This window comes from Drosophila gunungcola, assembly GCF_025200985.1.
Source record: "Drosophila gunungcola strain Sukarami chromosome 3L unlocalized genomic scaffold, Dgunungcola_SK_2 000002F, whole genome shotgun sequence".
Lineage (NCBI taxonomy): Eukaryota > Metazoa > Arthropoda > Insecta > Diptera > Drosophilidae > Drosophila > Drosophila gunungcola.
In genome coordinates, this window is record NW_026453178.1 from 1 (window position 1) to 260062 (window position 260062).

The 260062-nt window shown below is 39.8% G+C and overlaps 32 protein-coding genes and 2 pseudogenes across 61 annotated transcripts; 18 read left to right on the plus strand and 16 right to left on the minus strand.

Annotated features, from left to right (window-relative positions):
- Positions 1-8109: 8109 nt before the first annotated feature.
- Positions 8110-8764, plus strand: LOC128257624 (probable 28S ribosomal protein S6, mitochondrial). The gene is made up of 2 exons (XM_052988701.1): positions 8110-8253; positions 8323-8764. Exons 1-2 carry the CDS (start codon positions 8209-8211, stop codon positions 8719-8721), a joined length of 444 nt encoding a protein of 147 aa, XP_052844661.1. The 5' UTR covers positions 8110-8208; the 3' UTR covers positions 8722-8764.
- Positions 8765-8870: 106 nt separating this feature from the next.
- On the plus strand, positions 8871-10131 carry LOC128257622 (alpha-tocopherol transfer protein-like). The gene is given in 3 exon segments (XM_052988699.1): positions 8871-9314; positions 9374-9861; positions 9864-10131. Coding segments are annotated over 3 exon segments (933 nt in total). The 5' UTR covers positions 8871-9009; the 3' UTR covers positions 10004-10131.
- A 39-nt stretch (positions 10132-10170) lies between these two features.
- LOC128257623 (probable RNA methyltransferase CG11342) lies at positions 10171-11126 on the minus strand. The gene is given in 2 exon segments (XM_052988700.1): positions 10171-10883; positions 10885-11126. Coding segments are annotated over 2 exon segments (717 nt in total). The 5' UTR covers positions 11008-11126; the 3' UTR covers positions 10171-10289.
- Positions 11127-11936: 810 nt separating this feature from the next.
- Positions 11937-15588, minus strand: LOC128257554 (beta-2 adrenergic receptor-like). Its single transcript, XM_052988615.1, is given in 4 exon segments — positions 11937-13275; positions 13278-13336; positions 13903-14161; positions 14656-15588. Coding segments are annotated over 4 exon segments (966 nt in total). The 5' UTR covers positions 14789-15588; the 3' UTR covers positions 11937-12760.
- A 14541-nt stretch (positions 15589-30129) lies between these two features.
- Positions 30130-30853, minus strand: LOC128257391 (uncharacterized). The gene is made up of 3 exons (XM_052988389.1): positions 30656-30853; positions 30461-30598; positions 30130-30392 (listed from the first exon to the last, which is right to left on the minus strand). Exons 1-3 carry the CDS (start codon positions 30748-30750, stop codon positions 30167-30169), a joined length of 459 nt encoding a protein of 152 aa, XP_052844349.1. The 5' UTR covers positions 30751-30853; the 3' UTR covers positions 30130-30166.
- A 3770-nt stretch (positions 30854-34623) lies between these two features.
- Positions 34624-56736, plus strand: LOC128257475 (uncharacterized). Of its 2 annotated transcripts, none has more exons than XM_052988493.1 (5): positions 34624-35077; positions 41525-42296; positions 54820-55076; positions 55433-55851; positions 56254-56736. In XM_052988493.1, exons 2-5 carry the CDS (start codon positions 41566-41568, stop codon positions 56383-56385), a joined length of 1539 nt encoding a protein of 512 aa, XP_052844453.1. In that variant the 5' UTR covers positions 34624-35077; positions 41525-41565; the 3' UTR covers positions 56386-56736. The 2 variants fall into 2 exon arrangements, with proteins under 2 accessions (XP_052844453.1, XP_052844454.1); XM_052988494.1 differs by having other exon boundaries at positions 34624-35052.
- A 363-nt stretch (positions 56737-57099) lies between these two features.
- Positions 57100-58809, plus strand: LOC128257539 (syntaxin-17-like). Its single transcript, XM_052988590.1, has 3 exons — positions 57100-57533; positions 57596-57842; positions 57903-58809. Exons 1-3 carry the CDS (start codon positions 57462-57464, stop codon positions 58490-58492), a joined length of 909 nt encoding a protein of 302 aa, XP_052844550.1. The 5' UTR covers positions 57100-57461; the 3' UTR covers positions 58493-58809.
- A 38-nt stretch (positions 58810-58847) lies between these two features.
- On the minus strand, positions 58848-59757 carry LOC128257540 (protein LLP homolog). The gene is made up of 2 exons (XM_052988591.1): positions 59453-59757; positions 58848-59255 (listed from the first exon to the last, which is right to left on the minus strand). Exons 1-2 carry the CDS (start codon positions 59636-59638, stop codon positions 59001-59003), a joined length of 441 nt encoding a protein of 146 aa, XP_052844551.1. The 5' UTR covers positions 59639-59757; the 3' UTR covers positions 58848-59000.
- A 10853-nt stretch (positions 59758-70610) lies between these two features.
- On the plus strand, positions 70611-77685 carry LOC128257930 (uncharacterized). Its single transcript, XM_052989225.1, is given in 6 exon segments — positions 70611-70871; positions 74227-74897; positions 75336-75855; positions 76033-76270; positions 76706-76774; positions 76776-77685. Coding segments are annotated over 5 exon segments (1305 nt in total). The 5' UTR covers positions 70611-70871; positions 74227-74515; the 3' UTR covers positions 76872-77685.
- A 1453-nt stretch (positions 77686-79138) lies between these two features.
- On the plus strand, positions 79139-84849 carry LOC128257926 (uncharacterized). Of its 2 annotated transcripts, XM_052989216.1 has the most exons (9): positions 79142-79919; positions 81804-81892; positions 82279-82641; positions 82699-82915; positions 83027-83244; positions 83303-83436; positions 83491-83645; positions 83707-83948; positions 84298-84849. In XM_052989216.1, the coding sequence occupies exons 2-9, from the start codon at positions 81824-81826 to the stop codon at positions 84706-84708; spliced, it is 1809 nt and encodes a 602-aa protein (XP_052845176.1). In that variant the 5' UTR covers positions 79142-79919; positions 81804-81823; the 3' UTR covers positions 84709-84849. The 2 variants fall into 2 exon arrangements, with proteins under 2 accessions (XP_052845177.1, XP_052845176.1); XM_052989217.1 differs by lacking the exon at positions 84298-84849 and having other exon boundaries at positions 79139-79919; positions 83493-83645; positions 83707-83840.
- Positions 84850-88032: 3183 nt separating this feature from the next.
- LOC128257927 (acetylcholine receptor subunit beta-like 1) lies at positions 88033-95891 on the plus strand. Of its 5 annotated transcripts, none has more exons than XM_052989220.1 (7): positions 88033-88179; positions 88242-88384; positions 91109-91245; positions 92099-92253; positions 92435-92879; positions 93481-94088; positions 95069-95891. In XM_052989220.1, exons 2-7 carry the CDS (start codon positions 88321-88323, stop codon positions 95232-95234), a joined length of 1575 nt encoding a protein of 524 aa, XP_052845180.1. In that variant the 5' UTR covers positions 88033-88179; positions 88242-88320; the 3' UTR covers positions 95235-95891. The 5 variants fall into 5 exon arrangements, with proteins under 5 accessions (XP_052845180.1, XP_052845181.1, XP_052845178.1 ...); XM_052989221.1 differs by having other exon boundaries at positions 93481-94080; positions 95059-95891; XM_052989218.1 differs by lacking the exons at positions 88033-88179; positions 88242-88384 and having other exon boundaries at positions 88392-91245.
- A 729-nt stretch (positions 95892-96620) lies between these two features.
- On the plus strand, positions 96621-98278 carry LOC128257929 (uncharacterized). The gene is made up of 2 exons (XM_052989224.1): positions 96621-96799; positions 96858-98278. Exons 1-2 carry the CDS (start codon positions 96797-96799, stop codon positions 98169-98171), a joined length of 1317 nt encoding a protein of 438 aa, XP_052845184.1. The 5' UTR covers positions 96621-96796; the 3' UTR covers positions 98172-98278.
- A 9100-nt stretch (positions 98279-107378) lies between these two features.
- LOC128257276 (cyclin-dependent kinase inhibitor 1C-like) lies at positions 107379-109051 on the plus strand. Of its 2 annotated transcripts, none has more exons than XM_052988228.1 (3): positions 107379-107490; positions 108123-108515; positions 108733-109051. In XM_052988228.1, the coding sequence occupies exons 1-3, from the start codon at positions 107488-107490 to the stop codon at positions 108736-108738; spliced, it is 402 nt and encodes a 133-aa protein (XP_052844188.1). In that variant the 5' UTR covers positions 107379-107487; the 3' UTR covers positions 108739-109051. The 2 variants fall into 2 exon arrangements, with proteins under 2 accessions (XP_052844188.1, XP_052844187.1); XM_052988227.1 differs by having other exon boundaries at positions 108848-109051.
- Positions 109052-111676: 2625 nt separating this feature from the next.
- Positions 111677-112677, minus strand: LOC128257295 (uncharacterized). The gene is given in 3 exon segments (XM_052988249.1): positions 111677-112376; positions 112379-112535; positions 112602-112677. Coding segments are annotated over 3 exon segments (729 nt in total). The 5' UTR covers positions 112605-112677; the 3' UTR covers positions 111677-111807.
- A 7865-nt stretch (positions 112678-120542) lies between these two features.
- LOC128257978 (uncharacterized) lies at positions 120543-121708 on the minus strand (annotated as a pseudogene).
- Positions 121709-121962: 254 nt separating this feature from the next.
- On the minus strand, positions 121963-122768 carry LOC128257980 (uncharacterized). 2 transcript variants are annotated; one of them, XM_052989329.1, is made up of 2 exons: positions 122676-122768; positions 121963-122611 (listed from the first exon to the last, which is right to left on the minus strand). In XM_052989329.1, the coding sequence occupies exons 1-2, from the start codon at positions 122676-122678 to the stop codon at positions 122105-122107; spliced, it is 510 nt and encodes a 169-aa protein (XP_052845289.1). In that variant the 5' UTR covers positions 122679-122768; the 3' UTR covers positions 121963-122104. The 2 variants fall into 2 exon arrangements, with proteins under 2 accessions (XP_052845289.1, XP_052845290.1); XM_052989330.1 differs by having other exon boundaries at positions 121963-122608; positions 122676-122740.
- Positions 122769-124754: 1986 nt separating this feature from the next.
- On the minus strand, positions 124755-125668 carry LOC128257982 (uncharacterized). Its single transcript, XM_052989332.1, has 2 exons — positions 125563-125668; positions 124755-125142 (listed from the first exon to the last, which is right to left on the minus strand). The coding sequence occupies exons 1-2, from the start codon at positions 125563-125565 to the stop codon at positions 124825-124827; spliced, it is 321 nt and encodes a 106-aa protein (XP_052845292.1). The 5' UTR covers positions 125566-125668; the 3' UTR covers positions 124755-124824.
- Positions 125669-127421: 1753 nt separating this feature from the next.
- On the minus strand, positions 127422-128876 carry LOC128257977 (uncharacterized). Of its 2 annotated transcripts, XM_052989327.1 has the most exons (3): positions 128783-128876; positions 127783-128629; positions 127422-127680 (listed from the first exon to the last, which is right to left on the minus strand). In XM_052989327.1, the coding sequence occupies exons 1-3, from the start codon at positions 128783-128785 to the stop codon at positions 127562-127564; spliced, it is 969 nt and encodes a 322-aa protein (XP_052845287.1). In that variant the 5' UTR covers positions 128786-128876; the 3' UTR covers positions 127422-127561. The 2 variants fall into 2 exon arrangements, with proteins under 2 accessions (XP_052845287.1, XP_052845286.1); XM_052989326.1 differs by having other exon boundaries at positions 127422-128629.
- A 3686-nt stretch (positions 128877-132562) lies between these two features.
- LOC128257981 (uncharacterized) lies at positions 132563-133103 on the plus strand. The gene is made up of 2 exons (XM_052989331.1): positions 132563-132615; positions 132686-133103. The coding sequence occupies exons 1-2, from the start codon at positions 132613-132615 to the stop codon at positions 133070-133072; spliced, it is 390 nt and encodes a 129-aa protein (XP_052845291.1). The 5' UTR covers positions 132563-132612; the 3' UTR covers positions 133073-133103.
- An 871-nt stretch (positions 133104-133974) lies between these two features.
- On the plus strand, positions 133975-135046 carry LOC128257979 (skin secretory protein xP2). Its single transcript, XM_052989328.1, is given in 3 exon segments — positions 133975-134060; positions 134128-134643; positions 134645-135046. Coding segments are annotated over 3 exon segments (852 nt in total). The 5' UTR covers positions 133975-134057; the 3' UTR covers positions 134978-135046.
- Positions 135047-136140: 1094 nt separating this feature from the next.
- On the plus strand, positions 136141-138029 carry LOC128257976 (50 kDa spicule matrix protein). The gene is given in 2 exon segments (XM_052989323.1): positions 136141-137835; positions 137837-138029. Coding segments are annotated over 2 exon segments (1809 nt in total). The 3' UTR covers positions 137951-138029.
- Positions 138030-143964: 5935 nt separating this feature from the next.
- LOC128257975 (uncharacterized) lies at positions 143965-145910 on the plus strand. The gene is made up of 2 exons (XM_052989322.1): positions 143965-144044; positions 144158-145910. Exons 1-2 carry the CDS (start codon positions 144042-144044, stop codon positions 145781-145783), a joined length of 1629 nt encoding a protein of 542 aa, XP_052845282.1. The 5' UTR covers positions 143965-144041; the 3' UTR covers positions 145784-145910.
- A 1574-nt stretch (positions 145911-147484) lies between these two features.
- On the plus strand, positions 147485-149209 carry LOC128257984 (uncharacterized). Its single transcript, XM_052989333.1, has 3 exons — positions 147485-147529; positions 147599-148084; positions 148137-149209. The coding sequence occupies exons 1-3, from the start codon at positions 147527-147529 to the stop codon at positions 149070-149072; spliced, it is 1425 nt and encodes a 474-aa protein (XP_052845293.1). The 5' UTR covers positions 147485-147526; the 3' UTR covers positions 149073-149209.
- Positions 149210-150341: 1132 nt separating this feature from the next.
- Positions 150342-156462, minus strand: LOC128257974 (uncharacterized). The gene is given in 5 exon segments (XM_052989321.1): positions 150342-151463; positions 151465-152448; positions 152503-152565; positions 156128-156224; positions 156311-156462. Coding segments are annotated over 4 exon segments (1908 nt in total). The 5' UTR covers positions 156137-156224; positions 156311-156462; the 3' UTR covers positions 150342-150611.
- A 6741-nt stretch (positions 156463-163203) lies between these two features.
- LOC128257398 (uncharacterized) lies at positions 163204-164487 on the minus strand. Its single transcript, XM_052988402.1, has 2 exons — positions 164154-164487; positions 163204-163610 (listed from the first exon to the last, which is right to left on the minus strand). Exons 1-2 carry the CDS (start codon positions 164407-164409, stop codon positions 163525-163527), a joined length of 342 nt encoding a protein of 113 aa, XP_052844362.1. The 5' UTR covers positions 164410-164487; the 3' UTR covers positions 163204-163524.
- Positions 164488-166066: 1579 nt separating this feature from the next.
- LOC128257363 (uncharacterized) lies at positions 166067-167659 on the minus strand. The gene has a single exon (XM_052988353.1). The coding sequence runs from the start codon at positions 167587-167589 to the stop codon at positions 166135-166137; it is 1455 nt and encodes a 484-aa protein (XP_052844313.1). The 5' UTR covers positions 167590-167659; the 3' UTR covers positions 166067-166134.
- A 2037-nt stretch (positions 167660-169696) lies between these two features.
- LOC128257579 (neurotrophin 1) lies at positions 169697-177084 on the minus strand. Of its 4 annotated transcripts, XM_052988646.1 has the most exons (7): positions 176748-177048; positions 174000-174512; positions 172771-173687; positions 172412-172543; positions 171484-171630; positions 170842-171421; positions 170187-170759 (listed from the first exon to the last, which is right to left on the minus strand). In XM_052988646.1, the coding sequence occupies exons 2-7, from the start codon at positions 174453-174455 to the stop codon at positions 170334-170336; spliced, it is 2658 nt and encodes an 885-aa protein (XP_052844606.1). In that variant the 5' UTR covers positions 174456-174512; positions 176748-177048; the 3' UTR covers positions 170187-170333. The 4 variants fall into 4 exon arrangements, with proteins under 4 accessions (XP_052844603.1, XP_052844602.1, XP_052844605.1 ...); XM_052988643.1 differs by having other exon boundaries at positions 169697-171421; positions 176992-177084; XM_052988642.1 differs by having other exon boundaries at positions 169697-171421; positions 176748-177051.
- A 2462-nt stretch (positions 177085-179546) lies between these two features.
- Positions 179547-203812, minus strand: LOC128257302 (integumentary mucin C.1). 3 transcript variants are annotated; one of them, XM_052988259.1, is made up of 6 exons: positions 202992-203812; positions 195028-195685; positions 182610-184952; positions 181934-182127; positions 181455-181872; positions 179547-180417 (listed from the first exon to the last, which is right to left on the minus strand). In XM_052988259.1, exons 2-6 carry the CDS (start codon positions 195296-195298, stop codon positions 180107-180109), a joined length of 3537 nt encoding a protein of 1178 aa, XP_052844219.1. In that variant the 5' UTR covers positions 195299-195685; positions 202992-203812; the 3' UTR covers positions 179547-180106. The 3 variants fall into 3 exon arrangements, with proteins under 3 accessions (XP_052844219.1, XP_052844220.1, XP_052844222.1); XM_052988260.1 differs by having other exon boundaries at positions 195028-195679; positions 202988-203812; XM_052988262.1 differs by lacking the exon at positions 179547-180417 and having other exon boundaries at positions 181673-181872; positions 181934-182125.
- A 912-nt stretch (positions 203813-204724) lies between these two features.
- Positions 204725-205722, minus strand: LOC128257139 (uncharacterized; annotated as a pseudogene).
- LOC128257721 (nose resistant to fluoxetine protein 6) lies at positions 205261-212847 on the plus strand. Its single transcript, XM_052988874.1, has 6 exons — positions 205261-205600; positions 208014-208657; positions 209647-210496; positions 210837-211202; positions 211269-211812; positions 212425-212847. The coding sequence occupies exons 2-6, from the start codon at positions 208276-208278 to the stop codon at positions 212554-212556; spliced, it is 2274 nt and encodes a 757-aa protein (XP_052844834.1). The 5' UTR covers positions 205261-205600; positions 208014-208275; the 3' UTR covers positions 212557-212847.
- A 155-nt stretch (positions 212848-213002) lies between these two features.
- On the minus strand, positions 213003-214948 carry LOC128257724 (uncharacterized). 6 transcript variants are annotated; one of them, XM_052988886.1, is made up of 6 exons: positions 214682-214948; positions 214511-214623; positions 214321-214455; positions 213881-214254; positions 213671-213816; positions 213003-213618 (listed from the first exon to the last, which is right to left on the minus strand). In XM_052988886.1, exons 1-6 carry the CDS (start codon positions 214810-214812, stop codon positions 213021-213023), a joined length of 1497 nt encoding a protein of 498 aa, XP_052844846.1. In that variant the 5' UTR covers positions 214813-214948; the 3' UTR covers positions 213003-213020. The 6 variants fall into 6 exon arrangements, with proteins under 6 accessions (XP_052844846.1, XP_052844845.1, XP_052844847.1 ...); XM_052988885.1 differs by having other exon boundaries at positions 213881-214257; positions 214682-214947; XM_052988887.1 differs by having other exon boundaries at positions 213881-214257; positions 214321-214450; positions 214682-214715.
- A 660-nt stretch (positions 214949-215608) lies between these two features.
- On the plus strand, positions 215609-233919 carry LOC128257725 (zinc finger protein 774-like). 4 transcript variants are annotated; one of them, XR_008267894.1, is made up of 3 exons: positions 215609-215739; positions 231880-233212; positions 233802-233892. XR_008267894.1 is itself a non-coding variant. In XM_052988893.1 (3 exons), the coding sequence occupies exon 2, from the start codon at positions 232000-232002 to the stop codon at positions 233092-233094; it is 1095 nt and encodes a 364-aa protein (XP_052844853.1). In that variant the 5' UTR covers positions 215609-215739; positions 231880-231999; the 3' UTR covers positions 233095-233132; positions 233802-233919. The 4 variants fall into 4 exon arrangements, 3 of the variants coding, with proteins under 3 accessions (XP_052844853.1, XP_052844854.1, XP_052844852.1); XM_052988893.1 differs by having other exon boundaries at positions 231880-233132; positions 233802-233919; XM_052988894.1 differs by having other exon boundaries at positions 231880-232600; positions 233802-233908.
- Positions 215667-231015, plus strand: LOC128257723 (gastrula zinc finger protein XlCGF57.1). Of its 8 annotated transcripts, none has more exons than XM_052988877.1 (3): positions 215667-215805; positions 216112-216367; positions 229143-231015. In XM_052988877.1, exon 3 carries the CDS (start codon positions 229248-229250, stop codon positions 230877-230879), a length of 1632 nt encoding a protein of 543 aa, XP_052844837.1. In that variant the 5' UTR covers positions 215667-215805; positions 216112-216367; positions 229143-229247; the 3' UTR covers positions 230880-231015. The 8 variants fall into 8 exon arrangements, with proteins under 8 accessions (XP_052844837.1, XP_052844838.1, XP_052844842.1 ...); XM_052988878.1 differs by lacking the exon at positions 215667-215805 and adding an exon at positions 215812-216051; XM_052988882.1 differs by lacking the exons at positions 215667-215805; positions 229143-231015 and adding exons at positions 225382-226320; positions 226972-228402 and having other exon boundaries at positions 215812-216367.
- On the plus strand, positions 233911-235436 carry LOC128257726 (zinc finger protein interacting with ribonucleoprotein K-like). The gene has a single exon (XM_052988895.1). It carries the CDS (start codon positions 233923-233925, stop codon positions 234988-234990), a length of 1068 nt encoding a protein of 355 aa, XP_052844855.1. The 5' UTR covers positions 233911-233922; the 3' UTR covers positions 234991-235436.
- The last annotated feature ends 24626 nt before the right edge of the window (positions 235437-260062 follow it).

Consider the following 260062-nt stretch of genomic DNA (forward strand, 5'->3'; position numbering starts at 1 on the left):
TGACTTGGTCATGAGCCATCAGCGGCCACATGTCGCCATGTCGGGAAAAGTCAGAAGGCGTGAATGAATTATCACGGCCTGTCCATAAATCTCTAGACTAATTAATAAATGGTGGAATAATAAAAAAAAATTGCCAAACAAAAGCTGACAGCGCAGGGTCAGAGTTGAGCCCGGCAACCTGTTGATAATGAGCAGCGGAAAAGCGTTCTTATCTAGCGAGCAAACAAACTACTAATTCCGACCAATCCAAAGAGTCGATAAGCTAGACTAACAATATCAATATTAGGTCTACATTCATTTTAACACAGAAATATTAAAAGCTAAAATACGACTTTGGGATTTAAATAAGAAGAGTTTAATTTTAAATTTTATGTCATTGAAATTCAGTCAAAAATGATAGTAAAGAAAAAAAATATATTAATATATTTTCAAATCACCTACATAATTCCCCTATCAAATAATTTAAATGAAATCTTTGAAATATCAAAGATATCCAGTTGAATCTGATATTTTTTCTTGTGGGAGTGAATTCTCTTTTATTTTAGCTTTCCATGCACACATCATAAATCTTCGTGTGGAATTTTAAATTATCCAAAATCGAAATCTTGATTCATGATTTTGTATTATGTATTTTTTGCCTTCGGTTCGAACCACACCCAACTTGGCCATGTTGTGGTGGCCGCAACTATAATTGAATTTGGCCTTTGTTCCCCTCAGGCAACCACAAAAAATATTCTAAGCGATACGTAGCACTGGCCACATTGTGTATCTAATGTCTAACTAATATTTACTTATTAACCTTTGCTGATATGATACGCCATGTATGTGAGCTGATTGAGTGTGCTTCGTTAAACAAAAACGGTTTGCTTGTAAAACTCTGAATTTCACATACTCTAGCCAAAAGTATTAAGAAATCAAAGATCGAATGACCGTGAAATCTTGATATTATTTCAAATATTATTGCAGGTGAGATAAATCACTTTGGGATACATTTACTTATGCTAAAAAGCGTAAACATCTTAAAGGCTTGAAATATTAACATTTTCTATGTCACTTTTGTTTTTAGATATAAAAAAATTGTATTAAATATTTGTTTTGAACACAAAAACTATGTCTTGTAGAATTTTACGATGTATTTCTATATTTATATTTAGCTTACATTTTTTTTTTGCTTGAACCTTATCATAAAATATAACATTCCCTTATTCCCCATAGGGTGATTAATCTACTGTTGATATGGGCCAGGCAATCCCTCTACTTCCGATAAAGTGAGCCACAAATTAAATAAACTGAGCCAGGGATTTTTTGTCACCTGTTGTTGTGCGTGTCTATATAGATTTTATGACCCAGCAACAGGTTCATTTAATTTAGTCAAATACGGCTGGCCAGTGAATTCGCTGATAAGTTTTCTTCTGACACATCGCCAACAAGAAACTGAACTAAACGGAAACGCTCCAAATGCTCAATATAGCTGGAAAAAACTACTAAAATCTCTAAAATCGCGAAATTATTATAATGAATTCTGAACAAGATTTTTCTCCAGCTGAATCAGCGGCAGGTATTTTGTAAACAAAACAGCTTGTCTGACTCACTTGAAGTGGCAACAAATTCATTTTGTTTTGGAAATGCCAAGGTGTTAATCATGGGAAATAGAGAAATTCGGCCGCATTTTGTTCACGTCTCCAGCAGAATTGTATGTGGTAATATATTTTTATTATTAATATTTTTATTTTTGTTTGGTCATCTTATCAAAGTGGAGACTTAAGTTAAGAGGAAGTGGTTGTGCGTAATATACACATATTTACTCGTCCAAGAATTTTTTTGCTTACTCTGAAATGTTTTCAAATATTAGAACAATATTCCCTGTTAATAATGACTCCCATGTGAGGCAATCGCCGAGCAGTGGCACAAATTTAAAATGTCGCCGCAGGCGCCGCACCGATTTTTATTTCAACTCCAACGGTTACAATTTGCATTTTAAATATTTGTTGCCTGCATTGGCAAAAGTGTCTTGCGGCTGTTTAGTATGCATGCGGCGCAAACTGGCTGAAGGCTACTGAAATCAATAGACGCCACGACAGACGGAACGAAAAAATGGCAACGCGAGCCAAAGCGTGCAAAATGCAAAATTGCAAACAAACGTAATAATTTTACAATGCACTGCCCAAGACGATGTGAATTGAATTTGCAATCATGGCCAGAGTGGTGAGACAAATAGAGAAGGATATAGAGATTGGTGAGAAATGTTGATGGAATGTACAGATAATATCTCTGGCAACAAAAATATTAAGTATATAAGTATAAAAATATAAATGATGTTAAAGAAACTTTCTATTAAAATTGCAAATGTTACTAAAAGCCATTGAAAAGATGATATCGTATCTAAATTGTAAAAAAAAATATTTGTTGCTTATATTTACCATCATCCTTATCAGCTATGATAAGCCGTGATAAAAAGGAATGAATTCCATATTTTATAGCCCATAAAAAAGGCAACCTTTATCCATATATTTTTACAATGGTTCATTTCTAGATTTCACTGTTCTCCCCCCAAACAATTATTTAAACGCAAATATTTGCAAAATTTTCAACTGACGCCACACATGGCAATCAGTTATACATTATCCCCATACGGTTGAGTTCGCATCTTCGCATCCGGATGCAATAAAATCAGCGAAAATGTTTTTGCAACCCCCCGTGGCGAGCCGTGAACTTGGAAAATTCCCTTGAGTAAGCCAAAAACTATTTTTATTGTAGTCAAGCGACATATTGCAAGGAGAAAAATCGATAAGGATGTGGAAGAGGCGGTGGCGATGCAGATTAAGATTTTCAGATAGGGTGCGTTTTGCAAGCAGGACGAGAACGAGAACAAGTGAAGGAGATATCCAAGGAGCATGGCCTTGAGCCAGAGAGTCACCCCCAATTCCGGGGATGTCCTGGCCCTGACACTTGCCCTCGCTTAATTAGAATTGTGCCCAAGGAGATCTACATAAGGGAAAAGAAAACCAAGTGCAGTCTTGAGAAGGGTGGCCTCTATACGGGGAACTGGTGATAGAATTTCAATCATGGCGGACACGTTAGAAATAGAACGGCATTCATCCCCAGGTCCTCCCCCACGACAAATAACCTGCTGCGAAAAGATATATGAGCTTCGACTTTATTTTTTATGGAGCGTGCGGCCAAACAGTGCCCTACAACAGTATGTCCACACCCCGGACACATAAAAAATGCTTTACGAGCCTAGTCAAGTCTGTCTGTGGCCATATTTTTAGCCGCTCAACAAGTTGGGGCAACCGAACCTAAAGTTGTTCACCAATTCGATACATACTTTTTTGCTAATTGCTCGGGTGAACGTCTCACGTTGGTGAATGTTTCTGTTTCTGTTTTTATTTTGTTTTCTGTCTTGGACCTTTCAATGTCATGTGAAAACTGATCAAAACGATCAACGGTGGCAGCAGCACAAATTGCATGAAATTATTTACACAGTGCTCGACAACATTAAACAGCTGCACTCGACTCGATGGCATTGAACGCCAAGTGGAGGACCGAGGTCTGGAACTGCGGGGATGGGTGGAATATACGTGAAGAGGAGCCGGTCAGTCATCGGTTTGCAAGATACTGAGAAAAGAGCTCTAGGAAACCAGCTGATTATATAGGGTATGACGAAGCAAAACACTTTAATGAAGACAAATTATTCATGGAGGCAGCAAATTAGAAGACAGATAAGTTAGAATAAAAGTCTACAGATATACATACTTACATGTAAATGCTCTACAAATAAGTGTTTGGTAGATACAGATATAACTGTTTTCTACATATATATTTTGTAACCTTGGCACTTGAAAATACAGAGATAAGACGCTTTTTTATGGATGATTCAAGTATAAATAACCAATTTTGCAACTTAAAGTTAAGCGTTATGATGAAATAACTTTTACACTGCTAGCTAAAACACGTATTATCGGTTTAAACTTTAACTAATAAAATGAATCCTTTATATGTCTTTAAATCTCTCCCAAATTTTCTGGCATCAAATCATCATTAATTCAATATACTTTGTCTAGACCCGACGCAATTTGAAATTACAAAAACACACACTATTTTTAGGCTCACTCTGTAGTCACAAGAAATCCAAGAGCTGCGGCAGAGAAAAAGAGTGAGAGAGAGGAAGGAAAAGTGAGATATGTGGGCGGGGTGTTTTCCCAAAAAAGAAATTCCCATTAAATTCAAATGTCGAAATAAATACTTAACAAAAACTGATTTTATTTAACCAAGTTTTTGTGGGCCCACAACTTTTTTGGTTTTTGTTTTTTTTTTTTTGCATATGCAAAGCACCGAGTCGCAGTGGACGGCGCATGCTTTAAATTTAATTAAAGTGAAAATCTTGCACATAAAAAAATGGGCAACCAAAAATGCAAAGAAAGTTTTTTTTTTTCCATTTTTTTTTTCGTATTACTGGCAACTGGCGCTTGTTGCTTGTTGGCGGCTTATGCAGGCCCCGCAATTGACCCGCTTAGCCACGCGCTCGATCGGCGTTGTTATTAGCCAAGAAAATGGACAAGGGGGGAGGAAGGGAGCCTATGATTTTTGCATTATAAATGTACAATATTATTATTACTCTTTTTAATTTTGTCCGCTTCGCTTTCCATGCACAAATTCAATTAACCGAAATCTTTCTGGTTACACTTTCTTTGGGTTAAGTGGCAGATCGAGTATTTCTGTGGCGTGCAAATCATTTATGCAAATGTTAAAAATACAGTTTTGGGCATATATAATGTTCGTCGGCTACTGATTTTCGCTAAGCGAACAATGCTGCGTGATTGAGTCTGCAAACGTAGGTAGGAGGAAAATGGAAAGAGGGGCTCCAAAAACTGGATTTCTACCACTAACATGAGTCACTAAACAACGTCGTGAAGCCAAGAATAAAGCAAAAACTCTAACAATGTTGAATTGGCCATAAAACCTGAAAAGAATTTGTTTATTTATTTCTTGAGAATTTGTGTATTACTTTTTCACAGTTCTCATATTAAGTCTTTTAAGAACCTACCCAGAATTGTTTAAGTTTGGCCTGGTCTGAAGGTTGTTTTTTTTTTGTAATGTGAGATTTCGTTTACTTTTAAATATGTTAAGTTCTTTTTTTTTAATTTAATTTTCTTTTTTTTAATTTAATTGTACTTAAGAATATTTCAATGTAGTTCCCAGTTTTGTTAGTAATATTTTTACTTTATAGATTTCCCAGCTTTTTATTAGTTTCTGCTGCTTTTCAGCTCGCTTTGAGCCGAATGCAAATCCCCTTGACAAACACTTGACAAGCTTTTCAGAGCCTAAAACTTACAGCAGACACTGGGCAAAATCCAACTAAATCCCTGCAACTAAAAAAAAGTAGAGAAAACTGTGGGAAAAAAAGAGTACAACAAAAATGGCAACAAATAGATTGCAAAACGTTGTCTAGACGTGCAATTTTGGTCCTGACACCGGGGAACCTCCTCTGCTGTCGAGGCGAATTTTCCGCTTACCCACACACACACACTAGCACACACACCTACAAGCACACGCACACCAGCACTCATTTTGAGGGTGTGCCGGCTGCTGTCTGATGAAAGAAAACTACCCCCGAAACGCGGAAGGCATATAAAATCCATCGATATTCGAATATCCGAATTGAATCGAAATCAGCAAAAACTAAATCGGTCTAAAGAGGCGGAATGAAAGCAGCTGAGGCAAGCTAAAATTGCTTTATTATACTGTTTGTGCATTTAAAAATCCCTGCACAGGCAGGTAAGCTTAAGCTGGGCGTGTCAACGCCCTGTCCAAAACTAGGAAAAACCGTCAGAAAAACAGCTGTGAGCTGGAGAGTTGAATTTCATAGACGGAGAACGGAAAAAAAACAAAATAATAATAATAATAACAATGTGGAGACCCGGTACTCGGAACTCTATGGATCGAAGTGGAATGTGGGGCCTCCGCCGAAACAGAACACAAAATCCAAAGAAAATAAAAACAACAAGAAAGCAACGATATATCCGAGAAATATATATATTTCGTTGGGGCGCACGCGGCTGGCCGTGCTCATATGGCAGCAATTTACATAAAACCCGCAAAACCAGTTTTTTTTTTTTATAAAGTTTCAAGTTCCAGCTTGGTCGGTAGACAGAAAAAGACGGCAATGCAGTGGTAGAAAGAGAAGGACGCCATAAGCGCGCGTTCTTAAAACATTTGCCTGCACTTTGGCTTATGGGAAGCAATTTGTAAAATTCTCACTGCTTTGAGCATTTGAGTGGATTTCCTATGGGTAACTGATGACATTGAAATAATTAATTGACACAAATAAGTTTGCTCAGATTGTTCAGCCAATTAGAAAATATTGGGTTTTCTTACTGGAACTGTGGATCAGGTTGACTTAAAACGGAAATTTCGAGCTTGCCGCCGAGAATACAGAAACCTTTTGTGTTAAGAAGTTATGTTTCAAAATTTATATTAGGATTACAAGAGTTTTTGAAAAAGAAAGCCGAAAGACTTGAAATCTTTCTACTGACTATTGTTTAATTTAATATTAAATATTGTTCATGCATATTTTAAAAAGTTTTAAATGTATGGTTTTTTATTAAAACTGCATTTCTACAACAAATATATAATTAAGAACTGTCTACAAACTGTGTTATTTTAGTTTACTAATTTTTCAATTATGTCCTAGTTTTACAAATGATTTTCCTTCAAACATTAAAAAAATTGTACCCCTCAATGAACAGATAATCCCCAAAATCGAAGGAAAACAGAACTTACCCATAGCTCGTTGCCCCAACTCATGTTGTTGGAGTTTTGCGCTGCGTTTTCCGATTCGGCCAGTTTGTTGTTGCTGCTGCTTCTGCTCGATCCGCCTGCCACTGTTTTTGTTGTTATAATAGTAATCCACAGAAGATAATGTAATCCACAGACGGCGGAGAAAGAGGGAGAAAGCGAAGAATAGTAATAGATGAGAATTTTTATTATTATTTTATTATTATCCCGCAAGGTTAATTAATTTTATAGTTGCTTTTTCGTTTTCATTTTCCGTTTTTTTCAGCGTTGCGCGACGCGATGTTTAATTTTCTATGAAAGAGAGCAATTCGAGTCATATATTCATTTTTTTCGGTGGTTGGGCAGGTAAGAAAGCATGTAAAAAAAAGAGTGGCAATGCAGACGTGTCAGTTGCAATAGCAGGTAGAAAAAAAGGTAGAAACAATTATAACTAATGGCAGTTTAAACTCTTTTTTCTTTTGAGGAGTTGAAAATAAGAAAATTCTATGCACTGGTATTTCGCTGCGCAAAGAGAGAGAGCGAGAGAGATGGAGAGAGTTGGAGTGCAACTGCATTTCATAATTGAGAAAAAGAGAGGACAATTGGAATTCTACTATTGTTGTATTTACATAATTTCGCACTCAACACCCACGAACACTCGCACACACATGTAAACACAATTGCCGAGTGCAATTCTTCTTCTTCTGCCACCGTTTTATTGCTTTTCGTTTATTATTTTACTTATTTTCTGCAAGTGCAATTGCAACTTCATTTTGGGTTTTATGCACTTCAGTATGCGTCATAATTCGGCGACACTCGCACATACACACACTCTCGGAACACCCGCACTCACACAACGCAAGCATTTGTTTCTCCTTTTTGGCGTGCGAAAACAATTTAATTTCAACTATCCGCAACTATCCGCTCGTCGTTGTTTTTTCTCGGGGTTTAAAAACAGTGTGACCAGACTGGGAGACTAGTGGTGTGGAATTTTCTATTCCAACTGTCATCGATATTTTCATCGTAGTAATATCGATGTTTATTACGTCTCTAAGAAGTAAAGGTAGTCGAAATGCTGCTGTTCTTGCTCGCTGTTAAGTTTCCACTACAGTTATTGTTATTTCACATTCTGTTAACCGCCATATAAAACGCACTCAATCCAGTGAATAGGTTGTTATCGATAATTTCAAAACGTTTGGCGGGTCATAATTGATTTTCTTTCATTTCTAACACTTCGAAAATTGCGGTGTATGTCCTCGCTTACTTTTAGTATTGCCCAACAACAGCTGTTCAGTCGCCATTTTACAGCACTATCAGCTTGTGGGTCAACAACGTTGTTTTAGTCAAATTTTTTAATGAATTAAAACTCCTAAATAAGGGACTTAAAAGCATATTAAGTTACTTAACAGCTACCGCTAACCACCAACCAAAATGCCCTCCTACGAGCTAGCACTGGTGCTGCGTCAATTGCCTCGCGTGAGTAGCACCTGAATTTCCACCGGCAGTTACATAAAAGTAAATAAGAATCCCCATGCCCATTGACAGCCCGAACTGATTTCCGTGATAAAGCGAACGGCGGAGTCCATCCTGGACAAGGGTGGCATCATCAGGAAGCTGGAGAACCTGGGCACCCGTGCCCTGCCCCACAAAGTCAGCGAGCACGGAGTGGTGCATCGCGAGGGTACCCACTTCACCATCGCCTTCGATACGGCGCCCACGAGGATTGCCGATCTGAAAGAGGAATTCGGCCGCGATATAGACATCGTGCGGCGCTATATCTTCAAGGTGGAGGAGCCCGAGCAGAATACCTGCACGTTGCACGAGGAGATGCTGCCACCCGCCTACCGCAAGGATGTCCAAGAGATCGTTGCGGCTGCCCAGAGAAAGCAAAAGAAGAAATACAACTACAACTCCGGCTTGGACTACTATCCCTTCCAGAAGTAAACCCCAAATAAAGCTCGCTCATTATTAATTTTTAACACGATAAGTGGCGTCCACGATCTTTGGCTATTTTAAACTAAAGTGTTCTTATGAAATGCCCTTCTTATCGCTGCGTTTGGCACAGTGTTTGTCTTTATTTAGTTTATAGCCCCCAATTGGCGCTTATCAGATAGATAAAGGCGCCGTAAAAATCGAACCCCATCAATAGAACGTAGATGGGGCAAGTAGTGCCCCAAGAATCGCTGAGCAGTTCACTAGCACCTCCTCCCCTTGAGTGAAACCCCAGAAGAAATGGCACCGCAAATACGCCCACTCACGCCAGAGCTGCAGAAAGTGGCCATCGAGCAGTTGAAGGAGGATCCCGCTCGTCTGGAGGCCGATCTGCTGGCATTCAGGACCTGGATCGAACAGCAGCCACATCTGAATCCCCGAACCGAGGACCAGTATCTGGTGGCCTTCCTGCGCGGCTGCAAGTACAGTCTGGAGCGGGCCAAGTCCAAAATAGATCAGTTCTACACGCTCAAGACCAAGTATCCGGAATACTTTCGAGTAAACAGCACTACGGAGGGAAAGTTCCGGGAGATCCACCGAACGGGGTAAGTAATATATCTTTAAAACCAATAAGAAAAAACCATTAATTTGTCAATCTTATTAGGGCTATAATCTATTTGCCAACTCCCCTATATGAAAATGGACCCCGAATCGGCATTTGGCGAATGGGTTTGGTGCCCGTGGAGAAGTACAACATGCTGGAATGCATGCAAGTGGCACAGGCCATTCAGGAAATTGCCATTTTAGAGGATGACTATGCCAATATTAATGGCATTGTTTTCATCATGGACATGAAGGGCGCCACGGCAGGGCACTTGTTCCAGATGACTCCTTCGATGGCCAAGAAGTTCACCGTCTTTTCAGAGGAGGCTCTACCACTGCGTCTAAAGGCACAGCATTTCATCAACACCATCGCCGGTTTTGAGCAGATGTTCAACATGTTCAAGCCCATGATGTCCAAGAAGATGCAGTCGCGCCTCTTTGTGCATGGCAACAAAATGGATCTGCTGACGGAGCAGATCCCGCTGAAATACCTTCCCGCGGAATATGGTGGCGAGAACGGATCAGTGCCGGAAATTGTGGCAGCGTGGGAGAAAAGCTGGATGAATACAGCGGGTTCTTCAAGGATAGTGTCAACTATGGCACTGATGAGAGCCTGCGACCGGGCAAGCCCATCGATTTCGAAGGTCTCTTTGGCATCGAGGGTTCCTTTAGGAAGCTCAACGTGGATTAGTTTGAAAGTGGTAGGTTTTTTTAACCCTAAAAATGAATTTGTTATTCTTAAAAATTGTTATTGTCTACAATACCTGGTTGGGTTCAACCCATTAATGGCTTAGAAAGCACATTTATATATTTGGTGTTTTTAGTATTCAGCTATTTTGAAGATAAATACAAAAAAGGTTTATTGTCTCTAAAACTATTAAAATGATAGTACGCTTAATTGCTTCTCCAAGAACAGGACAAAGCAATATAGATCCCTCCTATATGAACATTATCTATCACATTAAGTGCTTATATTATCACCTATAGAAGCAAATCTTTCGCTGCCATTTAGTGGGCGTAGACTCGAATATCTTCCTTCGGTCCAGTGAATTTTCCAGGTAGTTTTGTATCTGCATTTCCACATCAGATCGCCACTTAAGTTCCAGAAAAAGGGGAAAAGTTTCTCCGGCTTTTTTCAGACGCCTCTCTGCTGTTTGATAGCATTTCCATGGTTGTGGTTCCACCACCAGGAGTTCTGCCAAATTGGATAGCTTCTTCATAAATAGTTGGAGGCCTTGATCATGATGATTAAGGTGAATCCACATGGTTATTGAGTAGCAGCAAATGGCATCGAACTTTTCAAGATTATTAAGTTTCAAATAAGCGTTTACGGATTCAAAAGCTTCATCATCTAGGACATCTACACAGGCGTAGCTTATTTCTTCAGGGGATTCATTCTCCAACACAGCACGTTGAATCAGACGATTGTCTATATCCACTCCTAGAATTTTTACTGGTCTCTGGAGGAGTTCCTCAAGATATTTATGAAGTAGTTGGGTAAATACCCCGCAATTGCAGCCCACATCCAGTACAAAATAGGGACTATTTCCGGGAGATTTATTATCTTTTAAAGGATGGTAACCATACATCTTTATCCGGCAAAAGTTTAACACGTTCCGAGGCTGAATTAAATTGATAATAGTTCATGAAATTCCCATATTGAACAGCACCGGGGTCGTTGTTTCTGATGTCCATGATTTAATGCTCAATATTGTTTATAAGCACGTTAAAATGATTTCGATTCACAAGATTAAAATGTTTATTTTTAAGTGTGACCGTTACAGCAGAAACAACGATTATTATTCGATACTTTCTATGGTTGACCGATAAATCGTCTGTGTGACCACATTCCACACAAATCATAACCAAATGCCAGTGTTCAAAAGCGTAGCAACTTGTATTATTTACTTAAAACCGCCAAATTTAAACTAGAACTTCCCTTATCAACATGTTTGCATTTATTTACTGCGTTCATTGTTTATACTTGTCGAAACGCCTTTTCTATCTGCTTACACGGCTCTAACAATTTCCTTACACTTAAAAATCGATAACACTTGCTTTTGGTGTGTAAATTAGTTTCGAACTATAACTAAATGTACAAAAGATCATCAATGAAATGTACAACAACAAAATATACACAATGTTTCGTTTTCGAAATCGAATTTCGTTCATTATTTTCGCATTTTGGCATGTTTGCAGCTGAGATATCATCAAAGTAACAGTGGCGATCAACAACATTCAACGGCAAACACTCGACTTGGGACCCTGAACGCTCCACTGGCGAGGCCTGGGAAACTGAATTTGACCCACTAAGGGAACTAGGCGAAATTAGGAACCCCACCAAATCGAAGCGTTCAGGGGCGGCCAAAAGGAAAATAAATGCATCCTGCATTTGCCGATTTAAACAACGATCGAAACTTGACACTAGCCTATCCTTTCATTTTAATTTTTATAGTTTTTTGTATTTATTTATCGCTAAGAACTACTGGAAATGTTTTTTTTTTGGGTTTGATCGCTTGCGTAATTTAACATTTTTGCTGGGTTGAGTTTTACATCCGTTTTTTAAAGCGCATTCGCAAAGCGTGCGAAGATTGAATGTTCTGAATTTGAATTCTTAATTTCCGGCCCGTCGTCAAGTTTGGCAAATTGTTTAATAAACTCTACACGATTTTTTTTTTTGTAAATTCTAAATGCTACTTAATATGGACTTTGAAAAAGGTTTATATATATATGCAATATCTTGCTTCTTGAGTAGCATATGATTTTCATATTGTTTTTAGTGTGATAGCAAGTTTGAATTGTAAACCGGAAACGGAAATGTTCTGCTTGCCTAGTGAATTGTCTCTTGTCTACGAATTAGAATTAGAATCGCTGCTACAATATGTATATGGCTAGAGTTAAGTACAAGTACAAGTATATACGTGGTAAGCTCATAAATACACAATAATAATCGTCAATCAATTCAATTCAATCAATCAATCAATTAATCAATCATAATTGGATACGCTAAAAACTCTTAGCTTAGCTTAGGTCTAGAAATATGAATATGTCTTTCAACGTGTCTGTGTTTTTGGTGTCTCTGTGTGGTTGCTGTATGGTTGGGTGGCTGAGTGGCTGAGTGGTTGAGTGGTTGAGTGGTTGCGTTTTAGAGTTTCTCAGTTTTTCTGTGGCTTGTGGGTGGTGCTTTCATTGGCATGTCGCGTAGCGCCAAACGGCCCTTAAATATGCAACTATATGGCAACAGGCAAGTAAGTGTTAATATAGATAGAGAGAGAGAGTTAAGGAAATGGCTCAATGCAATTACAACCAATTTATTACTTGCGGGACTTCGAAGTTCTTCTCAAAGGGATATAGGGGTTGCGGAGGGGGTGAGGGGGTGGAGGGTTGGGGGTTTTTTCGGTTTTTATTCTTTTGTATTTTTGAGGAGAATGAAAATCTAAATCTAACTCTAGTCATCTGGGTCCAACCCGATTAGCTCTGCTTGCAAACGGCCCTTAGTCTTACAACAAATGGTTAAGCAAAATACTCTCAAAGCGATACGGAATTGCGGCGACATACTGGTCATGATTAGAATTTTCCAAAACGAATTCAATATGCCGATCCAGACGACGGCGAAGTTGATAAGAGTACTTTGGATAACATCGCCCGTGACCACCTCATACAGACGCAACAGAATCCATGGCAGCCAGGACACCCAGAATGCAAAGACTAATGCGAATGACATCATATGACTAGGGTTCGATAAATTTTCAGCCAGAGCAGTTGCATATTCTTTATCGTGTATCGGCTCGCCGGACCTAATCTTACGCATCATTACAAAGATATAGCCGTAGTTGTGTACGATTGAAATGAGGCTGGGACCTAAGACTAAAATCGCCAGAGTGGCGCTATATGCCGCCATATTCCCCCAGTCCAGCATGCAGATGTGCGTCATGTTGTTCTCGATGGGCATCGAGTAGCCAGAATTGGGGGGCAGCAGAGCAGGGCCGCCGATATCCACGTGAACACCATCCAGCACTGGCACCTGCAAGGGTAAACATAAGATAAAAGATTAATCCGAATTGCTTTCGAAAAATTTCTAATATATGTATATATATGTAAAAGTGAATAATATATTAAATTAGTTTTTAAAATAATATTATGAAAGATTGTAGGCTTTGCAAAGCATGCACGCTTAATTTTTTTGAAAGCTCTTTTAACATTGAACATAAATTATAAAATATTCGAGAATATTTTTAAATCAAATTTGTATCTTTTATGTCTTTTTATTATAACTAATTTATGAAAAGTAGTACATATTCTCCAAATTGTATTTGATATTTTGTATCTTTTGTATCGAGTTATTATTACAAATTTATTTATAAAATATATCTATACAACTAATTAAAGTATTTGAGTATTCCAAGAATTATTATTATTTAATTATTTTGTGTCTTTTAGATAACAATTACAATCTTACAATTTTGAATATATAAAGAATTCCATTGCAACTAATTGTTTCAGCATTTCTAACAGTTCTTTCTGACCAACAAATTCCGATTTAATTTTAATTTATTAATCTAATTTAATTTAATTTATTAATCCACTCACCTCGTCTTCGTCTGGACCGTTTCGTATCGCAGTGGCTTGCGCACCGCCAGATACCGATCCACGGATATCCACATGAACGTGTAGACGGACACCGCCCACAAAGTGACCTCCAGGTAGCCCGTAAAGCGGCACACGATGTCGCCGTACATCCATTCTCCGGTCAAGGCGGGATACACGGAGAAGGGCACCACCAGCAGTCCGCAGAGCAGATCGGCAATGGCCAGAGACAACAGGTAGTAGTTGATCACCTCTGTGGGCCCTGTGGTTTATAATGTAAACATTAGGCATTGAAGAAAAAATCATAAGCAAACTAAAAACAAATGCAAACGATATTTTGTAAATTATACATTCAATTACTTTTTGGGCGGCTCTAAATTTACGACATTCACAAACCTAATGCTTTTTAAAATGTATCCAATTGATTAAAAGAACACATTTTTAAGACAAACATCAGAGGTAAATAAACATTGTGGGCAGGGCAGAACCAAATTTTTCATTTTTAAAACAAGACGGCAAAAACACATGACATTTAAATAAGGGAAGATGCTTTTTTACTTCATTTCTTTCTCTCCTTAAATTTAATTTTGGATGCATTTGTAATTTAAATATTAGTTTTCTTAAAAGTCAAAATTAAATTAAAAATTTAGATTAAACATATGTTTGTTTTAAAGTTATTGTTATTTGGACCAAACCTAACCGCGTTCAAGATGTTCCTGTGGAAAGCATTAATCGTTTGTTATTTGAACAACGTACCCTTGAAGTTGGCATAGGTGGCAATGATGAGGAGGTTGGACAGGACGATGGCCACGCCCAGTATGGATATGAGCACCGCCTTGGTGAGGGCCTCCACCTTGGAATTATCCTGCAGGTAGCTCATTTCCTGCATTTTTACGGTCCGCTGGCGGTAGAAAGTGGCGCTCCTGTGCTCGTTGTTTTTACTCCTTTGGCTCTGGCTCCTGCTGCTCCCTCGTTTCACCTGCTTTCACTTGCTTTCCCCTGCTTTCGCCACCACCTGCTTGGCGGCTCCTTGGCGGGCTGATTGTTATGCAAAGGCCAGTGGACGTGGACGTGACCGTACTTCACTTCCGGTCATGGCGGCCGCCCATGCAATTGTCCTGTGTGTTTGTGTGTGTATTTCTATGTGTCTAGGTGAGCTGTTTTTGGTGTATAGGTTATGTGGTGTGGTTGCGTGTGTATGCGTTTGTCTGGGCGAGAGTGTTAGTGGCGTCCTTTATGTGCAACGACGCTTGCACACGCGAAGGTCGACGTAGTCCTTGGCGCTACTTTCCTGTCTTTTTTTTCGTCCTTTTTCCACCGCTGGCGCCAAATTTGTATAAATTTTCTAGTGCCTACTTTTTGGGCCTCCGTATTTCTGGCGCTGAGCCAAGCATTTGATTGTTACCCTTACAATCCTGCCGCCGTGGTTAAGGTTAAGGATAAGTTTCTGCTCGGTTGTGTGTGGGCGTGTTCTTGTTATTTTTCGTGTGTGTTTGAAGCTCGTTTAAAAATTTTCTTTGGATTAAATCTTACGTTTTAAAACTACTAATTGTGTACAATTTGTTCTAAGTTAGAGGATCGTAAACCGTTTAATTGTTTAGTTTTTGGTTTGTTAAATTCACAACGCTCTTTGCTAAGTTTTAATGAACGTTAAACAGTAATGTGTTTATATATATATATATATCTCTTTTGGTATTAATAATTCGCTACTAGATTAAATATCGATTAAAAATGTACACATTTCAAACTCGCAAATGGAAGAATAATGATTATTATTATTATTTATTTAGTTTGTAATAATTACGCGGTTTTTGGGTGTTCTTTCGTGGTTGTTTGTAATTTTTGGTTGACTATAATTAAAGCACAGCACAAATGTTGTTTTGTTGTTTTGTAAGGCTTCTGTTGTGCTACATTTAAGTTGTTTAAAATAGTTCAATAATAGTTCGGTTGTTAGTTATCGACTTTGGTATTTAATTTCGCTGCATGGTGATTGTGATTATCCTTTTGCTTGTAAATTCTGGATTTGTTCTTGTTGCTGCTGTTGCTGTAGCTGTTGTTGTTGCTCTCCACATCCTGCCATCAGTTTAAGCTAATTGTGCGCATCTGCAAGGATAAAGTGAACCAATTAAATGCCATCTGCGTCTCATAATATGTAGTTTACAGAATCTCCCATCTTGAGCCAATCAATAAATTATCCCCACATACGGCAGGCGGAAAAAGCCTTTTAGCTGCACAAACGCTTTACATAAGCGTGCTTATCCTGGGGCCCGTCACTTGCCTGCTATTTCAGAGCCACAACCCCAAACCACCGCCACCCCCCTTTTCCACTCCCAAAACCACCGCCTGCAATGACCCACTTTGCCGTGCCACTTGACACAGTTTGAGAGCCATAGCTGTCACTGGCCGGCTGCTCAAACTGGGTTCGCCACTCGAGGGCCTGGAACTGTTAAAAATCTCGAGGGGTCTCCGCTTTGGTCTCCATCTGTGGACCACCGTCATCGATCACGCCCACTCTATCTATATTTAACGAACCCCTTATGAGAGTTGCCAACTTGGCTATTTTCCGACAGGGCTACGTTGATTTAAAAGGAGAAAGTACTTTGGGAAAATCCTTAAAAGATTAACTAAATGGTTACACCTAATCGTAGCGGATAGGATTTTTTTAAATAATACTTGACTAACAGTCTATATGCAAAAGCTGACAAGGTTTTCTAGAAGCCGTTCACCATTAAAGTTGAAACTCGCTTGTTAAAGTAAATATCTTTAAAATTTTATAATTTTTTTTGAAATAATATTTTTATAAAATTAATTATTTAATTTGAACCCTGGAAAATTGTTATAGAGTGTTAAATTAAATTAAAGTTAAATTTATATTAATGTAAGGCTATGTTTTGTAGCTTCAATCAATTTTAAAATCAATGATTTTAAAATGTATTTATTGTGTTTTTTTATGTAATATTCAACTGACACCTCTGATTTTCCATCGCAGCCTCTATCATTGACATTCACTACGTCATCGTGCCATTTTCCACGCAGACACAAAGATAAACACAAACACCATTATCAAATGCCATTAGACATCAGCGGGGGTGCTCCATGTGTCAAAGGGGGCTGATGAAATCAGGGGAGGGTAGGGGAGGGGGATGGCATTAGGGGTCGTCTCTGAGTGAGGTAACAAGTTTGCCATTTACGTCCCGGCATCTCCTCTCCTTCGCTCAACTTGGTAATTTAATTAACAATAACGGGGTAACGCTTCTGGTTCAACAGTCAGTCGGTGGCCAGGTGATAAATATCAATGAATTGCACTGGGCAACTGAGCCCCAGCAAATCACCTCTGCTCCACCTGCTCTGATTGTCAATCATTACGTAAGCGTAAGCCCCTGCAGTTGGTGACGATGCCGAGGCAAACAAACGTCATTTGTGCAAATGACTTCCTGGCCTGCCACCAATTCAAATCCATTCCGCTTCGTCCATCCCCACTGCAATTACCCTGAAATAAGTGTTATTGCTGCCAACTTAACCGGAGCCGTTCGCATAATGAGCCCCTGAACCCCTCAAAAACCGGAGACCGAAACCGGAAAGCGGAGAATTGGGTTCACTGAACCCTCTGTGCACTTTCTTGGAAGGACAATCAATAAGCGCGGCCGGTGATTAATTATGTAAATATGTTCATTGTTCTTCGAGGGGCACCGCTAACAGGCTGATGAGATTTTGATTGCCATTGGGAGCGCAGGGCAGCTCATTAACTGTGTGGCATAATTAAAAATAATATGTGGCCAGCTTTTAGTCGCAACTGAAATCCTGCCCGAAGTTACGTTTTTTGACCCACTTTAAGAGACACGAGTTTGTGAAAGCTGGAAACTGGGCTGTGGAAAATGTAGCTCCGGTTTCAATTGAAAACACAAGTGACCCACAAAACTGACCATTAAAGCTTGTGATGAATGCTAGACCAATTGTACATAAATATAAACTTAGAAAATAGTAAAAGCAATAAATATTAAACTAGGTCAGTTTTATAATTTGTAATTGCAAAATTACGTACTTTATACTTTTTATTGCAAACTATACTTTAATAAAGTTTTATTTACGACGAAATCTAATAAGCACTAAAATAAATCTTAAACAAGACCTTTAAAATTAGTACAAAAACTTTTTTATTTATTACACTTTTTATTACGTAATATAGCTTTGCTTAAAGTTTGAAAGCATGCCAAGTGAGGAACTGCCCTACATCGCCGAAACGCACTGTATGTTTGCGCCCGACTTTCTGCTGGCCTGTTTCATTTATTGTTTGGTAGGTTTTTCAGCGTTCGGGTCCATAAATATGTATCCCATGCGTGTTTGTGTCGCCTCAAAAAAAAAAAAACTCTGAGCCCGAAACGAAACACAAACAGAAGCGGAAAACCATCGACTGTGACACTGTCATAAAATTATATCCAATGTCAGGCAGGTGGGTGGTAGTGGTAGTGGTAATGGTAGTGGTAGTTCGGTGTAAAAGTCGCAGGATGGAGAAAAGCTTTTCTTTGGGGCGCTGGGATCTATAAATAGACTTTCGGATGGCTACGTGTTTAAAACAAATTGCGAAATACCGCAACAAAGGCCAAGGCGAGCTGCAGGCCCAAGAAGGATACCCGTTTGATGACGTTAGTTGTTGGTTGTCGGCAGGAAGCCCCAGGACGAAAAGTGGGTGGACCGGTGGGTGGCGGGCTGACAAGGCTGCTGCGGATGGGCGCCACGTCATCATCGTCATCGTCGCCATCCACGTGGCTGCGTCTTTACATAAGCATGACCTCACCTTGGCTGTTATTTCTCGTTTTCATTTCCCCCCCAGCAGCTATTTTATTCAACGTGTTTACTCCGGCCACCTTTTTTGCTCAGTGTATTTGCCTAGGCGGCTGCATTATTTATGCTTACACAAGTCAAATGTCGCATATGCCTGAAAATGCATGTCCTTGAGAGGCGGGTCGCGAAGGATGAGGGGCGTGGCCGGGCTAGACTTGGCAGCCCCCTGTCACTCAGTGGCTTAAGGACTTTGCTGGCAGTCCTGCAGCCTGTTGCTTCGCTCACCGAGCAAAACTTTTGGCCACAAACTTTTTAGTCAACCCCGAAATGCCTGCAAGCAAATTGCAATTAAAGTGGGAGAAAGCTGGTAAGTTTTCCACAAAATGCAACAGTTCGGGTTGAAGAGAAATTGAGGGATGTTCGATATGTTATTGGTAGAAAAGGGCATAGCACATCTTCAATAATAAGTGAAAAAATTAAAAATATGAATAAATAGAACCAAAACTCTATAATTTTAATTTCTAACAAACCAAAATTTTGAAAGATTTAATTATAATAATTAACCTTAAAAAAAAATAGGATAAAAAACATCTGCAAATCTCAAAAACAAAATAATGCTCCTTAGCTAAATGTGTCGACCAAATTTGCAAACTGTGGGAAATACCATGTTGTCATAATAATAATGAGCAGCCCAAGGAAAGTCATAAAAAATCCAATTCCCTATGAAATGCCCTGAATATTTCCGTCCTCAAAGTAAATGTCGGCGGGGGATGCGTGATTGGGCCAACTTAAATTCACGTGCTACCCGCTGTTATGGCCATAAACCGCATTGTGAAATGCCGTACCACATGTCGTATACGCAATGCTTTATTTGGGCCAATTTTGCGTTGCGAGGGCGGTGATAGAGGCAATAAGAGAGGGGGCGTGGCTCGGGCCAAGGGCAAACAGCGACTTGGCGACGCGCGCGTGCTTAGTTTTATATTGTTTTATTCCCTTCAGAATTTTTGTGTAGCGCTCGAATGCCTCACTAATTCAGATTTCCCCTTGGTAACTCGAATGCTTGAATATTTGCAAAATGCAAGGGTTTGCAGATGTTTGCAATTGGCAAGGTCACAGTCACGGGCTGTCCTTTTCATTTCGCCCCCCCATTTACCCAGCCAACGTGACGTATGCGTAATAAATAAGACTTGCGGCATTCGGCGCTAAGGACAATAGTATTGGCTCCTGATACCGGCTCTACCCGTACAAATACACACCCCTTCACATACACACCACACACACACACACACACACACACACACACACACACACACACACAGTCCGCCTTCAGCGGCAAAGCCGAAGTGGCTATACTGGAGGACTCGGTGCAAGTGGAAATCCGCGACCTGGACGAGATGACCACCTGCGAGGACGTACTACAGGCAGTCTACGCTGAGGAGGAATGCGATATCCCGGCGGGCGCTGCACCTAGGATGCGAAAGGCCTATGGCGGAACCCAAACGGCGACGGTTCACCTTAGACAAGAGCATGCACAGCGGATCCTCGACAAGGGGAAAATCAGGGTAGGGTGGGTAATCTGCCGCATAAGGCAGAAAATGGAGCCCAGGCGATGTTATAAATGCATGGGAATAGGCCACATCTCTGCCAGATGCCCAGCGTCGGAGGCAATAGCCAAAAACACGCAGGAATCCTGCTTCAGATGTGGCAAGGATGGGCACAAGTACAGAACTTGTACCCAGGACAAGCCGAAATGTATCATCTGCACAAGACGAGGAATAACTGGAGGAGATGCCGAACACTCGACCCTCAGTAGGATGTGTCCTGAGTACCGGAAAGCTCTGAATTGTATACAGCATGGTTAAGGTTTTACAGATTAACCTAAACCATTGCAGAGCGGCGCAGGACCTACTAACCCAGACGGCAATCGAACAGCAGGCTGATGTGGCAATACTCAGCGAACCCTACAAGGCCAAACACGAAGGCGTATGGCAGCATAGCGCGGACGGTAGGGCAGCTATTTGGAGCTGCGGGCAGCCTTCTGGACACCTTTCGCAAAGGGCATCCAGGGCGGGATATACCAGAGCGATGTTCAGAGAACTAACAATATACAGCTGTTACATTGCCCCGAGCGTACGCATTAGCGAGTTCAGAACAATAATGCAGGAGATAGCTGACGACGCACGCGGCAGATCACCAATCCTAATCGCAGGTGATTTCAACGCATGGTCCACAACATGGGGCAGCGCTAGTACGACACAGAGGGGAACCATCCTCCTTGAGGCGTTGGCTTCGCTAAATGTTTGCCTACTCAACGAAGGGAACAGACCAACCTTTAGCAAGTCAGGTCGGGAATCGATTATCGATTTGACCTTCGCTAGCCCAGAACTGGCACGGAACTGCGCATGGAGGGTGTCAGACATCTACACTCACAGCGACCACGCGCTGATCATCACCCAGACAAGCCCCAGATTGGCCTCCCCCAGCAGTCGCCTAACGTCCTACAAAGCGCACACCCTTAACACAGTGGCCCTCCTAGCACACATGGAAGGCGTCTGCGTTACAGGAGACGCTAACACCTGCGCGAATAACTTAGCCGATAGAGTTATGGCGGCGTGCGATGCCTCCATGGAAAAAGCCACGAAAGGTGGTAATGGGCGTAGACCAGTTCCGTGGTGGAACGAGGAGATAGACGGAGCGAGGAGAGACTGCCTAGCGGCCCGACGCAGGTGTCAGAGAAGCAGAGGACGCGTAAACCATGAGCTGTGCGAAGCAACCTATAGGGCCAAGAGAAAGGTGCTGAAAAACGCGATCAAAGCCAGCAAGGCCAGATGCTTCCAGGAGCTGTGCGAAGCTGCGGATGCAGAACCATTCGGGTCAGCATACAAGATGGTCATGGGTAAGCTCAACAGGCAGCCGACCCCTACTGACCACCTGCAGCTTGGCAACATAGTGGCTACTTTGTTCCCCACACAGCCGCCCCATACCTGGCAAGCTACCGGATTAGGCGATACCGTACTCACTAGCGAAGCTGAAGTACTGGCAGCACTAAGGAAAACCAAGGTTGGAAAAGCCCCTGGTCCCGATGGCATTCCCAATGCTGCGCTGCACACAATAGTGGCATCTTACCCGGCTATATTCACGGAAATGTATAACAAGTGTCTCATCCAACGAACCTTCCCCACAGTATGGAAGCGGCAGAGATTAGTGCTCATCCCAAAACCGGGCAAGACGAACGAGGACGCTTCCTCATACAGACCCCTGTGTATGCTAAATACGATGGGTAAGATATTCGAGCGCATAATATGCACCCACCTCGAAAAGGAGCTCGACGAACTCGGAGCTTTTTCGGACCACCAGTTTGGTTTCCGGAAGAAAAGAAGCACCATTGACGCGATCCGAGCGGTCACCCTACTGGCTGCTAAGGCAATCGAAGGAGAAAGGTGGATAGGCGGCTCAAAAGAGTACTGCCTCGTCTGCACTCTGGATGTCAAGAATGCATTTAACTCTGCCAACTGGAACCTTGTCCTGCGAGCGCTTCGTCTCATGGGAATCTCTGACTACCTTACCGACCTCGTAGCGGATTACTTCAAGGACAGAGTGCTCACATACTCCTCTGACGTCGGTGAGCATGAGTACCAGGTGACAGGTGGAGTACCTCAAGGCTCAGTCCTGGGCCCGATTCTGTGGAACGCCATGTACGACGGGATCCTAAGGCAGCCACTACCCGAAGGATGCACCGTAGTGGGCTTTGCGGACGACATAGCGCTGGTAACAGTAGCGAAAACCCTCGAAGAGGCCACGGCAATGTGCAGCCTCTCCATAGACACCCTTATGAGCTGGCTCGCAGACAACGGGCTATCGCTTGCCGAGCACAAAACGGAGGCAGTGCTCATTAGCAGCAGGAAGATTGTTGAGAAGGCAACAATTCGAGTCGGTACAACTCTAATAGCATCAAGCGACGCAATTAAGTACCTAGGGGTAATGATCGATCACAGGTTATCGTTCAAGACCCACCTAGCGTATGCAGCAGCCAAAGCATCCAGATCGACGGCATCCATCTCAAGGATGATGGCCAACACACGAGGACCAAAGCAGCACAGCAGAAGGATCATAGCCTCAGTGGTGACCTCGACCATCCTGTACGCCGCGCCCATATGGGCCGAAGCCATGAAGACCGCAACATATAGTCGCCAGTGCAAAGCTGTCTACAGACGCTGCGCACTGCGCATCACAAGCAGCTTCTGCACGGTGTCAGAGGAAGCCGCGCTAGTGATAGCCGGTACAATACCGATAGACCTCCTGGCGGCAGAACGAAGGACAGGAAGCACAGGAAGTAGGACCCAGCGCAGCAGCACGATAGAGGCTTGGCAAAGGAGGTGGAACAGTGCGAGCACAGGACGGTGGACGCACAGGCTAATTCCCAGTCTAATCCCTTGGCTGCAGAGAAGACACGGGCAGGTAGACTTCTACCTCACACAGATGATCTCCGGGCACGGATGCTACAAAGAATACCTGTACAGGTTCAAGCACGAGCCGAACCCCTGCTGCGACCACTGCGGCACAGCAAGCATTGAAGACGCGGAGCACGCATTCTTCATCTGCCCCCTATACGCGAGGAACCGAGCCGAAGCTGAAGCAAGAACCGAGCGTTTCCTGACAGTGGATAACGTTATCAATTGCATGCTGGAAAACCAGAGGAATTGGGATGCGGTAGCCAACCTGGCTGCTGGCATCCTGAAGGACTTAAGGCGTCGAGAGCAGAGTCGACGCAACTAGCAATAAGGACGAGCGGCAACCTGACCGCCATCCGTCCCGCGAAGTATAGCTTTGCGGCGGTCCCGCGGGAACGGATCTTTTCAACCTCTTCCTCTTATGCCCTTTGTATATTCTGTATATATTTAAGCTTTTCTTAATAAAAAAAAAAAAAAAAAAAAACACACACACACACACACACACACACACACACACACACACACACACACACACACACAATCAAGCACTGGAACAATCGATCAATAAAAAAAAAACCCAACACGAAATTCGTTTCAATGCTGCGACTTGACATTCAGCCAAGGCGTCCATTGTGGCAGTGGCAATAGCAAAGCCAGTCGGGCAATCAATACGGCAATGCATCAATTTGTCATCCCCGCCATGGCTCCTGTTCGCTCCGCGGTTGTTGTTGCCGTCTCAAATGCAGCAACTTGTTTATTTGTTGCTGTTATTTGCTGTCTGATTGATAAGCACAAGGGAAATGAATAGAGCCAATGGCCAAAGGGGGTGGAACGCGGGATCATGACGGTGCGGTTTTGATGCACATACAGGGAGAAAAAAAATATTAAACAATTAATCTATGTGGAATAAAAAAACTAATAGAAATAATAGTAATTGCAAATTTTCCAGGACACTTAAAATAATGCAATACTATTTTTTTTTGGTCGCGTTTAACTTTCCTTATCAATTTGGTCATCTTACAAATATTAATTGTAATTTTTGTCTTAAAAATAAATGCCATTGTCTCTAATTTGGATAAAATTGAGTTTAAACTTATGTCACAAATTTATTTTATTTTAGACATTTTGTAAATAAATTTCGTAATAAAATATTATGGCTCACTCATTGTTATAAAAGATTATTATAGCTCTTGATTTGGATTATAAAAAATTTAAAATAAAACTAATTGTGACAGCACCTGTTTCTTTTGTGAAAACATCAAAAATACCGTTTAAAATTGGACACACTAACTTTAGATTTTAAAGCTTAATTGAAAAACCTAAATAACCGATTTAATGTGACATGTCATGTTTTGTGATTGTAATCACCTAAACTTTTTATATTGAGTATAGTAAAATAATAAACTTAAAAAAATAAATTCCTAGCGTTATAGAAATATATAAAGTTGCAAATAATTTAATAGCTATAAAATAAATTCCATTATTTTTTCTCCGTGCACACAAGGCTTATCCGTCGCCTTGTTACTTTTATTTCATTTGCAATTTATTGGCTCAATGTGCAAACTGACGCTGAAAGAGCTGCCAAGTCTGGTCGGGATTGAGACGGAAGCTCTGAGGACGGTTTGACATTTAACCAATTTGCTCGCAGCAGCTGCCAATGCACACTTATTAACGTGTGTATCTGAGAGCCAGTTTGTATCGTATCTGTATCTGTATCCGTATCCGTTCGTTGGAGGAAAACGCTACTCTTCGAGGGTCGCAATAAGGACTTGAGAAGGGAAATGAGGGAATAGCCCCGCTCACTGGCGGCAATTAGTTGGCACTAGCCCAGGGCCACGCCCATCATAAATATATAAATCAAGGCGGTCACAGCCCACAACTAATTAGACGATGGCCAGGACAAACAGAAAGTTGCGATTTGTGTGTGCGTGAGAGGAGGTGAAAGGAAACGCGGGAATTTGGGAAAAACAGTGGGTGGTTAAAATAGGGAAGGGCGGAAAATTGAGAGCGGAAAAACAGGGAGTGGTGGAGAATTTAGGCTGAGTGGGTGTGCCCATTTAGGCCGGCCATCGACCAGCGCTTGTTTTGTTTTTCCTTTGGCAGTTTTGGTTAAAATGTTTTCTTTTCATTTGGCTAAATGCTGTTTTTGTGGGTGCGAAACCAATTATGATAGTTTTATGGGGTATATGAGACTTTTCATTTAAAATCTCACTTGAAAATTATTTAAATATTTTAAGCAATACTCAATATGTTATATTTAATAATAAGCCAAAACAATTTGTATAGTTCTTCCAAGGGTATTTGTTAGTCAGCACTACACAATAATATCTGTATATATGTGCGCTGTTTAAATGTTGTTGGTATATTTAAATATAGCAACGCTTTTTGTTTGCCTCATATGTTTTGCCAGCTATTTGTTGTCAAACCTAAAAGCCGCTAAAAAACCGCCTCACTCTTACTTTCCAAAATTTCTTTTCTGAGTAGGTACCACATTATTAAAACCATTTGACATTTGCAGACACGTTGTGGTCATAAATCAAGAAAGCTATAAATTTCTGAATATGTTTGATTGTAAAATTCTTTAGATGGAATGTTTGAAAAACAGAAATTAATTACTGAAAATTGATTTTTTTAAAACTCACTCAGTGTTAAATGAGACAACTACATAAATGTTTTAATTTAAGTGTTCTAAAGTGTAAAAATAATCGTTATGACTAATTAAAAATGTATTTATTTTTTTTGTTTATGTTTATTAGTTATTATCATTGTCGTATAAAGTGCAATATTATGCAATGAATAAAAAATTCTTCGACTTAAGCACTCAAGTAATATACCTATGAATATTTTTAAATAAATGATATAGCAAATTTGTTAAGAACTCTTTAAGTTCTCAGAGGAAAAAAAAAAGTTTGCTCCTGTTTGAGCTCTTGTTTAGTTCAAGGATACAGTCCTCAAACATTTACAACCAGTAGGCCACTCTCGAATTTCCCCCACTCTCGTATGCAAATGTGTGGGCAGCAGCCGTTGCGGCATTTTGCTTCCTTTATCGGGCTAATTGAATACGTGTGTCGAAACACAAAACGGCAAAGAATGGATGGTGGACAATCCACACGTCACAACTCATAAAAGCATGGCAAAAAGCGAGAGCAGCGTCATTTGGCATGTAAATTAGACTACGGGCCAGCCTTGAAGTATGCTATGGAAATTGCACTTGAGTGCCGGTCATGCAGTGAATGTTGCATGTTGCTCGTTGCACGTTGCACGTCGCTAGTTGCTGCTGCTTGCTTGGGGTCTTGTTTTAGGTTTCTGGATGCCGGCTGTTCATGTGTGAAAAATGGCAAGTGTGTCACCGCCCACATGCCCGCGTCAATTGCATTATTCAGAAACTATGCAGAATGAACAAAAGCCACTCGGAAAAAAGCGAGAGATTGTGGCATGTTTTGGTCAGAAAAAGAGGCACAGAGCGGTGGGCGACCCTACCCGACCCGGCCCGACCCTTAATTATGCAAAAGACGGCAACGACCTTGAAGCTGCCAATTGCAGCACACGTAATTAAAGACGAGCAACGAAGCGCAACTCAATACAACGCGTTTTTGTTACAGTTTTTACTCGGACAAAAGAACTTAAAGGTGGCTTGAAACATTTCTAACAATTTAAATTATAAAAAGGCTTAATAAGTCTCTTAAAAAATGACTCAAGAACTCTCTTTGATCTTCTGAAACAAATTTTAATTTTAACATGACTTTTTAATAAGGTAACAGGTAACAAAAAAATAAATTACAGGACCTTCAATTCTTATCTTAATAAGAAACAAATCCAAAATATAAGTCTCAACTGACGAATATTTTTGGTCCTTATTTCTATAGATACTTAAGAAGCCTTAAGTATATTTTAAGCTAAAAAGAACTGTCTCCTTGGTGACTTTAAACCTGTTTAGTGTATAAGCCAGTTTCATAGGCTCTATACCAAATGAACTACCCTGCAATTAACTGAATTAATTAAATAATACACCGACAGACCACTGTACTGGCCCAGCTATTTCGCAGCCCTTTGGGACAACGTGTGAAATTTCCCATTGTGTGATCGATAAAATGGCCGTGTGTGAGGGTAAAGGGCTTGTGGTGGGGGTGTCGGTGTGTTGTGGATTGTGCGGTGTTGTCGCGTCCTTGAAGGCAAATTTACGACAAAATAAACAACTTGGCAGCGAAAGAGTCCAGGCCTGAGTCCTCGCCGATAAGGATAAGGATATGGGCTCTCGTTTGGCGCGAAATTTTATGACGCAGCAAAAGTTATCGACGGCTGCCAAAAGACAAATTGCCTATAAAACGACAAAGTCAATAAAAACGAAAGAAAAAAACGACGAGGCGTGTAACGTGTGACCGAGTTACAGATACATAATCTTGGCTGATGCAGGCTTCATATATGTGTATCCTGTCAATCCTGTATGCTACACATAAATTGAAATTTTCGCAAACGAAATTTGCGTGGAAAATGATGCGCTGAGCTCGAGCTTTTCAGTATTTGCGCAAAGTCTTTGGCTTTGGCTAATCCCCAACGAATGCTGCCGTTCTTTGCATTGAGCTTTTCAACTGAAATTCGTTGGTTTTTTGCTCAACTTTGCCTATTTTCGTATCTCTACATCAGCACCGAACGGCGGCACATAAAGGAGAGGAGAAATACAGCACAGCATTTCCGATTGGAGAAGCACGGAGAAGAGTGCACGTGAAAAAATACTGTCAAAAAATACATTATAAACAAATACTTATCATACGAGTTTAATGATGAAACAAACATCTAGAAGAAAACGCGAATAAAATATTTCGATTTAAAATCTTTAGAAAACTATTAGATATCTTATCATAGCTAAATTAACATTTTTTAGTGTATGTGTTCAGTTTTCAATTTTTATTAAAACAAACCAAAAACTATTGGTACTTAATTTCATCATCAATTTCATCAAAACAAACCAAAAACAATTGGTACTTAATTTCATCAACATTTAATAATCACGTGAATAAAATACATTTCAGAACGTTGAATACTTTCAGGGATTTTTAAAAGGTTGTAATAGCTACCTATTTTATTCTTTAAAGGCATTACAAATTTTATTTTTAAAAATTCGATAAGTCTTTTGAGACACACCCGAAATTCCTAAATATATAAACTGTGAATCTAATTTATTCCAGTGTTTCCTAGCACTTTTCCTTTTAACCATTACTTCTAGTGTTTCGCTCTTTTCGGGGTTGTTTATGTTTTGCTTCGCTCTTTCCCTCAGACTCCCAGATTCTTCCCATATATGCTATTTTTTTTTGTGTTGAGGTAGGATGCGTCTGGAGCAAAGCTCGACTTGATGCTCCACACCCAAGATACTCACCTTAGACGGGACATCCTGTTGAGAAGTGGGCCTTGACATTGATCCGATTTCCAGTTTAGCGTTTAATTATTAAGTAATTTATTTGGTTTTTGTATATTAAGTATATTTATTACATTTTGTCTTGAACACTTTGTCTTTATCACTTTGTTTGCTAACTCTTTGGCTGCAACAGGCAAGAACTGTAAAATATCTAGATGAATGTGGGCTTATGACATGTTTATCTAACCAAAGTCGGCCGTCCTCAAAGAAACGTTAAGCAGCCTTTGATCACTAATAAATCAATCAAATAATATTTTAATTCATGCATTTGGTGGTGTTAAATTAAATGGATTTTTTTCAGATAAGATAATTTTGAGGGGGTAGAATTTATGGCTTTGCTGCCGTGAAATATTTTAATTTTCTGGCTTGTAAATATATCTTTTAAACGTTGTCACTTTGCACTGTTGTATTTTTTTATTTGTGTAATTCAATTTTTGGTTCACATGCAATTTTTATTTTACTTGTTGGCTTTTCCGTGGCTGCTGATTCTGCTTAGCCTTCAACACACATACAGACGCAGGCGCCTCTACACAGATACACACATGTACGCACAGGACCCTCTCACAGACATGTGCGCAGGTGTGTGCCTTGATTTTTCAATTATCGTCTAGCTCGTTATTTCCACAACTTAATTGAATGCACTCTGGACTTGGAATTTTTAATTTTTCCATTTATGATTGGTGGGACAAACAAAAAGATTAAGGATGAACAAACTTTTCGTTTTTGGGCCAGCTGAAAATTGTGTTTGCTGGCCGAGTGTGTTGGTGTGTGTGTGTTGGTTTGGATGGGTGTGTTGGTGTTGTGTCTGTCCGTGTGACTATGAGTGTGTTTCCACCGTTTCCAACAACAACAACCACTGAACGCGCTGCTGCTGCTGCCGCTGAATCTTTTCGATGCGTGCGTAGGTGCGACGCGCTCACTGTCTAACGTGCAACTGTTATTCCTCTTTTCCATCGCTTTTCTCAGCCACTGAGAAAACTCGGCCAACAGAGCAAGAGAGAGCGAGAGAGAGTGGAGCTGGAAAGCAGCAACAGGAAGAGCGAGAGCGAGAGCAAAAGCGAAAGCTTTCGCCAGCTGAAAGCTTTGCGGCGCACATGGCGGATTGTTTATATTTGTGGCAGGTAAAAATAGCACTGCATATTTTTAGGCACCGCTAACAAGAATGCGCCACTGCGCATGCCCCAACATCCGTTGCCATAGGCCTGGTTAAATTAATTAATTTATCTACTGCTCCAATCTGCATGTTGGCAATTTATTTTGCCAGCTTCAAGTTTTCTGCGGCAACATTTTGAAGTGATTCAAATTTATTTTTAATTTTACATACAATTTATTCTTGAACAGATATCATTCGGTAAAGTTTCAAGACTTTGTCAAACAAATAAATTTTCACACTACAAAACATTTAAGATTTAAGAAGTTAAGATTTAGCATTTATAAACGAAAACAAATTTATTAGGCTTTTTTTTTTGCTTTTTAAATTTACTACCAAATTTATAAACGAAAACAAATTTATGAGCTTTTTTTTTTTGCTTTTTAAATTTACTACCAAAATGATTGTTTAATAAACTTGATAGAAATTTGTCTTCAGTTGGCATGTATTCGCCGACTTAGGCTTTAGTTATTAATCCTCTCCAGTACTTGGCTCTGCATCGTTAACGTTCAGTGAAAGTTCTGCCACTTGCTGATCATCAGCCAACGTATGCCGCAGAGGATACAGGTGGTCCATGTGTTCTATGAATGGACGGATGCCCTCTGGATTCTTCATATATTTGGCGACGCTAAGGATAATATGTCGGTAGATCTGGTGGTCTCTGTATGCCGCATTCGGTCGCCGTTTTTGAGGGGGCCTTTTGGAGTAGGAATATAAAATGGTACATATACTTTCTGAATAGAATTTTAAAATTGGTTTTCGTACCGTTCCTGGGCTCGCTGAATCAGCCGTCGACGTCGCACTGTCTCCGTCCGGCGGCAACGTTCACAGTATGCAAAATATGCGCAAACGAGGATTACCACTGCGGACAAGGTATAAATGAGCCAACTCCAGCTGAGGAAACTGCATGAAATAAGGGATATAATAATCTGGGTGGCACTGCTATCCCCGCACTCTTACGTCACAAATGTTGCATTCAAGTCCTTCCAAATGGGCGATACCTGATCGATCTGGTGCGTCTTCACCTCGCTCCTCCAGAATGCGAATTGATACATTATTGGCCTGGTCGTCTGACGGTTAACTACCTTCTGAAGTCTGGAAAAAAAATTTTGATTTCAAATAAAATGTGTGTGTGTGTCGATATATGTTTTTGGCGCTTTCTAATCTAAAATGGTTTTTTAGATATTTGAAAACTTTGAGTGCTTAAGAAAAGCAGTATAGAAAACTAGATTGCAATTAAGATAAGTTGCTCAGAAGATATTGTTCCAAATTTAAAATACAATTATTAAACAACTATTTTCGTTACGGAATTTAGTTGGTTTTTTTTTCAGACTTCACTAACTTACAATAGAAGCTATTTTTTAATAAGTAGTAATTAAATTATTCCCTCATTAATGCGAAGTATGATCAATGCATCACCATGATCACTATGCTGCTTATCCTTAACAACCTGGAAGCTACGGCTTAATAAGGCCTCAAGGTTGCCGATCGTCGAACAGTCTACGATCGATTGCTCGGCCGGATCATCATTTGACTATTTCAAGTTTGCAAGTTGGCAACTTGGCGATTTTCGCTTTTGTCTACAAGCTGCAATTTGCAATGGCAACTCGTGCGCTTCCGTCAACAATCGCCTCGGAAAAGCGTGAGCATATAAATTATGGGGTTGGGGAATGCTGACAGTGTCAAAAGAACATTTCAGGGAATTTGTTGGAAAATTTGCCTGGCGCTTGACACATTCGCTTCGGATTTATGGCCATGTCTCTTGGCCACAGTTTGAATTCCTCACATTTTCCCCTTTGTCTTCGCCTTTTCGCCCCACCAAGTGTCACTGCACATTGCCCCAATTGAGGCACGATCGTACGTTTGCTGGTCACGCGACCCCACCCCATGTTCGAATTCAAACCCCAATCGAAAACCCAAACCAAACCCAGATGCGAAGCATGGATAATGCCTGACAGAGCAAGCGAAAAGTAACGATTTTACGGCCAAGAATCAAACAAATGTGCTGACACATCGATAACATCAAAACGACTAAATTTTATTTTGAGTTAAATATACATATTTCAAGCAATACATTTAAAGATTTCATGTCTTAGGTTTATTTATAGCTACTTAAATTTTATTTGTTGATCATTTAATTGCTTTTATTCTGCACCACTTCCATTTATTAAAGATTATCCTGTAGTGGTTGACTTTCATTTATGTTTAGTTTTTATCTTTACTATATTTAATTGCTAAAACTTACTTTATGGGTAATTAAAGGGCCATATAAACTAATATAATTTTTATTATTGCATAACTCTTTTTAGTAAAATAATCTTTATAGACTTCACCTTTTAATGGTATACTTTTCCGTTTATAAAAAAGATTATTTCTAACTTTTATGTAGTCAAAAAGCATGGGTTTTTTCATACACTCCACTAAACTAGATTGTCTAAAACTAAATCAATTCCACGCTTACTCCCACCTGAAGCCTTTAAAGACGATACAATTTGGCTGAATGCTGTAGCTCATCAAACGGCTGTCAAATTACCTAAACACTCTATGAAAAGACTCTAATGCCGATATGCTGCAACTGATGAAAATTGTCGCGATAATGACGATGACGGCGATGACGATGACGATGGGAACCCACACGAAATGCTAATGAATTGTTATCAGTTAATTGTCTGAGCGGGGTACCTGGCTTTGTTATCAGCTTTTATGCTTTATTCGAATACGAACTCGAATTCGATTTGGGAACGCCGCGTGGGTGTTCCCTAAAGTCCCCACTCAAGTGGCTACTAATAGCCCAATAAATTGTGATAGTCGGCGAAGAGGAAACCCAAGAAACATACATAATAATAATAAAAGAAGACCGTACCTTTGTGCAGCTAAGCGAACTGTCAATGGCTGTGGCACATTGTTCGATTTATGACCATTCTGCCGGCCAGAGAATGTGCAACCAGTTTATGGGATGCCGAAAGCCCCAATGCTGGATGTTTCACCGCGCAGGCGCAAATCCTTTTGACATGTCCAATGTGCTCAGCTCAGCGTTTAGACAGTGGGCAGCTATTCCTTTGCCAATGGCTAATAGTATATGGCAATGCACTTGAAAAAATATATATTATAATTGCCAAAATGTTGAATAAAAGTTTTATATAACCAAAGTTATAAAGGAATAACTTTTAGAACATTTCATGCTGAGTTAACTAAAGTTTACAAATTTATGTTCTACGTTTTGTTATTAATTGTAATTTTGATTTACCAATTTTGTTTGTAGCAATATAAAATAGTACATACAAAAATGTAAGAAAATAGTTTCAACGTGAGTTGATATAAGAATGTTTATAAAATTTAAAATTAGTATAATTGATTTATTTTGAAATTAAGTTGTCACTTTGATTTCTATAAGTCAAATTTAAAATTATCCCAAGAAGCTGTTTTTAATATTTTAAAATAAGTAGTAATTTTTGAAGAGGAAAGAAAAATACATTTGTTTGGTCTTATATTAATAATATTAAGCCAGATGAATTGCAAATAAAATTGTATTTTATAAAAAAGGGGAACCAAATTGACTTTAAATATATAAATGAGTTTTTTCCTGACCTGCCTTTATACAGTATTTAAGTCATGTCTCTTTAAATGGATAAAGACCGAATCGTGTTTTTCGAGTGTGGTTGACAGTAGCACTCTTATGATGACAACGACAGATCCAGCACCCGATATGGACAAAAGGGCTGCAAACGAGTTCTCCGCTCTCGGATTCTCCATGTGAAAGATCAGCGAGCCGTGCACTAAACTGGCTGCCCGGCGGCGGTGGGTAAATATTTAACTTAACAACTTGCCACCAACCGGAGAAGAAGCAACAAAAGCAGCATTGGCTGCAAGAACAACAACGACGGACCATAAAAAGCATAAACCGCAAACTCCAAATAGTTTGGACAAGGTGGTGGAGCGGGGGCGCGGCCTGTTCCCTGTTGCCATATAAACAAAACAGCTGTAACGCACTCAAAAACCAGCCAACGACCAGCCGAGGGCATACCTGCCCACTGTACCGCCCACCACCCACCACCCCCTCAAGTTCTTCCGCCTGGGGAGCTCATCCCGATCCTCTGTTGCATCAAACAAAGGAAGCCAACTTCTGCCCCATCGGTCCAATTTCGTTTGAACGAACCAGCGAATGTGCACCGAACATGGGCTTCGACTGGTCTGACAGAGAAGATCACTTGGCTTTCTAGCTAGTTAAATTTTTTTTCAAATTTTTTTTTTTTGCACGTCAAACATAATTAGGTAAGAAATCGATTTTTTTTTGTCAAATTCCTTTTTCTTACATAAATAAACTTTTTAAAAACTATAACACTTTTTCAATATACATGATAAAGTTTTTAAATTAAATTATAGCTATCAATAAATTTTTAACTCCTATAAATTTAAAACAATGTTTTGATAGCAAATTTTAAAAAAGAAAATACATTTGTTTTTAATAATTTTGCTTATTGCTTTATACCTACCTTAAATAAATTCTATAAGAGGAAGAAAACCATATGTTTATCTTGTGAATTTTCCGGATGATTAATGGGATGAAATATTTAATTTGTGAAATACAATCATAATAAAGCCCCAAGCTAATGATTTAAAATTAATTTAACAAATTGTTATACATTTTTGAAATGTATTTTGCTTAAAATATTTATTTGTCAATATTTGTTTACGGAAATTTAATTTAAGGAGTAACAACGTCTTGTGTAAGCACATGGTAAATAATAAACAATGTTGTGGGTAAATGACTACCGAAAGATTTAGTTATTCAATTGAAATAAATATTTATTGATTTTTAAGGTGTTTTTGAACCAAAAACAATGTGATATTCAGCGACGTCGACTGACAGCACAGCCAACAGCGCTGCTGATCGGCGATCGTTAACTGGACTTTCGGTTTCGACTGAGCATTTTCAGTTCGTCTCGGGACTTCTAAGCGATCGGTTTGGTTTGGTTTGTGTTAGCTCCGCCGCGCCAGCTGGAAATTTGTATCTCAAAGATTGCAGCGAGTTTTATTCGTTTTGTTTCGCTTGGCATACGGAAGCGGCTAACGCAGAATCTGGGGGAAAAAAAAGCAGGACGTGGAATCATATATATTCCTCAGTAAATTTTATAAATATATTTTTTAAAAGCCCCATTCACGGTCTTGCGTATAATTTATTGTTCAAAAAAGCCAAACGACGGGTATCTGTTTAGTGTCAGCGCGAAAACTCAATTCAATTTACTGTTTGTGATTGCAAATTTGACATAATTGTGTTTTGATTTATTTAAATTTCGGAGGCATCTTTAAATAAGGCATATAATCTGGCCACGATTATCACCGCATTGAACCCGCCGGTCAGTTGGAATTTGTTCACTGTGTGTAAGTCGCATGCAAATATTGTTAATTAATTGCAATTATTTATGAATTGAATGTGTGTCAAGCGACGTGCGACATTTCCTAGTGCATTAATCTTGCTCAAAATCGATCCTGTCTAGGAGTTTCGTGTCACTTATGGACGTAATTTGCATTTTATGGTGCGGCTAACTAAGTTGTCTGGCGAAGTGTCTTTCATTTATGTGCCTTAACTACTAAACAATGCCATAAATGGGTTAGGAATTAATTATCGTGTGAACTTCCAGACCATGTCGTTATTAAATTCTTGTAAATAAAACTATTAATTAATAAGTGGCTTATCATGTAGGAAATTTTGTTATATTGTAAAATTTTTCTTGTGTTATAAAATATACAGATGATTATTTAAATCTTTTAAAAATTTTTAAAGTAAATTAAATATTTAATAATTCTATTCATATATTTTTGAAGCTTTAAAATATTTAACGATAAACTCAAATTTGTTGTAAAATATATATTTTTGGAGTTTTGCTTTTTCTTTACAAATTTGCATATCAAACTTATTTCCTTTTGATTTCATTTTAATATTTTATAAACTGTCTATCTTATTTATTTTAATCTTAATAAATTCTGAGCTTAGATAAGCTATACATTTGTGTGCCCTCGCCCATTTTTATGTCAACGCATATTAGCTAGATATGTTAATTTTATGACATTATCACCATTACAAATTTGTTTAAATAATGTGACAAAAGCGGAAAACGCAAGACATTTGAATAACTTTATAAATACTTTCCATTGTTTCGATTAGTTTGGGAAACAATTATGCAAGGGCTAAATTTGTTTGTATTTTTTATTGTGCTAATGCATTCTGCATTTTGACACATATCGTTCGACAGGTGCGCAATCAAAATTTGTAGTTTGGGGCACGATCCGTTGAAAAGCGATCGTGCCTTCCTGCATATCATAATCTTTGCTTAAATATTATTACTATGGAAAATGCCACCGTAGGGGGATGGGAAGGGGAAGGCGGATTTGTTGGTGGCGCATGTCCATGAGTTTCTTGTTTTTCCTTCGCTTTGCTAATTAACCAAAGTCATTTGCATAAATTACGCAGCTAACGGTAACTGGGTTTATGTCTTTTGTCTGGCTTAGTTCCCCCGAACAAAGTCCCAGGTCACCGTGAGCTTTGGGGGATATGGATATGGTATATGGTATATGGGATATGAGACCAGGGGGCATGTGTGGGCGTGGCCTCCGCCCCCTTGCAGCTGCAAAGCAATTAGCAAAAGACTGGACATGCCAGCAAATTGAGCTCTGCTGTTGAAGTTTTCCTTTTTTGGGTCGCTGCAATTGTTATTGAAATGAGTTTTCGCATTTGAAGTTGAACTTGCAGGCGCTTTGTGCAGTGCGAAAAATAACTTTAAAGGCTAACTAATAAAAAGAATTATTACCCAAAAAAAAAAAGGGAGAAATATACTCAAAAATACAATATAATTATGTATATACAATAAAAAAATAATAATAAATAATATTTCTTCTTGGCATTTAGTTAAAATTTTCATCAAATTTACTTTTTATCTGATACTGAATCCATAATGGTTTTAAAACTAATTTGAAACAAATAATTTCATTTTCTAAGACTAAGAAATATTTTGATGGCCATTATTAATTTAACAATTTCATTAATGCTAATTAATTGCTTTTAAATTTTGTTTCATATTTAGAAATATAATCTAATTCATTTCAGTTTCCTACTGAAATAACATGATCAAAATTGGAAATCGCATAAAAACTGAATAAAGTCCTTAAGCTTTTATCATACCTAATTGCTGATCTTTGTTATCCTATTAAAATTAATCTTATATTATTTTTCTGGGTGTAGGAAAGGGAGGTGTTGGGACTTTGAAATGTCAAACTGTCGATGCTGAACATGTTGCATAGTTTTCGCTTTTCATCTCTGACTTTGTTAGGGAAGAAACGCAGCAACAAAGGCCAACAACATTCCTTTAATTGGACTGAAAGTAGAGTGTAAACAAAAAAGCCGCGATCGAACGACCCACGGCCCCACAGCACCCCCCTCCCCACTGCCAGTTTGTTGATCTTGTTAAAAAATAAAAACATTCAAAAGGCAAGAGGGGGGAGGAACGTCAAAAGTAAACGAGATACAAACTCCGGGCAAATGTGTCATGATTTTGCATATTAAAGACAGCTACACAATATCAACAGATGAAATAAAACACCATGTGAAATATACTATCAAATGGCGGGGCTGGGACACACTATTTCTACCCATCAGTGCTGTCTTAGCTGTCGTGGGAAAAACGAAGACGAACCAGTCGACCAGAACAATAAACAAAGCGAAGGAATGAATGAAATGTGTAACCCCGCCGTCCTACGGCAAATATTTGGCAATCTGTCAGATAAGATACTATATATACGATAATCCTCCGACACGTTCGGTTATTGAACCCCAAGAGCAGCATGAAAATTGTGGCAGCAGTGGGTGGTTTTTCCGCCTCGCTTTCCCTCCCGTTTTCACATTATTCTCAAAGTGCGATCGTACATCTACTGCAGTTTTCCCGAGATCTAAGGCCTTTTGCAGCCCATCTCGCCTGTCCAGATAATGTTAATAAAAGCAGCGCTGAAAAGCGTTTGCAACAGCAACAAATTGGAAAATTCGATTTTTTTCTCGAGCCGCCATAAAAGAAAAAAAATGCAAAGTTACCAAACAATTTCTCGTTGTTGGGGATCCCCTCGGCAGGCGGCGTTAAGCTCTTAGTTTATCTCTTTATAAGAACTTGAGGAGTGGCCCCGATTACACAAAACATAAATAAAAACGCATGCTAAAGTGGCAGCTGTTTGGAATTGCACACAAAAAATGTTTAAAAAAAGTGAGAGAGCGGCGGAGGCATTTAATTAACATTTAAATGGCTGGCCGTCGGAGGAGTTGTTAAGTTAAATTACAGCGCTGCCCAAATAAAACCGAAAGATGATCAATTTACACACCATTGAACACGAGTAAACATATTCGAGAACCCGAGGAATATCCGAAAATAACGAAAAATTTCCATAATGATTGCGTTAATTAAGTAATTGGTGCAGTTTTAGTCACGCGTCACGACATGATTAATTTTGAAATGCAAAAACTTGTATTTATAAAACGGAATTGTGCTTTTCTCCCCATTTTTTTTTGTCAGATTCTTCCTCGACAACTATTTTCCCGACAACCAAAACATGTCACATGGAAATGAGACATAAGCAATGTTTGTGGAGAGCTTGTAGAGGCAGAAAATAATATGAATTCGATAAGAAGGAATTTAAAATATGATTATTTAATACTTTTTATTTTTTTATTATTTATTACAACAAATTAAACATTTTAAAACTGAAATATTATATGTTTATAATTGATTGTAAACCAATTAAACATTAAAAAAGTAAGAGAAATATATTACAATAAATTGATTTAAATTAAAATATTAGTGAGGAATTGCTTTCTATGCGCTTATGAATTTATTTTAACGTACACAAGTTAGTTTTGTTTTTATTTAAATATTTAAAAATAAAGCTGTTGACTTACCATTAAAAAAAAAAGATTTCAATTTGTTTATTTGTTTCTCTAATCTTTGGTATTTTTCTATTGAGCACTGAATCACAGTTTTCGGGGACTTAGATTAGATTACCTCATATCTGGACCTCACCGTACCCCACAGCTTCCTAAATGCTGTGAGATATATATGTGCCTGTACGCATCTCTGGTGATTCATTGGCCATAGCTCATGTCTGGGTCAGCTCACAGTTGCAGATACAGATATAAATATAGTTTCAGATACGGATACTCCCACCGAATCCCCGTGTCTTGTCAGGGTGACAGAAATAAAGTTGACACTTTTCCGCGCCTCTAGCAGTGTTTAGCCCCTGATTTATGTGCTGGGAAAACAAATCAATAACATTTAACACACACTAATTTCAAGACCCACAGCATACAGACAGATACAAATTTATGGCAGCCTTTGCATAAATTCCAGCTAAACTGCAACCACGACCCGAAAGTTGATTTATAAATAATTCTTAAGGCAATGCCCCAGCTATTAATTAGAGATATATCAAAATATAGCCGCCGATCGGTTGTGGGCTGGCTCTATATACAAACATATATATCTCAAAATACATCTCCACCTTTTCGGGTTCAGACAAACGCCGCGCGATTTGATTTATCTCCGGACTGACCGTTTTTGGCAATCCAGCAAGGTCAAGGCGAGTTGTCAACTCGGCTTAGATTTCAACGGAATCAAGTTGTTTTTCCCTTTGGCTGGATTTCTTCAACTCTTTGGCTAATTTTTGTATTTCGATTTTTTTTGGTTCATTTTTCTGTCTGCAGTCTCGATTAAGTTTTGTGGCGGCGCCCGAAAAACCTTTTTACCACTTTTTGCGATTTTGCATTTCTCGGAACTTTTGCAGAGTTATGACAACTGGTTGGGGGCTGGGTCTGACATTTGGCAGTCATTTGAGTGGCAGTCGAGCCCAAGGGGTTCCAGGGTTTCACTTACTAAGCGGCTTAAAACCACACCTGATTGATACTGCCCCTGCTCTTTTCGATTTTGATTTCCATGAGTTGCATCCGACAAAAGGGTCAGACTGGCCACGTTTCCTCAACCAACTTGCTTACAATTTCTCAATTCTCAATCTTTGGCTGGTGTTTTTTAATTAGCGCCGCAAATGTTAATGACGACTCGGGTCCGCTGTCATTCGAACCTATCAAAAGATCTTTGGAGTTTGTCAATTGCAATTGTACACTGCGGGAAAAGAAATATTAAGCAGAAATTTTCTAATGTAAAACTATATTCGAAAATTAATGTGTTAAAAATAGAACTGTGCGTTACGCAGGCCACATAATTTGTATTTATTGCCTTATTGTTTAATGAGCTTTTTAAAATAATATTTTAAAATATTTTTATATTTGAAATTAATGTTTATAAATAAGTTTTTAAAATTTCTTTTATAGGCGACCAATTTCTATGCTGTTTGTCTTGAAATTTAAACTTTACTGTAATTACAATTGCATTTAAATCAACTAGCTTGCTCTGGATTATTGCAATATAGTAAGATAACAGTGCACCATTTTTCGAAATTAAAAAACAAAAACGGACATATGTTAGATTCACTTTAATGAGCAGGGCGTTTGGAACCATAAATTCAAGTGGAAGCAATGAATATTAATAAGCTCACTGAGCAATTGCAATAATGGGTTTTTATGGGTTAGGGTGGTGCGACTGTGGGGAAGGGTGGTGCGTTTCTGACAAATGAGATGCCACTGCTCACAGTCCCGCAGTGCGTGATATTTTGAAAAATGCCACTGAACAAAGCCAAAATTGATGCACATTTTTCGCTTCCGGCTTCGGTTCACTCCACTTTGCTTCACGTTTTGGCATCTCCTGCCGGTTAACTGTTAACGCGTTTACTTTTCTTGTTGTTTAACGTGTGATTTATCAGCAACCGAAAACAAGAAAAAAAAAAAAACAGAATAATAATCACAGTCACCGTCATCATCGTCGGATGTGTTGAACAAATTGCCTTTGTCTCTGGGCTACAAAAATTCGAACCGTACTTGGAAGTGTTGACCACTCGACCATGAAAACCGTTGGCCCCATCAAGAACTGGGTTCGAAAAAGTACCCACATTACTTCCTTAAAACCATTTCATTATGTCTCTAAAGTTTTGGAAATATGAAAACAATGGAATTTTTAAGATTCCTTTGTTTGGTCTACTTTTTTGTAAAGAATGTTCCTTAATAAATTCATAGCTTTTTAAAAATGTATTATTATGGTTATATGTGGTTAATATATGGAATTAGAAAATAAAAATAAAATGTATATTAAACATCACACTCATAAAAAAACTGAACGTTTAGTCTTACTAAGTGTGTCTTGAAATTAAACTACAGTATTAATTCAATACTAAATAATGCAATCCCTGTTTTTTAATTTCTATACCGAAGAGTCTAAAACTGTAGTTAATGGCCTTATTTTTTGTTTTTAACTTTCATGGTATTAATTTAGTACATATCTTATTGAGTACTTTTTCATACCCAATAGTTTAAAATTTACGTAATAGTAGTTTAGTTTCTATGAGCTATAAATCAAGATCAATCCTAATTTCAACCGCAAAGTGTACCTCAGTTTCTTGATGATCCTGTAACATTGTCTAGACTCTAGTTAATACATTTATGCTACCTTTCAATTACCCGATGATGGACAGACAGGTCGGCGCTCCGTCAGACAAAGGAATCGGTAATGAGGAGCGGTGGATCCGTCTTGTTGCTTACATTAAGTGAGGCGTGCAAAATGCCTAGGAATTTGAATGAGAACGAAAGTGAATGTAATTGAATGGAGGATGGGGTTTTTGCAATGAAGAAACAAGTTCAGCACTTAATAAAGTCAGCGCTCTTTTCTTTTTTTATTTTGTTTACAGTTCCATTTAGCGAATTGAGATAGTGGGACGCCATCAACGAAATGCCAGAAATGATTTACTCCAGCCTTTTCCTGCTGCTCTGCTGCACAATCCTGCTGCTGGGAACGGCTGTGTCAGGTGCACAGAATGGTAGTTTTAACAGCACTAGTCCTCACCAGAACCGAACTCACCGAGGACATGGCCATGGCCATCGAACGCGTCATCAGGGAAATTACCTAGCCACGCAGCAGAGGCAGCAGCGCAGATTACAGTCGCTGAGCCAAGCCAAATCGGATGTGGAACTACTGCCCGGGGTCACCATGCAGGAGGTCACCAGATTACGACGGGTTCAACCACTCAATCCCTATAATAAAGTGCAGACACGACGCCTCCACCAATCACGATCGCTCTCCGAATGGGATTATAATACCTATAATATCCTGACCAACACGTTTGGTCCGCCTCCGCCGCCGATGCCTTCGTCACCACGGGCCGGAAAGGGCGAGGATAACACCCAGGATGTGGAGTTCATCGGGGTGCGGGAGCGGGGCAGGGGCTACTCCTTTGTGCCCTCGGTCAGCACCAGTGCCCCACCGCCGAATCTGAACAGGAGATCCGCCAGTCCTGGTTTTGGCAGCAGCTTGGGCACCATCCCACCACTTGTTCCGGCCAGGAGGGGCTATAGCTACACCACCACAACACCTCCTCCGCTCACCACCATCACCACCGAAAATCCCTTCGAGACGAACACCATTGGTCGGGGCTACCCCAATGATCCCAAGGAAATGGAAAGGTAAGTGGAATACTATTAAATTAAAAGAGTTTTAAAGAATGGAGTTGGAGATGAGTTGGCTGAATGTTTTAAATTTTATGGAATTTGATAATATCACTTAAATATCTAATTGACCTATTAATTTCAAAGATAAATAACGAAACTTACTTAAATAATAAAACGTTTAGAGATATTCAAAATATTATCTTAATCAACCAATTAAACGGCACCGAAGCCTACGAATATTAACCTTGCAATCTTCGGTTCATTGAGCCACGGCGAAGAGTAATGCTTTTGGGTCCACACCCCTGGGATAGATGAAGATGGAGATCTGTTGGGCGGGGCGTGTCCGATTGCATTTATCAGAGTCTCAGCCCGTCGGTTCAAGGTTGATGCAGCCATAAATTGACCGAAACGCCGGCCGAGATTTACCTTTGGCCCAAGATCTGCGGCTTATCGCGTCGCCCATAAATTATTTAAATATTATGACATGCAGCGCTTTCAATGTCAGCAGCTGCGCTTCGCGGGGCTAATTCGAGCCCAACAGAGACCAGTCCGGACCAAATGCCAGCCAACTGGCTGGAAATTAGCCCCAAGGCCAAGTGGCCGTGATTTTTCCAACCAGCTGAAGCACTTCAATTGTCGTGTGTCAATTGCAGCGAATCAATGAGCGTGCACTTGTGTTCGAAACAATTGCAATTGCAGCTTTTTAAGTGTAACATGCCGATCTTCAGTTAGATATGGCTTGTCTTCGCCTTCTTTTTTTTATTTTTTTTATTTTTCTGTTTCCACCGAACTGGCCAAGATCGCATCGCGATGGCATTGACTCCAAAAGGCAGTCTGTCGCCTCCAATGGTCGTGGTCTTTAAGGTAATGAACTTTAACTAGTTTTCAATTGCCAGTGCCCGATGTGTGTTTTCTAATTGGAATTAATGCCAGTCTACTTAAGGGCACGAAGGAATGCCACTGCAATCCTACGCCTTTGCATCTGCCCCGGGAACACGCCGCGTATGCGCAATCTGAGAGCTTAGTGCTGCAGTTGCAGATTATGACACTTTTTGATTTATGCGGTAACTGCCAAAATCACGCCACAAGGCAAACACACAGCCAGCATCATCAGTCACAGCACAGTGGCACAAAAATGTTGCAGCAAACACTTTAAGACACTTCAAATAAATTATATTGTCAATCTGACAGGTTCATTATTAATTTGCTAAAAATGTAAATAGATATGTAAGCAAAAGAAACTTTCATTGGTTTTTAAAGAAATAAACAGAATGGACATTAAAAACATTTATTTTTTAATGCTTTACTTTTAAAAGAGATAAAATGACACACAAACTACTATAAATATTTTATAGTGCATAAATTTTAATGCAACTATTTATTGAGATTTTATATGCTCTTAAATGTAGTCTTTTATTGCAATATAATCTGTGCAGAGTATAAATTTCTAAAATTATGTTAATAATTATATTATTTCTTTTTTTATATTTTAAAAATAATAAAATATAAGTCCCAGTGTACATAATGTACAAATCTTCTATCTTCTGGCTTCATTTTCCACTGTTATTGCCCCAATACGTAGGCGCTGCTGCCTTGCCCATTTGTTTTTCTATTTATTTAAGCACTGCACGTGCGATGCCAAGAAACTGGCAACTTCAACTGCAAGTGGCAAGTGGCAAGTTGCAACAGAGCATATGGAAATGACTTCTCGAATGGATTGGCTTCGCTTGGAGATATTCACACGCCGCCATCAGCACATAAATCCCCCTCTTGCCAACGATCGAACCTGGTTAATGGCCAGTGCAACGTTTCAATTGCGGTTACAGACTCCGTGTTAATCAGCGTCATACGCGGCGATTTGCGGATAAAAGTGAACTTAAGTCGTTTTCCGCTCCTTAGGCTATGATATCACTGGAAAAAATGCACATCAGCAGCACTTTAAATTGATTTAATCCTCTAAATATATTGGCTTGCAGGGAACAAAACTCTAAAAACATTTTATTTCATAAATATTTTCTTTTTCTGAATCAGGTTTAAATCGAAATAAATAGTGCTCCAAGATTTTTTTCTCTATACAGCACCACCAGAGGCGAAGGAAATTAAGTTTTTAATTATCTACTGCGTGTTGTAACTCTATATGCAAAAGCCAAAACATTTGAACCGAAAACTGAAACTGAAAATTGGTTGTATGCTTTAGTGTTTTGGCTTCTGTTTGATAAATTCAATTGATGTCTGCACTGTGCATGTTTTGGCCAATTTGTTGTTGCTGCCGTGGCAGTTGCAGTTGCATGTGTCCGACAGTTGATTGATGTCTGTTTTTTTGTTTTTTGTTTTTTGTTTTTACTACTGCTGCTGCTGCTGGTAGCGCATATCGTATTGATTGACTTTTGATTTGGCTCCGCAGTTGCGCCATCACCGATCGGGAGTGATCTGAAACGCGAGCCAATGAATTAATTATAGATTCCAGACTTCATATACGTGGAGGTGTTGATTCAGGGAGGGTGCATGTAATTCGGTGGGCGTGTCCCGCTTAAATGCCACTTGCAACTCGATTGGAGCCGCAAGATACTTGTACAGATATCTCTTTACTAGCCTAGCATAGGAATCGAAAACAAAGCAGGGCCTTGACTTCAATCAGCCGCAGCAATAAAAGCCAAAAGCAACAATTGGCAAATGCACAATCAAATGAGACAAGAGCCAGCGCGGAGTTATGTGCACTCCGAACAGCACTGTGACCCCAGACAGAGCCACAGACTGCACTTAGAAAATATTTGGTAATTAAAATGAGCCAACAAAATTTGGGGAAAACATATGACCTACAAAATTGTAATATATTTATTTTGACTTTGAATAAATATACAAACATTTACAATATATTATTTATGTTATTTTGGACAAACTGAACTAAAAAAGAGTATTTATAATGGGTTTAATTTTTTTCAAATCCTCAATAATATTGTTATGTGGTTGCGGAAGGATAAAGGTCAAATTCGTTTTTGTAAACGTTTAGAAAGTTTAAATTAAATGTTAATACTCACACTAAAAGTCCTTGTTATCCTAAAGAAATATTATATATTCTTGCCAAAATCAAATTCAAGCGGTGAAAAATGATTTATTTTAATTTGCCAAAAGGGATGACGTGTTTAAGAGCCATAAACTCGATTATATATTTTTTGAGTGTGCGACTTAGACGGCAACCCAATCGCAGCTGGATGCGAGTCAGGGCTCGAGTCGAGTCCGCCGCCTGCAAATTGCTTGTCAACAATCGACTTTGGCTCCGAAACCCAAACTCCAGGCCAGCGATAATTATGGACACAAAGGGGAAACGGGGGCGAGTGACGAATGATTTGATATGCTGCGCTTGGAAAAACTGCACTTAGAATGCGGCTGGGCCTGTGAAAATTCGTTAACATTTTGCACCGTGAAGCATTGTGCTCAATGGCTACGCCTACGCGTGCCAAGCAAAATAAAAAAAAAAACAAGTAATCTTGAAGACTCGATGCCTTTAAGTTTCAGCTCTGGAGCTGGACCTGGAGCCATAAGCTCTGGGCTTATCTGAAGTCCAAGTCATGCCATCGGGCCAGGAAACCTTGGCCCAGGCAGAAGCTCGTTTAATGAGTTTTTCTTGGGATTCATAAGGGGGCAAACTCGGTTTACTCCTACTACTTGGGGCAAAAAAAAAAACATGTTCACGTGCTCATCAAAAATCAGCGGAGTACACGACGTGATACGACATCAATTGAACAAATTGCTTGACAAATGCAAATCGTTGATTTGCCATCTCAATATTCGTTTTAATTAAGATGGATTTCTCATTCAAGCGGATGCAAACTTTATTGAACCCTTTTGGAAACCACGTTTTCGAGAGGTTTATGGCAGCCTGCACAATTTGGTGGCCCCGATTCCTCAATTAGTCATGGTCAGAGACACTGTAAATGGATCAGTCTGGACACCTATAAAGGTGTCTCCGGAATTGTCTCAGTTTATTCGGGTCAAAGGTCTGACAAACATATTTGTTACACTTTCCCTCAAGTGTGACATGTGTGGTATTTGTTGGAGTATCACTTTACCAGTTGAGTTATTTACTCACGATATTGAAACCTATTCAAATAAACATAAAATAATTAATGATTGAGTCACGCTAGAGTTGAACGGAAAGCCAACTTTTGGGCTTCAGAATTGTTTTTAAGTTGTAAGACATAACTATTTCAAAATACATTATAAAATAACAACTGTTGTAAAATGTACAAAAAAAAAAAAACAATGGGCCATATAATAAACCAACTAACGATTTCTAGTTTTTTATCTGAAAGCAAACTGTTCAGAAATATCTATCACACCTCAGGCTTAGCCATAAACCATAATGAAAATTTATTAAATGAATATGCAAATCACACTTTATGGTCTAAATTTACGCCTATTGTCTGCTGCTCTGTCCACGCCATGCAATTAGTGAGTTTTTCATATGAACATGAGTAAGTCACTTGCAACATGGATTGGACAGTGGACAGTATACGGTGCACAGTGTACAGTGGACACTGGACAGATGGACAGCTACGTCACAATGGAACTGCATGGGCTCAGCGGTAATTTGCAAATCACGCAGCTTCGCATCTCAAGTTGGAAATTGGGTTAATGCAATGCTGGGGGGGATTGCGACTGGAGACTGAAAGCAGTTCCCTGGTAACAGACAGATTACATGGAAACCCGTTCGAGGAGTGGCTCGGGATGGGGGGTCATGGTGATGGCGATGGCGATGGCGATGGTGACGTTGTCTTTGCAGTGCTTTTGTCTTGCAGCCAGTACAAAATACAAAATACAAAAGACAACAAAACTGCGAGCGCCACACACGAGCACGAACCCAAAAGTCAGGACAGCACATGACGCACAAAATTCCAGCCATACGTGATACACTTTACCAAAATTCCAACAAAAAATAATTACTTAAAATGAAATGACTCAAAAGAACATAATTTTTAAATTATTGTTTCTTCTATGAGTTTAATGCTGCATGATAAAATTCCCGGAATATTAATTTTGCTTATTGTTCTTATGAAGTCAACTCTTCTGATTGACTCATCAATCAGCATCATATCAAAGCTCATATAATTGAAATCACAATGCAAATATCCCAAGCTCAGAGATTCAATCTTTCTTAATTTACTTTAAAAAAAAGCTTACTGTGACAAGAAAACATTTATTCATATTTAACTTGTTTGGTTGTTGATTTAAAAAATTTAAGAAAAACATTTGAAATTGTACATTTTTGTTTCCATTTCACATTATTTCCAGAAGCTCATGAACAACTTTTCTTCCACTTTAAAATATTCCATTTAATTTCAAAAACGAGTTAAAAATTGTTCATCTCCATATTAACTGTTTCCTTTTCTAAATAAAATCTAATATTATAAAATGAAGAACATTTACCTATGCATTTGTTATTGCATTTTTGCTGAGTGTATCAGATAAGCATGCTAGTCTGCAAGGAAAGCAAACAAGACACGCCATTTGGCTTACTTAATTATGTTGCAATTGGATACCGAGCGGTGCAACATACAACCTGGGACCTGGGACTGCGCTTTGGGATTGGGTTCGGAATTGTGGAGTATGTGGACTGGACTGGATGGGATCGGTTGGCGGCGCTGCACTTGCTCCACTGAAAGCGTGGGCTGGGAGATTCTTTGGAAAATATCTTCATCTGGGACATTTCGGCAGCAGCTTCTTTTTGCTTTTCCAACGCAGAGGGCTTTCAAAATCGGTTACGGCCTTTTCACTCGTCGTTGCGCGATTTGGATCTCAATTTTCAGCATTAACATTAGGAGTGTAACATACAATATATGTATGTATAACAAAGGTAGTCCGAGAATGGGGTATGTTAATTTGATGAAAACTTGTGTGCGTTTGCCGTTTGGCTGCGCTTTTGTTGGCCAGTTCATCGGAAAGACCAAAAGCCGACGAAGAGGTGGAAATACTTACGGCAAAACAACGTAAAAAATGGAAATCGTGCACGCCTCTTGCATTTCTCTGGCGTTTTCTTTGGGTCTTTGGTTTTTTGCCTTTTTGGTTTTTTGGGTTCGGAGAAGGGCAGAGGCAGCAGCAGCAGCAGCAGCAGCATCAACAGAACAGCTCACGTTGCCACTAATCGGATTTTCGGCCACGGCTCGACACGGCCGTTGTTTAAACAAGTTTGGGGCATTAATCATGATTTACACACCGACACCGACACACACTCTCAATCACATTCACACTTTGGCAGCAGAGGCTGCTGCAGGGTCCCCACAAGAAAAGGGCCCCGAATTAGTGGGAGATTTCGAATGCACAAAAGGGGGGAACAAAAAAATACAAATGGGGAGGAACCCATTGACAGGCATCGAGATCGCTTATCGCGCGATTATGTTGTAGGGAAAAACTCAAGGGGCTTGGGCGGCCACTGAACCCCACTTCCTCGGGGGCCTCAACCATCCTCTCCTATACCATATAATCAGCTCAGATTACCACAAAATAGTGCTCCATCTTCATCGCATCGCGAAATCCCCATTTTCATCTCCATTGCAACTGCAATGTACAATGTACAATGTACGCCGCACGCCGTCTGACACTTGCGGCAATTTTCTTTTCACTTTTCGCAACAAATTCTTTCTGCGTCTTTTATTGCATAATCTGGCCAAGAGAGCAAGACAAATTTACAGCCAAATTAGAACTGGCTGGCTGCGGTTAGCCGTGACTGGCGATTTCTGCCACGAAATCATAGGGTGCAATTCAAATGCCTATTGGCTTTATCAAGAAGTTTGCCGACGAAGAGATCTTGAAATCTATTGGATATAACACAAGAAATAATCTTTGAAATTATTTTTTTTTATATGTAAAAAATGATCTATATATTAATCTTGAAAGGCAATTAACAAACACTTAGCATAATTACGAATAATGTATGTCTAAAAACTTATTAAGGACTCTCCTCTTCACATTAATAATGACTTATAATGAATTTTTTAATTTTTGTATTCTGAACTCTATTAACATTTGGCATGCACGCAAGTATAAAATTATCATAGATTAGAAAAAACTTTTATTCAACAACTTAATTTTCAAAGACAGAAAATTGGTTGTTATTGCACTTTAATTATTATTTATTATTATTGTTAAAATATAACAAAAATTATGGATTTATTCCATATATATTAATTTTGAGTACAGAGATTTGTTATTTTTATATAGTTGTTTTCTTTCAAATTGTATAAATGAATTTTTAAATATTTTTTTCAAAAAAATGATAACATTAAAATTGTTTTAGCGAATACGTGAATAACAAAATTTAATGGCGATTGTTCGCAAGCCATGCCTATGTCTGAAAATATTTGAATGCAGCATCTGCAGACACTAAACTTTAAAATACGGAAAGCAAAGAAGTTTCCTTGGCGTAAGCCAACACATGGTAGCCAACAAATGATGGCCATATATTATCCCGATCTAGAAAAGTCCAATCTGATTTGTTGCTGACAAGTACTTCAAAGCAATGAAGAAATTCCAGCAGTGTTTGCCCATTTTTGGATAAGGAAGTAGCGGCCGTGATGGGTCCGCTTCCCATGGGGAATTCTGGAAGTCTAACTGAGAATGGCAGGGAATCCCCTCCTGCGGCCTGGGTATTTGTCCAGTCGCATATTGGATTTCCACTTCAGTCGCCGCTGAGTGCTGTAATAATTCTCTGTGCAAAAAACTAGAAAAGAACAAAACCGAAAGCGGTAGAGCTGCTGCATTGGCTGCATTTTCTGCTGGCTGCTGACTTTAGTTGCACTTGCCAGCCGTGGACATGACTGAAATATTATTAGAAACGGCGAGGCAGTGCGTCGTCGACGACTTTGTGGCATCTTCCTTTCCTGGGAGCCGTGGTCACATAGGCGTTGCATTTTACGCTAAGTAAGAATCCAAATAAAGCTGGGCCAGCTGGACCAGGAAGCACGTCTAAAAATGTTCGCCTCCCCTGGCAGCTGCTTCTTCTGTAGCTTCTTTCTTCATGGCTGTCGTTGTCGTGGTTGTTCCTCTGTTCCTGTTCTGTTCTGTTCTGTTCAGTTCCTCTTGTCGTTGTTGTCGTCGTGGTCGTGTTACAAGTTACACGAAGAAAAACGGATGAAATCCTTTTTTAATTAAGATTTATTTTCAAATTATCCTCCTAAAAATCAAAAATTACATTATAAAAGATACAAATTTAGTCTTTCTAAAATATGTTTAATGCTCTAATTTAATGATTTATTTTATAAATCCTCTATTTACAAAGGAAAGCTAAGAGTGATTTGAGTTACTGTAAGGTTTTGTATTTTTTGTATATCACTTTTTTCAACTTATATTTTTATTTTTTTACAATTAATTTCGAATTGTTTTTTGTTTAGTTTAACGAAATGCAGAGACAATCTGTGGAAAAGTAAAGTCTAGATTTGGATATTTTTTAATAACTTTTTAGAGATTTTAAGTCAAAAACCATTTTCCATTTTCTTTTCTTTTCTTTCTAAAAAGAAAGTTTAGTGAAATTGTGAAGGTGAAGTCTTATAATTTTATTATTTCCCTACATTTTCAACTTATTTTCTTGAGCAAACATAAATTCAAAAAGTTTTCTTCCAGTTTAGTAAAATGCAGAACAGAGCAGTGGGTGAGTGCATCCAACTCGCCTAATGATGCAGTGCAGCTCGCTCTGTTCTGGAATTGTGCATTCGCTGGCCGGGCCAATTTAAATTCTAATTCCATGTAGCAAATCAGATTAGCTGCCCAGTTGGCGGACCACAAATGGCCCAAACAGTTGGCCCAAGCACCCCGCACTTGAGCCACCTTTTCGGCCAAGTTGGGGGCCAGCCTTTTGGCTTTGGCTTTGGCTTTGGCTTTGGTCTTGGTCTTGGCCCGGCCCAAAAAACCATTTTCACTCCTCCTTTTGCAGACGCGGCCGTAAAAATTCTTTTTACGACTGTGGCAACAATATTTTTATGTTTTTATAAATTTATTTCACATTTTCATTTGGAAACCAGATACACAGAGGCAGAGACTTGCACTTTTCTCCGGCATATCTACCATAAGCTGTTTACTGCCGTTAAGTGTCGCCAAGTTTTTGTGGCTTAGGTTTTTTACTATTCGCTTTAACTGTTTTTTAAATGCATTCACATGGCAGTTGTTAAGATTGACAAAATGCAAACTGGTTTCCGAAATGGCCCAATATCGAAAGAGCTTAATAATAATGATTTAAATCGGGTTTAACTTTATTCAAAGACTCTTTATAATGCCGGGCCATCTAACTGGGGTTTCATATTGGCTAAACCCCATTTTATCTGCCTAATTTGTTCAGTCATAAAAGAGTTGTACACAAAGGAAACTTCCAGATCACAATTTTAAATTCCATCACAAAAGCTTAATAAAGTTCCCAAGGTTTTGCTTATTTCGAACACAATGAGAAGTGCAAAAGTTGCATTTTAATTAAAAAGTAAACTTTAGTGAAGGGAATTAATATTTATCAATTTACGGGGCTTTAGTCAAGGATAAAAGTTTAAATTAATTTTATTAAAAAAAGAAAAGAAGGGTCTGGCGTATAAAATATTTTAAGGAAGTGTTTTCTTTTCGTTAACTTTATAATCCTCTGCCATTTAATTTTGTGGAGACATGGAAAATGACTCATCTTCATGAGGGCACAGTGCCGAGATTTTTATGAATCCCGAGCTCTATCCATTTATTAGCCGAGGGCCCATCTACGCACTCCATTAAGCCCACACACCCGCTCGGGGTCACCTCTTGGCCTGCAGCCATCGATGGCTCATTAATTTCTGCTTGGCGGCCAATGAAAATAAATCGTAAATCAATAAAGCGCATAAGAAACTTTGGCCCGTGTTTCGGATCCCCGTTCCCGTCATTTTTCTCCGCCTTTCTTTGAGTGCATCTTTTGGTTATCCTCCTGAACTGACCAATATATATCGCTGGTTGTGTTTCTTGTAAAATTTAACTGTTTTCATTTTTTTTGATTAATTGGCCTGCTTGCATTTTATTTCTGGTGGCTGCTGCTCTTCATCTGTCTCCGAAAAAAGCAATTTTGATTGATGTTTTTATAATTTTATGGGCCTGTCGGAGGCGAAACCCTTGGACTTAACTGAGATTTTACTTCTTCTGAAGCCGAAGGAGAATACTAAGGTCTAGCCACAGGTGTTCGGGCTTTCAGCAATTAAAAATTCAAATTTAATTTTAGCCTAAACGTTTCTAAACAAAGCAATGAAGCCATTCACGAACACACACGCATGTGATTACACTTTGTCTGGCGCTGTCTGGCGCAGCGGGATATATACAAAGCGTCGGTGGGCGAGGGGGCGTGGCGGATCGGCAGGGGTCAGGGGTGCATCGTCTGCATGTGCACACAGAAAAAATTGTGTATATTTTTGCAATTCATGTAGTATAATATGAAGTTTTTCTTAAAAGTTTTTTGGATTTAAGCAATTAAAAAAATATCAAATATACAATAATTAAAAACCTTTTTTTAAGACTTGTCATTATACTATACAAATTTAATCTTAATTTGTATACTTCTGAGAGCCTTTCCAGTAATTTTGAAAATAGTTCTGAACTAAGTTTGAAATTAATTTGAAATTTAAATTATATTTTTTAGAAAAGGCTATTATTAATAAAGAAAAAGAAAAAATTATTAAAAGAAAAAAAGTTAAAAATTTGTTAAAATACAGTATTGGATTTTTCATAACTAATTTAGCGTTTTATGAAATCAATAAACCAAATTGTGAGGCTATTGTGTTCTGATAAAGTTAAGAATCGATCAGATTGTTTAATTTTGTGTTTGTTTTTGTGTATTGAACCCGCTCGGAGATTTATGCAGCCAGCGGATTGGAGATGGAAATGGGAATGAGCATTTCATGTTGCACTTTGTTGGCACAGTTTCTTCTTTTCCAGCGAAGACTTCCGCATTTTGTTGGCCGTTCTTGTTATTGTTTTCGATTGAGGCTGTATCTTTAGCTGGTTCCGTTGCCGTTTGTTTGGCGCCCTTAACGCTGAGAATGCTGGCGCATAAATAACGTGAGAATTATGGTACAAGAGAAGCCAGTTACAGCTTACAGCAGACAGGAAAAGAACCAGCGCATAAATATGCATGCGCGGCAATAAAGAAATTGGTAAATGTCCCGGTCGCAGGACCATTGTGGCCAACTGTGTGCCACTTTCCGCTTTTAAATCGCGAATTTTGGCCAGCAAAAAGGCCAAAGCGATCGCTGCAGTCAGTCGTCACTCAGTGGCCACGTCACGCGTTCGCAATTGTTTTTGGCCCGCATTGCCAATTACGACACCATCAGCAACCAGCAACAACAGCAGCAACCAGCAACAGCAGCAGCAACTGCAGCAACAACTGCAGCAGCAGCAACACCAAACACCAGCGTTTATTCGCAGCCTCTCAGGCCTGCCAATTTATGGATGCACCTCGCTTTTGGGCCAGTTTGCCTTTTTTTTGGCAACCAAAATCAAAAACCGCTTATTATCAGCGCTTTTTATGTTTGTCTGCTTGGGGCCAAAGGTCTTAAGAGCATTGGTACTTTGGATTTGGGTTGGGTTTGAGAAGCACTGTTGCATATACATGTGTATGAGGCAAGGAACCAAGTGTAGTGGGTAGATGGGTGTGTAGTAGCATTGAAAAGGCCAAAGTAGGTGTTGAATGAGCTAGGTTTTACGCATTAAAAATGTTTATTAAAAACAACACTTTCGGGAAGAAATTTTAAACATTTATCATATTTAAGTATTTAAAGTTTTACCTTTAAGTATCAATAAACTGACAAAACTTAATCGTTATTTTGTTATTCAGTGAACTTACTTAGAAAATATCATTTAAAAATATAAGTTCAAGTTCAAATTAAACAAAATTATATTTTGAAAAAAAAAACGAGCCTAAATATTAATCATGTTCAGAAGCATTTAATTATTAAACAAAACATCAAAGTTTGATTCACAAAAAGATAAGCCTTTAAAGTTTAATTTTTTGTTTATATAAATAGTACTTAGAATTTCGATCAAAATTTGAAACAAATAAATTAAATACTCTTCTTTAGAATTACAAATTTCAAATAAATATTTAGCATATGAAAACCACATATTTTGAATATTACCATTTTTGCCTATCGTGAACTGGAGCAGTTGGTTGCCTGGTTGCGTGGTTGCCAGTTTTTAGCCAGCTCCTCCAAATGCAAACAAATGACATGGCCGACATGGCTGCAAGTCATCGGTTGGGAGCATGTCGTGTTTGTCATCGCAGATACGAGACACTGCGTTCCAGTCCGCTGGCACTTTCCCGACACTTGTGTGACAATTGCCCAGATCCCACTCCCAAATACAACCTGTTGGCCGAGGCTCTGTCGTTATGACAGTAATTGGCCGCCGTCGTCTGGAAAAGTCAGTTTCACTTTTGCTGATGATGAGCCGCTGATTTGGGTCAGCCCCTGCCATCCAATCCAATCCAATCCAATTCAATCCAATCCAATATTTCACACCTCGCTCTGGTTTTCCTTGTACTCGCTTTCAGGCGGCACATTTGCATGCAACAGCGAACGGTGACGATGCCCGTGAAACGGACGGAGGTCTACTCCCGTCCCACCTGGAAGCACATGGCCACGCCCTGCCAGCCGCCCACCTACAATGGCCAGATGTGCACCCGGGTTCAGGTGGTCCATGAGAAGGCCTACAGGGACATCATCGACCACAAGACCGCCCAGCAGATGAGCTACGACTGCTGCTCGGGCTGGAGCCGGGAAAACCCAAGGGCGGATGCGTGCATGAAACGTGAGTACTTTTAAATATTTGTTCTACCATTAGAATTTAAACTTGGCTATTTAACTGTTGAGTTTTACCACTTATTTACACTGTACTTCATTTAAATTATTTTTGAATCAAAATGTTGTTTAAAGAATTATATTATTCATTTTAAAAACCTGAAATATTTTGTAACATAAAACTTAAATCGCGCATACGACTAGGTAGCCGCCTAAACATTTTTTTTAACAGCTTTATACAAAACCAGAACACAAACTTCTTTAATATTTTATAAGTAAAAGATGACTTAGATTGTATTCGATTTAATGATAAGACTTTTTGGCATAAAAATATATATTTTCTTTGTTTTTCTAATCCCTATACAGCTGTTTGCTCCACCCGATGCCAGAACGGCGGAAATTGTACGGCTCCAAACACATGTAGTTGTCCTTCGGGCTACACAGGACGTCACTGTGAGCAGGACGTGAACGAGTGCCAGACGGAAAAGCCCTGCGATCAGCAGTGCGTCAATACACAGGGCTCCTACTTCTGCCGCTGCCGCCAAGGATTCGTCCTGCAGGCGGATCAGCAGAGCTGCAAGAAGGTGTCCACGAATGCGGACGACGCCTTCGAGGCGCGGGATCTGGAGAACGACATTGACGACACGGATGCGGAGGTGGTGACGCGGCTGCAGAAGATCGAAAAGTCACTGGCCAACGAGCGGGTGCACACCAACGAGCTGCAGAAGTCGCTCCAGGCCACCTACAGTGTGGTGGACACACTTAAAAGTCGACTGAGCACGCTGGTAAGGATTCGATAAGACATTTTTAATAACCATTTTAAATTTACAGAGTTAAGGCAATACTATTTACTTTACATGATCCTATGACAACATTTATCTTAAGCTGATAAAATTATTTTTAAGATTGGATTGCAAACATTTATCGTTTTAAAATTTATAAAAACCTTGTAAACATTAGTGCTTAAATTTGTTTATTAAAATATTAATTCAACTGCCCTACTGAAGAAGCTGAAAATAATCTTAGTAGAATTGAATGGTACCGAACCAGAAAGGCATTCAGTAGAAATGTTTTTTTTATTATAAAATATGTTAGGCACTTGTATAGCTTTATTATATAGCTTTATTTGCTTAAAAATGTTTCTTTTTTTAACTTAGTTTTATTAATTTACTTCTAATTACTTGCAGGAAAAGCAGGCTCAGGACGTCAGTCGACTGCAGACGAATCTCTACAAGACGGAGTCGCGGACCAACAAGCTGGAGGGGATGCTCAACCTGCTGCTGAAGTGCCGGAACGGCCCCAATGCCAACTGCCCCTGAAACCAGAACTGCATTTCCCTACGCTATTATTAAATGTTAGTTAACTTAATTGACCACTCTGTTCACGTGTAGCGGCTCCTGTTTGTAAGCCATTCCCGAATGCGAGTCGAGTGCCTCTGTAGTCTCTAGTATCAGCCCTCGGATCAGGATCAGGCTGTTAGTACTTAAGCGAACGTGTCATAAATGTATCGAGATCTGAAGATCTGAAGTTTTAGCCGTAAGCGCACCACCGCACTCTGCACCGCCCTATTATATGTGGGTGGTGCACCGATAAGTTTATGCATGTATCTGTATATAATTTTAATGTATATGAGAAATCACTGCACAAATAAATGCATTTTCTGATTTGAATCGGTGATATTTATTGAGGGTTTACTGGAAATTTAATAAAAATATAAACTTTCTGGTGGACATGTGCAAATTTTAAGTCGCCGAGGCTATTCAAAATAAAGTGGGTGACGAACTTTAAGACGATCATTTGGCCAAACTAAAATTACCACTCCGTCAAAATCATTTTGCAAATTTAAATATTTAATATCAAACGTCAATTGAAACGGTTTTAAAAAATATGTAACATATATCAATAATTCTTATTCCATTACTAATATTTCGACCATGACTGTAACTTTACATTAACGGAACTGATTTAGCGAAGTTTCCCACCATGTGGCATACATACTACAGCGGAATATTAAGAATTAATACCATTATCAACTCTGGTCACACTCCTAAACAGCAACCCACAAACAAACAAAAATATTGCAGCACAATAGAATTATTATCAGTATTAATTAAAGGGAACACCACCAGCATAATTTAAACCGTGTCAACTCTGCGACACCAATAACAATTGAACATTACGAATCTTCTGGAAAATCCCAGAAGCATGCAGTGACGTCACTGGCAAAACAAAAAGAAAACTGCGCAGAAAATAAACAAGGGAAATCCGTTTAGGCAAGGTCGATGGAAAAAGGGGCGGGGATTTTAAAGAAACTGATCCCCCAGATTTCACTTTTACCACAATTATAAACTGATTACAAATCGAAGTGCAGCGAGTTCAACGTATTCAGTTCACGATGACACGCGGCGATGAGAAACTGCCTCTCAAACAGGCGGAGATCTCCATACAAAGGTTTCTGGATACGGCGGTAAGTCGTGTACTCTATACTCCTATAAAGTTATAGAATTTAACTATTTAACCCCCCTTTAGATACCTCACCATCTGAGCCTTTTGAAAAACCATCGCAGCAATATAGAAAAGAGTCTGGCCCTTGGCGACTGGCAAAAAATCAAGAAAGAGGAACTCAATGCCATGCGGGTTATCAAACAGATCAAGAATCTGCTCCTGGAAATGGATGCACTGCGCGAAAAAGTGCGGGAGGAGGATCTGGAACGCTTTGATGACCTCATGCGTCCTGGCAAAGACGAAGCCTTTGCTGGCATGAAGGAATTCGCAGGTTAGTTAGGGTGTCCCCCTCAAAATACACAGGTGTTTCACAAAATGGTCGCTTTTGCAGAACTCCAACTGAAGTCACCTACCTCCACCTTAAGTTCCCAGTACGACGAGGACCAGGATGTGACAGCGCAGGAGGTGGAGATGAGCAGTTTACCTGCCCACCGACACATACCGCAGCTGCAGCTCAATTTCCAGCCCGAGGAGCACCAGTTGGCCCAGCGACAGGCCTGTCTGGATCAGATGGAAAACCTGCAAAGGGAGATCTACGATCTGCACGGCATGTTCCATGGAATGCGGCAACTGACTGCCGAGCAATCGGTGGCGGTGGAGAAGATCGCAGACAATGCCGAGGAAGCTCTGGAAAATGTTCAACAAGGCGAATTGAATCTGCGCCGAGCGCTCACCTACAAGAAGGCCATGTACCCCGTTATGGGAGCTCTTCTCGGAACCTGTGTGGGTGGACCCATTGGCCTGGTAGCGGGCATGAAAGCTGGAGGATTGGCTGCCGTGGGCTGTGGCATCCTGGGCTTCACCGGTGGCTCTGTGCTCAAGGCCAATCCCAATGTAATGCACGGCAATATCGAGGAGGAGCAGGCGGAGCCAGATAGCGAGTCGACCGAACGACTGGAGCTCAAAGAGAAGCCGGAATGACCTGCCGGAGAAGGCGGCCCTCGATCCGCATCCACGGCACTGGCCACTACGCACATCTGGTCGGCGAATACGCGACGTTTGGAGGCAGCCACCAGCGGTGTGATAAGCAGTGTGCGCAGCTATTGTTCCGTTCAGTAGAGATTTTACACCGATTTTAGTTCAATATCCCCCATTTTGTGATTTTCCATGTGCAAAGGCAACAACTCCATTATGTTTCTAGTTTAAGCGTTGGATATTTTGATATTCACATGACTCCGCAACTGTGTGTAGATTTTAAGGCTTTAATATGCAATAATAACTCGTAGCTTTAACAACTATATGGTTGGTTGTTTGCTTTGCTTTGAAATGGAAAGTGTTTTGGTTAGTTAAAACTTGTGAAGGCTTTAATTTGAATATATAAACTCTTAGCTATAACATATTTGTAGAAAAGGCCTACAAAATCACCTAAACTAAGCGAGGACTTAAAAGCTATGTTAAGATACCAGTTGGGTAATCCTGTCACCCGGTTTTAAAGAGGTACATTAACTGTGGTCCAGGCCTGTTTGAAGTTCTTCTTCTGGGAGTGTTGCTTCTTCCTAAGGCGCTTGGCGGTCTTCTTCTTCTTGAACCACGCAGGATAATTGCCGTACTGATCCTTGAGAGTCTTGCTGTTGAAAACGTGTTCCACGCCTGTATTTTCATTGGTCACCTTGACCTTTTCACCCTTCTCCAGACTCTCCTGGTGCTCGTAGATCAGTTCCTGCTCCTCCTTGGATTTGGCCTCCTGGAAAAGGATATAAGAAGGGGTTTTAGTAAGGTTTAGTAATAAACACTAAGGGGGAATTTACTATAAAGTTATTTATGGGTAAGGTAAGTTATACATATATACACAGGTAGGGAGAAAATAAGTATATACAGAAAATAAGAGAAAATAAATATATACAGGTACCCTGATACCATCAAAAACTTCACAGAACTCACCCTCTTGAGCTCCTTGGAGGTCTTAACTTCGACCACATCGCTGATATCCTTCATGATCTCATTTCCATCGGCATCCAGGAGTCCCAGAGTTTTCTTCAGGCGAATTAACTCCTTAGCTTCATAGCGCGCCTTCTTTATTTTATTCATTTCATCGCGGCGCTTTCGAGAACGATTATTTCGTCCCATTTTGTTTATATATGCACAAAAAGTACGAAAATGTCAAGAAATTGCGTTTAATTTGCCAAAAACGTAAACACGTGCGTTCTAGAGGCGGTTGATTGAGAGTGCCCGTACGTCTAAATAATACCAGGATTTGGAATTTCTTTTTAGTATTTTGTACCTCGAACATTTTTGACTCTTTAATACTGTTCTAGTATTTAGTTTTAAAATCACTGCTCAAAATAACGTTTTTTTTTAAATATTTAAATTTAAATATTTAAATTTAATTTTAAACTATTTTTAAGTTAAATAGAGGAAATTTTATTTTTTTGGCTAGCCTTGTTCATAAAATTATAAGGTTTAGTTTAGCTAGTCAGCTATTTTTTTACCAATATTTACTTGATTTTTATATTAATATTTTTGATTGCAATAGTGTTTCAATGCTTTGCCTTTTCATAAAATTATCGAATTGTTAATTAATTGTTATCTTAACGTTTACGATCTCTTTAAAAAAAGTAGTTTTTAAAAACAATCTAAATTGTTGCTTTTATGAGTTTTGTATCTTTAAAATGTATTCTTTTAAGAATATAAACAAAGCTTTTGTGGTTTTCTTTATGTTTCCCCCCTCTACCCATTTTTATTTATCCCTCTCTTTATTTATTTACCCAGTTACTCTCTTCCCATCTCTCAGAATGCAATATGATTTTTGTATACAAACAAAATCAGCTGCTAAAGAGAGGAAATGAGAGGCTTGCAAATTACGAAAAAATATAAAATTAAGTGGTGGTTTCTTCAATAGGAACATGGAATACCCTTTGCTTACTTTTTGTAAATGCAACATTTTTTTTTTAAATTTGTTTAGTACTTAAAGTATAAAACTTAATTTCTGATGTCAATATATTTCTGATTCATAGTTTAATTTGAAATGCAATTTTTGTATTTTTAATTCACTTGTAAAAGTACGTATTCATTTGACTTAAATAAATCGCATATCGTTCATAATAATAAGCGTTCCTAGAAGTATGCAATAAAATTGTTAGCTGTGGAAACCTGATCAAATATATGAAAATAAAAGTAAAAGTACATATTAAAGATTTTAAATCACTTACAAAAGGTCTAAAATAAATCTACAATACATTGTTAGTCAGAAATTCGAGTAACAATTATGATCTGATGACGTTTTAAATGTAAATTATTATTTATTTATTTTATCTACAGCATTATTAAATGTTACGCTACGTTGTCAGTCGAAAATTCGACTGTGCCAATTCGAGCCAATAAAATTGGCTAAAGTTACATGATGTAGAAGGTATATATTTGCCATTTAAAACTCCATAGATTTTATAAGCACGGCTAAATGTTAATTGGTATTTATTTTTTTTTGTTTGCAGCACTATCCATGGCGTGGTCATCGGTAGGGTACTTTGGATAGGGTATCTAGAAAAACCTCTCTTGCACATGCGCAGCAGCGGAAACCTCAACAGAGAAGCAGAAACAGGGTAAGTGTGTCGGGCTCAGCTGTAGAGCCACCAATACAGCAGTGCCGCAACCAATACCACCTCGAAAACAGAGACACGGACACTGACAACCAGCTTTGTTGGCCAGTTTGTAAACCTTCTGCCATCATTCGCTCGTCAGTCGTTGTCGTTGCTAGCATACGTCACGGAGTTCCTGTAGCGCTGCTTTCCGCACTTCTCACCCCCTCTCAGTTCTCAAAAAAAAAAAACGGAAGTAATCAGCACAAAAAATAAAAACAATAATCACAATTAAAAACATTTCGAAAATTGTGTGAAAAGCCTTGCAGAGAATAGAAATCAGAGGAGAGGCGATTCCGAATCCACCATCGATCGATCAATAAACTCCGGGCAGCAAGTAAGTGCAGTTTTAACCCCCAAAAAAAAAACTTAGGCGGAAGTCCTTTAAGGAAAGGACCCTCACTCACAATGTGTACACATTCTCGGATATGTTTCTCAAAGTTTAGCTGCAAGTCGATTTACATGTACACACATCTCAAGTGCAGCCAAGCGATACATACACAAAAAAAAATGCACACAACAAAAAGGCAGGAACAAAAACGTTCTGATTGCACCTTCGCATCCAAAGAGTTCACACTTTTGCGACTGTGTGAGTTTTCCTCGGTTTCGGCCAGGCCGAGTTTTCCTGCTCCCCACAGTTTTTCCCCCACCAATGTATCGTATTCGTTTTTGTATTCGGGCTGCAAATCGGCCGAGTTTCTTGTTAGGGGATTTCCATTCTGGGCATCTAATAGCCATAAATTTGACTTGCATCACGTTTTCAGCATTTGTAGCGATCGTTATCACAGCCGTGCCACATCTCAGATCTCTGGCATTTGCCAGCTGAGGGCACTGCGAAAAAATAATATTTATAATAAAATATAATATAATATTTATCTTTTTAATGGACAGAATCGAATAGGCAGAATGCATTTGCAATGCATTTTCTTGATAAACACTATTAGGTAAACACTATTAGGAAATCTTAAGAGCTTAGGTTTTTAAAATATCTATTAAAGATTTAAAAAGGAATAGAACTGTATTATACAAGATGACATAGTCTTAAGGGTTTTAAAATATTTTAAATTTAATTGAGTTACAAAACTTAAAAACACATTAGTCTTCATTTTTACAAAATATATTCATTTAAATTCTTTAATAACACAGAAAACATATTTACTTATTCTCACCAAAAGTTTTAATAGATTCATTTATTTTACCCTTTGCTACAATTAAGATTTTGATAAAAGTCAATATTTTATCACAGTTTAGCGAACTTTCTCTGCGTGTTTAGGCTCATTTAGCTGCTGCACTCTGCCCCACGATCGAGTTTTATTTTGTGCAAACTTTATGACTATGTGTTCATGGAGTGTCATCTGGCGATGGCAAGTGCAATGAATGTTTCGCTGATTAACATCTTAATTAGCCTTGCTATTATTTCCTCAACTACAGCTGAGCACTTCAATGGCCAAAAAAATATAGCTGGCTGCCTGCCAACAAAATGAAAAATAATGCATTTGCGCTGATGTGTTTAAGACTCATCCAAAGACAAACGAAAATAGGGAGCATTTTGGGAGAGAAACCTTTGGCTAGGCAACTTCAACAGCCACAAATGCAGGCCCGAAAACCCAAAGTGAATCATGCGGCAAATGTGCAGAACAGGTCTTGCAGTTTGCCATTGTCCATTGTCCATTATTCGAGCTGAGGAACCGAGGCACCGGGGAACCGAAGGTGCTGGATCGAAACGGAGGGTCCAGGTCGAAAAACGGAGGGGCAGAACGGTCCCGGATGATAAATCAAGTCTGGCCAGTTGTTTGTCTGTGTGTCTGGCTGTGGTAACGAAAGAAAAATTGAAAAACAACAGCCACAGACAACAACATAAACAGCGAACAGCTGATGATGCTGCAGCTCCTCCAAATACGAGTGTGTATCTGCCAGATATAGTCAGTTGGCTGGCCCGATCGCGGCCAACGAATCTGGCCGCCTTAATTGGCCAAAAGGGTAACCGTAGTCACAGAAAGTCCAACTTTTGCACACAGCACAAATGTAGGGTGTTTCTTTGAATGTTCAAATAATTTTAAAAGAAATTAAATAGGGGAAAAAATATCTAAAGGTTAAAAATGTATAGGAAATAAAAGTATTAAAAAAATACAATACGCAAAATATCAACAAAATAAAATAAATACAAAAAATTAATATATTATTAATTGTTAAATTACTTTGCTTACGCAGAAAAACTTAATAAGCTTGTATATATTTTAAATAATAGTCTGAACAGAAAGACGAGGAATGCTTCATGTTAATAATAACAAAATTATAAATTTATGAAAATAACTTTAAACTTGTATGGAATAATTTGTAGACCCATGTTTTCCTCTATTTTTTCTTTGTGTGCTTTGGTTTTATATGAGAACAAGATATCATCGACCCATTTTAATGATTTTTTTCTCCCTGTATCAGTGTCAATTCCTTTGTAAGCTATTTTTGAACTAGTCTTGGCCTTTTAAGGCGCTGACCACCTTTTAGACGCTTTTTCACTCGACCAAGCCGATCTGAGTAGGGAATGAAGGCAATTAAGTCATCGTTAGACGGCATTAGCGGGTTTAATTAGAACGGAGTAGTATTTGTCGCCGCTGCCAACTGACGCTGCATTTTGTCTGGGTACGGAAAGCAAAACCCAGATACAGAAAACCCAGCTACCAGGTAGCCAAGAAGGCAGATGGCTAATGGCTAATCCCTAAATGGCACGCATTGCGGACGGACCCTCTCTCCGGGACCGATTATAACCGTCTATAATTAGAAAGTTAGTCACCCGACTTGCCGTAACTGTAATTACGCATGTGTCTATCCGAAAGATATCCAAACAAAAACACAAAAACCGAGAACACTTGATACTCTCTTGTCTCGGTTTTGGGTTACTGTATTGGGCTCCTGGCAGGTCCTGATTTATGGCAGCGAAGAAAGTGAAATTCGGTGTGGGAAAAACCTGTTTGCAGTTAAGCCAAGACAGGAAAAAAAAACAAAGCCAACGACAACGACAACAACAACAACAACAACAAAGGCAAAGACAAAGACCAGAGTCAAGTTCAAGTTGTATAGTGTAATGACGAGTTATGTAAGTTTTTTTTGCCTTCTGAGGTTCTTGACTGCGCATCAAAATGTCAAAAATTATGTCATAATTCTGAAATAAACGCAGCTGCAGCGAGGCATATATAGGGGAGGAATTTTCGGAAGGGTGGGGACTACGGGGTGGTGCTTCCAGGTGGTAGTACGTAGTACTGGGCCTACCAGTAACTGCACACTGCGCAGTTCCTCCCAAATCCCGTACCCCTGCTTTTTGGGGTAGCTGACGTGTTCGTTTTCCACTGGCGTTGATTTGCAGCTATGGGCCATTTTCATCGATTTGCAGCTTAACCCGTGTACCCATGTATGTTTTGTGGGGGCTAAAGCTCTCTAAACTAGGCACGGGGCACCCTCTCAAACCCCTAAAAATAGCTAAGGTGACCCCCAAAAATTTCTGCGGAACGAGAGGCTGCGAAAAAGTTTCGCTGGGCCTACATTTCCCTAAATGCGGAAGTCGTTACTTTCTATATATATATATATATATATATACCACGTAATATATATACACACATAATTGCAGCGGGAGAGCAACAACCAAAACATTCGATAGGGCCTGTGAAGGTTGCTAGGTAATCATCGGGGAAAATGGAAAATGCCCTCGACTGCGCAGGTCAAACAAATTTGTTTGTAAACAAAATCTGAATGAGCGTAGAGAGAGAGAGTCTTCTCCTTTTTTTCCTGCACTGAAAGTAGGGGAAAGTCAGTAACAGAAACAGTAACAGTAACCAACTGCGGTCAGAACTATTTTAAGCCCAGCGGGGGCAAAAAAAGAGGAGGTTTCTGCAAGGGGTGGGGGGCGGTCGATTTATATTTGCCCATAAATCTTCCTTTTAATTGGCGACGTTCAAACACCATTGCGGCGCTTTAATAGAGGCACTTTGAGCTCTATATTTATGCAGGGTGGCTAGGAAACTGTCTTCCACAATGGTGTTAAAAATAACTTAGATTATGAAGAACGGCGGGATTGGCTAAATAAGGATACATGAGGGTAGTGAGAATAAAAAGAACATTATAAATCTGCATTAGGTTTTTATATGCAGAACTAATCAGACAAAAGTATATTAAATTTATAAGCTATATATATATATATATATCCAAAGCATTTTTAATATTGTTCTTAAAAGGTACTTGCCATATCGATTTATTTTACTTAACATAATTTAAAACAAATAAATTTAAACTGTCTATATTGGTTTAAATTTAAGTATCCCTTTTTCCCGGTGCATCATTTTATTTATAAAATTGCAAACCTGCTAAGGGCTAGATTATTTCATTGCGACTTTAGCTATATTTTAAGTCATAATGATGGCGTTGAGTCTAGTCACTTCCGAGTCGCCAGTTGAGCGCCTGATGTAATCCGCCAGAAGGGCGCGTAAATCGAATAATAGATTGATTGATTGTTTACTAGAGATTGGGGCCACAGGCGGCGCTGACCCAATATTCTATATGCGGCAGCTGGACCTAGTACTGATAATGATAAACAAAGTGATAAAAAATATGCGTCGTGCCCAGCGGATTTGCCTAAGAAGAGACAAATGGAATGCGAACAACTGCGTCTCACGTACTAATTGAAATTACGCGTTATAAAACATCCCATTATATATATACAAATATAATAAAAAGCTCATCTAAATGCCATTAATATGTACAGCCAAAGTGCAGCAAGGTACGCGAACTTGAAATTATATATGTGCTGACAGAGAAACCTGCAGTCCCACATTTATCATCGATCGTTTGATAAGCAGCCACTACACACAATAAACCTCGATTCGCAGAGGTATTGGTACAGTGGAACCCCACAAGTGTCTCTTTGTTTGAGTGGGATGTGGGATGTGTGTAAGGGTGTGTGTGCAGGTCGCTGTGACATCAAAGAATCGTTTGCGTCATTTTTCGAGGAGCTTTTTTAGTTACAAAAAAAAACTGCAATAAATGTAAGGCAATATAAGCACTAAATTTAGGATTTATATGGCTCATAAAGTATTCAAAGCACTTTAGAACTGCAAAACGAGTACAAACTAATAATTATGTATTTCCCAAGTACCCCATGATCATATTGTTCTACCGCACATGGTATCCATTACAATGCAGCTTAAATTCCACTTACTGCTTCTAAAAAGCATTCATATGCATACGCGTTTTCCACAAATGTTTGGCCATCCAAATGAAAACATAAAGCGAATAAAAAGTTGCTTCACTTGATGTCGCATTTAGCTTCTGTCGATGCGTTGGCGTTTGTCATTTGCCTTTATGTCATAGCGATTCGAAGTCCCGAACTGCGCAATATCTCCAAGCTATGCTTATAGAGGGGGTTATACAGAGTGGGTTGTATACTATATGGGGGGGAAAAGTGAGTCCGAGCTGGCGGAGTTTGTGCGCAATAACCCAGAAAGAAATGCTCGGAACAGTTGAGTTCACTTAGGTTTGGCCATGGTTCACTCCACACTCCACACTGCCTTTGATGCTGGCCGCTTTGCTCGTTTGTTTGGATGTAAAACGCCAACATTTGTTGTAATCATTTTGAGACAGAAGATGTGGCAGCTAGCATAAACATAAACATCAACCGATTAGATAAAGCATTTCTCTTTTGCTGGGGCTTGTTTATTTGAGTTTAAAGTGCTGCCGCGCGCAAATAGTTTTCTATTTTGTTTTCTATTTCGTTGGCGTCTTCCCGATGACGCCAATTTTGTTTACCTCTACGCAAAAGTAGGGGAATTTTGTTTTCTTTATCATGTTTTTTCTACACTTTTTATACCCTTGCAGAGGGTATTATAATTTCAGTCAGAAGTTTGCAACGCAGTGAAGGAGACATCTCCGACCCTATAAAGTATATATATTCTTGATCAGCATCACTAGGCGAGTTGATCTAGCCATGTCCGTCTGTCCGTCTGTCCGTCTGTCCGTCCGTTTATATGCAAACTAGTCTCTCAGTTTTAAAGCTATCTGCATGAAACTTTCCCAAAAGTTGTCTTTCTATTGCAGGTAGTATATAAGTCGGAACGAGCCGGATCGGACGACTATAGCATATAGCTCCCATAGGAACAATCGGAAAAATAAATGAAAAAAAATTATAACTTTGCTGTTTTTTAATTTTTTTTTTAGTTCTTCGACATTTAGTAATGGTTTAATATTTCAGAATTATGGTTTAAATTTTATCAAAATCGGACGACTATAGTATATAGCTCCCATAGGAACAATCGGAAAAATAAATGAAAAAAAAAAATTATAACTTTGCTGTTTTTTAATTTTTTGTTTAGTTCTTCGGCATTTAGTAATGGTTTAATATTTCAGAATATCGGTTTAAATTTCATCAAAATCGGACGACTATATCATATAGCTCCCATAGGAACAATCGTATAGCTGCCATAGAAACTATCAAAATTAAGCTGCAAATCATAATAGCTTCAATGTTTTTAAACATACACGCAAAATTTTAACGTTTTCAAGAGTATTTAGTTTTTGAAATAGCTGCAAGGGTATATGAACTTCGGCTTGCCGAAGTTTGCTTCCTTTCTTGTTTTTTGTTAACATAAACAAAACGCGTGCAGACTGAGATTAATTATAAAAAAACTTTGGGTTGGCCAATGGTGTGAGGGGAAAAATCACAAGATTTTGTGTGGGTATAGTGGACATAAACACACATAAATTTTCCTATATATTTGGAAATATATACCTGGCTGTATCCGGCGATCTTTTTGCTGCTTTTGGCACCTGTAGTTGGTGGCTTTGTAGTTGTCGCCACCGTGAGCCACTTTCCTCTCTGCAAAAGCTACAACTTGTCGCTGTCAGCTGTTGCATGATAGAATATCTAAAAATATATATAGAGAACCACAACAGAACGCTGTGCTAATGGCTAAACAACCTTGAACCTGGCCGAGAGGTTGTGCTTTTGCCAGGAATATGTATCAAACATGCACTTGTGTGTTGTTGCCCATTATCTAAAACGAAATGAAATTATTTAATGGGTGGCGTGGCGAACGAGATTCAATTTTGGGTGTGCATAAGTAGCGGTCTGAGATAATTAAAAAAAGCTCAATTAAATTATTCCAAAAAAATATTCTTAAGTCTTAAACAAAAAAACAAATAAATTCATTTGGTGCAAATCAATAAGTCAAAGTAATAAACAATTTATATTTTAATGGTATATATATAAATTAGATACATTGCGTTGCTAAACAAATAAAAAAATAAAATAATATATAAAAAAATATTGTTTTTCAACTATCGGAAGCAAAGTATAATTATGATAAAAAAACTTATTGAAATATTAATCGAAAACTATATTCACTGTTTCAATTTAATAATAAAATGTAAAAATATCTACATAACGATGATAAGTCAAAATTTTACCTTTTTAAAATTCAGAAAAAAATATATATTTTGCTTTTTGTATTTACTTTAAGTGAACAAAATCTAAATAATAATTATAATAATTTTAGTACTTCAAAATTGAATCCAAAGACACAATAAAGATTAATATAAATGAGCTCATTCGTTTTTATCTTATATCCGAACAAACAGTAGCCGACACTTGAAGATTATTATTTGAATTGATTTCGAGTTGCATAATGCCAAACTGGCAACGAAACTAAGTCAGAAATTATTTGAAGTGCCCGAGTATTCTTCGTTTGGCTGGGAATGACAGTTTGCAAATAGTTCTCAGCATTTCATTAGCATTTTTATGCGTTCCGAATGTCCGACAACTTATTGCTTGGCTGCCTTTGCCTCAGCCGTGACTCGGCATTAAACATTTGAAATTATTAAGCAGAGAAACTGTATTTCAGCGTGAACTTTGGAGCTGCCAGCTGCCAACTACTTCACCCGTGCGAGAATCCCACACCCATGCACTTAAACAAATGGATTTTCATTTTTTTATTTGACTAATTCAATCACTCAAACACTCAAACTTCAACTACAAATGCTCACAGCTTATCATATTATTCATTGATTTTTAGTCAGTTACTTAGCCTTGAAAAGGTGGTAAAGATTAAAGAAATCAAAGATTACGTTACAGTTATAGTATGTATTTAAGAATGTCACAACAAAAATAGTAATAAACTATTTGTTATTTTACAATGGCCCTGAAATGTTTTTGAATCGTTTCTTATTTCGTTTTAAGCGAAGTAAATTTTCAGATTGGGTATTTATTAGACATATTTTAAGGTCATATTTATATAAACAATTATTATTATTATGTAATATTAATATAAAATATTTTCTTTCGCTCAAATTAAAATAGCTATTCAGTATAAGTTAACGCTAATGAGTGGATGAGATGGTTTTAAATTTTAAATCTTTTGATTATTATAATTCAAGTAATTTAAGTACTTATAAAAGTAAATGTAACATCTTTTGATTGCTTTTTGATATTTATTATTTTTATTATCTAATAAAATATGAATATATATATTGAATATCAATCTTTTGATAATATCATAATTCAAGCGAACAAGTTTTAAGTATTTTCTATAACTAAATTAGAAACTAATGCAAAATCCTTTGATTATAGCTTGGGTAGCAGTCTCTTTTTATTCTCCTCCTCTGATTATGGCTATTTAACTACTTTTTGATATTTATTATATTTTGCAAGGAAGCTTATAAAAAATGGCATATTTTCTTAAAGTGTACACACTATCCGCGCAGCTTAGTCACTCGGGCGGCCCGTGACCAGTTGGCAGCGAAGAGCCACTTGGTCTGGCGGCTATAGAAAAGTATCTAACAGATACAGTTTGGCGGTCGGCGGCGGGACGGGGACGGGGGCGGGGGCGGGAAAGTGTGTCAATGCGCGAACGTCAGAGCAGCTGATCGGAGAGCGAAAACATTAGTAATACTATTGAAAGAGAGAGCGCGCGAGAGACTGGCGATCGTTTTGTTGGTAAACAAAAATCACGAACAACACGTATGATTGGGCTCTCTTTTTGTTGAACGCTGCCCAGCTGGTTGGAGCATAATTTTGGCGCTGGCTTTTGTTGACGGCTGCGATCGTGGCTTTTTGCGTTTTAAAAAAATACATAATTATGGGCTTAGATACGCTCGTGAGCGTCATTTTCCGCTCTTTCTCTCTCTCTCTCTCTTGGAAGAAATCAAAAACTGAGATACTTTTTCAGACCAAACAGCGATCGCTGTTGGCATTCGACTTTAATAGTTTAAAGCAGACACAACAGCAGCAGCACCGCAACTCGAGTGCAGCAGAAGAAAAGTGAAAATTACCCTCGAAGAGAATTAGGTAAATGAACAAGAGAAGTGTGAAAAGTGAGATATATAGCAGCCCAAAAAAAAATAATAATAGAGTAAAAACTGCAGCAAAAACAGAACACACAGAAATACAACAGGTACGCACACAACGAGATTCTCAAATACAGGTACTCGCAGATACAGATACAGATACAGCTACAGCTACAGCCAAAGTATCGCAGTGTAGCTTTTGTTCTTGCGTCCGCTTTTGAAATTCAAATGCGCTTCCGTCGCTTCAGTTGGCAATCGAGTGTCGACTAGGCTGTACCGTCTGCTGCAGTGGCATCCAAATCCATTTACATTTACATTTACCCTGTGTATCTGCTGAATTGACGTGATTTTAGTGAACCGTATACGTGTGTCTTCTCGGTGCAGTTTTCCACATCCATAAGGTGAGCATCAGGCCATCGATACACGGGTATATATTTCCAATTGTGCTGCCAATTAGCCCATAATTGGCAGAATTCAGGCACTGCCAAGGTCGCCACTGACGTCATTTGGCTCTAGCTTGCATAATTCCGCATTATGCCATAAAGAGAAAATTCTATAGCCCCACTTCGCATTCTTGTTTTTTTGTTTTCCCAAACAAAAGTAACAAGCAAAAAAAAAACAAAACACAAAAACACGAAATTCCTTCAAAACAAAGGAACATTTTGCACTTTGACAGGCCCAAAGCTTAAAGCTAATCAGATACAATTTGACTGATATGAATATATGCCCACATATATAGAAGATACCAGTCTGTATGTGTTTTTTATATAGATTGGCTATTGGTTTGCACTTAAACAGAAAGCTTTGGATATGGTTCTTTGTCTGAAATACTTGTGGACGTATAAATAAATCGGTGAGAGATTTTTAGACTTTATAGTCCAGATATTCCAGTTCAGTAAGAGCCCTCTTCTGCCCCATAAATCTTTGCTTTTGTACTTTTTCAATTCTCTGATCACTGCAGCTGTCAGCTCGACTAAATTAGTTCAAGTTCATTAGCCCAGCCCCATTTCAAAGCCTCCCCCCCTCGTTCACTATATTATCCCCACTATCTGGTAAACTATAAGGAACAATCAATTGAACAAAGCTTGAACTTTCGACTTTCGGCTCGTTTGCTCGTTTGCTGCACACGCCAGTCAAAGCTAGACTATATAGTAAACAATAGTATACAAATAGAAATTATTAGCATAGTTTACGCTGTCTAGCGAAATCGTCTGGGGTGCGGCTTATCGCTCCTCAAGTGAGTTGGCGAATTCTACATTGCTATGCTGATAAACAGCCAAACTTATTCTATCATCGGTGGAGAAGTTTGTTGACTTCGATAGCAAACAATGCCAAAACATTGTGTTGCCAACGATTTCCTCAATATCTAGTCTAGACTTATATAATCAATTAGCGATCAAGGTCAGTGCCAAAGGAAAACAAACAAAATTGTGAGCTAAAATAAACGCTATGATATGGTATCTACCAATGCAGCCTGTCTAGAATATACAATGAAGAATAGAATATATAATGTTCTATATATGCACACATTCCAAGGTCACAATTATTTGGCTGCAGATGTGACAAAAGTGAAAACGAATTGACTGCAGCTCAAACAAAATAGACTTTATATCTCGGGGTCCATGACCAACCATTCGGGCGGGTTATCTAGGGTGCTGTAAGCAGTCGGCCATAAGAGTAAGAGCCCTCGATCGGTCCCCCATACGTGTTTATTTATAAAATGCCTGCACGGGACCCGTAAACTCGGCAATCGCTGTTGTGCAATGCAAATTCATTTTGACTGCAAAATATTTTGCCTCTATTTTCGGTTAGATATATGCACACTCTTCAATGTGCAAAAATATGGCAAGGCATTTTGAGGTCAACCATCAAGCTGTCTCTTAGAAAATGCCCATTTTATTCCTATGCCAATTGCAATGGCAGTCCTTTCCTGCATCTCTGTTTACTGTTCATTACCATCTCCAGGCAATTATCAGAATTTATTTCAGATGCCCAAGTCAATGGCCCCACCATCAAATTTGATTGTCAAACTTTCGCTGACATTTCGACGCGGACTGCCTCATCAAACCCAAATTTCGTACGCTTTTTGTGTCTCTGCTGCAGGAGATTTCACTTTGTTAGTTCGTGGCTTTTCACGTTTTTGTTTTGCGGTCAAATTGCAAATTGCCCGGCAATTGTCTCTGTAAGTCCAGCTCAAGCTAAAGCTCCATTTCCATTTTTCCGTTTTTCGTTTTTCGTTTTCCGTGCGCTGTTTGATCGACAAAAATATGCCAGTCGAGCTGCTGGCATCTTTATGACGATGCGATAATCAGGGAAAAACTTGGAAAATGCACAAGGAAAAGCATATTTTTGAAAATAGAATTATTAGATTTTAATATATAATCTTAATTAAGCAATAAAGAAAACCACAATTAATGGTTACTTATCTGTTATTTTAAGCTTTTCACATCCCAAGTTTTCCAATAAATCATTTTTAGTTGTTAATTATACAATATTTATTAAAGAAAAGAGAAAACTAAAGTTTAAAGTAAAGTTTATTTGAAATTAAATTAAAACAGTTTTTTATGACTTTTTTTTAGATCTAAAGCAAATATGAGCATGTTTTTTTGAAGAGTCATTGCAATCATAGTTGTGTTTATTTTCTCAATGTTCGTCAAATCATTTTAATTTGACATCCAAAGAGATATATTTTTCCGAGTGCACCACCGATTTGGTTCATCATTTTGAGAGATATCTACGGGTATAGTTTGAGTACAAATTTTCCTATTGTCATGACGTGAGCCCGATTCAAATTGCATATATGCAGTACACACACACACAGAGTGTTCAGGCAAACCGCTCAACGATTGTGTGTGCCATATATAATTGCCTCGATCATAAGCTCGGCGCATGCACACCGCTCGAGTTGAAATCGCTTGGGATGGGATTGTGGGGACTGGGGGCTATCAACTGGGGAACTTAATGGCCAGTGCAGCGATATTTTATGGCAGTGGCCGTCTATTATACAGTTGTCAGCACAGTGCTATAGAAAGAAAGATCTGATTAATGTAATCAAACGTTATTGGCGCCTTTGGTTAATTTGCGTTGAGAAAATTTCACTTTTCCAATCGAATTCAGAAAGCCTATTTGCGTTGATTTCGCTTGAGCATATAGCATAAATCTCAAATAAATATCATCGAAGTTAGGCAATAAAAAATAATTGAGTAGGAAACTTATCTTTTGTGTTTTCGAGTTCACATGCGGATTCGCACATCCATTTAAATTAAGTAAAATAAGTGCAATTCAACCAAAAGTAATTAAATAATTGCCAGCCAAAACAAGGATAGGTTTAATGGCGCTTATTTGATACTCTTTTGAATGTTCATTATTTTTTAACAATAGTTTATCAAATTACAGCTTCATTTGTTATTGGCACAAATATAAGTTTAAGCATTAAATGAATAAGTTTTAACAAGACCCTTAAAATCCGCTTAACAAAGTTAAATATCTAATTTTTTTCCCACCATTAGTGACTTGGAATTTTATAAATAATCAGTGTAAAAAGCCTCCTGCTCACCACTTAGCAGAGTATGCGAAGTGCAATTAAATGAAATTAAGTAGCCGCCCCATTGAACCGCGTGCGCCCACGCAAACAAGCAGCTTACTGAAATGCGGGGAAGTTTCGAAGGGGGTTGCTGATTACGCAATGTGCACACAATTTGCTAAGCTAATCTCTCACATTTTGCCCCACTCTTTCTTTCTTTTTTCCGCTTGCAGCTTCTACGCTACGAAGAACTATAGAACAAGACAAGGAAAAAGCGTACAAACAAGAAACAAATACAAAAAATAAATAAAAGACTGAGCAACGTTCAAGCAAATCCAAGGAACAAAACCAACAGCAACATAAGCAATCTCCCACACTATTTGTCTCTCTATAACTGTGAAACTAGGAACGAAAAATCCGAGTGGAAAATAGCGCAACTTTGATCTCAGCACCCGCAACGCGAAGCAATAACAGAAAAGCCAGCGCCTTCTACCGCCGGATCAGCCGCATTAACCCCGTATAATGTTAAGCAGCCTCGCCTCGTATCTCTTTGGATCGCCAGCAACATCCGAATCCATTAGCCAAGACGCCAGTCCCGCCCAGACAACCCCAACGCCCAACAACCACAACTCCAATCCCGACCCCTCGAGCGATCCGTCGGCGGGCGATGTAATTGAGGTCACCTCCTCGACGCCCTCGGTAGCGGGCAACAATCGGGGGGCGGTACGCGCCTCCAACGGCAAGCGCGGCAAGAACAGGCGTGGCAAGCAGCAGCGGACCATTCAGCAGCAGCAGCAGCAGCAGCAGCGGAAGCAGCCGGCCATCACCAAGCTACTGACGCCCTCGGGCGACTCCATCGACGAGGACTTCGACGAGGACGAATGGTACATTGTGGAGAAGGAAGGTGAGTTGGGAGAAACTGCTTGAAAATATTTACAATAATATAGGAGTTTATATATTAGCAGATTAAGATAGAAAATATTTCCTTTAAAATTAAAATATAAATTCTTAAATTCAATTAAGTTGTCCAGAAATAAAGAAACATGAGTATAAATTTAACTCTTTTCAATAAAGACTAAACATTTCAATACATTAAGACAAAAATTTGATTGGAATAAGTCTGAATTATCTATTCATTTAAAAACAATTAATGGCAATTAAAAGTAATAGTACTCTTTGAAAATAAAGTAGGCTATTAAAAGTATATTAAATAATTGAATTGGGTTATTACTTAAAACTCTTTTTAAAAATACAGAAAATATAAAGAATTATAAAAGAAAATTAAATTTTAAGATAGATATATTTTTAAATATTACTAACCTCGCCCCTGTTTACTTTGCAGACGAGGAGGACGACTCCCTGCCGCGCAGCGACTCCGAGGAGGAGCTCTCCGTGGTGGAGGTGTCGCAGTCGCGGGCCGGCGCCACCGCCTCCTCAGCGGGCTCCTCGGCCGGCGGCCATGGCCCAGCGGCCGCCTCCCAGCGCCGCCGGCAGCACCTCAACTCGCACTCGCATTCGCATTCCCTGTACAGTGGGCCGCGGCCGCAGCAGCAGCGCAACTATCTGCAACGCTCGCGCGTCGTTCGGCCGCTGAGCATCAGTACCCACAGCCCGCCCAGAAGTGTGCCCGCCCAGGGAGTGGCGGACTCTGACAACCTCAGCCAGTCGCTGTACGTGGCCTCGCCCAGCGGCAGCGACCAGGGCCAAGGTCAAAGTTCAAACGCGGGCCTCGGTTTCGGCCAGGGTACTAATGTGCTGATGGAGGAGTCCTGGTACGTAACACCGCCACCATGCTTCACCTCGATTGGGCCAATCAATATGGAAACATCACCATTTGAGAATCTATTGATTGAGCATCCAAGGTTGGTGATCTTTATAGTACACAATACGAGTCCCCATGCCCCCATGCCCCCATGCCCCATGCCCCCTCCCCCATCCAGCAACCACAATTTACAGCCAAAAACGCACGCAAAATAATAGTTTTCCCTTTTAAACTGTATGATTTTCATTCTAATTTGTGGTTTCTTTTTCACTTGCAGCATGTCCGTTTATCGTAGTATTAGGTCCACCCAGGAGGGCACCGAAAGTTTTGTTAATCTTGATCTCGGGGTGTCGTCGGAGGTGCCGCAGCAGCAGCAGTTGGAGGATCCGGAGCCGGAGGCCGAGCCGCAGGACCAGCACCAGGTCCTCCAGGAGCAGCGTTCGCCCAACGCTCGCTACGATCGCCATGCGGCTGCCCAGCTGAAGCAGCAGACGCTGGCTCGTCAGAGCCAGAAGGTAAGCATCGAGGGGCTATATCTTTATAGGGATACATTTTGAATATGTTTTTTTATTTATTTAAATTTAATTTATTTATTTAAATATATGTATATCAACATACCCCAAAACAGGAATCTACCCCATGTGTTTATCAAAAAATTACATAATATTTGGCTTACTTACTTTAGTTTTGTGAGTGCAGAAAAACTCTCCGAATTTCTAAAAAATTAAATTAAATTCCTAATTGTTATTCAATACAAATCCTATTCATTATTTAATATTTATTTGTTCATATTCTCCATAAATATATATGGATGTCAGAGCTGGGCTATTGCTTATTGAAAAAGATAGAATAGGATAAGAGAAATATATGAATTTTATTTTAAAAACCATTCTTAGCTTTGTTAAATGGACCTATCCCTAATCAATGAATCCACTTAATCCCATCCACAGAGCAACAATAAGAAGCAGCACCAGCAGCTCTGCCGCAGTGCCATCAAGCGGGCCAACAAGGTGCGCGACTTTCCAGGCCAAGGCCAACCGCCCGCGCCGCTCGGAGATGCAGCACTGCAAGCTGGTCAGCGGCGCCAACAACAACCGCAGCAAGTGCTGCTACTAAGCACGCAACACCCACTGCAATCGCTGCACCACCCACCACCACCAACACCCACACGCCTCCCACGCCCACAAGCTGGAGGAGCATTACAATCATGGCAGGCGACGCGATTTTAATTAGTATTTTAACTTAACCCCCCAATGAAACGATAAAAAAACCGCAACAAAAACGCCACAAAAATATCAAAATCTAGCAGCTACAAAAAACACATATGTTTAATTAATTAAACTTAGCAATTAATTGTGTAAAAACGAAAAACAAAAGCCACAAAAAAATTTAACTATCTGTGTAAATGCGTAGGTTTTAATGTTTGCCGTTTCAATTTCACAACTTATATGAAAAATACCAAAAAAATGCAATAAAATTTTCAAAATGAATATGCAAAAAAACCCATAAGAAAAAAAACACACATGAAAAATGACAACAAAAAAAATGTATAAAATAAGCAACACAAACGATTTTGTTAATGTAGCTAAGAAAACTATTTTATTTATTTAACAATCAAAAACACACACACAATTAATTTATGGTATGTTTTGCATAAAGCTTATGTTTGTTTGAGTGAGCAATTTCTCGAAATCGATTTGTTTGAGTTTGTATGAATTTTTGTGTGTAAAGTGTATGCTTATTGACATATAGGATGTATTGTATTAAACCCCTGGCACCAGATAAAATGTTCTATTGTATGCCTGATTATGTTGGAAATGCGCGTGCGTATGTGTGAAACAAAAATGTGTGAAAAACGGGGTAGAAAAAGATAAAAACATATATACCAGAAGGAAAAAATCACAATAAAAAATGATTATGCTAAAACTTATATATTGATTTGATTTTTATGGGAACATTGGATTTCTCATTGGTATTTGATGTTGAGTTATAATAAAAGTCTTAGAATGGTTTAAGCAAAATTAAATTTCGTACACAAACTGCTGAGGATTCTCAAAAATAATTTATTTAAAATATAAATAAATAATTCACCTAATTGTTTTTGCAAATTAAAGATTTATCTAGATTTCACAGTATTGCAATGTTGCAAAAGTTTTAAAGAAGGCGATTGATCATCCACCATTATAACATTTTTATATTTTTCTCTATTAGAAAGGGATCAAAAAATGTTTGACTTAAATTTTATATTGATTAATTCTGATTAACTATTATTTATTTATTTGACATCCTAGCACTACTTGTATAGCTTAGTATTTAATGTGCTAGTCGCGAAAGATTGGAATATTTGTATCACAAAATTGTTAAAAAAGAATCATAACAGGAAACAACATTTCAGGGAATGATACAGTTAATTGAAAGTTTTTTTTTAATAAATGGATTTTGAATAAGCAAAGTGGATTACTTAAAGTAGTTAGCTGCCTAAAAGTTTAAGTTGTAATAGTTAGCGAATAAAAATCTCTTGTAATGTAGGTCAATTGTGGTGCTGTCGCGCTTGATGGACAAGGGCAGCCCTTGCTTGGATATGGATTTTAAGACATTGTCCATAGAGACGCAGTTATCCCAGGGTCAAACGGTCGGGAGGCGGATGAGCCTTTCACAACGCTTAAAGTGCCAAGTAACTAATTAGTGATTAGTATTTTAACGCAGACACGCTTGGCAAACGGTGGCAATTAAACGAGCCTAGAGACCAACCTGCAGACCCACGCTCGACAGTTAGGTGCCGTTGACCTTGGCCAAAAGGTAAGGGGTTACTCTACTACTATATATGATCGTAGTATGTGGCTCCTAAGACTCCTCCTTTTACTCAAACTTCCGCGATGCAAAGCGAGTCTAACGGCGAATCACAACGAAAGTAAATCAGCAAATGGAATCATCTCAGGCGGGCAAATCGAGATTCTTTCACAACCTGCAACAGATGGAGAGCCCTGAGAGGCGGTTGGCTGGCTAATGCTCTTTTACACAGAGAACAAATTCTATAAATCAGAAATACTTATAACAACAGCAGTCAAACAAAAAAAGTTTGAACTTAAAAGGAAATTGCTGCACATGAAAGTCTAATAAAACAATAATAGCAGTAAGACAGAAAAATACATTTTGAATTAAGTAAGAAAATACCCAACATTAGAAACTATTGAAGCCAATAAATATGTGAGGTATGGAATTAACAATGGACACACTTATATCCAAAAACCATATTTTACCTTATCTTATATATATGATTTTTCCATATGTGTACTTTAAAAATGATTTTGGAAAATAAATTTTAATAATAGATAAGTTTCTCTTTTTGGAAGCTTAAGATTATAAGCCATGAACTGTTTTTTTCTCTGTGTATCATATTGGATGGCTAGATGTGTGGATGGATGGAGGAAAACTTTATAAAGATCCGCACTAGCCGCGCTTCGCTTCACACCTGCTCGCATCGCAAAGAGCTGCAAACCACAAGCGTCCGCAGAAGTTATAAGACTCCAAAAATTCAACCGGCAACGGTACTCGGAACTCCGTTCGGACTATTATGTAAGATTAGGCAATCTGCGAACACACATCCACTTACATATACTCGCCCAACTCCCCCACTTGGCGGCTGATTCTATTTGGCAAGTTGCACTTGAGTGATTTTTCGGGCTTCCAAAAAAAAAAAAAACAAAAAACGGAAATCCAACAAACCTTTGAACAGACGTGCAATATGTAAAGCGGCCCAAATGACGTAGCCGAGAAAACCCGACCAAAGAGCTGCCAACCAAAGATCGCGCAATATCAAAAACCATTATCGAAAGTGAGACCAAGACAACAGCTCCTCCGCACCCCTCGAAAAAATAAGAGCTACCGTTTTGTAGCGCTTAAAGACCAACATCGGATCCGGATCGTCAACTTTTATGGCCAACGTCGCGAGGATTTGCTAAGCGCCCCGAAATGGGCCAAGTTGTTCGGTGTCAGTCGGTCAAAGTGCGTGCCGAGCTGTGAACTGTGAACCGTGAATCGGGTTTGTGGGTGTGAAGAAAAACGCGTTGGAAAACCCAAATTGAGTTGAGCAGGTCAGTGCTTTAACTGCCCTGAAAACAAGAGGCTAAACGGATTTAAATTAAAGGAATTTGTATTAAAAAGGTAAGTACTTTATTTGGCATTTTAAAAATAGCAAAAGTATGGGACTTTGGTAAAGGGTTATAAGATTTTAATGTACACAAAATGCACACACAAGTGCACAGTTTAAAAAATTAAGTTAAAATAATAAATTTGTCAACATAAATCAAAGAATTTAAAAGTTTAAAACTTAAATTTTGGTATTGTAATTAGCTTAGAGCTTTTTAAATTAAACGTTTTAATATTTAGGATTGTTATCTGATTAGACCCTTTTTAAAATATTAGAAAAGTTTAAAGCATCATTGGCTTTTTAAGCGATACCATAAGCAGATAAGATAAGTTTAGGTCTTTGAAAACACAATAACTTTTGAGTTTCAAGAAAGTAAAATATATAACTTAATTCTTAAGACTTAAAACGCAACCCACTTTAGAATGTTTGATTCGAATTTAAGGGCTGATCTTACAAAGACTCTATTAAAAACATAACCTGCTATTATATCATTCTGCCAAAAGGAACTGTCAAAGACCTAAACCGTTTTAACCACCTACCAATAACGTATTTGGAACCGTTAGGTATTTGCAATTAATGCAGGCAAAGGAAAACGGCTCAAGGTCAGTTAAATGCGATTAACTATAATTATAAAAGCCAAGTGTAGGAGCAAAAGCAGAAGAACAACACCAACAAGAGTGGCAAATAATGAAAGCCAAAAACCGAAACCAAATGCCCAAGAAGAAGAAGCGGCAACAACATCAACTATTGCATAACAGAGCCCAACTACAAAGCAAAGCGAAAATAAAAAACAATAAACAAACATGAAACAAACACCAACAAGAAGTTGAAGTAATTATAACAACAATTAAGCAAACGGCGTGCGTTTTTACAGCTAAGCGAAAAGGCAGCCAAGCATTTTGGTGGGCGAGGGGTAAATGCGGGGGCGGACCACATCGTTCATTAAAATGTAATCCAAGTTTAAGCACAGACTGAAATCTTAGACGGCGGGTTCTGCGTGAGCCATAATTAAACCATCGCAACGTGTGACAGTTTTATGGCTTTGACCTTAACGCCAGACAAACGAAGTTAGAAGATGATGTATCTGAAGTAGTCATTGTTCTGGCCATAACTTCAACGACATTGATAGGAAGGAAAACTAGCATGGCGAAGAGTCCAACGGAAGTTACATTATGCTTGGTAGATAGCCTGAGATATAACCTTAAGATAGACTGGTAATTTAATTAAACTATCCCAAGAACATATATTTAGTTTGACTGAAGTATTTGGAACTAAATGAAAGTTAAAGGGCCTCAAAAAATAATTTGACATAAAAACACCAAAAGCTTAAGAGGCATAATAAAAGGTATATACTAATTACAATCTTGTTTAAACTAAATATTTATAATATTTAAAAGTTTTGTGTTAAAGAATGTCGACTTATTAAATCGAATATTTTAATCATTTTAAGAGAACAAATTCAAAAAAATAATTACAACATTAATAAAACATTGATTTAAAATAAACCAAAATTGTTACTCAATTCAAGTAGCCAAGCCAAGACGGCATAAACAGCTATTAACCATAGAATAATGACCTCTATCTTTATGTTCTGCCATAAATCAAGTTACGGGCACCGCAGAGATGCCCAAGATCTTCCACTTATGCACATTGACCACAATTAATTTATGAAGCACAAACTTCCTTCCTGCCAGCACGCATTTGGTGTAACCAACGGCGGACAACACTTGAGTGACCACTAGCAAGGTCAGCATCGGGCAGCATCGGGCAGCATCGGGCAGCACCAAGCATGACGATAATTATGATACTGATACAAATACTGATACCGATACCGATTCACATTCGCATTCCGATAATATTAAATGGTCCCCTATGGGACTCCATCTCGATCTTTGCAGCTGCCAGTCGAGTGACGGACATGAAGATGAGCAGATTACCCAAGCGCTTCTGTCAGATTCTACTGATGATGCTGCTGATGAAGCTGCAGGTAAGGAACCTTTCACCTCCGACCGGTTGCCCAACGCGAAGTGCATTGCCCAATGGGAAATCTAATCTATTTAACAGTTCTTAGCATGAACTTCCTGATTAGGCCACATGAACCGTAGCCGATCGTTGGCCAATCGGCCAGCCCGTCTAACGGATATGCTCTGCTCTAATGCAGATTGCGTATCGACCGCGAGCGGAAGAAGCTTTGTCTGGCCGAAATTATGTGGCTTTGTTGCTGATGCAGCACTTTTACTGTTTCTGCTTCTTTCGCGGACTCATAAAACCCAAGACTTAAGACACAAACTCGACCGAGTGATTTATGGCATTGCGTATACGCCCCACGTGCCGCACGCACTTTTGTAAATACTTCTTTGTTTTTTTTTGCAGCTGCAGCCTATTAGCGGTTTGGAACAAAGCACGGATTACACGGTGGTTAGCAAAACTGCAGGTGTGGCCACCACCACTTCGGCACCACCCACGCTGGTGCCACCACTACGCATTTTTAAAGGTCGAATTCAGACCACAACTCCATCTGGAGTATCCACTTCTGGTAGTCGTCCTTTGGCCGCTGGAGCTGAAGCGCAGCAGGAGCTGGTTGGCATCTCCTCCAAGTCTTACATCTCCGATCCCACCACACAACCCTCGAAGTTGTCTAAAAGAGCTGGCTTAGCAGGGCCTAAAAAGTTTCCAAAGGATGTGCGCAATCGCAGCAGCAATGCTGTGGAACGCAACAAGCTGCAACATGAAGTGGTGAGTTTTTATATAAAAATGTACAGACTCTTTAAATGATTTATTTTATAATAAAAGCCCGATCACGTGCCCGACTCTTCTGGCTATATACCCCATCGCATTGGCCATCCTGTGCACCTGGATTATGGTTCTACGGGCGTAGATTCCAGTGGAGCTCCTACAGGAAGCGGAGGTTATCATGCTGCGACCTATGAAAGCAGCAAATGGCAGGAGGAATACTGGGATCAGGAATACGCGGGACAACAGCACCAACACAATGGAACCAGAGTGCAGCGTAAGTATTATTTATTTGCTAATGAAAAAAGAAAATACTCAAAAACCACAACCTATGGTATTTTAATCTTGTTAATACTTTTAAAATATTTTCTTTAATTTTCCAACATAGACATCGAAGCGGAATGTCAGGATGACTATATGAAGATACGCATTGGCTTCAATGGCTCTTTCAGTGGTTTGCTTTATTCAGCTGGTTATGCCTATGATCCAGACTGTATGTACATCAATGGATCTGGTAGGGACTATTACGAATTTTATATTCAATTAAATCGATGTGGTACATTGGGCAAGAATTCTCTGCAAGAGGAAAGTCGCAAGAATCCCACGGTGCGTATGATTAATATAAGTATTTATCATTAAATAATAGGTTATATTTCTGCTTTAGAACTTTATGTGGAATACGGTAACAGTGCAGTACAATCCACTGATTGAAGAGGAGTATGATGAGCACTTCAAGGTCACCTGCGAGTATGGCTATGATTTCTGGAAAACCGTGACATTTCCCTTTCTAGATGTGGAGTAAGTTTCGGAATTTATGTTTTTATTCATTTATTAATATTTTATCTTACGCAGAGTGGCCACTGGCAATCCTGTAGTCTTTACCCTAAGTCCACCCGAATGCTATATGGAAATCCAGAATGGCTATGGCATTGGAGGTCCACGTGTGACTGGTCCAGTGCGTGTGGGCGATCCCCTGACCTTGATCATCTACATGAGGAGCAAATATGGTAAATGCACTTAATCATAGCATCTAAAGTGATCTATTAATGGCGATCGCTCGGTCCACAGACGGCTTCGACATTGTGGTCAACGATTGCTATGCACACAATGGCGCCAACAAGCGGATACAGCTCATCGATCAGCACGGTTGTCCGGTGGATGACAAGCTCATCTCACGCTTCAGGGGTTCCTGGTCGGATTCTGGAGTGTACGAGACCCAGGTGTATGCCTACATGAAGACCTTTCGGTTTACTGGCTCCCCGGCGCTCTATATTGAGTGCGATGTGCGGATGTGCCATGGGCGGTGTCCAGTAAGTAATGCCTTGCATTGCATATAATGCTTCAAAATTGGAATTTTCTACCTTGATTTATTGTTATAACAAAATGCAAAAATAGGTCAAAAATAAAAATTTCCAGATTTGAATGCAATTTTGTTAAGAATTTTATGTCGAGCTTAACGAGGTATGACAACCTATATTTGGTTAAATATTTAATGTTAAATAGCCAAAACACTAATATTTTTTGGGTGAAAATAAGTATATTTGTGTCAAAAATCGATTTTTTAACATAATTTTAATAATATTAGTTATTGTTATTAGTTATTAAATATTTTAATCATAATTACACTTGTTAAAATAATTTAAAATTATTTTTCCACAGAGCCAACCATGTCACTGGAGAAATCTAAAGGCTGTGACCAAGCGCGACACCTCGAACATGACGGCCACAAATCTTTCCCTGCCGCCATTATCCGCCGAAGGCGATGGCTTGACCACGGAGAATCCGCCAGTGAATTCGCTTTCGGAGAACGTGAATCTCTTCCAGTCACTTCGAGTTTTGCAAGAGGGGGAAACTGATGGGGATGATGTGTATGCCCATCGGCAGTCGAAGCCCTTGTCGCCACACCAAACCTGCCTGAAGACCTCGACATTTTCGGCGCTGACCGCTGGCTGCTCGGCGGTACTATGTGTGCTTACAGTAACCCTCTTCATTGCCTGCTCGAGATTAAAGCGTCGCAAGGAGTCCTCACTGTACGACTCGTATATAGCACACAAGGGACAAATCGATTGATAGCACGCAATCTGGTCAAGTTTTGGCCTTGTTCTGAGCACATTGTGTATATAGCTTATGGCCCACAACATTCTGTTTTAGTTAGAGCTAAGTTTGCTGTAGTCTTTTTATTAGGTTCTGCGTGTTAGACTTAAGTTTTAATTTTGCCAACTATGATCGTAGGTGATGAAGATCTTACCCGCGATTTCTAAAAATTATAAACATTTTAGGATTCTTAATTTCTAATTAAATAAAGTATTTAAAATGGAATTTTTTAAATGGAATTTGGTTTGTTTTGTTTATATTGCATGTATGTTCAATAGAAATTTTAATTATAGAACAAGAAAAGAGACAAATTAGAATTAAGAATTGTTGAATATACTAAAAATGAACTTTATGATTATTTATATTTTTTTTTTAATCATATTTTCTAAGTTAGTACCTTCTTAACATAGTTTACCAATTATCTACATGTTATTTTTTCAACATTTTTTTTTGCATACTTTTAGGCTCAAGTCAACCAATAAAAATTGTGACTGTAGAAAAATGTTGCTTGCATTTAGGCATGCCCCTTATAATTTTTTTAATTTGTTTAATTTGAAATGTAAGTCTGGCCTTAGGAGGCGTGTTTTTGCGTTACCGCTTATGCCGCTCCATGTGGCAGGCATAAGGAAGTCGAAGGTGACTCGTGCCACCTGTAGCACTTCCTCATGGGACCGGCTTTGTCCTCAGCCATTGACACGTCCATTTTCGGTGTTTTTGGAGAGCTTGTCACCGAGCCATCGAGATTTATGTGTTTTGACTGGCTTTTTTCGGTCGTGCACCTAGCCGCATGATTTTCGCTTGTTGCCGCTTCAAAGACACTGGGCTTGACACAAATTTGTGACTGCGGCGCGCCGCAAAACATTGCCCAAAAAGTGTTAATATGGTTGAGGACTTTTGATATTGCCCAACCGATACTGCAACTTCGGCTGCATCTGCATTAGCAGCAGCCGCAGAAATACACTGCTAATTGTGCAATTTTCGATGGCCCGCTTATTTGGCCTCTATTATTGTTTTGGCAAACGCTCATCGCCTGTTCTTGGGTGTAAAAATTAACACGGAATTGGCCAGAGCCAACGGCTAATTAATTTATTTGTCTGTGCGAAAACAAACAAAAGAACCCACACACAATAACAATCCAAATGTTTATGATATCACATTACATTTTTATGCAGAATGACAGTGTTTTTTTTTCACACACAGTTTTGCACACAATGATTGTGGCTGGCCTTTTTTTTGCTCATTTATGATTAATGACAGTTTAAGAAGCGAGTGAGCAAAACACACTAATTGAATCATAAGCTGGAAGCGGCTCTCTAAAATTTAAAATGCCGCGGCATGCCTTGGCTCTTTCTTTGCATAACGACCCCGCCCAGTGTGTTTTTAGGTGATTTCTCCACCTTTTCTAGGCCATCTCATCCATCTCGGCCACGTAGATCAGCGGCTTACTAGTTTTTTTTTGTTTACTATTTAAGACGACCTTGAGCAAAGTGTTTCAATTGAATGCAGCGAAATAATTAACTAAAAATTTATGAAGATACAGAAATTAATTTGATGTAATTTGCGTTGGCGTTGCCATTGATTTTATCGCTCTCTAGTGGCGAGGAAAAACCTGCCTCTTGGCTGCTGGTGACACCAAAATGGCACCCAAATTGCGCCAACCGAGCCGCACAAAGGCTTCAAAGCTGTGCTTTTTATGCGCTCCATGGCGACCTTAGAGTTTTTTTTAGAGTTTTTGCCCAGCGCAGCCGCATGTCTCATAACTTGCACGTTCGTGGCCTGAGTTTTTCGTCTTTCGTCTTTCGTTGCATTGTATTGCGCTGTCATGCGCACATGAAAATCATCATCAGCAAGCCGGGCCAGCCAAACGCCGAAGAAAAACCACACGGAAAAAAGAGATCGTTTTTCACTATAAACTATCGGGTCAAAATATATCAAGTTCAATCAATAGGTTTGTAAAAACTTTGATTATATGCTTTGCATACCGAAGTCTCATTTTCTTAAGCATTGTATTTTTAAATGAGTTTTTAAAAATGCAAACTTAATATACAAGCTATTAAATAAATAAATATTATATTCAGTTTGCCTTTTTTAATCTTGGTATTAAAAATTTATGATATTTTTTATCACTACTCATATATCATTTATTTATGTTGTGTATTAGCAATATAGTAAAATTTATATTATTCAACAAAATACATATTTATACTTTCTAATTGTATGGCTTAAAAATATAATCAAATAGTATATAATTTTTTTAAGTGCATTAAAGGCAACTACAGCAACACCATCAAAATCAGTAATGTAAAAATATGCTTTCATTACCAAATGTCTAGCGCGCGAGTATTAATACATATGGCATGTATAATGTTTTCCTTTGGGCAACTCATCGTTGTCTCTTTTCAGTTTTTTTGTGCAGAGAATCTTTAAACGCTTTTCAGTCTACATTGTACTTGTTTTTTCCCCACCCTTAATAGATTAAATAAATTGTGCAGCTATCAATCAATTCACGGAAGTTTTTCAATCCACCCATCTATTTGGCAATATAATTCAAAATGTAATTAAAGGTTGAGACAAGTGTTGATGGCTGAATGAGTTTTGGAAACCGAAAAGGTCAAAAATTATTGCCTTACCATAGAAGACCTATGGAAGAATGGGCTTGCATTATCAAATAACTGGAACAAATTTAGCTCAATTGTAGTTTCATTTTGTAGATTTTTTAAATAGTACCTTGGCAACTTAGTGCAAATTTATTTAAATCATTTAGGCGCAATGAGAAACTGTGCTTTGCTAATGATACCCACCAGCGATTAGTCGCAGTCGAAACCCAGCTAAAAAAAAGCTATGAAACAACAAATTAAATGCCACGCCCACATGACCTTTTGAGGCGTTGCCTTTGTTCATTATTTTTTGTTGTTTCTCGCTTAATTTATAGGCCCAAGTGTTGTGTCATAATTAAACATTTTTATAACACAATAAAGCGAGATTATCAGATAGCGGAAGCATTCTTCCATTTACTTTTCGCAATCACTGTGGTGGAAACTTTTTGAGGGCGGGCGGCAACCCTGGAGGCCAAGCACATGTAAACAAAAGTTATCAACAGCTGATAAGGCCAACTGCTTTTGTTTACAAACTAAAGATAGGTGGAAGGGTGGGTTACGGAAAAACATCTTTTGAAAAGAGAGTGCTTTCCTAATTTCACTCTCATTTATCCGGGTTTTTCGCGCCTGCGCCCTTTCATTTCTTTTCAGATTTGGCTGCTGCGCTCTAGAAAGTCAGAATCCCATTGATTTTTATCCAGAATCCCGAAGTAGAGTTCTTAATCCGCACCCAAACTGACGGCTCCAGTTCAAGACGAAAAGTTCGGAAAGAAAAATCATTAAAAAGCTGTTAAAATTAAGCAACATATTTAAAAAGAAATAACCAAAATCAAGAGAAGCTTGAGTCAAGGTGAAGTGTGCTATTTTCAAGACGTTCGACCGGGTCTAAGTCAGAGTTTTTTGTGTCTACAGTTTTGGGGCGTGGGCCCAGCCAAACCCGATAGCTCCAAATTTGGCCATGTCCCTGGAGTAAGTGAAAAGTGGAAAAAACATGGAGTCTTCCAGCAAATCCTGGCTGCTGTGCAGCATCCTGCTGATCCTGACAATTTCTTTGGGTACGTACTTTGGGCTGCGACGGCAAGGACTGGTTGTTCGCCCCGCCCCCTTTCGGGCTGGGGCGGTTATGTAATTAACGAAAAAAAAAAAAAACAAAAAAGAGGCCTTTAAAAATCTTTGTTAACTGTGCTAATCGTTTCCTAGACCCCGCAAACAAACAAAAAAGCCAACTATCTTTCTATTTCTCTTCTCTTAGCTAGCTTACGATTTTACAGCAATGATTTGATTTTTTTCTTAAATTTACGCTTTGCGCTGGCAGCGCCGCCTTAACAAGTTCTCCAAGCTCTCATTGCCAACCACCAAGAACCAACAACTACCACCACCGGCCCTTCAGCTCCTGGCATCCAACGTTTTGTGTATATAGCTTAGCCACACTACCCCCAAACAACAACAAAAAGAACAACAAATAATGTATAGCTACTATATCCAGTAGACCAGCAACCGCCACACAACCACCGACAAATCTCGACTTGCGATTGCCCCGATAATAAATGAGACTTGGAGAATCTGCCAAAGCGTCGCTGCTGCAGCGCTGCAAATGAAAAAAAAAAAAAAAATACCGAAAAAATTATAACCGAATCACAACTGCGCTAGTCATCAACTCTATGTAAACTAACTATATGTTCCGTATTCTCAAGTAGAAACCCTCATAGCACATCCCGCACTCGACTAAGTGCCGCCCCACAGACTAGATCTTCTGCCATAGCTCTATCTTTAAATAGATTTACTTAACCCTAGCTTAGCTCTAGCTATCTATCTCGTTCTCTGTCTCTTGCTCTCTCTTTTTCGCTCCCGCTCTCTCCACAGTCTCTCCAATGCTCGACATCTATAAACTTCTGTACCTGAACCAGAAACTATACTTCCAGTACACCTGCATACTCGTCTTACTCTATGAATAATATTTATAAACATATATCCCCCAGCTATAATCGCTTTTGTAATTAAACCTTTCTCCAGAGTCCCCTCTGCATCTCTCTCTCGCTCTCTCTCTCTCTTTGACTGTCTATCTCTCTGCCTCTGTCCATACCCCCCCAAAAAAAAAAGTACCCATGACTGTGTATCTACGAAAAGCGTGGTAGCCAAGGTCCTTGAGGGACCCGCAGGATGGGTGGTGGCGTACAGCATCCCGACCGACCACCGCAACCGAAATGAACAGCAACCGAAAAGAAACAGAAAATGCAAATCAAACGAAAATGCAATGAACTGAACCAACAATGCATATATGCTACATATACGTGTATATAAAGATTTCTGTATCAACTGCCGAATCTTAATTCATACTCCTTCTCTTCTGAGCAGTCCAAGAAGTAACGAAAAGAAAAGCAAATAGAAATTGTAGTCGAATTTCGCATAGACAGAACCCCCCATTCAGGTTTAGAGTTATATTTGGTATATAAGAAACGAAAAAATATTAGTACATTCACATTCATTCGCATACACAGACACACACGCACTCAGACATTCGTTTAGTATTTGTCATCATAAATGTATACCCAACCCAAAAATCATATCGTTCACCTAGCGTTAAGTGCAGCTCCAAAAAGGAGTTTCGAAAGCCACGCACTCACACTGTAGCAGAAGCTGTCGTGCTCCATATATGAGACCATACACACGCACACACTCGAACGACAAGGATAACCCGGTCACACACACATGCGGCCGAGAGTGTGGGCCCCAGCATCTCTGAGCTTTCCTCTCCCTCTTTGGCACTCTCTCTCTCTCTCTCCCGCTCTTTCGAAGGACATTGCCGTATGTGTGACGTGAGCTTTTCCGGATAAAGCTCACTCAGCTGTCAAACAGAAAGGAAAACAACTGTAATAGGGACTATAGCCATCTCTGTCCCTGTAGAAAATAGAAGTGGAAACTCCCGTTAGAATATCCCTGCTGGGGCGCCAATATAATGTTTCACTTTGTTGAGCACATTTTACCGAACAGTTAGCTCTATAACCTTTTAACCTTAGTAATTTGTCGTGCCAGGACTCTAGGACTGTAAGAACCACGAGGCACTCGCATTAAACCATCCTCTATGTGGGGGGGTATAGCCCATTCCCCATCTCATAGTTCTTGTTTAATGCAAGTGCCTCCCATGCGGCGTATACTCAACGTAGGCCAGAACAACAGCAACAACATCAACAGTGCCACTTGCACACCACCACCACAACTAAAACCACCACAAATGACACCCACCTGCACTACCAAAAATACAGCCACTGAAAAATTAACCACAATCGAGCGGTTCTCATGTGTCGTCCATTTTTGTTTTACTTTCCCAATCAAAATTCCAAAGTGATGCTGAATTTGAAGACGATAAATCGGTATAAAGTCTGAGAATGCCTCTGTCCTATCTGCTCTCTCTCTCTCTCTCTCTCTCTTTCACTCTTCCTGTCTCTCTCTCTCTCGCTCTGTCTCTGTCTAACTCTATCTGTCTATAAGCTAAACCATCCCAAGCCCATTCAAAAAAAATTCTAAAAAAATGAACAACAAGAAAAACTTAAACAAAGAATACAACAACTTTGCTCATCCGTTCGTTTCTTTGTTTCTCTGTATTTTCTTGCATTACTTTTGCCTTTGGAAACCCTATGTGTTATTGTGTGCCCACCATTATGCTTTAATTAAACCCTATATTCCCTCCTCGAAATTCCCGAATGTTTGTGTACTCGCTTCCGTTTCTTGGGTTCGCTTCCGTTTCCGTTTCTGTTTCCGTTTTCCGTTGTGTTTTTTAGTCAGTGCATCCGAAGATGAAGAGCGCTTGGTGCGTGACCTCTTTCGAGGCTACAATAAACTCATACGACCCGTACAGAATATGACACAAAAAGTTGGAGTAAGATTTGGTTTGGCGTTCGTACAGCTAATCAATGTCGTAAGTGTTCTCAAAATCAAATTTGTCAATCAAAAAACAACCTGAATAATAACAATAAGATTATGCTAATAAAAAAAAAAAAACAAAAAACAAAAATCATAACTAACATTCGTAGAGTGTAAATGTGTTTTCGAGTTCTGTTCCTAACAAATTCTTCAGTTTCGTTGCTGTCATTTATCGTCCATATATAAAACCAAAAAAAATAACATATACACACACACACGCCCATTGACAGTCAGTAACACCCATACACACACACACACACACATGCACTGGCTGCTCCCTCCACCACGCCCCCCATCGCGGGAGATGGGTGGGGCGGGGGCGGGAGAAGGGGCGCATCCAAAGTTTTCAGTTTCGGTTATGCTTTGTAAATAATTACGTACACGTTGTCTTGACTTTGTATGTTTGTAGTGAACTTGATGCTAGTAAATCAAATACAAAATACAAATACTAACCCTAAACAATTAAGATTAAACAAGCAAAACAAACTAACCAACTAACTAACTAACTTACCAACTAAAGTAAAGCCACATGCGAAATAATGTCTTAACTGCCTTCCCACCCGCTCTCTCTCTCGATTTCTCGATTGTGTACGCCAAAATATCGATTCGATTTCGATTCGTTCCGAATCTCAAATGCAAATCGTACTATTACTCCGTACTTCGTACCGTTCTCTCACACCACCAAACCACCAACCAACCAACCAACCAACCAACCAACCAACCAACCAACTAACCAACCAACCACCAAACCACCACCATCTGATCACAAATCAAAACCGAAAAACAAAACGAATTCCCGAAAAAAAAAAAAATTCACAATAAAAACCGAAAATCGAAAACCGATCAAGAATGAGAAAAATCAAATTATGAAATCAAACGTTTGGTTACGTTTGGTTTGGTACGACTACCAGCTGCAGTGGGATGAGGCCGACTACGGCGGCATCGGGGTTTTGCGTCTGCCCCCCGACAAGGTTTGGAAGCCGGACATTGTGCTCTTCAATAAGTGAGTAAATGGCCATTTTCTCTAGCTAACCCATCTCAACTCCAACTCCAACTCCAACTCTGTACACTATAAGTCAAGAACAAGAAAACAAAAGAAAGCGTAGGCGAAAGTCGGAGCTTTTATCGTTACTATCGCTGTGAATGAATGCCCGAAATTAATATTGTACTTTTCCGCCCCCTAGTGCCGATGGTAACTACGAGGTGCGCTACAAGTCCAACGTGCTGATCTATCCCACTGGCGAGGTCCTCTGGGTTCCGCCGGCCATTTACCAGAGCTCCTGCACCATCGACGTCACCTACTTCCCCTTCGACCAGCAGACCTGCATCATGAAGTTCGGTTCGTGGACCTTCAACGGCGACCAGGTCTCACTCGCCCTGTACAACAACAAGAACTTTGTGGACCTGTCCGACTACTGGAAGTCGGGCACCTGGGACATCATAGAGGTGCCCGCCTATCTGAATGTCTACGAGGGCGACAGCAACCATCCCACGGAAACGGACATCACATTCTACATCATCATCCGCCGCAAGACGCTCTTCTACACCGTGAATTTGATTCTGCCCACGGTGCTGATTTCGTTCCTCTGCGTTTTGGTATTTTACCTGCCAGCCGAAGCCGGCGAGAAGGTAAGATTGAGATCGTTGATTGGTGATCAAATCCCGATTTTAGAGGGTAACATCTGGTCACGGGTGGGGTCAAGTCAAGAGTACTATACACTTTAAACAGATTTCTAATATCCATAACCCACCTAGGTATTGTCAAACCACATATTTCCCTCTAATTAATGATCAAAACATCTTTGTAAGCATTAATTAGCTAATCTTCAGCATCTGGTTTTTAATTTGGCTAATTCCAAAAAACAAGATTGATTAATTCCAATTCGCTACGCCGCTAAAGCTTACAAATTTGATAAGCGTCTAAAAAAATAGTTTTAATTGAGACATAGTCTTTTGTTTTCTGTTTTTTAGAATATTTAATTACTATTGTTATTATTTTAAAATTGCGTACTTATTTTTTGCTGATTCTGTAAGCCTAAAAGAGGACAAATTGAATCCTTAAAATAAATTTAAATAAATTAAAGCTAATTGTTAAAATTTTTAAGATAATATTTTATTCTCAGCAGTTATTTGGCTTTTTTTTCTTTAGAGCTTGGTACCTTTTTGAGCTGGTTTTTTAGGTGGGGTCACGGCCATTACCCGATCGGTTAATAACGATGTTTGTTCCCAGGTTACGCTCGGCATTAGCATTTTGCTGTCACTGGTTGTGTTCCTGTTGCTGGTGTCGAAGATTCTGCCGCCGACGTCGCTGGTGCTGCCGCTGATCGCCAAGTATCTGCTGTTCACCTTCATCATGAACACAGTGTCCATCCTGGTGACCGTGATCATCATCAACTGGAACTTCCGTGGGCCGCGCACCCACCGCATGCCCATGTACATCCGCTCCATCTTCCTGCACTACCTGCCCGCCTTCCTCTTCATGAAGCGTCCGCGGAAGACCCGTCTGCGCTGGATGATGGAGATGCCCGGCATGAGCATGCCCGCCCATCCCCACCCCTCCTACGGCTCGCCGGCCGAGCTGCCCAAGCATATCAGTGCCATCGGGGGCAAGCAGTCCAAGATGGAGGTCATGGAGCTGTCCGACCTGCACCACCCCAACTGCAAGATCAACCGCAAGGTCAACAGTGGCGGCGAGCTGGGCCTGGGCGATGGGTGTCGCCGGGAGAGCGAGTCCTCCGACTCCATCCTGCTCTCCCCGGAGGCCAGCAAGGCCACCGAGGCGGTGGAGTTCATCGCCGAGCACTTGAGGAACGAGGATCTGTACATTCAGGTGAGCAAGTAGGACTTGAGGCATCATGGACACTAAAAAACTAAGAAAAGAAAGAAGGGGAGCATTTTACTTTGGCACTGATACAAAAATGGAATAGTAAAAAATAAGTATCTGAATCTAAGCAATAAATTAAATACTAAAACTTAATTAAATCATTTAATATTCAAATATTTAAGTAATGTGAAAAATATTATTTCTATTTGTACAAAGTTAAGCTTAATTCTTAAAGTAAATTCACAAGTAAATACAGATTTTAAAAACACAATATATTCCTTTTCTTTAATTAATTTGTTGGTTGAACGATAAAACAAGTGCTTAAAAGATTTTCTTTAACATTTGCTAATTCAATTCTTTAATCATTATATAAAATAAATTACATCGTTTAGGAACATACTTTATTTCAATTTATCAGTTGATTTAATACTAAAATAGTAATGGCATAGTTATGAAATTTATTAAATTCACTTATGTTCACTGATAAAATCACTTAATCACAAATTACCGTAGTTGAAATATTAATAATTTCATATTAAAATAATGATGATCACTAAATTTAAATACTCAACTAATTTTACATAATTTGGCAACTGATTGAGTTATTAAGTCATAAACATTCCTGTATATTAGAGTAGTTATCAAAAATACTTTGACACAACTGTAGTTGTGGCAAAATCATAAAAAAGAGTTTGTTAAAATGTTTATAATATGGCAGCTAACAAAGTAATTTAATCATTGAAAACAGCTGAAAATATTGTATTAGCTAAGTTGAAGAGTTAAATTAATAGTAACTTCAAAATCATTAAAGTAAATACTAAATTAAGCTAAAACCTAAAAATGGACAGCTGTTGTCAGGAAAACAAATTACAATATTGTAATAGTTATTCGATTAATTAATTATTTATAGTTAGATAATGATGACAATGACTTTAGTACTCACATTTTATTTATCTTCTGCATCGAATCCCATTCACACACTAGACTCGCGAAGATTGGAAGTACGTGGCCATGGTGATCGATCGCTTGCAGCTGTACATCTTCTTCATTGTGACCACGGCCGGAACGGTGGGCATTCTGATGGATGCCCCGCATATTTTCGAGTACGTGGATCAGGACCGCATCATCGAGATTTACAGGGGAAAGTAAGCGACAAGTGAGGACTGGGAGCAGCCAGGGGCTGAATGAAATGGTTAACAGCATTGCAAACGCAACAATAATAAGCAAAACGAGGTATTGAGACAGAAGAGAAACATTGAAAAATTGCGACAATTAGTGCGGATTTTTAGATTTTAATAATTAAAGAACACTAAACGATATTTGCTTGAGCAGAATTAACACCTAAAATAACTTACTAATATTAACTCACTTTGGTAAACACACGAATTGGAACACTGAACAACACACACACACTAAACAGTCGTCAAGTAAAACTAATAAGCAAATAATTCACCAGCAACAAATGTTAAACAAGTAAATCAAAAAGACAACAACCTAGTGGAATTGTGAGTAAATTTATTATTTTTAAAACGAACTTAGCTAATATAGACATATATAGAATGAAGTTTAGTTTAAGTGCAATAAACAGCGGGACGACCGTTTTCCACGAACTTGTTATTATGTTGTGCCGAACTTAATCATAAGTAATCCAGTTTTACGCATGAGATTTAAGAATGGAAAATGGAAACAGCCCCCCAATCAATTTGTAAATGCTTCTCAAAAGCGATCGCAGCTAGCATAAAGATCGTCTTAATCGGAGGCCCAGGCTGCCAAGCCGGAGCCAAACATGAAACCAATAAAAATGCAAAGTTAATTAACTGAACCTGACTATTTGCTGTCTTGGCTGCATCGCGCATACGCCGCGTGTTACGCGCCTGGTCACTTGGCTTTTTAGCTAATTTATATGGGCATAATATATTGTTTTATTGGCCAACTGGAGAATGTCGATTCGCATAAGCATCGATTGTCTGTGCAGCTTACAGAGTAAACAAACATCAAAGTGGGAGGGCTGGGGTTGCCAATTATGTAAGCACGATTCTAACAGATCTTGGCCATATGTGTGTGTTCGGCTCGAATTGTCTGGCGGTTATTCGCACATTAATCATCCGCCCACGTAACCCTACGATGGTACGAGTTCTGTCGTCTCCCATCGGACCTAATTAGTGAAACACACAAACGGCCAGAAATCCCCCACATTTGGTTCCTGGTTTGAAGTTAGCCCCCGGGCTAAAGACAAACACTAACTAGTACGCGCTGTTATTGACTTACAATCGTCGTTGATTCGCCGATTACCAGATTACCAGATATAGATACAGTATCTCTGTCCTCACCTGTGGCTACATCAAAGGTTGCAGCATCACGACGACGACTACAACGATGACGACTGAGAGTCGATTGAGCCAAAACTCGTCTCGCTGGCTGACTCAAAACTTCGGCATCTGCTGAGCGCCGAGCGCCGACTTAGCCAACTTAGCCAAGCTAGCCAACTTAGGGGCTGCTCTGGGCCAGGCCGGTATAAATGCGCCAAGGGAGAACATTTGGGCATCATTCGATTTCTGATTTTGCAACGAAGACGTCGCATCGGCTTCCAGCAATATCGTGTGCGGTTCGGTTCGTCTGCCAAACCGGTAATAATTCGATTCGCTGTGATTTTTCGTGTGTTGTCTTGCGGCTGCGAGGAAAACTCGGAAAAACCGCGGCGCTCATTTGGCAACTGGCAGAAATGGTGAGTTCGTTGGCAGACGGAAAATGCCGCCGGTTTTCATCCGTGTTGTGTCTTGCAGCGCTGTTTCCTGCCTTTGGTGTCCCTGCTCCTGGCAGCGGGGCTCGTCCACGCGGATGTCTCTCACCTGGACACGGATCTGCAGGAGGATGGCTATCACTACAAGCAGCCGTCTGTGCCGTTTCCGCCTCCGGGCTCGGGAAATGGCATTGAGGACGGTGGCATAGGCCCAGGACCTTCGCCCTCGGCTCCGGCTCCTTCCTATGGACCACCGCAGACGCAGCCACCTCGTCCCCAGCCGCAGCCAACTCCCACGGCTCCTGCCCCGTCTCCTTCGTATGGACCTCCCCAGACGCAGCCACCACGTCCTCCACCGCAGCCAACTCCCACGGCTCCTGCTCCTGCCCCGTCTCCATCGTATGGACCACCGCAGACCCAGCCACCTCGTCCGCCGCCACAACCAACTCCATCGGCTCCTGCACCATCTTATGGACCTCCCCAGACGCCGCCACCTCGTCCGCCGCCGCAGCCAACTCCCTCGGCTCCAGCTCCCTCCTATGGACCCCCACAACCACAGCCTCCATCCCCGCAACCTGGACCGGAGTACCTGCCACCACCACCCCCTGCACCTCCTGCACCCAGGCCACAACCCACTCCGCCACCACCCCCTCCACCCAGGCCACAGCCCACTCCAGGATATGGTCCGCCACCACCTCCTCCACCCAGGCCGCAGCCCACTCCAGGATATGGTCCGCCACCACCTCCTCCACCCAGGCCGCAGCCCACTCCTGGCTATGGACCACCCCCTCCGCCTCCAGGACCTGGTCCCAAGCCTCCAGGACCACGCCCACAGCCGGGATCTGAGTACCTGCCGCCTCCTGGCGAGAACGAGGTGACCCCAACTCAACCGCAGCCAACTGCTCCAGTGCCGGAATATGGTCCACCACCACCGTCAAAGCCTGCACCACCTCCGGGGCCCACTTATCAGCCACGTCCGTCTCCACCTGCACCACCAGCACCTGCACCTGGACCCACTTATCAACCACGACCACCAAGTCCGCCTGCTCCTGCACCAGGACCCACTTATCAACCACGCCCGCCAAGTCCTCCTGCACCACCGGCACCCACTTATCAGCCACGCCCACCAGCACCACCTGCCCCAGCACCAGGACCCACTTACCAGCCACGCCCCCCGGCACCACCAGCTCCTGCCCCAGGACCCACCTATCAGCCACGACCCCCAGCACCACCTGCACCACCAGCACCCACCCAGGAGTACGGACCACCACCACCTACCAGTGGTGGCGATGAAGCGGGCTCGCTGGGACCCGATGGCTACAACTACAACAAGCCTGCCAAACCCTTTACCTTCTAGACAAGTACTCAAGTCCACTGTCCTGTGAACCACCATTGGACCCACAGCCCACCACCCCAACCACTAAAATCTTTTTCCAAATAAAAAAAAAATCTCGAAAAGCCAAAGTCGAAGCTGGATATGTCAATCACTCGGGAGATTCGCTGGTGGGTCAATGTCCCAGCTTAAAAACGCGACCTTCTGTGGCGTCACTTCTGACAGCCATTACATGGAGAAAAATTAACATAATTTTTAATTCTACAGTGGAAACAAAAATAGTCGTCAAAATACAAATTTTAATATTTTTATAGGTCTTAAATTATAAGGAAATACGATTTCTAGGGATAATGAAATACATTTCTCAGTTAATTTGTATCTTAAAATCGCTGCTTTTTTTTACAGTGCAGGCATATGGCCTAGCCAAAATACCAGCGGTTCAAGTGCAGTCCCCAGACACCACCCAGTGGTGCACAATGGCCTGGTGGCCGGTGGCCGGTGGTCAGTTGGTAGGTCAAATCAATCAAAGCTGGGGGCGCCATAAATCAGAGGCGGAAATTCCGAGAGCCTCAAGCAGCCGTGAACGTTCTCAGGCCGGCGCTGTTTGCAATATCTATAAACCCATAACGACCATATAAAAATATATATATATATATAGATTGGTATAATAGTGAGAGTCCATAACGATTGCAATTGGCAATAGCCACAGACATTGCATCCATCCATACATGGGACACTCAAGGTGCCGGTGGAGCCAAAATAAATATGAGCGAGTCGATCGGCGATCAACGATCAACGATCGACGACTCAATTCCCACCGGCTGTCGTCAGTGGCTTAGTCAGTCAGCCAGTCAGTCAGCCAGGTTCATCAGTCATTTAGTCAATACGCCAGTTTGGCTTAGTCAATAAATTGAGTTAGCCGTGGCAACTTCATTAGGTTGCCAAAAAAAGAAAGATAAACAAGAGGCAACCACAAAAAAAAAAACTAAAACTAAACCTAAACCTAAAACTGCAACTGCAACTGCAAGTGCGGTTGTGCAACGATGTTCGAATAGGGTTTTTAGAGGGGTGGGCACTTTGCCACTAATTACATAAGCACCCACTGTACAAAACGGCCTTCAATTTCGCTGGACACAGGGGCGCCCTAAGCCTCGCTCACACATCACAGCTCGATCTGAGCCATTTGATTAACGTCTTAACGAGCGGCTTGGGTGTGATTTATGTTGTCAGGCATCTGCAGCTGCACTTAGACTTTACTTTTTGCGTGATTTATGATTACAGCACGGCACTTGAAAAGATTGGGCATGACAAGAGATTCGCCACGCATTGTTTGCCTTGCTTTGATAATTATGCGATGGAAATTACGGCAATACAAATGGCTCCATATGTAGTAAAGCTAAGGCCCAAAAAAGAAGTTCAAGCGAGTCACTTGCTGACCCTAGCTAATTTCTGCCACACCGATGACTAGTCCGATTCCAATTCCATCCGGGTGTAAATTTCCCAAACAAGCTATTAATATTCCGCTGCCTCCATCAAGCGAACACGCAAATGTAAATGCGAGTATAAATATTAAATCATTCTAAATATGAAAGCGGCAAAAAATACATCTTATTTTTTACCCGAGGGCGAAATTCTCAACCGCTGGCATCTTCATCGTTCATCTCAAATTTCCAATTAATTCTTCAAATTTTATTCCGACAGGGGCTAATCAAAAATATTAATGAACATATTATAATTATGGCTTAATAGACATACAATAAAGTCACCGAAGTGATTTATGCCGGTGCCAAGAAGCCGTAAAGACAAGAAACAGCACCTGTTCCCCCTAGAAATATTGCGCATACGCAACGTGGGCCACATATGCGTTGCGTTACGTTTGGCCCGCCCTTTTGTAAATCAATCACAGGCGAAATTGCCCTTGGCATCAGTTTCCGTTGATTTTTTTTTTTTCTATTCTTCACTCGATTTTATCTTTTTGCTGTCTTGGCTCATAACTGTTCAATTGTAAAACAGCAACGCACTCAAACGTTTTTAAACATTGCGTACGATGATTTGTGTAGACGGCGCAGGCCAAGCGAAATATGAATCAAGTCGTCAGCGGTGCTCGACTGGATCAGCGGGCAAAAAAACCAGCTATGGAAGCCACTCACGCATGCAATTAACTCTCAGTTCAAACAGTAAAAACATAATTTGCCAGCTTAAAGTTGGGCTTTGAAAATGGTTAAAAAATAAGTTTAGCTGGTCATAGGTTCTATCAAAATTTGTAGTCTACTTTTTATCTGGCTTTGGCTCAAGTTTTAAGCTTCGTCAAAGCTTGACTTAAACAATTAACTTCATGTTAATTCGCAGCTATGTCCACTGCCTTATCTAAGCTTTTTATTGGTGCTTAAACAGATTAAATCTTTTTACTGCTGACAAAATGAGCCAATTAAAATCATAAATGATTGTTAAAAAAAATTAAAAGTTACTTTAAGACGGCTTTGTTTCATGGACTTTGTAACTAATTATTACCAAACAATCAGATTTGCCGTAAGTAAATCTAATTTACACCAATTAAATGCTGTAACCTAGAAAAAAGATTATAGCCCGATTAAAAATAATTTTTTTTTATTATAAATTTAGTTAATTAAACTATTTGCTTATTTGTATCACAAGAGAAGGTTTTAGTTGCTGATGGAAAATATAAAAATAAATAATAAATAGTTGTTGTTATTTCTGATTTTGTATATTTAAATTTTACAATTTTCACGATCTTTAGAGTTTGTTCAATATAAATATTTATCTTTTTTTTATAAATAATATTTTATAGCAGTTAATAAATGGCTAGTAGCCCGAAGTCTTTGTTGCCTTAATGACTTTTCTATTTTTATAGTTTCTTCACCTCAGTTCGTGAGCAAAATTTTTATAAAGGTTACTTTGCTAGTTTTAAAATAATTTTATGGCTATTCATAAATCGATACAAGCCCCAAACCTCGATTTAGTTTATTATTACCCTAATGTCTTTACTATTTTTAAATGTATTTGCTATTTTCGCGATCGTTTCATTTAAATATAGGCAATGAGCATACATCTCGATTAAAAACCCACTGATGTCTCAATTTATAGCTCTGCACGCGTAATTCCGCATAATCCATTTGCACTACAACTTCCTCATCCAATTGACCGATATTGCCCCCTTAGCAAAAACAAAAACCCCTGACCTACGCCTCAAATCGCATGCTTGTATCGCATTAACAGTAAATTAATCAATTGCTAATAGATGTTTAACAACTGTTTAACCTTCCCGGCGAGCATTCAAGTGGTTGCGAATTAATCACGAGTCCCACAGACAGCGGCGATTTATGATTAAACGCTGCCATTCTTGAGCGTGAACAAATCGTTTAGCAGTCAAAAATTGGCAATTACTCGGTGTTTTTTTTTTTGTTGGCTGGCCGTTCCAGACGCAGTCAGTCAGTCAATCGGCTCGTGGCCAAAAAAGATGATTTGGCTTAGCCTTTGTTAAGGATGATTGCCAGTGTAAGCCCAGAGTATTGAAATCAAATCGCTGTGGGCGCCAGTGATTAGCATAATACCAAGGCATCGGCAACACATTTTGTCCGCTCTACTAAGTTTTAATTATAAAACGAACACAAAACGCCAACATTAATCAAAAGATGCAGAAAAGAGCGACAAACTCGATGCGGTCTAGATCGATCGAATTTGAAAATTCATTCATTCAAATGGTGCGACTTGAGCCCCAGAGGGCGGCTTTGTCACGCAAATTTTGTTAATGCCGCTTCTGACTTTCTGACTAGCTGACTAGCTGACTGCCTGACGACTTTTAAACGGCTGGCCAGCGTGAAGCAATTAACGGCATAAATAGTCTGGGCCATCCAGCCATGTGGGTCGCTGTGTTGAGAGCACTGACAGCACTTGTCAAACCAATCCATAATGGATGTCAAAACAGCTGTATGGGTCTCGTCCAAAGCTGGCTAAGAAATGCAAATGCAGAGTCAACACAACGAATCCGATTGAAAAGGCAACACGACGCATAGCAGTTAATCCAATGTTTACAATCTCTTTACAAATTTTAACCTTGGCCTTACACACACAAAGCGCAGCAAACGGCATCCGAATCGAAACAATGTCATAGCAGTTAGTCAAAGCATCAAAAACACCAGACACATGCAAATTTTGGGTATTACTATATATGTGGCAAGATGATCGTCTGTTGACTCACTGATCCGTTGGATACCAGAATCTTACAATCTTACTTGGCAGACAGAGCGGCGGGCCGAAAAGAACCTTCATCATCATCATCATCATCGCTAGTAGCCGCTTGGCGATAACCATCATGATAATCATTCGCCGGTAAAAAAAAGAACACATGAAACGGGTTCTGCTAATGGCCATTAAGCATCGTCGGACCATAATAATCAGCATTTGCATTTGTGCAAATTGGCTAGAATGGCTTATACTTATATCTATAAACATTTAAATCGCCGAACTAGAACTGGTTGCCCTGGTCGATTTCGTGTCGGGGTGCGTTTCTCACCGAACTAGATCAGCATGAATGAAATCAATCTGATTGATCGCCTCGAACTATCCCATTAGCCATATAAGCCTAATGCTGGTTTTATTGCGACAATTTTTCAGAATTCAAGTTCACTGCCAGTCGATTACAGCACATTTGCACAGTATTATTGGGTATGCCGATTGGCGATCCATTTCCGTCTCCATATATGGATGTCCCCTATATATTTTTTTCTTATCTGGATTGCTATATTAACGCTCTGCTAATGAAATGTTAAATCTGACCTCAATTCTTGAGTTATAGCCAACCAGTTCCAAATGCAGTCCGAATTCTATGACTATTAGCATAAAATTAGTCATATTTGTTTAAATTAGAATTTAATATAGTTTCATATGATTCATAAAATCTCATTTATTTTTTAAAAATTCGATCAATTTTAAAGTTAAAGTTTTTTTTGATATTGGTGATGGGTATTTAAATATATTTTTACATTATTAGTAAAAGGAACTCAATATATTATATTTTATTTAAAATCTTTCAGCTAATGAGTACAGTTTTAAGCCAATTTTAAATTCGCCCCATCAAATAAAATTAATTACTTTGTCTTTAAAAGTAATGTGACTGTTTCACTTCAATTTTGAAAGAGTTAATGTGATTTGAAATAAAGATTGGTACAGTCTTTATATAAAAAAGATTATTTTTAATATAGGGTATAGTTTTTAAAAACTGTATAATATTATTTTATATGAAAACAACTAAAGTTAAGCTAATGACTATATTTTAAATCAAAATTAAGTGCGACTTGTTCCATGAAATTATACACTTTGTCTTTTCAAGCTGACATGACTGTTTTATGAGCTTCAAGTCGTGTCGTCTTGTATCGTTTATATCTATATTCAAAGTCAAAGTTCAAACTGCCAGCTCACTTGTCTTTGTCGGCGGCACGAGCCGGCTAAAAAGGTGCCAAAAGTGGCTAAATTGCTCAGGTTCACAGCCACCAACGTCGTGGCGAGTCTTCGATGCTTTTTGGACCCTCGGGCGGAATCGATTTCATTGTTCGCTGTTGTTGCGAAACAAATTATGGGGGGAGATAATAAAAAACTAATTATTAAGTTAAACAATGATTAGATGGAGCTCTTTGTGGCCATTCTCATCTCAGTCTTAGACTCAGACTCAGACTCATTCTCAGTCGCCTTTCGATTCTCGTGACTGTTTGGCTTTTATTTGATGTCGATTCTGGCTAATTTCAATAATTAATTTATGCTTCCCATTAAATGTTAACGTTATTCTTTGGCGGCTTTCACTGTGCGCGTGTCGCAGACCGCCGGCTTGTCTACGACGGGGATCGATTGGAACCAGAATAATCTACGGAGCATCTTCCCCTTTGGGGTAAACACTAAACAAGTCTAAATACCTGCAAAACAACTTGTTTCCATTCCAGAAAATTGTTCGGTTTTGGACACAAACTAACTGCTCCACTGTAGGTCAAGTGACTGATTGACGATAATTGCTAAATCATTTGTTACAGTCAAATGCAGAGGCGGAAACGAGACTAACCATTAACATTTATGGGCTATTTAAAGACAATTTATTGAGACGGTTATAAATCTTTGAAGTACCTCAAACATTTGAGCTGTTGCAATAAATATTTCTGTGCCTAGATCATCGATACCCAAACCAAAAGGTAACTCAACTTTTTCGACCATTCTGCCTCTCATCTTGATATGTTTTCTTGGACAAGAGTATGCCATAGTTTTCAATTGTCTCTTCAAGATGATATATTTGCTGTGCTTCGCTTGTTGTTTGTTATAATTTTTTGCGTAAAATATTGAAATATTCATAGTGGTCGACGGCGTGGTGAATGTGCGGAAGCTTGTATAAATAAAAAATTCCACAGACTATTTACGAAGCATTGTGTCGAGAATCGTGATGAAAAGACGGGAAAGCTAGAATAGCTTGAGAATCTTTGCTTAGTCAAGGCCAATTAAAAATGATATTACAGCTGAGAACCATCCAAATTTATTGGGGTTCAACATACCCTTTAAATGAAGTTATGTTTGCTTAGAAAGATGTCCAAAAACGAAACGAACCGTTGAAAATGTTTTATTTACTGCTTATTCACACGCGCATATTCAAATGCTAAATAAATCTGGTGGCCAGATAACGAGGCGTGTCTTACCGAAGACCAAAAATCTCTTGCTAACAAATGCTGCTAAGAAAAGATGTTCGAAAAAAACCCGGGTGGGCATCTTTTGTGATCCTTATCAGGTGAAGCGGATCGCATGTAAACACACTCAAGCGAACGAAGCTTGCCCACATAATCTGTATTTATTTCAGCGTTTAACCCCGGCCGGACAACAGGTCGTATGCTTGATATGTATGAACGCTTAGAGCAAAACAAAACGAATGTCGTGGGGCACGTGAAGTCGACTGGATTCTGGCTATCGGCAGGCCGAGGGTCATAAATTAAAAGAATTTTCGATTACCGGCATTTAGAGTTGGCCAAAACTCCTATGTCGGCTTATGGCTTTTGATTCACTTGGTGCGATATCTGGTTCTCGTATGCAAATTGAGCAAAAGTATTCGCCTAGGTTCCGGCCAAATGACACGTTGATGGAAAGATCGAAAATAAATTTACCTGTTGATATTAATTTTATATTGGCATTAACATATATAAGAGCCTGTTAATATAAATGTTATCACCGCAGACAGCTGCACTATATCGAAATCGTTTGTTGGCGCATAAATTTGCCCCGCCCTTGTCATTGATTTACCGATCAATAGTGTTGTGACCGTTGGTAGAACGATGCTTTTCAGACGCAAATGACACATTTTGCAAGTCAAATCGCTGACTCAATAGACAATGGCCGCAAATGGCAGCGGCAGCCAATAATGAATGTTTCGCGGGAGATCAAATTTATGAATGTGAAACCCAAGATGCCAGCGTACCAAAGCATTATTAATTACATTTTAAATTTTCTAATAACCGTAAAAACACACAATAAATTATTTTTCGGTGTTTATTATTTTGGTAAGATTATGAAAAATGTTGCATATACTTAGTATGTTTCATCTTTGGCCGTTGACAAATATGCCATCAATCAATGCAAGTGAAAGGCAGCCAAAATGATGTCACTTGATCGGATCAGAACCATTTTAAAGTGGGCTTTTTAGTCAAAGGCTTAGACATGGTAACATCTTTACAATGTCTGTTGGCAACTGAGTCAAAAATAGCTTAACCATTTCCTGTGTTGGTGCCACTTAATCTTACGGACCGGCCTTGATATCGAACAAATCATTTTTATTGGCACTGCATCTTTGGCTCAAGTGGCTTCATTCACTTGACGGTGGCAGGTGAATGTATTTCCCCACACACACGCATGAGAAACGGAAATGATGTATGCCCAAAAGCCGTTAAATTTGCTTATTGTTGCCACTGAGGTCAAGTGAAGATACAAACAATCACGCCAGCAGACAATCCAATGAATGGAAGAGAGGGCTACCAGGCAAACAATCTACAAATTGACATGATAAAGTCAAGTTTTGTCCATTAAAATACAGAAAAATAAACAAAATCAGTAGATATTCTCCTGGGTTATCTGTTTTGTTGACTAATCTTCCTCTTGGATAGATTTTGTGACTATTCTAGCACACTGGAATAGAGCCACTTTGGTATGAAAATATTTTTCTAACAAAATATTATGCAAATTATTTCATGCAGGAGACAAAACAAGAGATTTAGGCAAAAAAATTCAATTGAGGCACACGCTGCGGGGAGAAAAATAAATAGCTTTAAAACCAGAGTATTTACACTGACAAAAATTTAGTTATATGGTTTACAATTTTCTTTCTAGCAGGGTCAAAATCAAAATATTTAAGCGACAAACTTTAAAATGGTGATAAATGATAATTTAAATGGTGATATCTTTGCTGAGACAAATTGTAGTATAAAATAACAACATTTTTTATGGAAACTTCTACGGAAAAAGATTTGGGAATGGGTTAGTTAAAAAACCCAAAAGAATTTCTCGAGCGAATCAAAGTGTAATTGAATTATTTAATATTTTAAAAATTAAAAATTATGAACTTAATTTTACAAACTTTTCCATTTTTAACTATTTATAAATATTTAAAAGTTATGAAAATTATTTTTTTTTTTGCAAAATTGTTTGGGCAAAGCAAAAGACTTAGGCAACGAACTTGATCTTGTGTGTAGTGAAAACTTGATCAAAAAAGCTCAGCAGCATTTTTAAAGGCAAGAGATTATGCTAAAACCATGGCTTGGCTAAATAAAATTGATCTATATTTAAGAATGATATTTTTATCAGTGTGGTTTTCTGCTCTTTCAGTGCCTAGTGACTTGTGTGTGCGTCATGGCTCGTGACGACACCGAAGTGATTGTCCAAAGGGTTCCAGCAGTAACTCCAGCTCTTCTTCTAGCCGCGGATTCTTCTCAATTCGTTTCGTTTCATTTAATTTAAATTTTGATTTGAATTGCCACTGCCGCCGTTGTTGGTTTTGGTGCTGAACGGTGCCGCTTCTGCTGCTAATATTTTTTTTGTGCCCAATGTATAACGTGGTGTGCGGTTTGTGTCTCATCGGGTTTTGGTTTTTTGGCGGTCGCCGCCGCTCTGCCCAGACTCTCTTAGACCCACGTACCGAACTGAACCGAACCGGACGGACCGAACCGGCGATATAGTATAAATTTCATACCCACTGACCAGCTCATCATCATTTGTGCTTTGAACTTCTTAAGTGTAAATTGCTCGATCGCTTCTGCTCGAGAAAATTTCGTGAAACCCAAAAATCAACAAAAAAAAAACAAAAATGGTATGTGATCCTGGAAAGCAGGATAACGAATCCTAGTGAACTGCTGCTTCACCAAGCAGGATATAAACTAAAACCGAAAACAAAGTGAATCGTGAACTAAATCTATTGAAATCAAAAACCAAAAAAAACTCTTACTCACAAGTGCTCCCCAACCCAAGCTCAAGTGTTCTAAACGACTTCATCAACGCGGCTGTCTTATTTCGAGTGGTCCTCGGGACTTGTTTCACTTCACACCCGTGCCGGAGTCACGCACATAAATATGATCCAGAATGTTCTTAAAATAGCAATAATATACTTCAAGCTCTAAAATATTCAGTCTAGAGCTTCAAGTAGATTCCTGTTTGATTTGAGCTGTTTCAAATGGATTTTGGACTTGATAAAGTGAAGAATTATATCTCAAATCCTCTCTGTATACAGAGCTAATTAACTTAAAATGAATAATTTTTATTATAATTATTTGTTTCAAATTTATTATTCTTGTTTTTTTTTATTTGCTTTGCTTAAATAACTAAAATTTTATTTCTTTCGTCATAAAGCTGAACAGCTTATATTAATAAAGTACATTTTTTTTGCATACAATGCTAAACTGGCTTTAAAGTTGTTGATTTAAATTCTCTTATTTTCTCTTTCAGAAATTCTTTTTGCTTTTGGCCCTGGCCCTTGTGGGCATTGCCGCTGGAGCTCAGCTGCCCGACTCCGCCACCCAGGGACCCAATCCCCAGGACATTGCCACTCCGGAGCCGGAGTACATCGATATCGATGAGCCTGCGCCGGCGGCTGCCGCTCCTGCCCCTCGTCCTGTGGCCGCTGCCCCACGTCCTGTGTTTGCTGCCCCCGCTCCCATCCCCCGTCCTGTGGCTCGTCCCGTGGCCGTGGCCCAGTCCTTCGTCCAGCAACCCATCGTCCAGCGGGCCCAGTACCTGGCGCCAGTGGCCCAGCAACAGGTGGTCTTGCCACAGCAGCAACAGCTGGTGGGTCACACATACAACAGCAGGGCCGGCTACCAGTACCGCCGTCCAGTCTATGTAAGACGTTTCTACCGCCTGCGCCGCTACTAAGAGGACGCAGCTAGCTCTTAACTATATTTAATACATGCTCAACAATCCTAGTAATTCCACATATATTTTGTCGTTTCTCTTCTTTTTCCCACCACTCACCTGCCCGCAACAACTCTATACGCACCAATCTCCAAATCCAAATCCAAAACCAAACCAATCCAATCAAAATCCAAACCGAATCAAGCATTAACAATTTTACCTAAATCAAACACACATTAAACCACGCACTGATCCCCACTATCAAAACTATCAAACTATCCAACTATCAAACTATCGTATTTAACCTATCCTAATCCTAGAACGAAACCATCAAAGAAACGACCAACAAGAACAAGACAAGATCAAAAGCATAAAGCATAAAGCATAAAACATAAAGAGCGAAGTACAAAGAGACAAATGATGTTCTAAAGACAAAGATCGAAAAACGAAGTATTCAGTTATTGTTGAATTGCCAAGTAAAGTACGAATAAAAAAACGTAAATTATTTGTAAAAATGATAAACAAACTTTGTTCGACTATTTCATTACGTTCATCATCGGCCAAGGCCAATAGAAACTGGTCGGCGGTGGCAAACTCTTGGGGGAAGAGTATCAGGTTTTAATTATATTATTCACAGCTCATCAAGGCACAATAAAGTGTGTCGAAATTGTACACAGATTCGTTCTCGATTTGATGAGTACCCCCTGTCGGCAGGGGCCTCTCATTAATCACGGAATGCCATGAGGAAAATGTATTTGCCATCTGATATGGGCATTTGCATACGGAAGCACTGAGGCCGCACTGGGAAATAATTTGTGTGTTGCGTGGTGTCGACACTCATTAAGCCAACACTGGGATTAAGTGGTGCGGCTTCTTCGGCCAATTAGGTTGGATTATTTATGCAGGTTCTTGCACTACTCTTGACGGGTCGTAAACCGAAACTAGTCACAGCGAAAACAAATAGAAATACATAAATCTGCTGGATTACTTTCAAAATACATTAAATTTTAACCGGTTTAAGCTTCTGCCAAACCTGCTAAGCTATTCCCAAAAATACAGGTAACAACTGGCCACATAGACAAATCAGAAGTGTAAACAATCCGTTTTAAAAGCCATAGTTTGTCCGGGTGGCCAGGTTTTGTGAGACAATGTGCTATTGATTGATGGATTGATTGTCAATTTGATTGCCTTGCCTCGGCTTCTATTCAGGGGCATTAACAGTCGCTTTTGTCGTCGAACTATGACAAACTGGGTCTCGATCTATCCAATCCACTCCACTCCAATCGGCTCCAGCGACGACAGGCGTGGAATCCATCATTTGGAGGTGCTTCCGTCTTGGCTGGGATTTCTACCGATTCCCTGGGTCAAGTGGCAATTATGCATCGCTATTGGCCTTGTTGTTTGGTTGTAATTACATCGATTTACCCACCTTCAAACGGCTTTCCATTATTGCACCAGCAAAGTCATTACATTTTATATGAAACTTAATGCCCGGTAATTAAACAGAATAATAATAAAAGGATTATTGCTACTTGCCAGCATACTTTATTTTATTTGTTGTTAAGTTTTTTTATGAACGGCTTGTATAATGGCTAGCATTTTTTCTTAAAAGGGTCATAAATTGATTCTTAGGGCTTTTTTTTTAACAGGATGTTTTGGGTTCTGTACGTAGTCCCCAAAACTGTTATACTCCTTAAATTTATTGCATAAATTCAGTATGCTTTTTGAATGTGATTGAATTTAAATAATTAGCCAAAAAGTAGGCAACTTAAACTTAGAGGGCTGGAAACAAAAACCAACAACAAATTTTGGCTAAGAAAAAACAAAGAATTTAAACAAAGTATCTTCGTGTACACATTTTTAAAATAATTCCACATATATCATTTGTATCCCCTAAAAAGAGGTTTTAAAGAGTTAAATGAGTTCAATGTATTTAAACACAGTAAATGAAAAAAAAATTATAATATAAGGTAATTGATGTTTGTCTGATCTTGTTATTAATTTACATTTTATAAATCTTAATCTGTACATTTAATTTGCGTTAGTATCAATTAATTTTTTCTTTCGATCCAATTCTGATTTTGAACGTTAGTCACCAATTGCATTATATTGACCATACGCACAGTATGTACAAGCAAACCCTAATAGTTTAAATAGTTATGATCTACGTCTACGCATAGAATTTAAATAGTTATGATAGAATAATTTGATTCTACCCAGCTTCCAATTAGCATTTCGTCTATAATGCATCAACACCAAAATATCGTGCCAAAAATGAGGAAACAAATAGTTGGTTTCATTAGTGGCGAATAAGAAACAGGCTAAACCGCCTGGTCGACTGGGGTCATCAGTTTTGCTTTCTAAAATCAATGATGGGAGATATAATTTATGGGCCGTGTTTATTTAAACGGCGCTACTAAGAGCAACAACCGTAGATAAAAACTCTTAAGTAAATCATTGTTGGGCGTTCAGCCGCAAATAAACGTAATAATCTAATTAATTTGCATTTGCTGACAGAAAGAAGCGGGTGGAAACGGGTTCCCAGCCATTAGATCATGCAGCTGATTTGCATAAAAGCAATTCATTTTGTCAACAAACATTCCGAGAGTCTTCTTCTCCGTTGATGGCAGACCCAAAATAATGAACTACACTTCCTGATCGCATTAATTTCACTTTCACAGCAACAGCATCGTGGGCGGATTTAAAGAACTCCGGGGAGTCGAAGGTGTATCTTCACACCTCTGAAACAATGCCAAGCGATTGTCTCGAGCAATTAAGGTGGCGTCATAAATTATAAGACTGTCGTTTATTGAAGCTAAGCCACAAACAATTCGTCCATAAAATTAGAGCTAAGAGCAGTTATGGATGCTCACTTCAATCGCTCATAGTTGGGTTTTTATTTGTGGTGTCAATAAATCAAGCCGGAATTGGCCATAGAGCATTACTCAGTCCGGATCTCAAAATAGCCACAACTTGATTACCCATGAATGAAACTGTTCTGCCGCACTCAGCCTTATTTTTAGCTGTCCCAGGGGCAATTATGCTGTCTTACGAGTCACTTGAGCTGAGTTCGTGGTCGTGGCCTCTCTTGGCATAGGATTTTCCCTACTCAAGTTCAAGATCAGAACCGGATATAACACTTGGGCATATACGTTTTCGCAGTGCTAAGCTTTATTCGTTTTTTAGTGCAGGCTGAGCGTGGTAAACAATAAATAACTACAGGTAAATACGTGTGACATTCAAAGACAACAAATAAAAAATGGCTAAGGATGAGTGCTGTTTAGAAGAGGAAAGGCTGTGCTGGGGGATCGTAGTGGTAGCCCTCATCACTGTGCGGCACTGGGATCTCCTGGGGCGGCAGATAGGTGTTCACGGGTTCCTCCAGAGGAGCAGCATACGAGGGAATCGGGATCTTGAAGGTGGGCACCACAGCTGGAGCCACATAGCGGGGTTGCTCCACCACGGGTGCAGGTGGCAGATAGGCTGGCTTGGGTGGGTTGACCTTCACAACTGGAGTGGGAGGAGGCAGATAGGCTGGTTTGGGTGGGTTGACCTTGACAACCGGTGGTGGAGGTGGCAAGTAAGCTGGTTTCGGTGGGTTGACCTTCACAACCGGTGGTGGAGGAGGCAAATAGGCAGGCTTCGGTGGGTTGACCTTCACAACCGGTGGTGGAGGAGGCAGATAGGCAGGCTTCGGTGGGTTGACCTTCACAACTGGAGGCGGAGGAGGCAAGTACGAAGGCTTGGGAGTCCTGACAATTGGCACCTCAGGCTTCACGGTCACAGGAGGCAGGTAAACTGCTGGAGGCTGAGTCACAGGAACCACGCGAACAGTCACAGGTTCCGGGGAAGATAAGCTGGAGCCGGAGTGGGCAGGTCAAAGGGAATGCTCGGCGGGTCATAGTTGTAGCCAGGATGATCATGGTGATCATGGTGATCATGACCGAACAAATGCGAGACATCGGCGGCTACCAGAGCCAGACTGCAAACAGCCAGGATAAGGAGTTTCTAAAAAATAATTTAAAAACAATTTTAGAACTCTAACTTATTATCCCTGAGGGGCACAAAACAAACCATTTTTTCTGGTGGAACGTTCTTGCTGCGACGACGGCCTCTACCAAAGTGATACAGTTTCCGCCAAGTGCTTCTTTATTTATACAGTTAGAGAACCTGAACCTGAACGTGAAACAGAAACACTGATCGCTATTAAGTCAACGCCGAAGCCGCGAGAGACGATCTGGCTGCGATCTGACTTTACTGAATTTGCTGACTATATGGCCCGGCTGTCAGCTAAGCGGCGTTTAGGGGTCTCGCCCCTTTGACAGCCGGTATTGGGAATTGGCATTCAATTTTTATTAAATCTCTTAATTCGAAGGCATCTCGTTGCGTTGGCTTTTGTTTTTTTGGCCCGGACAGAGAGCTCTTTATGGCTGGGAGCCATAAACATGTTGGGTTTTACGACCGATGCTGCGTTTGCCAATTATTTAAAATAGTTTTTGGTTAGGCAATGATCGGGATTAATAGTTGAACGTACTCTTTTTATAAGCTGCTTAAAATATATGAATTAAAAACATTTTATAGAACTTTAGTTATAGAATTATAACTGCAGCATTTCTGGAAAGTCATTTTTAGGAAATTTAGAAAGGGGTTACCATCAGCAAAACCACAAAAAAATAGTCCCGAAATTACAATCCAATTTTTAAATGCAGATTTTTAGAGACTAAGGCCACAAGACTTTCAAGATATGCCATTTCAGAATGGGATGTCTGTAAGAAAAGTTATAGAATTATAACTGAAGCTTTTTGGTCACTTTTCTGCAAAATCATTTTTCGGATTTGACAAACCAATTTTTGAATGCAGATTTTTAGAGCATAACGCCACAAGACTTTAAAGATATCCCACTTCGAAATTGGGTGTCTGTAAGAAAAGTTATAGAATTATAACTGCAGCTTTTTGGCCACTTTTCTGCAAGGTCATTTTTTGGAAATTTTAAAAGGGGTTACATCGTCAAAATTACCAAAAAATCACCCCGAAATTCCAAACCAATTTTTGAATGCAGATTTTTAGAGCATAACGCCACAAGACTTTAAAGGTATCCCACTTCGAAATCGGATGTCTTTTGAAAAGTTATAGAATTATAGCTGCAGCTTTTTGGCCACTTTTTTGCAAGGTCATTTTTTGGAAATTTTAAAAGGGGTTACATCGTCAAAATTACCAAAAAATCGCCCCGATTTGACAAACCAATTTTTGAATGCAGATTTTTAGAGCATAACGCCACAAGACTTTAAAGACATCCCACTTTGAAATCGAATGTCTGTATGAAAAGTTATAGAATTATAACTGCAGCTTTTTGGCCACTTTTCTGCAAGGTCATTTTTTTGAAATTTTAAAAGGGGTTACATCGTCAAAATTACCAAAAAATCACCCTGAAATTCCAAACCAATTTTTGAATGCAGATTTTTAGAGCATAACGTCACAAGTCTTTAAAGGTATCCCACTTCGAAATCGGATGTCTGTAAGAAAAGTTATAGAATTATAACTGCAGCTTTTTGGCCACTTTTCTGCAAGGTCATTTTTTGGAAATTTTAAAAGGGGTTACATCGTCAAAATTACCAAAAAATCGCCCCGGTTTGACGAACAAATTTTTGAATGCAGATTTTTAGAGCATAATGCCACAAGACTTTAAAGATATCCCACTTTGAAATCGGATGTCTGTAAGAAAAGTTATAGAATTATAATTGCAGCTTTTTGGCCACTTTTCTGCAAGGTAATTTTTTGAAAATTTTAAAAGGTGTTACATCGTCAAAATTACTTAAAAATCGCCCTAATTTGACAAACCAATTTTTGAATGCAGATTTTTAGAGCATAACGCCACAAGACTTTAAAGGTATCCCACTTCGAAATCGGATGTCTTTTAAAAAGTTATAGAATTATAGCTGCAGCTTTTTGGCCACTTTTTTGCAAGGTCATTTTTTGGAAATTTTAAAAGGGGTTACATCGTCAAAATTACCAAAAAATCACCCCGAAATTCCAAACCAATTTTTGAATGCAGATTTTTAGAGCAAAACGCCACAAGACTTTAAAGACATCCCACTTTGAAATCGGATGTCTGTAAGAAAAGTTATAGAATTATAACTGCAGCTTTTTGGCCACTTTTCGACAAGGTCATTTTTTGAAATTTTAAAAGGGGTTACATCGTCAAAATTACCAAAAAATCACCCCGATTTGACAAACCAATTTTTGAATGCAGATTTTTAGAGCATAACGCCACAAGACTTTAAAGACATCCCACTTTGAAATCGGATGTCTGTATGAAAAGTTAGAGAATTATAACTGCAGCTTTTTGGCCACTTTTCTGCAAGGTCATTTTTTTGAAATTTTAAAAGGGGTTACATCGTCAAAATTACCAAAAAATCACCCTGAAATTCCAAACCAATTTTTGAATGCAGATTTTTAGAGCATAACGTCACAAGACTTTAAAGGTATCCCACTTCGAAATCGGATGTCTGTAAGAAAAGTTATAGAATTATAACTGCAGCTTTTTGGCCACTTTTCTGCAAGGTCATTTTTCGGAAATTTTAAAAGGGGTTACATCGTCAAAATTAACAGAAAATCGCCCTAATTTGACAAACCAATTTTTGAATGCAGATTTTTAGAGCATAACGCCAGAAGACTTTAAAGGTATCTCACTTCGAAATCGGATGTCTGTAACAAAAGTTATAGAATTATAATTGCAGCTTTTTGGCCACTTTTCTGCAAGGTAATTTTTTAAAATTTTAAAAGAGGTTACATCGTCAAAATTACTTAAAAATCGCCCTAATTTGACAAACCAATTTTTGAATGCAGATTTTTTGAGCATAGCGCCACAAGACTTTAAAGACATCCCACTTTGAAATCGGATGTCTGTATGAAAAGTTATAGAATTATAACTGCAGCTTTTTGGCCACTTTTCTGCAAGGTAATTTTTTTGAAATTTTAAAAGGGGTTACATCGTCAAAATTACCAAAAATCACCCCGAAATTCCAAACCAATTTGTGAATGCAGATTTTTAGAGCATAACGCCACAAGACTTTAAAGACATCCCACTTTGAAATCGGATGTCTGTAAGAAAAGTTATAGAATTATAACTGCAGCTTTTTGGCCACTTTTCGACAAGGTCATTTTTTTGAAATTTTAAAAGGGGTTACATCGTCAAAATTACCAAAAAATCACCCCGATTTGACAAACCAATTTTTGAATGCAGATTTTTAGAGCATAACGCCACAAGACTTTAAAGACATCCCACTTTGAAATCGGATGTCTGTATGAAAAGTTAGAGAATTATAACTGCAGCTTTTTGGCCACTTTTCGGCAAGGTCATTTTTTGGAAATTTTAATAGGGGTTACATCGTCAAAATTAACAAAAAATCGCCCCGATTTGACAAACCAATTTTTGAATGCAGATTTTTAGAGCATAACGCCACAAGACTTTAAAGACATCCCACTTTGAAATCGAATGTCTGTATGAAAAGTTATAGAATTATAACTGCAGCTTTTTGGCCACTTTTCTGCAAGGTCATTTTTTTGAAATTTTAAAAGGGGTTACATCGTCAAAATTACCAAAAAATCGCCCCGGTTTGACGAACAAATTTTTGAATGCAGATTTTTAGAGCATAACGCCACAAGACTTTAAAGACATCCCACTTTGAAATCGGATGTCTGTATGAAAAGTTATAGAATTATAACTGCAGCTTTTTGGCCACTTTTCGACAAGGTCATTTTTTGGAAATTTTAAAAGGGGTTACATCGTCAAAATTAACAGAAAATCGCCCTTATTTGACAAACCAATTTTTGAATGCAGATTTTTAGAGCATAATGCCAGAAGACTTTAAAGACATCCCACTTTGAAATCGGATGTCTGTAACAAAAGTTATAGAATTATAATTGCAGCTTTTTGGCCACTTTTCTGCAAGGTAATTTTTTAAAATTTTAAAAGAGGTTACATCGTCAAAATTACTTAAAAATCGCCCTAATTTGACAAACCAATTTTTGAATGCAGATTTTTAGAGCATAACGCCACAAGACTTTAAAGACATCCCACTTTGAAATCGAATGTCTGTATGAAAAGTTATAGAATTATAACTGCAGCTTTTTGGCCACTTTTCTGCAAGGTCATTTTTTTGAAATTTTAAAAGGGGTTACATCGTCAAAATTACCAAAAAATCACCCTGAAATTCCAAACCAATTTTTGAATGCAGATTTTTAGAGCATAACGTCACAAGTCTTTAAAGGTATCCCACTTCGAAATCGGATGTCTGTAAGAAAAGTTATAGAATTATAACTGCAGCTTTTGGCCACTTTTCTGCAAGGTCATTTTTTGGAAATTTTAAAAGGGGTTACATCGTCAAAATTACCAAAAAATCGCCCCGGTTTGACGAACAAATTTTTGAATGCAGATTTTTAGAGCATAACGCCACAAGACTTTAAAGATATCCCACATCGAAATCGGATGTCTGTAAGAAAAGTTATAGAATTATAACTGCAGCTTTTTGGCCACTTTTCTGCAAGGTCATTTTTTTGAAATTTTAAAAGGGGTTACATCGTCAAAATTACCAAAAAATCACCCCGAAATTCCAAACCAATTTTTGAATGCAGATTTTTAGAGCATAACGCCACAAGACTTAAAAGACATCCCACTTTGAAATCGGATGTCTGTATGAAAAGTTAGAGAATTATAACTGCAGCTTTTTGGCCACTTTTCTGCAAGGTCATTTTTTTGAAATTTTAAAAGGGGTTACATCGTCAAAATTACCAAAAAATCGCCCCGATTTGACAAACCAATTTTTGAATGCAGATTTTTAGAGCATAACGCCACAAGACTTTAAAGATATCCCACTTCGAAATCGTATGTCTGTAAGAAAAGTTATAGAATTATAACTGCAGCTTTTTGACCACTTTTCTGCAAGGTCATTTTTTGGAAATTTTAAAAGGGGTTACATCGTCAAAATTAACAGAAAATCGCGCAAATTTGACAAACCAATTTTTGAATGCAGATTTTAGAGCATAACGCCACAAGACTTTAAAGGTATCCCACATCGAAATCGGATGTCTGTAAGAAAAGTTATAAAATTATAACTGCAGCTTTTTGGCCACTTTTCTGCAAGGTCATTTTTCGGAAATTTTAAAAGGGGTTACATCGTCAAAATTAACAGAAAATCGCCCTTATTTGACAAACCAATTTTTGAATGCAGATTTTTAGAGCATAATGCCAGAAGACTTTAAAGACATCCACTTTGAAATCGGATGTCTGTAACAAAAGTTATAGAATTATAATTGCAGCTTTTTGGCCACTTTTCTGCAAGGTAATTTTTTAAAATTTTAAAAGAGGTTACATCGTCAAAATTACTTAAAAATCGCCCTAATTTGACAAACCAATTTTTGAATGCAGATTTTTAGAGCATAACGCCACAAGACTTTAAAGGTATCCCACTTCGAAATCGGATGTCTGTAAGAAAAGTTATAGAATTATAACTGCAGCTTTATGGCCACTTTTCTGCAAGGTCATTTTTTGGAAATTTTAAAAGGGGTTACATCGTCAAAATTACCAAAAAATCACCCCGAAATTCCAAACCAATTTTTGAATGCAGATTTTTAGAGCATAATGCCACAAGACTTTAAAGGTATCCCACTTCGAAATCGGATGTCTGTAAGAAAAGTTATAGAATTATAACTGCAGCTTTTTGGCCACTTTTCTGCAAGGTCATTTTTTGGAAATTTTAAAAGGGGTTACATCGTCAAAATTACCAAAAAATCGCCCCGATTTGACAAACCAATTTTTGAATGCAGATTTTTAGAGCATAACGCCACAAGACTTTAAAGATATCCCACTTCGAAATCGTATGTCTGTAAGAAAAGTTATAGAATTATAACTGCAGCTTTTTGGCCACTTTTCTGCAAGGTCATTTTTTGAAAATTTTAAAAGGGGTTACATCGTCAAAATTACCAAAAAATCGCATCAAATTGACAAACCAATTTTGAATGCAGATTTTTAGAGCATAACGCCACAAGACTTTAAAGATATCCCACTTTGAAATCGGATGTCTGTATGAAAAGTTATAGAATTATAACTGCAGCTTTTTGACCACTTTTCTGCAAGGTCATTTTTTGGAAATTTTAAAAGGGGTTACATCGTCAAAATTACCAAAAAATCGCCCCGATTTGACAAACCAATTTTTGAATGCAGATTTTTAGAGCATAACGCCACAAGACTTTAAAGATATCCCACTTCGAAATCGTATGTCTGTAAGAAAAGTTATAGAATTATAACTGCAGCTTTTTGGCCACTTTTCTGCAATGTCATATTTTGAAAATTTTAAAAGGGGTTACATCGTCAAAATTAACAGAAAATCGCCCTAATTTGACAAACCAATTTTTGAATGCAGATTTTTAGAGCATAACGCCAGAAGACTTTAAAGGTATCTCACTTCGAAATCGGATGTCTGTAACAAAAGTTATAGAATTATAATTGCAGATTTTTGACCACTTTTCTGCAAGGTAATTTTTTAAAATTTTAAAAGAGGTTACATCGTCAAAATTACTTAAAAATCGCCCTAATTTGACAAACCAATTTTGAATGCAGATTTTTAGAGCATAACGCCACAAGACTTTAAAGATATCCCACTTCGAATTCGGATGTCTGTAAGAAAAGTTATAGAATTATAACTGCAGCTTTTTGGCCACTTTTCTGCAATGTCATATTTTGAAAATTTTAAAAGGGGTTACATCGTCAAAATTAACAAAAAATCGCCCTAATTTGACAAACCAATTTTTGAATGCAGATTTTTAGAGCATAACGCCAGAAGACTTTAAAGGTATCTCACTTCGAAATCGGATGTCTGAAACAAAAGTTATAGAATTATAACTGCAGCTTTTTGGCTACTTTTCTGCAAGGCCATTTTTTGGAAATTTTAAAAGGGGTTACATCGTCAAAATTAACAGAAAATCGCGCTAATTTGACAAACCAATTTTTGAATGCAGATTTTTAGAGCATAACGCCACAAGACTTTAAAGATATCCCACTTCGAAATCGGATGTCTGTAAGAAAGTTATAGAATTATAACTGCAGCTTTTTGGCCAAGGTCATTTTTGGAAATTTTAAAAGGGGTTACATCGTCAAAATTACCAAAAAATTGCCCCGATTTGACAAACCAATTTTTGAATGCAGATTTTTAGAGCATAACGCCACAAGACTTTAAAGATATATCACTTTGAAATCGGATGTCTGTATGAAAAGTTATAGAATTATAACTGCAGCTTTTTGGCCACTTTTCTGCAAGGCCATTTTTCGGAAATTTTAATAGGGGTTACATCGTCAAAATTAACAAAAAATCGCCCCGATTTGACAAACCAATTTTTGAATGCAGATTTTTAGAGCATAACGCCACAAGACTTTAAAGATGTATCACTTTGAAATCGGATGTCTGTATGAAAAGTTATAGAATTATAACTGCAGCTTTTATGCCACTTTTCTACAAGGTCATTTTTTGGAAATTTATAAGAGCTATCCGATATTACAGATCAAATTTTTAACTGCAGATTTCTAGAGACTAAGGCCACTGTATTGATGTTTCCCCTGAAACATGCTTGCCCCATCTGTGGGCAACATTGAAAGAGGTCAACTGTCGCTCCATAGCTGTTGGCTGCAATTGACGATTAGCGATTTTGTTTCGGCTCGAATCTTTCTGTAATAGACACCGCATCCAGCTATTAATACCTATATATATCTTTAACCAAACACTAACATCATTTTTCATCCGAAAAGACAGTAATTATGGACACCACAGGTGATGATCATGCCGAACTGAAGCTAAAACCGAAGCTGTTCGGCTACTTTGGTTGATTGGCCGCAATTAGATTTGGGGGTCAGATGGCAATCCACACGGGGATCCCTCGGGGCAGGGTGACAGCAATTTGGGTTCGATATATGTTTGACCTTGAGAGGATTGCCCCAAGAGTGGTGTAATATTGACTACTCCATTTCGTTTTTTGTGGTTTATTTTGCTTTTAATTTGTACAGCTTAAACTAGGTGCAGTTTTTATGAGAGTTTGTTTTGGTTTTTTTTTTGTCGGTGGCTGACTAGCCTAGTGCCTGAAGCGACGCAGTGGTGGCTTGTAATGATATCCAGGTTCGGCATCATGGATTGGACTGGGTGCAGGATCCAGGGAAGAGCGTAGGATGGGATGGGGATGTGGAAGTCCACCTCTTGCTGGGGTGGCAGATACTGTGGCTCCGGCTTGGGAGGCAGATACTTCTCCACTGGCTTCGAAGGAGGCAGATACTTAATCTCCGGCTGGGCAGGGGCAGGTACAGTCCCTTGGGAGCCACTGGTGGGGGAGGTGGTGGTGGTGGCAAACTGGGCGCGACCTTGGGCGGCAGATACCTAGCCACCGGAGCAGGAGGCAGGTACTTCACCTGTGGAGTCGTTGGAGGAGGAGGAAGGTACTTGGTCTCCGGCTGACTGGGGGGCAGATAGGTGGGCTTGGGAGCCCGAACTGGGGGTGGTGGCGGTGGAGGAGGCAGGCTGGGAGCGACCTTGGGTGGCAGATACTTTGCCACAGGCTCCGGGGGCAAGTACTGAGACTCTGGCTTGGAGGGAGGCAGATAAGTGGCCTTGGGCGGAGGAGGTGGTGGCGGTGGCAGGGCCACCTTGGGCGGCAGGTACTTCTGGCGTGGCTTCTCCGGAGCTGCATAGCTGTAGCCACTGGGCATATCAAACTTTGCCTCATGGTGATGGTGATGATGATCCGGCTGATAGTGCAGATCAATGTGCAGATCATGATGGTTATCATGATGATCATGATGATGATGATCATGGGAGTGGGCATCGAAGTGGTGATCATGCCCGTGATCATGGTGGTGATGGTGATCATGCCCGTGATCATGGTGACCTCCTCCTGCTCCATACAAATGGGAGACATCTGCCCGAACGCAGATGGCAAAGCCAGCCAGGGCCACTAGGATCAGCATGGACTTCTGCAATAAAGTCACTTTAATAAGCCACTTCCAAAAAGAGATGGTCCTGCTCCACTTTACCATTTTCTCCAAGAGATTATCCACTGATCTGAGATGATGTTGCTGCCGTTTGCCGACAACAGGTAGTAATGTCAATAACGTCGCTGGCCACCTCTTTTATACGAAGATCGCAGCTTCCACTTTGGTTTTCTTAACACTTTTCTTGGTTTTCATGAACTTGGGGCCGACCAATTATCGGCGTGTGGTGGTTTATCTCTCTACCCCAAAACAACTAATGCGATTTCGGCTAAATTAAGTCTCCACAACAAAGCAGCTCATGAATATGCAGTGTGGATGCGACGAAATCCCAGACAATTGACTGTGATTGACTTGGCCACATCTGCTCCACTTTGCCCCATCTTAAAATTAGGGAGATATCAATGCTAATGGATATAACAAAACAGCGTTTATTGAGATAGTTTTTTTTAGCCTTATGTAAACGTAAGCCTAGTGGAACGATTTAAAACAAAACAAATCCGGGGAAATCTTCCATATTCAGTTCGGTGGTTATTGTTTTTCTTTTGGCCTAGAAGATGAACTCTTGGGCAGGTGCATCGTAGTGGTAGCCTGGCTCTGGTTGAGGTGGCGGGGGTGGCAGGTAGGTGGGTACCGGCGTGGGTGCAGGAGTGGTTGTTGTGGTGGTTGTAGTGGTGCGTGGTGGAGGTGGTGGAGGAGGAGGCAGGTAGGTGGGAGCAGGAGTGGGAGCGGGGGTGGTTGTGGTGGTGGGTGGTGGGGGAGGAAGGTAAGTAGGAGCAGGAGTGGGAGCAGGAGTGGTTGTAGTAGTGGTAGTAGTAGTTGTGGTAGTGGTAGTTGGTGGTGGGGGAGGTAGGTAAGTAGGCACCGGTTTGGGTGGCAAATAAGTCGGTGGCGGCGGTGGTGGCTCAGTCGTGGGTGCAATCACAAATGGCACCTCCGGCTTGGGATAATCATAGCCATAGCCATGCTCATGATGCTCCTCCAAAAGTTCCAATGGCAAATGGGACACATCTCCAGCTGCTAAAGCCAGCAGGCAGGTGGCCAAAATGAAGAACTTCTAAAATAGTTCCAAATCCATTAAATCCAGGCTGTTTTATAGAGCGAATACCAAACAAACTCACCATGTCCGTTTTTATGTTATTTCTATGTCTGACACCTTGAGCTCTTAAGCCACAAATGATTGACCGTTTGCATCGACAGCGGTATATTTATAGTCAAAATTCTAAAACAGATCGATACTGTCCATGGCTCTAGAGGCCAATTATTATCATTTAAATCGATATAACTCCGCTAGCCCCACGGCATTCTTTGTATCGGTAAATGTGAATCTGTATCTGTAAATGTATCTGTATCTGTATCTGTATCTGTAGCGCTATGTTTATATGAATGATTAGCGCCACAATAGTGCGCCGAAGTTGACAGAGGTGCAGAGTCAACAGCGCCGTCATTGTTTCGGCAGAAAAGCTCTGCAAGCATTATGCCTTTATGGGCCCTTCTGAGCCGTTGATTTTCATCAACGTCGTCACTTTGGCATTCGGTTACCACTTCGCTCATTGTTAGGGTGTTAAAAGTAAGCCTCCACTTCCGACGGAACATGGGGCACAAAGCCCAGCACCCAGAGAAACAAAGATCTCTTTCAGTTTTACATTCATATTTTGAATCATATCCATATATGAATATTCAGAAATTGACAGCTTGCCCCAGATAAATCTATAAAATCATAAACAACATTTAAAATGGTAATTATTGTTTAAATTAATACTTATTTGCTACCACTAAGAGCTAAGCATTTACTGTCTTAGTTGATTAATTTAAGTCGCCTTAATGTCCGATTTTAGATCCAAAGATACCACTAAATCTATTGATTAATATTTTATGTGCATTTTTTATTTATAAATAACTTATGACATTTTTCTCTGTGCACCTGAGAAGTCAGTTCCGCCGCTGGAAGCGTTGTAAGCGTGCTCTGCTGGCTGTCATAAATCATTTAGACTTCATTTATAATAATTATGGCTCGCGCTGCCTTTTGCAGCTCAAGAAGTTTGAGTGGTCAGCGTTTCATGGACAGATGGACAATGAAGCTGTCTGCTGGACATGATCTTGCGGAAGCAATTCAGTTACAGATCAGTCGAGTTATATTGCAGAGGCGGAGAAGATGGTTAAAGACCTACAAATAAGTGTGAACGAGGAAAAATTCAGATCATTTTCAAATCTAAATTCCTGGATTAGTTGTAATGCCGTAAATGTTATAACAACTTAAATTAAATTTATATTTTAAAAAAATTGTGCTTTATTATTATTACAAGAGGACTTGTTTTTTGACACAACTGTTATATTTTAAAATACTTACAATGACAACTTTAAATTTATTTAGTTTATATAATTTTAATAGCAGATTTACGAACAATTTAAAATTGTTTACTTGACAAAGATTCTGGTTTTGAAATATATTACCATATATTTAGATACGGTCTTTAACACAATTGAAATTTTAAAAATTATATTATAATACTGCTTAAGATTTATTTATATTTTTTTTTTTGATAAAAAAACTGTTTACTTAATAAAGATTCTGGCTATTAACGTATAGCGTTAAATTTAGACACGGTGTTTATAGAATTAAAATACTATTTTGAATAATGTCTTAGGCTTATGAAAAACTTCCCATCGCTTTAACAGCAGCGTTAAATCAACTAATTAGTTGGATTAGCGTCTTCGGCCACGATTGTATAACCAAACAGACGATACTGGTCTGGGTTCAACTATCACTTTTTGTTTCATCGCAAGCCCAACAAAAACTATGGGTTGTTGAACCGCTCGGTGGAGATGGAGCTGATCGATTGTCAAGTGCCGGAATCGATTGGCGTGTGCTGAACCATCCTCGTTTCTGCTCGCCTTTTGCCAAAAATGCGCGCCTTTTATGCCGATTATGAAATTAATTGTCGTTCTTTATGGGCATTAATCTCAGCGCTGGCTAGGCCTCACTTTTTTATGGTCCATCGCAAATATGCGCAAATTTGTGTGATTCCTCAACCGGTTTAGAATAGAAATATTTGGTCAAACAGTGACATTTTCTGCTTTGTTTTTTTATGAAGCCCCAACTCTAAGCTGTGAATCTCGTTCTGAACCGATTTCAAGGTAATTAGTGTTTGGAATAAGCCCTGTTCAAGGGCCTAAATTGTGAAAGGAACGCAGCCAGATCTCGGTGTGTTTTAATTTTTATTATGTTTACGAAACTTTGGTACAAATTCATTTTACTAGGGCGAGTATTTAACTCTTGAAGCGCCGACTGGGCACCTGGTACTTGTAGCCATGGAGTTTTTTGGAGGGTGTTATACTGGTTTCAGCAACCACCTCTGGTTCCTCGGGTTCTTCGGCCAGTCCAAGTTCTGCATCGGAAGGAGCCACTGGAATGGCATCCTGAGGGAACTCCTCGCCAGTGGGAAACTCGTTGCTGACCTCCAGTTCCAGCTCCGTCACCTTGGGCACATCGTACACAAATCCATTGCCAGATCTCACCAACTGAGATACATCTGCTCGGGCGGCTAGACAAAATGCCATGAGGAAAATACTGATCATCAAGAATCGCTAGAAGTTAAGAAGGAAGAAAAGTCCTACAAATATTATATCACATAACGCAATTCTAGAAATAGTATACCATCCTTTAAATATTATATCATATTAAGCTTTTTTACATTCTAAATAACCGATAGTAAATCAAGTTGATCTAAACGCTCATCAAAGAGTAATAAAAACATGTTTAATGCTTAGAATAAAATATGCGTATTTGTTTATAATCCATTTAGAGGTGTTTATATCATAAAAAACTAGATTTTGGAACACATGATTAATGCTTTAACAAAGAGATGCGCAAATTTTATAAACAATTAAGTTGAGAATGCTTTTAAAGTTGAAATGTCAAGTAAAAACCACTGATTTAACACATGTTTTAAAGGCAGTATTATCCGTGTAAGTGCCTATGGCAAGCTACTCAAGACAATCGCTTACCATGATGCTAGATGATCTTCGGAGGGGGATTTCTTGGCTGGGGAACCTTTGAGAATGCCGTAATAGTTGTCGCTGCCAGTGGAACGTTGCTCAAGCGAATGCAGGCGCCGGCGATTGGGCCCAAACTATTTATACTTCTATATGTTAGCCACATTTGCCTCATTTTATTAATTGCGATCGTGATGACTGTGCTGAAGCCAAAACATAAACATAAACCGAACCGAAACCAAAACCGAAACAGTGAGCGGCCCTAGATAAACAAACAAAGCGAATCGATGTCTTGGGCCAAATGGCGGTGCTACTGCTGCTGTTCCACTCGAAATGCTACAACATCTCCATCTCCATCTCCAACCACATCGGCACCCAAATCCACATCCACATCCACACCGCCATTGCCAAGGCTAAGACTTGTTTTGTGGGGTCAAGTGTCAGTGCGTTGGCTTTGTCTCAGGCGCATTTGTTTGTCGATTTGTATTCGAATTAATGATTCTGACGGATCAGTGTTTGCCCCCAGCCACGTGATCTGAGTGGCTCGCAAAGCGATTCAATTATGCAGCCCTGCCCGATCCATTCGTTGAGCATATAAAGCGCATAAAGGCGACGTTTCAACACGTTTCCGTTTCATTGGCTTCTTTACGGCTCTGCAAATCCGCCGCCGATCGCACAATTTATCCATGCCAACCTGACATATTGATTATAGTATGCGACGCATTTCAGTGGACATCGGAAGATTGATTGCAATAGCCATTCGGCCATTGATTGGGCTGGTTTATGTGGCGGAAATTCCACCTGCTGTGAAGTGCCAACGGGATCTGAATGGTGGAGACACACCCTCTAATTGATTGGCCCCAGAAAGGCAGACAAAAGCCAATCGAAAACAATCGCGCTTTAATAACTGGAATAAGCATTATCCAGAGAACAAATTACTTCGATTTTACTGTGGGAATGCGGTAGTATTTAGAATCTACTAATGTAAAGTTTAATGGGAACTTGGGCATTTTATCTTGTGAATTTCATGCTAGAAGGAATTCGCTTTTTAATATAACTTTATTTACTGTTTCTGTAAACAAGAATAAAGGCTCAGGAGAAAATTAAGATTTTTTTTAAAAATCAAATCAAAACAAATACGTTAAAAGATTCATTAACAAATTCAAAATAACATTTCTGTATAGTTTGCTACAAAAGGCTGCATACTTTTAGATTTCAATAAGGTAAAATAAATTGTTTAACATATCAACAGGCTTCCTAAAAATGAGTGTAAAATGTTTAAATTGTAGGGTCTCTAGCAAATGGTAACAAAGTTTAAATATTAACTGATCATCCAATTTTGTTTTATAAACACTTGTCAATAGTTGAATTTAAATATAAACATAAAATTCAGGGAAAAACTCAAAATAAATTTGTGGGCTAGAATTTGTACATATATTAATCATTAAGATTAAAAAAAGTTATTTTTATGAAGAATTTCAGTAAACCAATTAAATTGGCATATATAAGTCATTGTATAAATAACATTATTACAATATCATTATTATAATCTCATTACTTTTTCCAAGTTTGTAAGATCGGGAATGAATAGTATGCTTTGTTTCAGTCCCTTACAGATTAATTGGAGAAGCAAAAGCTTTTAGGCTATTATTTTTTGTTAAACCTCTACTGAGTGTTTATAAATATATATTATATATATTTTATAAAATTTATTTTTTATATTCATACTACTTTTGAGCAATACAAAATAAAAAAATAACTTCTGTTTTTATTCGCATTATCAACCTTGTTTTGAAAATGGGAAAGAAAATTAAAATAATTTAAACTTATTAGCTCAGGCATCACTAAAGATAGAATATTAAAAGACAGAATTTAAAATCGAAAGATTTTTATTTTCACGTTTATTCGAAGTGGATTCGGCTTTCCTGCGAAAGGCCAAGCCACTCATTCACAATTCGTTCACAAATATGGCTAATACTTAATCTGTGTATTTACAATGTGCTGGATCAGCCTAGTAGTTAAACGAGGGCTGGGGGTCGTTGGGGTAGCTGTAGCCCTTCTGCACGGGGGGCAGGTACTCGACCTTGGGGGCCACGTACACCTTCTTGGTCGGTGGTGGTGGTGGGGGTGGTGTGTAGACGACGACCTTCTTGGTTGGGGGTGGCACATACACTGGGGGCGGGGCAACGTACACCTTCTTGGTTGGTGGGGGTGGCACATAGACCGGGGGAGGAGCCTTGACCTCGAACTTCACCGAGGGCTGGCCGTAGTGGTAGCCGTCGTCCTTGAGGATGCCAGTCGGGGGTGGGGTGTAGACGACCTTCTTCGGCGGTGGTGGTGGGGGTGGGGTGTAGACGACGACCTTCTTGGTTTCTGCAGGGGGCAGGTACTCGACCTTGGGGGCGACGTAGACCTTCTTGGTTGGGGGTGGGGTGTACACGACCTTCTTGGTGGGGGGTGGCACGTAGACTGGTGGTGGGGCAACGTACACCTTCTTGGTGGGTGCGGGAGGCAGGTACTCAACCTTTGGTGGGGGTGGAGCCTTAACCTCGAACTTCACAGAGGGCTGGCCGTAGTGGTAGCCGTCGTCCTTGAGGATGCCAGTCGGGGGTGGGGTGTACACGACCTTCTTCGGTGGTGGTGGTGGGGGTGGGGTGTACACAACGACCTTCTTGGTTGGGGGAGGCACGTACACTGGTGGTGGGGCAACGTACACCTTCTTGGTGGGTGCGGGAGGCAGGTACTCAACCTTTGGTGGGGGAGGAGCCTTAACCTCGAACTTCACCGAGGGCTGGCCGTAGTGGTAGCCATCGTCCTTGAGGACGCCAGCGGGCGTGGGGTGGTGGACCACCGGGGGGGCGGTGTAGACGGGGCGGGCGGGCGTTGGCTTGGGCTTGGGTGCCTCATACACCACTACTGGTGGGGCAGACTCATGTGGCACGTAGGGCACATCAATGACGACGGGGGCACGGGGCGGGCTGTAGTGGTAGCCATCCTCCTGCAGGTTGTTGCTGTGCGAGAACAGATGCGAGACATCTGCGCTGGCCACTGCCACCAGGGCGAAAGCGATCAGAAATTTCTGGGAAGACAAAACACAGAGCAATCAGATGATCAGGCTCCCAAATCCATTGGTATTCCACAATCTGCCAGCACGGTATTCGTATCCACCACCGAGTGCAGCGCTTGATCCTCGAACTCGAACTCGAACTTGATCCTCGATCACCGATCTTACCATTTTGCTCAGAACCAATTCAACACCGCGAAGGCTGAGTTGTGACTGTGCCTTTTCTGGTCGAGTCTACATTATTTATAGTACAGCAGCGCCTCAGGATGGCCCAAAGATATTTCACGGCAGAAGCTTCTCGTCAGAGCTTCTCCCCCGAAAACTAAACAGAACCTGCTTGGGTTGGTTAACCGGCTGCTGCGGCTGCTGCTTCTGCTGCTGACGTCTCTGCCTAAGTCTGCCTCTACTACAGCTCCCTCAGAACGACACCCATAAACTTACGGTCCATCTTGTTGCCGGCGTAATATATTTGTATATTTTTTGGCGACAAATTTAGAATTTGTCCAGACCAGGCCAACAAAAAACAAAGCAGAACATGCAGAGCCAAATAGAACCAACGTAAATGAGCTTGAATCTAATAAAAATCATAAGCCACAGAAAGCTAAATGATAGCTTTAAAAAATATAGTATGATAAGTTAAAAGCAGAGGCTGCGGTCTCGTCGTGAGCTGTTTGAAAAGAGTTTAATTTGAATTCAAGAAAAACCGGTGAAATATGGTCAAATCTGTGGGATAGATCGCAAAGTGGAGGGGCACGGATAATGGAGATCCCGCATGGGTGCGCAATTTCATGCTCGATAATCTGCAAATATTTGGATAGCCAGCATGCTGGGGTGCTCTTCCTTATGACATCCAATTTGTCGTCGGGCCTATCGCAATGATGGAGCCACTTCGCACTCCGCGACATAGACAATGGCACTCTTTAATTGATCCCCCACATAAATCTAGTTTAGAACCACGTTTCGAGCTGGTTAGCGCGACGAAAAGCATAAATTAATTTCGCATCTATGGGGGGTTCTACAATAAAACCAATTTGGAATGTTTTATTTATGAGAGCAGAGAGCGTAGGGGGATTTGCATAAATTCTTCAAAGTTCCGCTCGTGGTTCGAATTTATCGAATTTTTGCAATTACTCACACTCTCGAAGGGCAACAACGTCATCCAGGTGCATGAATCAACCGAGTGGTGAAGGGTCAGCTATCAGATGGAACCGGTTAGCACATCAAACTGACCTTTGCCTTGGCTCGTTGCAAGGACAACTGCAATCGAAACAAAGCACTCAATCCATACACTCTTAACCCACTGTTCCAGATTCCTGTTCCCGGTTCGGGCCAATTGACGAACCAATTTACGCAAACGCAAAAGTTGCACTCTTAAACTGATTTTTAATGTTGGTAATTTAAATTCCTACGCTCAAACCCGATTGTTATACAATCGATTTGAATTTTAATTAAATCAATTTATTTTTGCAGCCATAATCGCACACAAATTTTTCTCTTCAGTTTGTGGCGTTAATTGCTTTGCGATTCATGCATATTATTTTCCTCTTCGGTTATGATGCTGAAGATGGTTGAATTCCAAGAATTCCCACCAAACCTGGCTAGGTCGATCGTTGACCTGCGCAATTATAAATTTATGCTGTTCTTTTTTGTAGAATTTTGGGGGTTTTTAGGTCTAAAGTCTATTTAGTAGATTTGTTACGCAATCCATAGTAACGTCTTAGTAACGATGAAATCTGATTTCAAAGTCAGTTGGTATACGTCATGAATTGGACTATGTCGTCAATCAAGTGATTGTTAAATGTTATGCCATAGTCATTGGAAACTTGAGATGGCTCATTTAACTGTTGGCGACTCAGCCAATTTGTCGGAATTTGATGTGTGTTTTGACCCGATCGGATCAAAGTTTCCGGCATTTAAATGAGTTCTCAGGCCATCATCATCAACCCGCTGATATTAAAAATTAGCTCTGATTACTTCATCCGAAATGCAAACACCGCTTCTGCCTGCCTTTTAATTAGATGAATGCTGGGTAAATGCCACGCAACGGTAAACGAGTTTAGAATTCTGCAGTCGCAGTCCCAAATATATAGCACCAATATATATCATCGCAAATGTGTGTTCTACCCAATGTATTTGCTCAGCGTTTTGTTGAAATAGCCAAATATGTGCACTGCTAAACACGCGTGCGTCGATTTCGTATGACGGGGATCGGAAATTGCAGAGCCGCAGAACCGATCCCGAAACCGGTTCAATTAGTTTGGTGAATGCTTTTGAATTTAGTGTTTATAAATTTCACATTAGGCATAATTAAGAACAAGTTTGTTCTATTCATACCTATCTGTGAGTTACCCTCTCCAGACATAACCCAATCCGAAACCGAATCTGAAACTGAAACTGAATCCGAGTCCGAATTCCTACCGAAGCATGCAAATAATTTTGAAAACAGTTTATCAATCCCAGCATAAGCCACCACCTAATGCCAGACATTAATCTTCAAAGGGGCTGCGATAATGTGGGCATCAATTAGCCGCTGGCAACGGAAGCCGAGAGTTAACACAGCCAACTAACTACAGGCCAATATTTACTGAATGTTTGGCAACTTTTGGCGCGAACAAAACGAAACCGCGAAACCAACAACCGACAACAAAAACAACAACAACAACAAAAAGCTAAAGTTCATTAAAAATACAACAAAATTTCTTTCTGGCTGTATAAATCTGCATTAAGAGCACATAAATTCGAAGTATAATTTAACATAATCTTTGAAGCAGTCGTTGTCGTTAACATTTAGTGGTTTGTGTCTCGGCTTACGCTGTTAAGGCCAATACGCAGCAGATCACGACATAAAATAACTGCGATCACAAAAAAGTAGCAGATTTAAAAAACAAAATAAAATTCTATTCATAAGATATTTACAAAATAAAAATTAAAAATAAATTAAATTAGCAGTTTTCAAAAATAAAATAATATTTTATTTATAAGAAAGAAAAAAAATTAAATCCAAAACAAGCCAAGACAGTTATCTTATTAACTCATTGTAATGAAACACATTTTAAATTTCTATAAAAATACAATAACTTTGAGTTAGCCATGACAATGATTTATTTGTAAAATTTTTTCCACAAGTTCTCAAGAAAATTGGTCTTTGTTGACTTGTTACATCTTAAAGATGATCCAAAGATAGCCCCAGCCTTAACCCGTTTTAACGTTGTTTAGCCAGACAGGCATGCATGGTGTCATATAATTAATATGTGGGCTATAAATCTTAAAAAAAAATATACTCTATATGCAAAGGGTGTTTAGATTTCTGCAAATTCTTAAGTCTCTATCCCTTAAAAATTTTTTTATTGGTTTCAGAGGAAGCCTAAATATTTTTAAACTTTTTTATAGTTGTCCTGAAGACGGTTGCCGAAGTGCAACCGAAATATATTGACAAAATTACTAAAACTGAAATAATTTTGTGTTTTTTTTTCAAAATTAAACAATTAATAAACTTTTAATATTTAATATTGTCAGCTAATTTACTAATTAACCAAATTAAAAATGTAGCTGAATTACTTACTCAATTCTTAGCTAGAAAATAAATAAAGAGTATTTCGTTTTCGACCTTGTAATAAAATACAATATTTACTGCTACTTATTTGTTAGCTCATGATCACCAAAAAAAAAGTGAAAGCATCTACCTAAATGGATTTTATGGACTTGACGAGCTACTTTCAATTTGAAAAATTCTAACTCATATTGATTCGCGTAATTGTTTTATTGAAGACATGGAACCAGTGTTTGGACTATTGCCTTTTATTTATGGGTCGCAGTCGCAACGGCATTTTGCCAGATTACTGCATTCAAAAAAGACAATACCCATACAAATGCAAACGATTCTAACAGAATATTATTTGATATACTATATGTTTGGGGTTCCACCCAAAATGTCTTATAAATACCAAATGTTTCGCTCGCAAAAAAACAGTTTAATTGTTCGACTTTCAGTGATCAACATGGTGGGTTTCGATCGGATTTGTTTTTAAAAATAGCGAAATCAGGATTAATGGAAAGTTTTTCTCCCGTCAGCGTGTTTACTTTGTGGCTTTTGCAGTGGCTCTGCTGGGAGTGGTTGGTGCCAGTTCTCTGTCCAGGACCTATTTGCCACCTCAAGTGCAGGTGCAGCAACCCCATGTGATCTCTGTTCCCAGAGTTAAGCAGCAGATCATCCACCGCCCGGTGGTGCAGCCACAAAACACCTATCTGCCCCCAGCCCACAGGGTGGTGCCTCAAGTGATTCATCGTTCTGCCCCTCAACTTCTGACCATTGCTCGTCCTGTTCCAGTTTCTGTGCCCCGTAACACCTACCTGCCGCCATCCCAAGTGATTTCTCGCCCAGTTCCACAAGTGATCTCCGTGGCTGCCCCACGTAATACCTATCTGCCACCCCGCAACACCTATCTGCCACCCCAGTAAGATGCATCATCAACATCAACATCATCCTAATCGAAAGAATAAAACCACATTTCTGAGCAGCGAACGAGTCAACTGGTTTGTGGTTTAACCCACGCCGCCAACTATATTCTAATGCTAATTCTCCAGCTCAGCAAAGAAATGCAAAAATACATTTAATGTGTATATTTGCATGTCTCGATTCGATAACACCAATTTGCATATTCCCGAATTAGTTAAAAAAAAAACAATAAAGAAAGCTTAGAAACATAAACAAAGACTTTGTTTAGTTAAGGGCGTTAGCTCAAATCAAATACGGTTACTATGCAAAAAAGGGACCCCGAAGCCATTAACCTCTAGAGGAAACATTTGAGACCTCAATATGTTTGAACGAAACCGCGAACTTGAACTCTTCCCCGAGCAATTAATCAATCAGTCAATCAATCCAGTTAGCGGAACATTAAGTCATTAGCCTCAGCAGTTTCTATGTCTTGTCGGCTAACTCGGCTAGTTTATGACCAGTTAATTGTGATACCTCTTGGTCTGGATCGACTTATAAATAGATTCGAGCTACTGTTTAAATTAAATACAAACACAAGTTTAGTTTTGCCAAAAGCTTAGGTGAATTAAAAAAGCTCTTTGCTTTGACACGAAACTAAACTATCAGGTTTGCGATAATATTGTTTTGCCAAAAATAAAATAAAGCTATGATATGGGTATTCTAATGAATATTTATATTCCAAATGACAGGCAAAAAAAAATGAGAGTTTTTAATCCAAACTCCGTGCCGTACCTCCAACTGATAAAAACAAGCCCCATCTGGTGCCGTGGTCGAGGTATCTGTTTGCCTAATTAAACAATTTTTCGACGAGAAAAACGTTTCGTTGATTTATGATACTCAGCACTTCCGTTTGCAACCGCCAATTCGCAGATTTGTATAAAAGAACAGGAGTCGCCGGTCTAAGACATTATTCGATTCGTTGCCTCTAAAGCAAACAGATCTTCGAAAATGGTAAGGATCTGCTGGCTATATATTTGAGGATTATAGTTGATTGTTTTCTATACTTTATTATTTGCAGAAATTCTTCATCTTGACTTTGGCTGTGGTTGGCTGTGTGTCTGCCGAATCGGGCTATAACTATAATGCCCCAGCTCCCGCTCCCGTGAGATCGTACTCGGCTCCCCAGGCGCATCAGCACTTTGCCGCCTCTGCCCCTGCTCCCGTTTTCCAGCAGGCTGCCTCCGCTCCTGCCCCAGTGAGGACCTATGTGCCCCCCGCTCCAGTCCACCATACCGCCGCCTCTGCCCCTGTGCAGAGCTTCGCCCCAGCTCCAGCTCCCGCTCCAGTTGCTGCCCCAGCTCCTGCTCCAGTTTTCCATGCCGCCGAGTCTGCTCCCGCTCCAGTGAGGACCTATGTGCCCCCAGCTCCAGTCCACCATGCCGCCGCCTCTGCTCCTGCTCCCGTCCAGACCTTTGCCCCTGCTCCGGCTCCCGTCCAGTCCTTTGCCCCTGCTCCCGCTCCAGTGGCTGCCCCAGCTCCAGTTTTCCATGCCGCTGAGTCTGCCCCAGCGCCAGTGAGGACCTATGTGCCACCCGCGCCTCAGGTTCATCCATGCTCCCGCTCCCCAGGTGCACCATCATGCCCCCGCTCCCCAGGTGCATCACCACGCCCCCGCTCCAGTGCACCATCATGCCGCCGCCTCTGCTCCCGTCCAGAGCTTCTCTGCCCCAGCTCCCGCTCCCGCTCCAGTGCAATCCTTCGCCCCCGCACCCGCTCCTTCCTTCGAGTCCTCCGGCCCAGTGTTCGAGGCCGCCGCTTCCGCCCCCGCAGCTGCCCGTTCCGGATACGACTATGCCCAGCCCGCTGCCAGCCAGCAGGGATACAAGTACAAGACCGTCCGTCGCCGTGTGTTCAAGCACCGCGCTTAGGAATGCTAATGATTATGGTCAGACGATTATACAAAACGACAATAAAAGCGCAGTAAAAAATTATGAAAACATGTAGTTTTATTTGAGCATCAAAATAATGCGACAACAATAAAATATTCATAAAGATAATATGATAATTGGCTTATTATTCAAGAATGGTAGGGGATTTAGTTTCTGCTAAAGAAACAACGAAAAATCAAATGAGGAAAAGAGTGTTGTCTCAATAATTCAAAACCATGTCAAAAATTGAAGAGTAGGAGCAACAACCTTAAATCATTATTAATGAATATTAATAGCATAATTAGCACTGGAATGCAATTCTCATAGGAATGACCCAAAGTTAATATGACTTCATTTTCCATGAATACCTCAAGATGTTAATGGAGCGAAATATTTATAAGCAAACATCTGCTGGTTTTGATGCATTTATGCGGAAATAGTTCTCGGTTTTCAAAGTTAAATTCAGAATCAAAAAAAAGTTTTTTACCTGAACCACCTTTATTCATTTTTATACATCTAGTTAAGTAACAAATACATTCAAAGCTTTTAAAAACAAATAAAGCTGGGGCTGCAACAATAAAAGAATTAACTTTGATGTTTATTGAAAAAAATCGTATTCTTCTATTTAATAAATTTTTTTTACTGAGATGTGAAAAACGCAACGTTTCTAGATTTAACGATACTTTAATTATCACTGCTGACCCAGATCGAATAAAATTAAACCTATACTGACACTCGGTATAAACTAAATTAACTCCAGAATTTCTTATGCAATAAATTTAAAATATCTAGAGTTTCGCTTTCGTTACTTGTTGTCAAGCTAGGCAAAAACGTTTACCAAAAAAGTGAGATCAAGAAACCCATATGTTATCGACGGCATGTGCAGCGCACTTAGGCCAATAAATTCGAACGCTTTGATCTGACAAATTTACGGGACACTTTCGTTGTGCTTGAGAATATTCATTAGAATTTAAATTGCGGCTATTCAATAAGAACAAATGGGTCACATAAAGCGCAGAATCGATTTCTCACGCTCAACAACAGGTTTCGCTTTCGATTTTGGTCTGATTTTAGGGGCTCGATGTGGGGATGCAACCAAAATATGTCCGTAGAGAGTATAAAAGTTGCATCCACTTTTGGTTGGAATCACTGGCACTTCAGCAATGGTGAGAGATCAACGATGGGTTGGTGTTCTCAGCTTAATTAAATACTTTAAATTTCAGAAAATCTTCTTAGTCCTGATTTTAAGCCTTTTGGCTATCGCCTGCTTGGCCGATGTTTCCCATGTGAAACACCACAAGCACCAGCGGCATCATCACTCCAGGGAACATGAGGCTGAAGATGAGGATTCCCACGAGGAGGACCAACCTTATTACAAGAAGGAAAAGCACACCAGCGAAGTGGTCTATCACAAGGAGGATGAGCATGAGGAGCCAAAACACTATAAGGAGCAGCCCAAGGAGTACCACCATGAGGAGCCAAAGAAGCAGCGAGTGGATCACTACCATCACTATGACAAAAAACCAGAGGTGAAGACGGAGCACATCCACTATAAGCACAGCAAACCCCATGTTCGTACGGATTACAACAGGGATCTATTTACTCCTGCTGCCACTCAAGTGGTTTATCGTCGTCGGCGGCCAAGTCGTATCCTGTATGCCAGTGCCCCCAACTCGGTGTTCCACACTCACACTCAGATCAATGTGCAGTCGCAGGACTCGGAGCTGAACTCACTTACGCCAGGAGCACAGGATCCGGCTGGAGCTCAAGCGCCGACAGGAGCTCAGGCTCCGACTGGCGCAGGTTTTCGACCCAATTGCCAGTTCATTGGACCCGGCAACGTGGCACCTGGCTGTGGACCCTCCGATCCCCTTGGAGCTCAGCTTCCGGCCAGTGCTCTGGCCCCCACTGGAGCTAATCTGCCAGCCAGCCAACCTGCTCCCATTCCCGGTGGCCAGCTGGCTGTTCTGGGCAATGGCCAGCGTCCTCCATCGCGTCCTGGTTATGGTGGCCTTGGAGGATATGGAGGTGACAAAAGACTTAACTTCTTTGTGGATCCCTCGTTGGCTGCTCAACTGGGAGCCATTGGAAATGCAGCAGGCGGAAATCAACAGGCTGCTGGAGGAGCTCAACTTGGAGCTGGTCAAGGATTTGATCCTTCTTTTGGCGCACAAGCAGCGGCTGGTGCCCCTTTTAACCCATCCTTTGGAGGTGGACAGGCACCAGTGGCTCAACGCCCTCAGGCGCCTTTGCAAAATCAATTCGATCCCAATTTACAGCTTGGAGGACCTTTTGATCCCGCTTTGGGTGCCCAACTTGGAGCTGGCCAAGGTGTGCCCAACCAGAGACCACAAGGACAGGCACCTTTTGATCCCGCTTTGGGAGCTCAACTTGGAGCAGCTCAGGGTGTGCCCGACCAGCGACCCAATCCAGGAGCTCAGTTGGCCGCCAATCAAGGAGCCTTTGTTCCCAACCAGGGTCAGTTTGATCCCTCTGTGGGTGCTCAATTGGCGGCGGGTCAAGTGCCACGACTCAATCGACGTCAGCCCAATCGATCCAACTACCAAGGTCTCAATGTGCTAAATGGCAACGTGTTTGGTCAGCCAAATCTTCAGGGTCCTACAAATGCTTTGGGCAACCAGCAGGACACCAACATCATCGATGGAAACTTCTACAGCGATCCACATCATGGTCATCATCAGCAGGCTTTGGTATCGGTCAATCCCAATCAGCGTTCGGTTTTCATACCCGACGATGATGACACAGATGACGATGCTCAGCCGGGATTCTTGGGATTTGCAGCCAGTAATCGGCAATCTACCTATGTGGTGGCTCCCAAAGAACACCGATCCCACAGGAGCATGCAAAAAGCGAAACAATGCGGACTTGGGAACTTCTGCCTCTGAGTACGACACCGATTACCGTGAAGATGGCTATCACTACCAGAAGCCCAAGCAAAGCTTCGAGTTTTAAATTGTATAAAAAACCAAACATATAATACTCGAAATTAAATCATACTTAGCAGCATTTGCTATAAGAGCAGCCAAAGAAAGGTTGTTTAATTTTGTATAGCATACTTTTAGGCACTCAATATGGTATTCATTTCCGTTTCCGCCTAAAGTCTCTTTGAAGTTTGTCGAGTATTTTACACGGCTTTGCGGTTTAAGCTTTCCGAAAAGAGCTTTTACTCCAATTTTAAACCAGTAAACATACAATCTAGGCCATGATATTTATGGTCTGTTCTTATAGGATTGTTTGGCTCAAATGAACTTTTGCAACCCGTATTTACATAAGACAAAACGTGATAATAAATAAGGGTGTTTATGTTATGACAATAGCCATTAGCTTTGATGGAAAAGTTTTATATATATATAATCCGGAAAGAAAACTTGTTCAGAGCCCCAGACACATAAAGATTCAGAGCGAGAGAGAGGCTTCACAAAATGAATTGTCGACATAAATTTATGCAATAATTTAGATTCGATTCTCATGCAAATCCAATCAACCGATATCAAAATAGAAATAAAACAAAATCTATTGTTTCACCGGGCAGCAAATCTTGGCCAGTTGACTGCATAGAGGTGAGTGAGCTGGCCAAACAGATTCAGTGGATCCGTTTTTGGTGTGACCTATGGCTAAAAGGCTGCGCGTTGTGTGTTTTGTTTGTTATGATTATTACTTTTTGGCAGACTAAGGCGGGCCTTAGTAATGTTCAAATTCGCCAATCAATGTCAACATTAGCGAACGGACTCCTAAATCAAACGTGGGCCGTCCATTATTCGCATGTGCGTCTTTTTTCGGGCCGACTGTAGGTCAGAGCGGATTAGCCGATCTCGTCGGCTCTTGACCCAATACTGCGGCCCATAGAAAGCTCTCATCTCTGCGGCCCATAAATCAGCGCACTTCTACCGGTGAAATTAGCCCGCTTAAGTGAGCCAAATACCCACAACAGGGCAAACAAAAGATGGCTACAAGTAGCATTAAATTAAAATAATTTATGGCAAACTTTCGGATCAAACTCTACGGAGAAGCTCTCGGCATAAAATTAACGGAGACCGCTGGGCCATTCAAAGCCCGCTGATTACAGAAATAAATTTTGGATGATGTCTGTGCGAATTTCGCCGGCTTGTGGCTATGCAAAGCGAGTGAGTGGTGGGTTCATCGTGGTGCTGGTCGAGTTCAATGATCCGCAAGCCACCCGCTTCTTTGGCAATTATTGCCATCAAACATTGCGGGCCATCTAATTGATGATTTTCCAGCAGCACTGAAGAAAACTTTAGATGGCTTTTAAATTTAAATTGTAAATCTCTATTACCCACTTAACTTACAAACTCATAAAAGTCTGAAATAAGGAAATGGTATTAACGTCATACAAAAGATTGCACTGCACATAAATAAAGTCAATTTTTAAATAATATTTTTTCAATGGTCATGAAATAAGTAAAAACAAAATTATTCGGCAACTTTGCTTGAAATGATATAATATATAATAATAAAAAAAAATTAATTAAACTTTAAAATAACAATTATTAGTTTTACAAAACATACAAATTAATATTTGGTCGAAATTTCAATTCAATTTTATTTCACCGTTATAAGTTGATAAACTTAGTCCCGTTTAAATTAATAGTCAGAAAGCGATTCCATTCCAATATTAAAAAAATATACATATATATTTGAAATGTTTGTTCAGCTTAACATACAAACACTTTAATTTAATTACTTTTCATCGATTTTGCATATTTATTTGAAATGAATATTTAATGCCTTATAATAAAACCCGTTTTGTTTATTACCAAAAGCCATGAGCGCCAAAATGAGAATACATTTATTAATTTCTTTCTGCGAATCTATCATTGGATGCTTTTCCAGATGACTTAAAGCTAGATATGCGTTTAATGAAAATTTTTGGGATCATATGTAATCCAATTCCATGTAATGCCGCCTTGCGTCATCCGTTAAACATAGCCGAAGAAATCGAAGAGCTCCACAAGCTGCGATGATTAATTTTCAGCACTTGGCAGCCACATAATTAATTTTAGACAGCCCACAACCGAATATACATTTTCAAGACCGATCGCACTTTAAGCCTCATGTTTCCATCAGCCATCAAACAGAAAACCACTCGATGAGCCGCGGGCCCAAGAGATTCCGAATAAGAATCAGAATAAGAATCAAAATTAGAATTAGAGTCAGAATTACATGAAAGGAACTTGCCAAATTTCGGCTGCCACGCGAATCCATTATTTATTGGCCCCGAGCCGAGTGTTAAAAGTGTGCGGAGATCTTTTTTGTTGCCCTGTTGCTTGGCGTTGATTATTTTATATTTATATTTCTTGGCTTTTTTCGGTTTTGTTTTGTTTTTTTGACCGCTGGAGATGCGCTTCATGGTGGCACTTTCTAGTCGCCGGCTCTGGAGAGTGGGGCGATTTGAAAACGGGTTTCCAGAATGATTTATCATACATTTTAGTTAAGCTAAAAAAGAGCATCACAGGCTGAAAAAACGATAAATTTATCATAAAAGACTAAAACGTGTACTTGGCTAGTTAAGATTAGGGTATTTCTAACACGACATGATTTTACTCTTTATTTCAGGAATCACATAAATCTTAAACATAGAAAAAATATTATAAAACAATTTAGTAAAAAAAATAATAATAATGTCTTTCAAAAATTAAATTTGAAGGATCGTTTGAAGCTAGGATCATTTCAAAACGACATATTTTTACTCAGTATTTCAGAAAACATTTGCTTGTTAAACATAGTATATAAATACTAAACAAATTAGTTGAATAAAAAAGAAAGAATAAAAATAGCTCTAAAATTGATTCAAATTTGTAGACTCCCTAAATGCTGAAGAATATGTTTTTAAGCAACATTTATTTATTTATTATATAAATATATATAGAATATAAAGCTTTGTTTAATTTGAAATCTTTTTGGTATATAAATTTAATTCAATAATCCTTTAGATCTACAGAAAACATGCCCAGTTAGAGTATCTTGAAAACTAAATTAACTAGCGCGTGTGACTCTGCCGGCCAAAAAACAACGACTAAGACAAAGGAAAGGTAGCAGCCACGAGAAAGAAGTGGCCGCCTGTTAAGCTCATAGAGATCGCAAAAAATCGAATGGCCATAATATTAATTAGAATAGAATTTGCATAAATTAAGCCACACGAAATGGTTTTTGTTAGACAGAGCGACGCGACCTGTGGGATTATGCAAAAGCAAAGCAAAGACGACTGCGAAGACAGTCTGAATCTGGAATATAGCGTTTCGGAAACTCCATTTGGGGAGTCCGATCAAACGTGCCCATTTATTATCCGATAACACAATCAGTCGATTCAATCCACTCTCCAGGTTTCTTTTTGTGGGTTACGCTAACTCGCGGGGCCCACGCTTACGTATTTTAATCAGAGCTTACAATTTTAGTGTTGTCTGTGGCCATTATGATGGGTTTTTGTCCCATTCTATGGTGCGAATATGGGACCCCGTCTGCCATTCACTAATTTGCATATTTTTTTTGCTATTTTTTGGCATAAACACCGATTCCGAAATGGAACTTTTAAGTGTTCGGACCGGCTCACCGAACTACTGATAGATAATAACAATAAGCAGATGAGCCGGCGATGATGCGTTGGCTTATCGTGATCTATTGACTGGCAGCATGCGTGTAGAACATTTATGGACAACTGGACCATAGAAGTCACAACTATAGAATATGCTAGAACGACAGAGATTAAAATGTAAATTGGCAAAGCCATAAATTCAGCTCGTTAATACCCGCAGTTTGCGACTATTTTTTAGTGCTGCACACACACACAGGAAATGAAATGATTTATCTCAGGCGAACAATGGAAAACAAAACCAGAATTGTAAGGCTCTAAATCTTAATGCATTTGGAAATAGGAAAAATGATATAGTTGTTATTTGATACTGGCCAACTTCTTTATGGCCCGCGTTAATTAGCCAAACTGGTGCTATAAAGACCCGTCTTCCGAGAGCCTCGACTTTCGTCGGCTAGTATGAGATGAGGTGCCGATTGGTGGCGCGTGACAACCATCCATCACCATCACCATCACCGGCACAAACCCACTCACTAAGCTACTACCATCCCAAAACACCATCGATATCTTCAATTCCGGGCAAACACATAGATCATGGCCTTGACTTTCGCAGCTCTACTTTGACCCATCAAAAATCGAATTTCGCAGAATCGATCGGCACTGGTTAGTCATCGTTTATCCTTCAGTTTTACGGAACCGATTAGTTCTTAGCACCTCTAACGAGCCTTGCTTCATGGCTAACTTTTGGCTTCGATGTTGCAAATACATCGCAATATGGCCAAAAAACATGTACTCCCCCTTTCTGAATTTATCATTAATCATGGCTGAAGAGCAGCAACTGCAGTCTTCGTTTTACTTTGGCTCTTAACAAATTGATTGGCTTGAATTGATGGGCTGCCTTCCTCTGCTAAACGCATAAATAATGTTGATTTGAACATTTAATCCCCTTTTATCAGCTGAAGCGTGCGTTTAAAAACAAATATACTCATAAATAAGCTCAACTAAATACTGGTGCAGGCAACTTTACTTGATTTATTTGAACATCTCATGCATGTCCATGTTTAATTTTCAAACAATACTCTTAAGTGAGAGGCCATAAACAGGAGTGCCCGAAAAATCAGTTGCAACTCAAATGTCAAATCTGGGTGATATAGAACAATGCTAAGCTGTTGACGAAGTTGGACGATATTTGAACTAAATAAACTTTTACCTATTAAAACTTTATTCTATTTGTAAATAATAAGCATAAAATATTATATTGATTTGAGGGCCTTTAGCTTACTGGATTATATATAATAGTTTGAAGCTGTAAACTAAATTTGACGAGATATCATTACAAAATTTGTATCTTTCCAAGCAAACTTCTACCTACATATAATGACTTAATAATATTTGAAAAAATGTATTAATATTATTCAAAGCAGGTATGCTGATTATTTGTTTTTTATAATTTATTTGCTTTTTTACTGAATGCATAGACAAAGTTGTTATAACAACTTAACTTAACTTAACTTAAACTTAAAGAAGTTTCGGAATTATATAGAATGTATTTGTTCTGTAATCAAATGTATAATTATTCAAAATATGTGGGTCATTGTTTTAACAATTCTCTAGAATAAAACCAAACTGATTTAGCTTGCACCCTTTTAAAATAATGTATTCTAAGAATCGACAAGAGGGTATTCTCGATGGCTCTCAATACAATATCCGGCATTCTGTTTACAAACTTAAACAATTCATAGGCATCATGCATAATTATATCATATTTCCAAAAATTGAATGCCTCGCTCGGTCAGTTCCTCTTTCTTGATTAATGAACGGCGACGACATCGCCACAAAGAGAAGAGGCTGCGATCAAAGTAATCGACTTTCAGCTGGGGCTCCAAATCCATTGAAGTGAGCGAATTCGATTGAAACATATAACTCATCATTTGAATTTTAATCGAGCGCAATACAGCGGCGGCTTGAATGAAACAAGGCAGGCGAAAAAAAATACAAAATACAACGAGGTGTAAACAAGATGAGAGAGCCAAGTTTATGCGAACTAATGTGTGTGTCCGCGCGCTCGAGTTGTCCAAAACGTTGATGTCCATCAAATCTTTTGCATATGATTAAATAAAACAATTAAGAGAATCCGTGCGAACGATTTTGGCCATTAAATTTTTTTTTTAGCCATCAAATGATCGCGAGCTTGAGTTTGTGCGAATGTAAGCGTCGCAGCCGCCGTCGATCGTGTTAGCCGAGCAGCGTTTATGCCGCAAAAGAGCGGCTTAGAACCCGCAGCTCCACAAAGCCAAAGCCAAAGCCAAAGCCGAAATCGTGCGAATTTACAGACGCCTGCGCCGGCAGCGACGTCTTTGCGGGCAGAGGGCCAAAAAAGCCAGCTCTGTAATGGCCAGCGAAGAGCGGAGAATCTGTATAAATACCAAAAGGTTCTGCGTATTCCTCATTAGAGTTTCAGTTTTACTGCTGTGAACAAGCAACTCAACGGACAACATGGTACGATCCAGCCCTCTGGCTGACAACGCTTTGCAATCGAGCCATCACTGAAGGACTAAGCCCACGTACCACGTACCACTTACCACTTACCTCCCCTCCTCTGTTTCTTGCAGAAACTCTTCCTGGTCGCCTTCGCCGTGATCGCAGCCGTGGCTGCCGATGTCAGCCACCTGCCCTCCAACGAGTACCTGCCTCCCGTCCAGGAGCAGCAGATCATCGCTGGCCCCAGCAACGAGTACCTGCCCCCAGTTGAGGCTGAGGCCGAGCCCGCCCACGAGCTGGCTGCTGATGGATACCGCTACAAGACCCACAAGCGCGTGGTGCTCCGTCGCCACCGTCGTGATGTCAACGAGCTGTCCAACGAGTACTTGCCCCCCGTGCAGGAGGCCGTGGCTCCTTCCAACGAGTACCTGGCTCCAGTTGAGGCTGCTTCCGAGACTGTCCTGGCTGATGATGGCTACCGTTACAAGACCCACAAGCGCGTGGTTGTCCGCCGCCACCGTCGCGATGTGAACGAGCTGTCCAACGAGTACCTGCCCCCTGTCCAGGCCGCCGCTCCTTCCAACGAGTACCTGCCCCCAGTTGAGGCTGAGGCCGAGCCCGCCCACGAGCTGGCTGATGATGGCTACCGCTACAAGACCCACCGTCGTGTTGTTCTCCGTCGCCACCGTCGTGATGTCAACGAGCTGTCCAACGAGTACTTGCCCCCCGTGCAGGAGGCCGTGGCTCCTTCCAACGAGTACCTGGCTCCAGTTGAGGCTGCTTCCGAGACTGTCCTGGCTGATGATGGCTACCGTTACAAGACCCACAAGCGCGTGGTTGTCCGTCGCCACCGCCGTGATGTCAACGAACTATCCAACGAGTACCTGCCCCCTGTCCAGGAAGTCGCCGCTCCCTCCAACGAGTACTTGGCCCCCGTTGAGGCTGCCCCCGAGACCGTTCTCGCCGATGATGGCTACCGTTACAAGACCCACAAGCGCGTGGTTGTGCGCCGTCACCGTCGTGATGTGAGCCACCTGCCCTCCAACGAGTACCTGCCCCCTGTCCAGGCTGCCGCTCCATCCAACGAGTACCTGCCCCCAGTGTCCGCCCCCGTCCAGGTTGCTGCCCCCGCTCCCGCTCCAGTCCAGATCGCCGCCCCCGTCCAGCTGGCCGCTCCCGCTCCCGTCGAGGTTGAGGCTGAGCCCGCCCATGAGTTGGCTGATGATGGCTACCGCTACAAGACCCACCGTCGCGTGGTCTACCGTCGCCACCGTCGTGACGTGAACGAGCTGTCCAACGAGTACCTGCCCCCTGTCCAGGAGGTCGCTGCAGTTGAGGCTGAGCCCGAGACTATCTTGGCTGATGATGGCTACCGTTACAAGACCCACAAGCGCGTGGTTGTCCGTCGCCACCGTCGCGATGTCAACGAGCTGTCCAACGAGTACCTGCCCCCCGTGCAGGAGGTCGCCGCTCCCTCCAACGAGTACTTGGCTCCCGTTGAGGCTGCCCCCGAGACCGTTCTCGCCGATGATGGCTACCGCTACAAGACCCACAAGCGTGTGGTGATCCGTCGCCACCGTCGTGATGTGAACGAGCTGTCCAACGAGTACCTGCCCCCCGTGCAGGAGGTCGCCGCTCCCTCCGCCGAGTACCTGGCCCCCGTGGAGAACACCGTCGAGGTGGCTCCCGCCCATGTCCTGGCTGATGATGGCTACCGCTACAAGACCCACAAGCGCGTTGTGATCCGCCGCCACTAAACCATGCGATAACGGCTTCACTAGGTGATCGATTTGTGCTCATTTTGGAGTGCAGACCCTACTATTAGAATACCTCCTTTTCATTCAAACAAATACAATAATACGATAACGAATCCATAAATCAAAAGTGTGTTTCTTTTTTGTAATCTAAGCAACTAGTGGTAGTGTAAGAAGGCATCTTGGTTCATTGAAATTATAATTTATATAACAATTAAATGTTGTTGTAAATGAGGAGAGTATAAGAAACCTCAATAAAAATGAAACAAAAACACATAACAATTATATAGAGCAGAACTTTAAAGCTTATAAATTTAGGAAGCACTTTATTAAAGTTTCCTATACCGTGATTCACCAAAGCTAATAAGTAATGCAGATAAGTGTTTGCAGAGGCAATCAATTTAGCAATCTAATTATAGATATAAAAGTGTGGGCTTAGGCAAACAATGTAAACTTGACATATAATCGAATTAATTCCGAATCTATTTCTGTCAATGCTTCCGCACTCTCATCTTCAAAAAGTTCAAGCCTGCTTGACGCTTTAAGACCGCTTACCTATAAAACACTGGGTATATATATTTCTTTGCAGAGAATGTCTTATTAATATAATTTTTAGTTGATTAAACAATTAACATATTTACTTATGCATATAAACATTAAAAGACCTACATTAAATACCTATATTAACAGAGTTCATATAATTGTATTAACCTTCATTATTATACGTTAATTACAAATATTTATGTATTCAACATAAATTGTTGAAAAAAAAATAAACTGAAATATTATAATATTTTCGATTTATTCTTTTTCTTAATATAAAAAAATGGTAATAATAAAACTTATAAAACTAAATTAATTAAGTAGGTTAAGAAGTATAAATGATATAATAACTTTAATACACTTTGTATTATTCTTAATGGGATCGAGAACAATATGATCTTAATAAGTTTAGGTGCACCCTATAATGCAGTATTTAAAATGACTTTATTAAACTTTGTATAAAAGCAAATTCTCAAAAGATTTGGATTAAGTACCTTGTTTTAAGTTATGGTTAGTATATTGTTTGGTTTCTGTAGACTTGATCTGTGTTAGAGTTTTTTTTTTCCGAAAGTCGGTTCTTTTGTTCAGGTTTTCATTCAGGCTTTGACATACAATCGACTTGGACAGTCAGATCTATTGTTTCGGCATTGAGATTGTGATTTATTTCCGCAATTTGATTGCCTTTTTCGGCAGTCATTTCGCTTTTCGCTTCTATACCAACTGTTTGCGACCTTTTCTCCGCTCCGCAATCGAGCATCTGCTTTTATTATCCGGAGTCATAGAACCCAATCAGGTATTAGTTGATTAAGCTGCAATATAATTATCGATAATTAAGCAAATTGAGCTGGAGTCGATCAGAGTCGGCACGCGTTGGCCTGGGAGAAATTGGCGAGTGCGGATGGGGGAGCAATGGAACCTGATCTTGGCCACTAAGTATTAACGAAATGTATTAAAAATATTAAGTGGCCGGCGAACAGTGTCTCGTAGAGCGCAAAACCCGTTGCAAACCTGATTGCAAAACTATAATGGATATGTTTTTCGGCGGTGTCACTAAATACAAATTCATAAATTAAAAGAGCCAAATGCAAATTTCCTGCCGCAGGCCGGCTGATTAGAATCATATAAATAAGCGGCAGAACCTGGCAGAAGGCATCACTTCCACTTGCACTCTCCGATCAACTGGACAGCCGAGCACCCAGCAAAATGGTACTAGCCAGGATTGGTGCTTCACCAGGATAACATACTAATCCATTTGTGGCATCTCTTCCATTGCAGAAACTCTTGTTGTTCTGCGCCTTCGTAGCCGCCGTGGCCGCCGATGTGAGCCATCTGCCCTCCAGCCAGTACCTGCCTCCTCGCCATGGAGCCGCCTCCGCCCCGGTGGCCTCCTACTCCGCTCCTGCGGCCAGCTACAGCGTAGAGGCCTCGGCCCCGGTTGCCTCCTACTCCGCCCCCGCTGAGTCCAGCTACTCGGCTGCTGCCTCGGCTCCGGCCGTCTCTTATGCCGCCCCAGCTGCCTCTTACTCTGCTCCGGCTGCCACCTACTCGGCTGCTGCCTCGACTCCAGCTGTGTCCTATGCTGCCCCAGCTGCCTCCTACTCGGCTCCTGCTCAGACATACACCGCTGCCGCTTCCGCCCCAGCTGTGTCTTATGCTGCTCCTGCCCAGAGCTACTCCGCTCCAGCTCAGACCTACACTGCTGCTGCCTCCGCCCCAGCTGTGTCCTATGCTGCTCCTGCTGCCTCCTACTCCGCCCCAGCTGCCTCTTACTCGGCTCCTGCTGCCACCTACACCGCTGCTGCCTCCGCTCCAGCTGTCCTCCTACTCCGCCCCAGCTGCTTCGTACTCCGCCCCCGCTGAGAGCTACGAGACCGCCGCCTCTGAGCCCGCCCACACCTTCTCGGCCAACGATGGATACCGCTACAAGACCCAGCGTCGCGTGGTGCTCCGCCGTCACCGTCGTGGTGCCCCCTCCAACGACTACCTGCCCCCCTTCCAGGGTGCTGCCTCCGCCCCGACCAGTGAGTACCTGCCCCCAGCAGCCTCTGCTCCCGCTCCAGTGTACTCCGCCCCTGCCCAGAGCTACTCCGCTCCTGCCCAGACCTACACCGCTGCTGCCTCTGCTCCAGCTGTGTCTTATGCTGCTCCTGCTGCCTCCTACTCCGCCCCTGCTGCCTCCTACTCCGCCCCCGCTGAGAGCTACGAGACCGCTGCCTCCGAGCCCGCTCACTCCTTCTCCTCCAACGATGGATACCGCTACAGGACCCAGAAGCGCGTGGTCCTGCGCCGTCATCGCCGTGATGTGAGCCACCTGCCCTCCAACGACTACCTGCCCCCAGCAGCCTCTGCCCCGGCTCCAGTCTACTCCGCTCCTGCCCAGAGCTATTCCGCTCCCGCTGCCACCTACACCGCTGCTGCCTCCGCTCCAGCTGTGTCCTATGCCGCTCCCGCTCAGAGCTACTCCGCTCCTGCCCAGACCTACACCGCTGCTGCCTCCGCCCCAGCTGTGTCCTACTCGGCACCCGCCCAGAGCTACTCCGCTCCTGCCCAGAGCTACTCGGCCCCCGAATACTACTCCGGAGCCGCTTCCGCCCCAGCTGCCTCCTACTCCGCCCCAGCTGCTTCGTACTCCGCCCCAGCTGAGAACTACGAGACCGCCGCCTCCGAGCCCGCCCACTCCTTCTCCTCCAACGATGGATACCGCTACAAGACCCAGCGTCGCGTGGTCCTCCGCCGTCACCGCTACTAGAGGCTCATAGTCAGCGCACCCAAGAAAAACCAAGCCAAATCCTGTTTATTTGACTCTGGGTTTTTCGGTCTTGACGACCGAAGTTGTTTGGGAACGAAATTGAGAAAGTCATAATTAATAAAAATATTGAAAAATAATCCTACTGTCCTTATTTAATATTCCCCAAACAGGAAACATGGCTGCTGGTAGCACACTTATTTGCTTAACAATAATATTGCATAATTAAGTAAAAAGCTTAGGCCATTAAAACGGGCGATTATTAAGCATTAATGCCGAGCTGTCGTCAAGCGGAGACGATCCGGCGGCTGAAAGCAAACTAGTTCAGTTCGAGATGCGGAAACTCGTTTAATGATCTGAAATTAATTTTTGCTCAGCAAGTGCATTGTCGTCTCAAGCTTCAAGTTCAAAGCCAACGCTTAGATCATTTGGGGCATACTTTATGGCCTTAATGTGTAGCATATTTTTCGGCTTAGGTGTTAATTCTAAATGTGTACAATAAAATTATTCTCAAGATAATGGCATTATACGCCTGCACCGAAAATTTGAAAATAAATTTGATCCAATTAAAAAAGTTTGAACTTAAAAATAAATATGTCTATGCCATACATTAATAATACCCGAGTTTGAGTACTAATCCAATTACGGAGCATCGTTTCGGTTTCCACTAAACTATCGTCTAGCCTCGTCTCGTTTCCTATCGCATTCACTTTTTTTTCCAATGCCACCTCAATGTTAAGATACACTGCTAAAAAAATGCATATAAAATCTATTCAAATTAACGAAGTTAAAACAAAATAATTAAATTATAATCATAATTCCATCCAGATTTTCTTCAGCATTATATATAACGTAAAACTGATAAATACTAGTGATCAGGAGCATCGTCGTTTGCGATTATTAAGCAATAGTCCGTATTTATTAGTATTTATATAGACAATAAAGCATCTTTAAAAATTATTTCATCGCATTGTCTCTTCAAGCTTTAAAATTAAAGTCTCTGGCATTCTTTTTTGGCCCATTTGTAACATACTTTGCGGCTGGCGTGATGATGTGGTTTTGACCATTTTAAGTTTTGATCGCATATTGTTCATTGGCATTTTTATGCAGGCATTGGACATTGGCTTAATATTATTGAAATACTTAATTCTTTGGTTTCCTGTCTTTGAATGTATCATTATGTTTATTTGTGCATCTTCAAAATCTTGTTTATGAGTTATAAAGATCTTCCTGTAAGCCATATTCTGCCTTTCAACATATTGAAAAAATCACTTTAAACATTCACATTGTCGTTTTTATTTCCGGCAGCATTGCGTAATCGTTAAAACATAAATTTAATAAACATATTTTAATGACTAAGTTCGATTGGAGAGTCCCCAGGCAAGACACCCGGTACATCATTAAAGATAAGTATTAAATTAAATATTACAGTTAATTACAATTATTCAATTTCGTACGTTCCTAAGGATCACTATGCGCACACAGAGGCAATTATTGTGTCATTTAATCAGTGATGAGTGGCCGATCGATGATGATGATGCTTCAGAAGTCGAAGGCGATCGCCGGCTTCGGATAGGAATAGCCCTCGGTTTTGGGGGCGGGTGGTGGTGGGAATGGAATGACTGGCTTGGGATAGTCGTAGCCCTGTTTCACCTGTGGTGGAGGTAGGTACTTCTGCGGGGGATTCGTGGGTGGTGGGAAGGGAATGGCGGGTTTGGGATAGTCGTAGCCCTGCTTCACCTGTGGTGGAGGTAGGTATTTCGCCGTGGGCGGTGGTGGAGGTGGTGCTTGAGTGGTGGTAACAGGTGGCAAGTACTTCTGTGGCGGTGCAGTGGGTGGTGGGAATGGAATGGCGGGCTTGGGATAGTCGTAACCTTGCTTCACCTGGACCGGTGGCAAGTACTTGGGCGTTGGTGGGTTTGTGGGAGGCAGGTATTTTGGCACTGGCGGTGAAGTTGGGATCACTGGTGGCAGGTATTTCTGTGGTGGGTTAGTGGGTGGTGGGAATGGAACGACCGGCTTGGGATAATCATAGCCCGACTTGGGCTGCGGGGGTGGAAGATACTTCGGTTGCGGTGGCTTTGTTGGCTTCACAGGTGGCAAGTACTTGGGCTGCGGTGGAGTCGTAGGCACAACAGGTGGCAGATACTTCTGTGGTGGGTTAGTGGGTGGGGGGAAGGGAACGGCAGGCTTGGGGTAATCATAACCCAGTTTGGCCTGGGGAGGTGGCAAGTATTTTGGCTGTGGCGGGCTGGTTGGCTTTACGGGCGGCAAGTATTTTGGCTGTGGCGGAGTTGTGTGCACAACAGGTGGCAAGTATTTTTGAGGGGGGTTAGTGGGAGGTGGGAATGGAATGGCGGGCTTGGGATAGTCGTAGCCCTGCTTGACTTGTGGTAGGAGGTAGGTATTTTACTGTGGGTGGTGGTGGTGGTGGTGCTTGAGTTGTGGTTACAGGTGGCAAATATTTCTGTGGTGGAGCCGTGGGTGGTGGGAATGAAATGGTTGGCTTGGGATAATCGTATCCCTGTTTCACCTGAGGTGGTGGCAGATACTTGGGTGGTGGAGGCGCGTGAGTTGTGGTCACAGGAGGAAGGTACTTCTGTGGTGGCGCCGTTGGTGGTGGGAATGGAATGGCGGGCTTGGGATAGTCATATCCCTGCTTCTTTGGTGGTGGTGGAATGTAGGTGGGAGTGGGTGGGGGAATGTATTTGGGCACAGGTGGGCTGGTGGGCACGACGGGAGGCAGGTATTTCTGTGGTGGGTTCGTGGGTGGTGGGAATGGAATGGCTGGCTTCGGGTAATCGTATCCCTGCTTGACCTGCGGGGGTGGTAGGTACTTCACAGTCGGCGGAGGTGGAGCAGGAGTGGTGGTCACTGGTGGCAGATACTTCTGTGGCGGAGCAGTGGGTGGTGGGAACGGAATGGCTGGTTTGGGATAGTCGTATCCCTGTTTCAACTGTGGTGGTGGATTCGTTGGTGGAGGAAATGGAACGACGGGCTTGGGATAATCGTATCCTTGCTTCGGCTGTGCTGGTGGAATGCTGGGTGGTGGGAAAGGAATCGACGGCGTGGGGTAGGCGTATCCTTCAGTAGCCGGTGGCGAGGTCACCCTGATTTGTGGTGGCTGCGTGGGCGGTGGGAACGGAACCGCTGGCTTGGGGTACGAGTATCCACTGACCAGCTTGGGCTCCTGGGGAATGATCTGCTGCACCGGCGGCGTGTATTTGGGCAGTGGTGGTGGGAACGGAATTGCTGGCTGCGGGTAGGAGTAGCCACTACTCACCACCGCTTTCGGGGATGGTGGTGGGAAGGGAATCGCTGGCTGGGGGTACGAGTATCCATCGTTAAAGGGCACCTTTGGCTGGGGATAGTCGTAGCCCTTCGGACAATTAGCTCAGTATGCCCAGATTAATGAGATATGTCAACGACTTACCTGGGCTTGGGCAAAGTAGCTCTGGCTTAAGGCGATCAAAGCCAGGCTAAACACACGAAGCTGCTGCAAAAGAAACCAAACAGAGAAGAAAAAAGAGATATCGTTTAGTGATTGGTTGTCGAAAACCTTAATGGTCTTAAATCAAAGTCTTGGACATTTATATTTAGTCGGAGTGACTGACAATATTTACGTGGGCCTCGGCCGTTTATGGCCATTTTCAGTGCCGTCAGAGCATCGAAAATTTCCGCATATAATTAAGGCTCAACAATTTGGCAAATGTCCGTGTCAGCTTTTGACACTATCGGTTTTTGGCAAAGAATTCGTAGTGTCGAATTCGCAGCCCAGTTAGGTAACGTTTATTGAAGGCTCTCTACGCACATTATTGATTAACAAGTCGCCAGCCAAATTAAACGCATTTTTGTGCGCTAATTGCCTGCGCTTTGATTGATTATTGACAGAGGCGGTGACTTCGGGCCTACACCCAACCCGCATGTGGTTGCATTAAACTAATGGAATAGACTAAAAAAAAAACTGGTAGCAGCCGCGGGCAGCACTCAGAGTCAAGGTCAGCGCATCTGCCACTCGACATTGGACTATTGGTTTTTAAAACCGCCTATGGGGAATCCATTCTGGACCACCTAGAAATGTTCTAAATAACTGGCAAGTGTGAATGGCCTCGTGGCTAGACCAAAACACTGCCTCTGCTTGATGGCAAAGTCACGCCGACCGGTTCGATAAACTCGAGAAGATGCTAAAATCAAATTAGATGGAAATCCCTCCACTCGCTCGCGATTTATGTAAATACAAAACCAGCAATTTGCCGAGCACTAATTAAGCTATAGATAACAGACTAAGAGAGAGGAAATAGAAACCCTTATCTCGTGGCAAAAGACAATCTTTGGAACCCGGAATTCCATTTCTCAAATTGAAACACATAAATTTGAGCGAAATAAAACTAAAAATAAACTTAAACGGCTTCTATGAGTGCGCTTCAAGTCAGAGTCGTTAAAGACTGGCCATTAAAACAAAACCTTAATTGAATCGAGACAATACCTGGCAGCCAAAAACAAAAAAATTATATTAAAAAAAATGGAACAAAAGCCGCGCCATACAGCGAGATCATCTCAATCAAATGGAAATAGTTTAAGGCATCCCACGCAATGTTCTTATGGATTTATGATTCTTCTTATGTTTTTTGTTTTTTTGTTGAGCAGCTCTTTGATAAATCGTTATGGAAAAATGCCACTTGTGAGATACTCAATCGGCTTGTCAGCTGTCGGGCCTTAAATTCTAGCGGATTTGCCAATCTGCCTTCAACTTGTGGCAAGAATCGCAGCCACCTCGCGAAACTAGTTCTCTAGCTGCGTATAATTTGGGTTTCGGTTGCGTTATTAGTTGACAACTCGCGTTGATATGTGTATGTCCATTAAAGTCAGAACCCAATTAAGTTTTTGTGTTGAAATGTTTTTTTATGGCCGAGTGACGCATTAAGGTGTCGCATAACATGAATAATACTCGGCGGATTCTGTTTGTTTGATATTCATTTAGAATCCGCCAAAGATGGTAGCCCCCCAACTAATTTCTGTTAAGTCCAAATTAAACTGGGCCCAAACGATATCCGTTTTCCTGTTGACCTTAATTGAAAGTTTCAACATAGAAACCTACAAGCTCGTAATTAAAGCACCCATTACAAAATACCTGACCGAATGTGCGGCGTCATCTCGAGTGGCATAATTCTGTGTGGCTTGAAGAGTGTGTAAAGTGGGTGAGGTCTGCCGCTCGAGGTGCGCCCAGAATCTGAATCTGCTCCGATCATGTCGAGTCATTTTCCTTGGCTACAGACAAAAAGTGAGAAAAAAAAAACCATAGAGAATTCGGGCGACAAGTGCCACGAAACGGGGGGCGTTAATTGTCACAATTGAGGCGTGTGAAATCTCATAAAACCAGAGCCACCAGCACATCTATTTATATGTAGTGTGACGACCTTGGGCGAAATCAGTTTTTCGCTAGGCGCTTGGCTTTTGGCGTTAATTGCGCTTGCTCAACACTGGTTCTGGGCACCCATTGACTCATTCAAGCTGTCGTCAGATTCAGTAGACTTAGCCTCAAACGGCCAAAAGCCCAGATTGCCAAACATCGTGGCCCGTTTAGCCGCTCTTGAAATGGCCAAGAACACGCGCATGCGTGAAGAGCAGCGCAACGCTGCGCAGCGCAGGGCAGCGCAGGGCGGAGCAGAGCGGTCGGTTATGAGCGCTTCCGGTCGCAACTCCGGAGTCGCCCTCGAGTGAGTCAGTCATTGGCAGCGGATTCGCATTTGGATTCGGATTCGCTTTTTAGAGCCGGCGGAGTCACTCAATGCAGTTACCATTGCCGCAGGTCTCCACAGAAAAAAAATGATGTTTCATTTTTTGGGGTTTTGTCCAGGGACCGTTTATATAAATTATTTGCGACTTTTATTTTATAAAGCCTACTGGAATTCTTATCTTTATGTTTACCATTATGGCTTCTTTTTATGAAACTTGTAAAGCTAAACGTTAAAATCACTAATGGCTATTTAAAATAATTGACTCAAATAACTAATATTCATTCTTTCGGTAAATCAAATCAAATAGATTAGATATTTTAATTCGCTATGCATTTGTATAATTTAATTTTAGTTTTAAAATTTTAATGAACTGTAGGTACTGTCATCTTAAATTGCACAACTAAAAAAATGTGTTTACTACAGACGAATAGTATTTTACGTAAATTTTTAATGATATTGAATAATGTAATTAAATGCAGTTGAAGTTAAAAATTACCAACAACTCAACTGATTGTACTATAAACTAAATGAATTGGTAATTTATTAAGAATTAAATAGATACGCAATTGTCTTATACTGAATTGATACTTTGACTTATGATTTCATTGACAAAAAATTTATAATGCTGAACTCTGATGAACTGCACAAAAACACAATTTTTCATTTTTAAATCGAATAACAAATGAATAACATTTAAATCAAAATGAAATTAATGATAGGAACGCGACTTTGTCAAATAAATAATTGAGATAATGGTTATTCCCATTTTATTTTTCAATTGTATGAAAAACAAAAAGACAAGGATAAATTTAATTTAATTTCATTTCCAATTCAATTAGTATCCTACTGGTAATGATCCTATTCTTTCTGTGTAAGTCTCCGTCTTCGTCTCTGACTGATGACTGCTGCCAGCTGTTTTCTGTTATTTTATTTGTACTTGTACCGATTTTCTTCAATTGTAGCGCCATTTATGCAAATTTACCATGCGACTCCTCCACTGGAGTGGAGTGCGCGGAGTCGTTTCAGTTTCTGTTTCTGTTTTTGTTAGTTTGTTTGTTTTTCGTCGCTGTCGCTTTTTAGAAACTCTTTGGCGTTGGGCAATTTTGTTTGACAGACAACTCATGGGATGCCAGCAGGCCAACTGCCGAGCTGCTGAAAATGCTGCAAAGCTGCTGGCTGCAACGTGCAGTAAACTAACATACAACTGCACCTCAAAAAAGTGTGAATATTTCTGGGATTCTAGCCGCGACAATGTTACGATTATGGCCTGATTGTTCGCACATTGCGGTGCACTCGTTTCGCACTGCCAACCACACTCACCATCTTCATTCTCGACTCGTGATGCAACACAGCGCGTTTTTCGATTCAATTCGGCTTGGATTGGATTGGATATGATCAACAGCACTTGCGTCAGCACCTAAAATATATTTGCGAACACACTTTATTTACATCCAAAAGTGTTCCATATAGAAGTCACTCTGTTTATGGCAAACAGCTACCCACTTGTAAGCACACAAAATCGCCTCTTCAAGGCAGGCGGTTCAGAAGAAAACGCTAGAAAAACGCGCGCGTTTCGCTAGCGGCCGAATGCGCGAGACGAAGCGATCTCGAGCAAATTTGAAGTTCAAATAACAAAAACTGCGCCGACGCCCGGCGTATTTATAAGACTTCTCAGTCACCGCTGCCGAGGAGGGCCGACTGAGCCGCTCGGCTGCCGCCACGCATGCGCAGTGCAGTGCCAACAAGCATACCTCGTACCGCCGATCGATTTTACTCCAGGTGGGACTTAGTTCGAGACTGAGTCTGCAGACCACCTGTGATGGCATGGCACTCGGAACTAGAGCTTCAGCTTCGTGCGTGCCCACAATTAGCCGGTCTTCAGGGTGCTAATCGATTCAAGAGCTCCGCCCCCTTGGCATTAAAATATTTGACTAAGCAATGGCTTTGCGAGCTGCAGAAGAAGCCGCAAATTGGCCCACAAATTGCCATCATTATGCGCCAAAAATAGCAATGCGACGACCTTGTGTAGTTACAGTGCTTGAGCTGAGATAAAATTACATTTAAAAAAAAAAAGAAAAAGGAAAGGTCAAATTATGATAATTTATAAAATTAACTGGGAACACCAAAGGATTCTTTGACAAAGTTTTATATAAAAGTAAGAAACTCATGAGACTTTTCAGCCTAAATTAATATAAAAACTAAGAGAAGAGAAGGTCATCGTAATTTTAAAATTAATTTGGAAAATAAAGGGTCTCAGACTAAAATTATATAAAATTAAGAAACTTAAAAGGCTTAACTTCTTCAGTAGAGTAAAATAAACTAAATAAAGAGTTAAAGGGTTAGCAATTTTAAACATTATCGGTAAACAAAAGCATAAAAATTACCATTGTTATAAAACTTCTTGTTAATGTTTTATTATTTTTATTTTGAATTCTAAAAAAGAATTCTTAAAATCATTAGTTAACAGTTATTAGTTTATTCGTTATATAACTTATGACTTAGGAAATCTGGAGTTTATAAATAAATATATTTTATTGGTCGGTTTTACAGATATGTTAAAAAAGATAGAGAAGTAAAGATTAATAAAAATGTTGTATTACAAGCATAACTAATTTTTATGAATAATATATATTAAATAAATTAGTGATCTTTAAAAAAAATGCCAACGTATATCAAAAATGTAGCAAAAAACTGATAGCTGTCTATAACTCCCAACTAGAAAACCGTTTTATAACTTCCGAAAACTATTTGCAAGCGTGCCCAAATATTTCATGTACGACTTTGCCTTGCAGTTTTGCTACCGTTTGAAGTGAGTTAAGTTGAGATGCGATGACCTTCATTGATTTTATATCGATCGAAGTGCAAAAAGAACTCCCAAAATCCAAACTTGAAGCTGTTTTGATTTGCTTTTATTTGGGTTGTTGAATGACCTTAGTTGGCAGTTAACTTAAATGACGGGGAAAAGAACCCCAGCGGAGTGGAAGTAGAAGTAGTAGTAGAAGTGGAGCTGGCCAAAAGTGTGAAAAGCGATCTGATAGCTTCGGTTTTATTTCATCAATCAAGCGGAACTGCACCCTTTTGCGATCAAAAGGGAAGGTGGGGGCAAAACCTTGTTCATGCCGCTTTTAATGGCTTATTAATGTTGATTCTCGTACTAATCCTTTGGCTGACAAATTAGACAATCGATCAAGCAACGGTTTCCATTGTTGATTCCATTAAATTAAGCACTAATACCCAAAAAAAAAAAAAACAAAAAAAAGAAACCCTGCAAGCGAAACAAAACCACAAAAAGATGCTGGTCTATGTTCGCGGCTCGTCGAACAAATAGAAATTCAATTATTAATAATAATCATAAATCGAACGAAAACCGGAAGATACCCGTACAAGATGCGTTGTGTACAACAACCATTTGATTCGACTCAAGTATTTCAACTTTCAAAACTACGAGTATGAAACATACATAATGAAATGCCATTAACAACTTGAACTGAACTGAAATCGTTTATAGCCAGCCGATAATTAAAACTTAGAGAGCTAGAGCAGAGATGATCGACGGCTGCCACAGATGAGTCGAGTTTCCGACGAAGTTCCACTAGATTTGCGTGGATAACTGGAAATTCTATTCGCTTTAAGCGGCTTAGCACTAAAACTAACAGCCACTAACAACTATTTAGCATCTTGAGAATGTTAAGCTCTTGATTGCAAACTTTCCGATTCTCTAGAGATTCGAAATCGAATAATATATTAGCAGGGATTATTATGATTGCAACTAGGATGTGGCTAGAACCTGATTAAGATTCACTAGAGTACAATCATAAATAATACACATAAGCCAGCTAAAGTTTTTATGCATTTCGCTGGGACAATTTCGCCCATGGCATACAAATGATTCGCCACCGACAACCGCAAGGTAAACGATCATAAAACCAACAACCAACAATAATAATCAGCAGGTGATTCAGCCCCAATGGTTTTCACCCAAAACAAATCCGCCAACAGTTCATTAAACCTCAGGGCGCTTTAGCACTTGTACCAATCGAATTGATACAAAATACTCACAAATAAATAAACAGTCAAATATGACAAATGAAAGTAAAACTCGCGAAGGCGCAGCTTGTCATACTCTTTAATTTAGGAGAGAAGGTGGGCTATAAATAAAAGCCGAAAGGTAAATGACACAACATGAGCTAATTAAATTTAAGATAGATTTATTTCAAAGATTCACAAAATGTGTGTTTTAAAATACCTAACGTTTACTACTTGTATAAATCGAACTGCTACAAATTATTCGCGAATATATTAACAATCATGCATGACGAATCAAAGATATAAATTTCTGAAGCCACAACTTTTGATACTCTTTATAAATGAATATGTTAAATTTAAAAGAAACGTTTCAGAATTATAAGTTATTTACAATTAAAGTTTTCTTTCTATATAAATGTCACATATATTAGCATTTAGCAATTTAATAAGACTATAAAATTAATGAATTCTCAGGTTTAATTAAATATAATTTTTGTGTCAAAAACTCGAATATAAATTAGAAATATTTTTATAGTTCCCCAAGAAAAGAAAGAACTTAGCAAGTAATAAAACGAGAATAAAGAAAATTAAATGTCACAAGTCAAGGTCAAATCAACTAGTGCTACTTATAAAAAAAATTATATTTTAGTTACCAATTCCTCAGGAAAGCTTATATACTCCACCCGTTACAGTGAACCACCCACAAAGGTCCATTCATCAATATCTAATTACGCGAGTGACAATGGATCCAATCGTTGTAATGAATATAAGTGACAAATTTATAACAACTTTCAAAGCGATTAGCTGAAAGTGGGGGAGATGGATGGGGCGTCGGTTCGTTTTTTCATTAAGCACAATTTTTTCGGTCATAAAGCCAACGGCGGTGAGCAACCGCCGAAGTGAAACCGGCGACCATAACAAGTTCAGCTTAATTGCAACCTACACAGCGAGCATCTGAACAGATTTTTTGCACTCTCGTCTCAAGGTCGTCGAGACATCGAGATGTGCGATCTGAGAACCAGAATACCTGCTTAATGGCCAGCACATGGAGCGGAATCCCAAGCTGATCCTGTTACAAAGGAGGAAGTGACTGGGAACGGGTTCTTGATCGGGCCAGAATGTGACCTTAGTGGCACAGGATTTCGATTTCCATTTCGGTTTCGCCTTTCTAAAAACACTGAAGCTTCTCGCTTCGCTCGCTCGCACGCAGACTTGGTCAATTTTGGTCATAATTCATGGCTAGAACCGAGAGATGAGAACTTCCTGTCAGCACTTGGCTGCAGCTAATGGAAACTTTTGATTTAGTTTGGTTTTTTTGGGCAGAGAGCCGTTTCCGACAGTTGGGAGTTCGTAGACTAGTTCCCAGTACTAAGCATTTTAATTAAAGCCTAAAACGGCTTGGCAAATCGAAGCGAAACAATTGCCATAAATATTTATGGCTCAGCAGGCGTTCATAAATCACTTTCAGCCATTGAACGCACCCACAACGAATAAATACTTGGATCTGTTATTTTTATGTTTTATTTTGTATTTTTGGCAAGACAAGCGTTCTTTGGCGCAAATGTTGCGGAAGTTAACAGCTAATTAAAGAGCTTGACTGGAAATTAAATAACGAGCAGAGTCTCCAAGCCTAGAAAATTTTCTTTATTCGGTCTCGTTTATGTTTCTGGTCGGTTGCATTTGGAGCGGACTTTTCGGTGGGTCTGCCACAATTGATTGCCCTTGCCTCTTGCCAAGTCGACCATGCCACACACATTAAGGTACACCCTGCTGTGCTCTATTCACCTACGCGAAGATCAGATTGGGCAAGGTCAAAGCCGAACGGATTTAATGCCTTTGGTATGCAAAATGCTTACCATTACAATCCGGCCAAGTCGCCTCGACTCTCGAGTCTCAACCAAACGATAAGAAGCTGGGGGAAAACTAGTTTGGTCGCAAGTTCAATGGCCAATTTTGAGGGCCAGCACCAGGATGCCAGCGCAGAAAAAAAATACCTAATCTGATACTAGCAAAAATGCATTGCTATTAGTTATTTTAGGCAAAAAAACAACAATCATAAAAAACTAACGAAATAATAAAATAAACATTTAACATTTATTACATTCTAATGTGTTTGGTGTTTATTTCTATCATTTATAAAAAAAAATTGCCTTACCAAAAGGTAAAAAACCGTAATCATATACCAAATAACAAAAAATGTGGCAGAAAATAATAAATAATCATTTAAGAAACAATTTCATTATACTTTTTTAATTTTAAAGAAACCAATTCAATTTGTTTTCAGTGCATTAAGGGTTCAAGTGCGTTTAAGCCGCAGCGACCTTGGTGGCAAGGAAGAATGGACTGCCTTTACCCGGGACTGCCACAACATTGCGGATGGGAATTGTTGTTCAACCTGAAATAATACGTGCTTGACATGTTAATTCCACGAAAGACGAAAGACTTAAGACACGAACCTGTCGCAGCAGGAACTTCTCAAAGCGCCTGCTGCTTGCTGAAGCCAGATTGCGACACCTTTAAGCCCTCTTGCTGACGGATACAGGGAATTAATGCCATCGGCATATAGATTGATAATTTACTGTACTGAAATTATTATCGTATCAAGTGCTGACTGCATTGTGAATGCAGTCTCCACATAGTCCGCTAATGATGATCGCCTTAGCATCAAATTGAGATATAAAGCGACCCACGCATGGCTGAACAAGCAAACACTCGGTCACCAATCAAATTACTATATCATTTTTTTTTTGTAATCACAAATAAATATGCTGATTGAACAGTGGGGCAAAAATAAAATAAAGGTATCTTAAGGTTGGAAAACAAAAGTTATACTTACTGCTAACTATGTTCAAGCTTAATCCTTATTTCTATATCAAAGTTATTTATTTATGAATCACCTTATAAGATAAAGTTTTATTACCCTCAATAGGATTTATTTACAAATGTGGCCAAGTTTTTTAAAACACGAAACACTGTGCTCTACTTCTCTCATTAAGTGCACTTGAACTCGAGTGTCCGCTGCCCAAATTAAATATCAAGCAAGATACAATAACTCAGCTGAAAAAAAAAACAACAAAGAAGACCATGGATAAATTCCAATGGTTTTTCTATTTAACAATGGAGCGAATTTTCAATGAATTTAAATATCTTGGTTTTCGGCTAATGAAAGTTATAAATAGGGAAAAAAAGCAACAAACGCAAAGAGCTTTGGGTAAGATCAACTAAAACAAACAATCAATTAGCTGATATTTTTTTGCTCTATTGCTTAGTGATTTATTCACATAGAAAACGAAATGATCTAGAGATTCCAGTGGGCAAAACTCCGTGACTGTGAGAAAGTGCAATGAATGTCGGTGTTAGCGTCAGCTGACTTAATTTATTTAATTTAGCCACAAGAGCAAAGCGACCAGACAAAATTCTCCCAAGTCTAATTAAAACAAGTTTTGCGTCTATTTTGGCAAGATTTCCTAAAGATATCTTTAAGTGAGTCATTTCGGATTGATGAATAAATAATAATCATATTTAAGCAATATTTCGAGCTTAGTCACGCTTCAGATCAACAATGAAATGCTAAACGATCTTTTAATAACCAATTTAACGCTATTATTGTCTGGCCATCGAATTTTGAATATGAACCGAAGATCGATGAAACGTTCTTGATGTTGACGTTTGTAAGCCAAGAAGAAAAGTGTCAATGCAGAGGTCAATTGGAGAATTTCGTTTCTCGGCTACCGATTGGCCTTAGATCAGTGACTAAATTTATTCAAAGGTTCCTCTGTGAAATCGAACGATTATTGTCGCACCAGCGCCGCCGTTAATTTTCGATGTCCATTGTCCGTCACTTCCGTGACCTTTCAGTCTAATGTCTTGATGTCTTGATGTCTGGCGACTTCCAATATCCGATTGTTGCCTGTCAAAATCCGATCAAGACAAATTGTCTTAAAGCGGGTTTGTTTTGAGAATCCGAGACACTTGGCTTACACACAATGCTCGCTCGTCTGATGCGATTTATGCGATTTATGGTATTCCACTCATAAATAACGCATACGCGGTGTGGAACAACAGGAGTCAAATATCCGGCGCATACTCGTACTTTTCTGCCGTTTATTGCTGGCCATTTATGGCTGAACTTTGCTTCAGTTCTTGCCAATTTGTACAGTTAATTTGCTTCTGAAATAAAACCCCTATTAATTAGATTAGGCCAGCGATATAAAGCCAATGTTTGGTTGGCTCCATTTGAATTGCAAATTAGGTGGGCGCTTCCATGTGATTGACGTGTCTAAACTTTTTTACGATGGCATAAAATAACGAGCAAGCCGAGCTAAGAGTAAAATTAAAACAATCAACGGTAGCCATCAAACACGCAGGCATTAATTTGTACAAAGTATAACATTTATTTATGTAATATTTAGTTTGTTGTACTCTTTTTTTGTGATTTTCTGCTTAATTGAAGCAATTATCCTCGCACAAAGGGGGCAGTGCAGTTAATCTGTTTGCCATTCGGTCAAGAACGCATCGTCTGGCAATTGAGGCTAGTGCTGGCTATTGCTATTAATGCTATCTTTGTCGGCTTCTATTTCGCTACTTATTTCTTTCTAAACGAGCTAGTGCTGGCAGATGTCTAGTGCTTATGCAATTCTACTGAGGCTGGAAAAGTTTTTGTTTTTTTGTGTTAGGGCTAAGATTCCTTATCAGAAGTAGTGTCCATAGTGTCCATGGTGTCCATGGTGTCCGTAGTAGCCACCGTAACCACCGTAGCCTGCATAGTAGGGATAGCCTAGGGATGGATTTAAAAAATATTTATAGTATTTTATTAAGTTTTAGATTAATTCTTTCTTAAAGTTCAACAAATTTTAAATGCTACTATTTTACCAAACAAAGTATTTAACTTGGTTTGAAAGTAATCATTCTACAACAAAATATAAACAGGTATTTTACCTTATTTCTATGCTTAATATACATATAAAACACACAAACTTTCTGCGTAAAAATAATGTAATAAAACATCGGAATTAAAAGGACCTGAATCAACGAAATGTATATTTACCCAGTTACTCATAGATAGCTATTAAAAAAGTATTTTAAAATCAATTATTCTTTCAATTATTAAACACCAGACATTATCCATGCAGGATGTGTTCCCACTCTTTGTAAACTTGTCTTCCCAATTAAGTGTGGCTACGGCTGTAATGCGGACTTTAAAATTTAAGAAGTGAATCTATCTACTATTTAACACCAAAAACTATCGAAGTAGGATGTGTTTCCACTCTTTATTTTTCCAACTTATCGTACCAATTTCTTAATAACCCACTTATCTTACCAATTCCGTAGTAGCTACCGCTGTAATGCGGCCAATATCCGCCGCCGTAGTAGCCCCCCAGGTAGGGCGATGAGTAGTATCCATATCCAAAGGAGGCAGCTCCTTCCAGATCCTTCTCCTCGGCCTCCACGTTGGCCTCCTGGTCGCCGCCCTCCTCTCGACCCTCCTGTGGGCGTGGCAGGGCCTCAGATCCGGACAAAATAAAGGCCAAGAGGCAGAGGGCGAGCAGGAGGCAAACGGATTTGGCTTGGAACATCTTGGCGAGTACTTGCGTGTACTTTTGCGGATTTCCTTTGGGCTTGCAAAGAGTTGGGAATTGCCACTCGGGGCTTACAACAACTGACTGACTGACTCTGGGATCGTGCAGCGGGCTTTTATAATGGCCAATAGCGATTCTTGCAACGCCAGCCATTGCCATCAATGCGCAGCGACAAAACAATTGTCTAAGCGAAAAACGCTTTTCCCCCTCCAATTTGGGCGACTCCAGCTGCGTGTGCTTCTAACAATCCGAAAGAAAACCCCACCGAAACGAAACATCAGTGAATTGGCCAAGGGAGGGAGGCTTCGGCTTCTATTTCTTGCATGACCGACTGCTAATTACATTGCTTTGGGCCAACTTATGTTTGCTTGTTTTTCGCTTGCCACCCACCGCCCACTCCGCCCACTTCGTCTGTGATCAGTGGGGTCAATGTCGCAATGGGCAGTGCCCCTCTTCATTTCGATAAAGGCCAGGAATCCATTTGCTTACATAATGTGGACCGATTTTTTTACTCTACGATATCGTTCCACTCTAATTTATCTCTCGCCCCGCCAACACACAAAAATAATAATCATAAAAAGCCAACACACGCTCTATAAATTAAATAATTCTTTGACAAAGTGGCTGGACAACATTCTAATCCCATAAAAAAAAATACCGCCCAAAAAACGTCAGACTAGGTTTAGTAGCCAAAAAACGAATGTGGAAATGAAAATGTTTCAAGAATACAGGTATGGAAGCCCCACAAAACTAGCTAACTGAGAGAACAAACTAGTATCATCTGGATGAGAGATGCGAGAGATCTGTGAGATCTAATTTCCCTGTAATAGAGGTCACCTGTATTTTCTTCCGCTTCATCTGAGTTACCCGCACCTCCAGTTAATTGCCGAAAATCTTCTCACAACTTTGCATGTTAGGCGGGGTCAGGGCTTGGGACAATGCGTTTCGCACGTTTGCCAGCCGAAGTTGAAGCTGAAGCTGAAACTCGGGGCTAATTGCCAGTTTGGGCTTATCTAAATTGCCGCATTAGCCAAGAACTTGTGACTTGAGTTGGGAGCTGTTGTAATTAGCCAAGTTAAATGCTTGGTTGCCCATCAAGAATCCCCCCAGAGAAGTGGCATTGAAAGAGGTGAGGTGAAGAGTTCCAGGGCTAGTATCTTATTATTTGTAAATAATTACAAAGTTCGTGGAATGAAAATATGTACGAGAATTTAATAAAAAATTTAGAAAATGCGAGCTTAGAAATGCAAATGAAAACTTTAAGCATATTAATAGTAACAGAAATAATATTGGAATTAGCTTTCCTTAAGAATAAGAAACAAAACACATGAAAAGCAGAAACTCAGTTTTAAAATAGCTCATAAAAATATTATCAGAAATGAGATTTAAACTAGCTTTCCTAAAAAACGCAACAATTTACACTCAAAAGCATTCTGTAAAATTAAATTATAACTAAAAACCCATACAAATTTAAAGCCTATTTTAAAAATTGCCTATTAAAATATTTAAAATATTAACAGAAATAAGATTTTAACTAGGTTTCCTAAAAAAGTGAAAATTTACCTTTATAATATGGCCAAAAAAAATTAAGAAGTTATAGGTATAATATTAACACATAAAATGCAATTTAAACACTTTCAATTTTCTGTCTGATTCTGTAATAATACTTTATTCTTTGTAAATAAATAAATAACAACTAGTTAAGCACGCGAAGAGCACGATTTACTCGTAGTCCAATGTGGACACACTCTGATTTTGGCTGGGCATATCGGGAAATCGATGGAAAAGCGTTGAGGAAGGCTTCGTTTGACTGTCCAGTCGGGTCTCGTAGATCCCGCCCTCTGAGTTAATCAGATACCAACTGGGCGTGGGAGTGGCCCTCTGCAATTCCTCTTGATTCAGGCCAGTTATGGGGGCCACAGTGGGCAGCTTTTTGGCCAAGTCATCCAGCTCCTTGAGATACACGTCCAAGGCGCGATAATCCGTGTTGTTGGCCACCTCGCTGGGGCCAATAAACTTGGGACCCGCCAACAGATCGTGCTCCTGCCACAAATTGCGTATATTCGTCATTACATCCGCATAGACTATGGAGTCATCGCTGCGGCCCAAGTTGCGGTTGTTACTTGGTGATTTGGATTCGGATTCGGATGTGGATTTGGATTTGCGTGAATTGAGCAGGCGACTGGCCAGCGGAGTTGCGGAAGTTTCCGCAATTGAATTGGCACTTGAAAACACCGATTTGCCAGTGGTAGTTGTTATTGTCGCCTCTGTGGAGGCTAATGCCTCGTTGCGGAAGTGGCGCCGCCTCTCCTTCAATTTTTCCCGCTCTGCTGACTTGACTCGCTGTTTGAAAAGTCTTTGGCGACGTCGCCGATTGTCGCAGTTGGTGGCATTGCTGCAGATTGGTGACCTCTTTACCTCATTGGTGGTTTCACCCTCGTCGGGCAAATATTGTGTGGCATTTTTCAGCAAATCCCCAATGTGAGCCACCAGTTTCAAACCCTTTTCCACATCATACATTTCCCTTTTCTTCTCCGGAATTGCCCTCCTATTTCTTTTGCTTCTCTTGTGCTCCTGATTGCGACTTAGCACCGCTCTTAGCCTTTGCTGTTGGCCACGATGGTAGATCTGCTGCTCCAGCGTTTTTTGTGTTATCAACGTGTGACTTTGTCGCTGAACATGACGTTGTCTCACCAATGGCAACTTGTGTCTGTGACGCTGCAACAAACGCTCTGTTTTACGCACAGAAGCAAGGATTTCCACGGGAATTTGCAGCTGATTGGGGGCATTCTGAACTTGAGTTTCCTGGGTGAGCAGGTCTCTTTGGGGTATGATTTTAGCCCTGTTAGAGGACAGTTTTCTGGGTTGTTCCCAGACGACAGGTGAATTGGCGGGTTGCCTTTGCCGCAGGCGCTTTAGCTGCTGGAAATGCTGAGGTGGCTCAATGATCCTGATCACATCCCCGGCATCGTCGTCCACATAGCCAGGACGAATGTCCTGCAGATGTGGGGGCACTCGATTTTCGGGCTGCTTGGGCTCGGGCTTAGATACTCTATAAACTGGGGGACTTGGAGAACTACTAGTAGGAGCTCCATCCCTCCCCAGACTATCCACTTTGATCGCCTGACTTAGTTGCGAGTACAGGAGGAGTAGCCCGCAAATCCTGAGCACTGCCATTGCCACTTTTACTATCGCTCACTATCGCTCCCAAGGTCGGAGAAATGCAACTTTTCACTTTCGCGTTCGACGGCCGACCGACAACTGTGCAGCAAGTGTGCTATCATTGGGCCTTTATAAAATTTCCTCGACGTTTTTCCCCATTTTCCAGTTTGATCGCCGCGAGCCTTTCTTGCTTTCTTTATTTCTTTCGTGACGAGATAGATGTCTTTGGAATCGTCATCGGCGTCGTCATCGCTCGTTTGTTTGCTTCGGCAGCAAATGAAAGCGAAACTGGGCAGCCAAGTGACGTTGCTGGTTGCTGGTTGCCAGTTGCAGGTTGCAGATTGCAGCGTTCAACGTCCAGTGTTATAACTGGTCAACGTCGCAGCTTTAAGCCGCGTTTCGCTTTAGAAACCCACTTTGCATACGCGCACCACACACCACCACAGCATTGCAACTTTCTGGCTCCTCTGCAGAAACTAGTTTCCAATTCAGTTTTCGATCGTGTGGGTAAGTGTTTTTATTTTCGCGGTCTCGAATCTCATTAGCGCCCGCCGCTTGACCCTCAACTTGAACTTCGCCAGAGCCAGAGCCACTGATACCGATATGTATTTGTGTCATTTGGGCGAAAGGCAAACCGAACGGTGAAATAATTTATGCACTGGCCATTTAATTTGCGTGTCTTAAATATTTTGGGAACAATGGGATCTTTACATGGCTATGATTTATAAGCTACTTGGGTATGCAGCGGTGGGAATATTTAATAGGAATAATAAATTTATTCATGAATTCTTTATAAGTCAAATGTTTTGATTGTTGATCAGGAATGGGGGCCAAATTCTTTGGTTTTATAGGATAAAAGCATAACTTGCCAAATAAAGCTGGATCATGGAATGCTACTTCTTTTAGAGCTTAATTTAATTAAAACAAAATAAATTTAATAGGAATAATTAGTTTATCATTAACTTTTTATGAATAAAATGGGAAAAAATTCTTCTTTGATTAATAGCATATGTAGCCGAATAAAGATAAAGAATGAAATGTTCTTTCTTTCAGAGCTCGTTTTATTTGAAACAAAATAAATTGAATACTTATTAGTAAGAAATATTTAGTTCATGAGCTCTTTTAAAATAATAGGTTTTTATTGGAAACTAGGAAATGGAATAAAACTCTTATGATTAAAAGCATTAATGGCATAAATAATGCTAGCTTATGGAGTGTTATTATCTTGAAATCTAAGTTTAATTAGAACATTAAACTAAAACTGGCAGTAAAATTTTTGCTCAATGTTTTCAAATCTGTTTAATAATAAAATTAAAACCTGCTTTAATGAAAATAAACTTCAAATGTATAATCTTGTTAAATAAAAACCAATTAGTAAATAAATCATCAAAACTGGTAATAAAATGTAATGTTGAAAGTTTTGGAAATAGTTGCAAAGAAAAATTTTAAAATTGATGGCCTATATAAATTAAAGGAAACCACACATACATACAAATAATTAATGTAATTATTTGTTATTGAGTGTTATTATCTCGAAAGCTCAGTTTAATTAGAACATTAAACTAAAACTGGCAGTAAAATTTTTACTCAATGTTTTCAAAGCGGTTTCATAATAAAACTAAAACCTGCTTTAATAAAAATAAACTTCAAATGTATAATCTTGTTAAATAAAAACCAATTAGTAAATAAATCATCAAAACTGGTAACAAAATGTAATGTTGAAAGTTTTGGAAATAGTTGCAAAGAAAAATTTTAAAATTGATGGCCTATATAAATTAAAGGAAACCACACATACATACAAATAATTAATGTAATTAGTTGTTATTGAGTTTTTTAAACAACGCAGCTTATATTATCAATCAAATTTAACAGCTCTTTTAATGGCAAATCGGTTGCGCATGCGTTTTGAGTTAACATTAGTCAACATTTTAAAAAAGCGCCTAAAAGATGCTTTAAATTGTTTCTTTGCCTATAACAGTGGTAGTTAACAGCAGCACAGTGAGTGCAAAATGTAAACGCTATTGAGCCCAGATAGCTACATTCCTTTTGAATTGTATAACCCACTAAAACCAAATTAAAAAACAAAATATGATTTTAATAAATTATATTTATTGCTAAGACTCTGGCGACAAGTCAACCAATGTCTTGACCAATTCATCTCTTATTTTTTCGCTACACACTACAAAATAAATAAATAAATAAACATAGTTGGTTAAACATTAGAGTGGATTGGGAATGGGATGTGGGGGGCTTGAGATTAGGAGCCATTTGGACAAACTACAAGATTAAGCTCCTGGCGAGAAGGGCAGAGACTACAAGCTAGGGCATCGGCGTTAATACGTTAGATTGCGGGAATTTGAGGTTGATGGAATCATGCGACTTAAGCTTAAGCTACTCCGCAACCATGGGCAGCCAGGCGTTATCGCTGGCAAAACCGCCGGCCAAACTACCACCCACAGCACCACCTGCACCACCATTTGCCCTGAAACCCATGCGCCGCTCGTGAGTTTTGGGCACCGGTATGGGATGTTGGTACACTCCAGCGATGCTCTCCATGCCCATGCCCATGCCCATGTTTTTCTGTTGCGATGTGGGGGTATTCTGCGGGTATATACGTTGCTCCACTGTGTGGGACTCCTCGGCCAGAGGTTTAACTGTAGAACTCTTCTTCTCGAAGAAATCAATGATGGGATGGTAGTTATAGTTGATCCGCTTGCCCGAAACCTCGCCATTTGCGCCGCCGCTGGGGAAGATGGAGCTCACTGGATAGTTGGCCTTCGATGGTGGCTGTGGTAGTGCCGTCGACTGATCGGTGGTGCGCTCGGTCGAAAGTGACGGCGCTGAGCCGGCAGCCACTGTGTGGGTCGTGGGCGTGGCAGCTGTGAGCGGTGGTGCATAGAAGCGGGGTCGCGACTTGCCACCTTGCTGCCGGTGGTAGCCGGTTGGAAGTGTTGCCGCTGTTGGGGATGCTGTTGCACCACCTGCTTGATGGGCATGGGCGGCAGGGGCAGGGGCAGGGGCACCGCCGGAGAGGGCACCACTGAAACCGCCGAATTCCGGGCCAAGGGCAGCTGTTCCCGTTCGGCCTGGTAGACTACTTGTGGTCTGTGGAAATCGTAGGCGGACGGCAGCAGCTCCTTCTCCTGCGGACGATGTTGCGGATGCGGTTGCGTATGTGGGGGGTGCTGTGTGGGTGGAGGCATAAATACGCTTGCGATTGAGCGGGACACGCGGCTTCTCTGCGGGGCCAGCAGCGAATAGGTTTACCTCTTGGTCCGTATGCGTCTCACTTGGCGCCAAATCCAAGTCCAGACGCGCCTCCGACTGCTGCTGCGGTCGCCGGCGGCTCGTCTGTGTGTAATACTTCTTGGAGCCGGAACTGGAGACCTTAAATCCGCCGTCGCCATAGCGATCATCGTCATCATCCGGGGGACTCAGGTAGGGACCCACACTGGTACTCAAGCCAGGCAACTTCACTCGCACCTTGTTGCTGCTGGAGTACAGCTCGTTGGTTTCCCGATGGTTGAACGAGGGATAACGCAGACCTAGTTCGTCCTCCTCACTCTCATCGGCATAATCAAGATCCTCTTCGTTGATCGTACTGTAACCATTCTGATTGACATTCATATTGCCCAAGGGTGAATAATCCTTGGCCTGAATGGAGGAGAGTGGTGGAAACTGCTGCCGATAGCCATCCACCTGGCAGGAGCAGCAAGTGGGCACCTTGAATATGTCCACATGAAGACCACGAACCTTGTCCCAACTGAGCAATCGGTGGTAGTTGTACACCTGCGAACAGTGGGAGCGATAGGTCTGCGCCAGGTAGGAACAGCTCTCGCCGGGATTGCTGCGGATGTGAAGTTAACAAGTTAATGGGGTTTTCCCAGGTGAAAAATCATTAACACCCACCTGCACTTCTCCAGTCGCAAGGTCTGCGTGTGCTGGCCGGTGTTCACTATGTATTTCCACTCTCCCGAAGCGGACTTGGCCTTCTGGGGTCGGGCATAACGCACCACGCTCTGGCACATCCCACCTGCACTGCCTTCATCCTCACGCCTGCAATCGAAATCAAGATAAATTTAAAATATAGCTAAGTTAACAACGCTCATAAGCATGTTAAAGAATTAAGATCCGCTGTAAATTATTTCATTGAGTATATAATGATTTAATTGAAATAATTAAATCTTTATATATTTAGATCAAAAAGCAAGAGTTTTATAATATAAGTAAAAAGTAATAAACCATTTAATACTATACTCATTTTGACAGAATGGTAAACGTTAGAACAAAGCTCCAAATATTTTGTGGAGAAATCTTATTACTACACTGGTTAAAAATAAACGTAGTAAATCAAAACAATTTGTACTGATTAAAATAAATATTTCTCGCATTGTTTTAATTATGAAAAAGAGTCGATTCTCAAATAATTGACTATTTCCGGAACTGATTTTAATATATAATAAAAATAATAAGACTTTAACCATATTTTACTTAGATAAAATGGGAATTATAATAAATATATAATTTTTATAATGAATATAAGATTTTGAATTCAATAGTCAGATATTAATGTTTAACTACTCAAATTTTTATGACTGTAGAAAATGACTTTAAAGTCTTAACATTGATTTTTATTTGATAAATAAAAAAACACACCCTAAAATCTGGATCACATTTCGAAAATATTATAGTTTTTCGAAGTGGGCCCTACTAAAACATCACAAAAATTTCACTTTAATTTCCATCAATAAATTCTGCTAAACAGAAAGTTTAGCTTTTAAATTGCCCCCGAAGCCACACCTCAAACCCATTTATACCTGCCTTTCTTTTAACTCACCTCTTTTTGCTCAGGCTGAAGTCATCGAATTCGTCGCCAAACTCCAGATTATTGTTGGGCTTGTCGTAGAACTCGGCCAAAAGAGCGGACATGGCATTCTTGTGTCTTCGAATGCTGCCCATGATCTGTTCGCTGGGAGTTTAAGATAAAAGATACAGTTTCCAACTGCTTTTGTTTTGCATGGCAACGCTAACCAAAACCAGTAACTAAGCATATAAGTGCAAGGGAACGTTGGGCCAGTGAGTTTTATAAATTACAGTTTATTAGGGCTAAAATTCGGATTAAACTAGGACTAAGGACTAAGGACCGGAACCAGGACCCTGGGGGAACCGCTCACCAACTAGCTACGGGGATCTTACAGCGGATAGTCGTCGGTGCGGATGCACATGTTGCTGGTGAATCGTTCGCACTTCTTGTGAGATGCGGCCACCACGGGCTTGTGGGAACTGGCGGCTGTTTTATGTCTTCCCCTCACAGATGTTTGCACCCTCTTCCTTTTAATGGGTGATCCGGATTTTTGACCATGCAATGGTCTTTTTCCCAGGCGGTAACGTGGTCCGGCAATGAGTTCCTCGGGACTGGGTAGAGGTTCCTCTGTATCCTCGGCGCTGTTTCGCTGCAGATCTAATCTCTCATCGGCACTTAGAGGGATTTCGGTGCCATTCAGACCGGCAAAAGCAAGATCCTCTACCGCCAAATAGGCCTGGTCATCACTAGAGGACGCCACCTGCTCCTCCTCCACCTCCTGACTAATTGCCTGCTGAAATGCAGTGGTATTCAGTTTGATAGTACGCCCAGCAATGCCACCCAAAAGCTGCTGTTCAGACACAGAAGCGGGCACGGATCGAGTCAACTTGTGGACAAACTCATTTGCCGATCGTCGAACTCTTTGACCATGGTTTTCTGGTTTAGCCGCCTTTGTTTCGTTGCCATGAAGATCGCCTGTCAGAGCCTCATTGATCATCTGCGGATCGAGCACTTCTGCTCCCATCTCATCGAAGAAGTCCTCTAGGGACTCGGAGGGTTTTTCTCGAGGAGAAACCTCCTTTGGTTTTGGTTCCACATTAACGGCAATGGTGCCCACTTGGTCGTCTTGCTGGGACTCCTCGGCAGTCAAATCATCTTCACGTCGACTGATGGGCGTATGGAAAAGAGCAGCTGATGCCGATTCCGATCCCAGATTAATATACTTGCGGGTGGAACTCTTTATCAGATTGGCGATGTCAAAGACTATGGGCAGAAGCAGCTTTTTGTCATTGCCAAACATCATGCGAACCTGCAGAAAAAAAAGAAAATTCAATAGGAATGATCGTAAGATTAAAAAAGTTTTAAACCTTTTATTATACAATTTTAGTTATTAGCCGAAACAATATAAAAATGGTTTTAGAATCTTTTAAATGAATTTATAATTTATACATTTGGTAACCCATTATTTTATGTCGAGCTTCTTTTAGATTTCTAGTTCTTAAGCGATCCAGTAACAAATCATAATAGGTTTTCATATGTCTAATATTATCCCACATGTTATATTTAGGTATTTAAATATTATTCCATACGTCCATACAAAATGGAATATCCTAAGACTCACCTGTTCAAACTTCAGTTCGTGTCCCTTCTTGGCGTTCATTTGAGCCGAGATCAGAGCGGACAAAGCCAATCGCTGCTGCGAGGAAAGCACCCTGAGAATGGGCATCACCTCCACGAACTTCTGGCGCAATCCCTCGTCCGCCAAGGCCTTGGCCAGGGCGTTCCTCAAGACCCGTTCCCGCCAGTCGAAGGGTGGCAATTGTCTCTCCGGTTCCGGATCATCTAGATCTACGCTAAAGTCCAGCATATTCGACTCCAACTTCTTGTCGGCCTGCTCCGCCTGCTGAGCCTCCTCCAGATCGTCCAACTGCCAGTCCTCCTGCACAGCATCTTTGGAGTCGGCAAAGTCAAAGTCCATCAGCTCATCGTCGGCGGAATTGCCACTGACCAGGTCCAAATAGAGCACACAATAGAGCAGGGCCCAGAAGAGGCAGCCAAAGGCGCGGCCAGCTTTCATTTTCACTCTGGCTTTGTTTTTTTCTTGGCTTTATTTTAGAGATTCAGCAGCGGTCGTCTGCAAATGACAAGGCAAAGGAAAGTTTAAATGCAGGGGGCGGTCACTGGTGGCGTCTTAATTTCCCAAATAACAAACGAAACAATAACGGCTGGTTAATTGTTTATTTATGCCTGCAAGCGGGCGACACTCGCACGCTTTCAAAAAACAGTTTAGTTTATTCTTAGATGCGTTGCAATTTGCTGAAGAAATTCGTAACCCCCTATTTTTGGCTTTCCATCGAAAGCAAGAGTCATTAACATGAGAGTATTATTACGACTATTACGACTGTGGAGCAGTAGTCATAACCATCGTGGTCTTGGCCAGGCTATTACAGCAGCTCGTCTCGTCTCGTCTAGTCTCTTCTCCGGCTTTAGGTAATCGCACTCAGCCATTGGCTCCGTCATCATCATGATCTTGCCGCGACTGTCATCTCAGTTGACTGCCCAACAAGGCGTGAAGCACCAAAGCTGCTCCGGTTGTTGTTATTTTTGAACATTTTTATGACTAGGGTTATGACTCCCGACTAAGCGGGCCGTTTTGCGGTTATAAGATACGGCAGAAAGGTCGTGTGATTGATTTGACTGGGCCTTAACTTCCTAACATCATAATGAAGACATTTGTTATGCCAAAAGAGCTGCCCTCCTTGGTTTTCACTTCTCATCTATGCAAATGTGTGCAGTATGTGCAGGCTGTGCAGTGCAAAGGAAAGTCTTTCTTTCCCTATTTCTTTACTTTGTTATTTATATAGTTGGCTACCCAAAGGAGCTGACAAATCTGAATGCTAACAACACCCAGGCCAGGAAAACTGCTCCAAGGCAATGGCAATGGCAATGCTTGCTTACCAGCTGCATCAAAGTTTTTTTTTTTTGCTAGCCGGAGATGCTGCTGACCTTTTGTGCAGATGAAAAGTGAAAATTTGGCTGCATCGGCAGTGGCAGTTGACAGTTTAGAAAAGGCAGCCAAGGCCAGCCAGCATGAAAACTTATGGCAGACGTGGGCCAGCTAGAGATTGCCGATATTCGCGTCTTTTGGCAGGCTGCCTTTGGGTGCATGGCAAGCAAATAATTGAATGAAATGATGCGCCGCCTCACAGTTTGCGGCACGAACGTGAGGATGCTGCCGTTGTCATGGCGCTGGCTAGGCTCAATGTCTTTAATTTATCTCGCACACCTGCACAGCACATCCCGCTAATGGATCCTAGGCCATGGGGGAGCTGGCGGCGCTTCTGGTTTTTTTTTTTTTTTTGTGGCCTTTGCATATATGTACATTGTACATACGAACTAACGAACGTGGCTGGGAAAGCGGCGCGGTACGATAAATCAAATTAAGCCAATAAGTCGCAGCCGTTTCCCATATATACCGACCATTATTTCGGTTCCCAGGCAACCCAGCAATTTGGCGTGGGTGCCATTGCAAGAAAGTAAATATAAATGGCTGATGCTTGCATTTGCAGATGCTGCAGCATGCAATCTCTCAGCGAATTCTTTGGCCACTTTAATTAGCTTGTAATTTGCGTGCGTTGCGCAGACAGACGAAACGGGGCCAGTCCAAAAAAAAAAAAAAAAAGAAGAAAAAAACACAAAACACAAAACTAAACAGCGAAAAAAAAAAACAAACGAAGAAAACAAATTAAAGCACTGCAAATGAGAGAAGAAACAGCGGAAAGCAAGAAAGTCGCACTGACAATCTCCCGCAGAATCCTACTAAGCAGACTAAGCGGCTTCAGAGGCAACTAGGTGCTAACCGACTAACCTAGTAAGCGAACCCGCTGAACCACTAGCCACAGCTGTCGAGCTGTGTTAGACCAATCAGGGATCAATATCTTCATCGAATAGGTTGGCCCCCTTAACTCATATAAAATCCAAGCCAATTTGCCGGGCCCTAAACGAAAGACTTAAGGCACAAACTTGACGATCACCGAAAAGCGGCAACTCATATAAATAAACAGACACACGCAAACGCACACGCACACCTTAAACAGCTCGGACTGACACAATTTCCTCGGGCGTAAAGAATAAAAAGAATTCAAATTTTTGTGCGTCGTCGCTGTAGGTTGTTGTTGTTGTTGTTTTTCTTATTTCTTTCATTTAGAAAGTTGTTTCCATTTCACATATTTGGCTAAAATACTCACACACACACTCATTTATAAAATGGTATTTTAAAATTTCAATTTCGATTTTGTTTCTTGTTCTCTGCTTTGCGCTCTTTTTTATGTGATTAATTTATAAAACGAGGCTGAGCTCAAGAAATCACCTGAGATCAGCTCGACTTCAGTCCACTGTTCTTCTCCTCCACGCTCTTCTTATACTTTTAGTTTTGGTCACTGATTATTTCCTGTTGCGGCGCAAGAACCGAAGTTTCCATTCCACTCCACTTTAAACAGATAATTTTCACTTTTACGTCTGATTTTCAGTCAGTATGCTGATTTTCACACTTTTCACACGCGCCTCAATTAACAGATTTTCTACTTTGCCACACTTCTTGGCTTGGCATTCACCTTCGTTTCGCTTTTGAGCCAGCTTTTCTTCCGCCTGCTACGTCTGAACGCTTTCAACACTCGCCGCAGACTGATTTGCTGCCTCAACTGCTGCTTACTGCTTCTTTAACTGCCGCCGCTGCTGCTGTCGCTTTTGTTGTTGTTGTTGTTGTTATTGTTGTTGTGGTTGCTGTTGTTGCGGTGGCTGCTGCGGTTTTTGCGACTTTGGCTCAGTTGGCGTTCTGGACCCGTTGCAGTAAATCCAACTTTGCTGCGTGTTTGCGCATTAAAAATGCGCATCGTCAAATTGCATTTCTTGTGCAGTTCGCTGGTTCATTGAACCGTTAGCTGGCTCCCATTTGCATATTCCACATGTGAATCTATTAGCATTTAAGTCGGAAGCGTTTTTCCATATTTTAGAGTTTTGCCCAGTTCGTGTCTTAAGTCATTTGTTTTCAGCACTGGGTCAGGAAGCGAATTTGCCGAAAAAACGGAAGCATGCAAAACGGTGTATTTAAAGTGCTTTCCATCGGCATCATTAGCCACGGAAAACACTGTGACCACTTCATTGGGCGTATCGCCCGCCCGTGAGGTTCAACCCCCAAAGTTGAGGAAAAAAAATTAATTTCACTGCCGCGGCACTTTCGTTTTTCAAGAAACTGCCCTCGGTGGCAACTTAGGGCAGATAGTTAGCGCCTCCGCCTATTTGTCAGCCACCAAGCAGTGGGACAGAACTGAGAATTATATTGCTTAATTAAATTAAATCGCTAATAAGCAACAATAATTTAAAATATGTTTTGATTTCATATATAATTTATTTTTATAATTTATATAAATAAACCTACAAAGCTTTTGATGTCAAGATGGCCAATGTATTTAATGCAGTTTTAAAAGCATTATATTATAGTAAAAAAGATTTTCAAAAAGAGATTTTCAAACTGTTTGGCAGAAAATGTTTTTATTTTAATAACCTATTTTAATTTTATTAAAATCGAAAAATACTATATAATAATGAAACTTTTAAAAAGTAAAAATAAAGTAAGCCCTTCATAAGGTTTAAATTAACTTTTTATATTAAAACCCATTGTTTGCCTAGTCATCGACTATGTTAAGCATGGATAAAGTTAATTGCTTTTATAACTTTGCTCCCCACAGTGCGATGATTTTGACTTGCGTCTATTAACGACTTTTCGTGCTTTTGACGTTTCGCTTTTGTGCGCTTTATTGTTATTTCTTCATCATTGGCTAAAACCATAAACTATCGCCTCAATTGCTCCAGGGCAGTGGCAAGTGCCTCCTCCCTACGGCTTCTGTGGCACTTTCAATGACCACTTAAAGAGCATTTTCTTCACACTTTCGTTGGTAACCACAGCGGCAAAACGGGCCACCAGCTGAATTTTCATTTCATTTTCATTTTTGTTTGCACGCAATACTTTCCAGCCTCTACGCATTTTATCTTAATGTCCATTTGTCGAGATTACCGCATCGCTGGACGTGTGTTTAATTGCAGCGTCATCAATCAAGCAACCATGTTCGAATGTGTCCTCTCCACCGACTCAACTTTGTTGCACTTGCTGCACGGTTTTTCTTGCAACATATTCGTGGATTTTCCGCTACCGGCTGGCCAACTACATGACCATAAAAAACCGCGATGCACTTGGCTAATTTGCACATTTTTATGTTAATTTCATATTTATTTCTTTATTTTTGTGTGTGTGAATATTCCGGTTTGGGAGTGAACCACTGCAGTTCGTCAGCGGATCGCTGACCCTGCATTTTGGAATATTCAATCGAATGCATAAGAACTTTGACATTGAAATTGATCAGGTTTTCCTTTTTAAGCTTTGCATTTCAGGTTAATATTCAAAAGACATACCGTATAAGTTTTAATTATGCATACCTACGCGTTTTATTTTTATCGGATGAAAACTCTTTGCTCCAAACAATTCCGGTTTTTAATTAAATCTGCTAAAGTTTAATTTAGGCTTGGGTATGGGACAGCTCTTTGAATTTGTGAAGTACCCGCTTATGGTTTACATAAAATGTGTTTCGAAAAGGCCTATTTTTAGTTTAACGAAGGCTTTATACACAAATTAAAGCTTTGATTTTAGTTCCAAGCTTAGTTTATATTTTGTATATATAAAATACAAGAATTTCTTCATTTTACCTCATCATTTGTAAACTGTTCTAATTATCGGTTTTTAAAAATCATCGAATAGAAAAGTATTTTCATTAACTATTAAATTGGTTTTTGTATGCCTTTTACAATATAATTATTAAATTAAATTAAATTAAATTAACCGCTTAAATAAATGGAACCAGTTCTACAAAAGTTTTAAAAAGGTGCCAGACCCACAGAAAAAGATGAAAGCTTAAATGATAGTTAACATAATACCTTTTTAACAGAAAAGCTTACCGTCTCTTTACACTATGTTAACTTAGCAGTGGTCTAAAACCTCATCACAAAAATCATTAAGATTTTTAAATTTAAATTAAAGGTAAATATTTTCTTACAAACTAAATGCCTATATTTCTATCCAAACTTAATTTCAACATTCCATTCCAGAAAAACCCAATTTAACTGGTGTAATAAACATAATTATATTTCGTGTTTAATTAATTTATTTGTACAATTCTATAGCTAGATATCAATACAATTACATAGATCCTATGCGCTGCACGCCTATAACAACGAATCGTTTTTCACAACTGAATGGGGGTTACAAAATTTCCTTTTGTGCAGACAAATTTTTGGCTACGTCCAGGGGAAATAGCTCAACTCGAAGATGGGATTTCAGATACAGACTAGAAGAACTAAGTGACGAATATTAAACTAGGCATAGGTAGCGCCATATTCATTAAACGTAAGGTCTAGATCGTAAAACGTAAGCATTTTCGTATTTTGCTGCCTCAACAAATAAATATTTACAATGAATGAAACTCTCTGGGGGTTCGAAATGGAAAATTAACAATAAAATACAAATAATACTGCGCGACAAGCACGTCAAAACGGGGAGTTGAATTTCGAAAGAGTCACAGGTAGGCAAAGAGATGTATGGGCGGTGGATGAGTTGTGGATGGATGGAGTGGTTGGGGAAGGGTGGGGAAGGGTGGGCTAAGGGTGGTTCAGTCAGCGTCATATCTCGCACTCGAACTCCGAGATCCGGTGGTTGAAGTAGACCACCCCGTGCTCGAGATCCTCGCTGAACCCGCTCACGTCCATGTAGTCGGAGGCCGCCGAGTCGTCGTCCACCCACTTGTGCAGCGACCTTGTGATCTCCAGCCGCGACTGGGCGAACGAGGGTCGCATGTGCGGCTCCTTGTGCCAGCAGCGGGACATCAGGTTGTAGAACTCGTGCCGGCTCTCCTTGGGCAGATCCGGCCTCAGACCCTGCGGCACCCGGCGGATGACCTCGCGACCCGTCAGCTGCGAGTACGGCGTGGAGCCTGGAATGCGGAATAAAACATTAAATTAACCATTAAATAAACACTTCAAAACATTTTTTAAGACCATTTAGTTAAAAATACACCAGTTCAACAGTGCCAAACTGCCTGAATTAAAATTTGTTTCTTCACTAAAACGAAGTCCAATTAAGATAATCATTTTGGATTAAAATTAAACAAATATATATTTTTTAAACATTTACCACAACTCTGAATGAAATAATCTCATCAATGAACTGTACATAAATCGATACTGTAATTATATTGTTTTTGTGGACTTTAAAAAATAAAAAATAATATGCTTTAAAAAGCATTTAGCACAAGTCGAAATTAAATAATCTCATTTACAGGAAGCAAAAATATAAGAATATTTAAGGTACACAAAAATTTATTTAAATAACCAAAACAAAAAAAAAAACAAAGCACAATTAAGATTATCATTGTGGACTTAATAAAATAAATAAATATGTATTTTAAACCATTTACCACAACTCTGAATTGAATAATCTTATCAATGAATCGTGAATGTATACATTAATTTACTGCAATTCTCCAGATTATTATTGTGGACTTAAAAAAATAAATAAAAATATGTTTTAAAAAGCATTAATTAAATAATCTCATCAACAGAATCCAAAAACATAAGAATGGGAAGTAAATAATTAATAATTTAAATAACCTACGTCAATGAAGAAAACAAACCACAAATAAGATAATCATGGTGAATATAAAAAAATAAATCGTGAATCGATACTTTAATTTACTGCACTTCTCTACTTCACAAATGACTATATCCGGTTTTTTTTTACTTATTGTCTTTATAATTTAAATTGATGCTTGATTGCCTTTTCTAAACACAAATGAATCAATGTAAACGCTTTTGCTATCAAGATAAATAAATTTAAAGCTAGATTTATAGGCTAAGTGATGTTTTCTAAGATACTTTGCTAGAGAATTAATGATCTACTGATTAGTCTTGACTAAATTAGATCCGGAATAATGGATGGATTTTTTTCCCCAATTTTAAGCCGTAGACCTACCCAAAGTGGCAATCTCCCACAGGACAATGCCAAAGGCCCAAATGTCCGTTTCGGTGGTGAACATGTGGTACTGCAGGCTCTCCGGGGCCATCCATCGAATGGGCAGGGCGTGACGCTTGCCAATGGTGTCGTGACCATGATGCGACTTCTTCTCCCCGTGCGGATGATCCTTGGAGCAGTGACCCTGGCCCTGACCCTGGCCAAAAGTGTGCTGCCAGTGCTGCAGAATGTATCTGCTGCCGAAGTCGAACTTGAATTTGTGCGAATTGTGGCGGAGCAAATCATTAGCCGCATTCTTCTCCTGCTCCTTCCGCAAACGCTCTGCATCCAGATCGATGGACATGCCAAAGTCACAGATCTTGCACATGCCATTGTGATCGAGGAGCACATTGCGAGCAGCCAGATCTCGATGGACAACCTGTGTTGGATATAACATAGTAAATATACATTTTATTGGTTTATTTTATATTGGAGCTAACCCTTCTGTCCGCTATGTACTCCATTCCGCAGGCTATGTCCAGGGCAAATCCTGCCAAGGTGCGGGGCGACAAGGGAGCTAGACTTCGACCACCAGGCACTGAGGCTGGCAATATGTTTGTGGCACTTCTGGCTGCCCTCAGAAGGGACAGAAGTCGTCCCCTCATGGCATACTCCATTATCAGCATGTGCGGCTCTATAAGAAAATTATTAAAATTGTTAAAAACGAAAACAGAAGGTAATTTTGGCAGAGCCAAAGTTTATTCACCCCTGGAGCTTTTACAAATACTAAATGTTTTATTAAACGAATAGATTTTTATGTGCATATTGGTGCCCGTTTTAAATTTAATTTTGAAATAATTAGCCATTTATATATTTCAAAGTATTTTCGTTAAATATACTCTATATACTTTTATACGATTGCTCCTATTTGAGTTATATAATTTAGTCGTCCGATCCGGCCCGTTCCAAATTTTATACTACCTGCAACAGAATAAGTTTGCGTAGAAACAGACAAACGGACGGACGGACTTGGCTAGATCAACTCTCCTAGTAATGCTGATCAAGAATATATATACTTTATAGGGTCGGAAATGTCACCTTCACTTTCGACTGAAATTATAATACCCTCTGTAAGGGTATAAAGATCTCCAAAGATTTCTTCTTTTCAATACTCACCACTTTCCACACAGGCTCCTAGTAGGGTGACCACATTCTGATGCGAACCCAGCTTCCTCATAATGTTGGCCTCGTCCTTGAGGCTCACCTGGGCACTACAGGCTCTGATTGTCTTGACGGCCACAATTCTGGTGGCTCCGAAGTGACCGCTCAGATCGTCCGCCTCCGCCTTCCACACCTGACCAAAGTTTCCCTCGCCCAGCAGACTCTTCAGCCGGATGTTGCTCCGCTCGAACTCCTGGAATTCGCTGGCCAGCGATGTCTTGTCATCGTTGTTGTTGTTGCCATACCTATTGTGGTTGGCATCCCGTTGCGCTGCCTGTGACATTGGCATGGCTTGGTGGTGCTGACTGTGCTGATGGTGGTGCTGCGTGTGCTGGTGGTGCGGGTGATCCACCTCATCTTCGTCGTCGTCCACCTGGTACTTGGAGTCCACCTTCTTCACTGGACTAATGGGCTGCTGATCTGTGATGCAAACGTCGAAGACTTCACCCTGTTTGGCCCGTCTTCGCACCACATAATTCCGCACTAGGTAGAGGATAATGGCAGCTAGGGGAACTACACCCACAGCCACCAGAACCAGGGTGACCAGATTCATGCGCCTCATCTCCAGATTCACATCCCTTTCGTTGGCTATCACCGTGGAGCTTATGTCCAGTGGAGGAACCGACGAAGATGACTCCACAATGCCGATATAGACCTCACCAGTTGGTACAGATGGTACTATCGATGGTGGTGGTGCAGGGGTTGTGGTGCTCGTACTGGTACTGGTGGGTCGCGGATGCACAGTGGATCTTATCGATGTCAGCACAGTGGTGCGCAGTATCTTCGGACTGGAATCAGTGGTGTGCGATTGTTGACTGTGCGTGCGTGGAGTAACTCCACAATCGGAGGTATTGTTGCAGAATATAATCAAGTTATTGGCATCCTCGATGTTGATCTCTTGGGTTAAAGCAGGTCCCAAGGCTCTTATAAGTTCCTTATCCTTTTCTATGATGGAATTGGCTTTTGTTGTGGTGGGAATGGCAGTGGTTGATGTACTAGTTGTAGTGGTGGTGCTAGGGGTGGTACTACTAGTTGTAGTTGTAGTACTTGTTGTGGTTGTACTACTTGTTGGTGTAGTTGTTGTTCTTTTTGTGGTGCTGGGTGTTGTTGTAGTTGTAGTTGTACTTGTACTTGTGCTTGTACTTGTACTAGTACTTGTTGTTGTGGGTGGTTTCTCTGTTGTGGTTGTCGTTGTGGTGGTTTCTTCCGCCTGCCCCACTGTGGTTTCCTCCTCTGCACTTAGTACGGTGATGATCAGTGGTGTTGAAGACGAGGGCGATACTTTTTGCCTGCGCACCACAGGCTTGGCCACTTCCGATTCGGTTTGTTTCAGCTCCTGGAGTGGATCTGTTAGTCCAGCAGTGGGTCTTCCCGAACCCACATACCTGGTACGACTCACTGGTGGGGCAGGAGGTGGTGCTGCTGCAGGTGGTGCAGCTGCCGCAGCAAATCCCCTTTCCCTCATGTGATACTTGTACTTGCTCCGACTTCTCTCCACGGGGGTCAAGGGTCGTCGAGTGGAGACAGTGGGTCTGGAGGTGCTAACTGGAGCAGAAGTGGTGCTAGTGGTGGTCAGAGTGGTGCTCGTGGTGCTGCTCTGGGCCACTGAAACCTCCAAAACCCGCGGATGTTCATCGTCCCCTTCGGCTGGCTTAATGGTCAAACCACCCGGTCGAATGGGTGGCAACTTGGCTCCAAAGTAGACATATGGCTTCAGCTCATCTTCCTCCTCCTCCGCATCCTCCTCCATCGAATTGGTTTTGCTGGAGATTACCTTGCCCAACACCGGTGGCTTTGTGCCATCTGCAATGTGATTGACAGTGGCATTCTGCTCTTTGGCCACTACAAAAAGGCCATGGGAGGACTCATCGCTGAAGAGGATCTCGTTGGTGTCCCGATCTCCAGCAGAAGAAGCTGTCTTTGCAGAACCAGCACCACTCTTCAGCACCACCGAACTGTTGCCATTCGAGGCCATTGCCATGCGAGTGAAATTGGCACATTGTCGCATGCAACTGGCGGTGGTTCGGCGGGTAAAGTTCTTGGTGCAATTCCGGATGCACACCGATCTCGGATCACTGGGTGCCTTGGAGGTACTCTCCACCGCTGCAGATGGGGAAATGGCACTCCTTCCGGTGGTGCCTATTCTGGTGCGGAAGCCACCTCGATGCAGAGCCGTTCTCCGGGCTGCCAGCACGTTCATCAGCTTCCTCTCGCGGTCCTGAGCCGAATTGAGTGGTGCAATCGAGGGTCGATTGGCACCCGAGGGCCTGTAAGTGGTGGGTTTATCAGCAACCGCATCTGTAAACAGATAATCGGAAAAATATTTACTAAGTATGCTTGGAATATCATCAAAGGGGTTTAATGAGTACACATGACAAAATAATTGAGTAGAATATATGAATACTTTGTATGCCTCAGCTTAATTTATTGTTGATAAAACACCTACAATGGTGAAGTAATCATGAATCTTCAATATATTTTGATCGGATTACTTTAGCAATTATATTGGCTATAGTATACTAAGATTCCCATCAACTGTATAATATTAACACAAAATTTAATTCTTCAACTAATTAAAATTTTAGCCGGACAATTAATTAAAATACGAAAATTTACAATTAGCACTTAGTTATTGAAATAGACAAATAAGAATGTGCATTAAAAATATTTAATGATAAATACAAATACACTTTAATAAGTCTATTTAAAATCTTTCACTTATGTATTAAAAAAATATATATTTATTTAAAGCAATAAATTGGGGTTTATTTGGCAACACAGGACTGATTTCTAAATGTGAATGAAATAAATGGTATACATTTCTTAAATTCCAATTTTAATGCATTTAACTTTTCAACCAACAATGACATATCATATTCGAATGATCATATCGACCCCGTTTTCTTATCAGTTTTCATTTCAGTGTAGGTTGCCTGGCTCTGGAATTCTTGACGCCAGATCGTGACAAATATTGGAAAAACAAATCTCGAAATGGAAATTAAATGCGACTAAGGCAACGAGCACGAAACCCGTTTGGAATGCGAACTTTGCCTAGGGTAAGGCCGACTTGGCCACAATCATCATCGCCATCGCCATCATCATCTGCGGTATTAACAAACAGCATCTTTGGCCAACGGCGGCCAACATTTTGAACATCTTGAGAAACGAGGCTGCTCTTTGGGCCATTAATCAGTTGGCCAAAACGCTCCTTGGCCCAACTGGTTCACCGAAATGTACGATATTGCAGTTGTTGCTCCAACTCGTTAATTAACCAATGGCTTCGAGGCTTCTATGTTCTATGTGCTATGTGCCTGCGGCCAGGCAGCTGGTCATTAAAACAATGATTGAGCAATGGGCCTGAATCTGAATCTGAGACTGAATCTGAGACTGCTTTTTGACCCGCGGAATCAGGCAAAACAATTACAAGCGGCTGCTTGCACAATTGTTTAATTTTCGCGTTGCCAAAATGGCCAAAACAATGCCAGCGGCAAACAAACATTGTTGCCAGCAAGCAGCAACGCGGCCGTTGCTTTTCACAAACATTTAGTTCATTGGCTGGCAGTTTAGGCCAAGGTTGGGCCGCCTGCCTGGCTGGCATCTCAAGCGCGGCAAGGCGGCTAGAACAAGTTGCAGATGCCGATGCCGATGCCGATGCCGCTTGCACCACTTCCACCGCCTTCTGCCGCATTTTGGCCACTTTGGCTCGACTATACGCCCCCCCTCTTGCTTTCTGGCTAACAATTTGTCTTTGTTTTGGCCAAGTCGTTTCACGTTTTCTCGCTATGCGTTTTCCACCTTTTGGTTTGTCGTCTTTTCTGCCGGATTGTTCAACACTGTGCGCCCCATTTGGGCGTCTCGTCACGTCGCTGCGATGCCTTCAATGAAACTACAGCGACAAGCAGCCGTCCGCTGCCATTTTGGCCACAGCCACAGACATTCGATCGGCTGCGCCTAGCACTGGATATATATGCTACCAAAAGGTGCATTAACTATGGAAGAGGATTGAAAAACATAGAGAGGATGTTGCATCCTAAAACAAATAAAAGAAAAGTGTTTTCGAGAATATCTCCAACGCACTGAAATTGTCACGAAGGTCTTTAAATACATCAATAAGTTATTGCCGAATATATAATCAAAACTTTGGATTGCCGTAGTTTTCATAATTCATAAAAGGATATATCCCAACGAATAATAATATTACATTTTTATTATATTTAAAAAAAACGATGTTGGTTTTAAAATTCAAGAAAAGCTTAGTTATACCAATAAACATTTTATTTACATGCCAGTTCTAAAACACTAATTATTTCTTTTTTATTTAATATTTATTTAAATTTGATACTGACAGAATATATACAGCTCAAGCATATGAGTTTTATACAGTGAAAATTAAGATTGTAAAATTTCTACCTAATTTATTTTAAATGTGAGAAAACGACTTTAGTCAACGACTTTATAAACTCAAACATATGAAAACACGTAAAGGTTGAGAAAGTTTTATACAGAGAAAATTCAGTTTGTAATACTACTACCTGATTTGTTTTAAATGTGGGAAAATTAGTTTAGTAACACGCAACAAACAATGACTCTGGCTTGTTCTATCAGAAAATTAAGTTTAGGATTTACAATAATGTTTTCCCTTTTAATTGATAAGTTCTCTCTTTTAAACATAAACTCCATAGTTCAAGCTTATCTACCCCAGTAAAGAGTGTGCACTTGAGGTGCTTGACTTCCTCCCATTTCGGTTGCTTTATTATGGTATCGGAAACTCCGGCCTGGCCATTGCTTATTGCTTATTGCTTATTGCTTGGCCTGTGCGACTTCTTGGCATTAGCCATGCTGCTGTTGCCCCCGTGGATGGATGGTGGATATTGAAGCCGCCACCACCACCACCACCACCACCACCGCCACTTGGCATGCGTTGTGGAATTTTAATTCGATTTTGGTCATATACACGATCTTTTCGGCTGCGACGACGGAGCCAAGTTGAGCGAAGCGGACCAAAACCAATGGCCAACCAGCCCAAGACGGGCATCAGAAACGGTTCTCCCTCTGTCAACAGCCGACTGCTGTTTTAAGCCGCGACAATTGGCAAATTTGTATTGCGACCTGCCAGAAATCAACTGCGAAATGAATTTGGGGGAATTCTAATCTGGCTGTTTACCTAACCGCCTGCGAGCTGCTTACATAATGCCCGAAAATTGTGCAGCATTTGGCAGGTGATTAATCTCCGGCCAGCGGAGAACAAAGCAGCCATCAAACGGATGCGACGGCGTGACTAATGCCAGCATTAGCTTCTACATATTTGCGAAATTCGCCATCGAACTCTGGCCCCCGAGCACATCTACAAAAACAAAACAAAAGATACAATGGAGAAGACCCCGCCCGGTTTGGCTGGCGATTCTGGTCGAAAACAGCCAAGTTTATTTGGCAGCTAATGAGTCTTCGCTGCTCACAAAGCCCATCAAGGTTGAACCCACTCCTACCCCAACCCACCCAATAATTGCACAGATGCTACATGAACCGAAGCCACAGGCAATGTTTATATACACAAACAAAAAATTAATTACTTAAATATTATTTACAGATCGAGATCAAGCAGTACATTAGACTAGTTAAAAGAATGTCTGTATAGCTAACTTTTAACTTAGCATTCATAGGTGATAAATAAACTTAAAAAATTATAATAAACATTAAATGTGAATAAAAAATTTGTATTAAATTGAAATACCTTTAAAAAAACAAAATGTGCATTTTTAAAAAATGAACCATTAAAAATTAATGGTTAAAAAGTACGCGCTTAAATGTTGGTTTATAGTTTTTAAACGATTATTAGGATTTTTTAATGATTTAACATTAATATTAATAATATGTGCTCCTAGCACAATTGAGTTAGAAAAACACAAACTAAACTATAGAATAGAGGGGATGGATATTAGCGCTTGAATGAATCGCATGTCTTGGCTTTTGTTAAGAACTTTTAATTAAAATTAAATTACCGACACGAGTGGGCAGCGACTGAGCGACAGCTGACTTTGCAGTTTGTTTTTATTTATTGTTTCACTCACTGCTAATTGACAAACGAACAAGTACACAGACACCCCAGAAAACATCGCTCACGCAATGCAGTTGATCGCGCTGACAGCTGTGTTTGATTCGATTGTCTAAACTTATTTAATGGTGTCACATTCAAAGTTATGAAATACCATTCAGTGAGCGGAAAATTCATAATAACATATACGTTCGAATGAGCGACTGTGGCTATGACACAAATGTCAATCATACGCAACGTTGCACAGGCCGCCAAAGTCAAATTACAGCCTGGCCAAATTGACTGAAAATTTGGAAATTTCCGACCATGACACATAGACCGCAAATTCAAGAATATAAACTTAAGTTAGATTATGATGTGTCATTTATTCTGCCATCAATGTTCTTTTGTCTAAAAATTATATAAAAGTAGCACATATTTAAAATGTAATCCCAAAAATATGGAATTGGATTTTAAAATATATTAATCTGATGGGTCAATCATTTAAAACAAAAACAAAAAACAGCAATATTGCATAACAAATATTATTGCATGTTTAAATACAAATAAAGCATATAATATCATAAGGTCTTTACAATCGGAGGAAATAATTTTTGAAGGCAATTAATTAATACTAACTTTAGTAATTAATTCTTTTTATTGCTCAATAAATCGAATTCGGTAATAAAATAAAAGTTATTTGTTATTTATTTGAAGGCGAATTGAATAAAGCAATTGAAAGGTTATTAATAAGTTTATTGGAACTTAATTCATTCGCAATAAAATTTTGAATGAGTGTAAAATATTATTTCCAAGAATATAATAAAATTCTACGGGATGATCTAATTTATTAAACATATGCCTTATATGAAATATATTAGTCACACGTTCCATATTTTTTTACGCCACCATTTTCTTCTGAAAACACTTACACTTTCTGACCTTGACTCATCGCTTTCTGAATCATTTTATTCGTTTCCTGGCCAGCAAAAGAAAGCCATCCAAGTCGAGCAGTTTCAAATCCAAATCGAATCGAGGCAAGTGCTGAAAACTTTCATTAATTCACTGGCACTAATTCACGCGCAGCAACTTCACTTTTGCTTTCTGGTTTTTAGCCTGGTATTTGTGTTTGTATTTGCTCAACTTGGTGCATTCAAAAACCAACACAAAGGCAACTCATAACCGCTCACACCGACACGACAGGCAGTTCATAAATACAATTTTTAAATGCCGCCTTGGCAGAAACAAAAAACTTTCTCCGCTTTCGTTGCAATTTTCTGGCCGCTCTGTCTCTGTTATTTTTCCAGCTTTTTTTCACTTCTCGCTTTCGTTTGCAGCGTGCAGTATTTGCTGCACCCTATCCTGTCCCACGTTCATGGCTAAAACATGTTTGCTTATTTCGGCTCTTTTTCGGTTTTTTCGTTTTTTTTTTTCAATTTTTTGACTCACTGAGCTGCAGACATGCAAGACATGTTTTCTGTATGTTTAGGTGGGATCGCCAATCGAAAGCATTTCTAATGTGATATCGAAGCGTGCAACGCGAGATGGCAAAAATGGGAAAAAGCAGGCGAATGCCGCACAGCTCCTTAACCATAACGGGGAATTCCGTTTTATCGGGGGTGTACAGCACCACATGCGGACTTTGCAAATCCCCAATGAAAAGCTGTTTTTTAGGAACCATTCAGGAAAAAACCTATCAACTAGTTTATTGGATAGTTTAAAACACAAGTTAGGAAAGTCAACGTTTTTCTTTAATGCAGTTTAAACTCAAAATAAATTGTAAAACATATAATATTTAAAAAAATATGTGATAACATGTAAGGTATTGATCAAAACCTAGCTAAGTAGAATTTAGAAGTACTTAATCAATCAAGATTTCGTTTCTAAAGAAAATTTAAATTTTCAAATAATATTATAAATGGCATAAGTTTAATTATAATTTAATAATTTAATTTAATGATAAATTTAATTATAGAAATATATACCTAAATACACGATATCGTTTCCGATGAAAATTAAAATTTAAAAATGTATATTAAAATTATATAAATTTAAAATGGTGTGTTTTTAAACAAAATCCGTACAAATTTGGTAATAGGGCTCTTTATAAATGAATAATCTATAATGCCTTAATAGGAACGTTTATATAACTTATAAAACTCATAAAATGGATGGGCACGAAGTGAAAAAATATATTTATGGGCGCAAAGCTCTTAAATCCACAACCAGTGCCAGTTCAAAGTTGTCCGGTTCGACATTTTGGCCAAAAAAGGAGCCATCGCTGGCAGCCAACTCTTGTGGGTGCAGAAAAGTGCAGTCGAATGCAGTTGAATGCAGTCGAATGCAGTTGAATGCAGGAAGTGCAGCTGCCAGCGACGACGTGAGAAAGCCAAGAGAAATGGCAAAGGTACTCTAATCGGGCTAAAACGAAGAAATGCAAGCCAAAAGCATCGCGGATGTCAATGCGGAAATGGAGCTAAAACTGAAACTTAAGCTGAAGTTGTCGTGAAATGCCGCTAAATGAAACGTTTTGGCGTTGATTTAGGCTTTGGCTTTGGGTTTTTGCCTTTTTGGCTTCCTGGTTTTGGGCTTTAACCCTTGGGTGCCTTGACAGACTTGGCGACTGATGGCCTGACCTTTTAATTGCGCAATTACGACACAGCGAGCGGTTTCCACTTTAGTTTCCCATTTCAAAGGGAGCCCAATAGCCCCATATGTTAAATGGTCAACAATACGACCTGCAACATTGGATAATTACTAAGTTTTGTTGTTCATGATTTGTTGGGATTTTTTTGTTTCTTTTTCGCTGGCTTCCGTTTTTTTGTTTGGCTTAGCGAATTCAGCCGGGACTCTGAAAAATGTTTTCAATACCCCACGCGGCTGTGCATTGAGGCGTTGCAAATGGCCGAGGGGCGTGGCACATGTTCATCACCAGTCATCAGTCGCATCCAAGTCGGCATTTACGCAACGCATAGTAAGCTACAACTTTTGCACCACCCCCTATCATTAGCTGCTGGCCGCTTTCTTTTGTCCCACGGATTTTAATTAAGTCCCCGGTAAATCATCGCAGTTGCGTAACCCTTTTCCCCGCCGTTGTGGGTCACCAGCGGTTTTATTATTAATCACGCACACGAAAAAACACAAGACAACGAAAGACAACGGCTAAGGAAATTAACAAAATAACAAAATACCAAAATGATGGACCTGGAGACCGGTGGAAGGGTTCAACAAACCTTACCCGCTGGCCACAATTTTCGCAACGAAAGCTAATGAAAAAGAAATTATAAACATTTTATATAAAAATAAGGCAAAACACACACCAAATTGATATTCGCCGTGGCCACCGAAACACAAATTGCGCGTTTTATTTCCTTTTCCTAGCCAAAGGTATAGAAAAAACCACCAACCACAATGTTACCAACTGGGAATGCGAATTTGGGTCTTCAATTGAAAGGCAATTGAAAGGCAAAAACCATGCGAAATTAATGTAAATATCCAGGAAATCAAAAAAGAAAAACGTTGCTATATAATTTATACCATTTTTAGGTTATTGTATAACCTGATTTGAATATATTTGCATTTCATTTTCGTTTCGACAATTATTTAAATAAAGTTTTAAATTTGTGCAAATTAGTTTTGCCAATTCATTTTGGGGGATTCACTTTTGTCAAATTACTCAAATCTAGGAATAATGTAATAATATGTAATATGTATGTAATTTGGTTAATTTTTAAGTTAAGGTGCTTAAAAAATTACTATTTTTAATTCCATTATATTAAACAAGTTTAACAAACATATTTTAATATATTACTCCAATAGATTTTTTGTATAAAAATTTATTGGAAATTCATATTTGGCTAATATTTAATAGTTTTATTTAAATTTGATTTATTTTATATACTAAAATGTATCTACAAAAGCTGTTCAGGCTGAAAAACATATTTGGAATGTAGGTTTGTTTTATCTAAAAACTAAAATCAAATTACTTTAAAAGCCACATTAATTTTGTTTCTCTTATTGTTTGTTTGTTATTTTTGTTCTCTGTGTTGTTTATCTTTCTCAAACGTTTCCCCCCAGCTGAAAACCTTACATAATTATATGTAAATAATTCTTGGCCTTGCCATCCGGCTCAACTGAACTCCACTCCATCGATTAGTTCCGTGACGAAGATCTAATATAAATGAACCGATATCTGTTTGTTCGCTGTGCTGTTAACACATGTGAGCTCCGGAGCAATGGAATAATGAACAGAGCAAATATTTTGATTGAATACCTGTTATTACATATTGGGAGCAAATGCAAAGAGGTAAAACCGAAAATCCGTATCAAAGCAGGTACGTAATACGGTAGTAAGTAGGCAACGTGAAAGGGCTAAATGTATGAATAGTTGCAGTGGCTTTTACAACAATGACTCGACTGCCTCTTTCACTCTCCATCTTTTTCCCACATTGATGCACGCCCTCATATTGCGTATACGCCCTGGTGCAGACCGAGTTTGAGTCCCCGGTAGATGCAGAGACCTGGCCGAAATGCACTTGGCTGGCTGACTGACTGGTTGGCTGACTCTATGTTGACTTTTCAGATTTGCTCTTTGGGCTCTTCTTTTTTTTTCTTGAAACTCGGAGCTTGCCAACGCTTCACTACGCCAGCTAAACGAGTGGGATTACGCAATGGACGCACATGAGGTCTCTCGGCTCCACGAAGAAAAAAATGGAAAAAGAAACAGGTAAACGTAATGAGCACACAACACATTTTTTTTAAACCGAACCTCTGAGCCACACCAATATTGATATTTTTGGCCAAGTATCTCAAGTGTTCAAGTGGCCAGAAAACGACACCTACAACTGCTGGCCAGTTTTGACTTCGAAAATTGCATTTCGTAAGCGACTGGCCAAAAGGAAAAAACAAAACAAAAAATCAACACCAAAATTATGCCCATTCATCGGGCATAAATTAAGCATAATCAAAATGCATTAACATTTGTTTAGTTAGCTCTGGGCCGCAATAAAATGTCCAGTAAAAACGTAGTCCGGACCCAACAAAACGCTCATGAATAAAGATGCGGACCACATTTTTGCTTGAGTGTTTTGGTCGAGTCTATGGAACTCTAGGCCTAACACTTTGTTCCAATAAAAAACACACTTATGTGGGGCCATTGAATTTAAATTTAAATGCGAAACACAATTTCCATTTTGATTTTAAACACCCACGCCGTGAAGCATTTGAAAAATCACCAAGTCCAAACTTAATTGTTTATGAAAATACTTAATTGAAATAACAATCACTGTTTACATTTATGAGTGTCCGAGAGGCAGCCATGGACAAAAGAGCCGGTCTAATCAATCCATTGGCCATAAACCGCCGAGCACTTGCAGCGTTTTTAAAAAGCGTTTATGAAAGGCAGGCTTAAGCTATCTTCACCTCGACATTTGCCCTTGCAGAACCGTTTCATATTTGTTCGACGGTTGCAACTCAACAGGGTCTCACATTTTGTGGGCTTATCTCTGCGTTGGAATCTTGTTTCAATAAACTTGAGTGGTGCCAAAGGGTCACACTTTCAGTTGAGACCTTTCTAAATTTAATTAATTATTCTGATAATATTTTTCTTTAATATTTATGGTAAGAAACGGTGTCCATTATAGGGGTAAAGTGGAATCATAGCGACCATTTAGGCTTATAAATCATATATCTTAATTTATTAAACCTAATAGTTAAGATAATTAATCAAAACTTAAAAGATTGTTTCATCAATTTGGTACCGTAAACTTCCGTAAAACATTTAAGAGTATTTTTTTTTATAATTATAAGAATTTATAGTAAGTTTAATTCAAATTAAAGTTATACGTTCACTAAAATTCTTCTTGTTAAACCCCCACATAAATCTCCTTAAAGAATTCACCTTAAACATTTAGTGCTCCCCATTAAGTCTCGTGATTAACATAAAATGCTTAAACCTCTTTTTATGTAGTCTAAGCTGATGGCGGCATTATATTGAATGCAAGGAAACTGCCCCCATAAAGCCAATTCCTTTCTGTCTCATAACAACCTCACCGTTGACAACCACTTCTGGCTTTCAAAATGCAAAAGATTGGCCAATGCCAGAGCGGCCTGCAGTTAAAGCCGCTTCTTCGGCCACATTCGTTGGCCGGGCCAATTGTTTCCAGACAGACAGACCGACAGACTGCCAGACAGACAGACAGACAGGCAGCCACTCGAATGTTGCAGCGGCGATTGTTGTTTCGTCTGCTGCTGCTGCCAGTTGGTCAATAATTGGCATAGATTTATTTTGGCTAGTTGGCAATTTTTGTGGTGTTCGTGTGTGTAATATGCTAGAAAACTTACCCACGTCGCTGGGGCTGAAAATTTCCGCTGAATTTCGGCTTTCGCCGTCGCCGGCGGTCGCATTCAGTTGGAGTCTCTGTTTCTGCTGCTGCTGCTGCTGCTGCTGCTGTTGCACAGGCGGCTCTCTAATTGCACCATTAGTTGCATTCGTCTGCGTTTCACTCAGTGTTGCCGCTGCTGCCACTGCCGCTTCAGCCAACAACAATACCATCAACAGCAACCAGCAACAGCAAAATGATTCATTGCCTCGATGGATTTTCATCAGCGACATCGTAACCGAAGCATATACCGAATAAAAAAGTAAACAAAAGTACTCAAATTATAGTTGCTGCTCTGCTGGTTGCTTTGGCTGATTGTTTTCTCTGCTGATTTTCTATCTGGTTTTCTATTGTTCGTTTTTCGCAAACACACACAGTATGCACATACACACACACACACACAAACACACGCGCGAATTTTCCACTTTTCCACAATTGTTTTGTAGAATGAAGCTGCGTCTTCTGTTCGGTTACTTTGGCTGCAACCTCTCCCCTTTCTCTGCCCGTTGATGTTGCTGCTGTGGATGTTGCCGTGGTTGCTGCTGTTGCGTGCAATAATTCAAGTCGTGCTGTCGACTTATCTGTGCTGCTGCTTTGGGAAATCGTACGCCAGCCTTTTGCTGCAAATGTCGGAAGAGAGATCGGAGTGCATTAGTGAAATGTTGCTGATTGGTACACAAATAGTCAAGGAAAATGCGGCGAAAATCATTTGAAAAGAAAATGCATGGCAAGGGGGTACTAAACGGGTTTTTAGTCAAGTGTACAGTGCGTTTCGCTATAATATTAGGGGCTGTATTTGGGGCAACTTATGCAGTGAAAAAAAAAATTTACTTCCCTATTTCGTTAATAAATCTTTCCAATATTTATAAGTTGTATTTAATGGATTTTTTAAGCATTTCTTCCTAGACTCTTAAGTCCATAAAAAAATTAAAATAACTAATACGGTTTTTAAATTTGTATCTTTTAGGTTTAAACATTTATGCAAAGTTTGGTTAACTCTAAGATAGAAGGCAAATTAAAAGTTTTAAGAAGAGATTTATGAAAAGCCAACTGGATGTAAATGAAGATATCAAAAATGGGGAACAATAATAAGATAATACAAGATATTTATGCACAGTTTCTTCATTTCTTTTCAACATATTCAGTATTAAATATGTTTTTCTGAGCCAAAACCAAATTTTGTTTAACTTTGTCATAAGCTCATTTATGTCTTTCCTTACCTCTGCTTAACCAATAAAGTACAATATTTAATTTATTTCCATTGTCAAATGGGACATTCGAGCCATAACTTGTGCAGTTTAGAAACAGTTTACCCCAAAAATGATGGGAGACCAGCCAACTTTAAGGTCCCTCCTCAGATCGTAGCCCCCATAAGCTGCTCAAAAAACTATAAAAAACTGATTTAGATGGCTGACTTGGCCATCACGGCGGGCCTATCGCATGGGCAAACATCAATTATAATTCGCGGTAAGTAAGAGTGATAACTGAGGTCGCCGAGCTCAGCTCGACAAACCGATCAGCGCCACCGCCTGCGGTTCAATAAAATCCAAAAGCCCAAAGCCAAAGCCCAAAGCCGCAGCACGCATACGCCCTGTTGTACGCGGGACTTGTCAGTTTCTCATTTCTGCCTCGTCGTTAGCCATTAAAAACATAAGCAACTATGAATTTTTATGGCAATGTGTGTCATTGCCTGGCGAGGAATCAATTAAACAGTGTTCGAGGGGCCTTTTTGGCGAGGCTTGCGCAAAATTACGTTGACAATTTCACTCGATTTGGTATGCGGCATAAACTGCCACTCAACTCGACCAAAGACAAGAAGCCTTCATGCCTGGGTGCGGCATTGCTATGCGTAATTTTCGGCTAAAGAAATAAAAACCCAGACTTTACTAAACGGATGAGTCCACATTTTGACCCTCACATTATAGCAGTTATGGTTCTTTGTTATGCTGATGAATTATTGTGGCAAGCTACCCATAGCATTTCTATTTTTACATTGGCCAAGAACCTTTCTAGTAGACGGCCAAAGCGGATGGGCGAAAGTTCAACGCACGTTGGTAAGAAACTTAAGCCGAAACTTCTTTTCTTGGCCATTGGCAGTTCCCATGATTAATTGAGCCAAGCAGGATGCCATGTAAGTAAGAAAAGACGAAAAGAAAGAGATTTGCATTGATGATGATGGTGCTAATGCCAAACTGATGATCACAAAGAACAGCCCCTCGATAACCATTTTTTGTTTTTAAATTATATGTTACTCGTAATTTGGCTATAATTCGAATAGATTTTTTTGTCTGCCTGCCGCCAAGCGTTGCTCATTAAGTTCGCTCCCAGTTTAATTATAAGAAATGCCATTGACTGGCTCATTCGCGCTCGTTTTTATATGATTATATTTTTTGTTAATTTGTTATAACTCATCAGCATTCTAAACTTAACTCAAGAGGCGAGCAATACGATTACAAACAAGTAAGACAGAGGCAAGAAGGTGTTTGGACTTGGAGATACTCATTAGCAAAAACACCTTAAAAAAGCTAATGTACTTAGGCTTAAAGTAAGACTTCTTAACAAGTTTTGTAGCTCAAGAAAATAAATCTTTTTATGAAGAATTATTTAAATACATTTTTTTATACAGTCGCTACCACTTCCTTTTGTCCATTTTACTACCTCATGTGTGTACCCTTATTTTTAATTGCCAAAAAAGCCGCTTAGAATCACTTTTTGTCATGTTGCCTCTCAAACTCAATCAACGTCTTCACAATGAACAGAAATACTTTCAAGGGGCTTACAATTGGATGACTTTTGGAGTGGTTCTCGGCTTGTTTGTTTGATTCCTTCGATGATTGATAAAGTGCGCAGTCGAGAAATCTACGGGGATTTGAGCCCAGCGTGCGAAAGAATTTCTGTTCGGTGAATAGATAAAATTCCCCATCTCAAAATCAAAAACGCCCACACAACCGATCGTGCGATGCTGCGGCATTGTTTTGCCGTTTTTGTCTAGTATTGTGCCGAACAATGGGTTAAACTTGGCCACAGCTGATTAAACATGCAAATTGGCGTTGGGAAATCGTGGACGAGCAAAGACACGACACGGCCAGTTAAAAATGTTTATGTTTATCAATCCGGCGATTTTATCGGCCGGGAGCGATCTGCGGATCGCATAAACACACTCGTAAAACAAAACATCGCGGGCAAAATAAATGCAAATTTGATTGCCAGTTTCTGTTGCAATAACTCAGCTTGAGTGCAACCGAAGAGGAGCTGGGAGCCAAATAACAACACGTAAGATAGATCGCTTCTAAGATTTGTCTACACAAGGAAATAAATCGTATGCTAAATTATTTATAGCATAAAGATATTTAAGCACTTTCAAGGAAAATTCTTAGCTCTATTAATACTTTTGAAAACATAGTAATTGATCAACATGCTAATAAAAAGGCGCCAAGGAAGTAGCAAACTATCTGAGGAATGTTGCATCTCATCCATAATTAAAATGGAATGGGGAATAATTAGAAATCATCTAACAGTTAGCTAATTATAACATGTAACAAGATGCCGACAAAGGTTAACCAGTTAGAAGATTAACTTATTAAAGTACGAAATGGAAAGAACATTCCATAAAGCCTTAAAAAATATTAAGAAATTAAGCTTTGAACTAAGCTTTCCGTAAATAAAAAGTATTTTAATATTTTCAGAAAAATATAGAAATTAAGCTCATGAACTCATTAAAAGTAAGACGCAAATTTGCTTAGTTTCTATGAATATTTCGAGTATTTTGTCAGCCATGAAGGTGAAGTCGTCTTCAAAAGTTTTTAAAATCCAAGCCACGCATGACAAAATCGACAGCAGATGTCGTCAACTTCCTTTTCTGGGTAATGAAATAATTATGTAGAATAAATATTAAGTAACTAACGCTTTTGGTGTGTGCATGATGTTTGTATAACAACCGACAAATTTAATAATACAAATAATGCATAATTTAGTCATACTCGTACAGTGGCACAGCATTCAATTAGTTCCGAGTTTCAAATTGAGTTTGCGTCTGATTTTGAGGCTGAGTCCGAGCGTGCAATAGAATAATTAACCCTGAACCCCGCAATATATATACTTGTGGCTCTGCGAACTCACGTACGTAAGAATGCCCCATTGTTGTTGGCCCACTCACTATAATCATTTACCAGACGGATTTTTACACGTTTGGTTCTCGGAATAAAGGCAATATCTAGAAATTCCTCTTATGCGGCAAAGTGCGCAAATATTTGTCAGCTATTTTTCGGGTTTTTTTTTCTTTTCTCAATCGAGTGGGATTAGCTAATAGCTTCGGTAAACTTCAAGAAGTGGCCTCCCACTTGGAGCATTTTATCGAAATATTTTAACATTTCCCCCCAGGGTGCACATTTCGATGATTGGTAACATTCAATCCGCATCTCCGTTTGTGCAAGACTTTTAAAAAGCGCTGAAAACTAATGGGCTGCACTTAAAATCGCGTTAGTTGGGGGGGCCAGCGGATATCGTATCTCTATATAGAGAGTGGGCAGGGGGCTGGCGATTTGATTGAAAATGACAGTTAACGTGCCGACGCAGTCATTAAGGCAATTTGCAGTTTGCGGTCAGGCAATATGGAGTGTACGGATCAGGGGATTTGATTTCGGATCGGGATTGCGATGGGAGATTTGCGTGTGTGGTTATGCAAAGGCTAAAGGAAAGTGCAAGTGGCAGCTGATGGCTGTGAAAAGTGTGTGTGTAGATCGAATGAAATCGCTGCTATTGAGACAATTGCTGCACCGATTAGATAACCTGCCTTGTGGCACACTAACCGCTATAACGGATTCGGGGGCACTTATCGAAAATCTGCAGGGTAACTACATATTCGCAACACTTTATTAAAAAATGTTTGCAAAGGTAAATTAAAAAGCGTTTTTCAACTAGACAACATCGTTAGTATAATTAGGTAACCATATAGTCAGCTTTTAAGGATTGAATAATTAAATAAAAAGTAATTGTCTAATATTCATAAATATTAAATAATTTGGTTTTAAAAAAGTAATCCTAAAGAAAATAGGATCATAAATCATAGCTAAATGCCTGATAAATCCCTCAACTCATTTTATGCCCATCGTAAATATAAAACATCTTAATTTAAGTGGGATCAAGTGGAACAGGGAGTGTTTTGCTGCACTTCCCACAAAGAGTAATGTAACTCCCCCTCCTAAATTGCAATTTGCTTATTCTTTTGTCAAGCTCAAGGCTTTTATCCGAGTCTATTTGCCTTTTATTGTGCACTTTTGAGGTGCCGCCTCTAAAGACGCGTGGGCGGGTAGGAGCTAGCTCTACAAAGGTGGCAATAAAGGTGGAGGGGAACCGATCGCTTTGCTACAGTGACCGATTTCATTAGGAATGTATAGACGCGCCCATGAGTCATCGAGTAGGAGTCCGTGAGGTGCGCAGTTGCAAAAGTACCAGTACTTATATGCAAAATGCCCATTAAATTGCTTTTAGTTGCAGACGGCGAGCTGCCCTCCATTTACTAATTAGTGCAAAGTACACGTAGCCGCTCCCCAGAATAGACCAGTCTGGAACTGAACCTAAACCTTAACAGTGTTCACTCGAAATGTGGGATTCCTTGACTAAACAATAATATATTATATAATAATAATTCAAAATAAATCTAGATTTTAAGAAATTTGAATTATTTGGTCATGAACACTTAATTTTTATTAGTATTCATAACCAAATAAATCTAAATTTTATGAAAGAAAAGTTTTACTTAAATAAAGTTGAAATTGGCAGGTATAAACAAATATATCGTTTTAAAAAGTAATTGTAGAATAAGAGATTATTTAGTAGACATTTGTGTTCGTTTTGAGTAATAACTAAATTGTATAATATTGTTATAGGAATCTTTTATAACTCGGATAAATATATATGGCCCTTTTGATCTTATTTAAAATTTTGTAAGTTTCAAACTCTTAAATTGGATTGATTACTGTACATGGACCTAGGCATAGTACAACACTCGCCCAATCGCTCCCATACCGCATACCGCACTGAGTCACCAAAAAGCAACAGCAGCAAACAGAAATCGCTGCAACAGCAACAGCAGCAGTAGCAGCAGCAGCAGCACTGTTGCATAACGAAGACCCACAAGTGGCGACTAACTAGCCGCTTAATGCTCCATTGGCGGCACATTAACGGCTCCGTTAGCATCCATTTCCAATGCAATTAGCTGGCGATGCTCCGGTGCAGCGTCCGGTTACCAGCTGGGTTCGATTCGTACCGCTCGCCCCGTACCGCCCGCCCCGTACCGCTCAACTGTTTACCGGTTGGCGGACAGATCAGCGGTGGCGTCTCTTCTTACCATCCGCTTCGAATTGCCACCGTATTATGGTTATGGTTATGGTCAACTCGGCGGCCGGACAAACAACTTTTCAATTTGCACTCGAGCAAAATGTTCACACAGTTTTGAGTTCGCTATTTGTGTTTGTCTTTGCGTTTACACGATTTATGATAAGCTTATTTTTAAATGTTAAACAAGCTGCCAACAATGCGACGGGCAAAGTTCTAGCCTCCCTTGGGGGACATATATACATGTATAGTATATATATATAAAGGAAGGGGGCGTGGCTTCCCCGATCTGTGGCGATCCCAGCTAATGAGCTCGACCCCTGGCCTTTTTTATTCCCCACATTAGCCACGCTCCAATTATTGCAACTCTCGGTGGCAGTTGGCAAATTAGAACGGCAAGGTGATTCCGTTTTGCCCCTGCAGATCCGTCGGAGGTCAGCAGGAAAATATGGAAAAATGCATGGGCCATTAATAAACACATACAATATATATATATATGTATATATATATTGGCTATAGTAAAATAAAAACAGAACCAGCCGCGAATGCGAGATAAAACCTGTTTTGCGACAAGTGCGCCACGGTTCGCGACTGTCCATGTCCATTACAGTTAGAGACATGGCCACTAAATGCAGTCGCAGTCTGGCATTACAGTGGGTGATCCCCATTTATTGGTATATAATTCCCAGGGGCATCACAGAATCGCATTACAATTTAAATATGACATTAGCAAAAGGCCTCAGCTGCCAATTAACATATGTTGTTTATTAGTTATTTGTTAACTTGGTTTAGGTAGGTTTATTTTTAATATCAATATTTTTTATGTTCTAAAAATACGTATAAATAGGTGAAATAATATAAAATAGGTTAAAATATATGAGTCTAAATCCTATCTTGAGTACTCACTTAAAACTCGGTAATTTCTTTAAGCTGGTAAATGTTCTACATTCTTAACTCTTCTTTTCCAAACTCATTAACTCAAATGATTTGTCTTATCTTTGGGAAAAACTTGCACAACTTTAAAATTCAACTGCCTTACCCAAGTAGTTTTTCAAAGTAAACAATATACGCCTCAAAACATTTGTAGGAGTTAAGCTTTAAGAAATTAATGATAACTCAAAGTAACTCAAATATTCTTCTGAGCCTTAATTGTTATTTTTTATTCTATAAAATTCTGGAGCCCATTTATCCGCTTTAAATCCCACAGTACCAAGTGCAGTGCTGGTGCTGTAACAGTTGTTTTTGCTTGGAACCTTTTTTTGTGGGCCCGGTTTTTGTCTTTTCTTTTTTTTTTTTGTTTTTTTTTGTTTTGGAAGTTTTGTTTTTCCAATTGCTCATTGATGTCTGTTTGCTTTTGGCTTTAGTTTCGGCTGTGGCACCGTTACTACGCTGCCTGGCTGATTTTGCACTCTCCCGCTTTTAAAGTTCAAAGGTGTCGGCGGTGCACAGTGTTTGTACTGCGATTTTGTGTCGTGAGAACCGAATTGGTAGGATAGTTTGTGCCGCATGCAGATGGTCAGTTTTTATGGGTATTGATTTAGATTTCTTTTTTTTTTTTTTTGTTTTAAAGGGGTTTTTTTTTGAACTCACTTTAGCTGCCATTGGTGGAGGCGATCCGTGTTCAGGTGCAAACGCATCTAGCAGTTGAACTCATTTGTTTATAGAGCTTTTTCGGCAGCTCCAGCAGTTGGTAGAAGCGGGATGGCAATACTGCCCGAAATAAGAAAAGGCAGATGATACCCGCCACTTTATATAAACTTCACTGATTGCGATATATTTACGTTTATTTCTACAATGACAATGCACGCTGTAATTAATTTCGCTTCAGACCAAATGATAATAACAACATTTCGCATTTCATCTCGGCTCGGCTCGTTTCATTTCGTTTCATTCATTTATTTATGCATTTGACCCGCTTTGTGTGGCTTTGACAACAACAAAAACACAAATTGTGAAAACAACAACCGAAACGAGTTGCAACAATATTCGTACAACAACAAAAGGCGACGAAAAACACAGCAGGTTGGCTTATTTACTTGGAATTTCGCCCGTCGTTGGATTCTACGCAAAAAAACTTGTTGCCCGTCTTGTTGTTTTGTTTTTGATTTTCATTCTGCACTTGTCGACTTTTTAGTATTCTTTAACACACGCACAACACCAACACACATATGCACGCACCGCTTTATGGTTAAATACTCGTATTATCATGGATTTCGTGAATCTCGTGCGTTTTAGTTGTCGATTTTCGGTTTCGTTTCAGCACCCACGAATTTTAAGTTTGGCAAGCAGCTAGCGTAGTTTTCTCTATCTGCCTCTCGCTCGCTCTCGTTCTGGGAGGCGGGGGGTGGTGGGCGTGTTGAGCGCTGAAAATCGCATGCGCGCGTATCGCGTGTTCGAACTGTTGGCCTCAAGCTGCGCGAATCAACTGAGCGAAGGTGCGCCAGCCGATGAGCGAAGCTCCGAGCGGAGCTTAAAGCGAAAGTCGAGCTTTATCAGGTGAGCGAGACAGGTGCAAGGAGAGCTTTTCTGCAGCATCGACATCTAGCGGAATTTATGGGAACTAATAATGAATTTCTTACCGTTGCAAATTTAAAATGAGATTTGTAAGTGGTGTTTGGCAACTATAGTTTACGTTTTCTAAATATTTTTAAACATTTCACAAAATTAACTGGTGTAATAAAAATTTTAAATTGACTGGCTTTTCTGTCACAATTTTTTTTTAACTAATTTAACTCCCTAGTCCCATCTTAAATTTACCTTAAATCTATACTACATCTAGTAAATATTTAATGACCGAAATGCGTTTTCATCCGAAAATGGTTTCAAAAACTAATAATATTATTAGTTACTTAATTACTCTTCTTAACAGTTTATTTAGAAAATACATAAGGCATTTTGTTAAATGAACTCATGTAATACCTTTCCTTTTTCTTCCTATCCTATCAGCACTACCCAAAGTATTTCCCTTTTACAACTGCAATTATATTCGCAGAAACCGGATGACCTCAGCCATTAAAATATGTAAAATAAATTCAATTAAAATGTATTTTTGATGCTGCCAATTAACCTACAGATCCTGTATTTATGTAATTAAATAAACCTTTTATTTATGCACTCGCAGAAATGTTAAGAATTTTTTACTGTTACAAATAAGTCAGTTTATTAAAATAAATATAAAAATTAAAAAAAAATTACTTTCAATAATAAATAATAAAATGTTTTTTTATGTTTAAAATTTTAATTTTTTTGCAATAAAAAAATAATCTTAAATAAATGGTTTTATGTGTCTCACATGGCAATAAAATGGGCTATTATTTTACTTTTTATTTAAGCCACTCAAAGAGCGACTTTTGATTGAGGCTTTCGGTTAATTGAAGGGTCTGGACCGTCCGAGAAAGAGACGGAGAAAGAGCCAACGAAAGAGAAAGAGATTTTAATGTGCGTGCAATTGACGAGCGAAAAGCCGAAGTCGAGGAGGCAAAAATAACGACTACTGACCACTGACAAATCCGGACTGGAAACTAAAAAACTGAATACTCGGACTCGGACTCGGGCGCGTAAGGGAGTCAGTAGTCGGTAGTCGGTCGTCTTTTGTTGATCTTGAGACTGAAATTCCAATTGTTGATTTATCTCTCGGCTGCTGCGCCGCCAGCGTCGCTGCGACTGCGCAGTCCACTCAGTTGACCAGAGACCAAGTTTATAAAACTTTGAGCCAAAATGCAGCGGCGCACAGTTGTTACCAAAACGTTGCACGCGTCGTGGCCCTCATCAAAAGTTAAGCGAAAATGAAAACGAAATTCGGTTAACTTCAACGTCAACAGAAGCTGACAAAAGGCAGAAAAAAAAGACCAAAAAAAAGTTGCAGGGCCAGAGCAAAGCCGAGAAAGAGAGGCAAGAGGCCAATAAGAAAGAGTGGGCCATATATATATAGCCAGCTAATCTGTTGTGCAGTGCGTTTTATCAGCCAGCGAAAGAAACGAAAACGAAAGTCGGTCCAAGTCCAAGAGCTAAAGTCTCGGAGGTACAACGAAAATCAAAAAAAAAAAATTCAGAGACACGCGGATCTCATCTCGGTAATGTCTCAATAAAAGTTAAAATAATCTTAACTACCTACCGCCGGAATGTAGGGAAAAGTGAAAATAAAAGCGCTCAACGAGTTTCGAAAAGCAACAAATATAATTGAAACGCCGAAAATCAAAGTAAGTTGAGTGGGAATTCCAGCGGGTTCTGTGCTCTGTGCAAATAGGACTTGTTAATTGGGTTCTGATCAACAGTCCCACAAACAGTGTACCATAAGCAGGCCATTAGTGTGGATCCGCATCGCATCGCATCGCAATATCGCTTTCTTCTTCTTTGTATACCCGCACCCGTCGCACACCAATTCCGCGAGTTTAGGAGTGTTATGTAAATGCAGATCAAACATATTTCGAAATCCCCAATAGGCAAAGTCCATATACATATACATATATATATATACATACACATATATATAGTTATCGATGGGCGTCTCGCGTTGCGCTTGCCACAAAAGAAGCGGCGGCTAAATTATGCAAAACAAACAAAAAGATCGCTTAGGAAAGCGAGAAAACGAGCAAAAAGCGTTAACCATGCACAGCGAAAAAAAATAGAGTTGCAAATCGCGACTCAAACGTTCTTAATTACTGCAGCAATTGCAAGTGGCAAAACAAATATAGATTTATGTGAAAAATATTGTGTAACATGTGTGTTTAAAAAACTTATTATAAAGAAGTCTTAATTACCTAAAAAAATAAGATTTTATTGTGAATAAAACGTAGTTTTTTTTTTTAAACAAAAATTAACAGTGTATTATAAAATGCACACTTTCAATCGATTTTCATTGTTGAATATGAACATGGTAATTTATATCAATCGAAAGCATGCATAAGAATTACTTATTTGTTATTCAAATTATTGAAAATTTACATAATTGTCTTTTCAAAGTGTTTATTGTTAAGCAAACATAAAATTTAGGCTTTTTAAATATAAATGTTCATTAATGATTATGAAATTGGGATTTTATACCAATTGGAAGCATGAGTTTTTGAATTACTAAGATATTTAAACATATATTAAATTCATGAATTTATGGTTTCATAATGCCTTAAATTCTGTTCCGAATTAAAGTGTCAAATACAAGCATTTATAAATATAAATAAAACATTATTCTAATGTTCTTACTAGGCAGGAAAACTTTTAACATATCTTGCGTTAATTTAATTTCTAGTTTTCTTTCGTCCAAATAAATTTGAATTGAGCAATTTCCATCGTAATATCTTTTTACTCAATTGAGTACGCCACAAAGCCGCACATAATTCTTTAACCGCGCTTTTTGTCTGTTAAATTTGATTACGCGCACCTTTAGTCATAATAAACAATAACCTGCAAATTATTACGTATGAGTGTGCTGCGATTGTGTGTGAGTGTGTCAAAGCGAAAACGAAAGGCCAGCAGCAACAACAAATCGTCGATTGTGTGTGGTCAGCAGCAGCAGCAGTGGCGTCCAGTTGGGTCCAAAATCAATGGGAGTACCGCTGCCGGCGTCGCCGCTGCCTTTACACCTGCGCAGTGCCGCAGTCTTCACTCCAAATAAATAACAACTCAAAACGAAACTCAACCCGATACTCAAAGCCAAAAACTCAAAATCGTCGCCGGGCAACGCAGGCAATCAATTGAACCTTAGTCTCCGTTTGAGTCGCACTCCCAGCGGAATTGGGTTGAGTCTCGTTTTTTTTTTGGTTTTTGTTTATCTTTTTTTGCTGCGTTTTGAAAAACTTTTACTCCCCGTGCCGTTTGTTTGCGGCCACAGATCCAATAAAATCAAAATAAAACGCAAAATTATTAACGCCTGTGTTAAATGTTAATTATTACATAAGTATACCTTTCTGCGTTTTTACTCTTTCGCCGATTGTTTAACCGGTAATTGGGCTTACACGGCGTATGCGTAATATTCTATTTGAATCGATGATGAGCAAGTAAAGTGCGTGTGGTGCGTGTTTGGCCAAGTTTGTTTACATTTTTACACAGGGAAAATAAGTTAGAACATATAATAGCCATCAATATGTAGTTTATAGCAAAATAAATTGTTAATTAATTAAAAAACCAAGAAAAAGTTAAATGGGACTGTGAAATGGCCTATTGCTCAAAATATATGTATATTAAAAAAAATAAATTTATTAATATACAAACAAAATGATAATTAATTGTTGACCCATTTTGGTGCCACTTTGTGTCTGAGTATGTTGCAAAATCTTTTTTTTTCGGGCATACTAATAGCTAAAACCAAAGTTGCAATTCATTCATAATGAAATTAAGACCGTTAAAAGTTAATTATTGCTCGAAACTCGCCCTCGTTTTCTCGACTTCCTTTACCAAATGGAGATTATTTAACCGGCAAGTGCCGTACACTCTGCGTATGCGTAATATTCTAATGCAATCGGCAAATGCAAAGAGCAGCGGACTCGGTGTGCAATGTGTGTCAGTGGGAAATACTACACTAAAATGCGATTTGAAAAACGTGCTGATTGGCCGTCGATGGCCGACGAAAGTTTCTCCCCATCAATTGGCAAGCATTAACCAATATCAATACCACAGGTAGCTGAAATCCGGGAGGGGCGACGAGGCAAGGAGGCGTGGCCAATTGAGGTGAGGTGAATCGTAGTGCGGTGACCTTCGGCGGACGGCGGCAAACAGCAATCAAACAAGCCATTTGAGATAGCCAAACAAGCGCGCGGACCAAATATCTCGCACAATACGCGCACTCGTGTACTAACAAAAACAAATAAATACAAATAAATACAAATAAATATAAATATAAGCCAAGGTGACTAAGTACCGTGGCAGCAGCAGCAGCAGCATGGAGATCAGGCGCACCTCTCGACCATATCTATGGGTCTTTCTGATGCTGCTCGGCCTTTGGCTGGGCTCGGTTTTGGCCAAGGGCGCCAGCAATCAGACCACCTCACAAACCTGGCAGCACCAACAGCAGCAGCAGCAGCAGCAGCAGCGATATCAAAGTCAGCTGCTCAATGAATCGCAATCGGTGCCAGAGGAACTGGAGATTTTGGAAACCACTTCGGCCATTGTGAGTTCGCCGCATGAAACCCATTTGACGCGCACCTCCGTCATTTTCGGGCTCACAAAAGTGGCCAACGAGAGCAGCGTCAGCCAAAAGTGCCATGCGCAGCTGCGACAGGTGCAGCGCGGCATACTGGGCAAACAGCCATGGGCCATGAAGGGTGAGTGGAAAAATCCAAATTAAATTATTATTAAGTGGAAGAAACCCCGAGAAAACCCCAGAGCATATGGCTCTTAGATAGAAATACTTATCAACTTTAAAAAATTATAGATTTAAAAACCCTGAGAGATGTAAGTAGCCAATTTTAGCATAAATGATATAAGAGAACACCTTGGTAAATCAAAAGGTAAATGAGGAAAATCAAAACAAATTTTTGCACAATAAAAGATAAATAATTAAGAGGAAAGATGAAAGCAAGGAAACAAATCAATTCCTTATTAATCAATAGTAATATGTGTTTAGTAAAAAGAAAGTTTCAGATGCGTCAATTTTTGTTCAAACAATTAAACAAAAAATCAATCCATAACAATGATGTGAACCTTTACTTACTTATTATTGGCCTTTCTTCTAAATTTTTTTTGCGCTTTTTGCATAGAAGCATAAATTTCTCAAAGCAAATAAAGATTATTAAATAAATATGTTGAAAATATTTTGATGACACCTTTATTTGGACAGTAGCTTTTACATAAGCATGCCCTCTAAATACTTTTGAATGGCACTAAATGAAAAATAAATGATTCACAAAATCAACTGTTTTCTATTAAAATTCGCACCTTAGGAAGGTCATGACTACATGTGAACCCTTAAAACTACACTCTTCAAATAACTCGTTAGGATAAGACAGTGATTCATTAGGGGGGTGTTGTGGAATAACTTATGGAAATATTTTTAAAGTTCTGTACTTCAGAGTACTTTACACATTTAAAATAGTAAACAAAGTATTTTTTTTTTTAACATAGATACAGAAAACACAATGACTCACGGAAAATGGTAATTGGTAAATCAATAGTGGCTCAACAGCTAGGGAAAACAATTAAAGATCAATTCATAATGGAGCTTGAACTTTTAATACAGAACCTTTTAGGTTTATACCTTTATGCCTATATATACCGACTTAACTTTATGGATTTTCTTTCGATTTCCCCACAGTTTTGGATGCATCGGGAACGAAACCCTCTGGCTTCGTATATGGCCAGAACTATTGGCTGGGCAGTCGGGAAGCTTGTCGCGGAGTCCAAAGACCCGTGGGTATAACCCTGTCGAAGAACTTCGATCGTGTGATGCACTATGGAATTATTACCCAGAAGGCGCCCTTTGACATGGACTACCGGGTACTGTACTTGCGGCACAGTTCACCCTGGCAGGTGGAGATAAAGCTAATGTCCGAGCAGATAATCCACATCGGCTTGTGCCTCCCGAGTGCCTGCAGTTCGGAGGAGGTTAAGAGTCTGGCCCAGGACTACGTAGCTGGAGGAACATTTGCTGAAAACGAGATCTTTGATATCCGACCGGAAGTGGTCTATATGAAGGATCTGCAGTTGAAGGAGCAGTTCTTCGAGAGAGCCAGCTTCCGACTTTTGGTGGCCTGTGTCCTCGCCACTGGAGTTCTGATGCTTTGTGCTCAGCAACTGACGGCCACCAAAAAGTTGGAATCTTCCACTGAGGAACCCGAACCTGGTTTGGCACCCGCTGAATCTGAATTGTGGCGTGGACTTAACTCCCTTCTGCAGTTGGAAAGGCTACAGAAATTTATACCCTGCTGGGATGTGCCCGCCAACTGGGCCAAGATATTTGCAGTGCGGGAGAATTCTCCGAATGAAATTCCCTTGATGAACGGACTGCGATCGGTGTGCGCCATCTGGATAATGGTGTTCCACGTGGTGTGGTTCATGTACTTCACGGTTCACAACAAGACGGTACTGATTTCGTATGCAGAACAGGCCTTTTTCCAGTACGTTTCATCGGCGCCTCTGCTCGTGGACGTCTTCTTTACCATCAGGTGGGCTTATATACACTGAGACAAACTTAACTTAGCAAATAAGCATACAGCAAATATAATGAGAGCTGAACACCTTTGCAGATGTTTTCATATAATTAAAAAAAAAACAAACAGGGATTACTTTCAAAATATAAAAAAAAAAACACATATATAAACGTAGTAAATTCAAATATTTTGTACTCAATTTAAATATTTTTTGCTTAGAATTTCATTCATTTTGGTTTTTAGTTACAATATTTTGTACATGAAAATATTAAAATTTTTTTAAAATTCTTTTTTTTTTCCAAAAAAGTGTTATATCTTAACAATTATTCTAAAAGTATTCCTTATTTTTTTCCAGTGGCTTCCTGCAAACGTTCAACTTCCTGAGAAATTCCCAGCAACTGGAGACAGTGCGACGGAATAGTTTGAGTGAAAATGTAAAGCTCTTTGGCAAGCTGCTCTTCCATCGGTATTTGCGACTTGGACCACTTTATCTGGTGGTCATGGCCACCGTGGATTTGGTGTACGCCTACATTGGAGACGTCTCTGTTTACCACATCAACGAGCGGTTCGACGAGATGTGTTCCAAGCACTGGTGGCGCAATCTGCTGTTCATCCAGAACCTGTTCGATCATCGGGATATGTGCGCCAATTGGAGTTGGTCCTTGGCCTGCGAAATGCAGTTCTTTATCCTGGCCAATGCTCTGCTGTTTCTCTATGTGAAGTATGTGGCATTGACCATTAAAGCAGATACTTTAATATTAATTAACAATGTTACTTTGACAAACAGATATCCCAAGGTAGTGAAAGCCCTGGTGGCCTCTTCCTTTGTGGCCACCATTGCCTGGTCCTACAGCATCGGCTTGAGCATCAAGTTTCAGTTGTCCTTTGATGCTGCCTTTGCCACCGGAACGGAAATCTACACTTCACCCTTTGTGAGAGTCCTTCCATATATCCTGGGAGCAGCCACAGCTTGGTTGTTCCTGGAGAATCGAGTCCAGTTGGAGATCAGTGAATCCAAGGAGCGTTTCTGCTGGCACCTGGCTTTATTAGTGTTCTTCGCCTGCATTTATTCGACGGTGAAAAGGGACCTGGGCCCTCTGATGGCCATCACGCTTTTCGTGATGGGTCGCCTCTTCTTTTCGCTGAGTGTATGCTGGATGATTGCGCGCAGCTGCAGTGGACGGGGGGTGTGGTGGTCACGACTGCTGGAGGCCAAGGGCTTTCAGCATGTCAGTCGGCTGTCCTACGCCATTTACCTGCTAAATCCGCTGGTCATTGCATTATTCTACAGTTTAACAAACGCCAGCACGCACGCAGATCCCTTCATGCTGGTGAGTTATTATTATTATTTAACGATTTCTTATAGTTAAAACTTCAAGCTAACAGTGATTTATAGAAGCAATTATTTTGTTAAAATTTTAATATGTTTAAATAGTTTTATTTACATATCTTATAGTTTGTTGATTATATTTGACCTAAGTAAAAAAGTAGTAGTAGGTTTTTTCGGTGGAACTGGATAAAAAGTAGATTTGGCTGAGGGATTTTAAGGATGCTGTTCTATGTGGGGTAAAGGCAGAACAAAGATAATAATATGGGGTATGTCTTTTATATCATTTTGGCATAGGGGGCAAATTGTGGGGAGGATTGGTATGACCAAGTCTTAAAATAATATATTTATTATTTGAGTTATTCTATTTATGTGAGGGCTGATTTCTTAAATAATGTTTTAGCTTGTGAGTGATATATTTGTAGTTGTAGTTTGTGGTACACATAAGGGAAGATCTAAGTGAAAATTGGCCGAATCCAAATAATAATAATTTTGGGGAAGTGTTTGGCTAAAAAGTATCTGATAGAGGTAATATAATATGAGTTTCTATAGTGGTTGTTAATATAAATATAGTATTTGTTATAAATATTAATTTAAATCTTAATTGCTATTCCAGTGCGTGGTCACCTGCGGCTTCGCTGTCATCGTCTACCTGGCCTCCATCCTCTTTTCGCTGGCCTTCGAGCTGCCCTTCAGCAATCTTTCCAGCCTGCTGAACCGACGGCAGAGCAGGCCGAAAAGTGCCTAAAGATGCTAGCAATAAGTTAGATCGTTAAGGTCAACGCACACGCCTCCATCTGACAATTGTGATCGCTTTCATGTACAACTACTCATCATTATCGAATCACTAGGCTTAGTCTTGTCTTAGTCAATGCTATATATATCCTGTACATCGGTGGCCACCATACTTAATAAGATAATCCCTAGCTATAGATCACTTCCGATATACGTATTGTATTTGCTTAAACACACTGTCATTCCCCAGCATAGAATATAGAATTGTTGACAATGCTTAAAAATGCAATTTCTTTATTTTTGATTCTTTCCTCTCAACTCAGTTAGGTATTAAAAAATACAAATTGCGATTTCTTTTATATTACATACAGATAATGGGGCAGTGAACTGTAGGACCACACTTTTACATCATCTTATTTAATCTTGAAAAACACATGGCAATAAAAAACAAATAAATTTATATGGTCACAAATTTGACTACTTATTAAAGACATCGTAGTAACCGGCACATTTTTCGCACTTCTTCATAAATTCGGGGCGAGAATTTGGGCTGCAAGAGACATAGAAATATCGCACACGCCTTAAAATTTCCGACGATTGCTCTTTAACTTCATTGATGTCCAAGTTCGATTGATGTTTCATTATACACAAAATGATCTGATGAAGAACACTTTCCGTGGAAAAAAAGTATTTTAGCAGCTTAATTAATTCCATTCTGGTGGTTTCCATAAAAGTTTGCATTAGCTGTAGAATCAGTTTAAACATTTCGGGTTCCAGGTTTTCAGACATGCAGGTTATCAGATTTTCAAAGCTTTCTGAGCAAACAATGTGTTTTTTAATAATGGTGCCATAGTCTTCAAGTTTAATATCTTCTCCTTTGATATTAACAGTGGTTATTTCTGGTGAATCCATAGGTTCATCAGTGGGTTTCTTAGTTTTGTTTTGTCGTGTTTTCTTTTTGGGATTGAAAAGCTCATTGAGCTCTTCTTTTGTGGGCACTGTATTGGCACTACGTATAAGATCCATATTGCCCTCATTTCGAGCTGATTCCTCGGATATCTTGGTGAAAACGCATCTAAAAACGGTTCAATTGGTATTTACAAACATACTTAATGTTTTATACTTACTTGAGTCGATCAACCAAGATTTTGGTAGAGTTATTTGTATTGATCATTGACGATGCTAGGCGTAAGTTGTTAACGCTGTGAGTAAATAAAATTAAAGATGTGGACAGCTCACTAGCATCGCAAGATTGCTGGACATCTTGAGGATTCTAAATCAATAAAAATACAAAACTCTGAAGCAAGTATTTAAATAAGATGGTAACAAAATCTTACCAAAAGCAAATTTAGCATTCGTTCGCATGTCAAAAATGGTACTGAAGTTTCTATCCTAGCTGTAAATACACTTGCTGGACTACGTCTTTGATTTTCACGGATTACTTGAGTTTTAGAGGCTACTGCCAAGGTTTCGGGCGTTATGGATCGGTTTCTAGACTTGGAACACATCCTGTAAACAGGCTGTTCCTCGATTAAATATGTTTTAAGCTCAACCTGGCCATCGATCAGTTTGTAGACTCCACGATTCGGGGTCACCATTACACCAGGACCAAAAGTTGTCAGATTGAGGAATTCATTCCAGTTGGAATAGGTAGCGTGCTGAGTGACATACACCATGCAACAGTTCAAGCTGCTGGCTTGAATGTTTTTGTCTTCTAAAAGTAATTGTAGTATTAAAACTTAAATTAAAAATTATATATTTCACATACAAAGCTTACCCACGCAACGTCGACAGCGATAAACCGGATATAGATGCCAGGATCTACTTTGGTCCGCCAATTTTGGATTGGTGACATTATCCACTATCATCACAAAAAATGCAGCTGTGAGCGACTGGCCGTTTGTAAACTTTCCTGGTGGAAAAACATAGCTTAGGCAAATAAAAATTAGAAAACTCGATTATCTTACGTTGGCCCCAAATCGAAGAAAACATTAAAGGATACCCAGGTGTCCTTTCGGAAGAAACTTCATTTAACTCATTCACTTTGCTTTTCAAAATTGTCTCCTGATTGGCGGACAATCTGTTGAGTCAGACTCAGTGTTATAATATTAGCTCAAGCTGAATTTGAATAAACTTACAAGTCCCATGTTATATCGTCGCCATGGCTTAAGAGTTCGGCCAACATTTGCTGCACCTCCCTGACCGTGGGAATTAAAAAATCTTCTTTATTTCTTGATTCGCTCATATTTGCAAATATGTCTTTGTCCATATCTGTTGCATGTTGCAGATGGAAGTTGCACTGCTACTGTGTTATCGATAGCATCAATCTAAAACATAGATGGTCTCAAAAATACAAATGAGGTTGATAAACGACTGACATTTCAAACAATGAACCATCTGACGGTTCTAATCAGAACACCCACTGATAAGAAAATATCGCTAGGCTAGATTAAAATCGCAAATAGTGATTGATATTTTGAAAGAATTTAATTATTTTCAATTTACTCCGAATTAAACAGATTTTTTGGGCAGTTTTTGCAAGTCAAATCGTGGCGTATGAGTTATTTTAAGAAATCTTTCTAATTTTAATATTTAGGTTTTGCTTATTCGATAAATGGTCGACCCAATGGTCACCCAAAAATGTAAGTGTATATCGATATTTTTCTTTCATCCCTAAACACGCGCCTGCGAAAGTAAAATAGAGAGCACTCCCCGCTCTTTGTTAACATTTCAGTGGCGTATAAAGGTTTTAGCATTTGGGGGTTAACTGAGAATTGTTGGGAGAGATTTTGTAACTACAATTTTCAACCCTTTTTAAAAATGTATATTATGTTATGTAATTATGTTTACAAGTGGTTTTAGTTAAGAATTATTTAAAATTACTGTCTAATAAATTAAGTAAAAATGGCTTTTCAGCTTAAATTTGTTTGAATTGTCGATAACTATTCGCTATCCCCCTTAGTTCCTACGCCACTGTCGCAGTTAACAGAAAATTTCGCCGCATCAACATCAGACGAGAGAGAGTAACGTACAAGAGAGAGTTACTGTTCAAAACCTCTGAGCAAGCGAAGCACCCTCTCACTCTTTGAATTTCATTTAGACGCGCTACTCGTGTTTTCTTTACCACTTAAAAATATTAAAAAATATATCTAAAAAAAGGAATCAAATAACATCCGGTTTCAGTACATCTTTGTAGGTAATTTTCTGGTGATAACATAGCTACCGTTATTAAAACTGTTGAAATTATTGAAATTGCATGATGGTAAATAATTTATGACCGCGCTGTGGTTTTTTCGTTTTGTGGCGTCGGTTTTTATGTTTTTTAAGTAAATGTTAAAAAAGCAGCATTACTATTACAATAATAATCATTCGTCAACAAATAAAACCGAAATAAAAGTGATTCCAAAAGAAAGTTTAACGGCAAAAAGGCGCAGCGAAAAAAGAAATCCAGGCCCAGCATCCTTCAGCCTGCCTCTTCTTCTTCTCCTTTTGCATTCCTTTTCGCCGCGTGTGTATTGGTGTGTCCATGTGTGCATGAAAATTGTGTTAAATAAATGTATTATTCCAGCTGCCAACAACAAATTGATGCCAAAAATATATAAAAAATTCACAACTGTGTGCGCGTGTGTGTTAAATTAGCACTCCCGACTTGCTGTCTCTCACGCTCCAACTTTGTTTGTTAACTGTTACCCAAAAATGGGTGCGAGTGCGTGTGTTTCTTTTGGAAATTAATTTAATAAAAAACACCAAAGTTGCGTGTTTTTTTTCGGGAAGGATAATAAATGGCAGACAAATGAAGAGGCAGCACGGCGAACAACAAACAGGTAAATAAAATCATTAAAAAAAATTTAAGAAATTAATTAAGCCAGCACTTGGGCTTTAATCTTTTTTTTTTGTCTTGTGTGCTCTTAAGGGTTTTTTGTCTTTTTCCGTTATCAGCATCATTGAACAGCAGCCCTTTGTTGTTGCTGTGCGGCCGTAAAGTCGCTCTCTCACTCGCTCTTTCCATGTGTTGTGTACTTCGTGGATTTTTTTTTATATTCTTTTCCTTCGCTCTTTTCATCGCCTTTAACTTGGCCAGCGCGGTTTTGTTGTTGTTTCAGGCTTGTAGAATGCTCTGCTTGTTGGAATTTTGTTCATTTTTTTTAGCATGTCGCTGTCGCTGGGGACTGACCTTGAACAAGTTCAGGCACAGTGGCACGCATGCCTGTTTGTCTGCCACCGCTTTGGCTCCTTTGCTCCTTTTCGCTTTTTTTAGCACCTTGGCCTTGGCCTGTTCCACTGTGCCGCCTTGCCCCATCTCCCTCAGTATATCTTTCTGTCTCTCTTCCTCGCGCGAATGTTTGCTCAAGATTGCGAGAGTGTTTACTCAATCACTTACAGTGGAACCTACACTTTTTTCGTTTTCTACAGCTCTGAAAAGAAGAACCACTGATCTGTGAATTTTTTATAATTTTTTACCTCCATAAACGCCAATATATATTTGATTTTGTTGAATTCATCAAAATTATTTGTAAATCATCGAATGCTTGGTTCAAGACCACAAAGTGTGTAGTAGTATTGCATGCAAAAGTTAAACAAAGAACTTAGTTTTCCGTTTCTGTAACTTTTCCCACCGTAGGTATAAAAAACTTTTTTTATTAGTCAGTACAAGAGTCCACATTGGAAAAGTGCAGACGTGTAAATAATTTGCCCTGATGACGGTCGCAGTGGAGGGGCCGAAATATAACGGATAAAATAATTAAAAACATTGCCTTTAATTTTTCAACAAATACATGACCTCAAGCCGCCAAATAAAACCATAAATTAGTCATTTTATTAAAACAAGATTTACTTTTAATAAAATGACTAATAAGTTAATCATACTTATTACATTTTCTTTTCTTGATAGTAGAAAACGAAATTTGGTACATTTCCACCATAGCTTCAAGCACTAAGCATTCCATACATACATATGTGCAAATCTAGTTCGATTGTAATAAGCTCTGCTTTTTTCCATTTTAAAAAATTGTTTGTGGTTTTTTAAAAAATCTGCAAAAATGTTCAACTATTTACCTGTTTATCTAAATCAATATAAAAATGTAAACAGTGCTGTTTCAGTTCAGCCAATTAGTTAGTTGCACCACTTTAAATTTTCTATGACACTCTTGCTGGCATTCAAAGCTCTGTATTTTAATTGCTGCCGGTTCCAAGTTAAGCTCCCACTCTCTCTTTTCTGTTCTTGTATATCCATCTCCCTCAATAGCTTTTCTCTCTCATATGAATTTTAAAATTTTTTTCAGTGGCCCATCAGAACATTGTCTTCGCATTGTTTGTTTGTTTGCGTATCCGCTGTTGTTGTTTCTATTCGCCCACTTGTGCTTCTGGCCCACTGATAAGTGGCGGTGCGAAGCGGCAGACGGTTAGCGGTGTTACATTTATTGGTCCGTACAGTGACCCCAAGATTTGCCGCTAACGTCACGTCAACGTCAGCGTCAGCGGCTTAAGCTTTTTGCTTTCTCTTTTACTCCCGCTCGCTGCTCCCCGCGATCTGAATATTCGATACACGAAAGAGCGGCGAATTATTACTAATCTTTACGTTCAACTGATTTTCGATTAAACAATTTTTAAATCGCAAAAAATAATTTAAAGAGAAATCGTTTTTAAATATAAAATTGCTTAACAGAACAGCTTGGCAGCCACTAGCGATGACAAAAAAAGGTATTTCTTTTGAAAATCTTATCTAACAACACTTGAAAATAATTTTACTTATCGGGGAATGTTTTTTTTTCCTTAAATGTATTTAATTTTAACTTTTTTTTTATGTTTACCAAATGTTAAGATTGTTATTACAATTTCATGAAAGTAAAAGCTAATAAAGTAAAAGTGTCGCGATATAAAACAAATTTTACTAACCATTCAGAATCAAAATCGTTTGGCAAAGAAGTATGTGTGTACATAATTTCGATTTACGATTAAGTTGTTTGCGCACAAAAACCATCCATTATAGACTGTAAGAGTTATGTTATCTCATCCAACTTATTTACACATATGTTTTAGCTTGTCAGAAAAGTATTTTAAATTCAGTGATAAAGAGGTGCAACCTCCCTCGCAAATATTTGCACATGGGGAACCATTTCTATAAATATTGCGAGTATCTGGAATTTATATATTGCCCGTGTAAAAGGATAAAAACCAGAAACGTATCGAAAAATGTAGCACTGAAGCGAACTTTAACAAAGTTCTATTTCTAATTTATGGTTAAGACGTACATTTTTGCATTGCCCCCTGATGGAATGAAATTAATTTTGTTTACTTATAAATCCACTGTCAGCAGCAACATTGCTCTGTTCAAATTTCCTCGTAATTTGTGATCAGCAAAAAATGCATTACCGCTCATAAAAACTTTTTAATAAAAACTAAACCAAAAACGTGCCTCGAAATGTGATCTCAAATACCTAAGAAAACTGAGTCATAGCGCAAAAATTTGTTGTATTGTCTTCTTTTTCTTCTTTCTTTTGTTTTCTTATATTTTCCCTTCCTTACAAAAGTAAAACACAAATATATTGTATTTTTTGATTAAGTCCACTGGCCCAAGGAATCTCGGAGAGTGCGTGCACAAAACTCGTTTTGACCAGGGTTCAGTAACTGGACTTTGGCCAGCTGGCCTGTGAAAATGTGAACAAAAGGCGCGTAATTAAATTTTCATACTCAGCTAAGGAATATGTATTCATAAATTATTAAGCGAGCGAGAGAGTGACCAACCCCGCCGGAAGGCTATAAAATAGGAAAGTCCTTTCCTTCCCTCTTCGCTTGGGCGTGTCCCTGTGCTTCTATTTTGCATTTTAATTTCTCTCTTTCACGGACTTTCTGCCAACTACCTTTCCCCCTTGGCATTTTAATTGCCAATTTGCGGGGTTTGCTGGTTTGCTGGTTTGTCACTCAGTCTGCTGTGTCCTTCAATCAAACTGAATGCATTTTGTCGTCGCCATGTCGTGCCACCAGTCGAATCCCCCTCTTCCCATTTCTTATGATCCCTCTTTTGGGGTTATGAGTAATGCTCTGCACTTTATGTGGCAACAGGAAACTCCGCCATCCATGTCCTGACGATAGCACACTGGCAACTATGTGTTTTCTACCGCCGCAGTGGATGAGTTAATTATGGCTTTGTGACTTTATACTGCGAGAAATGACCCTGAGCTCATAACAAAAAGGCAATTGTAATTGTAATTATCTTTTATACATTTAATATTATTTATTTTAAGTGCATCATGTGACCTCATTTCACAAGAAGCATTTAATTATAATAAGAAAATTGTCATTAAAGCAAATTAAGCTGACAAAGACTTATAAATAAAGAAGTGATTTTTCCATTTATTCTTGAATAAAAATAAAATTGATTCATTTTTATTTTTCAAGGTAATTATATTTTTCATTACTTAGTCACAGACTTTCTTGCAACCCAGGTTTTAGTCTATTGACTTTTCCTTTATCTATAGTTCGAAAATATTTTTTTTTTTTTTTTTTTTTTTTTTTATGCTTAATAGCATCTTATGGCGTTTAATATTATTACAAAAGAAAAAGCTGACCTAGAAAGGCTTCGTTTCATTATTTTTTTGTTTCTGGGAGTGCAGGCCAACGCCCAAGCCTTGGCCACAGGAATTGGGCAAGACGGGTCGTAAGATAGGGCTCGTAAATCCAGAGAAGAAGGCGGATAAACCGCCGGAGGCTCCGGCAGATTGCATCCGCATCCGTTGCCTGCGAGGTCTCATATTGCGATTGCGATGGCATGCACATTAACATCCACACCCCTGCACAATTGCATTCGCCTAAATATCTGTCTGGCATCGTTATTTAGCATTGCCCTGCAATTTGTTTGCCCACGTGTGTGTGCGTGCTGTCTCGGAGTGGAAATGGAAATGAAAATGGGAAAAGTTTGCTGCCTATGCAGTTTCACCCACAAACCGCATCGCAAAATGTTGTCGGCAGAGAAAAACTCCCTCAGCATGTTGTAATTGCGGCATGTTAGCAGCAGAAAACCCGTCTGGGTTTTCCTAAACCCCCCCTCCCCCTACTTTTTTTTTTTTCCGCCAGTCTGCGAAACTCCTTCAAGCCGCTGACTCACATTTTTCGACATCTGGGACAGGGCGAGTTTTCCGTGGCTCTCAGCATGATACATGCACTGTAAAAATTTTTATTAAAATTACAAATTAAAATTTGCCATAAAATTGCCATATTATTTACCTCAGATATTTTTCTGATTTAATTGAGCTTCCTCGAATAGATGCCAATTAATTGCAATGAAAAACTGACCTTGAGACATTTACAGGGTACACACCCTAATGTATTCGTTCAACTTAAATTTAATTTGATATTTAACCTATAAAACCTTGACTCAAGAGGTCTTACAAAATTGAAATTTCTTTAGACCCTGATTGATTTCCCATGATATTTTCTCAGTGTGTCTGCATATGGCAATCTGTACATACACAATCTGTTTGTTTGTAGGCACACATGGATGGCTGCATTTGTGAGCCATCAACATGTGAGGGAGATTTGTCTGTCCGGCGGCGGGGACTTAAAGTTTAATGCTTGAGCTCTTGACTCCCATTTGACGACGGCGACAGGATGCCAAGTGGTGAATGCAACGCTCTCCGGGTGCTCGAGATGCCCTCAGATTGCAGTGACATATATACGATCTCCAGCTGTGCGCATTTCCATGCTTCAGTTTCCGACAATTTGTCTCACTTTGGTGCGTAAACAATAGCCCCACATCAATTGGAGAAAATTCCAAGCAATTAGCGTTTTTCCCATATTCAATTGAAATGTATGAATGCATTTGATAGTATATATTAGTCATGGAATATATGTAAAAATAGTTTGCTAAAACGACGATTAAAAATGTGAGATAACTATGGAGCATTTAACTAATAGACTCATTGCATTTATGGGCGTCTAAACAGAAAAGGCTGACAACAACTAGTATTCTTTTAACAAGGCTGTGAATAAGTACATATTTGTTTGTTCTGAAAGAGAATATGTTTTGTTAAACGAAATTTTTTTCAATCATAAAAAAGTAACGTGACTTGCATGATAATTACCGACGCCAAAAACCGGTTTCTAAGTTATCCACACTTTAAGCTGTTTTTTCCGCTAAAAAATATAATCTGAAGAACCAGACTTACAAAAAAAAACCCAACCACTTTTCACACTTTCAATTGAACAACAACTGGGTGATGGATGCTGGTGCGCATACGTAACTTCTCATTTAAGGAAACTTTAACTGGCATTTTTAACTGAATTTTTCCGCACTTATGGTTAAGGCTTGTTGTTAATTTTGCTATACTTTAGATTTGTTCAGCTGCTAATTAGCAGTCGCAACTAAGTGCTCGCCTTGTAATGAGTCGGAATAATGGATATTAGTATTGCTGTGATGGCCCTCAATATTGTATTTATTTGTTTGATATGTATATATAAATATTGGACTCCCGATTGATCGCAATTGCCACAAAGCAACAACTGCTGCACGTGAAAGTTGCATTGTGTACAAGTGAGGGACAAGCTGACAGGCATTCAAAGTGTTTTTGGGCAGCAGCCAAGTTTTCGCAGTGCCAACCTGCTGCCATTCAATGAATACAATTCCTCCGAGGGAAAACTGTCGGTCGGTAACTAACTATATCAAAAGCCCAATACGATACCAGATAAACAATGGAAGACGACCGGCTACGAACTGCAGACGAATCTATTGTCGCTGCTGATGTTTTTGTTGCCCATTCTGGCTACGATAAAATTTAACCTTCGACTTGAAAAAGTTATTTGGCGTTGCTGCTGGCATTTTATCGACTGCAAAATGCCAGCCTTTGGCAAACTTCCCAGCCCCGCACCACATCAAAAACCGACTATTTGCCCCCATGATATAGCTTCTCGGATTCGAGGCTTATTTTGTGTAAAGTTCACGAGAGGTGTGAGTACTTTAGTGGAAACAAAGGTGACGTATTTCAGCAATGTTTGCACAAAGGGACGGGAAAAATAAATTAGCTTACAAAGTCTATTTTTTATCATTTTATATCATAAACAAACAATTGCCAGGAGTGCTTAAATATTATAAAATATTAACATATTTTACTACATATGAACAAGAACCCCATATCTTGATTTTTTGTATATATATAGAATCAAGATCGCCTTTGTTCTTTCATCATTTTGATATGAACATAACCAACAATGGAGTAACTTCGTTCAGGTCAAAGAGCAGAAAAGTAATTTCCTAATTGAATTCATATCGTGCACAGAGAGTCGCGGTATGCAGGTCATCCAGATAATTTATGAAGATGACAATCCCCAGGGTTTTCCCGGGTTGACCATCACTTAATTATCTCTATAATTAATTAAAATGTTAAGGTCAGAATACAAAATCGATTGGTGGCTCAATGTAATTGAATAAATGGATATCAATTTTTTATACTAAGAGGGAAATGTTTTAAACCATTTTTAAAGGTATTAAATTGTGTATATTTCATTAAAAAAGTAAAAATGAATTTGATTTTACTTACTTAAAAACTCCATTAAAATTTATCAAGTAACATAAACCGACAATTAACTAAAAAAATAATAGGAGTGGACTTACAATTATTTTTAATATCCTTAACAAGCACAATATCGTGACTGTTGGCAGTAAATTTGTGTTGAAACCACCCTCGAAGTCTGAGCTGCAGCAAAACTTCATTTTGCATTGCATTTCGGCCTTGGTTGTTATTGGCCAGGCTTGCTTTTGCTTTGTATCGCACAGCTGGCAAAGGTCAAAGGTTCAGTTGTAATTAGTTTTTGCATATCTCGAGGTCGGCGCATCCGGCAGCTATAGCTTCGGAGTTTCGACTTCTTTTCATTTTCTCCAGATCTGGCCGCTTGTGGCTGCCGTGGCCAAAAGTCAAGGGACACAGTTTTTCCCTACGAAACAGTTGCGTGCTACCATCAGCCATTAACAACCTTTTTACATTTACCACGTCTATAGAGTACTATTGACTCTGGCGGCGAATTTACATGAATATAACAATTTTATAACGTTTCGTGTTTTTCCGGCCTCAAAGTTGTGACGCTTTCGATCCCAATAATGATATGAAATATATATATATTTATATATATATTTATATATATATGTATATAGGGGCACAACTTTAGGGGGAGTAATCTTATCGGGAGCTAGCGTGCTATCTAATCAAGGGAAAGCGTTCCCAGACGGTTTTTAATAACCTCCAAAGGGAGCGTTTCACAAACGGATAATCAGCTGAGTGCAAATCAAGAATATTTCAATATTACAATATTCCACGGAGCCATCGGTACACTGTATTTCAATTGAACTGCAGCTCATGTGCACATTCTACTCAACTATAGTACGTGACTGAAGAACACCTCAGACTGTTTTTGTTCCTTTTTTATTCTGGCTTACTATCTATGGACATGTGCATGAGTACGTCTTCCGGTTGCCTTCGAAAATATGAAAAATATATATGTACTGAGGACAAAGTGGATAAGGAGAAGCTCACATCAAAAGTAAAATAATGAACAGTTGAATGGTCAACGAACCAAAAGCATTTGGCTGACTTGTGTGTTCCAGTACTATTATACATACATATATCCCATTTGTCTGCTTTATTGTTGGTCTTATAAGTTATAAGTGGCTGAAATCTATTGAGCCATTTTGTATTATTAAAGTAATCAAAAGTTTTAAAATAAATGTATAATTTATCGCTTATTTAAGATAGGGCTTACCCGATGAGATAAGCTTAGTTTCTTCACTTTAGAATCTTATCAAAATTGCATATTACCAAGCTGCAACCGGCTGTCGGTTATTATTGTGAAACGGCAATAAATTGGTATTTTATTGCACTAGATTAATTTACTGATAAATGCTACCATTTGACCTTATAAATAATAGTTAAAACTTGTTCTTCAAAACGTTCTCAATTTTACAATTTTAAACCAAATGTCTGCCAACTCTGCTTAATTACCAAAAAATTCCATTTCTTTTTTTGAAGACCGATTCAATATTGCGAGACTTGCCTAATTAGGTAATTACACGTGTTTGCCCTGTCTGATAAGCGAAATTAATAAATTCAAACACATTCCGCCATTTTATAGATACGTAACACCCATTTTCGATAGCAAACCCGTTTAAGTATGTGAATCAAATTGAGTTCGAGTAGCACCCGCAGTTTATAGTACAGCCAATGAATAAGTTTGCTCACCATAACGATTAACGACTAACGACTCGATTTCGATAAGGTTTTCAGTCACAGGACGTCATCGTTTCCGTTGTCAGTAGTATAGTTCACAAAGTATTGAGCACGATTTCGAGGAATTTCATTATCGATATTGACGAAGCAATCGCAATTGCGGCAAATAAATCAATAATTTCAACTTATCTCTAAGCGTTTTTCACCGTCGATTAATGCGAGTGCGAGTGCGAGTGCGAGAAAACTGCTGCGAATCACATTCAGTTTAGTTTCGGATGTCCCCCGGAATTCATCAGGTGTCACGCTGTCCCGTTGAATGAATTATGGCAGGTGCGTTTCATTGGCATCGATTGCATGACGTCAGTTCAGTGAACTAGTCCGTAAAGATAGTGTGTGCTCCTCACTTAATTCATGTGCGACCTGTTGACACCTGCTGCCGGCCATTTAGCCAGTTAGCCAGTTAGCCATTTAGCCATTTAGACATTGAGAAAATGAACAACATGTCAAGCGAGCCAATTGCCCTAATGCTCTGGGTGATTATCGCCAGTTGGCGATAATTCAGTGGGGAATTGGGTCTTAAGTGGCGATTACCAACCGTTTCCTTTTACCTCTCTGTGCCGTTACAGCCACTTGGATCTGGAGTTAAATGGCCAAGGCACGCAGAAAACGCTTCCGTTTGAGGTGTCCGGAAATAGAATTAGATACAATCACAAGCCTTTAGGATGGACAAGCGATCGTTGTGCCTGCTGGTCATCTGCATCAATGTGTGCCTGGTCATTTGGCTGGTCAGTGTGCAGCAGCCGCCGATGTTGGAGGCGGAAATGTCAGCGGATTTTAGCGGCACAGGTGGCAGCATCAGTAGCATCAGCAGCAGCACCACCACACAACCGCCAACGGGGAGGAGGAGCCGGGGAAATCTGAGCAAACCAAACCAAATAATACACCACCAGCCTAGTCGCACACCTAGTAATAACGATAGTAGCCTAGTAAGCAACACATACCTGGCCACGCCCCCGCCGCCGATGGCTTCGCAAACGCCCGCCCCCCCTGGCAGCAGTATGCACCTGATGGATCTGCCCAATTTCGCCTATCTGATGGATCAGCCCGCCTGTGATAAGGATGTGCGGGTGCTGATATTGGTCCATTCGGCAGTGAGGAATATTGACAAGCGGCGGATCATCCGGGAAACGTGGGCGGATCGCAGCTACATAGATCGGACCCCGCTCAGGGTCATCTTTCTGGTGGGCGGAGTGGGCGAGAATGCAGAGAGATGGCAACAGTTTCTGGGACGCGAGAACCACCAGCACGGCGATCTCATCCAGGGCAACTTCAACGATGCCTACCGCAACATGACCTACAAGCATGTGATGGCCCTCAAGTGGTTCAACGAGAAGTGTGCCCACGCCCAGCTGCTGGTCAAAGTGGACGACGATGTGTTCATGAACACGCCGCAGCTGGTCAAGTACCTGGCCACTCCCTCGCTGCCGGAGCACTCGATGCTCCTCGATCCGGACCTCCTGCTCTGCCGGTCCGTGAATCGGTCGAGGGTCAAGCGGACATATCGGGTAAGTGCTTAAATATGCTTAAATATGATTTCGTTTGCTTTGCCTTCTTTTATTTACAAAAATCACTTGGCTGGGTTTTGTGTGAGCTTCGGAATGCAATTTATAGAGCCATTACGAGCCTTTAACAAACTGAAGATGTGCATAGTATTGTTTAATTATCTAAATATATATTTAAACAAATATTCCAGCATTAGGCTTTGACAAGTAACTTTTAACACATAGTTTTAACTGTAATGACTTAATTCTATTGCAAAAATTAAAAAAAAAAAACACTAAAATGTATTTTAATTGATTTTGAATGAAAATCTCAATATAGAATTAAATGACAGGAAATTTTAAAAGCTTTTTATTAACTTATTTATTTATTTTATTTTTTAATCTATCTAAGATTATCATCATAAAAGTTCAAAAAATTCATTAAATTTTTTTAAATTATTTAAAGGCAAAAAAAAAGCATGAAATATTGTAATTAAAAATCAATTAACGTAAAAGAACATTATGTAATCTGAAAATAATGTAATTATAATAACAATCGGAGGTGTCACAGATACCGGTTCGGTACATCAGAATGTGAATTGAATGCAAAGCAAACATATATCATAAGAAATTTTTGTTTTGCCCATCTAATAATAAAAATCCTTTACCTTGCAGTCCAAGTGGCGGGTGACCTACAAGGAGTACCCGAACCGCTTCTACCCGGAATACTGCCCCGGGATGGCCATCGTCTATGCACCGGATGTGGTGCATCGACTGTACGAGGCGGCGCAAAAGTCCAAATACTTCTGGGTGGACGACGTCCTAATCACCGGCATCCTGGCCGAGGAGACGGGCACCAAGATCACCAAGCTGAAATATTATCTCGAGCAGAAGGACGTTCGCAGGCTGCTCAGCGGTGGGGCTGATCTCGAAGAGCCCCCGTTCCTCTTCACCAATCACGCCATTCTGCCGGACGAGAGCATGGCCATTTGGCAGATGGCGCTGGACAGGATCCAGAGACCACTACTCACGCATCCCGCCTCCTCATCCGCATCCGCATCCTACGCTTCCAAATCCGCACCAATTGTGCCAAGTGGGAACATTTCCGAGGCGCAGGAAAGCACTGGCCTCAGCTAGTTTGACTGGCGAACACTCAATGGATTACGTTTAGTTTCTTTGGCTGTTCAGTTTTAGGGTTTCGTTTAGCTTAAGTTTTTAGTTCGTAGTTATCCATAATGTTAACTGATTAACGATAGGTAGCATTTTTTGTCGGGACGAACACACAAGTCAAGTGAACCACCAACCACCTGCCCACAATCACTCGTATCATATGAACCGTAACTTATCTAAGGATCCTACTGATAGTCATGTACAACCAATGCGAATCGCTCACCAACAAAGAGAAATAGAAAACCAGAAAAGTCAAGCACCACACGAACACCAAAATTCATAAACAACAGCAACGATAAAATGAGCGCAATACATTAGGCACAACTCTTAAGTCGTAAGAAAACTACAATAGTAATTAATAAACTACAAGAATAAAATAATATGAGAAAGCTAAAAACAAAGCAGAAAAACTGAGGATTCAAGTGTGTAGTGAAATCAGTGAATAACCAAACCAAATATTGAATTCAACGTGGGCCGCATGACAACGGACGGGAAGTATTTATTAAAATATATATATATATATATATATGTACGTAGGGACGAAAGAATTGCGGATCGAGGCCGTGCTTACATAATACTTAACTATTTTTTGTAAATGTATCTATTTTGTAGCTGTCCATCTCTCTGTATCGTTTCGATCCTAGTATTCCAGCAATGCCAACGGATGGAGATTCTGAATCTGCGTATGCGCATACATTTATACGGATATTCTTAACGAAATTAAAATAACATAAGTGGGAACAGAAATGCCAGGGACGTTAACATGAAATATCAAAACAAAAACATTAGCAAATTGAACGGTCCGAGAACGATAAAAACGATAAACGAACGAAAATTGTAACAAATGAAATTTATAAATGTGTAATGAAATTAATTAAATGTTCAAGTTTGTCAGAAATTATATGAAAATCATTTCAAAATACAAATCACAAACGAAAAAAATGCATTTTTATTTTCTTGTTATCAAATTTACATTTGAATTTTCTGCTTCAAGCAAGCAGTTTAGCCAAGCAGTTTGGGAGGGAAAGAGACAACTAAAGTGTGCAAAGAAGTTTCATAGCAAGCACCTTTGGTTCGGTCTAACGGCAAGCAGACGCCAAAGGCAAAGAAAGACAGAGACAACTACATAAGTGACTTTCATAGCAAGTAGCTTGAGTTGAAATTTGGGCGGGTAATTCAAAAATATCTATTTAAGTCGTAAAAAAAAATCACTCAAAATGTTTACGATCGACCACAGCAACGGATTTATAAATTGGCCTGGTTGCAACTGCACAGTTACGTTAAGTCAGTTATTATCAAGTAACTTAAGGTAACAGCTGTCGGAAACACCCTAATTTTGGGGCCAGGTAGCAATTATCGGGATACTTTTATATTGGCCTACCTAAGCACCCTTTGGCCCATTTAACACGTATATAAGCCCGACGTCATGCTAATGAATTCACTACAAAAATAACTGTTGACACACTGCCATCTCAGCACTTGAATGCTTAAATGCATTAATTTGTTGTTCAGTACAGTGAAATAGGTAAATTAATTTTAACTCATACAAAATTCAAACAATTTAATTATAAATATATTATTAATAAAAAGGAAAAATGTATTGTAATTTATTTTAATTTAATCTGATAACCGGTTTGTGAGAAACTACTAAACAAAATTTTTCTTTCTCTTTACAGCTCAGAAACACAGCATTGTTCCATCACCACTCGGCCTATAAAAATACAAACGTATACATGCTTATAAAAATTCTTATTGTTTTATAATTCGAGCCATTCCAAGCCATGCATTCGTCAATGTGCCGTGTTTGCCTGTTGAGCAACCAAAATATGGTTAATATTTTCAGTGCCAAACACGAATCCGGCATTTGCATTGCGAAAGTAATATCGAGGTGCACTGGCTATGAAATTGCGAAAGAGGATCGCTTTCCGAATACCATTTGCGCGTCCTGCCTGCAGGATACGGAGAACGCATTCGATATTATTGAAACATACGAGAGGAGCAACCAATTCTTTAGCTTTTTAAGGGATTTACGAGAAGAGGAACGGGAATATGGAGATATAAATATCGAAGGAGAGGAATCAAATGGAGAGAAGGGAAGCGAAGGCCAAGAAATGAAACTTGGAAAAGATCAGTCCCATTCGCCAGCGTTGAACGAAAGCACGAAAGATGATAGTGATAATGTCGAGCTATATGGCTCGAACAACGAGCCTAGTACTGATGATGGACTGTCTAAGAGCGACGATGGTTGTCCGGAGAATCTTCTTAAACGAAACGGAACCCAGAAAAATGAAAGACCTTTCAAGTGTTCCCAGTGCTCAAAAGCTTTTAAGCGGGAGTATCATCTAAGTATGCACATGACAGCTCACGGAGAAGAACGACCATTCAAATGTTCACAGTGCTCAAAGAATTACAAACTAAAAGCACATCTTTTGAACCACATGCAAGCGCACACAGGAGAACGATCATTTGAGTGTTCCCACTGCTCAAAAACATTTATCTGGAAATCACAACTTAAGACACACTTGCTGAAGCACAGAGCAGTACGACCCTATGAGTGTTCCCACTGCTCAAAAACATTTATCTGGAAATCAAAACTTAAGACACACTTGCTGAAGCACACAGGAGAACGAGCATTCAAGTGTACTCAATGCTCAAAAGCTTTTAAGCAGAAACCTCATCTTGCGGCGCACATGCTTTGTCATGACCTCAATCGGCACTTGCGAGCCCTCGAAGAAGAACGACCTCATAAGTGTGCCCACTGCCCAAAATCATTCACCTGGAACTCACAACTTAAGACACACATGCTAAAGCACACAGAAGAACGAGCTTTCAAGTGTTCCCAATGCCCAAAAACTTTTAAGCAGAAACCTCATCTTAGCGTGCACATGATCACTCACGGAGGAGAACGACCATTCAAGTGTTCACAATGCTCAAGCCAATTCAGACAGAGCGCACACCTTGTAAGCCACATGCGAACACACTCAGAAGAACGACCATTTAAGTGTTCCCTGTGCCCCAAAACTTTCAAACTGAAATTTGTTCTTCAGGTGCACTTGCGAGTCCACACAGGAGAACGACCACACAAATGTTCTATCTGCTCAAAATCATTCAATCTGAACTCAACTCTGTTGAGCCACATGCAAAAACACACAGAAAAACCACCCTTTCAGTGTTCCCAGTGCTCCAAAACATTCAGACAGAGAACTGGTCTTCAAGGACACATGCGAACGCACAGAGAAGAACGACCATATAACTGTTCCCAGTGCACTTCAACATTTAAACGAAGTTCAAATCTCAAGACACACATGCTAAAGCACACAGGAGAACGCCTCTTTAAGTGTTCTCATTGCTCATCGAGCTTTCAATTTAAACATTGTCTTGTGCGCCACTCTAAAGTGCACTCAGAAGAATGACCTTAAGTGTGATTCCACTGCTAAACACATTTTAATATAAATTCAAATCTTCACGAGCACTTAAAAGACCTAGCACCACGAAAAAAAAGCAAAAAGAGGAGTGTTCCCAGAGCCCAAAGGAGTCCAATAAAGTGAGTTTAACAAAGTAAAAATTCAAGTTTCTCTGCAGAAGAATGAATATTATAACTCAACAATGCGACCGTTCAAAGGCTCCCAATGCTTAAAGCATTTTGTAATTTAATTTTAATATAACTACAAGCCCACACAGGATAAAATATATATATATATATTTTATAATTAGACTAAGAATTGTAGAGATTTATGTTTGTAAAGCTTCAGGCTATGAATATTATTCTTACTTAAGCAAAGTTATTTAGTAATTTAATATAAACAAAAACATACGCTCAAAACATTATTTCTGGTTTTTATCAAAGGGAGGGAATTTTAGGGGACAATCAATTTTAAGGCAAGTGTTTAATAATTGACTTCTAAAAAAACGAGTCTCAAAACAGTAAACACCAACTTTACTTGTCGGTGTATAAGCCGTACACCCTTCAAATAAGTAAAAATTATGGGGTAAATCAAGCTAAAAACTCCTTAGGCTTACGATCCTAATTTTATTGGCCACGTCCACGGTATATCAATTTGACCAGCCTGCATCTGCATAGTCATATAACAGCTGTTGGAAACATCCTTTTACCGATTGCCAGGTACTCGCCTGCGGTACCTGAAAACCCTTTGGCGCATCAAAAATGTATTTAAGCCCAATGTCATGCCTAATGAAATCACTACAAAAATAACCGTCGACACACTGTCATCTCAGCATTTTGATACCAAGAAGTTAAGAAGTCTCAACAAAATAGTATACGAATAAAATAGTCTGCTCATGTAACAATAAATCGCTTTTAACTGGTAAAAGAATTTTTGTATTTAATTTTATTTTTATCTGAGTATCAGTTCGAAAAACTCTAATAAACGAATTATTTATTTATCTTTACAGCTCAGAAACACAGATACCGCGTTGTTGGCCAAAAACAATACAAACGTATAATCATCTGTATACATTTATTCACATTGTTATATAATTCTACAATACCTAATAATTATTGATTTCTGCGCCATGAGTTCGACAATATGTCGTGTTTGCCTGATGAACAACGAAACAATGGTTAATATTTTCGACGCAAAACACGAATCTGGGATCTCAATTGCGAGTGTGATATCGAAGTGCACCGGCTACAAAGTTGAACTAGAAGATCGACTTCCCAAAAACATTTGCGAATTATGCCTGCAGGATGCGCAGAACGCATTTGATATAATAGACACTTACGAGAGGAGCCACCAAATCTTCAGCTTTTTCATAGATGTACGAAAACGGGAACGGGAAAGTCCTCATTCCAATTGCTCCAAGGAAGGGACAATCGAGAAAGAGGAATCACATGCTTTAAAGAGAGCTGAAGACGAGATGGAGAGGAGCCACCAAGTCTTCAGCTTTCTCAAAGATGTACGTGAAGAAAACCAGGATAGTACTGATTTCAATTGCTCCGAGGAAGGGACAACCGAAAAAGAGGAATCACATGGAGAAAATGGAAAAATGGAAAATGGAAAAGGGGAAGATAATGATAACGACGACGGGCTTGACGATAATTCAAACTATGTGCCTAGTTCCAAAGATGGCAACTCAAAAAGCGTCGGTGGTCATCGGCTTAATTGTCCCCAATGTGGGAAAACTATCCACAAACGAAGCCTCAAACGACACTTGCAAACCCACATAGAAGATAGACCTCATAAGTGTTCCCACTGCTCAAAATCATACACCAGCCATCCCCAACTTAAGCTACACTTGAACACGCACTCAGAAGAACGAGCATTTAAGTGTTCCGTATGCTCAAAAGCTTTTAAGCAGAAGTCTCATCTTGCGCAGCACTTGCGAATCCATACAGGAGAACGACCATACAAATGTTCTATCTGCTCAAATTCATTTAGACTGAACTCAACTATGTTGAGCCACATGCGAACCCACGCTGAAGAACGACCCTTTGGGTGTTCCCAGTGCTCAAAAACATTCAGACAAAAATCCGGTCTTCGAGGTCACATGACAACCCACAGCCAAGAACGACCGTATAGCTGTTCCCACTGTCTTACATCGTGTCGCAAAAAATCAAATCTTATGAAACACATGCTAACGCACACAAGGGAACGACCTTTTAAGTGATATCAATGCTCACGAGCTTTCAATTTAAATATTACATAGTGCGTGACTCTGAAGTGCACTCAAAAAAATAATCTTACAAGTGATTTCACTGCTCAACATCTTTATACCCTTGCAGAGGGTATTATAATTTCAGTCAGAAGTTTGCAACGCAGTGAAGGAGACATCTCCGACCCTATAAAGTATATATATTCTTGATTAGCATCACTAGCAGAGTCGATCTAGCCATGCCCGTCTGTCCGTCCGTCTGTTTCTACGCAGAACGAGCCGGATCGGACGACTATAGCCTATAGCTCCCATAGGAACAATCGAAAAAAAAAATAAAAAAAATTATAACTTTGCTGTTTTCTAATTTTTTTTTAGTTCTGCGACATATAGTAATGGTTAATTATTTCAGAATTACGGTTTAAATTTCATTAAAATCGGACGACTTTATCACATAGCTCCCATAGAAATAATAAAAATAAATAAAATATCTATCTAATAATTGAGCTGCAAATCATCATAGCTTCAATGTTTTTCAACGTATACGCAAGTAAATCCTAATTTTAATGTTTTCAAAAGTATTTAATCCTTGCAATAGCTGCAAGGGTATATGAACTTCGGCTTGCCGAAGTTTGCTTTCTTTCTTGTTTTTATTTAATTTTACTTTTATCTGAGTACCAGTTCGAAATAACTCTAATAAGCGAAATATTTATTTATCTTTACAGCTCAGAAACACAGATACCGCGTTGTTGGCCAAAAACAATACAAACGTATAATCATCTGTATACATTTATTCACATTGTTATATAATTCTACAATACCTAATAATTAATTGATTTCTGCGCCATGAGTTCGACAATATGTCGTGTTTGCCTGATGAACAACGAAACAATGGTTAATATTTTCGACGCAAAACACGAATCTGGGATTTCCATTGCGAATGTGATATCGAAGTGCACCGGCTACAAAGTTGAACTAGAAGATCGACTTCCCAAAAACATTTGCGAATCATGCCTGCAGGATGCGCAGAACGCATTCGATATTATAGACACTTACGAGAGGAGCCACCAAATCTTCAGCTTTTTCATAGATGTACGAAAAGTGAAACGGGAAAGTCCTCATTCCAATTGCTCCAAGGAAGGGACAATCGAGAAAGAGGAATCACATGGAGAAAATGGAAAAGCTTTAAAAGGAGCTGAAGACGAGATAGAGAGGAGCCACCAAGTCTTCAGCTTTCTCAAAGATGTACGTGAAGAGAACCAGGATAGTACTGATTTCAATTGCTCCGAGGAAGGGACAACCGAAAAAGAGGAATCACCTGGAGGAAATAAAAAAATGGAAAATGGAAAAGGGGAAGGTAATGATAACGACGATGGCAACTCCAAAAACGTCGATGATCATCGTCTTAATTGTCCTCAATGTGCGAAAAATATCCACAAACGAAGCCTCAAACGACACTTGCGAACCCACATAGAAGATAGACCTCATAAGTGTTCCCACTGCTCAAAATCATACACCAGCCATCCCCAACTTAAGCTACACTTGAAAACGCACTCAGGAGAACGAGCATTTAAGTGTTCCGTATGCTCAAAAACTTTTAACCAGAAGTCTCATCTTGGGCCGCACTTGCGAATCCATACAGGAGAACGACCATACAAATGTTCTATCTGCTCAAATTCATTCAGTCAGAACGCAACTATGTTGAGCCACATGCGAACCCACTCTGAAGAACGACCCTTTGGGTGTTCCCAGTGCCCAAAAACATTCAGACAAAAAGCTGGTCTTCGAGGTCACATGATAACCCACAGCCAAGAACGACCGTATAGCTGTTCCCACTGCTTTACAACATCTCGCACAAAATCAAATCTTAAGAAACACATGCTAACGCACACAAGAGAACGACCTTTTAAGTGATATCAATGCTCACGAGCTTTCAATTTAAATATTACATTGTGCGTGACTCTGAAGTGCACTCAGAAGAATGACCTCAAGTGTGATTCCACTGCTGAACATTTTTTAATATTCGTTTAAATCTTCAGGTGCACTTTCAAAAATTTTTATCTGAAATCCATTTTCCAAGAGACACTTGCTAACAGCACCTAGAAAGCAAATAAGGGAGCGTTTTGTGAAATCTTTTAGTAAAAAATCAAGTCCTTCTGCAGGTAAATGAATATATGAGCCATGGGACTCAAGGACTTTTCATGTCTTAACCGGCGTTTGTTAACCAGCGCACAGGAATAATATAATTTAAAACAAGCCCACAACGGATAAAATAATCAAACTTCTTATAATTAGACCATGTTTAATAGAGATTTGTATTAATAAAGCATCAGATCATAAATATAAGCAAAATTATTTAATTATTTATTATAATAATGCAAATGGTCAAAACATCATATTAAAGCAAGGTAAGAATATTTTCGACAATGGTTTTTAAATAAGTTAACATAGTGGGGTATATCAATCAAAAATGACTAAAGCTTACGATCTTGCTTGTACGGTGTTAAAATTTGACCTGCCTGCATTTGCATAGTTACGTAAAGTCAGGAATCACTCATATAACACAAGATTACAGCTGTTGAAAACACCATTCTGTAGCCAGGTACCAAGGATACCATTATATAGGCCTACCTAAGTACCCTTTGGCGCCTTAAACTAGTATTTAAGCCCAATGTCATGCCTAATGATTTCATAAACAAATTTAATATGTTTATAAAATATTTTTATTTAGTTCTAGCTTTATCTGAGTACCAGTTCTGAAAAAACTTCTAAACAATATATTTCTATCTCTTTACAGCTCAGAAACACAGATATCGTTTTATTGGACTACAACATTACAAACATATACATATTAAATTCGTGTTGTTCTGACAATTTTTAATGATTACTCAATTTTCGAGCCATGAGTTCGACAATATGCCGTGTTTGCCTGATGAACAACGAAAATATGGTTAATATTTTCGAAGCAAAACACAAATCTAGGATCTCAATTGCGAATGTGATATCGAAGTGCACCGGCTACAAAGTTGAACTAGAAGATCGACTTCCCAAAAACATTTGCGAATCATGCCTGCAGGATGCGCAGAACGCATTCGATATTATAGACACTTACGAGAGGAGCCACCAAATCTTCAGCTTTTTCATAGATGTACGAAAAGTGAAACGGGAAAGTCCTCATTCCAATTGCTCTGAGGAAGCGACAATCGAGAAAGAGGAATCAAATGGAGAAATGGAGAAGCTTTAAAAGGAGCTGAAGACGAGATAGAGAGGAGCCACCAAGTCTTCAGCTTTCTCAAAGATGTACGAAAAGTGGAACGGGATAGTACTGATTCTAATGGTTCCGAGAAAGGGACAATCGAGAAAGAGGAATCACATGGAGAAAATGGAAAGGCAGCTGAAGACGAGTTAGGGGAAGATAATGATGAGGACGATGAGTTTGACGATATTTCAGACCATGTGTCTAGTTCTGAGGATGGCAACTCCAAAAACGTCGATGATCATCGGCTTAATTGTCCCCAATGTGGGAAAACTATCCACAAACGAAGCCTCAAACGACACTTGCGAACCCACATAAAAGATAGACCTCATAAGTGTTCCCAGTGCTCAAAATCATTCAGCTCGAAATCCCATCTCAAGACACACTTTCTAACGCACACAGGAGAGCGAGCATACAAGTGTTCCCAATGCTCAAAAACCTTTAAGCAGAAGTCTCATCTTGGTAAGCACATAATATCTCACGGAGAAGAACGACCGTTCAAGTGTTCACAATGCCCTAAGAAATTCAAAATGAACTCACATCGTTCGAGACACATGCAAACGCACGCAGAAGAACGACCATTTGAGTGTTCCCACTGCTCTAAGACTTTCAAAGTGAAATTCAATCTTAAAGTGCACATGCGAATCCATACAGGAGAACGACCATTCAAATGTTCTGTCTGCTCAAATTCATTCAAAGTGAACGCACATCTAACAGTCCACATGCAAACCCACACAGAAGTACGACCGTTTAAGTGTTTCGTCTGCTCAAAAACATTCATTCAAAAATGTGCTCTTCAGTCGCACATGCGAAGTCACACCGGAGAAAGACCATATACGTGTTCCCAGTGCAATAAGACATTTAGCCAAAGTTCAAATCTTAAGCAACACATGCGAACGCACACTGGAGAAAGACCATTTAAGTGTTCGCAATGCCCAAAGCGCTTTCCATTTCAACATTGTCTTAACCGACACTCTATAGTGCACTCAGGAGAAAAACCTTTCAAGTGTTCCCACTGCCCAAAATCTTTCAATATCAATTCAAATCTTCAGGTGCACCTGCGAACTTGTTCCTCCAGGTCGAAGTGATTTCTAAATAAACAGCAAGTACATCGAAGTGATACGACTGTTCCAAATCTTTAAATAATATATGTATCAAAAGAATTAGTTTTAAAGAACTCTTCGAATACGATAACCTTCAAAAATTCCCAATGCCCAAGACATTTTATAACTTTACTTTTTAAAAATGTACAAAAGCCCAAACACGATAAAATAATATCAATTTTCATAGCTATAAAAAGCTTAATAAACATATCTATGTTTAAAAAGATGCAGAACATTATATAAATTATTTTTTCTTAAGCAGCATCGTTTAAGGTTAAAGCACAATTCCAAAAATCTATGTTACTCATTCAGCATTATTTATTTAATTGATATAATAAAACAAATGCTTAAAACACAATTCCTTGTATTTTTTGATGGAAGAAGAGAATTTTGTTTACGTGGGAATTTGATATCAATGTGAGTTTCACAGCAAGCAGCTTCGATTTCTCTAAATTTAAAATCTTGGCGGGTAATTCAAAAATATGTAGTTTAACGAACATGCCTGAATAATTCCCAGCACTTCAATACGTACGTGCGTCTGTCATATTTGCACTTGGCCAGGACACGCCCGCACTTGTGCTAAATCACCTGTTTGCCGTGTAAATAATTCATTGCGAGCCTGGAAACCAAAAACCCATTTTAACAGCTGCGTTCAAGGACTTTAAAATCGCCACGTCGAACGAGACAGTCGAAATGCGGAGAATTCATTTTCGAGTGCCACTTATTTTTGGCTCAAAGGTAAAGCGACAAGTGCGAGTGTACTTGTTTCTGTGTCTATGTCTGTGCACCTGATGACAAGTAATTGTTTTTATTCCCACGGCTGGTGGTTGACTTTGACATTCTGGCGTTAAAGGAAAGAGGGAAAGTGGCAGGGAAAGTGTCAGGGAAAGGGTCCTCGTCCCCGATGACGTGTGTGTGCGTGAAGCCAATTGTTGCATTGTCGCGGTGACCGTTTCCCTGCTGATTAGCCGAGTTCCATTCAGTGCTTCTCGACTGGCCAGCGAGTGCGGTCATAGTTCAACTTTGGGATTAAATATTGACTTTCGAACGGACAGGACATGGCAGCTATGGCTTCGGTAAGTGCTCAATCCGTAACAAGTCAATAAGCGAATGGCTTTTTACTTACCTTTGATTGCTTTATAATGGCACAACTACTTCTTTGATTCTCTGATCAAGTGCTGATATTATTCTTTTATTATTTATAAATGGGACTACAACTTTTAAACTTATAAATTAGTGAGCTACTCAAAGAGAGATATGCATTAAAATATTTAAGTTACAATCTGCTTTATTATTAGGTGAATTTTTTACAAATTATTTCTACGCCTTGTTAGCTTTATAGGAATTCAATAAGCCTTTTGAATTTGAATGTCGAGTTATTTGTTGTTAAACAATCATCGATCACCAATATAATATAATAAATAAATATAGGAATTTAAGGGATTGTTTCCAGCTTATTTTACTTATACTCTACATTGCCACTAAAACGACATCAATATCTAAAGACTTCGAGCTACTAAAGTTTCAGTTTTATAGAGTAATGATACCTTATGGATGTTAGAGATTTTATATTAAATTTAGTGTGAGTATTAAGATAAATAAAAATCTATAAAAGATTAAAGTGCTTTTAAAGAGTCTTAAATCATTGTATTTTCCATAAGAAATCTCATTAACTTTGTTGAGGCAATTGGAAAGCTATGATTTTTAAGATTAGATCTAGATCACTTGTGATTTTTTTAACGAGCTACTTGATTTACCTGATTTCAATGGCGCAGTGGGGCAGTGCGGCAGTCTTATGTGCCGTTGTGGCGCCTCTCCCCTGGGCTCAATTGTTGTTTTTCCGGTGGTAATTGCTAGACAAACACGACCCGCTGACAACAATCGATTAAGAGCATGTGTGCAATGCTCGAGATTAATGATAACTGCTCGACTTGGAAATGCGGCAAGGATCCGTTCGCAGCCAGGACCAAAACGTTCGCAAGCATAGAAAATGGAAAATAGAAAAGGAAAATGGAAAATAGAAAAAGCGAGCGACAGATAGAGTGGAAGGAGGGTACTCCAGCGAGACTTCTTTTGAGTGGCGACGCCTTCGTTAGCTGCAAATTATTTACAAGTGCTGGCAAAACAAAGGGACAGCGGGACATCAGGACAGCAACATGCAACATGCAACTCCGCACTCGAAATGCCTTCCACACGGCTCCTTTGGATGCTGTTTGCTACATGCGATTTGGACTGCAAGCTCTCCCCACTTCGATATGTGTGTCAAGTTGCACACACAGAGAGGGGAATCCCCACAATCCCTTATACACACCGGGAGAGTCGCAGGAGCAGAGGAGTCGTCATCGTCCTTTTCGGGCTGCCCCTTTTGTGGCTGCCTCGCGCCGGCGCCTCAAAAGCGCGCCACACTTTTTTCTTTTTTTTTTTTTTCGTTTTTTCTATTTTTCATATCGGCCAGCATCGGCTGCCGTCAATTTTCGGCAAAATGCGATGCGATGCGATGCGAGATGCTAGGCTGTGTGTTTTTAGAACATCATCTCCGCTCGGGCCGTGTCGATACGAGTCGGCGGCGCTGCCTGTGACTCGTGTGTGTCGTCCTGGCTATAAATGTTTTGTTTTTCTGCAGTTTGTTGTTAGTGCTGAACGACAGTGAACGGACAGCGCTTGTTGGTTGTTGGTTGTTGGTTGAGTGTTGATGGTTGTCTCTCGCACACACAGAGGGCCCCAAGGAGTTAACCTTTTTTTTTTTGTCGAAGAGCAGGCAGTTTGGCACATGTTTTGGTTCCGCTACACGGCTTCAGCTTCTTTTCCTCCATCCAAATTGTATCTTTGTTCGCCAGAGTGTGTGTGGGGCTGAAAACTACCGCCCAAATCGAGTGCCAAGTGACCATAAATAAATACAGCACCACCCGCCCCCCCACAACCGCCAAATTTCCTATTAAAAAGGGGGCAAGACAATCACAAAAGTCAAACAACGGAAAGTGCAAAAATCTTAGAATAGTCATAGATCAGCCTCTTAATAACCAGTAAATAAAGTTACAAAAAAAGGACAGCAACCTACGAATTTCTCAGTGTGTGACATCCGAATATTATAAAGAGAAAAAAAAAAGAAAGGAAAACAACAACAGGTGTTTCAGCTTTAACAATTGTCAATGCCAAAGAACCACAAAATAATTAAGCTTAGCAGCAGTAATTAATAGTTGTCCATAATTGATAAGCTGAAACTTTAATTTGGTGCGTGTCAATTTTGATAGTATTTGTATCTGTGTTTTGCGTCTACTTCTGTGTGTGAGTGTGTGTGTGAGTGTGTGTGTGTGAGTGCGTAGGGGAGTGTGTATGTGAGTGATTGCTGTGCTAGGCGCACGTGCAACGAAAGATGGTCGAGGAGTTCCTGCAAAAGTTGCCAGAAATCGACACACGCTACGAGGTGAGTCCTTCTTTTAAAACCAAAATAAAAAATTAGCTAAAAAAATACTTTAAAAGTTCAACTGAATAGACGTTTGTAATACATCCTATATAATAATAAATGTTAAGCGAAATAACAAATAGTGAAATAATAAACATATGTAAGGTGATCATTGGCGACTATAAATGTAAAGTTTTCTTACATTTTAAAAACAAATTATGTCATTGCCTTCTAAAAGTGTTAAGTATTTTTTAAAAATTAATATATATATATTTTATATATTTTTTATAAAATTCCAGATAAGGGCTTTGTTCACCATACAAAAACGTACCAAATTAGCTGTTGTTTTTTCCGCTGTGTACGTCTTGGCTCTATGCTCCATTCCATTCCCATTTCCCATTGTTGTGCTGTGTTCCTTTATTTTTTAATCACATTGCTCGGCTGTTTACCAAGGCTTTGTTTTGAGCTCCCACAGCTGCTGCTCCGGCTGTTTCTGCTGCAATGGCACTGGCACTACTGCCACTACTGGCACTGGGTAAATGTAAATATCCAGCGGCGGCCATTTGTTTTTTAGCCCAAGCACCTGCCCAACTTCCTGGCAGCCTTCCTGGCCGCCATTCAAACGTTTCCCCAGCCTGCTGTTTGTTTTGCCGTTCAAATTACATTTCCCTACATGGATTCGCATTATGCTGAGTGTACAAAGTACCATACAACTGAGCCAGGGATTCCGTATCCGTATTCCGTATTCCGGATTCCGCCAACTGCAGCCCGGATATTTAATCAGTTCGCTGCTGTCTGTGTTGAGATGAGTGCTGCAGTTACACACTGCACTTAGTCGAAGCTCTGTCGCAATTCGCATTTACTTTACGGCGAATATTTGGCTTAAGGTCTCCCTGGAGGAGGATGAGAATAACCATAGTCTCTACCACCTGATGCCGCTCAGCCAGGCATAGGCATTAGCCCAGATCCAGATCCTTTGTCTCCGGTGCCCTGAGCTATCTCCAAATATTTGCTTTGTCATTGACTTGCCGTCAGCTTTGGCTTGGGCTTTGGCTAAAGTGTGGTTCGAGGTCAAAAACCAGATCAGTAGAGGAAGTCAAAGGCGATTCAAAAGCACATATGCGGACTTAAAAGTGATGTGAGTGCAGAGGTTGATTGCATACTCTACACATTTTTTTAGCGAATATTAAATGTGCACAATGGTTATTGCGCAAATAGAAGAGGATAATCACAAAAGGCAAACAAGTTTATTTATTGCATGGCTTGCTTTTAAGGTCATCCAATTCAAATACGATAGTTAAATAGCAGGCCATTGTTTATTCAACAATGTTTAAAGTAATTTTATTTACACTAGAGTAAATATTGTTTGGGAATCAAACCTTTTATTTTATATAACATAAAAGCAAACAAAATAAACATTTTAAAATTGATTTTCCTTAGTTTTGGTAGACTTGACAAATACATTTAAACCTAGCATATGTTTTAAATAATTTGGAACTGGTTTAATATTGGTACCTATTTGTAACAACTTTCACTATCTTAAGATCATCGCTTATTTAGATTAGTCTACAAAATAAATAATAGAACAAAATATTCATTTTATAATGGATTTTCCTTGATTTGGTTAGCTTAAATATTAAATGTTAATGTTAAATTAAATGAACCTAACAAATATTTTGGGGCTTGTCCAACAAATAAAAATCACTTCTTTCTTAAGATTACCGAAAGAAATAGATTAAACTTAGAAGGATTCAGGATTTCAAATTAAAAATTCTAAACAGCCATTTGATTTAATTTTAATGAAGCGCAATCTCTTAAAGTAGCCACATCGATTATGTCTTCAGCTGGCATTTCCCAAACTTTCGTTCTCCGATATTTTTCTGCCACCACTTGAAAGTTGCTCGTTACACTACTTTGTTGTTCTGGCCAGGCCAAGAGCAGAGCACGCAAAGGAATAGGGAAAAGCCAATGGGATGGTTCAGTCAACAACTTGAAAGGCAATTAGCGCACTTCTCGTACGGCTTTAACGGGGTTGGCTTCGGATGGCTGTTGGCTGATGACTGGGTTTGGGGTCATCTGGGCCAACATCGAGTCATGGCCAACAGTTTAGCGAGCACATTAACTTTATTAGCGCGATACAATTGGGTAAACAGCGGCAAGTGCACCCACATTCACACTTGCACACACACACACACACTCCCATCAGCCTCGTAAACGCAGTGTATCAACAGGGTGTGCTGATAATTATGCGGCACATTGGGAACAATGGCGCCCGACCCTCGTAAGCCCTTTATGCCTCATGCCACATGCCCCAACAAATATAAACGAGGCCCAGACAAAGCCTCAGAAAACTAATAAACAACAGCAGACGCGGCTCGGGTGTCAGTACGCAATCGCGATCAATAAACATTAATTATTCAGCATACATGCATATGCGGTAAAGTACAGGCCATCAACTTTCGCTCGTACTAATCCCGCCGATGGCTTATTTATGACCAACACATATAGTACCTCCCCCGCATACAGATAAACAGAGGAAGAAATTCCAGGAAGTCCTTATTTAAAAAAGTCCTACAACTAAAAGTTAAAAAAAATACGGAAATTATAGGAATTACATTAGCAAGTTTAATAAATTTCTTATGCTTGTAACTTGATTTTGATTAAAGGAAATCATTGGATTTACATTAGAAAGACACCAATATTTTCAGTTCCATAACATTATTACGAAAGTCCTTTAATATCACTTTGTAATATTTATCAATTTCTTATGTTGTTATTTGATCTTGAATAAGGGAAAAATACAATTACATTAGAAAGATACCCATTTTTTTATTTATTTATTATTAAAAAAGTACTTAATATCACTACATAATATACATCAATTTCTTCATTAAAGACAATTTTTGTTGCTACCAAATTGCTGTTGATTGAGTTTAAATTAATACCACATTTTTTAGACCACTTTTTAGTGAACAAATATATTTAAAACACTTTTACAAATCTGGGATCTCTGCTGATATTATATTATCTGTATTTTTTATTCAATTCATAGCATAAACATAGTAAATATTACTGACTAAGAGTCATGCATTAAAAAAAGTTCAGAGAATAATTAGGTGATTTATATTTTTCGTTTAAAATAAATTCTAAAATTAGTGGTTTCACTGTACTCATATGTGTGTTGGGATCCTGGGAGGACCTTTCCTTGTGTGTGACTTATAGCTACGGATTTTGGTCGCGATGTCGCAACACTATACTTGTTAATTTGCATCACAAAGTAGCCGGTCGCCGTTGGAAAAGCGGTTGGGTGAAAAGGATGGAAACGAACAGGCCACCGACAGACAGACATGTAAATGAAAATGTTTAAATTTGCTCGGGCAAATCAAACAAAAACGAAAAACCGCGACCGAGAGGGGTGGAGTGGGAGTGGCAGATGCGAATAAAAAATGCAATTCAAGCTGGACATCGAATTTCATTTGCCGTGTCCTCGCCGAGGCTATTGCATTTAATTAAATCCGAGCAGCGAAACCGACAATTTGCCAAATTGAAATCGATGCGACAGCCATGGCAAAGTTTTGTCACCACATGAGCAGGGGAAAATTTGAAAAGGTGGCACAGGTGGCAAAGGTGGAATGTTGAATGTGCTGACGGCATCTTATCGAAAGTTTGAAAGCTCATTTGGGTTGCCACGACTACCACGTGATTTATGCAAATTGCACACAAGTCCTTGCGGTAACTTTGTGGCGAAATAAAACTTAGTTTGGCAAAAGTATTCATGCGGAAAATTCGACAGTATCTAGGTGTGTTGCATTTCTCTCATAGTTGGGGTATTTGTTCTACTTTTTTATTCTTAATTTTTAATGGTTTTTTCAGGTTATGTGTTTGTTTAGGTTTAACTTTTCTCACATCTGAATTCTCACGCAACACATGTTGGCAAAGTTTTGATTTAATAGCCTTTTAGTTTCCTATGTTCTTGTATTTTCAAACTTTAATTCATTGAAAAAACGGGTTCTGTTTAAATAATTCACTATCACTTTAATTATTTTTTTGTGTTTACCTAACCATTGTGAAACTTTAATTTTAGTGAGCTTTCCATTTTATGCATTCACTTGAATTTATTATTTTCTGTCTACCCATAATTTCCTTTTCACCATTATTTCGTTTTCAAATTAAACTTGTTTTCCTGCTATTTGTCGTTTCATAAATTCACATTTTCTCGTATATGGTTTTGCAATTTTATGGACCGCAATTTGCACACTCTTTGTTTATTTCTCTGCTGTTAAGTGGAAATAAAATTTTATTCAGCATTTAATATGGAATGCGCTTTGTTTACCCCACATTTTTGCGTATTCATGAGTATCTTTGTTGATATTCCATTCAGGTTTAGTTTATTTGCCCAACAAAAAGCAATTTCGGCAACATTTTAATTGAAGCCCAAACCTGTCGCTCTCCGCATTTTCCACCTGGCCACCTGGCCACCTGTTTCAGGCCCACTCGCCGGGTGGCTTAGTGCTCAGAGCTCAAATGCTCAAATGCCATCCTTTATCCGGGGACATCCACTCCTCCTGGCTATAGTCCTGCACATCCGCACATGGCAGTTAGATATACATCTGCTGGCAGGGAGCCAGTGTGCCAGCAAACCAGCAAACAACGCCGAAAAGGAAAACTCACAACGACATCGTTGAAAGTTTGTCACATTTTGCAGGCAAAAAGATTTTCAATATGCAAAGGCCGTTAATACGACAGTCGGGAAATTGGGTGAGCAGGCGGAAAAGCGGAACTCCGCATAGGAGCCATGCATTTAAATTGCCTCTGTTTTATGTGCTATGGGGCACATGGCGTATGCGTAATATGCTGCATAATGCGTGTTTAGATCAAAATTGAATAGCGCATTTTACATGTCGAATACGTGACGTGCTCTCAGCCGCATGCCCATGCCCACGTGCCCTTTGACCCGCCGAGGGGCTCACATTTCCACTGCATTGTCCAAATGACTCTGGTTTTTTGCTGTTTGCCAACGGGTGTGAGTGACTGAGCTGATTTTCGCCCTTGGGGAAAATTGTTTGTTTTCCGAGATTTTGGCTCTAAATCTTTTATTGGATTTCACTTTGGGCCATCAATCAAACTATTATTTGCTGAAATAAATTATAAACTTCAGCACTCTGGCACCACACAAATCATCAGCCAACATAAAAAAACAGAGATCGCAGTTTATTGAGATAAATGGAAATTAATATTTATTCAGCTTGTATTTGGCTATATATTTTTGGCGCTTTAAATACTGAAAAAGTTGCAAAACAGTTATTTTTTTATTTTGGTATATATATTACAAAGTTTCTACTCAGCTTTAATTGAGCAAAATAATAAAAAAAACAATTTTTTAGTCTGTTGAAATAAATTAAATTTAATATTTATTAAAATTGCATTTTACATTTAAAACCAACGAAGTTTTAGTAAAATGCTATATATTTTGTTAATTTGTTCGCTATAATTGGTTTTTTGTTGCACCGTTTTTACTATCTGAAACGAAAAACAAACTTTTGCTTAATGCTTCCCAAACTTCAACAAGAAAATTAAATTATAAACACATATATGTTACGCTTAATTTTTTGTTTTGCATTTTACTCATTTCATGTTTTATTTTCCTTTTTGAGATTTTGGCTTCCCACACTTCACTTTGGAAATTAATTTATAAACAATTTTCATTGTTTTGCATTTTACTCATTTCATGTTTGGTTATCCTTTTTGAGACTAGTAGTCAAGCTACCAAAAAGTTTCGAAACTAAAAACATTATATAAAATTTTGACATAAAAAACTTTTCATATAAAAAACTTTTATTTTGGATGAAATTTAATTGGCTGCACTTAACCACGAACATTTTCAAAATGTATTTAACTATTATTTAAATTATTTTAAGTACATATTTAATTTAATCTTATTTTAGGGACTTAAGGAAACTTTAACAAATAAATTCAAAGCCATATTTCTGGTAGGAAAGAAATGAGTAATGAAGAAACTAACAAAGTTTGCAGTTCATCTAGATGAAGAAAAATTAATAGTAATCAACTTTTTCTGTTTTCTCCCTCTCCTGCCATTTAAAGGCAAGGCCATCATGGTAATATATTATATCTTTTATACATTTTTCTGTTGCTTTGCCGTTTTAAGTGCAGTGAGAACCACTCACACAAAACATTTCACCAGTTAATCCAAACGAACAGCAGCATCAGCTAACCGGAGGATCAAATGCGTTTATTACCACGCTAATCCCGTAAATTCATTAATAAATGTCGCCGAACAAGCCGAGCATAATCCATTTTACTCAATCTCCCCTGGAAAACCCCTCTCCCCCCTCCTCCCTTTTCACCCCTCTTTGGGGAGCACAGTCCGCTGAGTGCACACAATACAGAATACAGAATACAGATTCAGATACATATATCCGGGCGAATATATCACGGCTGGCTGGGCAGCAGCAGCTGCTCCTCTCGACTCTTCCTGTCCGGGCAGCTGGAACCAGTCAAAGTGGCAAAAAAAAAAGCATGTTAAATAGAATGCCTTTGTTGGCACTTCAACAAAAGCGCAGGAGAAAAGCCGAAATTTATCTAGTTCATTTTCGGGTACAACTACAACCGCTGCTACTGCTGCACACAATTAAAAATGTTACAGAAATTTATAAAATTTATTTGGCCGCAGGGAAAACTGTAATAAATGCAATTTTTCTGGCTTTCCTAATTAGGTTTTCACACACACATATTTTTATGGTTTTCTGTTTGGCCATAACTCTGACCGATAAGCAGACAGCAAACATATGGCGGGCGTATATAATATGATTGATGGGAGTTTTGTGTGTATCCGTTTTTTGCAGGATATTGTGCCCATGGAACAAGTGAGCTCGATGGTCTCCAACGGCGGTGGCAGTGTGGCCATGCAGCGCGACGATGAGTACAGGAATCGGATCATGAAAAGTAAGTGTGTCAGCCGAAAACATAGGCTTAACAGTGGAAACCCCTATCCCTCCCACCGACATACCCACCACCACCACCAATCCAATCACACCGAGAGGTAACATAACTGGCAGGACCACTATCCCTGACCTACTGGCTTTGCAGTTGACATACTTAGTTTAATCCCCACATACATACCACATACCAACCCCCACCTCAACCCCCCTCCTTTGCAACAGCAGGAGGGGCAAATAAATAGCGTTTCACATTTCGCTTAACCGTTTTGCATCCCCCTTCCGCCACGCCCATGTCTTTGCATGCCTCACACACACAAGCTGCGCCTTACTCTTAGCCTAGATTTAAGCCAAGCGTAGATGCAATCGTCATTTCGACACACTACTACTTATATATATATATATATTTATATATACAATATATTTATATAACATACTATACACCCCCAGCAGACTCGTGCAATTTGTAAATTCGTCGACTAACCAGTTTCTTTCCTTTAAATTATATATTAAACGTAAACTCATTTCATGATGCTTGCCCAACAAATTCGACGAATTTGGAAACGCTCTCTAACTGTACAAAATTGCATTTAACAAATATCAAATAACGAAAACTAACGAAAATGCCTCATCAAAATCCAACTAACCAACCAAAAATCACATCTATCCATCTGTAGTACGTAGACTTGGTGAGTGCAACATGATTAATATTTTAATAACAATTCTTTCGATTTCGGTTTCGGTTTGTATATAAACTATAAACATCTAAAACTGTGTGCAAATATGTGCATAAGTTATGTGCTGGTAAGTATGATTTCATTTACAATTGAGATAGTTTAGCCTGAAAATTAAGTTCCGAGTGCATAAATGAAATATTTACAAGCGCCTGATTGCTCTCCAGTGTTCAACAGGCCGTATGCGCAATGCATCCTATCTGTCTGTGTCTTTGGTCTTTGGTGTGTGCGCTTGTGTGAAACGCATTAGCATTTCATTTACATTTACATCATATACATTTGCCAGCCAAAAGGAAATGGTCTCGGGGGGCGTATACTTAATATCTGTTTGTGCTATATGCCTGCAGGGCCCCTTGCTCTGTGGCTTCTGTGGCAGTCCGTCCGACAAAAGACAACTTCATTTGGGCCAACAGAGCAGCTCCATAAACCATAATGCTGACCTCGGCTGTAAATTACAGGGCAGCACAAAGGACCCAGAAAGGGTTGGCATTTTTCATCATTAGTTAATTTGGGTCCCCAGTTGCCCATCCCTTTTCTTTTCCCCTTTTGCCAATTTCGACCCACAAATTTAGCATAAACTTGGCATTTAGCAGCCGCAACGAAAACAAAAGTAAGACACAAATCATTTGCCGGCCAATGACAAAAGCGGAATAGGTCGGAATAAAAGGAATTAAAAACGCTTGGCTGCTCGCAGTCTTACCCCATTTTTTCCAATTGCCCGGCAGCTAGACAAAGCCCCCAGGAATTGGCTGCCAACAAATGCAGGAGCTCTCGGTTCAATGCTCTCAATGCTGCAGCAAAAGTTAAGAAAATCGCCCAAGAAAATCGCGAGCACAAACACAAACACAAAAAACCATATAGAGCAAATATTTTATGTCTTTCATTGGGCAACTTTGCGAAGGCTTTTTCACTTTGATGCACGGAAAAAAAGGCTAAACCCGGAGAGAGTTGTGGAGATCTTATCAAATTGTTCTCAAAAGGTTCAGATTCTTGTCATTTAATAGCAAACTTGGGACCGAAATGTCTTTTTACTTTAATTCTGGAACAATATTTTGAACCAATTTAGCTCTTTCTTTGATGGCATAAAAAAACCGACTCCTAGAGCCCTTAACTTAATTTATCTTTATATACTTTTTAATAATCCTTAAAAGCATTCAATACGCTACAAAACATTTCAATAAACTTTTACTATCCTAACTTAAAATGCTTTCTTTTTATTTTAAATAGCCTAGTTTCTTGCAAACTTCTAAATTCAAGTACAAACCTCTTAATATGTTCCGTGTAAGAGGCCAAAAGTTTTTCCTTGCTCGTTTCGGTTATGAGTTTGGCCGTCCAAAAAAGTCAAGATGAAAAAATAATACTAATAAATGTCTGAGCATTTTTCCCCTTTCAGCCAGATTCAAATGATACGTTTGAAGCATTCTTGATGCGCACAGATTTTTCACAACTTTTACGGCGGATGGCCAAGTTCTCGAGTTCAGCAAGGATATTGCATATCGATCGGACGGGGATTCCCTAAGGATATTGAGCCAAGCGGAAACAAGGCATTTAAATGCTGGAAATTGAGTATTGAATAGTTGGCAAACAATTGCCAAATGCTTTATACGGAAAAGTTCCCAGCCCGGGGAAAAACTTTAAGAATCCCATTAATTAGGGCGTCATCAGAGGCGTGTCAGTTCTTGGCTAAATAGCCCGCCAGTTTAGCTGCCATTAAAGCACAATAATAGGCCCTGTCGGCTCCAGTCTCGTCAGTTTTCAGCCAGACTCTGGCAGTTGGCCAAGCCCACTGACAATATGGCTCGCTCTCGCAGACAAAAGGCAGTGCAGCCCAGAAAATGACGCATTTGGGTGCAAGTGCCTTGTGCGGCCTCATGCGGAAGTTGTTAATTTGACGCACAAAAGGCAAATGGCGATGGAAGTGGCACAAGTGGCGTTAGCACGAGACACGACCATGTCGTCCATGTCGGTGCAACAGGACGTATACGTATTGCGATAATTACCAGCAGGACAGCAGCTTTGGAGTTTTTCCAGTCTTAACTTGTTGATATATATGTAGCTTATATATATTGCCTGGCAACGAGTAGCTTGTGTGTGTGTGCTGCATTCAGCTTAAACAAACACAAGGAACCAATTAGTGTAATTTATATCAATTCAAAGACCAGTTTTTGCTCATTAGCCAAGCTTAAAACGGAAAATGCAATTACGTGCTTCAGGTAGTAAAAGGTGAACAGAAAGCAACAAACTCTGCTCATTGGCAGTTCCCTGGAATACACGTAAAAGAAAATTAAAGTTGAGAAATGTTAGGTTTTCTCAGTTTTTGCTGAATAATTCCCAATAACATAAAATCGATAGCATATTAAGCTGTTAGCTTGATATGCCATAAATAGGGATATGGATTAATGTCATTGTAATTAGGTGCTCCCATAATCTTAGCCAAGTTGGGCAAATATTAAGTATTTATATGCAATTATAATAACTCTATTCGAAATGTTAACTCAAAACAAATATTCTTATTGTAAATATGTCTTAATTAAGTTATTACTGATATGAATCCTATACTTGTTTATTCCTGTAACTGATATCTAAAAGTTTCACAGTTTATTTAAATTGCTAACCAAACAATACCCGTATTCCTATACTGTTTACCCAGTTTTGCCTTGAACTCATCGGTTGCATTAGTTGTCGCCCGAGCAAAACAAATGGAAACGGCTGCCTTTTAAATATTTACAATTCAATTTGACAAACACAAAGATAACGAGCCAACAGTTGTTGGGAACAGGAGCATTAAATATTCAGGTTTATGCAAGCATGTAAATGCCAGCCAAGAATTTGAGTCCTTGCGTGACTTTCGCTCGCCTTTCGCCGGCTTTCTCTGCCCACGGGAGCAACCGGTTGAAAGTCGAGACTAGAGTCGCAGTAGAAGTACATGCTTAAATGGCCTACTTGCTGCCCCAAAAAGGGGCATAATGGGGGGTGGGCACGGGGGGAGAGCGGACACAGATGCGACAGTTGACAACGCGGTCGAGATGACTCAAGTCGACTTGACTCGTCTTGACTTGACTGATGCAAAGGCATCAGCGGCAGCCAAATGAGCACTGGCATAATGAAGGCGGTTGCGGGGTCTATTTTCAACAATGGCTGAGCTTTGCTAAAGGATTGAGATGCACTTGGAAAAATCTATTAAAGTATTACCCCATTTATCAAAAGCAAGAGAGCCATTCACCAATTTATTTAGCTAAATACGGAAATTATTCCTTGTTATTCAAATATTGATCTCTAAAGACAATTACCAAAACATTCTTTAATATATGAAACAAAGCTCTTCTTAGTATTATCTTAGAAAACAAGTTACAAGCTATTTGCTAAATACTACTAGTACAAAAAGCTTTAAGACGTGAACATATAATTGTGATTCAAGGAATTTTTTTTTAATTTATACCCAAGAAAATGTGTTTTGTTACAAAAGGATTAAAAAAATATTAATTAAAGCAGCTTTGAGACGTAAATGCTAATTTTTTTGTTCCTATAAATTGTTAAATTTACAAACCGAAAAAAAAGGAAAATATACAAATTAAAGAAGTTAAAAGACAAATTTTTAAATAATATATTTTATGAGCAAATTGATAAATTCATGTAGAAGCAAATGAGTTTTCTGATTCTTAGAAAAGCCTTTTTGTTTTTACGCAATGGAATTTTTTTTATACAACATTAAATTTTTCTGATTCATGAAGGATTTTCAATAAAAACATGAGTTTCAAGAATTTAACCGAACTTTCTCCCAGTGCTTATATTGTAATATATATTTCGGGGCTGCATCTGGTTCGAAATAAACTAGTTCGAGGTTGTCACCAACAAAGGATGCGCTGCATCAAAGTCATCTGGAGAATGGACTCCGTTACATTTGGCATGGCATCCGGCAGTCCACATCCTGCATCCTTGAGCTGAAAACGTAAGCGGAAAGTGAACAGTAGTTTTCGAGCTATTAACTTGTCCACTGTCAATGGCAATTAGCATAAATTGCGGACCGCTTCCTTGACCCCCGCGCTGCGCCCTCGCCTCGTCGATTGTTAGCTAAGCACAAACAAAGGGGCATATATACTCGATAAATACGTAAATAAATTTTAAACCATCGTTCAGTTCGCTTTGGTCTATAAACTACGCCGGACTTGTGGAAACGGAGAGCGGACCAGAGCAACCAGCACGTTGCATGCCCACAGGCGTGTTGTTATTAAATTAGTTTTCCGTGTTTCCGTGTTCGGTGTTCGGTGTTCGGTGTTTTGTGTTTGCTCCGTGCTCGTGTTCCGCTTGGTTGGACCACGGATTAAGGACTCCGGATTGCGTACTGACTACAGTGGAGCACAAACTACGATGAGTCTGAGCAGCAGGAACGCCATAATACGTACGGCTCACTTGACAATCGTCGCTGCACCGCACACTGTTGATGTTGTTGTGGCCTTTGCCTTTGTGGTTGTCCTAATTTAAGTGAGGAAACTGTGCAAAAAAAAACTCGACAGAGCTCTACACAAAAATAGCCAGCCCAGCCGGAAAACTTTGTGCCCGAAAACTTTTTAACAGAGTTCCTGGTCGAGCGTTGCTTAAAGGGGAAAATTAAATAAACGAAAGCGTTGGCCAAACTCAACCAAAACTTGGCCCTCCCAAGTTGTTCAGAAGTTTTGTGTGTTTGTGACTGCAACTTGTGGCAATTAGCAAGTGGTGGCCGGTGTCAGAACACTTCCTTCAATCGTCAACGTAACGTAAAAGGCGCCAAGATATCGGACCGCACCGACAGCCTGTGGCAAGCGACTGCCAGCAGCATGCAACAGCCACCTCAGCGGCACGGCAGACCTGCACCACCGCACCAGCACAATCAGTACCAGCACCAGCACCAGTGGGCACCACTGCACCACCAGAACCACCAGGCGGCGGCACAGCGCACCACCGGCAGGCACACGATGCTGGGCAGCAACCACAGTAGCCAGCGGGAGGCCAGTGTTTCGCCCCGCCGCGTGGCACTCGACACCACCGCGTCGGGATCCACCAGCGGATTCGGGTTTGATCGGGGTAAGCACCACCACGGGATTTATCTGATACGGAAGCCGCACCAATTTCATTTTTTTCTGTAAAATATTAAAGCGAACACTAAAGGTTTCGGGCACTATAAAACATTTTAAATTCGACTAAGGAATAGAAATATCTATCATTATAAACTTAATGAATTTACCCTTAAACTAGAAATATCTTAAATATTTAAGGAAAATATCTACACAGGAAAAAGATAGATATAAAATTATTATCGTTTTGATGAAATCTATTTGCTCTTCATATAGAGACAAAAAAGCGAAAAAGAAACATTTTTTTTAATATAAGTTTTTTACTATTTATTGGTAAAAAAGATACGTGTTTGTTGCCTTGCGAATATCAAATTGATAGTAGCAAATTATTAGAAGTCAATGTTTATAGTTACAATGACAATTACTTAAATATGTAAACTTTATGAAAACCTTTTTTTGTACGGGTAGTTTCAGATAATTGAATATCAGTTACATTTAATTTTCTGTCGTTTTGCTCAAGGGATTAACTCATTTCTATTTCTAATATTTTTTAATGCCATTTGAACGGGCAATGCTCATGAAATGACTTCAATTTTCAAAAGTAAACCTGTTGACCTACTTTTAATTCCACATTTAAACAGTCACTTAATAAGTAAGCTTTTATTTTAATCTTAGGGCTTCCATCTTTTTTAAACACCATTCTCAGCTTCCGTAAACGCAATTTATGAGCTCAAAGGGATGAGATTTCCGCCCTATCTCAATTATCCTAAATCATTTGGGGACATTCTCATAATTCCAACTATAATTTATAATCCTCGGTAAGGCATCTTTAAGTTGCTGGGCTTTTAATTAAATCCTCTGAATGCTGGGGCGACATTTTTCCCGGAAAATGGGGAAATCCAATGAGAAGTGGGTGTAACTCAGCAGAAATATGTTCGAAAAATTGCCGAGGCGTGTTCGCCAGCGCCAAGTGGGAAAAAAATGGGGGAGCGGAGTGGAGTGCACTGGACATTGGATGAGAAGGGGGCGTGGGGCGGTTGAGTGCAGTGAGTGGGCGTGGCATGTGCAGACATACACTTCCGCCCCATGCAGGGCCACATCCGTCCGCCATAATTAAGTTTTACCAGCCAGGGAGCAAACACGCCGATGGAAAGGAGACTCGACCACAGACCAGAGAACGCGAACCCGAACCCGAATCGCCGCTCCCTGCTGCACTTTAATTGATTTCCAAGTTGGTCACGTTATCAGCTTTTGGATGTTTGCAGCCATATTCGGAGCAGAGGGTCCTCTCCATTGGCGTTATCCCTTTGGTTTTGCGTAATACCGCTGACCCCTGACCCCTGACCCCACGCCCTGTTTGTCCTCGCGCGCGTCCTTTGATCGCGCTCTGTGCAGAGCAAACAATGAACGGGCTTTTGATTAATTCTCGGTTCGGTTAGCTCAGCGGTGCTGACATCAGCAGACTACCGACGCGTGAGCTCACACTGTGATAGAAAGTTTACTAAAACATATAATTTACTAAAAATATAACATTGAAACATATTAAATAGGACTACAAATAATTTTACATGATCAGCTCCAAAAGATTAAAAAAATAAAATATTTTTAAACTACAACCATAAAATGTTAAAAAGATCACATTTGTTTTAATACATTTCTGAATTAATAAATATAAACTAAATATCTTCTTATTATTAAAATAATTATTTAACAACTTAATTTGAAATTAACATTACTTAGAATCGACAAAATATATTACTTAAAGGATAAAATCATAATGGAAATGGTTTAACCGTTAAAAAATCTACAGTTAAAATAGTTAAAAAACTATATGATAATTGATTAAAAAAATGTAAAATCCTGTGGACCACAAAATGATAAGAAATTATTTTTCAGTGAGCAGCTTAGTTTTCAGTAAGGAAAACTTAAAGCAGAAGGACAAAAAGTCTTAAATATAACATTCCAATGTATTGACAATGATTAATAATACTTCAAAAAGTTTTCGTACTTTTACACAATATACATAGTCAGTAAAACATCTCTAGTACCAGGATCAAAAATATAAAATATATATACATTAAATATTACATTTCTTTGAGTCACAAAATATTCTCAAGCATTTATTTAAAACCATGTGGATGAAAACGCTGATGAGAACTCCTTTTTCAGTGTGCAAATTGTTTTCGAGTGAAAAAACAGTAAGCAGCAAAAGAAAAACCACTAGCCGCAAAAATTATTAATTATAGCTCCGAAGGGGTCCAAGCTTATCGTAATCGGCATGTAAACAGCAAGTAATGAGTGGAGCAGTGAGGAAAATGGATTGCACGGTGAAAACACAGACTTTGTGGCTGAGGAAATGCAGGAAAAGGGGCGCTCACCCTTTTAAATTCCATGTTAAGTGGGAAGTCCGCAACAAAAATCAATTAAAATAAAGTGCTCGGGGCTGTTGGTCATACACAGAGCATATGTCTATATAATAAACTGTATGTGAACGCTTAATATGCCGAACACAAAGTCCGGGGAGTGAGGCATCAATATTTCATGCCTCGATGCGACAGAGCAGCGACATTATTGAAAGAGCTTGGAAAAGCCGCCTGAAAGATAGTCACTGAATAAGAAGCGGAAAATGAGCAAAGCGCCAGATAAAAGGGAAAATGGAAAAGGACAAATGAAAATGGGCAAAACAGAAAATAAAAGGACAAAATGTCCGACACTCGGCGGCGACATCGAAATCGACAACGACATCGAGGTCCGGCGCCGCTTGGCATTCATTCATTGTGTGGTCGAGGGGCATGATATATATATCTCTCTCTATATATATATATATGTATATATGTCCGATTCACCATTGATAAAGTCAGGAACAGCAGCGGGAAACAGAAGCCAGGACCCTGAACCAACGTTGAATTATTGGCAAGCATTTGGTCGGGCAGTTTTTCATTTCGCTTTTCATTTTATTGCAAGGCGAATGGCGAATGCGTCGTCAATGTGTGGTTATGAATTATTGATTGGTTGATAGTCCTGCCTGACAGCCGGTCTACTTAGCAAATCGCATGCCAAAGATGAATATTCCGTCTAATGAAGGCCATTGATTGGATGGCTTAAAGTGCGCTGCAATCACAATCACAAGCACCGAAAGAAAAACAATATAATATTATGAGCTTTTGAAGGGTCCATAGAAATGATTAATTTTAAATACTACAACCTTTAAACATAAAACCCTATTTTTGGGCAAAATATAAATGGTTTGCAAATTTTGATTGGTGTAAAATTAATTATTTGAAAGTATGTGCACAAATCAGCGCAATAAAATCTTCAAGTACCATTTAATGCGATAAACATGCACTAGTGCTAGTTAATTATATTGAAAATTTCACTAAAGAATGTTACTACTATGTTACTACTATAGATTAATATCAAAACCACTTATATTTGTAATAAATACAACTTTTAAAGTTGGCATTTTACGAACTTTCTATTTCCAAATGTCATGATAACAGATGGTTTAATTAAAAATGTTGAAAAAGCATTTCATGTTTTTTTGTAGGAAGAAATTTAAAATGCAAAAAGTACGTAATTAATACTTAGGTTCTCCTGTATTTTTAAAAGGTATACAAACATTTAAATATAATAGGTATATATATAGTGTTTTCATGAAAAGTTAGCATTTCACAAATAGCATTTTAAAATGTCAGAAGTAGCTTGTTAATTTAAAATTTCTAAAACCCATTTCAAGTTTGGTTGGTGAAAGTGATTAAGTATGCAAAAATATGTATATGATTCCGGATTTTCCGTTTATTTCTTCACTGTACGCATACATATAAAGCTACAAATGTATCTGCCACTATCTATAGTTTCTCCAGCAAAAGTTGCCTTTTTCACAGTACCCACAACTTTAACGAAGAACCGTGGCGGAGGCCCTTCGTTGTCCAATCAGTTTCATAAACTGAACTGGCATATTTCATTCGACTCAGTGAGGCTCCGTCGAATAAATTCCGACCCCGTCTATTCATATTTTATGAGTGCGAATGGAGCAGTGAAGGCCAGCCAGCCATAATACTAACGAATATACGGGTCCCCGGCATCCGTAATTTCACTCGAATTGATTCGAAGCTGGTAAAACATGCTCCTGCTCCTTTTCAACAGGCTCTTGGCTCCTTTAGAATTTCGCAACAAGCCGCAGATACATGGTAGTTACATCGTAGTACGAGTTGTACTTGTGGCCATGTTCGAGCAAACTTTGCTTAACTTCTGGCCCTTATAAAACGGAGAAGAGGCCAAACCGGGGCAAACCGGGGCAAACAAACAAGGCTTGAATGTGCCTGTTTGTTTGCCCGAGTGTCTCGGAAAACTTTCACTGCGCGACAGGGACAGTGACCTCATATGACAATAATTCGACGCATTTGTGTCACATCCTCGTACACGCCTCCCTTCATTTTTCCCCGCGCCGCCGGAAAAGCGCAAACGTCGACAATTGAGAGGGGAACTGGAAAAGATAGGGACAGTTATCTTTCCTGCCTGACCCCCTGCCTTGGGCCTCGACAATTGCACCAGACCATTGTTTGAGAACCCAGCATCTCGCACCACCCACTTTCGGTATTCAACCCAAGCCACCCAAGCCAAGCCACCCATGACACCTCACGACCACTCTCCTCTGTGAACGTGATGCTACACTTCCGTTAGCAGTTAAGTGCGACATATTTGCTTGGCTAATTTCGCACACAGAGCGCCGCAGGACTTTCGGTTCAAAGTCCTGGACCTGGGCCGAAATTGCATACACCGAAAGTGATATCAAGATTTAAAATAAAAATTAAAATATTATTTTTTTGTTCAAAGTTTTTTGCACTTTTAAATAGAATTTCTATTTGGGAGTGGCAAATGTATACACTTATTATAATAAAATCAATTCACTTCTTTATTGTCCTTGGCCAATTTGTTACTAAAAACAGAATTTCAATATCACTGTCTGGGCATATAAAAACCAAGCATCACAGTGAAGAGCAAGCTAGAATTGCTCTGCCTAAAAGTGTTTGCCGTGAAACATAGTTGAAAAACTACTCCAACTTCAGCCCACAGTTGTGTGTATAGTGAGCTCATGTCTCGCTATTTTTTGGGTAGCCTGTGTGTGTGACATCATTCGCTTGTCTCAGTTTCGCAAATCCTGTCAGTATACCGCTCAGCAATCCTTTGCCCCGCTTTCTGCCAAGCACAACTCGTGTTTATGGCTTTTGCAGCTTTGTCTTTCGATTGGCAAAAATGGCCCGCCTCCGTTTTTATGTTTGTCTATAAAAACTGCGTATGGCAAAATAAAAGCCAGGGGCGGGCCTCACTTAACTGCCATCCGGTTGTGGTTAAGAAGTCTTGTCTTGTCGTTGGCGCTGCTTTCAAATTCTCTTTGGAAAAGAAACGTTTTCGGCTTGGAATTGAAAGCGGTTTAGCAATCTTCTACTGTGAAATTCCGTTTGAAACCTCAACGTTGTTTCCGCTCAATTTTCCATGCAGTTGCCTTTATCTAGCTGGGCCAAATGAAGCAATTTTGTTTAATACAAAATGCAAATCGAATGGAAAACTATAGTAGTTAAATGCTTACCCTTAGGCAATTCAAATTTAACAAAGGAATTCCCTTTAAGATTTTTACAAAATTTGTATCTACTTGTATTTATTTGTTTAAAATGTTAAACTTAGAATTTAAAATATATATATATAAAGGGTAACCAAGAATCTTTCAGAGAAACCCAAATTTCTGGCCAGCAAAAATCGATTGGTAACAACTCCTAACAGGAAATTTAACCTTTAATGGAAGACATGTACACATGGGCTATTCCCTGGTCTTCTGTGTGATTAGAATCTTGTGCTAGATGAGTGCACACGTGTGCCACATTGGCAAAGTCACCGATTCCCTGCTGGCCACTCCGATTGCCCAATAATAAAGCACCTAGTCCGGACTCGAGTGCCCCATTTGTCTGCGAATGGGTATATGTGTGGCAATACCCAAATCAATGCGTACATTAATCAACAGCCCGAGATTAATTAACTGCCCTGCTTCAGAGTGGAGTGCTCCTTTCTGGAGTGTTGTGAATGAATGTCAAACATAATGACACTCATACGCACTGTGGTGCGACAGTTGACACGGTGTATCGGATGCCCCCGCCCGTTACATTCCCGCGTCCTTTACTTCAGGGAGGGCCTGCTTATCATTTTTTTACACAGCCAGAAAATGTTTTAATTAGGGGAGCCCCATTAAAGCCAAATTAACTTATAACGTTATCAAATTAGACTATGTTATTTTGGTTTTAAGTTGGACAGAAGTGTAATCCCTTTTCACAAGAAACTTTATAATCAATTTAAGTGATGATACATCACAGGATGAGCCTGCCCCCAATTATGATAATATTAAAATATAATGTATCCTATACACAATCATTTTGAAGCCATATTTCTAATGGACTTAGCTTATGAATCTTTGTTGTTGAAACCATAAAA

Excerpts from the sequence above, each read along its gene's own strand:
- LOC128257926 (XM_052989216.1), top strand. The coding sequence starts at position 81,824 with ATGAAGATGAGCAGATTACCCAAGCGCTTCTGTCAGATTCTACTGATG. Across the intron at positions 83,245-83,302 it reads AAAGTCGCAAGAATCCCACG|AACTTTATGTGGAATACGGT; the intron begins GTGCGTATGATT and ends TTTCTGCTTTAG. Across the intron at positions 83,646-83,706 it reads CTACATGAGGAGCAAATATG|ACGGCTTCGACATTGTGGTC; the intron begins GTAAATGCACTT and ends CTCGGTCCACAG.
- LOC128257276 (XM_052988227.1), top strand. Across the intron at positions 108,516-108,847 it reads AGTACCGCCGTCCAGTCTAT|AACGAAACCATCAAAGAAAC; the intron begins GTAAGACGTTTC and ends TCCTAATCCTAG.
- LOC128257721 (XM_052988874.1), top strand. The coding sequence starts at position 208,276 with ATGGAGATCAGGCGCACCTCTCGACCATATCTATGGGTCTTTCTGATG. Across the intron at positions 211,203-211,268 it reads CTGCTGTTTCTCTATGTGAA|ATATCCCAAGGTAGTGAAAG; the intron begins GTATGTGGCATT and ends TTTGACAAACAG. Across the intron at positions 211,813-212,424 it reads ACGCAGATCCCTTCATGCTG|TGCGTGGTCACCTGCGGCTT; the intron begins GTGAGTTATTAT and ends TTGCTATTCCAG.
- LOC128257540 (XM_052988591.1), bottom strand. The coding sequence starts at position 59,638 with ATGGGACGAAATAATCGTTCTCGAAAGCGCCGCGATGAAATGAATAAA. Across the intron at positions 59,256-59,452 it reads CCTCCAAGGAGCTCAAGAGG|GAGGCCAAATCCAAGGAGGA; the intron begins GTGAGTTCTGTG and ends ATCCTTTTCCAG.
- LOC128257984 (XM_052989333.1), top strand. Across the intron at positions 148,085-148,136 it reads CCTCCTACTCCGCCCCAGCT|CTGTCCTCCTACTCCGCCCC; the intron begins GCCTCTTACTCG and ends CCTCCGCTCCAG.
- LOC128257391 (XM_052988389.1), bottom strand. The coding sequence starts at position 30,750 with ATGTATCAATTCGCATTCTGGAGGAGCGAGGTGAAGACGCACCAGATC. Across the intron at positions 30,599-30,655 it reads TTGAATGCAACATTTGTGAC|TTTCCTCAGCTGGAGTTGGC; the intron begins GTAAGAGTGCGG and ends TATTTCATGCAG. Across the intron at positions 30,393-30,460 it reads ATTCAGCGAGCCCAGGAACG|GCCCCCTCAAAAACGGCGAC; the intron begins GTACGAAAACCA and ends CTACTCCAAAAG.
- LOC128257927 (XM_052989218.1), top strand. The coding sequence starts at position 90,859 with ATGAACAACAAGAAAAACTTAAACAAAGAATACAACAACTTTGCTCAT. Across the intron at positions 91,246-92,098 it reads TCGTACAGCTAATCAATGTC|AATGAGAAAAATCAAATTAT; the intron begins GTAAGTGTTCTC and ends AAACCGATCAAG. Across the intron at positions 92,254-92,434 it reads GACATTGTGCTCTTCAATAA|TGCCGATGGTAACTACGAGG; the intron begins GTGAGTAAATGG and ends TCCGCCCCCTAG.
- LOC128257302 (XM_052988259.1), bottom strand. The coding sequence starts at position 195,298 with ATGTCGCTGATGAAAATCCATCGAGGCAATGAATCATTTTGCTGTTGC. Across the intron at positions 182,128-182,609 it reads AGGAGCCTGTGTGGAAAGTG|AGCCGCACATGCTGATAATG; the intron begins GTGAGTATTGAA and ends ATTTTCTTATAG. Across the intron at positions 181,873-181,933 it reads AGTACATAGCGGACAGAAGG|GTTGTCCATCGAGATCTGGC; the intron begins GTTAGCTCCAAT and ends TATCCAACACAG.
- LOC128257475 (XM_052988493.1), top strand. The coding sequence starts at position 41,566 with ATGCCAGAAATGATTTACTCCAGCCTTTTCCTGCTGCTCTGCTGCACA. Across the intron at positions 42,297-54,819 it reads GATCCCAAGGAAATGGAAAG|GCGGCACATTTGCATGCAAC; the intron begins GTAAGTGGAATA and ends ACTCGCTTTCAG. Across the intron at positions 55,852-56,253 it reads AAAGTCGACTGAGCACGCTG|GAAAAGCAGGCTCAGGACGT; the intron begins GTAAGGATTCGA and ends AATTACTTGCAG.
- LOC128257723 (XM_052988877.1), top strand. The coding sequence starts at position 229,248 with ATGCATTCGTCAATGTGCCGTGTTTGCCTGTTGAGCAACCAAAATATG.
- LOC128257398 (XM_052988402.1), bottom strand. The coding sequence starts at position 164,409 with ATGTTCCAAGCCAAATCCGTTTGCCTCCTGCTCGCCCTCTGCCTCTTG. Across the intron at positions 163,611-164,153 it reads CGGTAGCTACTACGGAATTG|GCTATCCCTACTATGCAGGC; the intron begins GTAAGATAAGTG and ends ATCCATCCCTAG.
- LOC128257539 (XM_052988590.1), top strand. The coding sequence starts at position 57,462 with ATGACACGCGGCGATGAGAAACTGCCTCTCAAACAGGCGGAGATCTCC. Across the intron at positions 57,534-57,595 it reads AAAGGTTTCTGGATACGGCG|ATACCTCACCATCTGAGCCT; the intron begins GTAAGTCGTGTA and ends ACCCCCCTTTAG. Across the intron at positions 57,843-57,902 it reads TGGCATGAAGGAATTCGCAG|AACTCCAACTGAAGTCACCT; the intron begins GTTAGTTAGGGT and ends TCGCTTTTGCAG.
- LOC128257726 (XM_052988895.1), top strand. The coding sequence starts at position 233,923 with ATGAGTTCGACAATATGTCGTGTTTGCCTGATGAACAACGAAACAATG.
- LOC128257724 (XM_052988885.1), bottom strand. The coding sequence starts at position 214,812 with ATGGACAAAGACATATTTGCAAATATGAGCGAATCAAGAAATAAAGAA. Across the intron at positions 214,624-214,681 it reads GACGATATAACATGGGACTT|ATTGTCCGCCAATCAGGAGA; the intron begins GTAAGTTTATTC and ends CTGACTCAACAG. Across the intron at positions 213,817-213,880 it reads GAATGCTAAATTTGCTTTTG|AATCCTCAAGATGTCCAGCA; the intron begins GTAAGATTTTGT and ends TTATTGATTTAG.
- LOC128257624 (XM_052988701.1), top strand. The coding sequence starts at position 8,209 with ATGCCCTCCTACGAGCTAGCACTGGTGCTGCGTCAATTGCCTCGC. Across the intron at positions 8,254-8,322 it reads TGCTGCGTCAATTGCCTCGC|CCCGAACTGATTTCCGTGAT; the intron begins GTGAGTAGCACC and ends GCCCATTGACAG.
- LOC128257725 (XM_052988893.1), top strand. The coding sequence starts at position 232,000 with ATGAGTTCGACAATATGTCGTGTTTGCCTGATGAACAACGAAACAATG.
- LOC128257579 (XM_052988643.1), bottom strand. The coding sequence starts at position 174,455 with ATGAAAGCTGGCCGCGCCTTTGGCTGCCTCTTCTGGGCCCTGCTCTAT. Across the intron at positions 172,544-172,770 it reads CGCACCGACGACTATCCGCT|CGAACAGATCATGGGCAGCA; the intron begins GTAAGATCCCCG and ends TTAAACTCCCAG. Across the intron at positions 171,422-171,483 it reads TTGCGACTGGAGAAGTGCAG|CAATCCCGGCGAGAGCTGTT; the intron begins GTGGGTGTTAAT and ends TCACATCCGCAG.
- LOC128257363 (XM_052988353.1), bottom strand. The coding sequence starts at position 167,589 with ATGGCAGTGCTCAGGATTTGCGGGCTACTCCTCCTGTACTCGCAACTA.